At 37.4% G+C, this 264,521-nt stretch overlaps 1 protein-coding gene across 17 annotated transcripts; it reads right to left on the reverse strand.

Moving 5' to 3' along the window:
* Positions 1 to 29,766: 29,766 nt before the first annotated feature.
* On the reverse strand, positions 29,767 to 233,698 carry IKZF2 (IKAROS family zinc finger 2). 17 transcript variants are annotated; one of them, XM_010802294.4, is made up of 9 exons: positions 215,263 to 215,446; positions 213,346 to 213,412; positions 211,766 to 211,814; positions 210,856 to 210,960; positions 103,875 to 104,141; positions 97,526 to 97,693; positions 53,151 to 53,288; positions 44,654 to 44,797; positions 29,767 to 38,083 (listed from the first exon to the last, which is right to left on the reverse strand). In XM_010802294.4, exons 2-9 carry the CDS (start codon positions 213,346 to 213,348, stop codon positions 37,359 to 37,361), a joined length of 1,599 nt encoding a protein of 532 aa, XP_010800596.1. In that variant the 5' UTR covers positions 213,349 to 213,412; positions 215,263 to 215,446; the 3' UTR covers positions 29,767 to 37,358. The 17 variants fall into 17 exon arrangements, with proteins under 17 accessions (XP_010800596.1, XP_010800604.1, XP_010800595.1 ...); XM_010802302.4 differs by having other exon boundaries at positions 213,309 to 213,412; XM_010802293.4 differs by having other exon boundaries at positions 214,576 to 215,446.
* Positions 233,699 to 264,521: the final 30,823 nt, after the last annotated feature.

The raw sequence follows: 264,521 nt of genomic DNA on the forward strand, positions 1-264,521 counted from the left end.
TTAGTGATCTTACTAGAATAATACTGATGTTAGAAACTGTAATTCAGGAAATATTACACCCAAAATAGGTTCATTCATTCAATTGACAGGTAGATATTCAGTACCTTCTACATTACACATAACAAGACTGATAAAATTACAACAGATAAAGCAAATACTAGGATGTTGTATCTTGTTAACTACAAAAAATTTTGTATCTTGTTAACTACAACAATATTTTGTTGTTAACTACAACAAAATAAATGCATAGAGGTAAGATCATACCTTTTGAATCAGTAGAGCTTAAGCAGGAAACGGATGGCACATTCAAATGAAGGAAGTTTGAGAAGAGTATAACGTGAGCTTTTGTGAGCTGGGTAGGAGGAAACTCCAGGGCCAGTATCTCTGTGAGGCATTTGTGAAGAGAAGGGTTCTTCATGACCCTTGTCCTGAAGGCACAGTGGGGAAGGGTGCTCGTTATTAGAACTGAAGACAGAAAGCGTGCTGGTGAGGAGGTAGGTGGGCAGAGCTGGAACCTTTGACGTGGGGCAGGGACCTGCAATACACATGTCCCTCTCATTCTGGGTGCTGTCTCCTATGCCTGTCTGGAGGTCAGACAGTGAGGAGTCTCGATGGTGGGATCCACACAGTTCAGACACCCCAGCTGCAGAGAAACTGCAAAGAACAGAGCATAGATCCAGAGATGATGCTGTTCAGCATCCTTTTAAAAACTTCATCACAACTAGGGATGCAGTCAGTACGGGTTGGTTGAACAGTACAAATCATTAATGAATGATTGACTTAAAGTAGTGCATTTTTAAAACAGCACATTCTACTGAGATTCCTAAGTCAAGGTGTCAGAGCAGCTATCAACACTGATACTTTTTATAGAAAATGGAAAATTAAAGAAGCAAGAAGAAAACTGTATGTCCATGTATGTTCATTGCTTACCATTTATGCCTAATTACCATGTAGCACAATAATGTGCATTAAACATATGTAATATTCACTTTACAGTAGTCACTTTGCAATATTAATTTTACCCAATTAGCTCAGTCTAATTGGGTAAAGTTTTGTAGGTTTTGACTCATACAGGATGGTCTCTCTTTTAACTCAAAGTAAGTAATTTGCTTCAGTGATACTCTGTTCAATCATATGGTCTCCAGGACCCAAGAAATGAAAAAAAAAAAAAATGTAGTAGATCCTTTCAAAGTAATATTACTTACTTTAGTTGTGCTCAGAGCCAAATCAAAGTCCAGGATTGGGTTATCAACTCATTCCAGTCATGATATTAAGTAGGGAAAAGGTCATGCCAGACCCTTTATAACTCTTAAGTCATGGAACTCAGAATGCAGTCAACTGCCACCAGAAGGATCAAATGGGCAAGGGGTGTGCTATCTTTAGCAAATGCATTCTGGTCTCTAAGACCACACTCCATTTTTTGCACTTGAACTAGTTCTTAACTGTAGTGTAAACCTGGAGACAAAGGTGATTATGATGTATTAGTACTACATGTTTGCATTTCCAGTAATGATTCAGACATCTTATTGCTGAGGTTTTGCATTCATTGCAAAGATATTTCATAAATTTTTTTCCTTGATAAAGGGAGAATAGATTTAGTTTACAGATTCTAGATCCTTTAAATTGCCAGATAGAATGCGTGCAATATACTATAGGTTGTTCTAAAAAGGTTCAGTTTAATTGTATCAAAAGCCATAATTCAGCAGTGGGCCTAATACTATAATTAAAGGAGGTTCAAGGTACTATGTGGTATGCATTTAAAGGATTAATCTACTTTAAAGAGATGTTCCTTTGATCCCAGTGAAGAGTTGAGTTGCTATGCCTCACATCTGGATAAGGATCTATACTCAGAAACGTCAAAGTGTGAACATGTGCTGGGGCATGGGCCATATTTCACAGCCTTACAAAATACAAGAATGTCGGGGATTCCACTCCTCCTTGGGGATTCATCTTCTAGGATCACAGGACCCCTTACAGTTACTGTCTCCTCACTGCAGGCCTTCACTTGTGATGAGAGGGGAGGATGGTTATATTAAGACCCACTATGAAGCCAGTGAGAAAGCAACATGGCAATGTGGAGAAAGGCCAATTGTCTGCATTTTCACGTCATCCCCGCCTGCTGATGTGTTATCTGACCTTTAGACAGTTTGCCACTGTTGTAGAGAAGACTGCTAAATTAACCACTTAAATATCAACAGGCATTCATTGACTATCTGTGGTAAACAAATGATGGAATTATGACAGCTTAGGGTATTTTCTTATGGGTTAAAAACACTTCCTATATACTAATATAGGAAGTATAACTACCCTATATTGCTTGTCTATTTTCTACTACATATTTAATCAGGATTTTAATTCATTGATCAATCTTGTGAGGTATACCATATACCATTACATAGCTGGGTCTTCCGTGGTGGATCAGATGGTAAAGAAGTGAAGTGAAGTGAAGTGAAGTGAATTTGCTCAGTGGTGTCCGACTCTTTGTGACTCCATGGATTGTAGCCTACTACACTCCTCTGTCCATGGGATTTTCCAGGCAAGAGTACTGGAGTGGGTTGCCATTTCCTTCTCCAGAGGATCTTCCTGACCCAGGGATCGAACCCAGGTCTCACGCACTCTAGGCAGACACTTTACTGTCTGAGCCACCAGGGAAGACTCCACCCACCTACAATGCAGGAGACCTAAGTTTGATCCCTGGGTTGGGAAGATCCCCTGGAGGAGGGCATGGCAACTCACTTCAGCATACTTGCCTGGAGAATCCCCATGGACAAAGGAGCCTGGTGGGCTGCAGTCTGTGGGGTCACAAAGAGTCGGACATGACTGACTAACTAAGCATGCATGCTTGTTTCATGGCTGAATGAAAACAGACATGAACCCATGGTCGCATAGCACACATAGGAGGAGGAGCCTGGGTTTGAGACCAAGTCTGCCCAGTTCTAAAACTCACATGCTTCCCACTATTCTGTAAGCCTTAGCAACACATTTCAGCTTTTCAGTTAATGGTTGTTTTCTTTTTTCTCCATGGAAATTTCCCAATTACCGCATACACATAAACCCACAGCTTATCCCTGACTCTCCTCCTGCTCTCTGTTCCTCTAAAACATCTGACTCAGAGTAATCTTCCTGAAGCAGCAAGATACTGAGGCTAATGAAGCAGAAGTTACTATTATGTCACTTGGGACAACGACCTATGGGCTGTGGTCAGTAGATTACAGCCTGGAAAGGTCACAGTTTGGGGGGGTCAGAGGTGATGATTCATATGATATCTTCTTTTATCATGATTGGTTTTAAGAAATGTCAGAAATGTCCAGTCATCCAAGTTTTCTAAGAAATCTGCTGGCAAAATAATAGTTTTTTTTTTTTCCCCCAAAGTTTAAAAAAAATCCACTTAAGGTGTTCTGTAACCCATTGTTTAGGGAGGACTGTCAGGAGTTAACAATTATAAATTTCTCCTTCCCAAGACTCACTCTGGCACCTGTGGCTTAGATCCCATCCCTTCCAAATTCCTCAAGAAACCTGTTACCACATGTTTTGCCTTCATCTCTAGAATCTTTAGTTTCTGCTTCATTCCACTTTTATTTTCTTCTGCCTTCACATTTCACCAAAAGTTTGCTCTGCTGTCCCCTCTAGCTACCATCTTCTTTCTCTCATTTTCATTGTTGAGCTTTTTAAACAAGTGGTCTCAGGATGCTGCCATCATCCTTGCCTCAAGTAAGCCTCCCTTCAGCCTCTGACATTCTGGCTCCCAACCCACCACCCTTTCCTGAATACGTAGTAGATTTTTTCTTTGCCAAATACATTGGACAGTCTTTACTCTTATCTCTGTGTCATGTTAATTTTAACTGCTCAATCCTCCTTGAAACACTGGCTTCATTCTTGGTTTCCTTTTGTCTCTTCCTACAAATTTCAGTAGCTTTTTTCCCTTCTATTTTCCCTTTGTGTTTTAAAAAAATTTTTCTATTTTAGAGTTTCTATGTAGTACTGCTTAATCTTTTTTTTTTTTTTACTAATCTTTAGCAGCTTTATTGAGATATAATGGATATACAGTAAACAGAACTTATTGAAAATATACAATTTGATGTTTCAATATATTTATACACCAATGAAACCATCACCACAATCAAGATAACGAATGTATCCATCAGCCCCACAAAGTTTCTTCATGGCCCCCTGTAATCCTCTCTCCTCTCCTCTGTCCCCCACTTCTTCCCTAAGCAACCAATTATCTAGTTTCTGTCACTATAGATTAGTTTTCACTTTCTAGAAGTTTAATAAATGCTATGATTCAGTATTCACTTTTTTTTTGACCTGACTTTTTTCACTCAGTATAATGATTTTGAATTACTATTGCATATATCAATAATTCATTCTATTATATCGTTGACTTTGAATTCATTGTATACATAGTATACTAGGATTGGTCCACTCATGCCAATTCTAACTACTCTTTCATAAACATGTGGATTACTTCCAGTTTTTTGGTTATTACATAGAAAACTTCTGTGAAAAGGTATGTTCAGGTTTTCCTATGAACTATATGCTTTCAGTTCTTTTGAGTAAAAATCTTGGAAATGCATAAATCATGGGCAGTACATTTACCTTTTAAGAAGCTGGTACACAAATCTCCAAAGTGCTCTACAGTTTACATTCCCACCAGCAGTATGAGAGTTTAATTTCCTTCAAATCCTACCTAGTATTTAGTATGACCAATATTTTTATTTTAGCTGTTCTAATAGACGTATAGTTATATCTCATTGTGGTTTTAATTTGTATTTCTCTAATGACGTTGAACATCCTTTCATATGTTTATCATCTGTATATCTTCTTTGGTGAAATGTCTTTTCCAACTTTTTGCCTTTTTTTTTGTTTGTTTTCTTATGTTGAGTTTGAGAATTCTTTATTTATTCGGGCTACAAGTCCTTTATCAGATATATGACTTTCAAATATCTTTCTCTCCCAGTCTTCTTATCAGAGTCTTTCAAAAAAGTGTTAAACTTTGATGAAATCCAATTTATCATTTTCTGTTCTGATGGATCATGCTTTTGGTATCATATCTAAGAAATCTTTGCCTAACCTAAGATCACAGAAGTTTCATGTTGTGCTTTAGAAATTTTAAGTTCTACATTTAGATCTGTGATTCATTTTTTAGTTTTTATATATGATGTAAGGTATGAATCAATGCTCATTTAATGGCATGTGGATATCCAATTGTTCTAGCATCATAGTCAGAAAGGCTATCCTTTCACATTTAATTGCTCTTGAAAATATGTCAGAAACCAGTTGTCCACATGTGTATGGATTTTCTATTTAATTTCAACAATAACAAATAATTGCTTTATTTGTTATAGCAATTACATCACAATGTCTTCATTGCTATAGCTTTATAATAAAATTTTAATTTCTTCACCTTCTTTTTCAAGTTCCCCAAGTGTGGCTGTTCCTGTTGGAACTATTGTTGACTTGAACTTGAGCTTTCTCTCTAAACATGACTGGCCTTAATTAATTCTGGAAACTCTCTCCCAATTCCCATAGACACTTTCTTTTTTTTTTTGCTAAAGAAATTAAAAAAAAAAAGCAGAACCACTAACCCCAGTTTCTCTTTTTCCAAGCCTATACTTCTGCCACTGTACAGATGACTATAACTGTACTTGGAAATCTCAAGTCTTCAACTTTTCTGAAATTCTCAACTGACCTTCCCGATTCGTTCTCCCTCCTATTCCATGGGGTCGCAAAGAGTTGGACATGACTGAACACACACACACACACACACACACTCCACTATGTCAACACTGCCAACATTCTCCTGTCTGTCCCTCAGACCTGAAACTTCATCTGTGACTTAGCTCTGTCCTACTTCCCCTAATCCAATAAATCACCATACCCTGGCCATTTTTTTTTTCATTCAAAATAATTTTCATATATGGCTTCTTCTGTCTTCTCATTGTTAATTCACATTTTCACTTTTCTCATGCCCAAATGATTGAAAACCTAACAGACCATCCCATTTTCAGGCTCTCCCTGCCCCAAGCCATTTTCTCAGATTTATCTTTCAAAAGCAAATTTGTTCTCAAGGCAAACCCCCACCCAGAAGTTTTCCTTTCTAGCTGTGTTTTCCTCTAACTCTCTTGACTTGTTCCAGTCTAGCTGGTTTTTTTTTACTTTCATTTACACACGAAACTAGCTAGTTTTTAAAAAAGTGTTTTCCAAGTAGAGCGGAATTTTCAGTAACATTTACTTAAAGACGTTGTAGCAAGGCTGTGAAATCCAGACACCATCACAGAATTCGGTTCTCTGTCTTTTTACTCTTTAGACTATACCTTTAGAGTTTTCTATGAACTGAAAGGCATCCAATCATTTGACATTGAAAGATTTTATTTAAACTTGTCCCTTTCCATCTATTCACACAAGAGCCTGCTGCTGCTACTGCTGCTAAGTCACTTTAGTTGTGTCCGACTCTGTGCGACCCCATAGATGGCAGCCCACCAAGGCTCCCCAGTCCCTGGGATTCTCCAGGCAATAATACTGGAGTGGGTTGCCATTTCCTTCTCCAATGCAGGAAAGTGAAAAGTGAAAGTGAAGTTGCTCAGTAAGTGTCTGACTCTTAGTGACCCCATGGACTACTATATGTTAAAAGAACAATGAAAATAAAAAAAATCTAGAGCAAGTTCTCTCATGTCTCTAAGAAACAAAGTAGACCAATTAGACTGGTCATCTACAGTGAAGAGGACAGATGTCTGTGACTATAGCAACTAAAGGAGAATTTTCAGAAGTGACAGGTTACTAAATACCTGCTTTCTTCAATTAAAAGTTCAACAAATTTAGTTACATTCAATTGAGGTAAATGCCCAATTACTCTTTAGACTTCCTGACCTTAATTGAAAGTCATGGGCAAGTACGTTTGTCAAAATAGAAACAAACTATAAAAGTTTACTTCCTTGTGATATTTTGCAGAAGATATAAGAAATAAGAAATAAAACATTTTCTAATAAGTATATTTCTTCAGGGAAAAGTAATATTTGAAGACCAATTATTCTGAGAATAAAAAAAAAAATTAGAAACATCTATAGATACATAGGCATGTGAACTAGGAAACATACCTTCTCCTGGTTTTCAAGAATGGTGATATCCTAAACATGGAATTATTCAGATTGTGAAAATACCATGATATTGTAAGGGACAATACAATACCATTTAAGGCAGGTATTTATCTTTTTCCCATTAGCACTTAAAAAAAATACCTTATAGTAAGCACATATATATGTACTTAAAAATTGAACTCTATAATACTATTTTCCAAAAATTAACAACACTGACACAGTTAAACAACTGGCTTCAAAGGGTCAATTTGATGTGAATTTGCAGGAAGAAAATAAATGAAGCTATACAATTCCAAGTTCAAGTTAACAAAATAAGTTAACAAAATAAAATGGAAGACCTGTATTAGAGCAGGGCACCTGTGAGATAATTTTCAACTATGTAACACATATATATTTATAAATGTTGCTAAACAGTCACCATTAAGAAAAAATAATAAACTGAGTACACTGTAGTAGTAGAAAGATATTTTCCCCCAAGGAGGGCAAGTGTTTTTTGAAACCTGCATGTTTTCAAACACCTGCAGGTTCAGGTAAGGCACTTGTGTGGGGTAAAGGTGTCATAATCAGAACACTGGGGGCCTGTGCAAGCTCACAGTTCTACTTCATTTCAAAGTCTAGGAGAACTGAGTTTCCTAGAACTCTCATGAGTACAAGACAACCAGCTTATTTTTTTATCTTCCCACTTCATGGGTGAGGAACGAGGGTCAGAGAAAGGTGGTGGCCCTGTTAACCTCACATAACAAGCTAGCCCGAGCACTGCCTGACTACCCAAGGTCTATACTGCATTAACTTTCACCTGCTCGGGAAAGTGCAATGCTTTGTTTGGATGAAAACACAAGAATTCAGGTAAGCCAAACCAAACAGCTTAGCCAAGATGATGATTCAGCTGTTTAGGACTTGGGCAGGCAAATGGGGAGGGGGTGGGGTGAGAAGAACTTGGCTATTCCTCAGAAAACTCAATTTCCTACTCCCCAAAAATCATCAGGAAATTTTAATTTTTAATAAAAGACACACGATGATGCAGAGTAGGTAAAGAAACAGTTTGAAAAGAGACAGAAATCAAATTTACAAGTGGTACATGGCATGTGATTTCTGATCATTTTAGAAAGCCAATTTGAACATCAAGAGATTTGAACAGACTTTAAAACGAATGGAGAGGGAGAAGAGAGAGTGAACTTGTCCATTTAAGCATGTTTTTTCCCCCAGTCCTTACTGCTCATCTGAAAACAAGAAGTAGAGCAGGTCAGGAAAGGGGTTATGGTTAACACTGCAAGATGAAAGATAAGCAGCCAGGCAGTTAGAAGCCAAAGCATTTTATCTAGAAGAGCAGGTCTGGCCTTGTTTCCATCTTGATAAGAATTAGATTGGAGAGCTTGTTTGTCTGTAGACTAGGATGGGGTGGCCGGGCTGAATAAAGGGGACAGGGAAGTCAGGGGCTTAGTTATGGAGTTGTGGCAAACCACTAATGTAGTGATAAGTCCTTCTTTTGTGTTGTACGTCTACCTGAACTTTGAAATTGTTAGACTTGTCTGTTTAGATAACATGGCTGTGTTTCTTTCAAATGTGCAGACTTAAATATCTAGAAAGTTTAAGTGACCTGAACAGGCTTATTATCCTCGTTTAAAATATTAAGACAATGGCTAACTGGTTAAGCCACTGACTCAAAACTTGAAGGAAATGACATTAACTCCTCTTTTTTTTTTTTAATTATTTTATTTTTTAACTTTACAGTATTGTATTGGTTTTGCCATGTATCAACATGAATCCGCCACAGGTAGATCAACTAAACTTTAAATTAACTCCTCTTTTAAAAATTTTTTTTCAGCAGTTTTATCAATTTTTATTGGAGGATATTGTTTTACAATGTTGTGTTGGCTTCTGCTGTATAACAGTGCAAATCAGCCATAAGTATATATGTTTCCCCTTTCTCTTGCGTCTTCCTACCCCTCCAGGTCATCACAGAGCGCCAGGCGGGCTCCCTGTATTATACAGCAGCTTCCCTCTAGCTATCTATTTTACACATGGTTGTGTATATATGTCAATGTTATTAACTCCTTTTAAATGGTATGCTTACCTTTATTCTGAAGCATATGCACAAAATACTCTGGATTACATTTAAAGTTATGTTTTTATCCCACTTCAAACCCCCAACAGATTACAATTATAAGAGCTTCTACTTTCTGATGATTTAACTGCTTGAACAGATTTTTAAAATATAATTATTAAAATCAAAAACTTCTGAAGTCATCAAGTTTCATTCTCGGTGTATTTAAAAAAGAGACATGGCTGCAGGTTTTCCTGGGGTTTTACTTGCTACTGCTCTTAGTATCTCAGTTTCTGAAAGAAATAAGAAATCAGAAGTTCAAAAGGAAATTAGTTATTTTTTTAAAATAGGTCTTCAGAATTATCTTAGTGGCTAACTGAAATGAATTTAGTGTGATAAATTTACTGCTCATGCCATGAACTGCTCAAGTAGGGTTTGAATATGTCAGATGATTAACACAGGAGGAAGCATCATAAAGTGGATATAACTCATACATTTGTTGGGGTTTATAATCTATACTAGGAAAAGGAAATGGCAACCCACTCCAGTATTCTTGCCTGGAGGATCCCAGGGATGGGGGAGCCTGGTGGGCTGCCATCTATGGGGTCGCATAGAGTCAGACATGACTGAAGCGACTTAGCAGCAGCATAATCTATACTCTCGGAGGAATAAAGTAGAACACTTGTTGTCCAATGGTTATATAATAAAATAAGTTTGTATAAATGACAAGTGGGAAGAAAGATCTTAAAACAATATGTTCTTATCTTGGCTACTTTCCAAATTGTCTGACATCTAGGGTCTTATCTTCTCTGGACCTGAGGCTGTCCTATAGGTAAATAGCTGGACACTGCCCTGATGACCAGGAACAGTGTCCACAGCACCTTATAAAGAAAATACCCTTTCTAGAATGCTCCCAATTTAAAATCTTATAACCTCTTGCCTTTGGCTATTTAGTAAAGTTGTAGTGGTACTGAAAGTCTGAGGCCAGAAGAAATTTTAATGGTAATCAATAATGATAATATAAAAATAATAGCATCCCTCATTTATAGGAAGCCTCCCAGGTTACAAGAGTCTATGAGACATTTTGCATAAGCTGTTTTTCCATTGGTTATAAATATGCTCTAACTAGTAGGCCCTATCTCTATTTCCTTTCACAAACAAATTTTGCCTAAAAGAATTATACAATTATTCTATATCCTAACTTCCAGGATGCTTTTAAGTTTCTCTTCTAAAAATAATATGTGTATGTATATATACATGAGTATATATGTGTGTATATATCTATGTATATGCACACACTCAAGTTAGAAATGTGTGTAAATTTAAAAGTGAAATAAAATGCATAATCAAACCATTGAGCTATGAACACTTTGATGTATAGCTTTTTAAAAACTGTCATATATACATATGTACACATTATTTATTCACAATGGAGGCATTGTGTTCATTTGGTTTATAATTTTTTTCTAATTATAAATTATCAATGCTTTTCCATAACGTTCAATAGTTACCAATTTTTCATGGTTTTGTGTGTGTGTGTGTGTGTGTGTGCACGCACGCATGCTCAGTTGTATCTAACTCTTTGCAACCTCATGGACTGCAGCCTACCAGGCTCCTCTGTCCATGGAATTTACCAGGCAAGAAAACTGGAGTGGGTTGCCATTTCCTATGCCAGGGGATCTTCCTGACCCAGGGATCGAACATGCATCTCTTGTATATCCTGCATTAGCAGGTGGATTCTTTACCACTGCCCACCTGGGAAGTAGCAAAAGTGCCCTGATAGTAGTTATCATTGTTGCATGTTATCATAAAGCACAGATTTCTTAAATCAATCTCAAGCCATTAGATATTTTAAGTATTTTTGTCTATATTTAACAAACACTCAATATAAATATAGTATTATTCACTTAATTCTTGTCAAACTCAATTAAGCAATAACAGTCTTTTCTGATTATGGTAATCCTTTTTACTATATTACAGATAAAGAAGTTGAAACTCAGAAAAGTTAAGTAACTTACCCAAGGTCACAGAGCTGATAAGTGGCAGATTTACATTCAAGTTGAGACAGAGGAGCCTGACAGGCTACAATCCATGGAGTCGCAAAGGGCAGGACACGACTACGTGACTGAGCACGCACACGCGTCTGGCTCTAGAGCGAGTGCTCGTAACTACTGTGATACAGTTACTATCATAAATAATCCTGTAATGGATCTCCTCATTTCTTTTTTTTTTCTTTTTTGAGAAAATCCCTAGAATGCGAAGGCTGAATTCTGGCTTTTCAAATGCATTGACACTTGACCTTCAGAAAGTTGATACTTTTCTTTCCCACAAGCTGTATATTTCTAGACCTTAGATAAAACTGAGCATTTTAATTTAAAATTAAATCTCCTGCTGTTGTAGTTCTCATTTGCAATCCTCTTGATTTAGTGGACTTTTTTGAGTCACCTTTGAGCACCCTTGGCCTTGGGTTATTTTCCCTCACTTGCTTCTCATGCAACTCTGCTGTTCAATGTGAGATCACCCTCTGCTGCTCCCCTCTAACTTGTGTTAACATTCCTTCTCTGTTTCCTTCACTGATACTTTCCCCTGACCTCCTTTTTAATTTTAGTGTTTCTTAACTCTCCACTTGATTCTCTTCTCATGTTACAGTCTCCCTGGGAAATCTCATCCACCCCTCATGACTTTAACAATTTAAATGCTAATACCATGCAAATCTTATCTCTTCCCAGACATCACCCCTAAATTCTAGACTTATATATGTAACTATCTATTAGACATCTTTACCAGGGATGTTCTCCAGGCTTTAAAAACCAGAATATATTTAAAATTGAACTCAACATTTTCCCTCTAAACTTCCTCTTCATCTTGTATTTACCATCTCAATTTGATGTTACCATCACACACCAAATATTTAATGTGAGACTCATTGTAAATTAGCACTTACACCGTAGGGTAAGGATGAAGAGCAATGATTTTGAATCAAGTAAATCCGGATTTGAACCTTACCTATGCTACTTAAAATCTGGAAGACCCTGGAAAAGTTGTTTAAACTCTCTAAACTCCAATTTTATTTTCTATAAAATGAGGATAAAAATACCCACTCTTCCAGGCTATTAAGAAGAAGAAATGGGATGGTATATGTTACAGATGTTCTCACTGGAGTTCCTGATATACTAAAACACTTAATAAAGAGTATTGCTATTGGGGGAATAACGTCTCACCTCTCGATAGGCAGGAAGTTAACCAAAAGCAATGAGAGGCAGCCCCTTCAGCTAACCATCCAATAACCACCTAATCCCACCAAGAAATGTATCAGGCCTGCAGCTAATATGCCCCCTAACATACTCCAAATTTGTAGCTAATATACTCCCAATATAGTCAGGGACCATAAAAATCCTCTACCCACTGACTGGTAGGACCTTCCCTACTCTAGCACACCTGGCACTATCCTGTACTAAAGTAACCTTTGGTGGCTATTGGACTCATTAACTGCTCATAAATATCCCATTCATACATACATCTAATTATAACCAACTGAATTATGGGAAACACATGTGTGGTAGAGCATTTTGTTATGTAACCTGCAGCTGTCAATCAGGAACCCCATGGATTATGAAAATAACCTGGCTTTAAAAACTCTGTATCCCAGCCCTCCAGGGCCATCTGCCTCCCTAGGCATGGCACACCTCTTTCTTGAGGTGTCTTTCTGTTTGTTCTTTGTGTGGGCGTTCAGTCGTGTCCCATTCTTTGCAACCTGTTCTTTCTCTCGTTATTGATAGTAAACTCTCTTGCAATGGGTAAGATCTTAGATTCTTCTTTGTCCTTACCAAGAACCGAGGCCCAGCAGAGGAAAAGTCTCCAGATTCCCCTTCTACTAACACTCTCACATTCAGTTGGTTTCTAAATCTTGTTTCTAACTCTAACTTCACTCCTACAATCCTCTCTCTACCATCACTACTGACAATGCCTAATTAGGATCTAGTCATGTAAAGTGTCTGTCTGCAATGCCGAAGACCTGGGTTCAATCCCTGGGTCAGGAAGATCCCCTAGAGAAGGAAATGGCAACCCACTCCAGTACTCTTGCCTGGAAAATCCCATGGACGTAGAAGCCTGGTACGGTACAGTCCACGGGGTTGCAAAGAGTCAGACACGACTGAGACTTCTCTCTCTTCTCTCATGTCTACCTCAGTGATTGCAATTTTCTCTAACTCAGTGGTCCTCTCCATTTTGTCCTGACATCAACAAGGGGTGATGTTCATATGATTCATTCCCTCAAATGCAGTCAAATATAATTCTAGAAGTGTCGGCTATAACTCTACTCCTTTCTTTCCCGTGCCATGAGAAACGTACTAGAATAATAGTTCAGAGATCAGATCAGTCGCTCAGTCGTGTCCGACTCTTTGTGACCCCATGAATCGCAGCACGCCAGGCCTCCCTGTCCATCACCAACTCCCGGAGTTCACCCAGACTCACATCCATCGAGTCAGTGATGCCATCCAGTCATCTTAGCCTCTGTCGTCCCCTTCTCCTCCTGCCCACAATCCCTCCCAGCATCAGTCTTTTCCAATGAGTCAACTCTTGGCATGAGGTGGCCAAAGTACTGGAGTTTCAGCTTTAGCATCATTCCTTCCAAAGAAATCCCAGGGCTGATCTCCTCCAGAATGGACTGGTTGGATCTCCTTGCAGTCCAAGGGACTCTCAAGAGTCTTCTCCAATACCACAGTTCAAAAGCATCAATTCTTCGGCATTCATCCTTCTTCACAGTCCAACTCTCATATCCATACATGACCACTGGAAAAACCATAGCCTTGACTAGCTGGACCTTTGTTGGCAAAGTAATGTCTCTGCTTTTGAATATGCTATCTAGGTTGGTCATAACTTTCCTTCCAAGGAGTAAGCGTCTTTTAATTTCATGGCTGCAGTTACCATCTGCAGTGATTTTGCAGCCCAGAAAAATAAAGTCTGACACTGTTTCCACTGTTTCCCCATCTATTTCCCATGAAGTGGTGGGACCGGATGCCATGATCTTTGTTTTCTGAATGTTGAGCTTTAAGCCAACTTTTTCACTTTCCACCTTCACTTTCATCAAGAGGCTTTTGAGTTCCTCTTCACTTTCTGCCATAAGGGTGTCATCTGCATATCTGAGGTTATTGATATTTCTCCCGGCAATCTTGATTCCAGCTTGTGTTTCTTCCAGTCCAGCATTTCTCATGATGTACTCTGCATATAAGTTAAATAAACAGGGTGACAGTATACAGCCTTGACGAACTCCTTTTCCTATTTGGAACCAGTCAGGAGTGGTGCTACTAAAGAGGGTGACTTAAATCTGCTCCCATTTATTTCAGTCTGATACAAATTTGAGTACTAGATTTTCAGTAGCAAACTGCTTATAGCACATCTGTGTGCAACTGCATCATTGTCGAAAGTTTTGTGTTAACCAGTTTCCTTTCCCAGTTTTCTTACCCTACACTAATCCCATCTTCCTCTTTATTGTCAAAGTGAGCTAGTTTCTATTATGTAGACTTGACAAATGTTACGCATTTTCTCTGGTGTAGAATACAACTTCCTTTGGTTTGGCACACAAGGCCCTTCAGACCTGGCCCTGTTTACCTTCTTCAGGCTTTTCCCTTTCTATACTTCACCTTGTATATGACTCTTGAAACAGCAAAATAATGGCATTCTCATCTCCTTTTCTTCCTCTTCCCCTCACTTGTCATCCCACTGTAGTCTGCCTGAGGCTCCAGATACTCCCTTGATGGTGACTTTCATCCTGGGAGCTCATGACCTATGTGTTACTAAGTCCACTGGGGATCTTCACTCAAAAGTGACGGACACTTGGAACACTCCCCTTCCTCCTGATTCTTTGGCGCCTCCTTTATTAACTGCATTTTGGGTTCTTTTTCTTTTCCTACCCATACTTCAATATTCTTCCCCAGGATTCTTTCCTATGCAGTTTTATTTTTTTGTTTTTTCTTAATATTCTACTGTCTTTGGGAGATCCTCTTTATGCTTTGTAGTTTCAGTTACCATCTGTATGCAAATATTAACAAATCTTTTTTTTTTTCCTTTTAAGCATTACCTCTTTCCTGAACTCTATATACTCAGTTGCTCATAGGACTTTCCCACTTGATGGTCTTATAAGTAACATAATTGTGCACAGTGTCTCCAGAAGGACTTCATTATTTCCCTCACCCTCCCAAACCAACTGTATGCTCATTCAAGTTGCACACTTCTATAAGTGGAATCTTCCACCAAATTTCTAAGCCAGAAATCTAGGAGAATCTATACTTGATCTCTGATACTCTTTTATGAAACATACATTTCAACCAGTTATCATATCTTGATTATACCTCATTAATTTCTCTAAACCCCACCACACATCTCCAAATCCACTGCTACACCTTAATCCAAGCTTCCATCTTTTCTTACTTAGATTAATTTATCTTCTTCCTCCAACTCTGCTGCTCACTAACTGATTATCCTCAATCCTCAACCAGTTATTGGACCCCAATTCAAATCTGATAATATAACCCTCATAACTTAAAACCCTTCAAGATAAAGTTCAAAGATTTAACATGATTGATAAGGCTTCAAGACTTGGATCTGGCCCCTCCTTCCAGCCCAGATTACTTGCCTTGTTCATTCTCACACCATATAGTCCAGCTACACTGAAGGTTTTTCAGTTCCTCATATCTTTTTTGTTGTTGTTGTTGATTTTTTGTCTCTGATTTTATCTGCATTGTCTCTGATTTTATCTGCATAGGATCCTCTCCTTACCTGCTCTCTTCCTTTGCCTGGTTGCCTGGCTTATTCCTACTCCAGAGCTCAGGTTCTCTAGGATTGATTATGTCCTTCTACTATAGATTTCTAAGCTCCCAGTACTTTCCATATCATTATATCACATTTCTTCACTAAAAGTTTTCATTGTGTATGACTGCTAATAATTAGATTCAAATTGGGGAACTATAAAGTGCCATCTATACACATTAATTTTTTGGCCTAGTACTGTAAATGCACAATCACTCACCAGTTTTCTGATATAGGGCTATGAGTTTTGATTTGAAGATGAGTATGTTGACTGATGAGTATGTTAGCCATCATTTTTCTTTACCACAGTACACTATGTGTAAGTTCTAGTTCCACCTTACTCAAAGTGTAGTGATGACTTAAAATAGAGTAAAAAGTTAAAGACTTTGCCAACCAAGTCTGAATGCAAAATTTTCTGGATTTTTTTTCCTTTGAGTCTTTTCTGCTTTCCATCCTTTACCTGATTTTGATAGAAATGTTTTTAATCATTTCTTTTTACTGAGTCTTTCCAAAATACTCAACTGAATTTTCAAAGAAACAACTCTTTCATTTTAAAGTCTATTTCACTGAATTATGTAAGCAGTGTTTAATTATATTACATGGTTACAATAATAAATCAACTGTCATAAATAGTTTGGGCATAAACACAACTCATTCTTGGCAAGCATGCAGTTCAACCAGTGAGAGAAGCGTGTAGGCTTTCTGGAGCATAGCCTACTAGCTGAGAGCTTTCACTGAACTCATAGTATTAATCAGTTTGTTTTGCAAAGGCAATTGATAGTATTAGTTAGCCAAGTCAGTTAAGTGGAGGTCTGTCAAGAGTGCTCTGTTAACACAGTTTTCTCTCTTCACATTGACTGTATGGATTGTGAGGACAGGAGAAGCGTGCATATCTTAGAAACAAACCACCTCTTTTTTTTTTTTCCACCGTGATGTGTTCACCACCTTGTGCTGGCCACATAATAAATATTTGCTGAAGGGCTGACTATTCATAAATAGGTGGAATACCTACTCTTCATAGCCTGTCTTTCCTCCAGCATAGCTCAAGTGTCAACATCTTAATTTATAGACTGACTTCCCTGACTTATCTTTCCATCTTCCAAAGTAAAATGTATAACTTCCCTTTTCCTGCCTCCACTGTACTTGACATCCACTTTCAACCTGTCTCTTTTAAATATTCTTGCTAACATTTTGTTTCTATTTTCCTTTAATCTATTGCATACCTCTTGTAGTCAGGAAATTATTCTTATGTCATGTTTAGTATATAAATGGCACATATAATATTTCCAAGAAAAATAAATAAATAGCTCTGCCATGTACATATACTTGTAATCACTTTCGATGAAGAACCTGAGCCAGAAAGATAGTGTAAGTAATATTACAAGGCAAATAAATCTTGGGGTCTCCTTGGTCCATGTACCCCAAAGCTCATTTTCTATTTCAACTCTGTCTCCTTTAACCACCTAGTAAGTTAAAACCTCTTCCAGGAATAGAAGTAAAGCATTTCCTGGCCTCGATCAATTTTTGTTACTTGCCAGCTATTTGTGAATATTAATATTCTCTTTGCTTAATTCTTTCATAGATGCATAGGTGAATAGCAAGGAGGAAGTGCAGATGATGAATGCCAAGGAAAAATGATACAAACTTGAGCAATAAGGTGGAGTATGTGGTCTAAATTAGAGGAATGTGGAAATTGAGGTGGGAAAGATTATATAGAGCAAATCAGACCCAAGGATATAGGTATATCCTATGGCATTACTTAACCCATGGAATGAGAACATTTGTATAAATTATCCATTCCATTGTTTCTCTCCATGGGGGATACTGTTATTTCCCCTATGTGGTTTGGGAAGTCTTCTGGAGTAGATTGATCTCAAGTGGTATCTTGGATGATAGGAAAAAAATAGCTTAGGGTTTGGGAAAAAAGATCTAATTTGCAGGCTGAAAAGTCAGTGTTTTAGAAGGAACTGGCACAAATTTAAAAAGGCAAACGTGGATGATGACTAGAGTGAAGAAAGCACCATTGCTGTGCTGCAGTCAGTAGAGAAGCTCTGCACAAGCAAGCAAGAAAGGCGCACTGTCTATGTTAGAGATTCTCCCACCTCCCACTCCAGAACACTGACTCTTATATCTACTTTTGACTTTGTCCAAATCAGACATGCCCAATACTCATCTTAGTTATGCAGACATCATGTCTAATGTAAAATTTCTTAGTTGTCAAAATCATAGCTTCATATTTTTATAAAAATTCAGACATAAAATCAATTCTCCAGTTTTCTAAACACTTTTATAGCTGATTTACTCTCAGTATATTTAATAATGTAGCAGTTCAACAACAGTTTGTGTTTCACCACAAATTCTTTCATAATCTGATTTAAAACACATCCAGAATATACTACTATCTTTTCTACTGCTACTCATTTTTAGTTTTGTTCAGCAAAGATGTATATACTGTGCTGAATGTCTTCAATATCATTATCTCTGTAACATAATCTCTTTTATTTTTCTGTATTATTTATAAATTCCTAATCCACAAGCAAGGTGGGTGTGGTCAGTGGTTGCTCACTTTCCAACTATCAATTTATTTCAATTACCTTACCACAAATTTCCTTCCCCTAAAATAAAATTGGCTATCTTCAATGAAAATTAAAAATACAAAATTACATAAAAAATAAAATAATTATAAATATTATCTCGATATAGTTTATCTTCATATTTGTATGGCCAGATCATCACTTGTTAATGCCATAGGTTTAGGCAATTCATTAAACTCTTTTACGTCTCTTGTCACTCCAACTAGAAAATGAGGTGGACAACAGCATCTACGTCATACGGTTGTTTTGCGGATGAAAGAAGAAAAACATGGATATCGCCACAGTGACTTTTATATAACTTAGTAAAAGGTAACTGCGTTCATTATTACAATGCAGGATTATTTATATAGTTGAGTTTATCCATTAGGATAGATCAAATATCTGCTACTGAGTCCTTGGAAATGTGGCTGTTGAAACATGTCTAGTCCAAACTGAGATGGATTATAAATGTAAAATACAAACTAGATTGCAAAGGCCATGAAAAATAAAGACGGGAAAATATTTTATAAGTTTTCATGTGCTAATATTAGGTATGTTGGAATAAATAACAAATGCTATCAAGATTAATTTCACTTGTATATTTTAAATGTGGCTACTAGAAAAATTTTATATCAACATATGAAACTTGTATTTGTGGCACATATTGCATTTCTATTGCACAGCACTATGATACATCATAATCACCAAGTCATGAACGGGTTTAGAAGTACTCTCTAGAAGTACTCTCATAAACTTTCTATTTCAGGTGAAACGTTGATGCCCATAATTAACTTTATTAATTTTTATAATATACACACATTTAATATATTTTGAGACCTCTTATAAGGTATCATAGAAGATGTTCTCTGTTAGTATAACAGATTTTAAATAATGTATCCATTTTTTATGATGTGAAATTCTTTCCATATTACATTTGTACGTGTCTTCCTACATAGCTTGCAAAAAAATAATATCAGGCATCATATAATTTATGCATCCCTTAATTTATATATGTGTGCCTAGCTAAAGATTTATATGATAATAAATGGGAAAACTTAGTTAATTTTACTGCAAGGCAGGCAGGTTACCAGAAGACCAGTAATAGAATGTGGTTAAAAAGTGGTCCCAGAGAAGCCTATTTAAGTAAAAGAGATCATCTAAAAGCTGTGTTGGGCTATAGGGTTGTTCTATAACTGTACATCCTGCCTTAGTGTGACCTTGAACATCATCTGACTGTGATGAAACCCCAGTTCCCAGTCGTGTGATTAGCTGGTATTGGAGAAAAAAGACTTATATAAATAAATTCACCGAAGCCTCATGGTGAGGATTCCTGTTTCTGTCTCTGTAAATTAAGATGAAATATCTAGCTCAAAATGAGATGATAATACATGGTCGATGTATTATCATCTAAGTGCAAACATACACTTTTTTTTTTTAACACATATAAGCCACATTTAGTAAAAAAAAAAAAAAAAAAAAACCACCTAAATGGTAGTCTATTGCATATATCACAAAGAAAAACAAAAAACTGTTGAAACCTTCATGAGAGGAGACACACATGACTGGATACCACACACCACCCCAGTTGAAGTACATGGGGATTCACTCTCTGGCCAAGTGGTGTCTGTGTCCGCGCCTGTTTGAGGTCTTTGGTTCTGCTCTGTTTCTCCTAGACACATTCAAATTCAGAGGAACTGAAAATTGAGGAATATTTCCCTTAGAATTTTTTTGTTGTACAATTTCAACCTTTTTAGTTATCTTTCTGAGAAGTTCCCAACAGAATTTTCAAAACCTCTCTTAAATCCCACCTTTTCTATGAGGCTATTCCTGGCCCCAACACATTTCCCCAGGACCTGCATTTTGATTCTTTGTCACAGATTTTATTTATAGTCATTTCTGTACATCTCATTCCTTATATGTTTTATGCATTCCTTGATAAACCTCTTCCTACACTTTAATCCCTTGAGTTTGACTTTGTGGTGGTGGTGGTAATTTAGTTGCTGTCATATCAAACTCTTGTGACCCCATGGACAGAGGACTGTGGCAGGAACTCCTCTGGAATGACAACCGGAAGGGGTTGGGTTGTCATTTCCTTCTCCAGGGGATCTTCCCAACCCAGGGATTGAATCCAGGTCTCCTGCACTGCAGACGGGTTCTTTACTGACTGAGCCACAAGGGATGCTTTTTCACTGTACACTTTCTCTAGATGATCTCATCCACCCTGTGGTTTCATGTTACCATATATATGGTGTGTGTGTATGCACGTGTGTGCATGAGTGTGTGTGTGTGAATGTGTATATATATAGTATACACAACATATACTTTATATGTTATATTATGTGAAGTATCAAGTGGGGTTTATATGAACTTAAGCTTAGATCTCTCTCCTGATATTTAACTAGTATCTTTGATTTCCTACTAGACATCTCCACTTGGATGTCACATCGGTATTTCAACCTCAACTTGTTCAATATATTCCTCATCTTTCCACCCCTAAAATCTGTTTCTCCCCACTGTGATTTTAATCCTTTAATAAAGGAAGGGGTAATAGAGGATGAGACGGTTGGATAGCATCACACACTCAATGAACAGGAGTTCGCGCAAACTCTGGGAGATAGTGAAGGACAGGGAAGCCTGGTGTGCTGCAGTCCATGCGGTCGCAAAGAGTTGGACATGACTTAGCAACTAAACAACAACAACAAAGTCACCGCCAGGTACTTACTTTTCTGACTCAGAAACTAGGCTATCATCCTCAATTTAACCCTCTTCTTTAGCACCTACATACAACCAATTACTGATCCCACACTTCTAGTTTTTAAATATCTTTGGAGTCGAAGCACATCTGTCCATTTCCGGCCCACTCCCTTAGCATCAGTCACCATTACATTTTTCCAGGATTTACTAGAGCAGCGTCTACTTTCTGCCTGGCATCCCTCCAACATAGTCTCATATTAAAGCCCAAGAAACTTTGCAAATCTAACCATGTCACTCCCCAATAGAATCTTCACTAGTTCTTATTTCCCTTGGTATAATTTCAAATTCCTTGAATTAAAACAAAAACAAAAGCCCTAAAAAATAACTCTACTCACCTCTCCAGTTTTATCTCTTGCTATGTCTCTATTCTCAACCTATACTCTAGCCATATTGAGCATGCAATTTCCTGAAGATTCAGTTCAGTTCGGTTGCTCAGTCGTGTCTGACTCTTTGCGATCCCATGGACTGCAACATGCCAGGCTTCCCTGTCCACCAACAACTCCCGGAACTTACTCAAACTCATGTCCATTGAGTTGGTGATGCCATCCAACCATTTCATCCTCTGTCATCCCCTTCTCCTCCTGTCTTCAATCTTTCCCAGCATCAGAGTCTTTTCCAATGAGTCAGTTCTTTGCATTAGGTGGCCAAAGTATTGGAGTTTCAGCTTCAGCATCAGTCCTTCCAATGAATATTCAGGACTGATTTCCTTTAGGATTGACTGGGCTTCCCTGATAGCTCAATTGGTAAAGAATCCTCCTGCAATGCAGGAGACCCTGGTTCTATTTCTGGGTCTGACTGGAAGATCCCCTGGAGAAGGGAAAGGCTACCCACTGCAGTATTATGGCCTGGAGAATTCCATGGACTGTATAGTCCATGGGGTTGCAAAGAGTCAGACATGACTGAGCAACTTTCTCTTTCTTTCTTTCATCAGATGACTTACTGAAAATGTAAGGCAATACGCTCCTGAAGGTTACTGTTCACTTTTATTCTCTTTCTGATTCTCCTTAGTCCTCTCCATCTTGTCTACCTGTCTGTTGGTTTCTCTCCACCCTTCTCTCCAGGAGTTTGTAAATGTCTTCCCTCTGCATAGAGTCCCCTTTCCTCTCACTTTTCCACATGCATTAAATTTACTTCTCTTTTTTTTTTTTTTTTTTTTGTAAGAAGGACTGCTTTCTTTTTTTTGGAATCTGGGTTTTTATAAAATTTTTTTTTAATTTAAATTCATTTATTTTAATTGGAGGCTAATTACTTTACAATATTGTATTGGTTTTGCCATACATGAACATGAATCCGCCACGGGTATACATGTGTTCCCCATCTTGAACCCCACTTCTGTTTATCCTTTTGGACTCAGCTTAGATGTCACTTCTACTGGATTGCTTTTATTTTTATTTGTCCCACTCCAGTGCTAAATTAGGTTTCCCTTCTACTTATTTTCACAGCATTTTCCTTTTACATTTAGAGTAATAACTATCCCTGGTGGCTCAGTCAGTAAAATAAAAAAAAGCTATCTACAATGCAGGAGACCTGAGTTTGATCCCTGTGTTGGAAGATCCCCTGGAGAAGGGAGTCGCAACCCACTCCAGTATTCTTGCCTGGAGAATTTTACGGACAGAGAAGCCTGGTGGGCTGCAGTCCATGGGGTCGCAAAGAACCCATGACTGGGCATGACTGAGCGACTAACACACATCCTGTTTTATTCCTAACTGCTCTTCCCTGTAAGATAATTTCTTTGCATACACAGTGTGTGTCATATTCAATATTATGCCTTAAGCACACAATCTGACATATTGGAAGTATTGAAAAAAGAATGAAATCCTTATGCATGCTAAGTCGCTTCAGTCATGTCTGACTCTTTGGGACCTTATGGACTGCAGCCTGCCAGGCTCTGCTGTCCATGGGGATTCTCCAAGCAAGAATACTAGAGTGGGTTGCCATGCCCTCCTCCAGGAGATTTTCCTGACCCAGGAATCGAACCTGCATCTCCTGCGGCTCCTGCCTTGCAGGAGGATTCTTTACCCCCGAGCCACGAGGAAACTCCCTATAGTACTTAGCAAAGTGGCTTGCCTGCAGTAGGCATTCTAATCCCTTAACTTTTAGTTGATCTTACTAGTGAATACTGTAACAGGAACCAAACATGCACAAAAGAAAAAGATGGTATAGAAAGGGATAGAGCTTATAGTCTCCTCAAACTTTCCAAGTAGATTCTAATGTTAGACACAGACAGAAAACAGCAAAATTCTATAAAGCAATTATCCTTCAATAAAAAATAAATTAATTTAAAAAAAAGCATCTACACATTCTGTCTTCTTAAAGCTTCATCCTAAAGGCTAATTCTGTAGACATTTGCTTAAATTTCCCCAAGGACACAAGTGGTATTGCCAAGAATCCCAGAATAAGTAACATTCACTGAGTCAGAATTGTAGAATGAAAATATGTTGTTCATATGAAAATATGTTGTTTCATACTTGTTTTTGTTCTTCTAGAAGTATTTACCAAGTAATTTCTTCAGGGTTCTCAAAAGAAAAACAAACAAACAAAAAAAACCTTACATCTTCAAATGATAATAATTTACTTCCTCCACCTTGACAGAATCAGGTTTTTAAATCTAGGTTTTGAAAGGTGTACATGATTCCATAACTATGTCTTCTAAATATTCCATGTTTAATATTAATAAAATGATCAAGGACTTAGACCCATATGCAGCCTAACTTTACTTGTAGTAAAACATCAAAAGGCCTTGCTGTGTCATGAATTAGGTATTACTACATATCAATTAGGCCTGTTTCATACAGTGATAAATGCAGTGGGATAGGTCATTCATGTTTACGGTCATTCAGATGGCCAATGATGTCACTGTCCTTGTTTCTCCAGATTAGTTTTATTATGTAGTTCGGGCATAATAGCTGGGCAAATGGGATGAATTTAGATCTCACAGACCAAAACAAATTTTAGAAGTTAAAGCTCTTTTCCCATTCTAGACTATTGCACCTGTAATTTACACGGGTTCGAAAAAGTGAAAGTAACTCTTACTTAAAAACGAGAAAAGTTGAAAAAGTCTTTGCTTCTGAGAAATACAAGGGTTATTTATAACCCAGCCTACAGAGAAATAAAGAACAAACAGTAGATCAATAGAAACCAGAGTTTACAGACTTAAAATGTAACAAGTGAACAAACTATACTAGTTGGCCCCTTACCCCTGTACTGGTGTATTATTACAGGTGACATTTGCTATCCAAAAGCAGAAGGCTGAGAGATCACCATCCCTAATGCTTAGACATGCCAGGTTACCATGGAACACTAGCATTGCCCAAAGCTACTTATCAACCTTTATGTGGTGACTAATAATTATAGTTGGGTTACACACATTTTGGAAATGTGGCTGGCAAGGCATACTGACTTCAGGCAAGAATACTGAAATGTGTAGCCATTCCCTTCTCCAGGGGATCTTCCTGGCCCAGGGATTAAAACTGGGTCTCCTGCATTGCAGGTGGATTCTTTAACATCTGAGCCATCATGGAAGTACAATATGAGCCACATGATCATACAAAAGAAAACACATACCCTCCATTAACTTGGTCATTTGGGGAGGATTTTTTTTTTAAACTGGGATTATTGTACCATGTTTTCTGAGTCACATACAGGAATTTAAAATCACTCTTCCAAGCATATCTAACATAATTCATCTTAAAAAACCTACACCATGAAGATAATCTACACTCATACAATGATATGTTAGCAAATTTTTTGCATGGCTTCAAAATCACCACACAATATCAAATTCTTCCATGTTAAGTTTTTTATAGTTTAGAAACTATAACCAGGATAAATTAAGAGGAGTTCAAAATGTAGTACAAAGGAGCATGTTACTAATGATGAACAATACCATATTTAATATGGTGGCAGGTATCTCAGGATATTTGATAATTTTTAAAAAGCCAAAACCAGTTTTATAATTAAGGCAGAGAATGGTTTTCAGTATACTATAGTTTAATTATATAATATCATGTGCCCATTTTAGAATTTCAATTTAAAAAAAGTATATATGAATAACACAGTGCAAATTCAAAAGAATTAAGCAATAGCTCACTTCATATCTCAAAGGCCTGAGAAAGCTACTCAAATTCTTCTTGGCAAATAAATGTTGTCCCTTTACATATGCCTGAAGCAGAATTTTTCTCCTGCTTATTATGTGTTCAAGTGATCACATTCTTAGCTATAATCAGACCTGTCAGAACATTAAAGAAGAAGGCAGAAGACTCCGGGCTTATACTTGTAACTTGGAAAATGTATTAGTGTTATACATTGGTTATAGCCAACCTCTACCATTTGTTAGGATGGCTACAAAGTAATTTGGCTAAGAGTTTGGGAAAACCTGACTCATTGACTGTCCCAGTTATTTATTTTTTCCCTTGAGTATTATCAGATGATAGTAATATATATGCATGTTACAATCTGATGCAAATAAATAAAACAAGAAAGGAGGTGGGGTGGGGTGGGGAGACAAAGGATAGACTGTTTGAAGGCCAAAATATCGGGTTAATTACTTACATCATAGAAGACAAGAGAACATGATGGTCGGCGTAACTACAGCAACCATCCCTGAAGACTGGGGAACTTGTCAGGTCAAAGCCAAGAAATTCCAGGTGGTTGTACATGTCTGAATCCTGAAGATACACAACATGAAGTTGGATTTTATCATAAATGTATCACTCACTTCATGATCGCTAGAGTTGAAACTGGGTTGAATCTTGGCAACTCCCTTATGCTACAGAATTAATGATGTTAAAACTTAGTGGATAGATTTTAGCACCTGGCAAGAATAAGCACAATGTCCAGGCCACTCACTGAGTTTTGAAAGATACCATAAAGTGACAACTTTTCATTGCAAACACTTGGATATCATGGCCAGTGCTTCCAGTACAAATATCTTCCTATTACTCATGACAAGTTAGCTCAAGGTTTTTTTTTTTTTTTTTTAGATACAAAAGAGTTGGAAAACAAAGTGTGAATACTAGAAATTAAATTCTGCAATAAGGAAGGAAAATAAGTATGGGGATATGGATAGTGTGATTTAGAAACAGGCAAAGAATGCCATTAATTATGGAGGAAATTGGTAAATAAGCGAAAGTCTACACTTTCAAAAATCAAGTATGAAAGTAGTCTTCAGAAGACCATGTTTAGGATAATTGATCCATCCTTAAAGTTTCTGCAGAAAAATTTTATTTCCAATTATTTTTGCCCTGTTACTTAATGCTGTTTCTTAGCCTTCCTGACTGTGTCAAGGAGTTTTATCTGGAATCATTCTGTTTAAATATCACAATTAGCAAAACATTACTTATAAAGTATGTCTGTTGAAACATTATTTTTTGTTACCACTACCTTGTAATATTTTCCGTCCTTGTCCATTTGGGCTCATATAAGAAAATACCACAGACTGTGCAGCTTATAGTACAATAGACATTTCTCACAATTCTGGAAGTCCAAGATCAAGGAAACAGTTTGTTCCCATTCTGGTGAAGGCTCTCTTCCTGGTTCATAGCTGGTGACTTCTTGCTGTGTTGAATGGAATAAGGGGCTCTGGGAGGCCTCTTTTTTAAGGGAATTAATCCTTCATGAGGTTCTACTCTCATGACCTAATCACCTCCCAAAGGCCCCACCTCCTAAAACCATCAAACTGCAATTAGGATTTCAACTTACGAATTTTAGGGGGGACACAAACATTCAGACTGTAAATTTATGGTTCCTGTTTATTAAACAGGATTAAATGGGATTTATCAATCAAATGCTGAACAAAGCTCTTTTGGAAATGAAACCCTGGACTAAGTATAGCTGGAGTAGTTTTAGCTTTTTCACGTATTGGGGGTATTTATGAACAAAATCACAACTAACCTGAACCTATTTAATTATTAATAAAATATCAGGTAGATGACACTTTCCATGATAATTTTGAGAGTAAACTAGATAAAGCCATTTACAATTGTGCTAATTTTTAAAGTATTTTTTTAAAGGCACAGTTAAAACTCATATTCTCTTTGCACTAAATTATTCATATTAAAAGTGATTTTAAAAAGTGATTGTAAAAAAATAAAATAAATAAATAAAAGTGTACTTCAGATTAATTAGAATTGTGACAGGATGAAGAACAGGTATCAAATGGTACAACAGGTTATTTGAGACAAGTAGGGAAAGAGAAAAAAGGTTGGTGTAGACACAGATAAGGAGGGGGTTGTGGACACAGATGAGCGAGGTGAGAAAGAAGCTGGAAAGAGATGTAGATGAACTATGTGACATAATGAGAAAAAACAGGGAGTGAAGGGAAAAAAAGGCCACTTACTCCCTACACTGGGATATTCCTCTTCCAAGAAGCACGTCCACTTTGACTGCTCTAACAGCCAAATAGCCCAGGTCTCCCCATTCTGATTTCTGAATGTATAATATTAGAGTTAGAAACTCTCCCATATCATTTGCAAAAGCTGTGACGGTCGCCATCTCTTCAGCTTTTATATCCACCAAACCAGAACCAATACATGGCCAGGCCATTGAGATAACAGGGGCTTTATTCCCATTCCCTCTTGGTTAAATTCTCCTCCTTCCCCATCAAGGGATTTCATAAAACCCTCCCAGTGGAGACAACCTGATTCTGATCCCAATTTCCATTAGCTCAGGCACCATGACTATGCTGCGTAACTACTGTTTCTTTAGTGACAGGCTTACCTAAGGACCAGAAGAGCCCCAAACATACACCCTTACCTTACTTCATTGCTATCTTTGGTTCTTCCTGTGCATTTAAAAATCTTGCTTCTTTGCATATGTTCCAACGGGTCAGATGATCAGGCTCATACAGCTGTTTTAAGGGCTTCTAGAACAAACAACTCAACACCAATATGGGCAGTAAATGTTTTTACTGTTTTGAGGGATTTGTCCTGTGCCTGACAAAACGTCAAGTTAGAAGCAGTTGGTCTGATCGAAGACATATTTTAGGATGAAAGAGCAGCAGTAAAAAGAAAAAGACTGTTTTTCTCAGACTGAGCATGTATCTATTTTCTGGGATCTCCTTTCACTTTCTCTATTTTAATATGGAATTATGGGCACATTATCCTGTTTGTTAATTCCTCCTCTGCCTGATAGGCTAGTTTATGGAAGCATCTCCCTCAAGTTTTGTGTCAAACCACAGAAGGGGAGCAAAATTCAGTTTTACCAGTAATTATCGTTGTTGGTTATCTCCAGAGAGAAGTTAAAAAAAAAAAAAATCACATGGGAAACTGTCATGAGGGCTATTAACAAAACATGAGGTTTTGTTGAATGTTTCATGGATCCATCTTAGTACTCCCTAATAGCAAGAGTCAGAGTTGCTAAAATGCTAAAAATGAACCTCTTTCACCAGATGGCTTGCACCATTGGGCTTGAGCATGTTGATAAAAAGCCTTACAAGCATATCAAGATTTCAATTATTTATCCTTTCTCTGATGCTACTGCAATAGAAAAACCAAGAACAAATGGCAGGCTTAAAATTTTTTCATTTTGCTTTTGTCAATACTATAGGAGAATCTAACATTTCTGGCTGATCTTGAAGGAATTCTTCATAAAGTTAACACTGGGAGTAATTTATTAAATTCATCTTTTTTTCTAAAAATTAGTATTTTGGACGAAAGGTTGGTCAATGAAATAATATTTCATTTGTAGTTTTCCTTCTCTGTGGCATGTGAAAGTGAAATTTTTGGGGAATGTGATAAATATCCATAAAATTCTAATACTTCTGAAGGAAAATTTTAATAGCCATTTCAAATGTGATGGTAGACTTTAACATGGCGTGGGGGATAAATGATAGCTAAAGCTCAATAAAATGATCTTATAATCATATGTGCTCTTTTACATTTCCAGTTATGGGGACATTTGTAACAACAAACTTCTTGTGTTAAAACATATTTGTAAAATCTGAAGCAATTATGACTCATGCAATGGTGGTAAAACATGAAGCAGAACAGACAACCCATGTTTGCCAATGTGACTGAACAATCTTTATGACTTAATCCTTGATTTCTTGGTCTGACTCCTAAGAAAAGCTGGTTTTGAATATGGTGATTGACCATTACTTGGACTGCCTGTGTAATTCACCCTGTCCTCTGGAGCAAGTCACAGCTTTCTTCCCTCAGGGCTTACTTTTTTCTTCTATAAATAGGGGATAGGCTCTGACATACATAATTTTAAGATTTGTTGTAAGGGTAAAATCAGATATATATGAAATCTGCCTGAAGAGAAGAGAGATGTCATCCTTAACCAACCGTAGGTTATTCTGTTTTCTGCTCTAGTAGACTACACAGTAGTGATGGAGGTTTCTGATTTCATGCATCCACTTCTCAGGGTCAGGTAGTGTGACACATACATACAATGGCAGTGATAACTAAAGCCTAATAGGATTCAAGAGTTTTCTGTATTTGAACAATGTGCTTGTGTACAGAATTTTCACCAGAAAGTTTTTATAGCAAACTTTTTATGTCAGAAGTTTATTTTATTGGTAAAATATTAAATAATATACAGAATTAAAAACTGCACTTACACTTCTGAGAAGAAATAAATCTTGGACAAATTATATGCTTGTTCCTGAGATTCCCTAAATTTATTCCAGTAGCTGTGCACTCAGACAGTACAAACCTTTATAATATAATCCTTTTCACAAAGTATTACAAAGTTTCTGCAGCTTCTTTAGTTGTACTCACATACAAACACACACTCACACATGCATATTACAACACTCATACACGTATACACAATACCCACATACATGCACAGAACATGTATGTGTGTGCATTAAAAACAAATGAAATACAAGTCCCACATTTTAGTCTGCAGTGATAGAACTGTTAGTGGAGGTCTCCAAATTGGTGTATAGCAGGGTGACTTGTCACACAACTGCAAAGACTGTTTCAGTATTTCCATAGTAAACCTCATTTTCTGAGGTATGGTATTTGAGCCTTAAAAAAACTACATTACACTGAGCAAACCTGACATACAAGGTCTGGAATTTTAATTTTACATATATATTTATATATATATATATATCTTTTTTAAACAATAGTTTTTATTTTCCCAAATTATTAGTTTGAAAAAAAATGAGGTTTACTGGTTTGACCTATCTTTTCTTTTCGCTTCTAAAACTTAAAATATCCTAGAAACTGTCTAAGCAATTAGTTTTTAAAGTAGTCTAATTACCTTTGGTATTGTTAAAGAAAAAAAAATTCTAAAATGGCCAAGACATATACTGTACAAATGCAGTAACTGCCTTTTAAAAAAATGCCAAAGAAATGTTATCTTTTTAATCAAAATATGTATTTACATTACAGCAGTTTTACTACAGGGACACAGATATAAAAAAAGAAAATCAGAATGCTACATATAAATACGTAGGATATGAAAAATATCTCTTACTTAAGTTGTATGAAAACAGGAGTGCTCCAAATATTTCTTAAAAATTTTCTCCAATAGGTGATAAGTGTTTAAAATTGAGCTAAGTGCTTTACTTTTATTTTAAAGTTCATTTCCAAAGGAGAAAAGAGAAATAGAAAAAAATATTAGGTTCTTAATTTAAAACACTGGACAACGGTCTAAGAAAAAAAATTCAGTCTCTAAGAATTTCAACTTTAGGATACATTTCTCAGGCTAAAGATTACTAATTTCAACAAAAATTTAGTCTAAATAAAGATACCATGAGATTAGACCAGTGGTTTCCACATTCTCTAATCTTTTGACTGTGGTGTGTTTTTCTTTTTGCTTGTTGTGTCCTTTAACATACCATAATTTTCAAGGGTTTCTTTTTGTTTTTAACTAAAGAAAGAATAAAAAAAATAACCATCGTTTTTAAGACTTCAAGGAAAGTATTGCACTTGTACAGAAAGTAAAGAAAAACATCTTTTAAACTAAGTAGCAGAAGCAATCGCTCTGGGACTGCAAATAACACATGGTCTAAAAGGTTCAACTATTAAGAGCAAATGGGGAGCCTGGAGAACCCACTCCAAACCTGGAATATTATTATAGTAATGTTAAAGCATTTTCTCCCAGCTGGGAGATAGTTAAGACTTTTTGCTTTAGATTTTTAACATCTTTCTAAATTCTTGCAAAAAAATTGTTTAATCTCTCATAACACGCATTTTAGGAGAACAACCAAATCAGAACATAAAATCCAGCAAGAAAGGAAGGAAACATATCATGTTCTTATGATTACATAATTTCTGAAGTCATATTTTAGATGCCCAATATTTGAAAGTGAAAGTAACACAAGGGTTATATACCTTACTCATTTTAATTCAACTACTTTTTAAAAAAATAGAAAACTACACTTGAATATAAAAATATGTCAGCAGATTATACAGCCAACAAAAATCATACACAAAAAATTAAGACTTAAGAGACCTATGAACTGGAAATAAAAACTTGACCTAATCCTCAAACTAGTAGGGGGAAAGAGAGGCAGAGACAATGATGGAGGGAACATGGACAGAAAAAAGAAAGGAGGTGGTGAAAGCAGGCAAAATTTAAGAGATCACAAAGAACTTCGATACACACAAGGGGACGTGATTTATGTTCAACATCCAAGAGTATACTTGACAAGTCAAAATGTTTTATCACAGTTTCAGAAACTGAACTACTTAAAAAAAAACAAAAACACAAAAGAATAACAAAAAACAAAACCCAGAGTCTTTCCCTTGTTACAGTGTATTCATGAAAAAAAAAAAAATCCATTTCCAGTAAATTAAGTAGAATCCTGGTAAGTGCATAGTTGGGGAATCAGTGACCTCCACCCATTGAAGAAGCTTTTCTTACTGTGTGTCACTTGAGGTAATTTAAAGGGCCAGATTAACTGCAAACTGGCTTATCGAAACCTATAAGAAGTTTTATGCTGTACTTTATGTGGCTTAGCAGAGGGCCTCTAAATTTTATATTTTATTCACAAAAAGGACATCTTAGAAAACTAGTCATTCACGTACCACTCTGTATGGGATACAGGTTAATTCACAATAAATTTATACAGAAAATATACAAATGCAATGTTATGGGAGAAAAACCCCATAAACAGAATTAGGAACTTATTTTCAAAGAGTGTGTGTGAAAAATACCCACAAACTTACAGTACAGCAAGAGAAAACTAAAAAGCTAGAAATATAATGTTACATAAAAAACCTTATGGAAATTCCAAAATTTTAGGTTTCTGCAATAAATGTAAAAATATTCTAGGTGTCATTATTTGGCCTAGCAATACACTATGATAAAAAGAAACACTAGCATATCACAGCTTCTTGGTCATATGACATTTGCTTTGAATAACAAGCAGCTCATTTTTTTTTAAAAGCTGTCATACTCTAACACATCCCTTGCAAGTAATACACAACCATGGTAGGAAATCATTTGAGATTATGCTTTGGAGAATAGCGATATGATATGACTCTTCAATTCTGTTTTGTTCAAGGAGAATTAATGGCCTGCTTCTTTACATCATTCCACACAACATTAACAGGTTAGAAGAGGATGTTCTAAGACTAGTAGAACACTAGACTATAGGTGAAATTCCAAAACAATACTGTATTTTATTGATTCAAAATTCCACTAATAAAGCCTTGTTTGATACTAGAACTTATTCTTCCTTAAAAACAAAACAAAAATACATACCATACCATAATGCAATTCACAGCTACAATTTCCCTCCACCTCATATACTACCCGCATAATCTTGTAATGGTGTTCAGAAATACTATCAAACTAAAAAGATAGCAACATCTGGTTTCAAAGCTTTCTTTTACTTTAAGCAGATGAGCTGAAAGTCTCTGTATGGGAAATTCCTCTAATGGTTTTGACCTAAGAACACAAAGATGAATTATATAGTAATTTTAAGTGATTTTTAAAAATGCATAATACAAGTGTTGTAGAACTAAACAGCTAGCCAACACTCAATGCATTTTAAAAAGGCACAAACATAAATAAATTTTATAAGTATTTGATACATTAAATTCAGGATCTTAAGACCAGTTACTGTATATTTTAATTATTTTGCAGAAACTGGAGGTTTAAAAACATTTCTAAGATAACTTTTGTATATATAAACTTCAATTTCACCCCCCTACTCTTTTCTTCTTTTGCCTCTGGGGAATTTTCTGTTTTAGAATAATTTTCATACAGACAATATTTACTGAAATAATCTATAAAATAGAATGAAAAATGATCAAAAATTGTAACTTATCCCTTTCTGTAAAATGAATAATTCAAAATTAAAAAATAACATAGCCAATACCTCCTATAATCTAAGTTCTGTCTTGAAATCAGGAGCGTAGAGTTTTTTATTTGTATTTTTGCAGACTTCTCTGTTCTTTTTCCATTCACTTTAAGGAATCAGTTTAAAGATAACAAAGTAAAACATCATTTTCATCGAAATGCCTTCACTGATGTAATTTCTGTCAAACATTTATAAAATATCATAAAAACTTCATGGTTTTGTGACGTCTAAGACTGAAACACAGAACCCATAAATAAAAACAATACCGAGCTCACTAAAACATTCTTGCCTTTCTCCATTTGCCAACAAGTAAAAGTTGAAAACTCTTCCTATTTAAGAGTAATTTGTGTTTCTTTCACTTTAGAGGTTATGTGAAATCAGCTTAACAGTTTTTTTTGATTCACTGTTTTGATTTGTTCTGGAAGTACATAGTAAAGACTCAAGGTTTAAGTTGAATAGTTGTGACCACTCCTAAAGATAGACTAGTAACTTTAATATTTCTCTATACAGTCTGATAAAGTAAACCTATTAAGTTGCTCAGGTATTAATCATAATTTTAACTCTCTATAGGCTCCTGTAACACACCTGATTAATTCATGAATTTTCTTTAAAAGAATGTGTATGTATACTGCGATGCACGCACACAGCAGCTTGTACGTCTGTAGGGGATACAGTCCCTCCTTGCAGCCGGATGGGAATCCTAGTCTCTCATTCTCCCATTTTGTCCCTCCAGAAGATTCACAACAGAATGTTTCAACAACTTGAAATCTCTTCCAATTTGCTTATTGGTCACTTTCACTATTGTAAAAAGCCAGATTAGAATGGCTTTAAAAAAGTGATTGACCACTTTTAGAGAGAGGCAATACATATCTTTTAACATGAGCTGGATATAAAATTCTGGGCAAAATTAGGGCAAAACAACATGATGCATTTTTGCCAAACTGGAAAATCAGAGACTAACCCATTTTCATGCCCCTCAAATACTCTAATGTGAAATCTCACCTAAATAAGCTGAGCATATAACTGTTATGTAAAACTTGATTTACTTGGTGTCTGCCCCTCATATTTATTTTTAGGTGCAACCATCTTGCATATTTCCTTTTGTGAAGAAGCATGCAAATATAGCCATCCAGAGTTTCCCAGAAAGCACTGTGTCCACAAAAATTCTATCTAACCTACACATTGGAAGTGACCTTGTCCTCATTTGCCCCTGCTACACCCTAAGCCATCTTTATCCCTAGTTGTTTCTCCTATGAAGCTCAGAAAGTACAAGTAATCCAGTGGTGGAAACGTTTTGAAAAAAGATTTTCAAAAAGATGGAATCAGAAAGGGAGAGTGCCATTAGTACTGTCCTCAGGGGGTAATTCTACAATTCTGTAGGTCCACTGAATTCAGTTACATCCCTGGGCAGGTAGGCACATGATTGTTCATATACTGAAAAAAAATTAGTAAGCAGGAAAAAAACTCATAGATGATGCCAGCAGAAGTTCACACATAGCCAAAATTATGAACATATTGACTGCCATCCAAATGTTTCCTTAAATTACAGTAAAACACAAAATCACTAACCTTAAATTATTTACCTCCCTCCAAAAGGAAAAAAAACGAAATTCCAATTATATATGTGGGGTTGGGATAGATGGGGTATGTCTCAAAGACATGCTTCACCTATGAATAATACATTGTATGTTCACAATGTGGTAATGCACCCGAGCATGCAGGAAAAAAAGTGACAGTTGACATTCTATTTAAAACATTTCACATCTCCGATTTGGTGCTTTCTCTTAGATGTAAAGGAATAGTTTGGGTATTTCTCCAAAAATAATTGCCACAGAGGGCGAGTGAAAGAGAGCTGAGTTGTAACCATTTTTTGCCTAGCTCTAGCGGTGTCAGTGCTTAGACGTTGATTACACAAGTGAATGGCAAACTGAAAATGGGTGATGAACATTATTGGGGCCAGACCTGCTTATCCATCATAGTTCTCTAGTGTTGCTAATTCTCACATCATTCTGCACTAAAAAACAGTTTCAACATCCCACTGAATGATTTTTTTAGAGCAGTTATCACTTACTGCTTAATGTAATTTTAACATGCAGAAATGGTTATCAGACAATCCAGTCGTGGTCAGGCCTGTCCTCTCTAAACACAAGCAGCGAATTCTCCCTCCAAGTGGGCCCCCCACACATGAATTTAATCAATTTCACTCAGTTCCTCCCCTCTAATGCTGTTAAACTGCAAAGAAAAAACAGAACACCCATATAAATGAAATTAAAATCTGTCCATGAAATATGCCAACGTATACATGAATTAAAAGAAGAAAAATTCTTTAGTAAGGGACTGAGATTCATAAGAGCTTATATATATTAATAGTTTCATGTTTTCGAGACAGAAAAGTGTGGACCTGAACACTTTAGCTTGGAGGTTCGGTTGCATTCTAGACTCCAAGAATGGTAAAAATAAGCTTCTGTTTTATCTATAATGCACCGGTTACAAAGAAGTTGCTTTTTCCTTGTACCAAAAGTTGTAAATATTATTATTGAAGAAATACTAGAATAAATAGCCCTAGTTTCATAACCTTATGTGGTTCAAGTTACCATACTTGGGTCAAATTAGCAACTGCTCTGAGGAGATTTTGAAAGAAATAGCCTACAGCAAGATTTTTAAGACTTTCCACCAGAAGAATAAAAGATGAACAGACTATGGACAAAACACTGGGGGGTCAAAGCTTGAAAAATAAAACTAGTGAAAAGAGAAATACCAGAAAAGGGATTTCTGAGTGGGTTTTTCCCCCCTACTGTTAGCCTAATTATATTGATATTTTTCTGCTGACTGGTTAACACTGATTAAATGCTGATAAAGTGACAATCGTAAGCATACTTTTTAGAAAGGAATACGTATACTATGCTGCCATCACATTACAGCTGTAAAAGAAAACTTCCCAAACAAATTTAAGAAAAGCAGAGGTCCCTTCTGAAAACTACTGAATGCCTCTTAGCCACTCTTAGACCATATGTTATTCTGAAAACTAGATAAAAACACTATTTGTTAAAGGTGTTCAAAGTAAGGCTGCCAGGGTGTCTATAAAATGCAAGTCATCAAAACTATGGAAAAACAGTGCTTAAGTTTAGAAAAATAAGATCATAGGACCTCAGATGTATTGTAGCTGTCCTTAACTACCTGTAGTTTATAAGTTTTTCTATATGGTACAGGGTACAACATACCGTATTATAAATTCCACAGGGGAAGTAAACATAGAACCCACAACAACTACTCATCCAAGGAGTTATCATGGAAAATAACGTGTGTGTGTTCCATGATCTCTAGAGGAAAAGGAAAACAATTTACATTTTGAAACAAATTCTTCTTTGACCAATAAAATTACTTATCCTATTTAAAACTGTGAAAGTCCAACCCAGAAAATGCTAATCTTTCCTGCCTTTGCACAATCCTGAACATCAGTGGCAAATTAGAATCCTTAGATGAATCTTTATGAATCAAGTGATTTTTTTTTTCTCAAAGCATGATATACCTTATATCTATGCATGGCAGAAATGAACTGCTCTTAAATTCCCACACAATAAACAAGTCAAGCTGTTAAGGAACAATGTCCCCTGTCTCTTCTCTCTTCCGTTTCTTCCTTATTGTAATCAGGCAGAGCAAATGACACTGCGTCCACAAAATAAGAATTAACGACAGTAACAATATTTAAAAATAAAAAAAAAGGTATGTCAACATCTGAGGAAGGTGGGATTGTAAGTGCAGTATTTCTTCATGTGCAGTTCGTTACTTCATAGGGGTCCCCTTTGGAATGAAAAGGCCTAGTGGAATGTGTGCTCCCCTCGAACAATGTGTGATGAAAACTCATAACGGTCCTGGCTTCTGTAGCCACAGATGTTGCATTCCAGTGGGTCCCGGTAGCCATGGCAACCCATGTGAATGGTGTACATGACATGGTCTAGGAAAAGGACTCGGCAGTGCTCACACTTGAAGGCTCTAATCTGTTCACCTTCTCCATTGAAGACCTTGTAGATGTCCTTCAGTGAGCCCTTAGGAGCCTTGGTGGTATCCAAAGCCTTGACATCCTCCTTCATGTAAGCTGGGCTTTGTTTCCTCTTGGGATTTAAGGCAGGGTTTCCTTGGTAAGACTGGTGGTCATCATGGCTGCTTTCTGAGTCAGTAGAATCTAGGCAGCTATTGCTGGGAGAGGCCTCTCTTTCCTGGGGTCGACTCTTTGGTCTGATGAGAGAGATAGGGCCATCCATGTTGTTTTCATGACTATCGGAGGTTTCCCTGCTAATGGGTCTTTCTATCCTATTTGGATGATAGACCTGAGAATAAGCTGAGCTTATAACCGGGGCCACCTCAGCGATTGTGCTTGGCGGGTGCTGCATCAGTGGGTGAAGGGCCTCAGCTCCAAGGTAGGTGATTGCATTGTTGATGGCTTGGTCCATCATATGAGACTGCATCAGCTCAGCCTCCTTCTCATATGTTAAGTTCATATCAAAGTGAATGTCTGGGTAGCTGAATCGCATGATCTTTTCTCCTGAATGGAAGAGGGGGAGAAAAGGAAAAAGGGGGGGAAAAAAAGAATACAACACAATGAATAGCTTGACTAAGGATATATACGTACAAAATTAACTAATCACTTTCATTTTCCATAATATGGTGTATCATTCTTTAGATCAAGTATTTAGGCTCTTTAATTCTGCTGAGACTCACAAATACTCTTAACCTACAGAGAGGATTAGTAATAAAAATGTCACAAGTCATTTGCACTTGTTCTAATGCCATCATGAAAATTCATCTCGCCTGAAAGGTATGATTGAGTGTGTGTTATCTTATTTTCATTCTCTATCAAAGTTTCCACTTGTCTAGAGCTCAGAAACTGTAGAAGAAAGAAGAAATACCAGGTAAAAATAGTCAGAGATTTCCTTGTTTTTGCATATTTTAAACATCAGTGACCAAGCCTCAAAGATCATAAAAACGAGAGTGATACGGTTATAACACCTGTGTTATCTCACTATCGTGTATGGTTAATTTGGTTGATTTAGCTGCTATGTTAGAGAAAGATTATAGACCAAATATATGTCATTCTGGAAAAATTTTAAATGCCACAATTAAAATACTTTTAACGGTTTAATTGATAAACTGAATGAAATTTAGGGCTATATAAAAATAGGGTATTTCCCAAAGCACTTACTTATTATAAACTTGAAAATGGTTGTTTCATTGTTTTGCTTCTTGAAATGGATAATCATTCATTTTTGCATCACCCCTTTCTTATTTAAACACATACGTTATTACTATATGAACACCCACTGTTAGTTTCTCTATATATTTTCTTGACTGAGAGAGATTTGTAGTTTTACTTTTTAACATTTACTTCAACTAATTTAATTTTACTTCAATATTGTATATCAACATAATATCTAAGCTTAACCAATTAAAGGGTTGGTGCATAAAATAATAGTTTAGGTTTTTCTCCTTCAAATATTGCCAGCTTTGGACACAGTATTTTATCTTTTAAAAATTCTGCCATTAAATCAGTGTGTTCTCCTACTAATGCTTACTTTGACTAACATGTACACTGATCCATAGAATTGTATTCTGGAAAAATACTTTTATGTGGCTAGTATTATTTCAGGTTTGAAGGAAGGTCTCCCAGATGAGAGGAAGGTAATGATCAGAGTAATGAAAATTGAAAAAAAATATGAGTAATTATTTCATAGCATACAATTAAGATATTACAGTGTCAAGAGTTTAAAAGTTAAGCTGTGCTGTGCTTAGTCACTACTCAGTAGTGTCCAACTCTGTGTGACCCCATGGACTGTAGCCCACCAGTCTCCTCTGTCCATGGGGATTCTCTAGGCAAGAATACTGGAGTGGGTTGCCTTTCCCTTCTCAAGGGAATCTTCCCAGCTCAGGGATCAAACCCAGGTCTCCCACAACGCAGGAAGATTCTTTACCGACTGAGCCACCAGGGAAGCACTGTTTAGAGGGTGTGACAACGATTTAGAGATTATTTATAATACAGTGTGATATGTGGTATGGGGTTAACTAAGGAATACAAAACTCACAGTATTAATAAAAGAAAGCTTCCTGAAGAAAGTGACACCACAGAATGAATGTAATGACAGATATTAGCAAAGTAAAGGAAGGGTAAGGGTTGGAGAAACTGGTAGGAAGGCTCAGAGGCAGGAGGGCATGACTCATCCTAGGGATTACTAACACTTTGCATACGGCTGAGAATGGAAACAGATGAGAAAGTTGTTATCTGATAATATAGGGCTTATTCAAGAGCTAAGGAATTTGAAACCTATCCTGAGAGAGGTAAGAACTGAAAGAGTTAAACGGGAAAGTGACTAACTAGATAATTATTTAGCAAGATGATTTAGGAAGTTGTTGCTACAGGGATGTAGAGATCATGGGTGGCTTCAACTAGGAGAGTAGCAGTGGAAATGGAGAAAACTAGATGGAATGGAGAAAATTTTAGAAAATGTTGCTAGAACTTGTTGATTATCTAGACACAGAATGAGAAAAAGAAAGAGGTTAAGTATTAAGCCCAGGTTTCTGGCCTGGGAAACTTAGTGGATGGCAATGGGATAGAAAAGATGGTGAATTCAGATTGGGGAAGACTATGAGTAATAGTCATGTCTAATAAGTACTGAGATACAGTCTCAAAATCAGGAGAGAGATTTGGGCTTGAGATACAGATATAAGAATCATCGGTTAATAGAAATTAGCTTCTGAAACCATAGAAATAGATGATATCACAAAGGCATAGGTAAAATGTGAAAAAGAGAAGGTCAAAAATGGAACCTGGAAGAACATCAAGATTTTTACACCTGCCCATAGACTAGGGCAAGTGAGATGAGAGTCCCATGCTTAGAGAGCCCTGGGTCTCACTCCTTATGAAGGACTAAGGAATGTGTAGGGCCAAGGGAGTGACTTAGCAGCAACAGCAGCAGGGCCAAGGGAATGTGCCAATCTGGAGCTTACACCCTAGACTACACTCTGGGTGCCCAGCATGCCAGAATTCTTTGTCCAAATGGCCCAGAACTTGCACTGAGAGTTGCAGAGTCCTCTTCACAGTGTTCATTCCCTGAGTACCAACTTTGTTGCTGGTAGGTACACTCTAAGGCCTGAAGAATGGTCAGTACACTACTCTTTATGGGCTGTGAGTCAGGTGGGGCATGAAAAGAATTTGGATGTGCATACCAAATGTCTACACATACATGCATGAGGCCCCTCTGTGGTGCTGTTTAGAATCAAGAGTGGGTTTAAAAGAGGGGACTGACTGCACACCAGGGGGGTTTGCTCTGCTCATGCCTTCAAGTTCTGGTGTGGAACTCTGAAGAATCTGAGAATTCTATTATTTGAACTCAGTCTTCCAGATTAGGAGGTTAGAACACAATAGTTTTTAATTTAAGCCTGATTTATAATATTAAAATAATTAGGTGTATGATTTTGAGGTCTCCGTTAGGACTGTAGAACCATTTGTATAACTGTTAGGGGGAATCCATTAAGAAGATTGAGAAGGAGCAGTCAGAGAAGAAATGCAAGAGAGATCAGTGTCACTGAAATCAAGGAAAGAGAGTGTTTCTAAGGGTATTAACTATTCAGTAGTGAAAATACGCTTCAGTTGCGTAAAATGGTCTGAAAGTCCTCTGGGCTTGGCACTAGAAAGAATAATTTCAGTAGAACATGAGGACAAAAGCCAGGCTGTGTAGGCTGGAGAATGAGTAGAATGAAAAAAAAAAAATTATAGAAAGCGATCACAGAGAACTCTTTCAACAATTACATCTTTGAAGAGAAGGAGAAAGTAGGTAGTAGCTGGAAAAAGACCTGGGTTTGATGTTAGCTTTTTTTTTTTTTAATGATGAGAATTTATCACATTGAATGCCAAAAGAAAAATGCCAATAGAAGGGACATGTTAAAAATACATGTGACAAAGGGGGAAAATAATAGCGCAAGTTATTTGAGGGGCTGGGATAGGAGAACTCCAGGGAACAAGAAGAAGCATTAATTAGAAAGAAGGATGCTGCTTTCATCCATGAAAGAAGAGAGCATCCATGTGGGTGCACATATCTTACAGGATTAGTGATAGTTGAAATCATGTCAAATGTTCTTATTTCCTAAGAATCGAGATGTAATATCACCAAGGTGTGAGATACCATATTTTGGGAGAGTAGAGAAAGGTTGAAATGGCCCTATGTGTTGAATATGAGGGAAGACTGTTCAGGGGTGGATAAAAGGAAGGCCGCTATATGGTAGGGATGGAACAATTAGTATTTGAGATCAGTTACTCATTTATTTACAGCGATGCCAATTTAAAAGGCTGTGGGATTTTCTCTAAAATTACTAGCAGCTATGTAGATGTGGAAGAGAGGTTCAGTTGGCTTCATTAGAGGGTAGGCATTTTACTAGTTGAAAGACAGAAGGACAGTAAGACAAGAGAGTCATGGAATCCAAACTGGATAAGAAAAGAGAGGATGAAACAAATACACAGCAAGTTCAAGGATCATTGGCCTGGAGAGCTTGATAAAATCAAAGGAGAGTATTTAACTGAGGAAAGTGATAAAAAGAAATTTATAGTAAGTGAGGAATGATGATATTTCTCATTTCAAAAGGCATCATAGAAAAACTACTATGCAATTGTTTGTTATACAGTTGACCCTTGAACAGCATGGGTTTGAACTGCACAGGTCCACTTATAGGAGGATTTTTCCCAACAGTAAATACCATAGTACTGCATGATCCATGCAGAAAGGTGGATATGGACAACTGTGTGTAAGGAGGGTCATCTGTAAGTCATATGCAAAGTTTCCACTGTATTAAGGCCATTGCCCCAAACCCTGTGTTGTTCAAGGGTCAATTGTGTATTACCACTAGGACAGAATCCAAATAAAGAAAAAAATATCATGAATTTCTAATAAAAAACTAATGTTCTTATTTTAGAATAAAAAAATTTTTTTAATGTATCCCTCTTTTCTAAGGGATGCAATTAAGTCAAATTGAGAGTAGCATCTAAGTCATAGGAAACATGAAAACATTATAAAGATGAGAACTAAAACAGAATAGTAATAAATTTTATATTTTTCCAATGACACAGACATTTAATAGACATCCAGCAAATTAACCAATTTTGTAAAACAGAAGAACTGGCATTTAAAAAAGGTTATTTATAAGCAGGAAGAAAGAGAGACAGAAATAAAAGTGACTCAGGGCCCCAAACAGATCTGAGTATATTCTCAGGGGCTAGTTTTAAACTGTGTGTGCTGCTAAGTCACTTCATTCATGTCCGCCTCTTTGAGACTCTGTGGACCACAGCCCACCAGGCTCCTCTGCCCATGGGATTCTCTAGGCAAGGATACTGGAGTAGGTTGCCATGCCCTCACCCAGGCAATCTTCCTGAGCCAGGGATTGAACCCATGTCTCTTAGGTCTCTTGCATTGGCACGCGGGTTCTTTACCACTAGGGCCACCTGGGAAGCCCTAGTTTTAAACTGACCTAGCATAAACTATGATCTTTGGGCTTCTTTCAATGAACTTTGTCAGTTAACTTCTCCAGCTTGTCTTAAAATTCATATTTTGGTGATTTGTTAGTTCTTCAATTTTAGATTGAAAAGAAATCTCTAAGTGTTTACTGGGATAGAAGAATTTTATCACCGTTCCCCCTATGAAATAACCAAAGCAAAGGCTTTCTCTCAGTTACTACTCAACCCTCATAAAGATGTTTCACAATATATTTTGACACTGGAATATGAGAATCTGTTTATTTTTTATCTTTCCAATTTTTACTCTATATAAGTCTATAAGAATATATATTATATATATAAATAATGAAAATTATGTATATTTAATCTGTTATTCATTCAGCTCTTTTTGAAAATAGCTAGATAATTCTGTAACCTCAGAGATAATTTATAGTATATAGATATATACTATATAATTCTGTAACCTCAGAGATAATTTATAGTATTATAGTATGCAGAATGATGCCAACCCTGAGTGTAACAAAGAATATCTGACGGCTTGGAAATGAAAGTCTAATATATCACACTTAATCTTTTCAGTTTAAAACATAAACTACATGAAAACAAAGATCAAATATGAAACATCTTGAATGCAGATTGCTGAATTACTTATTTTAATGCCAAATTGAAAAAAAGTATTTCTCTTCATTCTAGATTAAATACTTGGGGGGGATGCATGCTCAGCTGTGTCTGACTCTTCGTGCAACCCCGTGGACTATGGCCCTCCAGGCTCCTCTGTCCATAGGACTTGCCAGGCAAGAATACTGGAATGGGTTGCCATTTTCTCCTCCAGAGGACTCCTCCCAACCCAGGGATCAAATCCGTATCTCCTGCGTCTCCGGCACTGGTAGACAGATTCTTTAAAAGCATTAATTTTGTGGAAAGAAAATGGATTAAAAACCTGGCTAATAACTACAAAGAATAGTTAACAATTCTTTAAGTACTGTTATTTGTTATTACACTTTATGTAAGTACAGGCCATGAGGGCTACTTTGGGCTTCCCTGATAGCTCAGTTGGTAAAGAATCCGCCTGCAATGAAGGAGACGCTGGTTGGTTTCCTGGGTCGGGAAGATCCCCTGGAGAAGGGATAGACTACCCACTCTAGTATTCTTGGGCTTCCCTTGTGGCTCAGCTGGTAAAGAATCTACCTGCAATGCGGGAGACCTGGGTTCAATCACTGGGTTGGGAAGATCCCCTGGAGAAGGGAAAGGCTCCACTCCAGTATTCTGGCCTGGAGAATTCCATGGATTGTATAGTCCATGGGGTCGCAAAGAACTGGACACGACTGAGCGACTTTCACTTCCTTTATATAAGGCTTCAATTTGAGATAACAATGGAGTTCTATCACTCTTTCCTTCATTTCTCTTTCTTAGGCCCACATGCCTAAGGGTATGTAGTGTGTGTGTGTATGTCTGTGTGTAATGTCACACATACTTTGTGTGTAGTATAATGGGGAAAAGAGATGACCATTTATTTCATGAATTGAAACATACCATATATATTCATATATACATGGGAACATGCCTTTGCTCATTAAAATTAGCTTTTACAGAAATAAAATCCTTTGTAATGCTTACCCACAAACTTTTGTGGAGTGGAGCTTTTACGTTTTCCCATATTCCCTGTGAGCTTCTCTATGACAGCAGGTCTCTCAAAAGGCACCAGAGAAATATTGTTGTCCATAATAGGCTCTTGTTCCTTACAATCTTCCATAGGAGGTACTATATAAAACCATACAAAAAATGTAATCTGATAATTTCTTCAACATTTAAAAATATGCAAAGATGGACTTTCCACCTCAACATGTGTTATACAAACATAAAAACTAGCATGCTAGAATAAAAGCAATTAGAAAGAATAACCTCTAATGTTAAAGTATACTTTTAATTTTACACACACACACACACACACACACACACAGAACTTGTTTTTATCCAAGTCTCTCTCAGATCAATGACATACACTGTTGCCACTACTGGTGGCCAACATGTTCTTTTTCTCATTTTATTCCTCTGAAAGTGTTTTTTAACACTGATTAAAATCAATACTAACTTTAAGACTGCACTATTCTCAAGGCTTTTGGAGTTTATTTTTCTAAAACAATTTAAGCAAGTCAACTTGTTTCAGACGAAAGCTTATACAGACACACAGAAGAGCAGCATATTTAATCAGTTTTTTTCACCCATGTATTTTCTTGTAGCAGATTTTCTATCTGATGAGCTGAAAGAGCTGTGAGCCCTGTTGGCTGTGGCTACCTACCTGCACAAAGCAGCCTTCATGAAGGAGATCAGATTCTGAACATGTCCGTGCATAGTAAACGGTGACAGCTTTATGATTGTAATTTATTTTAAAAAGAGCTCTTCAGCAGGATAAAAGAATCCATTTCCAAATTGGCATATTTGCTCACTAAACTACTGCTCTAATTCATCTGACATAAACTCTCCTGCGCTGCTCCCTTTTCATCCCATCTGTCTAAGTGGCTGTGGGTTAATATACTGGCTCATAGATACTGACATGAGATATTGACATGTATGGTATAGACACAGAACTTAAAAGTTATTTTTGAACAAAAATACTTTCAAAGGATATTTAAAGATAGAGTAACACTGGAGACAGACTGCATGTGTGTGCTAAATCACTTCAGTCATGTCTGACTCTTTGTTACCTTATGGACTGGAGAGCACCGCCTGGCTCCTCTGTCCATGAGATTCTCCAGGCAAGAATACTGGAGTGGGTTGCCATGCCTTCCTCAAGGGGATCTTCCCGACCCAGGGACTGAAGTTAAGTCTCTTATGTCTCCCGCATTGGCAAGTGAGTTCTTTACCATTATCACTACCTGGGAAGCCTGATCAGTGGATTAAAACCAACATTTGCAGAAAAGACCATAACTTACTATTTCTTGATTACTGTTACTTTTTAACAATTGAACTTGTGTTAGCACTGTTTGGAAATCTAAAGGTTTCATATCAGGATATCTTGTTCATCATGCACTGTAAAATGATTTACAGAATGATAGCTTTACAGTGTGAAATACAATGCATTATCCTTTATAGGGGCAGACACTACAAGTAAGAAGGCAAGAGATTAAAGTTAAGAAAATCCAGTGCACAATTCAGGTGACCTATTTAATAACCAATACAGGTTATAGATTTTGAAGAAATGAAAAATGGCATCAGAAGATGTTTTTGTAATTCTGACCTGCTTAAAGATATCGACATTCAATCTAAGTTTTGGGTTAACTTAGTAATAGGCAGGTGGATGGGCCAGAAAAATTCAATCTTCAATCTCTATTTTAATGACAAGGGATCCTATAATTTTTTAATGTTAATTTGGAAAAATTTCCAAGATGAGACAAACAAAGAAACACTTGTATACTGCTATAATTCATGATATACAAATGCAAAAAGTATGTCCCTAGACATTACTTAAAACATGTCCTCTCTTAGGAACAACTGAATAAGAAAAAAAAAAACAAACTTAAAGAATGAATGTCGATAGGAATTCAGGTAAGGGGGTCCAGGAAGATATGGTGGGTATTCATATAATTAGATATAGATTATTGTCAAAATTTTAACTTTTGCTTTAGATGTTGAATTCATGGTCACTTACTACATCATCAAAAAAATAACTATTTAATTGAAATACAGGCCATGAACGGGCCCAAGATGAAAATATGTCATGAACCAAGATCCGAAATAAAATAAGGAAAGAAAAAAATGTTTGTTGTTGTAAATTTTGCTAAAAAACAGCAAAACTGGTTAACAGGGTTTGCCCCAAAATTGAATATACTAATTAGTTTTGAAATGAGTTGTCTAGAACTTGGCAGTTTTGCTCAAGTCTCACCTTGAATTTTCACATTTGCACACATTTAACACTCAAAACGAAACCTGGGTGTGGGAACTGTCCCACACCACATCCACCTCAATTCAGGTGATTTGTCCCAAGTTCAATGAAGCTCATGTGAACTGAAAACAATGACTTTGGTAGAGTTCTGGTCTTACTTCTACTTCACAACAGACTTTTACATATCAAATAATAGTCTTGCTTCTACCATACTGGCAATAATAAAAACAACAGATTCACCCTATATACTAAGTACTTTTTAAAGGCTTTCCATTTGATAATCTAATTAATGCTTTCAACAACCCCCTGAGACAGGTGCAATTACCATTTCCATTTTACAGATGGGGAAACAAAGACCCAAAGATGTAATTTTCTCACTGTGCTTAAAAAGAAATTGTAGTTGATTTACAATGTGTTTTGAATTGAAGTACAGTTCATTTACACTGTGTTTTAAATTGAAGTACAGTTGATTTACAATGTGTTTTTATTTTTTCAAAAAAACTTAATTGAACCATTTTCTCAGTGTTTATATCTAGGTAGAACCTAAGTGGTATGACCCAGAGCAGGGCTCTTAGCCACTATTTGAGTATTGACTTTGTATAAACAAGTTTGAAATACATTTAAGGTTTCCACTGAGAGAAGATCTGATACATTTTATATATTATGTAACTAATCTCAATTATTTGCTTTCATGAATCTGGGTGCAACTCATCAAAATGTTTCCAGATATACATTACTTGAAACACAAAACAAGTTCTCTAGTTAGCAATGTATTAATAGTATTGTGTGACATTCAACTAGGCTAAAAAAATATCAACTTCACTTATTAGAACAAATTTCATAACCAAATATCTTTCTTGACATTATTTTTGAAGTTATAACCAGCATAAAATGTATTTATCCTTGCATTACTTCATTATCTCATCATATTGATAAATCACAAAGATAGAACCATATGAGTGTTTCCAACACTGCTATTTTGCCAAACAATCCACTCAAATTTCAAATTCCAGGAAGACATACTCTGAGAGACCTAGATTAGGTCACATGTCCACATCCCCCAGAAGAGGGTAGGGCGCTTCGACTGACAGTCCCACTGTGCCTTCTCCCAATAGGAGAGGACAGCTCTCGAAAGGAAAATGGAAGCTTTGTTAACTACAGGAGAAGAAGGGCAAGTATGATAAAGACAACACATGTCTTCTATTTTGTCACACATTCTCTCCATGTTGAAGAACATAAAAAGAAATTTTTCATTTATCTTGATTATACTCTTGACAACAGTGGACAGTGTCCATACCTGAAATCACTCTTTCCATTTTCCCATCCTCTAGTCACACACAGCTTCATTGAGCTTCTTTTTCCCGCCTTCTTAATGTGTCCTTGTCTTTCTCTAGATGTCTAATTCCATACTTAACTATATAACCTTATAAAACCTGTTACTTTAGATTACTACCTATATAAGGATGGCTTCCACACCTTTATTGCCTACTGAGACTTCTCTTAAGAGCTTGAGATCTATATATTCAACTTCCTTCTAGACAGTTTTACTTGGCTGTCTCTCACAGGTGCATAAAAGATAATTTGTTCAAAAACTGAAATCTCTATTTCCCTCCCTAAACTTTCTCTTATTTTCCTAATTTCCGTCTCAGTGAAGAGCACTATCTACATGGTCATCCATACTAGAGACTTGTGGCAAATCCTAGATTTTTGCCCATTCATCCAGTCTCCTCCTCCCTCCTCAGATATGCACTCATGGAGATACCAAATGTCTTAGATGCTACATTTATAGTTTTAAGTGTTCTGAATATTGATGGCTACTAGGCCCAACTCAACCAATCAGGAGACTGTTGCCATGGTCTACCTGGTCCTATCTTGACTCTTCTGATCTCCTGCCCACATTTCTAGCAATGAAATGTAAGCATAATAATATTTTTTAGGATAAAGAATAAAATTCATAAAATTCTTTGCTTAGCACAATAGGTCCTTCACTGTCTCTCTCAGGCCTCATCACCTTCCAATTTTTCTTGCCTTTAACAACTGGGCTCTAATTATACATAAGTACTTGGGGGTCCTTAACCCACCATGCTCCTTTAGATTTCTATTTCTTTATACTTGCTGTTCTCTCCACATGAAACACCCTTTTCTATTTATTTAGCTTGGGCAATCCACTCCAGTGTTCTTGCCGGGAGAATCCCAGGGACGGGGGAGCCTGGTGGGCTGCCGTCTATGGGGTTGCACAGAGTCGGACACAACTGAAGCGACTTAGCAGCAGCAGCAGCAGCTTGCTCTTCTGCCTTTCAAAACTCCACTCAAACATAATTTTCCCTAGAAATTCCTCTTGGACACCCACTGTGACTTAGATACCTGTCCTCTGTGCTCCCATAATGCTTATCACTCAGTGCTGTAACTGTTGGTTGACTGGTCTTTTTCTTCTAATAGTTGATAAGCGACCTCAAGTAGGGACTGCATTTTATTTGACTCTGTCTTCAGATGATGTGAGACAAATAAGAATCAGTGGATGTTTACTAAACAAACATCTTGAAATGCTGTCACTCATTAGAAACCAGTGAAAGCAGCTTACTAGGAAGTTTATATGTTACCAATTAAGCATCCATCCTTGCAATAAAGAAATTCCCTTTACCAATTAATTCAAAACATAGACCTAAGAATATACATTCTTGCTTTAAACTTGGCCATCTTTTTGGTTCACAGTTTCATTTTTGTCTTCAGGCAAGGAGGAAAAGCTAATTACATACTTCGCTTGTTAAAGTTTTTTCTTCAAGCTGAGAAGACTTGAAAAATGAGCATAAAATAACTTTTAAATAAGAAAATCTGCCATAAAATTCAATTCATTTTTATCTTTACTTCTAAAACTGCAAGTCATTAATTTCCTCCTTTTTACCAAACTTGAGAACTTTTGATCCAAACTTGTAAATATTCTACATCGGTGATGCTGTTTCTTAGAAGACATAGATTACCCCAGTGAAATTTAAAAACTGGATTAGCACGTAAAACTCTATCTCTGCATCACAACCTACTATTTTAGTCTCATTTCCTACCATCCCTTGAACTCCAACTGTGTTCAGTATCCAGAAACTTGTTAATGTTTATTTATACCTCTAAGTCTTAGCTTAAGACAACTTCTCATCCTGGGATGTATACTTTTTGTGAATCTGATCTGTGCAATTTTTTCTCATCCTTATGTATGGAGCAAAAACTTCATTTAAGAAACTTCCCTTGATTTCTCTAGAGTTAGGTGACTTTTGCATCTGTGCTTCAGGAGAAGTGTTTATATACCTTTATTAGAGCATTTGCTTCATTTTGTTTATCTTTTATGTATTTCCTACGAGACTACAAATATAAGAACAAAACTATGTCCATGTATCTTTATATTCTCAGAATATTCCATAGAGCTTGGCACACAGCAAGCCCATGATAGGCGCTTTCCTGAATTGAAGTGAAAGAAAGTCTCTTTGACTTCAGACTTCACTAGAAGCCAACATGAGGACGAACATGTTTTGGGAAAGAGAGGCTAGGAAATATAACAATGTCAGTTATGAAAAGGAAAGAATAGTCATTAATTTCAAAGAGCTAATGGGTGACCACAGTGATGGCAATCCCCAGTCTACAGCTAAAAGAAAAGGCAAAATAATAGACCCAGTGTAATAGAATAGTTAGACACTGTGGCTCTGGCAAAAACAAGATACATGCCAAGCTGTGTATATGAGACAGGTTAATGATGATCACTAGTAGCATTTTTATCTATACTGTCTCTCTTATGGCAATTATCAACTCCTACCTCAGACATTACACGTTAACAAAAGGAAGCAGAGGTTAAGGATAATCTCAACTTATTATTGCAACACATTTAGAAAAAGTGCAGCATGAAATAGCAGTCATATAAACTTATATGGTTTATATTGGATGGCTAAAACTCCATCCATTATTGAAGAACAAATATTTGGGTCTATAAATGATACCAAAACCTATGTGCCCGTCCCACACAGACACACACACTCCATCTTGCTTTATCTCCTGCCCTACCCAGTACCCCAGTGTCTTTCCAATTTTCCATACTCTTCCAGTTTCAAACCATCTGTAAAGGCATTTTGCCTGTCAAAGGCTAACCAACCTGGGCAACAGAGGTTGATGCTGAGGCTGCAACTGTTTAGAACTCTTTTTACCCCAGAATACATCTGTTAAAATTTTTTGGCACCACATATTCTATAGCTGATTAATCTCTCAAAAGATAGTTACATGCTGACTATAATTACTTATGTATGCCTTACCTGCCTAGAAAAATATATGGTCTTTAAGGAGAGATTCTATTTCATATACACATGTGTTTGCAACACAGTTTCATAAATAACTGTGAATGGAAAATTAGTTCATAAAACTAATAATCCAGTCAAATATCAAAATCACAATGAAAGAACATTACACAGAAAAATTAGTAGCAGTGCCATAAGGTGTCCTAGAAAACTCTGGCATGCCCCAAGCCTCCATCAGCTACCTTGCCTCAAATCACCTCTAAAAGCAACAATTTGAACAGAAACAATGTGCTCAGTAAATGAAACCTCAAAGGTCTAATTAACGTCACAAGTAACATAACTTTATAGGGGGTGCAATATTTATTTCTTAATATTTAATTACCTGAAATAGTAAAAATAACTATTGGGCTTTCATTGCCCATCCAATAACATTGAATTCTCACACCAAGACTATGAGTAACACAGACACACACCACACAGCCAGACCAGAGTTGCTGGTCCTCCCCAACCAGGGATTCAAACTGTACTCCCTGTGCAGTTTAACCTCACAATTTTAACTTTAATGCTCTGGATCCTATGTTGCCATCATAAGCCCAGTAATGCAAGCTTACAATACCAAGTTTACAAAGACTTAAAACAATTCAAAAATGTTAATTAACAATAATATAAAAACAAAAGGACTCAGTCACAATAATGACAGAATTAATAACATAAATGACCTTCAATACAAATAAACTTTTCAATTATTCAATGTAACAAAATAGTAACTGAAAAAATTTCTGATTCATCAAAAAGTAATCACTAGCTGTCCAATAAACACAATTCCACAGTTCCACAATCTCCCATAAATAATCCTTGAGCTGTCTGGAAATACAAAAGAGATGCTTATATAAAAGTGACTATAAGATTTCTCAACTGTACTAATTAATACTGACCAAATCTTTCCTAAATGAAAGATATAAATGTATCAGTAAGTTACCATTTTTGTATATGCTTATATGAATAATAAAATCAATCATTATAAAAATATAATTTGTAGGACCAAAGAGATGCTCCAAATCTAAAGAATTAAAATTCATAACACTTTGTGAGGCTGATTGACTAACATTACTTTTTAGTAATAGAGAGTTTTTTAAAGATTTTTTTGATGTGGGCCATTTTAAAAATCTTTATGAACTTGTTACAATATTTTTCTGTTTTCTGTTTTGTTTTTGGCCTAGAGAAATGTGGGATCTTAGCTCCCCGACCAGGGATTGAAACTGCAGTCCCTGTATTGGAAGACAAAGTTCTAATCACTGGATCACCAGGGAAGAATTTGGTAACAGAGAATGATTAGTTGAATAAACCTGAGGGACTGCTTGCCTACTTGTTATTGTGTATTGTGGAGGTCCAGATGTTTTGTTTGGGTTTTGATTTTTGTGGAGGGCAGTGGTCCCTAATTTTGGTCTAGATTGTTTGCCATACTTGCAGAAAGCAAAATCAGTAACTTCCAAGATAAACCACAAGACAAACTGGAGACATTTTCAATTATATCACCGATTACTTACCTAAGAGACATGTAAATATACAAGTAACCAATTACTTATTTTAGAAAACCTATAGACTTACATGAAACCATCTTGAACTATTTGATGCAGTGACTGAAAAAGACCAAACAGTACTGTCCTTTGGTGTATTCAAGGCCATCTGCCATTATGATATTAATTCAAACACAGGCTATCAGAAATAAACTGGGTGTATCGTCAAAACTCAATATAGCTTGTTTGCAAAGTGTCCCAAAGCTTGACTAATTTCAAGCACTTAAGAAGGAAATCCCATACAAAGTGAGTATGATCTACAATTGCTCTAAAACAGAGTAAAACTTTACCTTCATGCTGAAGGGTAGACAGAACTGTTTAACCCATAATAAAGGACCAAAGCAGCAGGGGAGAATGAAAGCGGGGAACGCCATGCTACCCACCATGGTGACTCATGACCTGCCCGGCAGCCTCCATGCTGACATTCTGGAGATAGTTGTGGCAGCGCTCCTTGTGCTCCTCCAGCGAGCTGCGCTGCTTGTAGCTCCGTCCACAGTAGTTGCACTTGTGAGGCTTACCCACTGTGAAGAGAACTCAGGATTAGTGCGCTGTCGGGTCTCAGTCCAGAGCAAAATTACCAGCTAACTTTTGATAGTCTGGAGGAAGCAGTTATATACTTTTCAGACTTAAATCTCTTCCTCCTCCACACTCCGATTTAGGTGATTAAAGATAATAAACTTCTACCAAGATTAAGCGACAGCAAGCAAAGGCAGAGTGTACCTTTGGCGACAGGGGAAATACTGAATCAAAATCGTGCTGTCTCCTACATCAGGAGAGGCTGATGATCAGTCTTCAAAGTATCAGACTCTTAACATTTACACAATTCTCAAAGCTTTGACTCATTCAAAAGACAAATTATGAGTGTCCTAGATACATGATGAGAATTATTTTTATTTATTCGGGTTAAGGATAGACGATTTTACTGAGGGAAACTAAAATGCAACAACTTGAAATGTCATTGACTAATGAAAAGGTTATTCACCAATACCAAGAAGACTAGAAAGAACTCAAAGGATGAGAAAAAATACAGATAAAAGGACAGTTTCTCTTTTCTTTCCACCTTGGTAATAACTATTCACACATGCAAAACTATGCAGCACAACAGTTTATTCTCCCACCGCAGTGCTGTTCTTACATTACCAAGAATGTAGGTGCTTTAAGTTAAGGTTATTAACAATAACCACTGAAGCCTAACATATTTAGTTATACAACGATAGTGATACTTAATTATGTATTTCACATTCAGGAAGTGAATTACTTTCTAATAGCCATATCTCATGATACTGGTAAATTACTTCAGTGTTTACATTAAAGAAAAAAACTTTAAAAATTTAAGAAGAAAAAAAAAAACACATTTAGGGAAAGAGGTGTGTTTTAATGTATGACTATTCACAAGGGTATCACAAAATACTTTGATTTTTTGTTTTGAATGGATGCAGAAAATCCATAAAACACCAGGGCGTCTGTTGGCAGAGCCCTTGGTAAAGCACACAGTGAATCAGGCGAGCTGCGCTCATTAGACTCCCTTAGGAATCATTTTTTTTCGCCCAGAGAACAGACAGACAACTCTTTTTCATGGTCCAAGAAAGCATCCCTAATTCCAGGTCCTTTACAAACCCATGCTATTATACTGGTCATAAACAAACTGAAATACTTTAACAAGACAAGGTATTCACAGCTACATAAAATTTCACTACACTGATTTAAGAAACCAAACAAACCTTTAGATTGTATTTGAGGGCCATATAAACTCATATCAGTTATTTCACAGTCACAATTTTTTCTAAACTGTCTCAAAAAACAAAACTATCTAAGGCAGGATTAGTCATTTCTAAAAATACCAGGCAAAGTAACATCTATTCATCAGAACCAAGAATTTCTGGGAAGTGAACACCAGGTAGCTTTGTATATCATGAAGTGTTGTGGCACTGTGAGAGACAGCATTAGGAAATACAAGAAATACTTTAGTCAAAAACATTAGTGTAAATGATATAAATATATTTATAGGTAATTGCATTCCAAGACATGTGGCTTGGGGCTACATATGACAAAAATCTTTGATGAATTTGCTTTGAACAAGTCTATTGAGCAATTAATACTTAAGCATATACACTGTATTTAATAGCCCACTATAAACTAGTTCCACCAGCTCTGTCTACCCCTTTGTAATCCTGTTGTATTGTGTCCTATGATACCTATGTTTTACTGTGAACATATCCTCTGATAATTTCTTCCTCTTATTTCTCTAAGCAACTTGACACCTTTTTAACTTAATTAAAACATAGTTCCAGTCCACTCGCCTTGGCTCACAACTCTTTATAAACACCCAACTCCCCAGATAAGGAAAAAGAGACAGTATACATTTTAACCTTCTCATTGTAGAACTCTATCCCATCAGCTTCTCTTACTTTGTTATCAATTTGTGTAAAAACATCACTCGCTTTTTCATCCCATCCTTGTTCTCTGTGAGTGTAACAGGTATTTGAGTAAACCGCTCTCCATTTCCCCAAATCTTCATCTGCATTCCATTCCAGCAATCCACATATTAGGTCTCAGGCTGGACTTTCACATCTTGTGTAAGTATTCTATATCCAAGAAATTTGGATATACTTCTCTCAGGTGATACATCTTTACAGAAAGCCTACCTTGTACCAACCCTGGGATGAGATTGGAATGTAAAGTGGAGAGAAAATTGTCATGGTGCCTACCTTCATGAAAACAACAGTCTACCGAGGAAGACAGACATAAAGAAATATACAAGCAATACATTACAAATTGTAGACTCTATGGATCTAAAGAACGGTAAGCTAGTATAATATGGGTACCCTGATTTAGTTTGAGAAGATTGGCCGGGAAGGTCTGCCTGAGGTTGAACATTTAGGCTGATAGCTGAAGAAAAAACAGAAGTTAGATAATGGGGATGGGCAGAGGGCAGAGGAGAGACAGTGTTTCCGGGAACTGCCATCATCTCTATTTACTCTCATGTTCTTAGCTCCTTCAAAGTCTAGATTGTGTTCCTGCTACTCTTTTTTGAAAATTGTTTCAAACATTACCAACAGTCCCTGCCAAATCCTATGGCTCTTCTATCCCTACAAGATCATTTCTTGTCAGTTCTTTGATATTTCTTTTTCTCTTTCTTTCAGTTTTATGGAGATATAATTGACAGACAATACTGCGTAAGTTTAAAGGGTACAGCAGAATGATCCAACTTACATACATCATGAAATGATTACAATAGGCTTAGTGGACACCCATATTTCCTAAAAATCAAGGTCATGAAAATATTTATACATAGGGAGTTTAACTGTATAATAGTTATCAACTCTATGAGTTAAAATGTATAACATAGGTATATACACAGAAAAGGACCACTCTTTTGCTACTTTTCTTTTTACAAATATTATTATTTACACAGTCTCACTATCTGAAACAGCTTCATTTAGTATTGCTGAAACTTTTTTTTTAAAGTCATCCATAGTCTCTGATGTGCTAGTAGATTTTAATCATTCCTGCTGCTGCTGCTAAGTCGCTTCAGTCGTGTCCGACTCTGTGCGACCCCAAAGACGGCAGCCCACCAGGCTCCTCCGTCCCTGGGATTCTCCAGGCAAGAACACTGGAGTGGGTTGCCATTTCCTTCTCCAATGCAGGAAATTGAAAAGTGAAAGTGAAGTTGCTCAGTCGTGTCCGACTCTTAGCGACCCCATGGACTGCAGCCTACCAGGCTCCTCCGCCCATGGGATTTTCCAGGCAAGAGTACTGGAGTGGGTTGCCACTGCCTTCTCCGTTAATCATTCCTAAATCTTCCTAATTCCTTGAACTATCAAAATTTCACTAGTCTTGAATCTTCTGATTTTAGCTTCTGGCATCAGTTTTTGGGTCCTCACTCCCTGGCTTCTCAACCTTCTCCTGCCTGACAAATATATAAGAACCTATGGGTTTTGATCTTAGAACAGTAGTCTCCCACTTTTCCCTCTTAAGCCTTCATTTCTATGAAATATCCAAATCAAGTCCTGAATAATTTCCCCCTGTTTGGAAGCTTTTATTTGTCACAAATATTTTAAAAGTGATCACAGTCATGGGAAGGTATGACCAAGGACATAGTTTCCCCTCTGTGCTCTCACAGCACTCTGTCCACATCACTTTTGATAATTGCATTGTAATTATCCATTTGATCTCTGCTTCTCTTATCCAAACAACAAGCTCTGTCATGAAGACAGAGGTTGTGTTTTACTCAATTTGGAATTATAGTGGAGGTGCAATGGTAAAGAATCTGTCTGCCAATGCAGGAGACGCTGGTTCAATCCCTGGGTCAGGAAGATCCCCTGCAGGAGGAAGCGGGAACCCACTCCAGTCTCCTTGCCTGGGAAATACCATGGCCAGAGAAGTATGGAGGGCTACAGTCCATGGGTCACAAAGAGACACACACGACTGAGCACAGAAGCAGCAGCATGTCTTGTATTATTAAACATAAGAGGTGCTCAGTATGTATTTGCTGAATAACTGCATTTTGGATTCTTCCTTTCAAATACCTTTGTAGCATGGCCTCATGCATATTTCTCTGCAATCTAAGATTCAATATATCCAACATTATCTTCTTCTACGAAATTACTTCTTTGTTCCGACTGGTCTTTTGTGCAAGAATTACCACTGTTTTAATAAACCGGACTCATGACAAGGAACCACTACTGCTGCCTCCTACCTCATTTCTCACATCCAAACTATTATTCAAGTTTACCCCTCCCTTTTCACTCTCTGAACCAATATCTGAGTAAAAGTCTTCATTATCATGAACCCAAGTGAGCTTAATAAGACTTCAAAGCAGGTCTTCTCTTTCCTTGTGTATTATTTACTCCCCTCCTCAACAACATTATTGAACAAAGTCCACAGCCCTGTACCTGGCATCAGCATCCTACTCTGGTCCCAAAGGAAACATTCCATCTTCTATCCCAGGATCCAGCCCAGATTACCCTGTATCTTTACACTTCTGAGTCTTAGTTCTTTCTGGAATGGCTTCATACAACTTCTACCTCTTGAAATCCTACTCACCCTTTGAATCTCCCTAACCATGTTCTGTCCATAAGCAATCTTTCTCACTAAAGAACTGTAACTGTACACACTTGGGAAACTTAAAACATTCTGTCTTGAGTTATATGTGGTTACATTCGCCTCATGAACACTGGTTTGTACTGCAGGGGCCCATTTATATGTGATATTTTTTTTCTGTATATATATACACTACAGTGCCACAGAGTTCCCTGGTGGGTCAGTGGTAAAGAATCTGCCTACCAATGCAGGAGACGAAGGTTCGATCCCTGGGTCAGGAAGAAGGAAAGAAATTGCAACCTGGAGCAGGAAATGGCAACCCATTCCAGCAGTCTTCCCTGGGAAATCCCATGGACAGAGGAGCCTGGTGGTCTACAGTCCTGATTGTTAAAGAGTCGGATATGACTGAGCAACTAAAGCAACAACATTACCACACAATCTGAAGTGGGCTGATTCCACAAATACGGAACCCTGGATATGCAGCACTGACGTAAAGTTATAGGTAGATTTTCCACTGCAAGGGAGGGGGGGTTGGTTCTCCTAACCCCTGTGTTAAGAATTGAGTTTCTTGAGAAATTGAAATAGTGTCTTATATCTTTGCAACCTCAAAGAGTTTAGTAAGATGATTTGTTCAAGAGCAAGGACTACTAAGTGGTGTTTTCATGAATGACGTCATTTCCTAACTTGTTAAATATTTTCCTCTCACTGGTTTTTGCTGCATCTTTTACTAATTTTAAAAGCAATGCATCTACATAGAAAATTTTAAAAGTTACCAAAAAAATATTCATAATTACATCATTTCCAGATAGGTATCTTAAACATTTTTATATTATCCTACTGTAATTTTTAAACATGAACAAATATATTATGTTATGAAACTGGGTTATTTTATATATTGTATCATACAATCTATTTATGTAACTGAAAAATACATCTTGAACATTTCCCCATGTTATAAATAATATTTTTATTGCTCCCACTAGGTAACAATTTATTCCCCAGATTCTAGAATTATATGTTGATTTAGTTTGCCTTAGCATCCTTAGTCCTTTTCTTATTTAATAATTTTTTTTTTCTTTTTACAAGTTATTATGCCCATACTTAAGAAAATAAAGTAGTTCTACAAGGCACTTAAAAAGTCTTCCTCTTACCCCACCCCCATCTAATAACAATCTATTTCTTTGTCTTTTCTCTTTAGAATTTCTATTTATTTGATATTAGACCTTTCAGACTGATTCTTGAAATATCTTTTCTCTTTGTATTAACTATCCTTTTAACATTTTAACTTAAAAAAAATTCCTCCATTTTTCTTTGAATCCTACTGGGAAGTATTTTCTGTCTAACATAAATGTCTAGGAGTTCCTCCCTTTTTCTTAAAAATAGTATTGTTTACTTCATGGATATAACAACATTTATCTGAGCAAAATATTTTCATTTTAAAAAAGTTCTTTTTTATATTGTCTATTTTCTCTGGCTTTTCCCCTTTTTATATGGGTATCTGTATTTGAGCCTTTCCTTAAGTGTCTTGTGCCTTAAAGTTTATTGTCCATTCATATTTATTCAGTTCAGTTCAGTCGCTCAGTCGTGTCCAACTCTTTGCAATCCATGAATTGCAGCACGCCAGGCTTCCCTGTCCATCACCATCTCCCGGAGTTCACCCAAACTCATGTCCATCGAGTCGGTGATGCCATCCAGCCATCTCATCCTCTGTCGTCCCCTTCTCCTCCTGCCCCCAATCCCTCCCAGCCTCAGAGTCTTTTCCAATGAGTCAACTCTTCGCATGAGGTGGCCAAAGTACTGGAGTATCAGCTTTAGCATCAGTCCTTCCAAGGAAATCCGAGGGCTGATCTCCTTCAGAATGGAATGGTTGGATCTCCTTGCAGTCCAAGGGACTCACAAGAGTCTTCTCCAACACCACAGCTCAAAAGCATCAATTCTTCGGTGCTCAGCCTTCTTCACAGTCCAACTCCCACATCCATACATGACCACTGGAAAAACCATAGCCTTGACTAGACGGACCTTTGTTGGCAAAGTAATGTCTGCCTCAGATATGCAGATGACACCACCCTTATGGCAGAGAGTGAAGAGGAACTAAAAAGCCTCTTGATGAAAGTGAAAGAGGAGAGTGAAAAAGCTGGCTTAAAGCTCAACATTCAGAAAACAAAGATCGTGGCATCTGGTCCCATCACTTCATGGGAAATAGATGGGGAAACAGTGGAAACAGTGTCAGACTTTATTGTTTGGGGCTCCAAAATCACTGCAGATGGTGACTGCAGCCATGAAACTAAAAGATGCTTACTCCTTGGAAGGAAAGTTATGACCAACCTAGATAGCATATTCAAAAGGAGAGACATTACTTTACCAACAAAAGTCCATCTAGTCAAGCCTATGTTTTTTCCAGTGGTCATGTACAGATGTGAAAGTTGGACTGTGAAGAAAGCTGAGCGCCAAAGAATTGATGCTTTTAAACTGTGGTGTTGGAGAAGACTCTTGAGAGTCCTTTGGACTGCAAGGAGATCCAACCAGTCCATTCTGAAGGAGATCAGCCCTGGGATTTCTTTGGAAGGAATGATGCTAAAGCTGAAACTCCAGTACTTTGGCCACCTCATGCGAAGAGTTGACTCATTGGAAAAGACTCTGAGGCTGGGAGGGATTGGGGGCAGGAGGAGAAGGGGACGACAGAGGATGAGATGGCTGGATGGCATCACAGACTCGATGGATGTGAGTCTGAGTGAACTCTGGGAGCTGGTGATGGACACAGAGGCCTGGCGTGCTGCGATTCACTGGGTCACAGAGTCGGACACGACTGAACTGAACTGAATGTCTCTGCTTTTCAATATGCTATCTAGGTTGGTCATAACTTTTCTTCCAAGGAGTAAGTGTCTTTTAATTTCATGGCTGCAGTCACCATTTGCAGTGATTTTGGAGCCCCCCAAAATAAAGTCTGACACTGTTTCCTCTGTTTCCCCATCTATTTCCCATGAAGTGATGGGACAAGATGCCATGATCTTCATTTTCTGAATGTTGAGCTTTAAACCAACTTTTTCACTCTCCTCTTTCACTTTCATCAAGAGGCTTTTTAGTTCCTCTTCACTTTCTGCCATAAGGGTGGTGTCATCTGCATATCTGAAGGTATTGAGATTTCTCCCAGCAATCTTGATTCCAGCTTGTGCTTCTTCCAGCCTAGCGTTTCTCATGATGTACTCTGCATTAAGTTAAATAAGCAGGGTGACAATATACAGCCTTGACATACTCCTTTTCCTATTTGGAACCAGTCTGTTGTTCCATGTCCAGTTCTAACTGTTGCTTCCTGACCTGCATATAGGTTTCTCAAGAGGCAGGTCAGGTGGTCTGGTATTCCCATGTCTTTCAGAATTTTTCACAGTTTATTGTGATCCACACAGTCAAAGGCTTTGGAATAGTCAATAAAGCTGAAATAGATATTTTTCTGGAACTCTCTTGCTTTTTTGATGATCCAGCGGATGTTTGCAATTTGATCTCTGGTTCCTCTGCCTTTTCTAAAACCAGCTTGAACATCTGGAAGTTCACGGTTCATGTATGGCTAAAGCCTGGCTTGGATCATATTTATTAGTGAGGTACAGAAAAGCTAACTGGAAGTCCGGGAAACACAGGTGAGGTTTGTGAACTATTGTAGAGTGACCAAGTAACAAAGCAATCTTTTTATTGTCACCCCTAAAAATAAATATCCATGTATTTTCTCTAGAACCTTTCAATGCCCTTTGAGAAAATGCCTCTGATTTCCAGCTCCTGCGGGGTTGGGTTGGGGGGGTGTTGGGGGACGGGGTGATATGAAGCTAGATGGTATTTCGGAAGTAAGGCAAGATATGGGGCCAAGAATCTAAATGTACAATTGCAGTCTTTTACATAATCTTCCTGCTTTAAGTTTGCTTTACCCCTGTGCTTAGTACTTAGTCACTTAGTCATCTCCGACTCTTCGTGATCCCATGGACTATAGCCCGCCAGGCTCCTCTGTTCATGGGGATTCTCCAGGCAAAAATACTGGAGTGGGTTACATGCCCTCCTCCAGGGGATCTTCCCAACCCAGGAAGAAACCCAGGTCTCCCGCATTGCAGGCATATTTTTTAACATCTGAGCCACCAGGGAAGCCCAAGAATACTGGAGTGGGTTAGCTATCCCTTCTTCAGGGGAACTTCCTGACCCCAGAATCAAACCAGGGTCTCTTGCATTACTGGTGGATTCTTTACCAGCTGAGCTACCAGGGAAGAATTTTTCCCTACTCTCTACCCTTCCTGGAGTCCCTAAGGTAGAACCTTTCCAATTTAATATCTTCAAAAAATAAATGCTATTTTCTTACAGTTGGTTGAATGTAGTGAGAGAGAGTGGCTCTGTGGCCTGTTTTGTATTCAGATTTTGAAATCCTTTTATATTTAATCCAGAGTTTCATCCCTACCATTAACAGTCCTGTTTCTTCAAAGTTCAGAGATTTTTCAGGATTCTGAAGCATCAGATGGCTTGCTACTCATCTTTTATTCCCTTCTATAATCACTCAAAGTTCCAGAGCTTCTGGAACTCCCTCTGTCTTCTTTCCAGCTTCCCCTCGGCTATTATTCAATCCTTTCCATTGTCTTTGATCTTATGAGTTTATACCTCAATAAATGTCTACTGTGATTTCAGTAGAGATTAAAGAGTAAAGACAGATGTAGCTTGTCATTTCATCATGTTTTGACAGCAATAGACAATATCACCTTTAATTCTGGAATCCTATGGCTCTGGAAGAAAGTGCCATAATTCTCTATTTTGATAAATAGAAGCATGACATGATAGTAATGCTTAGCCTCCAAAAAGTAATCACGTATTTGTAAGACAAAGGAATATGTGGAAATGTAAAACTTCTTCCTCTATTCTATTCTAATCTGCTATTTATTTAACTGTTATAAAACAAGATTCTCTTCCCATATTCAAACATTATCATTTGCAATGATTCTCAAAGTATGAACTGCATGCCACCTTATATTAGAATGACCTGGACTGCTCTTAAAATGCAGATGTTTGGGTACCATTCAGTTCGGTTCAGTCGCTCAGTCATGTCTGACTCTTTGCGACCCCATGAACCACAGCACACCAGGCCTCTCTGTCCATCACCAACTGCTAAGTTTACCCAAACTCATGTCCATTGAGTCGGTGATATCATTCAACTATCTCATCCTCTGTCGTCCCCTTCTCCTCCTGCCCTCAATCTTTCTCAGCATCAGGGTCTTTCCCAATGAGTCAGTTCTTCGCATCAGGTGGCAAAAGTATTGGAGTTTCAGCTTCAGCATCAGTCCTACCAATGAACACCCAGGACTGATCTCCTTTAGGATGGACTGGTTGGATCTCCTTGCACTCCAAGGGACTCTCAAGAGTCTTCTCCAACACCACAGTTCAAAAGCATCAATTCTTTGGCACTCAGCTTTCTTTACAGTCCAACTCTCACATCCATAAATGACTACTGGAAAAACCATAGCTTTGACTAAACAGACCTTTGTTGGCAAAGTAATATCTCTGCTTTTTAATATGCTGTCTAGATTGGTCATGGAGAGGGCAATGGCACCCCACTCCAGTATTCTTGCCTGGAAAATCCCATGGATGGAGGAGCCTGGTAGGCTGCAGTCCATGGGGTCGCTACAAGTCGGACACGACTGAGCAACTTCACTTTCACTTTCACGCATTGGAGAAGGAAATGGCAACCCACTCCAGTGTCCTTGCCTGGAGAATCCCAGGGATGGGGGAGCCTGGTGGGCTGCCATCTATGGGGTCGCACAGAGTCGGACATGACTGAAGTGACTTAGCAGTAGCAGGTTGGTCATAACTTTCCTTCCAAGGAATAAGCGTCTTTTAATTTCATGGCTGCAGTCACCATCTGCAGTGGTTTTGGAGCCCCCAAAAATAAAAGTCTGACACTGTTTCCCCATCTATTTGCCATGAAGTGATCGGACAGGATACCATGATCTTAGTTTTATGAATGTTGAGCTTTAAGCGCACTTTTTTCACTTTCATCAAGAGGCTCTTTAGTTGTTCTTCACTCTCTGCCATAAGGATGGTGTCATCTGCATATCTGAGGTTATTGATATTTCTCACAGCAATCTTGATTCCAGCTTGTGCTTCCTTCAGCCCAGCATTTCTTTCTTTTTTTTTTAATTTTATTTTATTTTTAAACTTTACAATATTGTATTAGTTTTGCCAAATATCGAAATGAATCCGCCACAGGTATACCTGTGTTCCCCATCCTGAACCCTCCTCCCTCCCCATACCCTCCCTCTGGGTCGTCCCAGTGCACCAGCCCCCAGCCCAGCATTTCTCATGATGTACTCTGCATTAAGTTAAATAAGCAGGGTGACAACATACAGACTTGATGTACTCCTTTTCTTATTTGGAACCAGTCTGTTGTTCCATGTCCAGTTCTAACTGTTGCTTCCTGACCTGCATACAGGTTTTTCAAGAGGCAGGTCAGGTGGTCTGGTATTCCCATCTCTTGAAGAATTTTCCACAGTTTATTGTGATCTACACAGTCAAAGGCTTTGGCATAGTCAATAAAGCAGATAGATATTTTTCTGGAACTCTCTTGCTTTTTTGATGATCCAGCGGATGTTTGCAATTTGATCTCTGGTTCCTCTGCCTTTTCTATGCTGGACCTAGAATTTATGGGAGTCCTCTGAAGTGCCCACACTTAAGAAGCTTGCCAGGTGGTTGCCTACATACTGAAGTTCAACAACAATGGTTTGTAGAAACTCATAAATCATCATGTTCTCTAGGTCTGATACTGAGTTAAAATTTCTTAAAGTGAACACTATTCTTAACTCTACCATAATGATTGTAATTATATTACTAAGGGAATTAAGATTAATTTTGCTATTTAATAAATTTTGGAATTAAAATTTGAAAGTCTATGAATGAAGCATCACTTTATTACTGGTAATAATATTTAAAAAATATTAATTTTGATATGGGAGTTTACCACTATATGTTGATAATGTCTTTCGATAGCAATGATCCAGTTTAAACTTTGTATCAGTTTGACTTCAAACTGACATGTTTCTGAATTTTAAAATCAGGTGGAAAAACTTACATTGACCAATTTCTCTTAGACTGCTGATCATGCTGCTGAAGTCTTTTAAGAGGATTATATAGTGTTATTTCACATTAGAAAGAATAGCATGGAAATTAACCATCTCTATTAGTAAAAGATAAATGATTTGCCAGGGTATTGATTGTGGGAGACTATCACTTTAAGTATACAATTCAAGGAGCCTGGAAGTGTATATGTTTTATAACCATCACCACAATTAAAATATTTTCATTTCCATCACCTGAAAAAACTCCCTTTCCCACAGCTGGCTCATGGCAACCACTGATTTGCTTCTGTCAGTACAATTTTGTCTTTTTTAGGATTTCATATAAACTGAATCATGCAGTATGTAGTCTTTTCTTTTCTTTTTTTTTAGTTTCTTAACTCTGCATAATGATTTTGAAATTCAACAATGTTGTTGTATATATTGGTAGTTTATTACTTTTTATTTCATCATATGAATATACCACAGTTCATTCGTTTACTAGTTTGGGTGGTTTCTGGTCTATCAGTTCAGTTCCTTTGCTCAGTTGTGTCTGACTCTTTGTGACCCCATGAACCACAGCACTCCAGGCCTCCTTATCCATCACCAATTGCCAGAGTCTACCCAAACCCATGTCTGTTGAGTCGCTGTTGCCATCCAACCATCTCATCCTCTGTCATCCCCTTCTCCTCCTGCCTTCAATCTTTCCCAGCATCAGGGTCTTTTCCAATGAGTCAGCTCTTCACATCAGGTGGCAAAAGTATTGGAGCTTCAGCTTCAACATCAGTCATTCCAATGAACACTCAGGACTGATCTCTTTTAGGATGAGCTGGTTGGATCGCCTTGCACTCCAAGGGACTCTCAAGAGTCTTCTCCAACACCACAGTTCAAAAGCATCAATTCTTCGGCGCTCAGCTTTCTTTTATAGTCCAACTCTCACATCCATACATGACTACTGGAAAAACCATAGCCTTGACTAGATGGACCTTTGTTGGCAAAGTAATGTCTGCTTTTTTAATACTCTGTCTAGGTTGGTCACAACATTCCTTCCAAGGAGTAAGCGTCTTTTAATTTCATGGCTGCAATCACCATCTGCAGTGATTTTGGAGCCCAGAAAAATAAAGTCAGCCCCTGTTTCCACTGTTTCCCCATCTATTTGCTGTTCTGGTCTACGGTTACTAGGAATAAAGCTTCTACAAACATCTAAAGGCAAGTCTTTGTGTATATGCATCTTTTCCTTTTTCTTGGTTAAAACCTAAAAGTGGGATTCCTGGGTCATATGACAAGTACCTGATTCACTTTCTAAGAAACAGCTTAACTGTTTCTCAAAACAGCTGTATCACTGAGCATTTTCATTTTCATAATATATCTGCATTATAGCTCACTACAGCTGTAGGAGCTTTAGCAATGTCCTGTTTTCATTTTGGATGATGGTAAATTGAATGTTCATTCTTTGTACTGGTTAACCTTGGCTAGAGGTTTACTCATTTTATTGACCTTTTCACAGAATCAGCCTTTGATTTCATTGATTTTCTCTATTTGCTCTTGCTTTCATTATTTCCTTTCTTAATATACTCTAGACTTATTTGACTCCTCTTTCATAACTTCTAAAGAAGTAAGTTTAATTAGTTTAAGACCTTTCCTCTTTTTTAATACAAAGACCTAATTCTATATGTGCCCCTCCAAGTACCACTTCTATTCTCATCATGTTCACGTTTTCTTTATATTCCTGAACATAAGTAGCAAATTTATTATAGCTGTTTTATCAACCCTATCTATTAGTCCCACAGTTTGGTCATTTCTGGATCTCTTTCAACTGACTGATTTTTCTACTGACTGTGGGTAATAATTTACACCTTCTTTGCATGTCTCTTCATTTTTTAATGGGTAATGGACATTGTAAATTTTACGTTAGTAGGTTCTAGCTTTTGCTGCATTTCTTTAAAGTATGGTTTACTTGCTCTGCTATGAAGTTACATTACTCCGACTCAGTTAGAGCCTTCTGGTATTTTCTTTTATGCTTCAAGGCAGATCTAGAGAACTTTTTCATCTCTAGGCTAATGTAGCCTCAGGACTATGGCAGTATCCTTCTGAGGACTTAACTCAATGCCCTGCACATGACAAAGTCTTTCCACATCGGCTGCTGAGAATGAACTCCTTTTCAGCTCTGCAAGAGCTCCAGGAATTGTTTGGCCTTCTGTTTTCTAGTGTTTCTTTCCCCAGCGGCAGGAAGTTTCCTAATACATACAGGTAGATCACTATTTAACCAAAGAGTAAAAGAAGGACCTCTGAAAAACTTTTTTTTTCCCCTGTGCAGTTTCCCCCATCTGATACTCTGCCTTGACGTCTAAGTACAGAGGTCTCCCTGAACTCTGATCTCTGTCTCCTCACAGTGAGACTGCCTAGCTCTATTTGGATCTGCCAATCCTGCACTGTGGCCTAGAAACTGCTTCTAGGAAGTAAGCTGGGGTCATCATAGCCCTCACTGCCTTTGTTCTCAATGTCTAAAAGTCATATAATGTATTTTGTCTGGTATTCTAGTTGTTCAAAGCAGGAGGGTAAATCTGATCCCTAATCCTTATCATGATTGGAAACAAAATTTATATTAGTGTGTGGTGTGTTTAGTCACTAGCTAAGTCATGTCTGACTCTTTTGTGATTCCATGGACTGTGGCCTGCCAGGCTCCTCTGTCCATGGGATTTTCCAGGCAAAGACACTGGAGTGGGTTGCCATTTCCTTCTCCAGATTTATATTAGCAATCAGGTTAAATACAAAGAAACTAAATACCAGTAACTTTGTAAGTTTTACTGTGACTACACTTCAGGTAACTGAAATAAAGTTTCTTTTAAATGTAATTCTAAGAATATGTTATAAAACCAAGTGTCCTAAAACACAGAAGAGAGCAGGGTCAGTGTTCCAACCATCTCAAAAGTTAACACAGTCTCTTCTTTGACATATTCTCCCTCACAAAAATCCTACACTAATCAAAAAGGAAATAATTATCACTATAATCTGTCAGAGATATACAGACTACTGACCTGAAGAAGGAATTACAAATTAGAGATGCAGTAAAGAGAACTTGGGGCTTCCCTTGTGGCTCAGTGGTAAAGAATCCACCTGCCAAGGCAGGAGACATAGGTTCAATCCCTGGGTCAGGAAGAACTCATGGAGAAGGAAACAATAACCCACTCCAGTATTCTTGCCTGGGAAATCCCATGGACAGAGGAGCCTGGCCAGGCTACAGACCATGGGGTCACAAGAGTCGGACATGACTTAGTGATTAAAAACAAGAGAGAACTTGACAATTCTGACAACTATTCAATTAGAAAAAAATTTGCTATTATTTTCTCCATCTGTTGTTATGAGAAACTAGAAATAGGAAATATTGCACCTATACTCCTAAGAATCCCACATACCTACCCAAAAGAGAGAGCAAATCAAATAGCCATAAAGAATTGTGACGTAGAAATGTTTACCATAAATTCATAGGGTGTTATGAAGTTACATAGCACAACCAAGTCTTGTTCACTTATATTTTCTTGAAATGTCACTTCAAGAGTAATCTTAGTGAAACCTATAAAACAAATTACAATAGCACTAATTCAAGTGGTAAATGTTTTATTCTTTATATAGATGCATGTCTGTTTACACATACAGAAACATGTGAAGAAACACATCTATATACAGAAAATATATTTACCATTTGTCATCAAACACATAAAATCAGGAACAGAGCATTATGCACAGATCACATTCATTTTCCCTTAATAAAATTCTAGGTTCGATGTTTTGAATCATTAAGTTGTACATTTTATGTATGTTAGTTGTCTGCTCTAGGTTTCTTGAACAAATGATTTGGCTCTTGAATGACTGAAAGAAATCCCAGATCATTCTGTAGACCGCGCCAACCTCAATGGAGAAAAGAGAAGAAAAGTGCTTCTGATGCTGTAGAAACCACAGACCAACTGCTCAGAAACGAATAGGGTTTTACCCTGGAAAGAGAGGAAAGGGATACAACTGGAAAGAAAGGGCTCATTCTGGGGAAGGAGGAGGAGTAAGACAGGCTTCAGAGAGTAGCAGGCTGGGCAGAGGGTGAGGAGCAAGATTTATCTCCTGTGCTGAACCAAGCCAGCTCTTAAGTGCACACTTGGCATAGTGTGGAGTCTCATATGGTCCCACAATCGTGAACAAAGTATTGTGGCTCAGTGAAAACAATGGGCTGGAGACGTAAAAATGGGTGGAGTTATAATCGCAGAAAAGAACTCCAATTTTTGAATGATTTGCTGGGCTAAATAAAGAAGCATATATTTAAATGAAAAAAATAAAATTAAATATAGCCATTTCCTATAAATAAATGCTCAAAATAAATTTGATATGTTTTTCTTGGTCATTTCTTGTGCTTAGTTGCTCAGTTGTGTCCGACTCTTTGTGACCCCACAGACTGCAGCTCACCAGGCTCCTCTATCCATGGGGATTTTCCAGGCAAGAATACTGAAATGGGTTGCCATGCCCTCCTTCAGGGGATCTTCTCAACCCCATGGATTGAACCCAGGTCTCTCACATTGCAAGTGGATTCTTTACCGTCTGAGCCACCAGGGAAGCTGAGTATTTCTTACAGAATTATAAACTAATCTAAAGAAAGAAAAGCCCTGAAATATGGCAAAATTGTCATTAATTTTTTTTCTGTTTTTAGTACCCATAAGTTATAACTTGCCTGGTGGAGGGCATGACAACCCACTCCAATATTCTCGCCTGGAGAATGCCATAGACAGAGGAGCCTAGTGGGCTACAGTCCATAGGGTTGCAAAGAGTTGGGACACAACTGAAGCAACTTAGTACGCACACACAAGTTATACCTGATCTGAATTAGTGGTCAGTTTTACTGTGTGAACCTTGAATATAAACAATTTTAATGTTCTTGATCCCTTCTGCTATAATGATGCCTCAAAAAAGATTTTACCAATTCATATTCAGTCTAGTAGTATATAAGAGAACCATTTCACCATATTTTCAACAATGAGTACTCTCATTAAAATAATAAATTCTCCACTAATGTGCTAGTTTGTGACCTTGAGTTATAGCAAGGTACTCCCAGGACCTAGAAGTACATTCTTAGGCAGGATATTTTAAAGCAAGATAGGCACAGGATATTTTAAATTCTGAGGGAAAATAATAATACTCAGCCAACTGATTGGAACAATTGGAATAATAACAGCCGACTCATTGGAAGAGACACTGATGCTAGGGAAGACTGAGGCAAAAGGAGAACAGAGTGGCAGCAGACAAGATGACTGGATGGCATCACTGATTCAATGGACACAAACTTGAGCAAACTCCGGGAGAAAGTGAGGGACAAGGAGGCCTGGTGTGCTGCAGTCCATAGGGTGTAAAGAGTTGGACACAATTTAGCAACTGAACAACGAAAATGAAAGTTAATTATGCAATAGCTGGGCATTTCATAGGGATTAATGACTAACAAAGAGTGGATGGCCCAAGGTACAGCCAAGGATCATTAACATCCACTGGCCATTAACTTCCAGAAAATTCCCAGCATCAAATTCCTTATTGCTATTATGAACTGAAAATGGAAAAGAAATATAGGCATATGGATTTTTAATGGTGATGCAGTTTTAATTAATATGTACAAGGCATTCATGGAGAACTTAATTTTTGTACATTTGTACATTATCTAATCACATTGCTGTTCTCATCTCTCATGGTTCCAAAGAGGCAGATACAACTTAGTGACTGAACAACAACAAATAATACTCAACACCCCTCAGGTGCCACGTGAATTACTTGCTCACTGTTTCAACAAGACATCACATTACATTTCTTTCATTGACATCATCTTTGTGAAACTAGGTTTCAGCAGTTGCTGCAAGACAAGGCAAGTTACCCTGTGAAAATCAGTGTGGAACAGGAAATAAGAGAGATTGTATTGAACCTGATTCCCAAATTGGGGGAGTTGTGTAGTTCCCAACAAGGTGTGCAATCCCATTAGTAACCACAACTGTTGGAAGAATGAAATGAAAACATTTTGTCTTTCAGTTTAGTGTTAGTCATCAGTCATGTCTGACTCTTTGCAACCCCATGGACAATAGACCGCCAGGCTTCTCTGTCCATGGGATTCTCTGGGCAAGAATCTGGAGTAGGTAGCTATTCTGTTCTTCAAGGGATCGTCCCAATCTAGGGACTGAACCCAGGTCTCCCTCATTGCAAGTAGATTCTTTACTGTCTGAGCCATCAGGGAAGCCCCAGCTTCCTCAATTTAGGTATACTATTTTTCAAATGGCTATTAAGTGGTTGGGACAGGAATACTTGAGTCGTTTTGAACTCCACTACTTAATAAATAAAACTGTTAGATATATGTATTTTAGGCCTAAAGGTACTGGAAAATCTTACTGAGACACTGAGAGCACTGTGAACCAAGAAAGTTTGGGGAATCTCTGTGCTAAACAACTTCAATATAATATTTCTTTTTAACTTGCATTATTGAAACTGAACATTAAACAACAAAAAACACTCATTTGTATGCCATTCTTTATCTATTCAATACCTTTACTTATTTATCAATTACATTATTATTGTTATTGTCTTTATCATTGATTTGTTCAATCTCTGTATCTATTAAGGCTAATAAACCTTTGACTCACTTCTTATAAATACTTACTTTATGACTTTTTGATGTTTAGATGATTTCATTTTTATGAGTTGAAACTGTTAGTAATTTTCCTCTGTGTGATTTATTTCACTGTTTCAAAATTCTGCCTGATACAGAATCTTTGAGAAATATCTACAACTATTTTTCTAAATCTTTAGAAATCTTAATGACTCTATATTCTTTATAGATTAAGTAGAAAGAGAATATTTTAGAAAGAAAACAAATTCCTATCTGAAAGTGAGCTATTTTCCAAAGAGAACCTGTTATATTAAATCATTTCAGTATAATTAGGTGCCCATCAAAAATTATTACAGTAAAATAACTTATATGTCTGAAGGCAGAATTTATCAATGACAAGGAAGGAGAATGTTAAATATTCAAATATGTTCATGAATTAGTACAATTAGGTGGACCTCACAGAGATCCACAATGTATATATGAGGAAACAAGGTTCTTTTAGGTGATTATATTCAGTACCAACCAAATAAAATCTGTTTAACCCAATGTTTTTCCCAAATTAGTTTGAATATAAAAGTATTTTATAATACTTTTAATATAATAACAACTATTAATTTCTCAAGTAACTATTTTTCTATGGATTTACATTGAGCACCACCACACAATGATAATAAAATAGGCACACACTGCCAGAATTAATGTATTTTATTGTTTGTTCTTTTATAGGATTTGCCAAGTATTGAACAAGGACCTATAATTCTTGTATCATTCATTTAACATACATTTACTGAGAGTCTTAAAGTGGAGTGGATACAGCCCTGAATAAGACAGACGTTAGCCTTGATTTTACAGAGCTGACATTCCTTAACCACTCAAATATTTCCATTTGCTTTATAATGTAGTATGATTAATTTTCAAATTAAAACCTTAGCATAAGGACACAAACACCATGGAAAATAGTACATAAGTGTGGATGAGTCTTTTAAATGAAACTATCACAGATAATTGAAAACAAGATAATCTTTTTTTATATTTAGCTCATGGTGGAAAAAATAAGCATAAGTGTAAAAAGAAAAAGTCTCATGTAAGGTTATTTTCGTAAGAGTATATATTGTTGACATCTACTTTTCTATCATTCTGTTTAAGTAACAAGTTTCACAAGATCACTTGAACCGAACACCTGAAATAAGGTACCTAATGAAATAAGGTACCTAAATGGAACTGAACAAAATATGCACTGTACAATATTTTGGCAGTGTTAACAGTTCTGTTTTTCAGCTCTTCTTTATCATATAGAATATAATTACTACTTACTTCTATCTCTGACTATAAACTACTTAAAAAACAAAGATGTTAGAATCTCAGAATTTCTGCAGCTGTTAAAAGTATATACCAGTCAGTTGTATACACCATACATATTTAGCAACTATCGAAAGTGTGGTATGTACAATCACAATAATGACCATAATATTTATACACCATTGAACTCCAAGATATGTCTACTTCTTGCATAACAATATAAAAATAATTATTTAACTAACTGATTGATTGATGAATATAAGAAAAGGAGCTACTGAAATTACAAACATGAAAAAGTTATAACAAGGACATGATGGAACAGAAATCTAAGACACAAGACAAACAGGTATATTTGATACTGTTTCAATATTACAAATATGCAAAACAGTTACTATGGGAATAAAATAGATAAAACCAAAGAAGAACTTTCTGGGCCTATGGAATAAATAAATAATCCCATGACAGAAGCATTTCTTTTGGGTATAATTTCTATTCTCTCTTTAAACTACTTTTCTTATCTGATTTTCCAATATTATAATAACTCAGGGAAGTAAGCAAGGCTTTCATATATTATAATAACACAAATAAGAAATTTGGTTATCAAAGAGATCCAATTATATTCAAAGTAGGTAACCTGTTATACTTTATGGAATATTCACACAGGGTAAAGAATGATATATATACATATATCCATACTATGGTTTCAACTTAGTTTTCTAATAAGAGCCCTAACACTTACCACCTATGTATGAACCCTAGGCTGAGCTAAATAAGGCACTAGTCGTACCTTAGTCATAGCATTTTTGTAAAAATTATAAAAATATGCATATAGAAAACAAGATACTTGACATAGTAGATGCTTAATAAATGGCAACTTTTCTTCTGCCTGTAGCCTTCATCAGCTTATACAGTATATAGTTAACTTATTATGTTTATTATTAAATATAATAATTATCGCTCTTACTTCACTGAAAGGTTAAGTTTCACAGGGCAAGATATTTTTTCTTCATTTCTGTATCTCAAGCACCTAAAAAAATGCCTGACATACAAATAAGGGCTTCTCAGGTGGCACTAGTGGTAAAGAATCCATCTGTCAATGTGGAAGATGCAAGAGACACAGGTTTGATCCCTGGTTGGTGAGAGTTGGTGAGATCCCCTGGAGTAGGAAATGGCACTCCACTCCAGTATTCTTGCCTGGAGAATCCCATGGACAGAGGAGCCTGGTGGGCTATGGACCACAGGGTGCAAAGAGTTAGACATGACTAAAGTGACTTAGGAAGGATGGATTGAAAGCATTTTTAAATTTCTTCACATGGTACCAAGGATTTTCAACTGAGAGAGGCCATCACTTAGGTGTGTTATGTTTATTATCCAGAAGTGAATAAAAAAGAGAACTCTTGAGCTACATCTAATTTCACAAGAAAAAAAAATATATGTATGTATACTGTGTAATTGACAAATGTGAAAAATATGTATTAGCTGATTCTATAGAAATTAGAATAGGTCAGTGTTTTCTTTCCTTTTCTTTTGATGAGAATTTTTTTAGAGTAGGTACATTATACCATAAGGCCCTCATCATTCAATTAATCAACAAGTATTTTTTGCCAAACACCATTCAAGGAGCTGGGAACACCTTAATAAGTAAGACAGAAGAGACAGTCTCAGAAGCTTATATTCAAGTGGAAGGAGACAGGTAACGTAGGCATAAACAAACAAAAAAGATAATCACAGATTCTGATTCAAGTTTTATAAGACTCTAGGCTAGAGAGAGCAAGACAGAGAGGAGCTAAGAGGATGCTTTAGCTAGGGTGTTTATGGAATGGCATTATCTCCAAGGAGACGACACTGAAGCAAATATCTGAAGGATACAAGCAACCATGCCAAGAACTGGGGGACAAGCTAAAGGCAGAGACGTCTAGGGTCATTAGTAGAAAACCCCAAGAGTAGGATAAAAATTAAGAAACCTCAGGCAGCAAAGAACACGAAATGCGGGGTAAAGTGGTATGTGCTCAAACAGGAGAGGTGGGCACAACTTCTACTGGCTTGATTAACAGCTTAATTTTATTATAAGAGCAATGCAAAGCCATTAAAAGATTTTAAGCAGAGAAATAGCATGATTTAAACTGTGTTTTAAAATAACAATCTGGCTGTTATATGAGGCATAGATTTGAAAAAAGGGGTATGGTGGCTGAGAGCAAGGACTCTAGAGTCAGGCAAAGCAATTCATATCCGAGCTTTACCTGAATAAATTGGGAATCATGTGAAATATGCATAATGTAGTTATAATGGCAAGATTTTGACTATAACACAGCATAATTTTGAAAAGCACTCTCACATAGATAACTTATTCTATTCTTCAGTTCAGTTCAGTCGCTCAGTTGTGTCCCCATGACTCTTTGCGACCCCATAAATCGCAGCACGCCAGGCCTCCCTGTCCATCACCAACTCCCGGAGTTCACTGAGACTCACGTCCATCGAGTCAGTGATGCCATCCAGCCATCTCATCTTCTGTCGTCCCTTTCTCCTCCTGCCCCCAATCCTCCCAGCATCAGAGTCTTTTCCAATGAGTCAACTCTTCGCATGAGGTGGCCAAAGTACTGGAGTTTCAGCTTTAGCATCATTCCTTCCAAAGAAATCCCAGGGCTGATCTCCTTCAGAATGGACTGGTTGGATCTCCTTGCAGTCCAAGGGACTCTCAAGAGTCTTCTCCAACACCACAGTTCAAAAGCATCAATTCTTCGGCACTCAGCTTTCTTCACAGTCCAACTCTCACATTCATACATGACTACTGGAAAAACCATAGCCTTGACTAGACGGACCTTTGTTGGCAAAGTAATGTCTCTGCTTTTTAATATGCTGCCTAGGTTGGTCATAACTTTTCTTCCAAGGAGTAAGCGTCTTTTAATTTCATGGCTGCAATCACCATCTGCAGTGATTTTGGAGGCCCCCAAAATAAAGTCTGACACTGTTTCCCCATCTATTTCCCATGAAGTGATGGGACCAGATGCCATGATCTTCGTTTTCTGAATGTTGAGCTTTAAGCCAACTTTTTCACTCTCCTCTTTCACTTTCATCAAGAGGCTTTTTAGTTCCTCTTCATTTTCTGCCTTAGATTTATTTTATTCTAAATTTTTATATGTCCTCCAGCATTCTGGGACACTTTTATTCATTTAAGCATGATACATTTCTTTAGTTTTATTATGTTGAGCATTTTTTGTGTGCTTGTGTGTGTGTGTTTAAAATCTAATTCAAGCAAGAAGCTCAAACCCAGTGCTCTGTGACAACCTAGAGGGACGTGATGGGGTGGGAATTGGGAGAGAGGTTCAAAAGGGAGGGGGCATATGTGTACCTATGGCTGATTCATGTTGGTGTATGACAAAAGCAACTATCCTCCAATTAAAAATAAATTAAAAGTCTAATCCAAATAATACATTGTTGGCAAAATGAAAATTTAAAAAGTAATGTAAAAGAATAATAACATTACTAAGATAAAACTTGACATAAGGGATCATACACATGATATTTCAAACTATAGACTGTGGTGATATTAGCATCTCTCTCTTAAATTTGACTCTACTTAACTGTAAAATAAGGCCCTTAAAATAGTGCTTGTCACAAAATAAGAGCCTGTTAAATGTTAGCCAGTAACTTTAATTTTTACAATAGCCTGACATTTATCATCTGCTAGGAAACATAACCATAACTGATCTCCAGTAATCTTAAAAAACGAACTTCCTAATTAACCTAAGAATTTTCACCTGAAAGCACCTGTAGATTCTTTCATTCATTCAATCGATACAGCATAAGGAATACAGATGCAAAAGAGAATACAGTAATGTCTTTCAAGATGCAGAATTTAGGATGTTTCATTTTTATCATGAGTATTATCATCCTATTTTTGTACAATTTAAAGAGAAACCATGTTGATAGATGATTTATGATACCTTAAGCAAAAATTTAATTATATCCTAAATATATTTTATATGTTTATAACAAATGATATTGGGTTATAATATTTACCTCATTTGTATGGTTTTCTGCCATTTGGGAATTTTCTTACAAGATTTGGCAAGACAGTACAGGCTGTGGATGAACAAGTTTCTTTGACTCACATGCATGGATCAAGTAGGAAAAATAAAAGGAAAGGGTGGAGGTTAGCTTACAAAAAAAAAAAAACAACCCTCACCAAAACAGAAAACAGTGTGATGTGCCTTTTTGGACACTGGGTGAGTGAAGAAGCTGGCATGCTGCCCTTACATTTCTGCCATGGAGTTCCAAACATGCCAGGCCTGCAGACTCAGCACTGTGCAAGGAATAACATGAAATAGCCACAAGCTCATACCGTTCACAGTAACAAACAAGTAGGATGCAAAACTGAATTACTAAAGCTGTCTGCAGAAAACTGAGAATGAGAAATAGGTCCATGGTTCCTGCTTACTTCTTTAGAACTCCTGAGAACAGAGAAAGGTAAGGAGGCAAGGTTCAGGCAGTCAACTAATCTGACTTGGTCTTTGAACCAAAATGGAGAGCTCTATCGGATAAGAATGTGCTAGAGAAGAAAGACTGCTTTTCCATTACTCCTTCTAGAAATAAGTGTCTAATTAAAAAAAAAAAAATCATTTTATTTTATATTGGAGGAACTCCCATGGACAAAGGAGCCTGGTGCGCTACAATCCATGGGGTCGCAAGCGAGGCAGACACAACTTAATGAATAAACAACAGCCAACTAACAATTCTGTCATAGTCTCAGGCGGGCAGTGAAGGGACTCAGACATATGAGGACTGTTCACCCCCAAACTCCCTTCCCATCCGGGCTGCCACAAAACATTAACCAGAGTTCCCTGTATTATACAGCAGGACCTTGTTGGTTATCCATTTTAAATACAGTACTGTACATACGTTGATCCCAAACTCCCTAACTATCCTTTGCCCCCATCCTCCTCCCACTCTGAAACCATAAGTTCTCTAAGTCTGTGAGCCCGTTTCTGTTTTGTAAATAAGTTCATTTATGTCATTTCTTTTTAGATTCCTCATATAAAGGTTATCATACAATATTTCTCCTTCTTTGTCTGAATAAGTGTCTAAAATTTAAAGAAGCATGTTGTGTATACTGCTGCTTGAAAATTTAATGCTATTAAAAATTTAATTTCTTTTATAAGGAACACATAAGGAAGAGTATATAATGATTATTTGGGGGAAAATATGTTCTTCTGGGCAGAAGTCACATGAATTGTCACTGCAGCTGGCCTGACTGAAAGTGGTTTCTCCCTCCATGGGCAAGGTGTTACATGTGTGTTTCAATCAGGAATGGAGACACTAATCCCATTCCCTCTCTTCAGTGTTTATTGCAAAGCGTACAGAGAGGCTCCACAGGCTAAGTGTCAGGACTTGATGGGTGAAATCAGCAGAACACAGTTATGCAAATCAAGTGTGCAAATGACACTGCTTATGTAATTATCAATGTAATCCTCCTCTATCAACCACCTCCAGGAAGGAAAGGAGGGGTAGAGGGTGGGGAAGGTTCACACTTGGCAGATCACCCAGAGAGTGGGCCAGGTGCCAGGTCTACAATCAGGTGAAAACAGTTTCTTCTCAAGGGAAGTCTGCAGTACAAATTATACTACACTTTATGCACCATCACTTCTATGAAGGAGCTGCACTAGACTTCATTTCTATAACCAGCAAAATTTAATCCAATATGTCTTATCAGTATACTGATCATTGTCTTAGAATTTTTTAAATGGATCTCTTTAGCAAATCGGGTAGAAAAGTCATGTCGATCTGGTTTTAAAACAATGTCAGTATGGAAATAACTGATAATGATAGTCTTTTGGCCACATACTCAACTTTCAGACATTTAAAATCCTTCTTTAACAAAATAATCAGTCCTATTAATGTCTAAAGGTCTATAACCTGTAGCAGATCCATGTTATAAAAAGCAGTTCATATGTAACAGAAACATAAAGTACTTAATTATATACTTGTTTACCTCAAAAAATAAAGTGGGATAATATTGAAGCAAACATTGAAGGATTAAGGGAAAAAATCTATTAGAAAAACAGAGTGGAAGGCAGAGGAGAGACAAGAGGGGAAGATAACTTAAAAAAAAAAATATATATATATATATATATAAGAAGGAAAGGGTGTGTATTTCAGGAGACAGTTATTGATTATAAATGCCACACTGCTTTGGAAGACAATCAGTTTATGGAACTCCTGATCAGCCAGGAATTTAAGGAAATAATGTGACAGTCCCCTAATAAGGAATGATAGCATGCTATGCTAAGTCACTTCAGTCATGTCCGACTCGGTGCGACCCCACAAACGGCAGCCCAACAGGCTCCGCTGCCCCTGGGATTCTCCAGGCAAGAACACTGGAGTGGGTTGCCATTTCCTTCTCCAATGCATGAAAGTGAAAAGTGACAGTGAAGTCGCTCAGTCGTGTCCAACTCTTAGCGACCCCATGGACTGCAGCCTAACAGGCTCCTCCGTCCATCTGAGGGCATAATCACTCTCATGGCAAATTAACAGATTGTCTCGTATGAGAATACAGAATTAGAGCATTTGACTTTCACTTGTTTAGCAATATGGTCAAAGGTTAGCTATCTCAAACCCAGCCAGATGCCACTTTTGAACTTCATTTTCAAGAAAGTTAAAGAGAATGAAAAAACTATATTTTCTTACCAGCTTCTCTGACAGCATGTAGTTTATACCTTAAAAATGCCTGCTAGTTGGTTTAATATTGTACTAATGTGAATATCCAAATATATTCAAAAGCAGGGAAACAGTCCTTATCTAAAACAACGAAAAATGGTGGATGTTATTGTTTTAACAGATGGGTTCTTATATGTTACATCTGGTCCAGTTGCTTTTTATAGGATAAAATAGCTTTAACCTGACAATTAGATATAAAGAACAAACTTCTTAAGCAAAATTTGTCAAACTCTGAATAGATTACAAAACTGTGTTGTGAAAAATCAACATAACTGAGGTGTTTTGGAAATAAAGCAGGCATCTGCTCAGAATAATGTAGGCTTATTGATCTTAAGTCAAAAGACTGACACCGGAAGGTTCCTCAAATAGTTCTTACTCTAGGGTTATACGCTATAGATACATCACATAAACTAACTTTACAAAGTGTTTATTTTTAGGTGATATATTCCAGTAATTATATAATAAATACTGATTTAATTGAAAGCTAATTTAATTGAAAGCTAAAATCAGAAAAAAAAATTCCTACATTTCTCTGCTTACTCAAGGGTATTTTATTTATATATCTCTGAACAATAATGTTACAATAAACAAGGAACAAGAGACAATGAATACGCTTCCTTGGGATATTAGGATTTTTCATTTTCAAATGAAAAGATTCCCTTTTTAGCAATGATTTTTTTTTTTGGTAAGAATGCAAGTGTAGTACAGGCTTTCCTGGTGGCTCAGTGCTAAAGAATCTACCTGCCAATGCAGGAGATCCAGGTCTGATCCCTGGGTCAGGAAGATCCCCTGGAGAAGTAAATGGCAACCCACTCCAGTATTCTTGTCTTAGAAATCCTTTGGACAGAGAAACCTGGTGGGCTACAGACCATGGGTCGCAAAAGAGTCGGATATGACTTAGCGACTAAACCAACAACAAAGCCCAGTACAATTCCATGGCCAAAACTAAATCATTTGGGATCGTGAAAAAGGCATTCTTACTTACTTTTTTCTCTTTACTGTTTATACAAAGAAATTTATAAAGCATATATATTATGTAAGTTTTCATACATTAAAAACACATACTCTTCTATTACGTTTTAAATATTTAATTTGAGCACTGTATTAAGTACAGGAGAAATATACCTGAAGTTCTAATTAGGAAAATATATGCACCTTTCATTCCTCCTTGATTAAAAAATAAGTATGGTAAGTACTGCTTTGATTAATAGGGGTCCAGGGCTTAATTGAAACACTATTTCCCCAGTGTACTGGGTAAATAAAGACAATTAAAAGAAGTAATATATAATGTATGAAGCACACTAATCAAATTTCTAAGAAATAAAAGGATCACTTGTTAAACTAAAAATCTAATAGACAAAACTAATAAAATAATTTTTTGTAGCAGGTGCACTGATTCTCTGATTTGTCACTAAAAACTGACAGAAATACTATGTTATATTATAAACTTACGTAAAGAAAAGCAGGCGATTTGTGTGTAAATCTAAGGTTAATGGGTAAAGTTTACACTTTGCCAACATAACTGCCATAGGCAACCCACTCCAGTACTCTTGCCTGGAAAATCCCATGGACGGAGGAGCCTGGTAGGCTGCAGTCCATGGGGTCGCTAAGAGTCAGACACGACTGAGTGACTTCACTTTCACTTTTTACTTTCATGCATTGGAGAAGGAAATGGCAACCCACTTCAGTATTCTTGCCTGGAGAATCCCAGGGACAGAGGAGCCTAGTGGGCTGCCGTCTATGGGGTCACACAGAGGCGGACACGACTGAAGCGACTTAGCAGCAGCAGCAGCCATAAAATAAAGTAATTCTAATGAAATACCCAGCATCAAGACCAGTAGAATAGCTCTACACCATAATAAATGAAAATAGTTTTAAAAAATAAAGAAATAAACACTGATGATTGTTGTACAGACAAAACTTAGATTGCATTATTTCACTTTTTTCCCCCTGAATGGACAATATTTCAGAAATGAAATATAGCACTGCCATAACAAATAAAAAGAAAGTTTGATTTCTCCTATTATAATCTTAGCAAGTTGGGAATAAAATCTAGGCATTGTTAACAGGAATTATCTACTCCCGAGAAAAGATGATCATATCAATCTATTTCTAGAAATAATATTATACTGCTTAAAAATTATTGTTAGGAAACAAACTTCTCCATGTCAAATACTGGAAAATACTACCAAAATATTTGTGCTCTTTAAGGAGCCCAGATTTATTAATTATTCATAAAATTGGGCATGCTTTCAAAATTAAAAACTGTTATCAATGACTGTAATCAAAATTTAAAACAAGCAATCAAATCAAGTAATCAGGGCTTTGTACACTTAAGCCCATCTTTTCATTCAGGTACTAACAGGTAAAAGAGAGGGAGGGAATATTCAACACTGTTTTACACTTTCACTGGTATTCAGCAACACAGAGAGAGCTATTTCAAAAATATTCTTTAAAAAGAAATGCACTTTATGCGAACAAACTATATCTGGAATTAGAATGCAAAATCAGAAACTCTCTATAGCAAGGTTTTTTCTGAGATTTATGTTAGCAGATAGTTGCAGAGAAGTGATGCTGGTCCTATGCAGGTCATCTGAAAATCTTTTAAGACCTCTTCCATTTTATGCAAATTTGTTTTGAAAGTTAAAACAAACAACAGCAAACAAACAAAAAAAAATACTTTGGGAGTGGGGAATACTCTTTTACTCTGTAAAGTTTGGTTTCAGTGACTAATGAGCAGCAAAATCCCAGGAGAAAAGATAACAGATTATATAATATGAGCAGCACAGGGAGATTAAAGATTAAATTAAGTGATGTGACAAAGCCACACAGCTAATTTGCAATGAGCCTGTTCTTAAACGCAGATGTCTTGACTTTTGACTTCCAGATAGTATTCAATTTATCACTTGGAGTTAACTTTACACAGTTTAGCAGTGAGTGAGTAAAAGTCGCTCAGTTGCGTCCAACTCTTTGCGACCCCATGGACTATACAGTCCATGGAATTCTCCACGCCAGAATACTAGAGTGGGTAGCCTTTCCTTTATCCAGGGGATCTTCCCAACCCAGAGATCGAACCCAAGTCTCCCACATTGCAGGCAAATTCTTTACCAGCTGAGCCACAAGGGAAGCCCAGAGTTTAGCAAGACAGAGGAAAAAATAAACATATGAGGTTGTATCATTTATTCCATAGCATGGAGTACATATTTTGGAGTTTGACTGTCTTGGTTTGAATCCAGGCTCTGCCTGTGTGATTTCTCTGTGCCTCAAGTCTCCTCACCTATAAACTAGGAATAATGTTAACAAGAAGCTTTTCTGTCTCTCCAATCCTTTGAAAAACACTGAAATGCTGGTGCGCAAAGGCTGCTCTTTGGGATGCCCACATAGACACTTCTGGCAGTTAAACTGGATACTTACACTGAGTCAGTTATGATTCCATCCAAATTTATTTATGCCAGCTGTACCTATTACTATAAGTCAAGTCGCTCAGTCGTGTCCGACTCTTTGCGACCCCGTGGACTGAGCCCACAAGGCTCTTCCATCCATGGAATTTTCTAGGCAAGAGTACTGGAGTGGGTTGCCATTTCCTTCTCCAGGGAAGCTTCCCAACCTAGGGATTGAATCTGGGTCTCTCACATTGCGGGCAAGTGCTTTATAGTCTGAGCCACCTATTACTGTAATTAAATAAATTAACCAAATACACATATTCTAATAAAATAAGTATAGAAAAAAAGTTATTTCTATAAAAACTAATTTTACCACTCTGGAAAGATTCAATAAAAATGAGATGAAAATAACGCTGATAAATTGATAAATAGGCAATCTTAAAAATTAGTGACAAAAATCTGATAAATTTAATAGAAGTCTGACTGTTTTACAAGGTCTTCAAGTTTTTAAAGAAACTAAAAATGGAATTAGAGATGATGTGTTATGAGTATGGTTTAGGTCAGATAAACTACATGGAATTCCAAAACCAAATTCCTCACTGAAAGGAAAGGACTTGACCTTTTTATTGAAAGCTTCTCATATTGCTAGATTTACTGTTTTTAATTGATAAACTACCTGGTTTTGCTCTGTCAGGTAAGAGATTTAATTAAATGAATAATCCATAGGATGTGCCTTGTACAAGGCTATAGAGAGTTCAAGAAATTCCACACATGACCTGTCATAACCTAACTATTAGGATTATACAATCAAAATCAAAACACTGCCTTGTGTCCTCTAGAGCAGTGGTCCCCAACCTTTTTGTAACAGAGACGGGTTTTATGGAAGACACTTTTTCCACAAACTGGGGGTGGGGGTATGGTTTCAGGATGATTCAAGCATGTTAACACTTATTGTGCAATTTATTTCTATTATTATTAACATCATCAGGCATTAGATCATGGAGGTTGGGGAACCCCTTCTCTAGAGTTTGCAAGAGAATTCCAAATAGAAACTTTCAGTTTGCATGGGACCTTATAGGGCTTTTAAAAAAAGAGGAAGAAAGAAAAGAGCTAACATTTATTGAATGCATACTATATTGGATGTATCTATTCTAAAGGAAAATTAGTCCTGAATATTCATTGGAAGGACTGATGCTGAAGCCAAAACTGCAATGGCCAAAACTTTGGCCACCTGAAGCGAAGAACTGACTCATTTGGAAATACCCTGATGCTGGGAATGATTGAAGGCGGGAGGAGAAGGGGACAACAGAGGATGAGATGGTTGGATGGCATCACCATATCAATGGACATGAGTTTGAATAAGCTCCAGGAGGTGGTGATGGACAGGGAAGCCTGGCTTACTGCAATCCACGGGGTCTCAAAGAGTCGGACATGACTGAGTGAATAAACTGATACTGAACTGATACTGATATTATATCCCAGATATTTTTCTAAGTGTTTTCTCATATTTCTCTATGACATATAAAATGTCACAGAAATATGTTAAGTGCACATCAAAACCAAACTCATTATTAACCAATCTACTGGAAGGAAAATGTTCTAATCTAAAACAAAGGAAACAAAGATGCAATATAAATACCCTAGAACACAACAGCTAACTAAAGAAAATAAAATGAGCACTCATTACCCAAAGTAAGGGTTGGTATGGAGGAGGAGGAAGCAAGTTACTTTGTACTAATAATATTATTCATAAAAAACTGAAATTAAAATCATTATATTACACTTAATACCCTATACTAGTAAGTTTAAGCACTAGTTCTTATATTTAGCTTATCTGTAACATATTCTCTTTCACCTCCATAGCCATTTTTCACCTTTTGCTGCTCTGCTTCTGCAAAAAGCTAATTTCTATCAGCTTTATCCATAGGCTCCTTTGTCCCCTGGCTTCTGGTCATGCTCATTTAACATAAGGTATTAGCAAAAGAGACAGTAAAGAAGCCGCCTGCCAATGCAGGAGACATAAGAGATGCAGGATCAATCACAGGGTCAGAAAGATCCTCTGGAGAAGGAAATGGCAACCCACTCCAGTATTCTTGCCTATAGAATCCTATGGACAGAGGAGTCTGTGGGCTATAGACCATGGGGTAGCAAAGAGTCAGATACGACTGGGAGACTAACATACATCAGCAAAAGAAGAGAGATGGAAAGAGTGAGGCCAAGCTGTTTATTCCTCAGTCACAGGTTAGTAGGGGTATATTCCTCCACTGAAGGTGAGTTTCAAAACCATCTCCTACCTCTCCTAATTTCAGTGACCTCTTCCAGGTGGCGCAGTTGGTAAAGAATCTGCCTGTTAAGGCAGGAGACACAATACATGTGGGTTCGATCCCTGTATTGTGGATACATCTCCTTCCCTACAGGAGATGTCGGGAAGATCTTCTGGAGGAGGAAATGGCAACCCACTCCAGTATTCTTGCCTGTAAAATTCTATGGACAGAGGAGCCTTGCAGGATGCAGTCCATGGAGTCACAAAGAGTCGGACAAGACTGAATGCAAGTGCACACACACACACACACACAGAACAAACACTTTAGACATGGGATTGCTGCTGCTGCTAAGTCACTTCAATCGTGTCCGACTCTGTGCGACCCCATAGACGGCAGCCCACCAGGCTCCGCTGCCCCTGGGATTCTCCAGGCAAGAACACTGGAGTGGGTTGCCATTTCCTTCTCCAATGCATGAAAGTGAAAAGTGAAAGTGAAGTCGCTCAGTCGTGTCTGACTCTTCGCGACCCCATGGACTGCAGCCTACCAGGCTCCTCCGTCCATGGGATTTTCCAGGCAAGAGTACTGGAGTGGGGTGCCACTGCCTTCTCCACATGCGATTGCTAATGGCTTCCTAATACTGCAGCCTTAGAGTATTCCAACTGTCCCTTTTATGCCTACTCTTTCTCCTGTAAATTTTAGTGCTTCGTCAATGTCTCCTGCATTTTCTCCATTTGAGTGTCTCATTGCTTTCCTATCAAGGCCCTGATGCTAGTTATTGGTAGCAAGAGTGGCCCAAGGCCTCAGAGAGTCCACAAGGCATTTTGACATTGAGTTTCTCATGCTTGAAGAGAACAGAAGGGCCACCTATCAGGAAGTTAGTGAAATCCTAGTAATTCTATGTATGTGCTGGCAACCTCATTATTCAAATTATCACTGATGGTATCACAGAATGAGTGAAAGGAAGACTTTTGGAGCTGTGGTCTTTATTTGTTAAAAGGACAGTAGTGGTGTCTGTGTGAAGACTGTAGTGTTACATGGCTACTTCTGTTAGCCCAAAGGATTATATGAAGGAGAAAGAACAAAATGAAGGTCCTGAATCATCTTTAAAACAGTCCTTATTTACTTAAGGCTTGGGTAAATAAGGCTGAAGATCAACTCCAGAATCTGATTTGAAGGGTGATGGGATTGCCGTACTGAATAAAATGGGCAAAACCAATACCATTAGGTCTTTTTCTAAATATATTTTTAATAATTTTATTTTTTAATTTACTGTGCTTGATTTTCATTGCTTTTCTCTAGTTGTGGCCAGTGGAGCTACTCTCCAGTTCCAGTGCACGGCCTTCTCATTGTGGTGGCTTCTCTTGTCGCTGAGCACTGGCTCTGGGGCATGTGGGCTCAGTAGTTGTGGCACAAGAGCTTAACTGCTCCATGGCATGTGAGATCTTCCCAGACCAGGGATCTAACCGGTAACTTCTGCATTGGCAAATAGATTCTTCACCACTGGACCACTAGACAGGCCCACTGTTAGTTCCTGATAATGGGGTAATGGTGGGGAAAGAGTGAAACATGTGTTGATACTATGTGATGAAATACTGAGGCTCAGAATGTTTAACTCCTAAAACCCTACAGAACATGACTTGCCAGAAGACATATTTGTCTTCACGCCTCCCCATTCAAGGAAACCAACTCTCACATAAATCAGCATTCCCATATAGTAAGAGGACTTCCAATTGGTTCGGAGAATGGCAGTTCTATTCAGAACTCATTTCTATTACCATTCACAATCCCCAGGCTCATGACAAGCTAGATCCTAATATAGCCAAAGTCAAGGGATATCCAGGAGGTGACAACCTTATACACTGAAATAACTGCAAATCTTTACCAATTTTTATCAGTAGGAGTCCAGTTAGCATGTAAGGGAATGGATTGATTCTAAGGATTTTAAATCAAGAAGGTGAACTACAATGTTAGATCAGGCCAATTTATCTATAGGAACATTCATCTGGGATTTAGTATTTTATTGTCTTGAGCAGGTGGGAGTGACTGGTTAATTGAACCTTTGATTCAATGATAGCTTACATAGTAAAAAAGTTGAAATGGCAGAATGTTCTTGGCATAGCAAAGTAAAATTCCAAAATCTCAAGAATGTAAGAATATTGGAAAAGGATCTATTATAAATAACAATACCCTGCAAGGGCCTGTGGGACATCTCCTTCACCAAAAAATTACACTGGTGAGGAAATAACCAGCATGCTTGAGAAGCTTCCTGGTAACTGTCTTCTCTAGGCTGGAGAGAACAATGATAGATGTTGCAAACAGATCTGAGCTTCTTAATTTAAAGATATCTATTGTGATCTTCTGAGATGGCAGAAGCTATGTGGTAGAAATTAATTTCAGGAAGGTAAGGCTGCCTTAACAAGCCACAGGGATGAGGTAAAGATCAATGTGTTTTGTGCCACAGGGTTCTATGGGAATGACTAATGGGTTTCAGATTCCCCAAGAATGAAAAAACACTTGGAATACCAAACAGCTAGCTGTCTTACATGGACAGAAACCCTCTAGGTCTTGTGGGCAAAAATCCAACTTCAGTCACCACAGTGGGATTCATGATCTCTTATCCACTGCCTAGACCTAAGTATATTCACATATCCAGAGTCACATAATTTTAGGTGGAGACAGAGTCCATGAAACCTGGCCATAGCTGTATGCTATGAATTTTCCTCATAGCCATTTCAGAACCACCTGTGGCCATTTATGACAGTGACTGTGAACTGGGAGAAGGATAATACCAAATCCTTCCACAGGTTATTAGACAGTTGTATTATATTACCTCTGAATTGCCATTAATCCCTGGAACCCAAAATACAACTATGGCCCACCAGTCAAAGTGGGAGCTTATGGAAGCCAAGGTATATATGAAGACTTCACCCAAGCCCATCTTACAGTACCACAGGAATAAGTGCACTCAGTAATGGAAAGAATCCTTACACTGGCTCCCTGACCCAGGGTAGGAGGGCTATTATAAAAAGACAAGAACAGTGCTGTCTAATGCAAAATGAATCACATATATAATTTAAAATTTTCTAATAGTCACATTTTTAAAAGGTGGAATTAATTTTCATAATATATTTAATAAATACCATTTCAACATGTGTTTTTTTTTTATTTATTTAATTAGAGACTAATTACTTTACAATATTGTATTGGTTTTGCCATACATAAACATGAATCCGCCACGGGTGTACACGTGTTTCCCATCCTGAACCCCGCCCCCCACCTCCCTCCCCGTACCATCCCTCTGGGTCATTCCAGTGCACCAGCCCCAAGCATCCTGTATCCTGCATCAAACCTGGACTGGCGATTAGTTTCTTATATGATATTATGCATGTTTCAATGCCATTCTCCCAAATCATCCCACCCTCTCCCTCTCCCACAGAGTCCAAAAGACTGTTCTATATATCTGTGTCTCTTTTGCTGTCTCGCATACAGGGTTATCGTTACCTCTTTCTAAATTCCATATACATGCATTAGTATATTGTATTGGTGTTTTTCTTTCTGGCTTACTTCACTCTGTATAATAGGTTCCAGTTTCATCTACCTCATTAGAACTGATTCAAATGTATTCTTTTTAATGGCTGAGTGATACTCCATTGTGTATATGTACTACAGCTTTCTTATCCATTCATCTGCTGATGGACATCTAGGTTACTTTCATGTCCTGGCTACTATAAACAGTGCTGTGATGAACACTGGGGTACACGTGTCTCTTTCAATTCTGGTTTCCTCAGTGTGTATGCCCAGCAGTGGGATTGCTGGGTCATAAGGCAGCTCTATTTCCAGTGTTTTAAGGAGTCTCCACACTGTTCTCCATAGTGGCTGTACTAGTTTGCATTCCCACCAACAGTGTAAGAGGGTTCCCTTTTCTCCACATCCTCTCCAGCATTTATTGCTTGTAGACTTTTGGATTGCAGCCATTCTAACTGGCATGAAATGGTACCTCACTGTGGTTTTGATTTGCATTTCTCTGATAATGAGTGCCAAAGAATGCTCAAACTACCGCACAATTGCACTCATCTCACACGCTAGTAAAGTAATGCTCAAAATTCTCCAAGCCAGGCTTCAGCAATGTGTGAACCGTGAACTTCCTGATGTTCAAGCTGGTTTTAGAAAAGGCAGAGGAACCAGAGATCAAATTGCCAATATCCACTGGATCATGGAAAAAGCAAGAGAGTTCCAGAAAAACATCTATTTCTGCTTTATTGACTATGCCAAAGCCTTTGACTGGTGGATCACAATAAACTGTGGAAAATTCTTCAAGAGATGGGAATAACAGACCACCTGACCTGCCTCTTGAGAAATTTGTATGCAGGTCAGGAAGCAACAGTTAGAACTGGACATGGAACAAAAGACTGGTTCCAAATAGGAAAACGAGTACGTCAAGGCTGTATATTGTCACCCTGTTTATTTAACTTATATACAGAGTACATCATGAGAAACGCTGGACTGGAAGAAGCACAAGCTGGAATCAAGATTGCTGGGAGAGATATCAATAACCTCAGATGTGCAGATGACACCACCCTTATGGCACAAAGTGAAGAGGAACTAAAAAGCCTCTTGATGAAAGTGAAGGTGGAGAGTGAAAAAGCTGGCTTAAAGCTCAACATTCAGAAAACGAAGATCGTGGCATCTGGTCCCATCACTTCATGGGAAATAGATGGGGAAACAGTGGAAACGGTGTCAGACTTCATTTTTCTGGGCTCCAAAATCACTGCAGATGGTGACTGCAGCCATGAAATTAAAAGACACTTACTCCTTGGAAGAAAAGTTATGACCAACCTAGATAGCATATTCAAAAGCAGAGACATTACTTTGCCAACAAAGGTCCGGCGGTGGTCATGTATGGATGTGAGAGTTGGACTGTGAAGAAGGCTGAGCACCGAAGAATTGATGCTTTTGAACTGTGGTGTTGGAGAAGACTCTTAAGAGTGCCTTGGACTGCAAGGAGATCCAACCAGTCCATTCTGAAGGAGATCAGCCCTGGGATTTCTTTGCAAGGAATGATGCTAAAGCTGAAACTCCAGTACTTTGGCCACCTCATGCGAAGAGCTGACTCATTGGAAAATAGTCTGATGCTGGGAGGGATTGGGGGCAGGAGGAGAAGGGGACGACAGAGAATGAGATGGCTGGATGGCATCACTGATTCGATGGACGTGAGTCTGAGTGGACTCCAGGAGTTGGTGTTGGACAGGGAGGCCTGGTGTGCTGCGATTCATGGGGTTGCAAAGAGTTGGACATGACTGAACGACTGATCTGATCTGATCTGATAATGAGTGATGTTGAGCATCTTTTCATGTGTTTGTTAGACATCTGTATGTCTTCTTTGGAGAAATGTCTATTTAGTTCTTTGGCCCATTTTTTGACTGGGTCATTTATTTTTCTGGAATTGAGCTGCAGGAGTTGCTTGTATATTTTTGGGATTAGTTGTTTGTCAGTTGCATCATTTGCTATTATTTTCTCCCAATCTGAAGGCTGTCTTTTCACCTTGCTTATAGTTTCCTTTGTTGTGCAGAAGCTTTTAATTTTAATTAGGTCCCATTTGTTTATTTTTGCTTTTATTTCCAATATTCTGGGAGGTGGGTCATAGAGAATACTGCTGTGATTTATGTCGGAGAGTGTTTTGCCAATGTTCTCCTCCAGGAGTTTTATAGTTTCTGGTCTTACATTTAGATCTTGAATCTGTTTTGTGTATGGTGTTAGAAAGGGTTCTGGTTTCATTCTTTTACAAGTGGTTTTTTCCCCAGCACCACTTATTAAAGAGATTGTCTTTAATCCATCATATATTCTTGCCTCCTTTGTCAAAGATAAGGTGTCCATAGGTGCGTGGATTTATCTCTGGGCTTTCTATTTTGTTCCATTGATCTATATTTCTGTCTTTGTGCCAGTACCATACTGTCTTGATGACTGTGGCTTTGTAGTAGAGCCTGACATCAGGCAGGTTGATTCCTCCAGTTCCATTCTTCTTTCTCAAGATTGCTTTAGCTATTCGAGGTTTTTTTGTATTTCCATACAAATTGTGAAATTATTTGTTCTACCTCTGTGAAGAATACTGTTGGTAGCTTGATAGGGATTGCATTGAATCTATAGATTGCTTTGGGTAGTATACTCTTTTTCACTATATTGATTCTTCTGATCCATGAACATGGTATATTTCTCCATCTATTAGTGTTCTCTTTGATTTCTTTCACCAGTGTTTTATAGTTTTCTATATATAGGTCTTTAGTTTCTTTAGGTAGATATATTCCTATTTTATTATTTTCGTTGCAATGGTGAATGGAATTGTTTCCTTAATTTCTCTTTCTATTTTCTCATTATTAGTATATAGGAATGCAAGGGATTTCTGTGTGTTGATTTTATATCCTGCAACTTTACTATATTCACTGATTAGCTCTAGTAATTTTCTGGTTGAGTCTTTAGGGTTTTCTCTGTAGAGGATCATGTCATCTGCAAACAGTGAGAGTTTTACTTCTTCTTTTCCAATTTGGATTCCTTTTATTTCTTTTTCTGCTCTGACTGCTGTGGCCAAAACTTCCAAAACTATGTTGAATAGTAGTGGTGAGAGTGGGCACCCTTGTCTTGTTCCTGACTTTAGGGGAAATGCTTTCAATTTTTTACCATTGAGGATAATGTTTGCTGTGGGTTTGTCATATATAGCTTTTATTATGTTGAGGTATGTTCCTTCTATTCCTGCTTTCTGTAGAGTTTTTATCATCAATGGCTGTTGAATTTTGTCAAAGGCTTTCTCTGCATTTACTGAGATAACCATATGGCTTTTATTTTTCAATTTGTTAATGTGGTATATTCAACATGTGGTATTATCCATATGTGTGTGCTCAGTCTTAGTCATATCAGACTCTCTGTGACATTATGGACTATAGCCCACCAGGCTCCTCTGTCCATGGGCTTTTCTGGCAAGAATACTGGATGGGGGTTGCCATTTCCTCCTCCAGGGGATCTTCCTGACCCAGGGATTGAACCTGTGTCTCCTTTATTGCTGGCGGATTCTTTACCACTGGGCCACGGGGAAGCCCATGTATACAGGTGCTTAATAGCCACAGATGGCTAGTGGCTACCATACTGGAAATCATAGCCCTTAGAACTGTCATTTCTTCCAAGACAGTAAACTAAAACCAAAAGATGCTGGGGTGGTCATTCCTACTACAAACCCATTTAAACTGTTTGTTAGGCTAATGCAAGACCTAGATGGTTCTGTGGATGAATGAAGATTTAGTTGTATCAGAATGGCAAATACAGAAGAGTTCTAGCTATAGTATCTTTGTTGGAGCGTATTAACACAGCCCCTGACACCATGTATGGAAATACCAACCTAATTTCTTTTAAAAGTAATTCCTTATCAATAAAGATAATCTGAAGCAGTTTGCCTTTACAGTGCAGGGACACATACTTTCACCATCTTACCCTACGGCTAGGTCAACTCTCCTCTCTTTGCCATAATATAGGGCAAAGAAATCTTGTTCATCTTGACATCTCACATAACATCAACCTGGGGCATTACCTTCATGGTATTATACCAATTGGATTTGGTGAGCAGGAAGTAGTAAACACTAAAATGTCTTATTAAGATATATGCCAGAGGATAGGAGGTGATCTCTATGAAAACTTTAGATATCTGCAGCAATGGTGAAATTTTAGGGGCCCAGCGATGCAGGCATGTGGAAACAGAGCTTCTATGGTAAATGATAAGTTGCTGTACCTTGTACCTTTCATCATGAAGGAGGAGGCAGAAAATGTGGTGCCCCCTCTTTGAATTTTAGAAACAAGATATACTATGTTTGGGTATTCCACTCTGATACACATATTCAATAATCCACAAGGCTGTCAACCTTGAGAGAGGACTGGGGCAAGAAAGGTATACTGGGACTGCAGTATACCTCTCCTGCAATGAAAGCTGCCATGTAGATCTCTGGCTCTAGGATCCAGCAATGCCATGATTTTTGGAAATACATGTGTCAAGCAAAGATGGTGTGTGATGTAATTGCTACTGCAGGATCGGAGCACAGATCCCCAGTGGAGGAAATATATGTGCTCTTTTCTTTTTTTTTTTTTTTGAGTTAAAAATGTGCTCTTTTCAATAATGATTTGCCATTTGAAAAGTAGCTCCTAATTTGCTATTGGACTCTTGTTAAGACTGAGTATTAGGACACGAAACTCCAAATGACTGTGTGGCTCAAACTATACAAAATGAACTATGTGTTAATCTGATTCAACATACAAAATAAGATGTGCATAAGAGCACTTCACTATTAAATGAAATGGACCACACAGGTCTGGAAAACCCAGGTATATACTTCATGAGCAAGTAGCTCATGTGTCTCTGATACCTGCCACTACTGCTTCACAATCTCACAATCTGGCCTTATGGGGTGTTCTCAATGACCAATTAACATAGGATAAAACTGCATGAACCCAGCCTGTGAATGGACTGCATGGCATTTGGTACTAGCTGCAACTATTGTACTAGAGGCCCAATGAAGAGGGCTCCCCCTAAATACTAGTAGTGAAAAGATAACCCCTCCAGCTGTACAGTTTGTATGTAAGAAAAGATAGATGAGGAAATGATAGATGGCATGGCCATATAGTCAAGGACTTAGAAAAACAAGACTGGAAGATTGGAGATAGAAGGTTTCGGGGAGAGTTATGCATATGTGCCTCTTAGAACTGGTACAAAATGTGACAATGTGGTATTTTACATGAATTCCCTCCAGAGGGCATCCATTGTGGAGGATGCTTTGAGTAGTCTAGAAAAGATTATGTGATGGGTGACTCAAAACAATCAGATAATCTATACTATGGGTATTAGATTCTTTACCCAGTTACCCTAGTGCCTGCTTAAGTGGCCCATGTACAAAGTGAAAAGAGGGGCAATAATGGAAACTCTATAACTTCAACAACATAGATTTCACCTGCTCTGTGACTAATTTAACTACCACAACTGCTGAGTTCACCACCTTCCAATGATGGGACCCTGATATGGCACTGTTCTCCAAGGGGATCAACCAGTTGATTAGTGACTGGCGGATTACAATGAACTTTCTACCTGAAGGAGGGAGAAATTTATTCTCATAGGAATTGATAGATATTCAGGATATAGATTTACCTCCCCTTCCTTCGGTGCTTTTGTATGCTCCTCTTCACCTGGATGTAACAGAATGCCTTTAAGAACACTATAGTATTCCTTAAAATATTGACTTTAAGCAGGAAATTCTTTTCAAGGCAAAGGAAATACAGGAATGGTCCCAAACCATTTCCAGATTTCACTAGCCATATCTCACGCCACATTATCCAGAATCATTGGGTCACATGGAGTATACTGGCCCACAAGTGGCATGGTTCATGTATGATTGCTAGCTGGGAGAAGTCTGAGTATGTTCTGTAGCATATGATAAATGCCTAAAGTCATCTATCTTCCCCATTGCCATAGCACATGTTTGATTACAAAGAGGTTAAGGTAGTAGTGGCCACAATACATCAAATAACCCACTTAAAGGGTTTTCACTTCCTGTGCTAAAACCTTGGGATTGCTGGTTTTGGAGATGTCAATGCCCAAACGTTTCCACCAGGGATCAGAGTTCTGTTACTATTTTACTGAAAGCTGAGACTACTCCCTGCCTATAGGGGGCTTTTCAAGCTACTGAATTAACAGAAAGATACGTAGGCTATTGGCTGGTAAACTTTTCAGATTACTAAAATGATTTGGGGTTGTTGCTATATGATATGGGCAAGGACAACTAAGTTAGAAGCTTAGCAGATTTACTGGAACATCTCTAACAAAAACTTGACCAGTAATTCTGGTTATTGAAAAGCTATAGTAATCCAAGGATGAAAAGGTCACCAAATACTTAAAACGTTTAGGAATTAGGCTGTGATTACCCATCAAAGAACCTTGTCCAGCCCAGGTGCTAAAAAGAGGGTTAAAGTAAGGGGAAGATGGAATAAGCAGTGAAAGAAGAAAATTATAATGACCAACTTGAGCTTTCTGATCAGTTAGAGAAGCATGGACTTTGGCAGCTATGTTTTATGCTTCATCTATTATGAACAGCATTGGTGATGGCTAGTATTTTGAATTCAAAGTATGTCTGAGCTAATATCACACCTTAATGAAGCAGTAGTTGGATGACACCCATCTGTCCCTTTCCTCTCTCTGTTAAACTCCCCTTATTAGCCAATTTGAGCATATCTGTTTATATATCTGCAAAAGCCATAACGTAGTATACCAAATTGCAAATTCATAATGGCAATTATAGAGACTTATATCTTTTTTTTTTGAACCTCAAAGTAGCAAAGTATTTATTTACAAAATTTACAGTTTCATAGGGAATGCCCTAGCTGTGAAGTGGTTAGGACTATGTATTTTCACTGCAGGGTCACAGGTTTGATCCCTGGTACAGGAACTAAGATCTTGCAAGCCATATAGAACAGCCAAAAAAAAAAAAATTATAGTTTCTTAGAAACAGCTTTGCTCTATGCACATAAACTTTATAATTATATTGAACCATATAAATTATGGTGTCTGGCCTTGCCAAAGCCAATGTAAGGGGCTTACTTTTGAGCACCATCTTTCCCTCCCCTCACTCCACTAGACACCAAATAGGAGCCCCTAGATGAGCCATGCCTAATATGTATAAAGAAACTGAGTGTAGCTGCCCAGCTCAGTCTAATACAAAAACCAAGGTGTCTTGACTTCTTAGACACTACCCACAGGGATTAACCTCTTAAAAGAGCAAAAAAGAAATCAAGGAAACAGAAATTGAGGTGAAGGTTAAATGTCTTCTGGAGGTGTCACCAGACAATGAACCTTGAATCTAGCAATCACCAGGTAGAGTAAACGTATACAGCAAACCATGATACTGAAAACAACACAATTTTGTAAATTTTGCAAAAAGTGAAATACATGCTTACAGCTATATTTTTGCCTCAACTTCATTCCCATGGAAAGCTACGTCTTATATTAATATAATCCTTTGTCAACTGACTAATGCTTTAATAAGCCAGAGCTCATGGCCAGCTAAAGGAAATAACTGTCAGGTCTTAAAAGTATTTTTCAATAAGAATACTTCTTATAATAAAACAATACCACTTTAATATATAATTTTCACAGCATAATTTCTAATTAAAATATAATGTGTCATGGTTGGAAATGAGTAAACTGCCTTAAGTCAGGGAAGAATATAAAGCATATACTTAAAATATTTTAATATTTCATTAATTTTATTTTTTAATCGAGTTAATGTCTAAATAGTTTTACATATTTCTCATTCATGTTAAAAAACTGGGTAAAGCCTTAAGGATTAACAGGAAAAATGTAAAGAAAGATAATACAAGCATTACCTCACAACCCACAGTACTCTGTCAATTTGTCAAAGTAGATGAAAATATCACTTTCATCATATCTTCATATTAAAATTAAATTTTAATATGTCATTATGAACAGAAGGAGCATATAAAACTGGCTTAAGAGTATTCTATATTAATTTTCCACCTTTAACTTCTTGGTTATAGCAATTCATGCTAAAAATCAAATGAAATCCATTCAGATTTCTAATCATTCTTTTGCTTTTATGTACTATATTCTGGCATTTAAAAAAATCAAACAGTCTAGATTTTTCTAATGATTTATGAAGCAGAGAAAAGTTTCAGAGAGCATCCAATGACTATGGTTTGAAAGTTAAAGAAACAAGGAGAGTTAAAATGAAATATAAAATACTCTCACAGCCAGTTTTCTTTCTTTTTTAATTAATTAATTAATTTATTTATTTAAAATTTTATTTTTAAACTTTACATAATTATATTAGTTTTGCCAACAATTTTCTAATGAACATAATATTTTCAAGTTTAAAATAGTTATATTTGACACCCCCTGAAGTCCCAGCCCAGGTACTCTATCAGTCAAAAAACATCACAGCTTTCCTCTCCTCTATGCTAACATCAACATGTAACTATATTTTTTTTTACTGGGTTTTCCATTATTCTAGATTAACCACAATTACTTCATTAATAATTATAAAATTTAAAAATTATAGAAAATCTATGTAACAGATGTTTTCATCAATGGCTTGAAACTCTTCAGTTGATAGTACTCCTTTCTGCCAAGTCTATAAATTTAAAAAAGAAGGGCCAAATGCATCCTGCAAAATCTGTCAATTATTCAATGTATACAAAAAAAAAAAAATCATCTACCTCATTCTCAGCTATGTACCAAAGCTATAAGTTGCTTTGAATTATTCTATAGCACATTTCTGAATTCCCACATTTTAGTTTTCTTCTTAAAGAGCTGGTGCCACTTACCAGAGTGGGTCCTGAGGTGTCCTGTGAGGGCGTCCCTTCTTCTACAGGCATAGCTACAGAAAGGACATTTGAACGGCTTCTCTCCAGAGTGTAACTTTATGTGTCTCAGAAGGTTGCCCTTCTGAGTAAAAGAAGCTCCACACTGGTTACAATGAAACGGACGTTCACCTGCAGAAGGGTAAAGAGGTGGGGAAGATCAAGTAGGTTATGTGCAAGTGACTAATTGGATCTACAATGTTAACCAGAGCCAGTTCTCTGTGCTGAGAATGTCCATCTCCCTCCTATGTCCTCTAAACCTTTATCTTCCTCGAATTTGCTTTGCTAATACCAAAGTCCCAAACTTTAGGTCAAGTGCCATTTCCTTTCTTCGTATAAATTTTACAGGATTCTTGTCACTGACTGGAAAGAACAACAGTCAGAACATTGGCCACTGGTTGAACAACTAGGTGCCATCAATTAACTGGTTTTACAGGTTGCTTTACATACAATATTTCAAACCACAGGATGGCATTACTAGTTTGGTATTAATAACTTCAATTTACAAATAAACAAATGGAAGTTCAAATATCAAAGCATCTGATTACAGTCACAGATAATAAGTACTGGAGCTGAACATGACTCTTGGTCAATCTGACGACAAAATCTTGCTCTCTTTATTGTACCATGCTATTATCTCTTTAAAAAAAAAAGTGACAGAAACTTTGAGCTGAAAAGGACCTATAGTCTAACTCTCTAGATGATCATTTTCTTATCAGGGGGCCAAAGAGGTTCAATGAATGAACTGGGTTACAAAGCTCATTACCACAAATATCTCAAAATAGAGCTTAGGTCTATAGATTTACCCAGTCACTAACAATAAAACCTGTGGCAAAATTTCCTGATAGAATCAGAGAAAATCCAAAGAAAATTATTCGTTCAGATATTTCCCATACATATATTCTCTTTTTCTTGTGAAAATAATTTATTTGATGGGAACGTTTTCTACTATTACTGATATTGCTCTAAAATTGTTTAAGCCAGAATTATCAGTTGTCTGTCAACTGACAGCCATCAACAGGCTGTTAAGAGAGTCACCCAAGTTAAAAACATGAAGTTTGGTGAGCATGTGAAATTGGTAAGTAGGATCAAACTAATAACATCACCAAACCATCGTGAACTACTAAGAGGGATAAATAAAATAAACTATGGTCACCTTCTAGCAGTTACCACTGCACATTCTATCATATAAATTATAAAGCCTAAAGAAAAATTGACAGATCAGATGTATCTTGAAATCTGTAGTTCTTGTTCATTTTGGAATTCAATGATATATATATATTTATATATATATATATATATAAAGGTAACCTGTGTGTGTGTGGGTAGCAAAGTTTTAGGTTTTTTTCTTTGGCGATCTTATGATGTAAGTTTACAAAAAGTCCCTATATTGATGGTTGAAAAAGAATTATCCATAATGTTAACATTACCTTAAATTTTATCTAGTTTAATTTGTTTGATTCATTTGGTAAAACTGAAAAATTAGCACTAAATACAGGTTAAAATGGAGACATTTAACCTAAAACCTCTCATATAATATCTTATAAAATAATCAAAGTTTAAAAATAAACTTAATTTTGGTAAATCATTTAAAAAATTTTATACACACAGACATACACACATATACAACTTAATTCTTTGACTTTTTCCAATGGAATAACAGCCTAAAGGTTTTTAAAATCATAATATTCTACTCCTCACTCATGTCATGGAATTAGTAATAAAAAGGAAAGAGGATTTTATTATTGAAATTAACTTTTTAGAGAGTAAAAAAAATAGCAAACGCAAATTACACATTTTAATAAATATATTTGATTTAACTTTTGAAATCCTATGTAAGGTTTCCCAGGCAACCACAAATTAGTACTCAATAACTATAAAACAAATTAGTATTTGAACAAAAATACTTGAAATCATATTTGCCTTGGGAAAATACTCCTGGTAGAATGCTAAATTTGATTTTATTTAAGCCTCCTACAATCCTTGAGTTGAAATATTTTAAAATCCCTAATTTAGGTTACTGAATTCATCATTCAAAATAATGCTAATCTGAAAAATAACAGTAAGGATCATTTTTAAAAATAACTGTTAATTCACTTAATTATGAGACTAATGACAGGGTAATTTAGCTGTTACATTTACAAAATACTCCAGATATCCTCAAATATTTTTAATAAGAATTATTTCTGTATTTTATATGATCATCTTAAAGGGGTAGGAGAAATGTCTAATTATAGCCAGAAACATTGCCCTGTTGCTGAGTAAGTCTTAGTGAGAAGGTGTTTTCTAATTCTGTTCCCATGGCCATGGGAAGGGAAGAAAGAGGCATGAGGAAGGTAACGGTCATGAGCCCAGTTTTGGTGAGAGGAAAGAGACTGGCAATAATGCATTTTGATTTCAAGCACATGAAGCTTTGAGAAATGATTTTCCTGGCCTACATCTTACAGAGATATGTATAAAATTATCTGATAATTAACTGAAAGGTTCAGTTGACTAACTGTATTGTCTATGTAACTTGAAACAATACATCTCAGTTATTTTTTAATAATTCTTTTTTTTAATACATAGCCTGAATCAATTGGTCCTTTTCAAGTTGGTTTAAATATATATTAAATATTATATATTGCCTAAAATATATATATTAATGACATTCATCTCAGGTAAACAAAAACAACTTTCAGGAGAAATTTACAAACTTACTAAACACATCAGTAACTCTATCGAGTTTAGGTTTAATTCAAAAACATTAAGTAGGCTATTGTATCTGTGATAATCTTGTGATGGGTGGGCAGCGAAGTCAGATTAAGAACTCTGGATTCAGGAGAACAATTAAGATGTAGTCATGTAGCCACGTTATTGTTCATTTCCATCCTAAATCTGTTTCTTTTTTTTAAATCAATCTACTCATCTAGTCAAGGACCATTTTTATTCACTGAGTGAAATCATCTACTATTCTTATTATGGAATAAATTATATTTCAATATTTTATATATTTTCATAAACACATTTCTAGATCTGTGTTTATTCAATTGAAATGCAAATATACATGCATCAGTTTACTTTGGTGAATCAAAGGCAGAGGGTATGCCTCTGTTGGTTGGAGCACCACCTACAAATACGAAAAATCCCAACTATGTGTAGAGAGGGCCTTGGAGCAAGAGAATGGCTCCACAAAGCTGCAATGGACAAAATATGGTGTTGAAAACTTAAGTTACAAAGATGAGAGTACTCTACCCCAAAGAGAGGCAAAATTAAGAATATTCTATATTTATAGTGTTGTATCAATTTGTGTTCATGCATGAATTGATTTACTACCCCTACTTCTTTTCTTCTCACTTCATTCCCAGTGAAGAGTGCCTGGAGTATCCGATGACAATATTACCTGATTATCTACTAAAGTAGCAATACCAAAGAGGTAACACTGAGCCATTAATAAGGCACTGGAATTGACACTTTAGTAGAGTATGAAAGAAGAAGAAAAAGAAGTGAATTAGAGCTGATACTCCATGTCATTTTAATAAATCGAGTGATTGTGTATTTTTCCACTATCAATTTTATATTAGACATTCTGTGAGCTAAAAACACAGAAGCTTATGTTTCTTAAAGGGATTTAAGGATTGAAGACAGTGTCTTTTATACTAGCAAGCTATAAATGGTGAAAGGGGGAAGTTCTAAAATGAAGATGGTTCATCAAATTAAGGGGAAAACATTTGCTTAATGTCTATATTTCAACTTCATTTGTTGCCAATCTAAAGAAACACAAATAGACTTTCTATTCTCACAGTGCTAAAATGGAATTGAAAATGTCATGACCCACTAAGACACATAAACTGGGTCATCAGAAATACACATAAAAATGGCTAATTTAAAGACACATCACAATTTCATGGTTAACAATGTGCGGCAAGTAGCCCAAGCACCTCTATTAATTATTAGTAACTTTTAACAAAAAACCACCCAGATCTTAGAAAAGTATAAAAATTTCCCAATACTCTAATAAATATTTATTAATATTAAAAATTCATAGAGTTCCAAGAATATTTTTTTAAAGTCTATTTAGTTTATTTTCCTTGCCTTTACCAGCTGAATGAATCCTATATTCCCAGGACTCATGGAAATCTGTGTAACTATTTTTTTTTTTTTTTCTGTGTAACTATTTAGAAATAGTTTCCTGGTGGTTCAGATGGTAAAGCGTCTGCCTACAATGTGGCAGACCTGGGTTCAATCCCTGGGTCAGGAAGATCTCCTGGAGAAGGAAATGGCAACCCACTCCAGTAATCTTGCCTGGAAAATCCCATGGACGGAGGAGTCTGGTAGGCTATAGTCCATGGGGTTGCACAGAGTCAGGTATGACTAAAGTGACTTAGCAGCAGCAGCAACAACTCTACTTTACTGTAGTAAATATCAAATGGACAGTACAGTAGGTGGGTAATTATTTCTGTATTTATAAACCAACAATCCTCATGAAAGTCACTGTAGATACAGTGAAACATCAATTAACCTAAATTTTCAACAGAGTACACTCAAATTTTTTGAATGTTTTTAACTCAGACCAAAAAGGTTTATTAAAAATGTTACAAAAATTTTTTAAATATATTTTTCAGCTTTAAAATGAATACTATTTGCAATTCAACTGAAAAGTCACTCTACTAATTTTATTTAGTTTCTACATTGCTGGATGTGAGACGGAGACATCCCAAAGTGTGTTATCTCCCTCAATATAATCTCTCTGAGATGATGGGTACATCATAACTTTGTGGATCTCTTCTTTTAGACCTGCAGTTAGAATAACTTCATGAGCATAGAAACAGAGTAGATTCATGTTTTACAGTCTTTTTCTTTTCTTATCAAAGATGATACTTAGCTTGATCTTTTGTTTCCATGAGACATTTCTAACAATTAAAAGAAAAACCATCTTCACTAGTAATATAAATATTACTGTAAATTCTAAAAAATATTTTAAAAATATGATGCTATTTAAAAAGGAAATTCAAAACAAAAAGTAAAAATGTAACTGACTGTATGGTTGAATAAGAGTGTACGCCCTGAAGTTGATGATTTCAATTGAGGTAACAGTGATTCTAAGGTGTAGTTTCTCACTATAATGAAACTATCAGCCTTAGAGTATTGATATACGAAGCACAAAATATTTGAACAAAACCTCTTTGGACATCAGGAAACACCGAGCCTAGCCTCTAAATGCTCTTAATTACATAAGGAACGATGGATAAATTACTTAACTGTTTTGGGCTTCATTTTCTTCATGTGTAAATGAGAAATGTGGACTAAGAAAACGTCAATGTTCCCAGGATGTCTCATGTTTTAAGCATCTACTGACTAAATTGATTACTTAGAAGTCTTTTAAATCAATGTCTTTACTGTGATTTATCTCTCTTCCAAAAGAGTGTCATATTTTAAAACTCTGAGTGTATGACTTATTACTGTTTTGCTCTATGATACCTCTCTGAATTATAGTTAAAGCTATCATTACCTTTAAATCAAATTTCATATGACTGAAACTTTTTAAGAGTCAATGATCCACCTACCTTATCACAGTATCATTTCTTGTGTTTACATCAAAAAGAATTTAAATTTTTTACCAAAGGATTTAAAGAGATTTAAATAAGGCCTTCTAAATGAGTTGGTTTTTCTCATTACTCAGATGTCTAAAAGTATATTAATCTGAGGTCCTTTTCCTCACCTGATTCTATGAGTACACATTCCAACCACCCTTTGGTACATTCTACCCGATGTTATCTCCTTGCAGTAGTTATAGTTAAAAATTACAGGCAAAGGGTGACATCCTGAAACTGGTGAAAATAAGTATCTGTCTCCTACACAGACCCATGGAAGGCAAAGACTGATTGAAAATTGTATTTCAAGAAGTTAATTAGATAAGGTGAAAATGATCCACTATTATATAAATACAAGAGGACCACATTATAGGATAAATGTTTACCTAGCAAACTCTCTTCTCTGCCCATGGGTATGGTAAAATATGTATAGGAGTACAAAAAGATCAAGTTACACAATGAAATTCTCCTATACCTTTTGAACCCTCATCATATTATTGCTATATTAAGAACTGTGGAAACTGAATCCCAAACTTCTTTTTGAAATGCTATTCAGATCTGAAGGCTGGAAGTCAAGACCCAGGCTACTTGCTGCTTTTCAGCAATCCAATACTAGCAGAATTCTGAAAAAGGAGTTTTACCATTGCCACCCCTGAATAAAAAGGAAAGAGAATAGATGTCAGGTAATATCAACATCAGATGTCACAGGCAGTCATCAGGTTATTCTTTCAGCTGCTTACCAGTATGACTCCTTTTATGTACCATAAGCACATTGGGCCCAATGCAAACCATGCCACAGACGTCACATTTCAGTTTACCATTCGGAAGCCGGATTCCTCCCTCGCCTTGAAGCTCCTGGACTTTCCTGTTGTCTGCCACCTCGCTGCTTTCAATTAGGGGTTCTTCTAGGCTGCTACCCTCATCATGGCCCCTGATCTCATCTTCGCGGCTCAGGGGTTTCCTGTCACACTCTTCATCACTCTGCATTTCTAGCTTTACTGAATTTGCTGTAATTTAAAGAAGAAAGAAAGACATTTTGAGTGCATGTTATATGTAGTCACCTACATCTCTTTCCCACACATTGCCATTCTATTAACATGGCTGGAAATACTGTAGAATACAGCATATTCTCTATAGAATAAAGTCCATCCCTCATGCAACATTATATGTGCTTTGCTCCAAGGTACTCCAGTGAAGCTTCGGTATGAAAGTGAAGATGACCTAGGGAAGCTCAAGGTAAAGAGAATGATGCTTTATTTTTACACACATGTTTTTCTTTAATTCAGGGGTACACTTTTTAAGCAACTCTTTAAACAACTGGTATTGTTAGATTTTTGAGTTTGTCATTAAGGTGACTGAGACAGGATTACGAAAAGGCGAAGATGAGATACTACTTAACCCACTGAGCTACACCTTTTCTTAACTATATATATATATATATATATATATACACACACATCGGAGAAGGGAATGGCACCCCACTCCAGTACTCTTGCCTAGAAAATCCCATGGACGGAGGAGCCTGGAAGGCTGCAGTCCGTGGGGTCGTTGAGGGTCGGATACGACTGAGTGACTTCACTTTCACTTTTACGCATTGGAGAAGGAAAGGGCAACCCACTCCAGTGTTCTTGCCTGGAGAATCCCAGGGACGGGGGAGCCTGGTGGGCTGCCGTCTATGGGGTCGCACAGAGTCGGACACGACTGAAGTGACTTAGCAGCATATATATACATACACACACACACACAAGTCATAGTCTCTGTTTTCCATTAGAGCGCTTGTGTAAACCTGCCTTTGAAATGAGCAAGAGAAACAACTCGGGATGTTAAGCCAGCAAATGTCTTAGACACATGAAGTCATCCAGGCAAGGCAAATATTCTAAAAATCAGACTAAATAATACAGTCAGTTGAAAGTTATATAGATAAAGGGCAGAGTGCACAGAAGTCACATGCTCTTAAGCTACTTTGCTTTTTTATTTCCTGTGTGAAAAAAGTTCTCCATAGAACATATTAGTCTGCAAATCAAAGTATTCCAACTTTAATCTATGCACACCAAAAAGCAGTGAATGACAGGAATGGCATAGCATGCATGCACACACTTGTGACTGTTAAGAAATTTAATGCCTTCTGTTTGCTGTTTTTGGATCATCCCACAGAAAAGTTGGAATTTTGTTAGCACAGCCCTCATGCTGGATTGCTGACAGAGTCCTTTCACAGAGCAGAAGCAAGGTTTAAGAGAATACCAGGTTTTATCCACTGATCTTGAAAATTTCTCAAGAAACCATATCAAAGTTACTAAGCAAAACAAATTATTTGGTATTACTTGAATAGAGGAAATATTTTCATAAAAAGGAAGTACATTTTTTTTTACGGCAATTGTTTTCTTAGAGAAACCACCCCTTCTCTGCCTCGTTGTTAGTTCTTATGACAGGCAGCACATACTATCAAAATGACTCCTCCATGCTCCCTCCATGGAACTCCCCTGTGAACCACAGACAGTGTGGTACAACGTGGGGATCACTAGATTTAGTTAGGAGAACTGGCTTTGACATTTACTGCAATATAATCTTGAACCAGTTACTTAACCTCTGAATCTTATGTCTTTCATTTACAAAGTGGAGATGAATTCAGATTACAGAATAAAGTTTAAGCACAATAGTTTAGCTATTAAGAGCAAAGTTTCTAGCAGTGGCACTTAGTATTATAAAAGGAGTGTCACGCTGTGCATATTACTAAGTTCTCCATGTCCTCTACAAAATCGGGATGACAATGGCACCCACTTCCTAGGACAGATGTAAGCATTAAATGTCTAAATATAAAAAATGGGCTTACCATTATTTTTCTTTGGACAAAAGTGTTTTTATTCCATAAAGTTTTTGTAAAGATCAATTAACGTAACAGTACGTAAACTAACCTAAGAACTACAAAGGGATACACAGCCTTCTTGCCTCATCTCTAACAGAATATGTATATCTTGGGTTTTACCCTATTTACAAATTAGCACTGCTTTACTGGGTTTTGAGAAGAGTATGGACAATATTTTTCCATCTTAATATTTCCAATATGCTAAGATATTTGTGGCATACAAGAAGTATTTCAGGTAGTATTCCCTGAAGCATTTTAATTAACTGATTAAGAATTTTCTTTAAGGTATTTTCTTATATGTTTAAAGAATCCATTAACAGAATAACAAAAAATGAATCATCGTAAAGGATTAGATTTAGAAAAGGCAGAGGAACCAGAGATCAAAATGCCAACATCCACTGGATCGTCAAAAAAGCAAGAGAGTTCCAGAAAAATATCTATTTCTGCTTTATTGACTATGCCAAAGCCTTTGACTGTGTGGATCACAACAAACTATGGAAAATTCTTAAAGAGATGGGAATACCAGACCACCTAACCTGTCTCCTGAGAAATCTGTACACAGGTCAGGAAGCAACACTTAGAACTGGGCATGGAACAACAGACTGGTTCAAAATTGGGAAACCGGTATGTCAAGGCTGTATATTGTCACCCTGCTTATTTAACTTATATGCAGAGTACATCATGAGAAACACTGGGCTGGATGAAGCACAATCTGGAATTAAGATTACTGAGAGAAATATCAATAACCTCAGATATGCAGATGACATCACCCTTATGGCAGAAAGTGAAGAGGAACTAAAAAGCCTCTGATGAAAGTGAAAAAGAAGAGTGAAAAAGCTGGCTTAAAACTCAACGTTCAGAAAACGAAGATCATGGCATCTGGTCCCATCACTTCATGGCAAATAGATGGGAAACAATGGAAACAGTGAGAGACTTATTTTTGGGGGCTCCAAAATCACTTCAGATGGTCACTGCAGCCATGAAATTAAGACACTTGCTCTTTGGAAGAAAAGTTATGACCAACCTAGATAGCATATTCAAAAGCAGAGATATTACTTTGCCAACAAAGGTCCATCTAGTCAAAGTTATGGTTTTTCCAGTGGTCATGTATGGATGTGAGAGTGGACCTTAAAGAAAGCTGAGCACTGAAGAATTGATCCTTTTGAACTGCGGTGTTGGAGAAGACTCTTGAGAGATCCTTGGACTGCAAGGAGATCCAACCAGTCCATCCTAAAGGAAATCAGTCCTGAATATTTGTTGGAAGGACTCATACTGAAGCTGAAAATCCAATACTTTGGCCACCTGATGCGATGAACTGACTGATCTGAAAAGACCCTGATGCTAGGAAAGATTGAAGGAGGGAGGAGAAGGGGACGATAGAGGATGAGATGGTTGGATGGCATCACCGACTCAATGGACATGAGTCTGAGTAAACTCCAGGAGTTGGTGACGGACAGGGGAGCCTGGTGTGCTGCAATCCATGGGGTTGCAAACAGTCAGACACGACTGAGCAACTGAACTGAACTGAACTGAGCTGAAAGGATAAAAAATGAAAATTATGTCCTTTTCTACCTAAAGTTCACCCATTCCTCAGTTCTGGTCTCAAAATCAACCATAATCCTTGTCTTCTATTTAGAATTGTGTGTGTACATGTGTGTACATATGTGTATACATGTGTACATACAGGTCACTCTTTTTACACAAAATGAGCTGACTTTAACGTTCCTTTCTTCAGTTAATAATATCTGTTCACTATTTTCCACATTAGTACAAAGAAATCGGGCTTCCCAGGTGGCTTAGTGGTATAAAGAATCCTTTGCAGGAGCTGCAGAAGATGTGGGTTCCATCCTCGAGTTGGGAAGATTCCCTGGAGAAGGAAATGGCAACCCACTCCACTATTCTTGCCTGGGAAAACCCATGGACACAGGAGCCTCATGGGCTACGGTCCATGGGTCACAAAAGTGTCAGATACAACTGAGCAACTGAGCACACAGGCACAGACACAGAAATCTACACTGTTCGTTTCCAATACCTGCATAAAATCTATTTTACAAACATAATATATTCACCCAGGCTATTATTTATTTAGTGCTATTATAGACATTATTGTCTAATATACCATACAAAACTGTTAATCTGCTAAAAACCAGTTATTTTACTTTAGACTTTTAATCTGCATTTTTTATTGTGAATGAAGTTGGGTATCTTTTTCATGTTTAAATGTGTTCTCTCTCTTTTTTTTTTTTTTAGAAATGCCTATCAAAATTCTTTGCCCATTTTTCCACTAGGTTGTCAGCCTTTCTCACTGAATTTAAATGCTTTATATAGTAAGGAACTTAGCCCTGTGTCTGATATGTTTTGCAAAAACTTTGGTATATCTTTTTACTCCAGGGTATTTTTTTGGCATGTATGTTAAATTTTTTACATTTTGAATTTTAGCATTTTTGTTAAACATAACATATTTAAGTCATAACAATTATGACTTCTGGATTCCATATCTTGCTTCAATAGTTTTTCCATATTCCGAGAAATTCTTCCATTTTTTTCTGAGAAGGAAAACTGTTCTAATCAATGTAAAAATACTACCGGTTACTCTACACAGTCCCATGTTTCATTTGTAACTGTCACATAAAGGGAAAATTAAGAAAGAAAACAAATGAAAAATATGACTTAATGTAGCATGATTTCATATACCAGCCTGTGAGCAAATTTTCCCACACATTAAAGTCATGTACTAAAGATCACAAATTTCACGGCAATGCTATCACTTACATTCTTAAACTAGTCAACATCTGATAAGCTGCCTTTAATGAGTATAAAGTCTACCCACATTTCATTTCAGGAACTGAAGAAAGGTATATCTAAAAGAAGTTAAGTCTGAACGTATGGGCCTCTTCAATTTCAAAAGAGTACAAAATTATGACTTGATGTTCTACTAAATTATCTTTTCCCTCAGGAGAATATTAGAATATGGACAGTAAAACAACATTAAACGTTAGTAAAAATGTCATTTAACAAATTTATCAGGGCTTCCCTGCTGGCTCAGTGGTAAAAGAATCCACCTGCCAATGCAGGAAACATGGGTTTGATCTCTGGTCCGGGAAGATCACACATGCAACAGAGCAGATAAGCCCAAGTGCCACAACTATTAAGCCTGTGCTTAAGAGCCCAGGAGCCTCAAATACTGAGTACCCACAGGCCACAACTGCTGCAGCCTGAGAGCCCTAGAGCACATGCTCTGAAACAAGAGATGTCATTACAATGAGAAGCCCGTGCATTACATCTAGAGGGTAGCCTCTGCTTGCAACAACCAGAGAAAAGCCCATGCAGCAACGAACCCAGCAGTAAATAAATAAAATTTAAAATAGTTTAAAAAGTCCAGTTTATGAGATGTTACCATTATGGTTAGAACTTTCTTTTCTATCTACAGAAGAACATACTTGAGATGAATATCCAAAAGCATAGATTTACTAGAACTAAATATAAAAGAAGTGGTAAACTATAGTAAGAAACTAAGATAAGAAAGCTTTCTAAAGTGAACAATGCAAAGAAATAGAGGAAAATAATAGAATGGGAAAGAATAGAGATCTCTTCAGGAAGATTAGCAATACCAAGGGAACATTTCATGCAAAGATATGCACAATAAAGGACAAAAATGGTATGGACCTAACAGAATTAGAAGATATTAAGAAGAGGTGGCTAGAATACAGAGAAGAGCTATATAAAAAAGGTCTTAATGACCTGGATAACCACGATGGTGTAATCAGTCACCTAGAGCCAGACATCCTGGGGTGCGAAGTCAAGCAGGCCTTAGGAAGCATTACTAGGAACAAAGCTAGTGGAGGTTATAGAATTCCAGCTGAGCTATTTCAAATCATAAAAGATGATGCTGTTAAAGTGCTGCTCTAAATATGCCATAAAATTTGGAAAACACATCAGTGGCCACAGGAATAGGAAAGGTTAGTTTTCATTCCAACCCCAAAGAAGGACCATGCCAAAGAATGTTCAAACTACCACACAACTGTACTCATATCACATGCTGGCAAAACAATGCTCAAAATCCTTCTAGCTAGGCTTTAACAGTATGTGAACTGAAAATTTCCAGATGTGCCAACTGGATTTAGAAAAGGCAGAAGAGCCAGAGATCAAATTTCCAACATCCACTGGACCACAGAAAATACAAGAGATTTCCAGAAAAAATATCTACTTCTGCTTAATTGACTATGCCAAAGCCTTTGACTGTGTGGATCACAATAAACTGTGGAAAATTCTGAAAGAGATGGGAATACCAGACCACCTGACCTGTCTCCTGAGAAATCTGTATGCAGGTCAGGAAGCAACAGCTGGAACTGGACATGGAACAACAGACTGGTTCCAAATTGGGAAAGGAGTACGTCAAGGCTGTATATTGTCACCTTGCTTATTTAACTTATATGCAGAGTACATCATGAGAAATGCTGGGCTGGATGAAGCACAAGCTGGAATCAAGACTGCTGGGAGAAATACCAATAACCTCAGATATGCAGATGACACCACCCTTATGGCAGAAAGCAAAGAGGAACTAAAGAGACTCTTGATGAAAGTGAAAGAGAGTGAAAGAGCTGGCTTAAAACTTAACATTCAAAAAACGAAGATCATGGAACCCAGTCCCATCACTTCATGGCAAATAGATGGGGAAACAACGGAAACAGTGAGAGACTTCATTTTGGGGGGCACCAAAATTATTGCAGATGGTGACTGCAGCCATGAAATTAAAAGACACCTGCTCCTTGGAAGAAAAGCTATGACAAACCTAGACAGCATAATTAAAAGCAGAGACATCACTTTGCCAACACAGGTCCATATAGTCAAAGCTAAGGTTTTTCCAGGAGTCTAGTAAGGATGTGAGAGCTGGACCATCAAGAAGGCTGAGTGCTGAAGAATTGATGCTTTCAAACTGTGGTGCTGCAGAAGATTCAGTGAGAGTCCCTTGTAGGGCAAGGAGATCAAACCAGTCAATCCTAAAGGAAATCAACCCTGAATATTCACTGGAGGGAATGATGCTGAAGCTAAAGTTCCAATACTTGGGCTACCTGATGCAAAGAGCTGACTCACTGGAAAAGACCCTGATGCTGGGAAAGATTGAAGGCAGGAGGAGAAGCAGACGACAGAGTATGAGATTGATGGTATCACTGATTCAATGGACATGAGTTTGAGCATATTTCGGGAGACAGTGTCGGACAGGGAAGTCCAGCATGCTGCAGTCCGTGAGATCACAAAGATTTGGACATAACTTAGTGACTGAACAACAAAACTATAGTAATCTTTTCTCTAACAGTATTATACTCTGAGGAATTATATATTTGCCTTGTATGAATATATATGCTATAGTAAATAATAATTCATATTTATTGATATAGTAAATCAATAAAATCCAACACATTTTAATATATACACGGCATAGGTTTTTTCAAAAATATGGTGGATGTGTTTATTCACTCAGTCATGTCTGACTCTTTGAGACCCCATGGACTGGAGCCCACCAGACTCCTCTGTCCTTGGGGATTCTTCAGGCAAGAATACTGGAGTGGGTTGCCATTCCCTTCTCCAGAGATCCTCCCATCCCAGGGATCGAACCCAGGTCTCCTGCATATCAGGCAGATTTTTTACCATCTGAGCCACCATGGAAGCTAAATATGGTGTCCTACTGTACAAATAAAATTCCATTCTAATTAATATTTAGCTCATCTTACCAAAATTAAGTTGAAATTCTAAGATAAAAGTGATTACTTAAATTGATCAGAATTTTAACTGTTAAATAAAATATTTTTCCTACTTAAAGAACCTACAAGATATTCTCCTATTATTTATTTCTACTACTTAGGATTTTTCTAATTAATCTAGGGCATCTAATATTTTAACTATTAATGATTAAATTTGTGTTTGGGAAATGTATACTCTAAATTATAAATTACATAATGACTGTAGTTACATGAAGTCACTATAAATTAATCATGGAATAAAAATCAAAGTCGTGGCGCTATCAAATTTTTGAAATTAAACTTTAACTCTTTATCATATAGTATTCCTTTTATAATTTGGTTAAAAGAAAGGCATTCTAATACATGGCTAATTTCTTCTAAGAAAATGTTAGTATAAATGAAATCTTATTACTATATATCAACAACAAGAATTACTTTTCATGCTTATTTTCTTGATAGAAAATGAAGAATGTAAAAATTCAAGCATATCCGTGTGAAATTATACACATTTTAATATATTGAGAAGCATTAACAGTTTAATGAAAACAATATTTTGTCAGAATAATTAGCAATGAAAAAAGGATGTGAAATAAGATTTTAATTGATCAATTTGTTCTTTGTTATTCAATATTGTAGCCACAAATAACTATGATATACAGATAGGTGAATATTTTCAATGAAAAAATAAAATGTTTATTATAGGTATTTTTTTTCCCTTTAACTTGAAGGAGATGATACAGTTCACAGTTTTAAATAAAGAAGAGTCGAATTTTAAAGTATCCAAAAAAGTTACACTGATTCTTTGTTAGGTTGATTCTTTTAGTACACTTGGAGGTTTGTAAACACAATTAAAGGATAATAATTGTTGACTGAAAAGACTTTTATAATCAATTTTATACAGATAAAGCTTTGAATATATTTCAGGATAAAATATTCTACATATATAGTTATGAAAAAAATTGCTTCATAATGCAAACGTTTAAGGATTAAAGATTTATCCCCTTCTTTGTGCTTTCCAACTACTATTCTTGAACTTTAGGATATAGTTTATAGATTCTATAAAAATGCATGTTTTAATCACCTCCATTTACATGTGATCACCCCAATGCCAAGAAGTAAAGAGATTCACATAAAAGCTCTTATAAATGATTCCCAGGCCAAAGAAATTTCAATAATAAAAGCTTTTCAGTAAACATACTGGATTGTCTACACTCAAAGCCTTCATAATTATCAGTTTCAAGATACATACTACTGAGTGGATAAAGTTACACTGGACTTGTCTTAAATTCAGTAGCATGGTATTAAATAAAATGATAACCTAATAAGGGTATTTACACAGCTAAACATATATACAGATCACTGCTTTTAAAAAAAAAAAAAGGGCAGAAAACCAAATGGGGAAAAATCATGCTGTTTTGTGAAACTGTTAAAACACATTATTTTAATTCAGTCTATTTCATAATGAAGTTTTCATTACCACTACTATACTTTAAAAACTAAAGACAATTCAAAATCCAAATGTATACCACTTAAAAATGAAATGCACAATGCTGTTACATACATTAATAGACCTCACACAGTAGAGCCCATCTACTTCAACCAATAAGACACAAGGACCAAAATGAAATCTGTTTAAAACTCATTGAGCCAGCAAATATTTATTATGTGCCTAATATTGTGCCGCCCAAAAAGTTTATTTGCCATCGATACTTTGCTAAAATTGATTAGGAAGGTTTAAGACTAAAAGCTGAAGAATTTTTCACTTAAATAAGAAACCTGTATTAGCAGGATGGTATGTACCCAGCTCAAGGAAGAGTTTATGAGTAAGAAGTACAGGAAATATTTTACTAGCATGTAATTTGGTTACATACTGAATTTATTGACCTAAATAGTACATAAATGTGGAGAGATTTTTCCTTAGAAATTCCTATTTTTTATTAACTTGACCAAATTACCAACTTATGTAAGATGGTATGAGAGCATTTGATTTTGCAATGTCTGGCACTTGATGGCTTCAAATAAAATTCTCAGCTTTTAACATCTGGGGGGAAGATCACTTTTTTACACACATGGAGAAATATATTCAGTTAATTTTGAATTATAAAAGTGGAATAAATTATATCCTCATCGTTAGAATGAGCTTTTCACAGATAAGCCTATCATTTAAATGTCAAGTTTTTGAAAAATCATAGAAACCAGAACCTAAAATACCATTATTGAAATATTTTCAAAATCTAAATTAAACTTTATACAACTTAAAACTTTATTATTAGTATGAGTTGATTCTATTCATCCATGAATAGATTATTGAAATTTCCTAGCCAGGAAAATAATGCAAAGGGATTATGATTTATTTGCTGTATTTGAAAAGATACAATATTTATCTTATGGAGTATAAAATAGGCCTTCTATCTTAATTACTATTCACCTAGTGATTTATTTCTGTTTAATTTCCAAACTATAATTTTCAACTCAATTTTTAAGGAAGTAAGTAGTCAACACTATGGGAGCTAAAGAAATATTTCTTTCACAGTGCTAATAATAAAAGATAGCTAAAATGCCATTCTTATCAAGTTTGGGGAAAAAACCTTTCAGGTGTGATGTGTAAGTAGACTTTCATATGCTTGGTTTCTGTTGTGTGAACATTTAAGAGGACACTTACATTGTGTTATTACTTACAAGCATCAATTTCTCCAGGGCTATGCCAGATACTTGAAATGGTGTTATACACACTAATTGAATCAATATGTCTATCTAATAATCTGTTGAAGTTGCTTCTGAGCTCATACAACTCTGGTTTAAACTTTCAAAAAAGAAACACCAAACATGATTAAATTCATGTTAACAGCACAGCAGCTGTTTAAATAATGTGTTAAAAACACAAACTGCTTTCCAAACTCTGATGTAAAGCATAATTATTTACTAACCAACTTTCCAGCCATCTACACAATTAAAGTAAAATCCTCACAACAAAAATTAAGGTATGTGCAATCATTTTTCAAAGAATTTCCTCAACAAATTTTCACACAATATAAAAACTCTGTTCCTTTTAACTGGAAATAAATTAATACATACATCTTACAAAACAGCTCCCTCATAGCATCCTTAAAGTATTCATTTTAGAAATGGTTGGACAAGTCCAGACACTGGTGTCACTCAACTGCAGCTGAGGCATTTGGGGGTAGCATTCTAAGTCTGCACATCACATTACCTCGTTTTCTTTAAGTCCCTGCTCTCTCTCTCTCTCTCCTTTCCCCAATATAGTTAGATTATATATTTCTTAAACCTACTAGAGTAACTTGATCAAGACAGTCCTGGTTCTGAAATATGATTACTATTCTGAAAGCACTATAGAAGAAAATTACTCTGCACTTGATTGAAGGAAACCAGGGTCTTTACTTCCCTTTCTGCCACTTAACTAGTTCTGGGACCTTGGGAAATTTGTTTATTTTGACTCAGCCTCCTGCATCACCTGAAACATGGGGAAAATAACACTTGATGTTCCTGAAAACAGAAGCCTAGATAAAACAGTCTCTACACTAAGGATTTAGAATCCTTCTAATAATTGTAATAATACAAAAATAATTTATAATTCTTATTGATTTAAAACAATTCACATTGTCTCATTGGATACTCAGAACCACAGTGGATTATAGGTAGGACAGACACAGATAAATGGAGGTTGGTTGCTAAGTAACGTACCCAAGGATGCTAAACTAGTAAATATCAATGCAAGATTTTCTGCCTTTTGTCTTCGCCATCTTCCTATGACACAGTACTGCCTGTCCAATTAAGCAAGTAACTAATAGTAGTATTACATTTAGAAAAAATATCAGTCCTGAGAAAACAGATCTTTCTGATGCTATAAAACTGTGCCCATAAGTTGAAGAGGATACCAGGAATTCAAGCCCACATGGGTCAGATAAAATAAAAATACATTTCCATAAACTGAGGTGTAGATGAATACTTTCAAGTCTGGGAGGCTTGTGCCTACTCAAATGAAATACTTTTTCATTTGTAGATTTACTTTGGTCTCAAGGCAGGGATAGGGTCACGTAGTGCAACAAGTTCCTGAAGAATCTGCCAATATTCAATCCTTTTCCTGATCCCTACTTTTTCTATATTCCCTGTCATGACTTACGGGTGGTGGGTAAAGACAGCCATTTGAGGAATAAGTCGCTATTATCAACTTTAATCTCTAAACCAACAGTTATAGACGATGGCATTTTAGGACTTCCTTTGTGGTCACATTTTGACAGTCTTGTGTCAATTTTTGTTACAAAGATAAATCCTATTGATGAGCAGCTCATGCAATATTTCATGTACATTTAAAGAGATCGTCACAACAAAATAAATACCAAAAAATTACTCTACCTCCTTGAAAAAGAAAAACCAAGTAAAACTAAGGACCTGAGACCTGTGACCCTTGATGCTCTCCCACAACACACATGACCTTCTACAACAGGCCCAGCAGCAGACCACACACCTTTACTGACCAGCACAGTGGCACCACCGCACCCAAGGATGAAGTTTCTATTTTCCGGCATACAACTAGTTCTTGGGAAATGTACAACGTGGAGAAAATAAGCCTAGTTTAAACAGAAATGCCACAGGCAAACAAGAGTCTATCCTGTTATCCATCCTTTAAATAAATGACTGCATTTATCAAGTCCCAGAGATTCAGTATCTGCCATGTCTTGCATATCCAACTTCGTTTTGTTACATTTTAATGGCCAACACAGAACTCCTTTTAAGACTGCCCATGTCCTCTCACCTGGAACAATTTCAACAACTTTCTAGCTGGGTCTCTCTTCCGGATTTTGCCACACTCCACACCCCCCAATTCTCTTCCTAACGCTGAGCTCATGTTACTCTTTTAAATGTTTTCCTTAACTGGACTGTTCGCTGCCTACAAATTAAAGACAAAGGTATCAGTGTGGACTTTAAGGACCTCCACAGCACAGTTCCATCATTGCTCTTGGTCCTATGTCCTAGTACTCCCTTAGTTATTCATACTTTTTCCAGCCATTCTTCCTGGAACTTATCCCATACATCCCTATTTACTTTTTCTTTTTTTACTGATTCTTATTTTTTCTAGAGTCTTTCTCCTACTTCTATCAATGTCAGCATATCATCAAAGCTCATTGCATGTAAATCACTTCAGTCATGTCTGACTCTGTGTGACCCTATGGACTGTAGCCCACCAGGCTCCTCTGTCCATGGGATCTTCTCCAGGCAAGAATACTGGAGTGGGTTGCAGTGCCCTCCTCCACAGGGTCTTCCTAACCCAGGGATCAAACCCAGGTCTCACGTCTCTTGCACTGGCAGGCAGGTTTTTTACCACGAGCACCACCTGGGAAGCCCCTCAAAGCTCACTTATCTTCTACCTTTTTCATGAAGTATTCCCTGTGCAAAAAGATGCATTACAGTGATTTCATTCAAATATTTGCCTTTAACTCTACATTCCCTGATAGCTCACCTGGTAAAGAATCCACCTGCAATGTAGGTGACCCCAGTTTGATCCCTGGGTTTGGAAGATCCGCTGGAGAAGGGATAGGCTACCCACTCCAGTATTCTTGGGTTTCCCTTGTGGCTCAGCTGGTAAAGAATCTTCCTGCAGTGCTGGAGACCTGGGTTCGATCCCTGGGTTGGGAAGATTCCCTAGAGAAGGGAAGGGCTACCAACTCCAGTATTCTGGCCTAGAGAAATCCATGGACTGTATAGTCCATGGGGTTACAAAGAGTCAGACATGACTGAGTGACTTTCACACACTACATTCCCTATGGTATAAGATTTTTTAAAAGAAATGTTTTATTCACAATTGTAAAACTGTCTTCCCCTTACATATACTAGATGCTCAGTGAATGTTCATTGAACTCTTGTTGCAGCTGATTTACCTATCATATTTCTTTTTTTTTTAAGTTACAGAGACTGCACATAAATAATTATAATAGAGCTAGGTATTAAACACAAATCAGCAACATAACATTAATTAAAGGGCCACTGCATAAAAGAAAAGACTTTAAGTGCATTATATACATCACTGATATAATCATAACAGCTGCTCTGTGAAGCATACAATACTACCTTCATGTTACAGATGAGAAAACTAAAGCTCAAAATGGGTGAAGTAACTTGTCCAGGTCACACATCTATTCAGAGCCAGATCTGAAACTAGAACTGAGAACTAAAGACCAAATTCTTGCTATTTCCCCTGTGTCATCAAAAGCAAAATCAGTTACCAGTTAACAGTAAAGGAAAACAGGGATGCCAGTATGTTAAGGAAGAGTAACTCTGGATCGGTGTGTGCCATCTGCCATTTTCTCTACTGAATGTAGAACACAGGTGTAGTAGTTTGCCAGCTTTGAGTAAAGAGAAATTTGTCTGAGAGACTGTTCTGGAAGAAGACCAGCTTCCATTGCCAGATTTTCTGAGCATGGATTTTATTTCATATAAGAGCAATCTACTTTGAACTGGTGTTTGGCAACCATCTGCTTAACATAACTGTGGGAGGTTTGTGAAGCAAATTGCATTCTGAAATTCTCTCTTTTAATAAGGGGAGTACAAATTTTCTAACCAAACTTCTGTAAGAAATAAAATCATTACTATAAAATCCAGCTGAGCGGGCATATTCTCGAAGGGATCCACACATGAGATTGCCAGAGGTCACTGAGGACACTTAAACCAGGTCAGAAGGCAGTGCCGCCGGCACGCTAAAGAGAAAGAGATAAGAAATGGAGCAAGGTTTCCATTACGGGGCAAGAATGACAGAGGACAGAACCAACGCCAGGAGATGCACTTCATCAGCTTTACTGAGTCTCTGAACAGAAAGTGACGGAGGAACCCAACAGCTTTCCTACCCTGGGTTCAAGTATCCCTGAGTGCCAAAACCCACAACAAACATCAAGCCTACAGAAGTTCTTTCCCTGATGTTCTTTTCATAAACACTTCACTATTTGTGTGAAATAAGCAGAGTCAATATTTGGCCCTGAGATGCAGAGGACTGTTTGGTTAAAAATGTTAAATCAAGAAAATGAATCAAGCAGTAGCAAAAAAGAAAACTTATAGTTGTGATTAAGAAAAATGAATCTGGACAATCACCCGGCAAATTTTATTTCCTGCAGTGTTGCAGCGGTAATATTTTTATTTGTTTTTATTTTGCAATATTCATACTTGTTTCCTACCCCAAATGAATAGACACTTTAGTTGGTTTTATAGAGTGAACCTGTTAAAAGATAAAATAATTACAAAGCACCGTAGGAGGTATTAGGTGAGTAATAGAAATGCTGGATTAGAATACCTTTATTTAAGTACATATGTGAACATTAAGAAGTCATTTAGCAACTTCTTTGGCAGTCCAGAGGCTAAGACTCCGTGCTCCCAATGCAGGGGATCTTGGTTTGATACCTGGACAGGGAACTAGATCCCACACGCTGAAACTAAAGCGTTCACGTGCTGTAACTAAAAGATCTTGTGTGCTGGAACTAAGACCCAGAGCAGCCAAATAAATATTGTGGTGAGGAAGTCATTTAACACTGTCCCTGTTTCCTACTATGTAAACTGGGGATAATAACCTCGATATAAAAATCATAAAGCTTGGGAAGCAGAGTCACTTTAGTGCCGGCAGAGAGCCTATGGCTAAGAGATTCGGTATTCGAGAGTTTAAGGTCAGACTCTTTCATTTATTAGTGACATGACCTTAAGAAACCTCAAGAAACCTCTCAGTCTCCTTTTTCTCATCTATAAAGTCAAGATAATGATATTGCCTGCCTCCTAGGGCTATTCTGAGCATTAAATACAACTGTATATAAAACAACCTTAGAGCTATTTCACTTCTTATCAATAGAGTTACCATACGAAAGCATATTATAAAACACAGGATATTAAACAAATGTAACTACAGGAGTTTGTTTACTACAGGGAAGCACAGGCTTCATGAAGTAAGTGGCATTTAAGACAGTACTTACAGGCTGGGTATGCCATATATAATAAAGAGAGGAGGTAGGTGGCACTTAAGATGGGCGGCAAGCACAGAGAGAGGAAAGATGTATGAATACATGTTGGTTTCGAATGACGCTATTTTTTTCTGGAGTGTATATATTCAATGGGTAACATGAATAGAAAATATTTAAAATTAAAGAGTTTAAAATAGAATGATGGAGATTAATGGGGATTCATGGTTACAGGCAGAAACTTAAAAGACAAGTGCTATCAACTTATTAGAAGACTGTGTTTCAATAACCACAGTATGAAAGACTGTGAAAATTCCTTAGAATTGCTTCATTTATCCATTCACAATTACTGAGCACCTGCTCTGTGGCAGGTACGGCAATGCAGACAGTGAACGGGACAGATATGGTCCTTGCTTTCATGGTCTTTCTGACATTTATACATACATACATACATATATATATATATATATATATGTATCATTTTTGTTTTTATATATGGGCACCTATGCACAGCAAAATATTATGATGTGAAATACAATGATTTGTAAGCCCTCCCCCAGCATGTGCTACTACTATAAAATCTCACTGCAAAATGCAGAGCATAAGTAATCAAACAATACTTTCAGAAGATCACTGCTTCAAAAAAAATAGCTTCTTCTGAATTCCAAATAGTTACTTTAAGCATGTCATTGATATGTGAAACAAAGTTCTGATTAGTGAATGTGTTGTCTGTTTCCATTTCTGGAACATCCTTTAACCGGCTTTCTAACTAACGTTCATAGCTAAAGTATATGAAACATATTTAAAATGATGACTTAGTTTGTTCTATGTATCGTAGAAAGCAAATTAAACAGATGTGTCTGATATTGTTAAAGGGCATACAAATAGCTTGTTTTAGCTTGTAAACATAAGCTACTACAGCTATTAGATGCAAAAGAGCCCCTTATTCATTTAAAAAATACTTTCTTTAAAATACTTGATACTTTTCAATCATAAGACTAAAACTTATACAACTGAGTTTTATTTCTTCACCTCTTAACTTATGATTTTGTGCTGATCTTGCATCTCTATCACCTGTGATTGGATGCGTTACCTTCTAAGAGACTTAGCTTCCTCATCTGTGAGACCTAGATAATGCTACTTACTTGTGCAGATAAAAGCCTACCTGCCTGAGGCCATGATTCTTGAGGTCCCTTCTGTCTATGGTATATGTAACTTATAGGATACAAACAGACTATCCTTGAAATTTTATGTAAAAAATGATTTGTGTAATCAGTAATAATAATTAGCTACTTAGTATCTCAATGTAATATTCTCTATACAAAAAATCATTGCCAAAACTGATGTCAAGAAACTTATACCCTATGTTTTCTTTTAAGAGTTTTATGGTTTCAGGTTTAAAATTTAAGTCTGTAATCCAATTTGAATTCAGTTCTGTGCAGGGAGTAAGACAGTAGTCCAGTTTCATTCTTTTACATGTGGCTGTCCAGTTTTCATAGCACCATTTATTGAAGAGACTGTCCTTGACTCATGTCTTCTCTTGGCTCCTGTGTTGTAAATTTACTAACCATACATGCATGGGGCTTTTTCTGAGCTATTTTATTTTCATCTGTGTCTATTTTTTTTTTTTGGTAATATCATACTGTTAGGTGTTAGGATCACGATAGCTTTGTAATATAATTTGAAATCAAGAAGTATAATGCCTCCAGCTTTGTTGTTCTTTCTCAAAGGTTGATTTGGCTATTCAGAATCTTGAGTAGCTTAATACAGATTTTAGGATATTTTTCTATTTCTCTGAAAAGTAACATTGGAATTTTGATAGGAATTGCATTGAATCTGTAGAATCCTTTGGGTCACATAAACATTTTAACAATATTATTCTTCCCATCCGAGAACACAAAATATCTTCTCATTTATATGTGTCTTCCTCAATTTCTTTCATCAATGTTTAATAGTGTACAAAGTTTTCAATGTACAGATTTTTCACCTACTTGGAAAAATTTACTCCTAAGTATTTCATTTTTTGGGGTGCAATTATAGATGGGATTGTTTTCTTAACTTTTCTAATAATTAATTGCTAGTGTATTCAAATGTAACTGACTCTTGTATATTGATTTTGTACCCTGCAACTTAACTGAATTTGTTAGTTCTAACAATTTTTGAGTGGAGTCTTTAGGGTATTCTATATATATAATTGATCTGCAAATAGAGATAATTTTACTTTATTCTTTCTGATTTGGATGAATTTTATCTTTTTTTTAATAAAGTCAAGATATTGAAACAATCCAAGGTGTATTTCAATGACTGAATGGATAAAGAAGATGTGGAATATAACTACAAGGGAATATTCAGCCATAATAAAGAAGAAAATCCTGTTTATAACAAAATGAAAATAAGTCAGATAGAGAAAGACAAATACTGCACTGGTATCACTTACATGTAGAATCTAAAGTAAGCCAAATTTACAGAAACAGAGAATAGAATGTGTGTGCCAGGAGATGGAAGGAAGAGAAAACATGGAGAGATTAGCAAAAGGGTACAAACTTCCAGCTAGAAGATGAATAAATCTGAGGATCTAATGTATAATATGATAACTAAAGTCAATAACACTGTTTTGTTTAATTAAAATTTGCAAAGAATGTAGAACTTAAGTGTTCTCACACACACATAAATATGAGAGGCATGGATACATTTACTAACTAGATTGAAGGAATTCTTTCACAATGTATACATACATCAATCCATCACTTTAAATATCTTAGTTTTGTCCATCTTCAATAAAGATGAAAGAAATTCAGGAAGCTTTGAAAAATAAATAAAAATGTCTTTATACAAAATATGTTCCTGGGTTTGGGGTTCAGAAAAAAATCTAACTTTTATATTTGACTTGAAAACAGCATACCTGTTAGTGTATTTCTGAAGATCACAAGTAAGAGCTTGTTCAGATGTGAATATATGTGTTTATACATAGTATTTATGAGTTCCCCTGGTGGATCAGACGGTCGAGAGTCCGCTGCAATGTCAGAGACCTAGGCTCGATCCCCTGGAGAATGAAATGGCAATCCACTGCAGTATTCTTGCCTGGAAAATCCCATGGATGGAGGAGCCTGGCGGGCTACAGTCCACGGGGTTGTAAAGTTGGACACAACTGAGTGACTCACACACACACATAGTATATGCACTGCAAACCAAGTTGACAGGTGTGTAGGATGTTCTCTCTTAAGCAATAAATGTTAGGTACTTAAGCAGAAGATAGTATAATGTGATGAATGTCCCATCCGCATGTGTTTCCCTCAGCTGAATATTGGCTGGCATCCAGAAGGGTGGGGGGCGGGGAAAGCTAAACAAACACAACATATTCAAATCTTAAAAAAAAAAAAAAAAAGAGTACTACAACCTTCACAAAAAGCACAAAGTCCTTGACTCAAATAATGCTATGAAGACTTTTTGAAATTTTCTTATATTCTACAGTGTCCTTGTCAGGATGTGAACCCTGCCATTATGTATAGCTTGCGGCTGTTTTCAAGTTTCCTCCCCATCTGGGACTAAGAGGCAAACTGCAGGTTTCCAGGGAGGGGGAAATGCATTACAGTACGGATTTCCTCAGTACTTCACATGGACAGTACAAGCCCAGGGATACCAGCTATACTTGATCCTTCCAACAACTGGTCACCAGGTTTTATACATGCTAAGTTTCTGGAAATGTAATACAAGTTGTTAGTTTTAGAAGCCTAGAATTTTTCTTTGCTTGAACCTGACAGGGTATTTTTACTTCTTGCCCACTTTCAAAATGAATGAAGTGATTTCAGGGGCACAAAAAGACCCAAATCTAGGACTTTTGTCACAGCTCACCGTCCTCTTCTCAGTAGGCTGCCTTTTTTGCAAGGCAGCACACTCTTACCAAAAGTACCTCATTCCGTGGAAGCTGTCAGCAATTACTGCAATGAACTTTAAATCTTTTTCCTCTAACTACTATAGTAGTCCAGAAATAATGACACGACTTCTCCATACTTTAAAATGTCAAGCTGACCACTCAAAAATTGAAGTGAGGTTTCTCCAGGAAGGCCCAGACGATAAGACATTTTATGAGCCTTTCGTTTCATCTCTTGTTCCATTACTATGCTGCCTTAACACCTTCACAGTGTAGCAACACCTTCTGGGACAAGCTGAAACTAAAACAGACCACAAAAGCTGCCACCTGAACAAAGTTAACAGTATGTGCCTGGCCAAGTGTAAGCTATACATATTTTTTTCTTTCCTTGATCTGACAGTATCATTTGAATTAATTTTATTTTCCTCCTTTAGTGCTATTTCTAATAGTTTAAACATGCTGCACGATTAATTTGCCTAATGACAAGGTATCCTTCCTTTAATTGCACAGCAATATTTTTAAAAAATATATACACAGTATACTCTGTTATTTTCATGCATTCCAGGGCTAAATTTATTTTCAAATGTCTGCTTCAATGTTCATACTCAGAGATAAAAAAAATCTCTCTCTGAAATTTGAACTAACATCCTTAAACTCATGAAGCTTTAAACTCCCAGCTGACACCAGAATTATAGATTTTCAAGGTTAATGGAATATAATAAAATCTTGATGTAGTTTTTCAGATAATATAGAAAGCATATGATATAATTTTAACTATGCTCAATTTTGGCAAAGAGAGGTACATTATTAAGAAAGAGATGTACAGAGATCAAATAAGGTTTAAACGGCATGTTTCATCCCTTTCCCATAAAAATAAGAGATAAGTAAGCAAATCCATTCATTCATTACATATTCAGAAAGTGCAATTTACACACTACACTGCTAAGTGTTGGAGTATATGTAAGGGTGAAGAAGACAAGCTTGGCTTATGATGGAGACAGAGATGATGCCAACCATGTAGGTGGTTCTCCAAGAGGAATAGAGTGCCAGGGGAACACAGGTCTCATAACAAGTACAGAGTCTGAGAGGAGGAAAAAGAAGACAGGAGAGCCAATGATGGTGTCCAGGCCTCTCAAAATAGTACTCTAAAAAAGAAAGATACAAGGATTTCAAAGGCTAAATCCAGTATCAGTGGGGCACAGGAATTCATTCGTTATGTGGGTCAATTTGAAATGGCTACTAGCCATGGAAGGAGTAGACGAAAAGACAGAGAGAAGTACTAACATTTGGTGAAGGCCAATTTTGTTGAGTGTTGTCAACATTAGCCATTTAATTCCCAAACAGAACTTTCTGGTAGTTATAAGCTTCATTTTACAGAAGAGGAAGCTGAGGATCAGGACAACATCATAAAGCTATGATGAACACTATGCCTCTGAAATCAGCCAAATACCCTTAGAATATATTTCACTGGTTACAAAGGGAATCAAATAAGGGGAGGGGGAACCAACTTCCACACATATGGGAACCAAAAGGAGGAAGAAAACAACTTCTACAAATATGGGAATTCAAAGTTCATTCTCTATTGATGGTGCCATCCTTAACTGTATTTTACTGCGTATTCTACACACATGTGTGTGTTAGAACTGACCTTAGAATACAGAATAAAGGTACACAACACTAAACAAAATACAAACTCATTTACTGAGTAACATGTAAGTAAGTAAAATGAAACAAATTACACCAAAGTACAAAGAATCTGCATAGACAAAGAACAGAATGCAATGAATAAGTCTAGGAATTAGACTTTTATGCCTGATTCTGAGGTGGCAGAAGTGTAAGTGTTCATTCACGCCACAGGAATGTTTGGGTATAACTTTTGCCCCAGATGCTTTGCTAAGCACTAAAAATAGAGTAACAAAATCAGAGAGAGTACTTGCCTTCATACTCTGCTCATGTCAGGTGGAAGCAAAGGAGGACAGCAATCACTCAAGAGTCTGTCTGGAGGGAGTCAGCATAATGGCAAAGAGTTTAGAACAAGAGAGGTTCAGAGCAAGTTACTAAAATTCCTGGATTTGAGGACTTGCAGCCCTACCATATACCCTTCTATCAGAAATCACTTCAGTTCATTACTATTCTAATGATGTGAATTTTTCTTTTTAGCATGTAAACAACTAGGGTTCCCAGGTGGCTCAGTGGTAAAGAATCCGCCTGCCAAGGCAGGAGATGTGGGTTTAATCCCTGATTCAGGAAGGTCCCCTGGAAAAGGAAATGGCAACCATTCCAGTATTCTTGCCTGGAAAATCCCACGGACAGAGGAGCCTAGTGGGGCTACGGTCCATGGGGTCACAAAAGAGTCAGACGAGCAAACAACAAATATAACTAACAACAAGAAAGAGATGAACAAACAACAAATGGAAACAACCAACACAGCAGAATATTTACCACTGAAAAATATACATTTAAGTAGCAGCTGGTAATGGCACCCCACTCCAGTACTCTTGCCTGGAAAATCCCATGGATGCAGGAGCCTGGTAGGCTGCAGTCCATGAGGTCACTAAGAGTCAGACACGACTGAGCAACTTCACTTTCACTTTTCACTTTCATCCATTGGAGAAGGAAATGGCAACCCACTGCAGTATTCTTGCCTGGAGAATCCCAGGGACGGGGGAGCCTGGTGGGCTGCCGTCTCTGGGGTCGCAAAGAGTCGGACACGACTGAAGCGACTTAGCAGCTTAGCAGCAGTAGTTGGTTAAGTCTCACTAATAATTCCTAGAGTTCCTTTACCACATATATAAACAAATTGTCTAATTGCTTTTTCCACTATGAAGGTAGCCCAACAATTTGAGCAAACCCTAAAAAAACTAAAACATACACACACAAAATTTGAATGAAAACCTAAAACAGCATTAGATACAAGATCACTCTGACATGTAACAGAACATTTGGTCAAAAAGTAATGGCTGGGCTACAATTTCTACATGCTGATAATAATCACTGCAAGCTTTCACTATGCTGCCATTTTCTCGGTCTTAATGAAATTCACTTGTCAGTTCCATTTTGAAACAATGAATTCTGGCCTTGTATGACAAGGGTAACATTAAAATCTCTTTTCTTTTCCTAATCAAATCAGCTAATACTGAAAAAAAAAAAAAAAAAAGAAGAAGAAATTCTTCCAACTAACTGGTCAAAAAAGATTAGTTTTCCTGTTTCTTTCCTTTGGTTTTCTTTCTGTTTCCACTGCTGAACTCTTCAAATATTACCATCTGCTTCTTTAAAAACAAACAAAAACAGTCTGTCGTCAACTAGTATACTGAGTAAAACCAGCCAAAATATGTAGTACTATACAAAGGTAGGGAGTAATGTGGTAGATAGTCTAGAATTTACTTCTACTCCAGCTGTGGGCTTTATCAGCATTATCTTTCACTGGTATTGAACCTGTCCTATAATGGAACATGTCACAAAGCAGCTCATTCTAAAACAGAGAAGGCAAAGAAACCTGTCTCCTTATCCTGACTTTAATTATAAATGTCTATAAAGCCTTAGTGAATTTTAGCACTCTTAAAAGTAAGCCTGATAAGAGAACGGGTTACTATTTATCTTTTTATCTCTATTCATAGAGTATCTTTTCAAGTCTAATACACTAGACTACATTTTATATTGTTCTTATTTTGTGCTTTTCTTTAAGTGTTAACCCAATAGAAATTAAATATGTCCCAGAAAGTGATGTGAAACTTCAACTCAAATGACACATGAACCTGATAAAGTCTAGGCCACTAAAACCTGTCCAGTTAGACCCTGAATTTATGTTCTTTCTAAATATTTTATTTCTGCTTAACATTGTAACATACTCTCTAATGATGCCTAATGTTTCATTTACTCATTAATTTAATAATGCATAAAAGTAACAAACAGTAAAATGCTTATCATTCAGTACTAATATAGTTCTGTCATGGGTGCAAGATGGCAGAAGGTTTACAAAGGATTAGAAATAAATATTTTCCTTAAAAACCTTAAAATATTTCTTAAACAATAATGATAAGTCCATACTCTTCATGATGTGTGGAAAGAAGAAAACCACATTTTCCATTCCTTTAAGACACATAACAAACAAAGGTCAATAAAAGAAACGAATGCAGTTAATATGGTACTAGGAAATGATACACAATAAACCCATCACAGGACTAGAAAGATGCCTAAATTCTACTACTTCTTAGTGGTGGGCTTCAGTGAGTAAAATTGAAGGAAAACATTTTGTATCTCAGTTTCCCAATGAGTAAATGGAAGTAAACTAACTCCATATTTCCCACAGAATAACTTTATAAAAGTCAAACAGAAAACACTTCCAGGGAAGTATTATACAAATGTTTTCTCATAATCATGAAAATGTCTTACAGTTATGATCAGAGTTATTCAATGCTTGATGGGTAAATTGATAGGGAGCATATTACACCTTTGATGGATGTACTTTCTATACCACAAGAAAAGCAGCTAGCTGAAATTCAACATAAATTTTTACCTTTCTAAACTGCAAAGCTCATATTAAACACATAAAACTCAAATCAGGAAAGTGAAAACCACACTGACCTAAAGAGTCAGAGGTCTGTACAAACTCTTAAGTTAAACAAATCCAGAATGAAGTGAAAAACTGTCTCTAAAACCAACAAAATCTACAGGTTGAGAAAAAAACAAATTTTAATTTTACTTATTAATCCCCAGGGATCAGAAACATAACTATTTGATCTAGTTCCTATAACATTTCCCCAATCATGTAACTGTTCAACATTCTCTCAAACTTAAAAAAGTAACAGTAATTTTCATTGTTTTGTTGTAAATATCCAGAGCATTGATCTAAATATCAGACCAATTAACAGTATAATAAAATAGCAAAAAGTAAGGGAAAAGAACTTGGATGAGACAGACCCATCTCTAACTAAAAAATGAACAAAATAAGTGTTACTTGTTTTTCATGCTTTCCCTTCACTAGTAACCTAATATAAAACAAAATATAAAGAAACAAAATTATTCTAACATGTCTATAAGTATACGGGAGTTTCTAGGCAAGAATACTGGAGTGGGTTGCCACTTCCTCCCCAAGGGGATCTTTCCAACCCAGGGATTGAATGTGGGTCTCCTGCATTGCAGGCAGATTCTTTAATGTCTAACCTACCAGGAGAGCCCCATTCTGACATTTTATAAGTATTATATTCAAATATTTTCTGTCAAAGATTAAAATCCAGACAGAACATTAGTTAGAATTTACTAAAACACAACAAAACTCTTAAATCCAATTGACTGGCAATTTTTTTTTTTTAAAGACTAACAAAACAATAATTGCTTCATTGAAGTCATGGTATAAATTTCACTTGGAATCTAGACTCTGTTCTGTACTTCAATATTTACCAAGTTTTACTAGTAATAATATATCAAATTTTCTGAAATGATTCCAATGAGAAAGAAACTCTTTTTTACATATTCTTTAAAAATTTTACTCCTCAAGCTTTTGAGCATACTAATGTGGTAATATTATTAGCACATTAATAGTATTATTATTATTACCACAGGAGATTATTATTACAGTTTTATTTAAAGTTTCACAAAACGTACTCAGGCCAGAGAGATACACAGAAATCCTAATCATAAAACAGTAGTGTCTTTTCTTAAACTAACTTTTAAGATTTTCACATTTGAATGATTTGTGTACATTTCTATGAAACTGATGCCCTATCATTAACATGATTCAGACAGTCTCACCTAAAAAAATGCTGAAATCTACATGAAATTAAAAGACGCTTACTCCTTGGAAGGAAAGTTATGTCCAACCTAGATAGCATATTCAAAAGCAGAGACATTACTTTGCCAACAAAGGTTCGTCTAGTCAAGGCTATGGTTTTTCCAGTGATCATGTATGGATGTGAGAGTTGGACTGTGAAGAAGGCTGAGCACCGAAGAATTGATGCTTTTGAACTGTCGTATTGGAGAAGACTCTTGAGAGTCCCTTGGACTGCAAGGAGATCCAACCAGTCCATTCTGAAGGAGATCAGCCCTGGGATTTCTTTGAAAGAAATGATGCTAAAGCTGAAACTCCAGTACTTTGGCCACCTCATGAGAAGAGCTGACTCATTGGAAAAGACTCTGATGCTGGGAGGGATTGGGGCAAGAGGAGAAGGGGACGACAGAGGATGAGATGGCTGGATGGCATCACTGACTTGATGGACGTGAGTCTGAGTGGACTCTGGAAGTTGGTGATGGACAGGGAGGTGTGGCGTGCTGCGATTCATGGGGTCGCAAACAGTCGGACATGACTGAGCAACTGAACTGAACTGAACTGAACACTGCCTTATTCTGATCAGTTTAAAAAGTTTTATTTTGTTCTGCTGGTTTAATATAGCCTTCTCCATATTTGAATGTATGTTTCGTTCCCATTCATTAACACTAAAAATGAAATAGTAGATCTCACTGGGAAAAGTTTCCTAAAAATTATGGCATGTATTAGTGATATAATCCATTAGCACATGCCATGTATGTTTATGTTCATTAGCAAAATGGTTAATTAAATACTTAAAATCAGCATATCAGCAGCAATATTTAAAATTAACCAAGAAATAAGAACAAGGGCTACTCAGTAAAAAAATACATATATATGCTCTATGTGACTTAAATGTAGGTAGATGTTCTGACAATGTCATTAGTAGAAGTGTATTACATTTTTTTTTACATTTGCTCTGGATATCATTTAAAATATATTATCTATTGACTGTCATTTGACAATTCTAGTACAAATATTGCTTTTCTGAGGCAGTATAAAAACCTTCTTTAAAAATAAAACTAGTGTCCTCAAAGGAAATAGCTGATTAATTTTCCTTAATTGAGAAATATTAACAAAATAACCATTAGGTAATGTATACTAAAAACACTAAACTTATTTTAATACTCCTTAGGGGTGAAAAATACACATAAAATGTCTTCATGTGACTTCTATCTGGGTATAATTCAAGCACTGACATACAATCTGAAGAATATGGAAAGAAAATTTATGATCTTTCCTCACCTGGGATGAACGGCTTCCCAGGTGGCACAGTGGTAAAGAATCTGCCTGCCAAGGCAGGAGATGCCAGGGATACGAGTTCAGTCCCTAGGCTGGAAAGATCCCCTGGAGTAGGAAATGACGACTCACTCCAGTATTCTTGCCTAGAAAATTCCATGGACAGAGGAGTCCTGCGAGCTACAGTCCATGGGATTGCAAAGATTCAGACACAACTAAGCACAACACAACCTCAACCTCATGGGCATAAAGTAATTAAAAGCAAAGACTAAAAATATGCCACCATCTAGGCACTAGACTTTACCAAATTTAGGTTAATGGCACACAGCAAAATGCAGAGGAGTTGTGGCATTACAGCAATTCACATATACATGGTAAAGAACACAGACACACAAAAACTATTTTTTAAATTGCTATTTGTAAAAATCAATATAGGTGTTTTCCAAACCTTTTCTACACATGAGAACATTTAAGCTAAAACTAGATTTTTGCAAACAGGGAGAAAAAATGAATTAAGCCTCATAAAACCCAAGATTCTTTTCAGGAATGAACGTGTCATAGGAATTATCTCACAGTTTTTCATTTACACAGAGAAACCCACTTGTAGATAAGATGTTCCATTTGTTCCAATATACAGAAACATGAAAGGATTCCAATGACATAATGCCATTACTAAAATAATAATAGAATTCCTAAATATAAGATATACATAAGACATAAATGAGACAGAACTATTAGGAAATAATGTGTATTGAGCATATAATGCTAATCTGAAAATTAAATGACAGCTTGTAATTTAGTTTCACTGACATAGCATCTATGGATCTATCTATTCAGTATTTGTACACTAGTCTTTTAATTAAATCAAATGAGATAATGTATGTGAAATACTTTTCAGCTCTAAAGACAAATGTATTAACTACAGTTATTATGACAGTTCAGGAATTAAATATTTAACACATAAATGAGGGGAAATGGAATACTGTCATTTCCTTTCCTCAATACTATGGTATGGTTATTCATTTTCAAATGTTCAGGAAAATTTCTATAAGCTATTTTAAATTAAGAAAAGCCTGCAACACAGCCCACTTCCACATCCAATTCACTATAAAAAATCCTACAATTCACTATAAAAAATCAAGCATATGCATTTACAAAATCAGGACACATACAATTAAAAGTCTTCAAGGAAAATTCTGGTTACCTCAGAATAAAAGCTGGTTACATACTGTCAAAGCTGTCTATTGTCACCCTGTTTATTTAACCCATATCCAGAGTACATCATGTAAAATGCTGGGCTGGATGAATTATAAACTGGAATCAAGATCTGTAGATGACACCACTCTTAATGGCAGAAAGCAAAGAGGAACTAACGAGCCTCTTCATGAAGGTGAAAGAGGAGAGTGAAAAGGCTCACCTGGCTTAAAACTCAACATTAAAAAAACTAAGATCATGGCATCTGGTCCCATCACTTCATGGCAAATAGATGAGGAAAAAGTGGCAACAGTAGCAGATTTTATTTTCCTGGGCTGCAACACTACAGCAGACAGTAATTACAGCCATGAAATTATAAGACACCTGCTCCTTGGAAGAAAAGCTATGACAAACCTAGGCTGTGTATTAAAAAGCAGAGACAACACTTAGCCAACAGAAGTCCATATAGTCAAAGCTGTGGTTTTTTCAGTAGTCATGTATGGACGTGAGAGCTGGACCATAAAGTAGGCTGAGAATCAAAGAATCGATGCTTTCGAACTGTGCTGGAGAAGACTCTTGAGAGTCCCTTGGACTGCAAGGAGATCACACCAGTCAATCCTAAAAGTAATCAACCCTGAATATTCATTGGAAGGTCTGTTGCTGCTGAAGCTCCAATACCTTGGTCACCTGATTTGAAGATGGATTCACTGGAAAAGACTCTGATGCTGGGAAAGACTGAGGGCAGGAGGAGAAGGGGGCAACAGAGGATGAGATGGATGGATGGCGTCACTGACTCAAGGGACATGAATTTGAGCAAACTCTGGGATATAACGAAAGACAAGGAAGGCCGGTGTGCTGTAATTCATGGGGTTGCAAAGAGCTGGACACAACTTAGCAACTGAACAACAACATAAGAATTGTTGTGTAAAACCAGACTGAAATTGTTAATGAAATCTGAAAAAAAAATGCATAGCTTATTCAAATTTTTGATGAAAACATTTAAAGAAAAATACACATTTTTTTAAAGGCAGAATTTTCCCTTATATACAGATTATAAGACTATTTTGTCTGTTTACATTATAATGGAACTCATACTTAGATAGTTTCATATAGTTCATAGAAATTTTTGAAATCTGCCATCTCATTAGATTGTCACACTACAATATAAGGTACATGTATTTTCTAAATACATATAAAGAAACTGAATCTCAGGGAACTCAATTGACCTGAGTAAAATTACAAAATAAGATGAAGAGTCACAACTTACATTTTGGTAGCTGTTTGTTTATTTTTGAGCCAAATATTGGGCTTTGTCTTTAAAAGTAAGGCCAGAAAGGAAATTTTACATTTTGGTGAAATAAAGTGAGTTGCTACCTAATTTTGATCATTAAGTCAATTATTTCCTTCATGAGAGTAAAAATTATTAAAGGAAGCTTCAACTAAAACTAGAGTCAGGAAGATCTGCAGACAGAACTCTCAAGCTGTATCTGCTGCTGCTGCTGCTAAGTCACATCAGTCGTGTTCGACTCTGTGCCACCCCATAGACGGCAGGCAGCCCACCAGACTCTGCCATCCCTGGGATTCTCCAGGCAAGAACACTGGAGTGGGTTGCCATTGCCTTCTCCATTGTGTGAAAGTGAAAAGTGAAAGTGAAGTCGCTCAGTCGTGTCCGACTTGTAGCGACCCCATAGACTGCAGCCTACCAGGCTCCTCCATCCATGGGATTTTCTAGGCAAGAGTACTGGAGTGGCTTGCCATTGCCTTCTCTGCAAGCTGTATCATGCCTCATCAATTACCGTAAGAAGGAAGTGATGGACCTTGCATCTCAAACAGGGAAATGCCTCTACTTTGCTACTAATGGGAAAGTGCCTCTACTTCCCCTGTAAGAGGAAGGAAGATTTTCTTCTTGTCCAGTAACAAGCTCAACCAGTGAGAAATGCCATAGCTTCGTCAATGAGAAGCCATCACCACCCTGACCTCCTACCCCACTGAACTTTATTTTGTAACACCTGCTGACAATTCCCAGTTTTTGATATAAAAGCAAGTTCCCCTCCCTTGTTCTCTGGACATCCTATGCTCCACCACAGCTTTCATTTCCCAAATTGGAATTCTTCTGCTCATTCCTGAAAAAAATTCATTTTGCTGATGAAATAACTGGCTTTGTTAAAGCTAACATTACTCAGAGTCAAAGGGGATGGAAAAAACTTTCATAGGTACTCTAATATACAGGTTTTTGTTAAGCTTAAGATCTTAATAACAAATTGGATAATCTTAAACTCTAATAAAAAAAAAAAAAACAATTGCTTTAATGTTTTGTTTTCCAGAGGTAAAGAGCTTCTTTTTCTCCTCTCCTTTAAGCTATTTATAACTTAGAGCAATTTGGTAAAATATACCTTTGTAACAAAGGTTGAAGCATTAATCCTTTTCTCCCTCCATGATCCCTCAAAGGTTCTGAAACTCTTGTTAAATATTCTTGTTTTTCAGAATAGTATGTATTTGTGAAAAGCCAACTCACTGGAAAAGACCTTGATGCTGGGAAAGACTGAGAGGAGGAGGAGAAGGGAGCAACAGAGGATGAGATGGTTGGATGGCATAACTGACTCAATGCAAATGATTTTGAGCAAACTCCGGGAGATAGCGAAGGAGGAGGGAGCCTGGCATGTTGCAGTTAATGGGGTTACAAATAGTCACACATGACTTAGTGATTGAAAAACAACAAACAGGACGTCTAATGCACCTGTCTACTGCTTCCTGTGACACGTGGCTGTTAAATGTGCTACAGAAGTCAATACTGACATACCCATATATTTAAATAGGCTTTTGATGTATACTAATATTATGTCTGAGCATTGGCTGAATGATGTTAATGTCTCTGTACCAGTGAATGGGTCCAGAGACACTGTCAGTTATGCAAACCTCCTGGCTACATCTTTACATGTGGAGGTCCTGGTAAAGCCTTTATGCTTAGGCAACTCACTGCCTTGACAGCAGAAGGATAAAAGGACAGTGTGCACTTGCTGCATTTACTTTTCTGTTCTCTCTTCATAACATAACAGAAGCATCCCACTGGTCTATCTCATTAAACCTCTATAATCACTCTAAAGGAGAACATCCAATAAGCATATGTGGTTCTGGGTCTGCCTCCATAGTTAGAGCTTTCTTTCTATAGATGGGAATAAGTGCCAATGGAACAAATGATCAGAAATCTCTCCCTATAAAGTTGGCCAATTCCACAGCCAAAGCAGTTTTAGCTCAGCAATGATATCTGATTCAATGGCTAAAATAGTATTGGATAATAATATAGCACTTGATTATCTACTTGCTGAGCAAGGGAGTGTCTGTGTGATAGTCAACATCTCCTGTTGCACATGGAAAACTGCCTCTGGAGAGGTCAAAACACAGTAAAATTAGGAAACAACATTTATAACCATGACAAAATACAGACTGGATAAGAAATGCCTGAGAGTTCTCCCAACTACCTTTCCTTGTTACTCAAATGTGGCCTCAAGCCATTTCCAGTCTGCACACTTTTTCTCCAACATGGGACATGGCAAGCAGGAAAAGTCCTTGCTGGCATATAGGGACAAACCACTAGATGTGGAGAACCTGACTCTTGATAAGCAATGCTTTCAAGAAAAGTTCTTAATCAAAAGGGGGGATGTGAAATTAATAAAGGAAATCTCAACTAAAATTAGAGTCAGGAATACCTGCAGAGGGAACTCTCACGCCCTACCACTTGTCATCAGTTACCCCTTAACAGGAAGAGTTGTACCTTGTATCTCCAACAGGAAGATGTCTTCACTTTAGTCCCCCAGCAGAAGGAAAGAAGATTTTCTTCTTGTCCAGCAACAAGCTAAGCCAAAGAAAAATGCCATATCTCTGCCAATGAGAGGCCACTGCCACGATGAACTTTTACTTTCCTCCAAAGAACTTTCATTTAGAACATACCTCCAACTCCCAACTTTCCTTATGAAAGCAAGTTCCCCTGCTTTGTTCTTTGCATTTGCCTATAGACTGCCATAGTTTGCATTTCCTGAACTGCAATTCCTATGACTATTTCTGAATAAACTCATTTTACTGGTGAGATAACGGCTATTTATTTTTTCAAAGTTGACATAAGCATGGGCCAGATAGAAAATCCCTAAACAGGATGAGACTCTACTGTAATTTCCTGCTATACCAAGGTCATCCTTCTCTCCCATGTCAACCTCACAGCCAATCTGTATTCTCTAAGAGTTTTCTGTTTCCGGATCCATGAAAGACTACAGTCACATGATAAGTACTAACTTCTGAAATCCCAGGTTGATAATAAAAGGGCTAGTCCATCATCATGAGGTTAATCTGAAAAACTAGAACTACTGCATGTCTTATTTTTTTTTTTAACGTTCTTAATTCTGTGAGGTGAGGTGAAGGAATATCTATGAGCAACAGGCTTGATCCATAAGTCTCCATCGTAAAATTTTTTACACACTACCAAGAGAAGAAGCTTATATCATCCCACCACAATTGGGCAGGATATGTTTGCCAGTTCAAACAAAACTGTATAAAATGTGAATAAAATATCCGAAATTTTTTTTTCTCTTTTACTTCCATTTTACTAAAAATATGAGGGACAATAAGGCATCTAATTGACCATGTTTTTCACTCTCCAGTTTGATGTCTAGTATGTTCTTTCCACACACATCCTAAATGAACAAGACTCTGTATATGCTTTCTTATCATCTGCCCCAATCAAAATTCACCTATCATTTCCTTTGTTCCCTGGAACCCTACCAAAAGCTTTTAAGAAACCAACTACTTAATTTGATAAATTGATGAGCTATTTCTAGCCCCCCAAAAATTAAAACTTAAAAATCACTTGTGCCCCAATTCAACTTCCTATAACTTACAACTAGAAAGTTCAAAGGAACAAAAGGAATAAAGATACTCTTAAGAAAAAAAAAGGCACCAAGTATGAGCTACTCTATAACCTGAGGTATCTATAAAATATAAATATAAATATATCTGGTATATTCAGTTCTGATATATAACTACATACAAATATCTGGTATATTCAGTTCTAATGTGGTAACAGGTAAAGTGTCAGAGTTACTCATTCAGCCATGTCCAATTCTTTGCAACCCCATGGATTGTAGCCCACCAGGCTCCTCTGTCCATACAATTTTCCAGGCAAGACTACTAGAGTGGGTAGCCATTCCCTTCTCCAGTGGATATTCCTGACCCAGGGATTGAACCCAGGTCTCTTGCATTAGAGGCAGATTCTTTTACCACCTGAGCCACCAGGGAAGTCCCGTAGTAGATAAAAGAAAGTCTTATTTTGCTTATCCAGTAATCTACGCTTTATTAGTGACAAATTAATTTTATTTATTCCTAAGAAGCTGAAGATTTACTTTAACATAATTATTTGGGCAATATGCTGAAAAAAATAGAAGACTATGAATTGATAACTACTGAAGCTAAGTGATGGATGCGTGAATGCTCATTAAACATCTACGTCTCTATTATTCAAATTTTCCATATTAAAGCAAAAGGGACACTGATGTATAGAACAGTCTTTTGGACTCTGTAGGAGAGGGAGAGGGTGGGATGATTTGGGAGAATGGCATTGAAATACATATAATATCATATATGAAATGAGTCGCCAGTCCAGGTTCGATGCATAATACTGGATGCTTGGGGCTGGTGCACTGGGACAACCCAGAGGGATGGTATGGGGAGGGAGAAGGGAGGAAGGTTCAGGATGGGGAACACATGTATACCTGTGGCGGACTCATTTCGATATTTGGCAAAACTAATACAATATTGTAAAGTTTAAAAATAAAATAAAATTAAAAAAAAAAAAAACTAAAGAGAAAATAGGTAAGAAAATCAATCAGTTGATCAATCAGTCCAGAGGCAACAGTTATAAAAGTGCAGCAAGTGTAATTTAGAAAGACAAGAACCTTGAAAATGATTCAAATAGAAAATAAGTGATCAAACCTTTAACAATGTACAACAGTAAGAGATATGGGTAAAATGCAAGTGACTAAAACTGTATGTAAAGTAAATGAGAAGTAGTAAATATTTAGAAAATACTTTCAAAGAACTGCTTAAATATAGTAAAATTTCACAGACCTCATGGATACTTTTAAAAGCCCAATATTATCTTTGAAACAGGGAAAATTTAAGATAAAATATCTGGGTTAGTCATGGTAAAGAATGATTTGATGATAATTTACCAAAAACTACACGATGCATATCACTGACTCAAAATTCTAACTAATTTTGATCACATTAATAACTGCAACACACATGGAGGAAAAATAAGATCATTTACTAAGTTCTCTCCATAATCCTAAATTTAGTTGAAGATGAAATGCTTGGTATAGTCTTGATGTATTCTTAAGTCATTCCTGATCATTAAAAATTCCTTTCATAAAGAGTATTTTCTAAGCGGAAGGCTGGATTTTTTAAAATATAAATTTATTAAAATTGATAAAAAGTAATTAGAATTCTTCTTCATTTCCCAACATTTATTAACCTAGGCAAATTCATAAACTCAGAGGCTAGAAAGATGAATGAGGCAGAACCACTGCCCATAAAACTCAAGAGCAGACATATCAGGCCTGGGAAGAGTGTAAGAAATAGTTTAGGAAGACTTACAACACACAGAGCTGGCCAGTGTTTTCCAAAGACTCAAACTGGGACATGAACCAAAGGTACACTGAAATCAAGATATTAGCCAGAATAGAAGGGAAAAAAAAAAGTATATGAGTATATCATTATTAGGTTCAATTCCACTCCAGTATCCATAATACTCTCAAAGCAGATGCAAGACAGGTGATGGGCAATGATTCAAAATGAAGTAGCAGAAGTCATTCATTCTTTTAAATATATACTGAACTACAATGAGCTCAAAGTCTGGTAGAGACAGAAAGTCAATAAATAGTGAGAATACCGTGGGATGCGTGCAAATAGATAAGCGGACTTAGATATGGGAGGAAGTATAAAGGGAGGGAAGACCAAAGAAGGTTTCCCAAAGAATATGACAAAACTTCATCTTGAAACATGAGGTTTGCCAAACTGTGTGGGAAGACATCCAGGAACAGGGAACAACATGTATGAATGTAGTATGAGTATGAAATAATAGAGTATAAACAATTGCTGCTCTGAAGCTAGTTATGGGGCAAGGGCAAGAAACTCAAAACCCTGAAAGCAAACCACACACTCGGGCCCTAAGGAACTGAGGTACCAAGGTCAGAGCAGGACTAACAAATGTAATTCTCCACCACACAGCTCCTAATGTCCTCTCTGGTTAGGGTCCAGAATCTCAGTCTGTTAAGGATATTCAGCCGTTAAAGTCAGAGGTCAGGCTATAAAGTAAGACAGATTACTAAATATACTTTAATGAGAACTAAACTAGAACTAAACTAAACCACAGACCTAATAAAAGCATCCAAAGAAGTAGTGGAACACAGAATCAAGTTATAAGTGAAGTTGACTACAAGTTATCCAGTATATGAAAAATCCAGGATTTTTAGTAATATGCCAAATAGAAATTAATTTTTCTAGTTTTATTCTATTCAGTGCTATGCACTACATGTTAATGCAATCTGCCAAGAACTCCAACAGCAATTTATATATACATATATAAGTGAAAGTGAAGTCACTCAGTCGTGTCCGACTCTTAGCGACCCCATGGACTGCAGCCTACCAGGCACCTCTGTCCACGGCATTTTCCAGGCAAGAGTACTGGAGTGGGTTGCCATTGCCTTCTCCAATTTATATGCAGAGTACAGAGTACATTAATGTGAAATGCCATACTGGATGAATTACAAGCTGGAATCAAGATTGCCGGGAGAAATACCACAACCTCAGATATGCACAGGATACCACTCTAATGGCAGAAAGTGAAGAGGAACTAAAGAGCCACTTGATGAGGGTGAAAGAAAAGAGTGAAAAAAGCTGGTTTAAAATTGAACATACATAAAACTAAGATCGGAGAAGGCGATGGCAACCCACTCCAGTACTCTTGCCTGGAAAAATCCCATGGACGGAGGAGCCTGGTAGGCTGAAGTCCATGGGGTCGCAAAGAGTCAGATACGACTGAGCGACTTCACTTTCACTTTTCACTTTCATGCATTGGAGAAGGAAATGGCAACCCACTCCACTGTTCTTGCCTGGAGAATCCCAGGGACGGGGGAGCCTGGTGGACTGCTGCCTATGGGATCTCAACGAGTCGGACACAACTGAAGCGACTTAGCAGCAGCAGCAGCAGCAAAACTAAGATCATGACACCTGGTCCCATCACTTCATGGCAAATAGAAGGGGAAAAGTAGAAGCAGTGACAGATTTTACTACCTTGAGCTCCAAAGTCACTGCAGATGGTGACTGCAGCCATGAAATTAAGATGCTTGCTCCTTGAAAGGAAAGCTATGACAAACTTAGTGTATTAAAAAGCAGAGACATCACTGCCAACAAAGGTCCATATAAACAAAAGCTATGATTTTTCCTGTAGAGATGTGACAGTTGGACCATAATGACTGAGCACTGAAGAACTGATGCTCTTGAATTGTGGTGCTGGAGAAGACTCTTGAGAATCCCTTGGACTGCAAGGAAATCAAACCAGTCAGTCCTAAAGGAAATCAACCCTGAATATTCATTGGAAGGACTGCTGCTGAAAGTTGAAGCTCCAGTACTTTGGCTACCTGATGCAAACAGCTGACTCACTGGAGAAGACTCTGATGCTGGGAAAGACTGAAGGCAAAAGGAGAAAGGGAGGCAGAAGATGAGATGGTTAGATAGCATGACTGACTCAATGGATATGAATTTGAGCAAACTCTGGGAGACAGTGGAGGACAGAGGAGCCTGGTATGTGGTAGTACATGGGGTCTCAAAAAGTTGAACACAACTTAGCAACTGAACAATCATAACCATTTTATACTTTCAACAGAAGATAATAAACTTTCCAACCTTCAGTTAAAATGAGCCATATAAGCAAAACAATATAAAAAACTATAGCATAGAAAGGAAGAAATATTAAAATTAAGTATCAAAAACCCTCTGCTTTTACAATAATAAAGTTTAAGTAACCTGCACAAGCTCTAGGGGAAAGAGCAGATTTTAAAGTAAGTTAGGCCTCAGTTTAAATAACAAATCTGAGGATTATCATTTACCAATTATTCAAACACCACTGTTGAAGCCACTGTAAACTGAACACATGCTGTGGAATCAAACCATCTTGATTTCAAATCCCAAAGCTGTCACTTACAGCTGTGTATCATAGAGCAAGTTAGTTGGCCTCTGTTTCTCTCCCCTAGAATGTTTCTCCAATATAAAAAACTGAATGAAAGGCACTTCCCACAGATACTTTCCCAGGACTAAATGGTGTAAAGTATTTGAAATCGTCTCACCTAAGGCCTACCACATAATGCTGTTCAATAAAAGTGGCTTCCCAGGTGGTGCTAGTGGTTAAGGATCTGCCTGCCAATGCAGGAGACATAAGAGATGGGTTTGATCCCTGGTTCAGGAAGATCCCCTGGAGCAGGGCATGGCCACCCATTCCAGTATTCTTGCCTGGAGAATCCCCTGGACAGAGGAGCCTGGTGGGCTACAGTCCATAGGGTTGCAAAGAGTTGGACACGACTGAAGTGACTTACCATGCACGCACTCAAGAAAAGTTAGTTCTCTTTTTCTCTCCTTGCTCAAAGGATTCTCCAAACCTATAGTTTGTTCACCCAATATTAGTTTGGCTCCTACAGTCAGTGTTATGTATTTAGTAATTATTTTTATTATAGTTTGGGACACAAACATTAACATGTATGAGATCTAGAAGCAAAGCAAACAAAAATATCTTTGAAACAATCTTAAAATGATAAAATATATAAGTAAAAAACCATTTGCCGCTTTAAAACAGAAGTGTACTTGAGAAGAGAACAACTGTTGACTTCCCCCAACCTTAAGGTTCTTAAAGCTCTTAAGGAAAGATATGTGATGATAGCAAGTATCACATCTATCTTAGTCACCTGACGTCTTCTCAACATCAAGGATGGTAGTAGGTATATAGCAGATAGTGCATTAGCACTGCTGTACATATCAATCCAAGAATGAATGAATGTGCCAGGATAACATTCTGTAGCCATTTCAGATACTGGAATAATCAGAGAATATAAGATACCTATGTTTTGTATGTCTGAGGAAATAAAAGAAATCCTTGAAAACATGAAAAAAAAAAGAATGAATGAAGTGTAAATGACATAATAATTCTCTTTCCCATCAGAAACTAAGCGACTTCAATCTCAGTTAAGTTCTTCTTGCTATTTATTTGAAAACCTCTGCAGCCTTTAACATTTGAGAAAAACAGGTCCCTTCACCATCTCTTCTTGAAATATTTTCTAAGTTGCAACAAAGCCCCAAGATCTTGTTGGAATGGGCATTACATGAAAAAATATATTGCTACCACTTCTCTAAACTGAAAAATAGCAATAACATGAATTTGTGGAAGTTGTATTTTGCAACTTTTGCATCAGCTCCTCTCTGCTTCCCCACCACACACTGGTCCAACACTCTTTACTCACGCATATTCCCTTTCATTGGATGTCCTTGTTTGTCCTTATTTTCCTGCTTTCATCATACCAGGTACAGCCCCAAATCATTTCCCTAGAGAATATCCTTTTCTAATGAATTTTGGCAAAATTAATGGGTGTTATCAGAATAGTGAATCTATACCCCAACAGTAAGGGCAGTGATATGACTTAACTGTCTCTTCTATTAAACTCTGATCTGAGAACAATCTTATTCACCTCTGCATTCCAGGCACTTAACACAGTGGCTGACACATACTAACATGCAGAAAATGTTTCCTGAATCCAACTGAATCCTTTCCCAAGTTATCTTTCTGATTAGTTATAATATAAACAGGTGATAAAAGCAATTGTTCTAAGAAGCATTTTTTAAAGTAAGAAGTTGAACTCCTTTTATTAAAAGGTGCTAAAGAACAGCTATTTTGTGGATTATATATATTATAAAAAATAGAGGCTTCGGGACACATCCTTGTTCTCAGCCAAATTTGCCAGTGAGTTAAGTGACACCATTGACATCTTAAAGGATGAAAGGCATGTATACTAGCACGTTTACATCAAATATTAACATAGTTCACTATGATTTCATTCAAATAAGGCTGTGTTAAATAAAACCCGATTAAAGACTTTATTCATCATATTCTGATTCTACAAAACTATTTTCAAATCTCATTTACAAAAGCTAGTAGAGAAGGAAACGGCAACCCACTCCAGTACTCTAGTCTGGAGAATCCCTGTGGACAGAGAAGCCTGGTGGGCTACAGCCCCTAGGGTCTCAAAGAGTCAGACACAACTAAGCAACTAAACAAGCACAAAAGCTAGTAAAACTGGAGTGTATTCATCAACCTGTGAGAATGTAACGTGCAGGTTTCACTCTGGTGTAATAAAAGAATGAGAGAGTAGGTATCTACTCAGTAAAGGTGTTGCAGCATTAATGACAGGGAAACTGACCTGAGAAAAACATTTGAAACCCACAACATAATCAGCAGAATGAAGGAGGTGACATGATGCAGGGTTAGCCTGCTGGTCAATATAATGCACTCTGTTGAAAAATTATCTTATCCTGATGCATAACCTCTGTATGTTTTGTTGTGCATACAGAAGAGCGGGTCTCTGTTCTCAATTATCCCGAAGGAGGTTGCACCTTGTTAACGATAGGTGTCAAGATCTCCAAAAGAGATGGACTTTACTCACTGGAAAATGTTGAGACTTTCCGGGATCACTCTGGCCAAGCTCTTAAACTTGAGAAGGCGGTGATTAAAAGTTAGCAAGCGGCTCTGTCTTGGTGAGATGTGGAGTAAAGTATAATTGCTAATCCAAACAGCAAGCCACACCAAATATTAACTTCACCGAATTACAGATCTCAAGACTGCTCAGAATAGGAATCATCACCCCATTAAGAACAGGAATTCCCTGGACTTAGGAAAAAACTTCTGAATTTTCACCTGAACACTATATTAATATCTTAGGTTCTTTAATATTCAGTAGCGTTCCTCAATATTTAAGTAAAACTCTGAATGTAAGCATGTAGAATCCAGGGAAAGAATCTCTGGAATGCTGTAGTTGTTTGAATAGTTCCTATCCTGCAAATACCTACATCCAAACAGGAAAAAAAAAAAAAAGGCTGAGAGAAAGCTGCATAATGTTACTAATTTACTAGTACTACACTCTCTGAAAATACTGAACAGTGCAAACTAATATAAGACATGAGGTGTGATTCACAAAAAAATAGACTAACTTTCCGTAGACGAGAATTCACCCGTGGATGCAGGTAGAAGTGATCTCGATGTGGTATTAAGTTCAGATGAGGGACAAGAGTCCTCTTATTTTTCACACAAAACACGAGCCACAGCAGGGGCGGCTCACCTTTCTTCCATATCCCCACAGATGTTGTCTGGAGGTTTCTGGACTTCCTCAGCAGAAACTACTGGAACTAACCATTCATGCCGAGCGATACCCCCCACCCCTTATACAATCAGGCACCAGTCCAGCAGCCCCTGGCTGTGCTTGAGCAAAGAATTTTAGGAATGGGGAAAGGAATGGCCTGTTCCCTAGAGAGGTTAGCCTGGAATGGGGGTGGAGCGGGGAGGAAAAGGGGGCACCCTTCACATCCCTGTCAGTCAACTATTATTAACTATTATGCTGATGGAATGGAATCTAACCTTATACTGGCCATGCCTGGCCCTCTTCCAGGTTCAACGGGATGGGCAAAGGAGAGACTGTGGTTTTATTAAGTGATCAGGCTTTTGCTTCTTCAAGATAGCTCTGTTCATGTAATAGAAAGAGTCTTAACATAATATTCTCTAGGATACATTTACTCTGTTCCAAAAATAGTTCCATAATAACTGGTACACTTGAAGTAATCTTGGGTTTAAAACAAAATTTAGAAGATGTCAAAGGAATGGAAAACCTGAGCAAATCAAAGGTCTTGATATGTAACATATGGTAAGATTTAACCCTAGTACAGCAGCCCCCCCCAAAAAAAGTGATCTAAATGTTGTCTGCTTCTGTATTTGACTCATTATTTCTGTGGGAATTTTGATCTGCATAAAGGTAAGCCAGATCTTATGAGACAACAAATACCAACTCGTATCATGACCATATTTCCAATTCAGAAAACCCCCTCAAGGGCTTATAAAATGCAGAATTCTGATTTTAACACTTTGCAGTTCTTTGGAGGTACAAAAATGCTAACTAATTTTAATAAGAAAAGATCTCTTTTATCTATATATGTGTAATAAACATCAATTATTATTTTGTCATTCATACCTTGTATCATTGCTAAATATTTCAAATCAGCTTAAAAATTAATATTCTGTTTGTCAAAAATAATCATAATGGAAGATATTTATATTACTATTCACATTTCAGGCACTGTACTAAGATTTTCACAAATATTACCTAATGTAATCATCAAAACAACACAGTCATTAAGTAATATTATCCCCATTTGTAGATGAGGACACAACATCTTAAAATAGTAAATAACAGGCATATCTTCCAATTATTAATAATAAGAAGCAAAATCTTGGAGACTAAAGATTTAGAAAAAAGAAAAACAGACAAAGATAGAAGAACAATCAGGGTCCACCATACATAAAAGACTGCAACACGTGTCAGCAGGGAAGTCTCACGCATGATGTTCCAGTGTCTGGCAGGTTTGGACCTCAATGACATTGTAAGGAATTTCATAATTGCCTTGCCCTGGAAGAACATGCTGCCTCTCCAGTGCTTTGGATAAGACCCTTTATTTAAAAGTCAAGACTTCTATCTTCATGTCTTATAGAAATGAATCTCAAACTTCCTCTATTCAAAACAGAGTTCCTCACTTCAGTCCCCAGATCCAACCCTTCTCTCAATCCACCCATATCAGTAAATGACATCTCTATTCACCAGATTGCTTAGGTCAAAACGAGCGGTCATTCCTGACGCCTCTTTTTCCTCCACATGCCACTTCCAATCCTTCAGCAAGTCTGGAAGGTTCATACATCTGACATTCCTCATGCTCTCCTCTGCTCCTGCTTGAGTTGGTCCATCACCATCTTGCACATAGATCACTTTCCTCCAGGTTACCTTAATGTCACCTTGTTTGCACAACTACTCCTTTTATCCATGCCCCACAAATTATCCAGAATGGCCTTTTGGAAATATTTATCACCCCATAATTTTCTTCTCCTCATCTGCACTATTATTAATTGCACTGGTCTTGCTATTCCTCTAATATGAAAAAATATTATAATTCCCAAGAATAATCCTAAAACATAACTCAGTAAATCTAGTGCTTTATGTAATAGGATACTTTTGGCTTACAGATCTAGGGCCCCAAAAGTCATCTCCACTCTCATGACCCAATTCTGTTTGCAACCATTCATGAGCATGAAAACCTTCACCCCATAAAGAAGAGAAAGGAAACTGAATTAAGGGTTAGTAATAGAGAACTATAGAGGCCAAAGTAGTGTTGTATCTGTTACCCATGGGACTCCTTGCCTGCAATTAAATGCTTATAGTAGAAGAATTAGGGCCAAAAAAAATGATGGAACTTCATGAGAAATGAAATTCTGGAAAAGTGACTATGACCAGAAACCTATGAAGAGGCACTATGTGATAATCTGGATACTAGCAGCCTTTGTTCAAGGCCAGAGGACAGGGTATGACACAGAATTGGTGCCTCCAAAAAAAAAAAAAATCTCAGAAGCTACATATGGTATCACTGATATAAGCACTGGATGTCTCCTGATAGACAGTGACAACAGAGGGTCTTTGTCAATGAACTTCTTGTGTTGCAGATGCAGACATTTGAGCAATAATGGCAGTAAGTCTATGGTAGTGATAATCCAGAGAACAATTTCTAGTCATTTGTGAAGTGATAGTGGACTCCCAAAGGAGTTGGTAACTAGGAACACCACGAAGAAGGTTAATCTCCATGAACCAGGTGTGTGGGGCTGGTAGTCGGAATCCCAAACCACCTTAATCTGCTCACTAAAGTCTATGTGTCATTACCTGCAAGTCACAGGCTGGTGATATCTGTAACACTTAGATTCTGCCTACGGGTGAGATATAACTTTTTTCTCTCATTTTTAAAGCCTTCTAATGGAGACAAAACAAACATGGTCTTTTGTGTTACTAGTTCCAGGCTCATTTCACATTTTTATTTGATATTCTGGCCATATATACAGAGAATTAAACAATGAAATGGTTTTATATCATTGTTCATTTTCACCAAGAAATAAATCAATTTTAAAATTAAAGATTTTTAAAAATTATAGATGTAATTAAGATGAAGGTGACTAGGATTCTTATAAAGAGGGGAAATATGAACACATGTGCACTATAAGAGAATGCCATGTGAACATGAAGGCAAAAATCAGGACCATGTAGCTACAAGCTAAGGAAAGACAAAGATTTCCAGCAAACCACCAGCAGCTAGGAGAGAGGCATGGAACAGATTCTGTCTCACAGCCCTGAGAAAGAATCAGCCCCACGAATACAGTATTTTGATCTCAGACTTTGAGCCTTCAGACTCTAAAACAATCAATTTCCCTTGTTTAAGTCTCCCAGTTTGTATTACTCTGTTCCAGCACCTTAGAAAATTAAAACAAGCTCAGATAAGGTCAAGGAGATGCAGAAGTGATCAAGAAACTACTCACTACTGTAAGAACCTTTTGAAAGACTATAGAGAAGAGGAAAGGGGCCACAGCACCACTGGTGGGGTAATTTTAAAACTTTTAAAGTCAAGGGACGTGAATTCTGCAAATGAGATAAGTAAGCTTATGATGAACCTATTAAAATTAGTAAGCAAATTAGCTGTCTGTGCAACAACGTTTTTAAAAGTTCTAATATGGGTTCACTAAGGATAGCACTTTTATTATTGATTCAATTAGGCTGGTAGATTAAAATACATGGACTTTGTTCACTCTGAACTTACAAATCTGAAGAAACCTTTCCGAATATTCTTAAGGTCCAAATGGAGAAATATGCAGGAAATAACATGAGAGTTAGATACCTACATAACAGGTTAAACAACCACACCCAAAAAGTGTTGATTAATGAAAAGATGTTAACTTGAAGAAAAGTCTCAAGTTGTATGCCATGGGGTTACATTAACCAGATTGAAAAGAAATATGTACAGCATGTTTGTCAAACCTGTGGATGATACGCAGCTGACAAGGATACCTGATCCTCTGAATGGCTGAGTCTGGATTCCATAAATCATCCCACTGAGGAACCACTGAAGGAACTAGAGATGTTTAATGAGGAGATAAGGAGCAATGTAAGGTAGGTACCAAAGTTCAAGGCTGGAAATATGAAGACATATAGGAGCAATAAAGTTCTTGCAGGAAGAATTTGACATCTTAGTGAAAGAAAGAATATTTCTCTCTACTACGATCACTCTAGCTCTAATTACTCTATGCAGAGTACATCATGAGAAACGCTGGCCCGGAAGAAGCACAAGCTGGAATCAAGATTGCCGGGAGAAATATCAATAACCTCAGATATGCAGATGACACCACCCTTATGGCAGAAAGTGAAGAGGAACTCAAAAGCCTCTTGATGAAAGTGAAAGTAGAGAGTGAAAAAGTTGGCTTAAAGCTCAACATTTAGAAAACGAAGATCATGTCATCTGGTCCCATCACTTCCTGGGAAATAGATGGGGAAACGGTGTCAGACTTTATTTTTTTGGGCTCCAAAATCACTGCAGATGGTAACTGCAGCCATGAAATTAAAAGACGCTTACTCCTTGGAAGGAAAGTTATGACCAACCTAGATATCATATTCAAAAGCAGAGACACCACTTTGCCAACAAAGGTCTGTCTAGTCAAGGCTATGGTTTTTCCTTTGGTCATGTACGGATGTGAGAGTTGGACTGTGAAGAAGGTTGAGCGCCGAAGAATTGATGCTTTTGAACTGTGGTGTTGGAGAAGACTCTTGAGAGTCCCTTGGACTGCAAGGAGATCCAACCAGTCCATTCTAAAGGAGATCAGCCCTGGGATTTCTTTGGAAGGACTGATGCTAAACCTGAAACTCCAGTACTTTAGCCACCTCATGCGAAGAGTTGATGAGATGGCTGGATGGCATCACTGACTCGATGAACGTGAGTCTGAGTGAACTCTGGGAGTTGGTGATGGACAGGGAGGCCTGGCGTGCTGTGATTCATGGGGTCGCAAAGAGTCAGACACGACTGAGCGACTGAACTGAACTGAACGGAACTATTATTGCTGGTTTCCTAATGTCCACTAGTTTCTCCATTTTTTTCTGTTGCATTTGCCAATCCATTTTCTCAAAATAAGCCATCTTTAATACATTATAACCAAAATGACTTGCTGTGTCATGTTAAGGTTTGATTGTGGTCATATTTAAATTTTTACTTTATAACAGGCTAGGACTCTTGCTGGCCCTAGACATGCAGTCTACAAACCATACTGCAAGGAGGAGTCAGGAGCATTAATCAGTTTGCTATCCTCAAGGCTCCAGTTCTTTTATCACCCATCAATGCTGGTCTTGTCTGTCCCAGCACCATCCTGGGTCCCCTAGTCAAGCCACGGTGGCTTGATGATCAGGTTTTACACGGTGCCCAGCTCTGTCATGGGTGCCCTCACTCTATGATTCACACTTGAGTATAATCGGCTGCTCTTCCTCAGCATCTAAACTATCCTGACTATATATATCTACACGACTTTCCAACATCAGCCCCATGAACTGAAAAGCCCTTCTTGGTGTTGGTTCCCAGCCTGAGTTTTGACTTTCTATCCTCAGGAAATTTTTCCTCAAGGTAATTTTATTTCACAATTCCCACTGCCCTTTTTTGAGACTGAGTTTTGGGTGGGGCCACACAGCTCCATCTCAACAAAGACCAAGAACTAATGTTCTTTCTCTCTAAGGAAACTCTAAGCATCTTGTGTAAATTGACCTCCTCCTCCCCAAGAACCAGATTTACAGAGCAGAACACACCTGTATTCTCAGGGAGTGGTGGCTTTTGATTAATGAAGTCAGAAAGCTTTCTGTTCTAAGATGATGGCTGTGCTCTTGCTCTACATGTGCTTAACTAAAGAAGTCATTTAATTAATACAGAAAATCAGCCTTTCTAAATTAAAAAAAGTGCCACCCCCCCCTCCAAAAAATACCCACAATTCAAATCCTGCCAACTCAGGGTTTAAAATTTTCAATAGCTGCTCATTTGCATTAGGAGAAAAATCCAAACTTCCTCCCACCATCTACAAGAAAGTAGTTGTCATATGGCTCCTTCCTACTTCTCCCATCACAACATGTCCTGTCCTTCATCTCACTCACAAATGCTAGGCCCGACTGCCTTCTTTCAGAGCATTAATCAACAAAAATACTGTTCTCCTTCCTATGGGCCCTGCACACATATATACTCCACTGCTCTGTGAGGTTCCCCTCCTTACCTTCTCTCTAGCTAAAAGTTAACCTCTTCTAAATATTCAATATAAACTAAGGCCCTAATGCTGTCTTTGGCCTCCTATACTTCTTTTTTTCATAGCACCTATCATAAAACATCATTACGCATTTCTGCATGTGCCTACAGTTTTTTATATTTTCCCCACACTGGAGTATAAGCTCTTTTAAGGCCAGAGCTATGTTTGTTCTATTCATTACTACAGAATAAGTTAAGTGTCTGGCACATAGTAAACAGCTGAAAATACTGTATTAAATAACTAAATAATAGCCAGAGATGTCTAAAAACAGAACCACCAGTTTTGCAGTCTTGAGAAACATCTTCATTGTACATCAAAGGTTTTTCAGAAAAGATTGCTGAGTTAGAAACATCAACTAGGTGAACTCTAACTTTCTAGTTCTAGAACGAATACTTTGTAAGATATAGGCTGATACAGATTATAAGAAGTAAAGGTCATGATAAACCTAAGAAGTGACCAAAGGTTTCAAAGCTGAGGTAGGACTTAAAGGAAATGACTAACTTGGAATGGCACAAGATAGAGAATTTCCGAGAATTTTTCAGGGCAACGATGAAAAGGAAAATGAGAACACCGTACGTGAGAAGATCAATCTGAGAGGCATGAAATACCAAGCAGAAATGGTAAGGTCATTTGATAAAGGGTTTGAACTGAGTTCTGATTTCCATCTCTTGGTCAGAGGAGTGCTGAAATTAGGAAGAGTCTTCTGCCTAGGATGAATACGTTAGAGGGAAAAGTAGCTAAAGGTAAGTGGCCAGTGAGAGGTTACTAACCCACGGTAATTATTATGAAGTAAAGACTGGAGTGACAGTCTTCATAGCTGACCATTACATACATTGAGACACTGTAGAGAGGCTGCAGCTCCCAGAAGCACCAGTAGAAGAGAGCTGGCAACGAACTGGCAGAGCTTCAAGAGCCCAGACGGGTACTTGGCATTTGCTGGGAGTTGGGGATGAGTTACCAGCACTGCCACCAGGGGTACCATCTCTCTTAAAGCAGTCTGTGCCCCCAGTGGCCTGGGAGAGGAGTTTCATAGGAAGACAGAGGCTGCTATGCATAATCTGAGACAAGCTAGCTGGCTAGCTGATATCATATTAGGTAAGGGGGCACTCATCAAACTGTCTTTGTGGACAGAGTCTAGATACTCGTAGGACTTGGGGCTAAAAGCTATTTACCAAACCTGCACAAAAGCATTTTGGTATTATAGCAACCAGCAAAGCTATACCTCTGAGTGCTGGGTCAGTGTCAACCCTGGGAAAAGAAAGCTTAAAGTGAGACAAGCAGGAGCAGGATGAGAGAGATCAGGATTAAACCAAGAGAAATCTGAAAGGAAAAAAAAAAAGAAAGAAACTAAAGGAAAGGTATGAGAAACAACATACAGTGATCAGTGATTCCAATATTTCAAGCCTAAAGAACTATATGGAGTTAAGGGTTATATAATGACAGATAAGACATTTTGGAAAGAGAATAAATTTGAGTGCAGTGGTATATAAGAATTCTGAGTTTTTAGTATTTTGCGCTTAAAATGTTATTTGTAGTCATTACTAAACATCTTAAATACAGCTAGAAACATTAATCTTAAGTTCAGACCTGAAGTCAAAGTTTCAGACTTTGGGAAAAACTAAGGAAAAATGAGGATAAATGTCAAAATTGCAGATAAGCTTTTTAAGTGCATGCATGCTCAGTCACTCAGTCTTGTCTGACTGTTTGCAACCCATCAACTGTAACCCACCAGGCTCCTCTGTTCATGGAATTTTCCAGGTAAGAATACTAGAGTGGGTTGCCACTTCCTACTTTAGGGGATCTTCCTGGCTCAGGGATTGAACCCATGTCTCCTGCACTGGCAGACAGATTCTTTACCACTGAGCCACCTGGGAAGACCAAGCTCTTTAAGTACTGAACATCATAAAGAGTGACTAATAGAGAAGTATCTTTTAGGATAAAGTAAATTAAAATCAACCAAAATATACCACAAAATTAAAAACTATGGTGCTACACAAGCACAGAATAAATCATTAAATAAACCCAATATTCATTTAAAACAGTGATCCACAACCTAGGAGGCACTCTAGAATCATGCATGTAAATCATTTAAATACATTGATTGCTATGGACTAAATAGTATCCCTCCCCTTCCAAATCCATATGTTGAAGCTCTAACCCTCAATTTGATGATATTTGGAAATGGGGTCTTTGTAAGATCATTGGATTTAGGTGAGGTCATAAGGGTGAGGTCTTCATAATGGGTATGCTGCTGTTGCTGCTAAGTCACTTCAGTCGTGTCTGACTCTGTGTGACCCCAGAGACGGCAGCCCACCAGGCTCCCCTGTCCCTGGGATTCTCCAGGCAAGCACACTGGAGTGGGTTGCCATTTCCTTCTCCAATGCATGAAAGTGAAAAGTCAAAGTGAAGTTGCTCATTCGTGCCCAACTCTTAGCGACCCCACTGACTGCAGCCTACCAGGCTCCTCCGTCCATGGGATTTTCCAGACAAGAGTACTGGAGTGGGTTACCATTGCCTTCTCCCATAATGGGTATAGTGTCCTTTTAAGAGAAGACACCAGAGAGTTTTCCCTCTACCTCTACCTTTCCCCCTCACATCTACACAGTGAGATGGCTGCCATGTACAAGCTGGGAAGATTCTCTCAGCACCAGACCCAACTGTGCTGGTATCCTCATCTCAGACTTTCAGCTTCCAGAAATGTGAGAAACTAAATTTCTGTTGTTTAAGCCACCCAGCCTAAAGTATTTTGTTATGGCAGCCTGAACAGACAAATATACTGATATTTAACCGGTTAAATAAGAACCACTGAATTAAATCATATTCAAAGGTTACGAAAATAAGTGTATCTAATTTAGTCACCCAACTAATTGAAATATTTTAGTAGGAAGATCTGTGAATAGGAAAAAAGTATCCAGCACACACAAGCACTCTAGAAATGACTGTTACATGAACAGATACATGAATGAATGAGAAATGCATACAAGCATAACTAAACAAAATGATCTTGCGAGAGAACACACATGAAGTAAAATACCACAAGCCGAGAAAACACAGAAACGTAAATACTCTTCAATGAAAAAATATATGAAAATAAAGATTTATCTAGATAATGAAAATAGTTTTAAACATTACTGAAGAGAAAATTACATAGACTTATTTTCACAAATTTAATTGCTAAAAGATTTACCCTAAAAATAGATAATAATATCTAAAAACATCTCTAGGAATTGTGATTCAAACCTGGGCCCCCCAAATAAAGCTTCAGATATTTATATATAAACTACGGTTTTCCTGTTGATTATCACAGCAATAGGGTCTCATTACATAGAAGCAGTATATACAATATAGATAAACCAGCATCCACAATCTAGCCCTACTTTTAACATTCTAGCATTTCTCTTTCTGTTGTTTCTTTTCAAAGAGAGTTGAGACCACAAATAGATAGATAAATTATGTATTATTATCCTTTTCAAAGAGTTGAGATGGTATATAAATAATACACACATATATACTACACATTATATAGTATATATTATTTACTCCTCTAAAAGAATCTAATCACTTTCCATTAAGAAAATCTTCATCACATAATTTTCTAATGTTACATAACACTTCTTTTTATGTAGTAACCATAATTTACTAAGCATTGTTTCCAAAAACAGTTTCCAATAATAAAGCTTTTGTGAACATATTTATGCATAAAACTCTGTCTGTATTTCTAATTAGTTTCTTAATATTAGAGTATTAAAAGAGGAATTAGTAGGTAAAAAATCATTATGGACAATATACAGGTCTTGATATACACTATAAAATTTCCTTCCAAAATGAGGTACCATTTGTACTTCTGTGAGTATGTGTATTGTGTGAAAACTACAATGTTACCAATAATGTTATCAATGAAACCAATATCAGCCATGTAAAATAATCTCAGTAATTTTAATCCTTTTTTAAGTATCATGGATGTAACATGGTATTTCATTTTTTTTTTTTTTTTAGTAAGGCAAGCAGTCACTTGGCACAATCTTTTTTATGCTGTTTTTTAAGTGAGAAGACTGATTAATGTGAACAGACTAACTTTCATTTTTAAGTGTATTTCATTTTTAAGTGTCTATTTCATGCTTGCAAACAGAAATGAACATTATTTTTCTTTTTCTAATTTTTAAAACATTATAAAGATGAGTTTGTCACACAAGTTATTATCCCCTAAAATTAAAAACAAATTTTCGCAAACTGCCAACTTAATGTCAGTCACTGAAAGATGGAACTATTATTGTTTTCATATTTTAAGACTGAGATAATACATTGAATATGTAGTAAAATCAAGGCTGATGGCAGACTTCATAACAAGATGCTTTACTGTACTCATTTAGTAGAATTGTGGGATCATCTTAGATGTTCAAGTTAACTATAGGAATTCTAGAAATGTTCAGTAGTTGGAAAGAATCAGACTTGTAATATAAATTGATATGCAATATTTTATTAGTGAATAATCATATCTAAAAATTAAAGTAAAATTCAATCTCTGCTATAATTATCAGATTTTTTAAAATTATCAGATAGATAAGAAAAAAATAAAACTCTTCAGAGTTAACCAAACAATTATACTGTATAATATGTATAATACCAATTCTCTTTCTCAGGACTTTTTTAATCACAATTACTTTTGCTGACAAATATTTTAAATCCATCGGTTCATACCTGATTTAACATTTTTCAAGCACCCAGAAATCTCCACATTTATTCTTTCTGTGCAGCACATAAATTACCTTAGGTAACTTTTAGAATCAATCATACCCATGAGATTCTATGACTTAGTGAGATATAATCAAATTTAATTAACAAATGCTTGCATCCTGATTTCTTCATAAACAAGGGGAAATAGTGATTACTATACTAGAGAATATTGTATTCTAGACCCTGGCACATAGAGCACACAGAGGCTCAATAAATGTGAATCTCTTTCCTTCACTCCTTACTCTCCCACCCTTCCCTCTACCAGTATATTTGATGGCAAATCAGTTATTTATGTGTAATTAAATATGATAAAATATGATAAAAATTACATGATCCTTCACCAAATATCTTTATATTCCATACTCCATTACTGGCAGATACAATTTGCCAACATGCAAGATCATATCTAAGGACACTTTTCTGACTCAATATTGAAAAACAAAAGACACTGTGAATTATACTTTTTTTCAGTTAACACATAGTAATTAATCCCAGAAAATCCCCAAAGTTAGGTCAACTATATCATTCTATATTGGTGGTTCTAGTCCTTCACTATCAGAATTATCCAGGGAAATTAAAGGATCATTACAGATGCCTGAACCCACCTCTGAAGATTTTCACTAAATTGGTCTGGGGTGGGGCCAACCATCAGTATTTTTTTTTTAAACATCCCCAGATGATTCTAAGGGTTTCCCTGGTAGCTCAGCTGATAAAGAATCCATCTGCAATGCAGGAGACCCCGTTTTGATTCCTGGGTTGGGAAGATTCCCTGGAGAAGGGATAGGCTATCAAGTCCAGTACTCTTGGGCTTCCCTGGTGGCTCAGATGGTAAAGAATCTGCCCACAATTACAGAGACCTGGGTTCGATCCCTGGGTTGGGAAGATCCCCTGAAGAAGGACATGGCAACCCACTCCAATATTCTTGCCTGGAGAATCCCCACGGACAGAGGAGACTGGAGGGCTACAGTCACAGGGTCGCAAACAGTCCCATTCGACTGCATGACTAAGCACAACACAGCACAGATGATTCTAATGTGCATCCAGAGATAAGAATCATTGATCTCAACTCAAAAGAAAGTAAATTACAGAGGAGTAAAATCAAAGGAAGCAAAGGAAGACAGTGAAGCAGCTGAGCCTAAGAATCCAAATCTCCACTTTTAAGAAATATAAGAAAAATCTCACTGTAGAGTCTAAAGAGGTTTGTGTCTGATGTCACAAAACCTGAAAATATTTAAGCACATTATTGAGGCAGGTACTACATTAATCTCTATTTAATTTCACACAAGATGCTGATGGTCAACAGTCATCCTTACTATTGCTCCCTTAACTAATATTCCCTTTGCTTCTTACTCTAAACAAACAAAAAACCGTTAAAGACTAATATAAACATTAGCAATCCTTTTCATTACAGAAGAAGAAATATCTTCATAACTAAGTTGTTCTGATACAAAAAATGAACAGAGTAAAATATGAACAGAATGGGCAAAGAGTCCTCAAAGCAAAGCACTCTCTCACTCTGTCCTGGTTAAAACCTGTTTGTCTGGGGATTGGCTCAGTTGCACCAGTTCCAGCTTCCCAGCCTTCCAAGGCACTGACGCACTGATGTGACCTCAGTCATCTCTCTGCTGGAGCTGGATCCAACTAACAAAATCCAACACATGCAGGCACTTGTTTCTCCATTTTATCCAGTGCCTTTATCATTAGCAGAGAACCAGGAGTCAGTCATCCCTTCTAGTCTCGCCCTGGACAGTTTTTATCCTCAATCTCTATAAACACCCTCCCAAAGGTGATCAGGCAGATAAACACATGAATCATCAGCAGCAGAATGATCAAATGAAGACAAACAAATTATAATATTAGCTAGTTGGATTATAGAGCTTTAGGGAAGAAAAGCATCTAGAATACCAACTGAGTTTACCTATCACTGATGAAGATCCAAAGGCTTATTTTGCTGAGGACTCTACATGAGGAAAGTCACACCTCCTCCCTCACACCCCTCCTTCCTTCTTTTCATTTGCAAAGATAAAGAGAAAACAGATTATTAAAGACGTGGAAGAAGGAGAAAAATACCGTAAATATTGCTTTAAGATGCCAGTACTATATACATATATCTCGAGAGCTGGGTAACTGTGTCCCCATGATGAGTTGGAAAGTCTTTCAAAAATCACATCTCATCCCCCTTTTGAGATGAAAGATCTTACCCTATGAACAGTATCAACTATAATTTGAACACATTATCCCTAAAATTTTGCACTTATTAATAACTGGTACGAACAGACTCTGAGGTCAACATGTATCATGAAGACTCATCTTACTCCTGTACCCACTTACCACTGGAGCAAATACTTGAGTTTTCCTTTTCTACGCCTAACTAGCTCCTGGTTTTAGAGCACAATACACATAAAAAATTAAAATCTAGATGATACCACCCTTATGGCAGAAAGTGAAGAGGAACTCAAAAGCCTCTTGATGAAAGTGAAAGAGGAGAGTGAAAAAGTTGGCTTAAAGCTCAACATTCAGAAAACTAAGATCATGGCATCTGGTCCCATCACTTCATGGGAAATAAATGGGGAAACAGTGGCTGAATTTATTTTTTGGGGCTCCAAAATCACTGCAGATGGTGACTGCAGCCATGAAATTAAAAGACTCTTGTTCCTTGGAAGAAAAGTTATGACCAACCTAGATAGCATATTCAAAAGCAGAGACATTACTTTGCCAACAAAGGTCTGTCTAATCAAGGCTATGGTTTTTCCTGTGGTCATGTATGGATGTGAGAGTTGGACTGTGAAGAAGGCTGAGCGCCGAAGAATTGATTGAACTGTGGTGTTGGAGAAGACTCTTGAGAGTCCCTTGGACTGCAGGGTGATCCAACCAGTCCATTCTGAAGGAGATCAGCCCTGGGATTTCTTTGGAAGGAATGATGCTAAAGCTGAAACTCCAGTACTTTGGCCACCTCATGCGAAGAGTTGACTCATTGGAAAAGACTCTGATGCTGGGAGGGATTGGGGGCAGGAGGAGAAGGGGATGACAGAGGATAAGATGGCTGGATGGCATCACTGACTCGATGGACGTGAGTCTGAGTGAACTCTGGGAGTTGGTGATGGACAGGGAGGCCTGGCATGCTGCGATTCATGGGGTTGCAAAGAGTCGGACACGACTGAGCGACTGATCTGATCTGATCTGATACAGCCTATAGTAAAAGCTCTGCTCTTTTAGAGGCCATGAAGAGTTGGCCCTCATTTTCATTTTAGTTTCATTCATAAAAATCATGTGGTATTCTACACAGGTAGGTTAATGATATAGGTTGGTTTGAGGTACGTTTATATTTTAATATGTAGCATTTAAGGTAACTGACATGGAACATATAGGTGCCTTTCCTTTTGTCACATCCTCTAAAGCAATGCTTGTCAAAGGATCTGTGAAGGGCCACCTTTAACAAATCTTCTAATTTGTCACAGACAAATATCTTTGTTTAATACAATAAAAGTAAAAGTTGAAAAAGACAAACTACAAGCTCCAAAACTGTATTATTCTGTCAATCTTTTTTAAAAGCTTTAAACACTTAATTTCTGTATTTATCTCAAGGCCAACTGGTAACAACACTTCCTGGCCCATAGACTGAACATTAAGTAGAACTGCTATAAAGAATATGTGATATTAGGAATGATGGATAGGGACTGGTTTATAATAAAACCAACCAAAAATTAAAAACTAATAATCCTTCTCATATTGATGATGTTTCATTTACATGGACCTCAATAATTCAAATGGGATATTAAAAAAAACACAATAAAATAGCCAATATACCATTTTGAACCCTTCATAAAATCTACATCATTAATTTACTACTTTGAAAGGCTACTGAATGAAGGAACTAGATTTTAACTTAGTATTGATTTAGTACAGAGCAGTATAGAATAACTTTTATACTGTAGAACAGTCACTAAATAAACTATGAAAAACAACCAATAAGAGAAACCTCCCAGGTTTACATATAAATTATTAAATGAAATTCCTCACACTAATCTAGCTACAATATAGTTTAGAATACTTGGTGACTTTAACAAAACCTGTTGCTACTCCAGACGGCACTATAAAAAAACAAAAACAAAAAAGTGCTACATATTATACCTGCACAGAGCTAAAGAGAAATCCAACAGTATAAAGCCAATAAAGTCTGTAATATATTAAAAAGTTCAGTTTTTCTTATAGAATGGGCTGTTCTGTGCTTAGTCACTCAGTCATGTTCGACTATTTACACCCCATGGACTGTAGCCCACCAGGCTCCTCTGTCCATGGGGCTTTTCCATGGCAAGAATACTGGAGTGGGTAGCCTTTCCTTTCTCCAGGGGATCTTCCCAACCCAGGGATCGAACCCACGTCTCCAGCATTGCAGGAGGATTCTTAACCAGCCTAGCTACCAGGGAACCCCTTTCAACACAATCTCTCATCAGTTTTGGCACTAATGCAAATAACAATATAGACTCTATCTATGCAGTCAAACTTCATTAAGGCTGACCTTTTATATATGCATATTTTATATATTTATGTATTTTATATGCATATAAAATGAAGAGATAGATATATCCCTTTATTAATGAAATAAAAATCACCTGTATCTCTATCCCTAAGAAGAGAATAACACAATAAGACAAGATGAGTTAGAGAGAAAACATTCTTAAGTCTATAATGACAAAGTCTGGTTAGTCACTCAATCACTTCACACCTTTCAGGCCCACCTAAAAAAATCTCAGAAACCAGAAATGTTTTCATTGATTATTTATAAGTCCAATGGGCTATCCATCACGCTACAGAGCCATTTTCTCTGGTTATTTAAAACACTATACAGTGCATGGCATTGGAAAGGAAGGTAAAAGATAATCTAAACTAACATTACTGGGACTGCCCTTGTGGCTGGTGGTTATGACTCTCCACTTCCACTGCAGGAGGTGTGGCTTCAATCCCCGGTCAGGAAGCTAAGATCCCACATGCTACCGATGACCAGAAATAAATAAATAAATAAACCAGCATTACTCATTATTCTTCCCATCCAAAAGAACTTTTCTTCTTTCAGATGTCAAACTAAACATTTCCTTACCCAAGGTAGTCCTGAAGAGATCAGGAATAAAATGGAATGGATACCTTCACTCCAACATGCCTTAAAGAATTCCCTAGAGAAAGGACTTATGACATATTAGCTTTCTTCACTTTGAGGTTTTTCTAGAGACTGAATTCACTACCAATTATGAAGATGATTCTGAGGTTACAAAAACAAATGAGTTTCAGATGGAAAAGAGCCTTCCCTAGGTCCAAATTAAATTTATATTTCAGTTCAAAAAGCAATGATTAAAAATGCTTAATATCTACAATGGAAAATAACTTTTAAGACCCCCTTGTATAAGGTCACAATAAGTTATCAAAAAATAATCCAGGGCCTTTGAAAGCACTTTTAATCAGTCTCTATATTCCTTCATACACAGAATATAGTACAGCTCGTTCCATGTTTGATCCAAGATGCTAATGATAATAGCTGTGGCAATGAAATCAGTAACACAAATGATACTACATTTACACCTAAAGTGCAAAGGAGCATTGTTACCATTTTATTCTCACTTTAGCTCTGTCCAAAGGACAGGAAATAATGTCATTCCTGTCTTAACAAATAAATCTAACATTTCAGACAACTGACCCTTAACCAGTTACTAGTATTTAAAATTGACACTTAGAAGAACAGTGTCACCATTCAAGCCAACAGGAAGTGAATCCCAGGCTGTAAACCTCAATCTGCTACATAGATTTTTCACTTTTTTTGGTAAAACCAAGAAAGAAGTACATACAATAAATAGTTTTAAAGTTGTGGCAATTCTTTTTTCAATTATATTTTAATTCTAATTTGTAAGTGTTATCTTTCAGATGGAACAGATACACAATCCTAGAAATAACTGACGATCTTCTGTCCCCAGGAAAGCCAAGATGTGGTACTGTTAGCAGTTGTCACGGTATCTGTTTGTCCAACTTTTCTCCAGCTGGAGCAAAGGTAACAAACTCTTGGAGCATAAAGTAAAAGGGAAAAAAGAAAAAAAATTGCAGATTGAATTTTCAGTGCTGAATTAAAATGCACTGTGCAGTACAGAATTTGACCATAAAATGCAATTCTAATAAAAATATACCAGAGCCCTTCACAATTCACCAAGTTGCTTTTCTACCTCTAGTTTCTTTTCAACATAAAAACATAAAGGCATTTTAAAAAAGAAATATTAATATGATGTCAATTTCTTAACATACCAGTAACTCACTATCAGAAACTAACAAAAAGAATGCATAAGGACCCACCTGTGTGTATACTCAATCCTATCTGACTCTTTGTGACCTCATGGACTGTAGCCCACCAGGCTCCTCTGTCCATGGTTTTATCCAGGCAAGAATACTGGAGCAGGTTGCCATTTCCTACTCCAGGGGATCTTCCCAACCCAGGGAGTGAACCAGCGTCTCTTGCATGTCGTGCACCAGCAGGTGGATTCCTTACCACTGAGCCATCTGGAAGTCCATAAGGACTCAGAGTATAGAGTAAAAATTTTTGATAAGACCATAAATATTATTCTAAAGAAGGAGGCGTCAGTTCTATTGACAAAATATACTGTTGATTTACAAATAATGAAATACCTGACTCTTTCTGTCATATCCCCAGCTGTACCAGAGGAAGAAAAAAAAAAAAATGCTAAGGAGTGCTACATCAGCATTCCTCCACTACTCTACAGCAGCATGTATGAAGGCATGGAGATAGGAATGAGCATGACCAAGAGGGCAGAGAAAATGAATTTTTTTTTTTTACCTTATAATACTGTGGACTAGACAGTAATGGAAAAAAAAGAGAGTAAGAGACCATGGAGGCAAGAAAATAATTGCAAGGTCAAGCCTACAGAGTAGTCACAATAATGATACTATAAACAATAACAATAAGAAATAACTGAGCTCCTATACTGTTCCCAGTACTACAGAGGAGGCTTCAACATATACCTCATCTAGTTCTGACAAAGTCAACAAATGTAAGTATTATCACTTCTCCTTATATAGGTATAGCACCTGAAACTCAGAGATATTAACTTATTCACATGAGGTCAGAGAGCCAGTAGCTAGCAATGTTTTGGAGTAAATGATGATCGATAGTGATCAATGATGATAGACAGACATGTATATGTGTTTATCACAGCTAACAGAAACACCTGGATTTTAACCTATGACTATCTCCAGAGCCTGAACTGCCTAAAAAATATTCTTATTAATGCTTACAAAAGATAACCTGATTTACTATATCAATAGACTTGAACTGTGGTGTTGGAGAAGACTCTTGAGAGTCCCTTGGACTGCAAGGAGATCCAACCAGTCCATTCTGAAGGAGATCAGCCCTGGGATTTCTTTGGAAGGAATGATGCTGAAGCCGAAACTCCAGTACTTTGGCCACCTCATGCGAAGAGTTGACTCATTGGAAAAGACTCTGATGCTGGGAGGGATTGGGGACAGGAGGAGAAGGGGACGACAGAGGATAGGATGGCTGGATGGCATCACTGACTCGATGGAAGTGAGTCTGGGTGAACTCTGGGAGTTGGTGATGGACAGGGAGGCCTGGCATGCTGCAATTCATGGGGTCACAAAGAGTCGGACGTGACTGAACTGAACTGAACTGAACTGAGACTAACAAGGAGAGGCTTAATATAAGTTTACCAGGCACTTAATGAATGTACATTCAATGAAAGAATAAATGAAAGAGGGCATACAGACAAAAGATAAATAGGCTTTGTTTTTTAATTTTTTTTTTAAGGAAAGAGCAGAAACTCTTTAGCCTTTCTTACTGTTACCTTCATTCTCTGAAAGAAAATGTTTTCGTAAAATGAATCTTAATCTTCAATAAATGTTTGTTTTGTAAAGTTTGGATAATTAGTACAATATTTGAAGGTAAAAAGAACTATCTTAAAGTGTATATAGATTTGCTAGAGATGTTGGAATGATTATTACCAAAAAAAAAAAACACTGTAAAATTCTTTATTAATCACAAATAAGTGTTCAGATTTATGAGGATGTTAAAATTGCAAAAAGAATAGTATATTTTGAAATGCACTAAATAAAAGGAATGCTAATTATATCCTATAAAAGGCACATTCAGTATATGTATATATTTTCTGCGTAGAATTGTGTTTTGTTTCCTTTATTTTGGTGCTCACACACTTCAGATTTCATTTGCAATATAAAGTAGAAAGAGAATAAAAGGGTTAATATTCCATGTCTTGCAAAAACCCTTAGCAAAAAAAAATTATCAGCTGGGTTAAAACAGAACCTGTTAGCCTATCTCTTAGGCTACCCGACAGTTGCCTTAAAGACTTGTTTTGCTGTGGTTTTGAACCTGAGTGTGATCGAGACCACGGCTTGCAACGGACCAAAAAAACAAAGAGTTAAAAGGCAAATACAACAATACACCAAGGGGCAGAGACAAGGCTCCCTCAGCCCATTCCGTAACAAACTTGTTGCCAGGCCTGTCTGCACCATCCTAAGTCCTGTGTTTCTCTGGCCTTGAGCCAAGAGTATCATTTTACTCCCAGTGAAGAAAAAGAGTTTCATTCTTCCAATCTTGTACTACTTTCACCCCGACCTTGTAATCTTGTTTTTCCACATTTTCTAACTACTCAAACAAAAGCCTTCCCCCCTAAAATATGCACAAAGGATCGGGAAAAGAGGAGAATGAGAAGGAGGTGTTCTCTTGATAGATGGTACTCATAGTCCTGGGTGCTATTTTAAACACTGATAAGGACAAGCTGGAAGCAGGGACTCTGCTTGCACCCTGTGAATTCAGGTAATGTATCCATTGTTCCACATCACTATGGTCTGGGGACAGGAACCCCAACTAGAACAAGCTTGCCCTGCGTTTTCCTTTGCATTTAGATGTCAACTTTGATAAGGTCACACCTTAAAAGATCCACATAGCAAGCAACACACAGATAGCAGTAAAGCCTTCAGCCATTTCCAGACTCAGATAAGCTGGTAAAAAGAGGAGGAAATCAGGACAGCATTCACAAACGCAAACAGATTTACACAGCCATCCAATTTGTAACTACCACTACTTAGATCCTTCCTCACACCAGGGACCTCAGTGGAGCCAACAACATAAATCGTGGAGAGACTCCACTCCTCTCGCTCCTTGAGTCTATCCCAGAATTTTCTTGAAGGAGCTCACTGTTTTGCCTCACTGGTCTCCTTGGAGGAGAATCCAAAAGACTTCCCTCATGGCTTTGTTTCTTTCCATTCCAATGACTCCCTGAAGTGGCCAATTCCTGACCCTTTATTCCCCTGAACCTCCCTGAAGATTTCACTCCTCTCCTAGTGCAGAGCCCGCTCCCATGAGCTACCCATAGAAACCAAATCCCCAACTGCCTTCCCTCCCAGTCATTCCCCAAAGATCCAATCCTCTTCTCCCCTGCTGTTTTCCTTTCCACCTGCTCCCTAAAGAACCTGACATCACTATTAGTGAAAATACACCACTGAAATGAAGGAAAGGGGACACACACACAGGATGAAGGAATGATATTCTAATTCCTGAACTGGTTTTTCTCTTATAGGAAAGTTTTGTTTACATACAATATATTACATCACCTCTGATCAACTCAAACTTTCCCAAATCATTGGATGAAGTGATTTTATCTAAAACATTTCAAGAAGTATAATAGATGTGTGTGTATTTCCCTACCAAAAACAACACAGTTTACAGAAAGTTTACCACCTTATAAAACTGTCACAAAAATCAAGACAGGGCAAAGATCCTTCTTAATCTATCAAACACTGAAAATTAAAAATCTAGGGCAAAAAGAAAATCTCTTCAGAAAAATTACTGATAGACTGGCATCATGTTCAAAATCTCTCTTGTTAGATTGCTATGCTGTAGCTTACAGTTTAACCAAACTCTATCAGAAAACGATTTCATGGTAACATTGAGACTAAGAGCTTAAGAGTTTTGAAACAACTTTTTTCACACTATTTAATTTTTGCCTACTTCAGATAATAAAATATCACTGGGGCAAAAGATAAATGTATAACCTGTTTGAGAACATTTTCTTTATACTTTAATAATCAAAAATATGTGATTCCATTTTTCCTTTTAAAGATACAAATTTACCTAAACTTACTTAACTTAGTTAAATTGTTAAACTTCCTCATTCACTACTTTTTTTTAAAAGGTGTACAACTATAATGAATGAAAATAATAAATCAAATAATTAGCATTTAAATATGTTAACATTGATCCTATTTAAATTTTTTTCCCATGGCTTCTTAAAAAAGCAATTACGGAAAGAGGGGGCCAAACTCTTTCTAAATGAAAAGGTGGTCTAACCACTCTTAAGGAAATACATTTGTTTTTAGTAGATTTTCCATTCTGATACCAAATATCTAAAAGCCCTTTGCCACCTGGAAAATCTAAAAGTAAATTGTGTTAATTCTCATTCTCACAGATCTTGCTCACACTTAATACCAAGATGAACACATTAAATAACACATGTACTTAACATCTGATTAATATGTAATATTTGAACAATAGTACTAAAAAGTATCTCTCCCATTTTAAATAGTTTTTCAGCTAAAATATTTTTAAATTATAATGTAATTTTTATTCAAAATATCTCATTGCACTCATCCAGTCATAAGTTAAAGAAGAGATACATCATGATGTTGAGAAATGAGAAAAGTAATAACTTTAGAAATAATTATATCATTAGGTCTGGAGAAGGCAATGGCAACCTGGAGAAGGCAATGGCAACCCACTCCAGTATTCTTGCCTGGAGAATCCCATGGACAGCAGAGCCTGGCAAGCTACAGTCCATGGGGTCGCAAAGAGTCGGACACAACTGAGAGACTAACACACACACACGTCATAAGGAGGGCTGAGTTAGCCTGTACAGATTCAGAAACACTTAGGGTTCTCTCAGATACATACAGAAAGGTCATCACAAAACACCTGGATTGTTCATAAAAGACAAACAAAACAATGGCCCTCTGAATATTCTTTATAATCCCTTGCCCTTGAGAACTTTAAGGCTCAGCAAGACAAAAAAAAAAGAAAGAATTACTTCTTACTTGGGTGAAATTCATTACATGTATGTCAAGAGATGATAATTATAAGGTCTCATGACTTTTGGTTGTAGCTTTTGAAAGAGGGGAATCTTTGAACCCAGACATACTGCATGCTTTATTGCTAGGTATATATAGATTAGGACTTCCCTGGTGGCTCAGACAGTAAAGCGTCTGTCTTTGCGGGAAACCCGGGTTCGATCCCTGGGTTGGGAATATCCCCTGGAGAAGGAAATGGCAATCCACTTCAGTACTACTGCCTGGAAAATCCCATGGACAGAGGAGCCTGGTAGGCTACAGTCCATGGGGTCGCAAAGAGTCGGACATGACTGAGCGACTTCACTTCACTTCATATATAGATTACATACATTTTTTCCAGTTCCAATAAAATCTCAAAATTCTAAGTGTAGAATTGTCTCTATATAATTCTCTCACTATAGAAAGAACAGATTTAGTCATCTGTAGTGAGAACCGGACTCAAAGTTAATAGGTAACATAAGTGAATTGTGATTCAAGTTCAAATAGTACAAGAACTATATTCCTACTTTCATGTGCCAGAGGTTTCAGTGACAATTTAGATAATTTGATACTTTATGTATACATACATACATACATACATATATATATATATATATATATATATATATATATATATCTTCCTCAGGAATATATAGGGGAGAAAAAAGAATTAAACATACATCGCACATATGTATTTCTATACTCCCAAGAGAGATAATATAAAAATCTTAGGCCTGTCATGACAACATTTTTGAGAGTTTTCAAAAATAACTAGAACACGGTAGACCATAATACAGCCTGAATTAGAAGTCAAAAGTCTTGAAATTTATCTATTTACTTGGACAATTCACTAACTTTTCAGTGTCTGTTTTTAAATCTCTAAAATGAAGGGGGTTGAAATCTGTCTCAAAAACTATGATTAAATAAAATGAAAAGTATCAGGGGCATGATCCTATATTAGGCGGACAGTAACATAAAGACAACTGGGACACCAAACTGAATTGTCAGAAGGGTGGAATGCATATAAATTGAGGGGAAAATGATTAAAATTGCTAAATAAAAACCCACAAGACATTCTTTTCAGTGTGTAACTCACTGAATATTCCCAAAGTATTCATAATGAATGTTATGTCTGGTGTGAACCAGAACAGCACTAGCTGCTGAAAAATGAGATAATGAAAACTATATAAGATATGGAATTATTTCACTGGAAAGTAGGGTATTTGTTTAAATTGAACAGAAGTCTGGCACAACTTTACCTATTTCTTTTACATTTTACCCATGTTTGCAGAGCATAAAATAATTGTCCTTATATTAGGTTGATATACTACTTGTACCATCCCCAGTGTCCTGTGATCTGTATCTGGTCTCCACAAGCAGATTCCGATACGTGAAAAGACATAGAGATCACCTTCTGAAGCACCATGAGTGTGGCCCACAATTTAAGAGAGCTGAGCTACACTGAGCTACTGAACTGATGTGACCTGAGATCTGATCCCACTTCAGTAGCCAACAGGCTACAGTGGTAGTATTACTTTACCAAAATAAACCCCTCCTTGATACGAAAATGTGCCAAGAGTGCTTCCAGGTGCCAACTTCTACACTTCTGGAATAGGATTCCACTAACAGAGTTAATAAAGCTTTGAACTGTTTTTCTTTAGGAGGCATGTGTAGTAGGATTCTACTCATCCTGAAATCTAGCCTCAAAGTAGATATAAAAACACACTGTTTTTTAAATATTATACATAATGCAATACCTGCTTATTGTAGAAAATTCAGAAATCTAAAAAAGGATAAACCAAATATCATAATTCCAACACTGAAAGATAACTACTGTTAACATTTGATATATATTCTCCCTATCTTTTAAAAAGTATACATACAATTATAAGTGTGTTTGTATTTACAAATTTGAGACCCTACTAAACAAACTTGTGCAGCCTTTTACATTTAGGCTGTATCTTATCCTCTCCAGTGGATATCCTGTTTTTTTAAACAATCAACCATTATTTAAAATATTTCAAAGAATTTAAATGGAACAGCTAATTCTTCACATCAAATATTCTATTCAGAGAAATTATTTTAAAAGTGATTTTAACAATTGAGTCTACCAAACTTTCAGTAAATAAAGAATTCAGTTAGACACAAGCTTAAAATTGTAATTGTAATCAACTTCCCTTTTTTCATTCAAATAAAATGAATTTATCATTCAAGTAAAATGAACTGAATAATTATAAATATTCAATTATAGGTAGGGGCCAACTGTACACACTGCCTAAATAAAATTCATCTTGGAATTTTAGGGTTGCATATCACAATTAATATCACCACAAAACTAATAAGTGCTTATATTCAGCATCTACTATGCTAAGTTTTTTTCAAAAGCATTCACTCTAATCGTGACCACAACCCTATGAGAGAAGCACATATTGGTATCTTTTTTACACATTAAGAAACCAACTTTCCAAAAGGTTAAATAATTCTCACAGCTATAAACGAATCATACCAAAATATAAGATGCAGCTCTTGAACCCCATATTGAACAGATGTTCAATTTTCTCATTTATATTTATATCCTGTATATTCATATTTATTAACTGTATTTTAATGTTAATGAAAACAAGCTCTTAACATCAGCACTATTACCATCATGTTACAGCATGCCAAACTGACAATATTATACTGCAAGGAGATAAGCATAAGCAAGACAAAATATATTCAGAGAGCTATAATAATATTACAGTTTTCAGAGTTATATAATATGTTATATAATTATATAATATCATATAATATAATTACATTATATTATAATGTCCAGGAATGTTTAAGATTAATTCCAGTCCTAATTTTTATTTAACTGTTTTTTTTAAAATACCACTTACACATATTTTTGGATAAAGGTTGCTTGAAGGTATTAAAGTGTAGAAACCAAGACAAATGCAATTAAAATTATTAAATGTGTACAGTAGAGAAACTATCAACAAATGATTTGAATGTGCAGAATTTACATCTAAGTTGTGGAGGGAAAGAAAATTAACGGACTATGCTAGTCTCTTACAGTCCCACTTGCATGGAATCATGAGAATGACATTTTTAGTACCACTTGTGAGGCAAATTACTGAATAACGTTTTTTTTTTCTTTTCACTGTTTACCTTTTCTTTATTTTGTTGATTAGATATATGTATTTGTAGTGCTCAAAAGAAGGTTTTAAGGTATACATGAAAAGTCTTGCTTTAACAAAGTATAAAGTATAGAGTCTTACTTTGAATCCACTCCTTTATCTACTTGGCTCTCAACCTTCTACTCTCTACCAAAATACCCACAAAACATATTTATTTATTTATTGGTTTCTTATATAACTTTTCCTGTATTTTTTAATATAATGATCAAATACATATTTTTAAATACAATTTCTTTTTTGCACGAATGTAACTTCACTTTCACTTTCATGCATTGGAGAAGGAAATGGCAACCCACTCCAGTGTTCTTGCCTGGAGAATCCCAGGGACAGGGGAGCCTGTTGGGCTGCCATCTATGGGGTCGCACAGAGTCGACATGACTGATGCGACTTAGCAGCAGCAGCAGCAGCTTCTATTATTCTGTACTTTTTTTTTTTTGTACTTTTCTTTTTAACAGTAATATATTATGGAAATCTTTCCATAGTCATAAGATTCACCATTTTACATACACCCTTGTTAAAGTACCTAATTTATTTAACTAATACTCTACTGATGGACATGATTTTCATTTTTTTTTTTTTAATTTTTTTTTCTAACTACAATTTTATTTTTAAACTTTACAAAATTGTATTAGTTTTGCCAAATATCAAAATGAATCCGCCACAGGTATACATGTGTCCCCCATCCTGAACCCTCCTCCCTCCTCCCTCCGCATACCATCCCTCTGGGTCGTCCCAGTGCACTAGCCCCAAGCATCCAGTATCGTGCATTGAACCTGGACTGGCCACTCGTTTCATACATGATATTTTACATGTTTCAATGCCATTCTCCCAAATCTTCCCACCCTCTCCCTCTCCCACAGAGTCCATAAGACTGTTCTATACATCAGTGTCTCTTTTGCTGTCTCGTACACAGGGTTATTGTTACCATCTTTCTAAATTCCATATATATGCGTTAGTATACTGTATTGGTGTTTTTCTTTCTGGCTTACTTCACTCTGTATAATAGGCTCCAGTTTCATCTTTCTGGCTTACTTCATATAGAGTGAAGTAAGCCAGAAAGATGAAACTGGACATGATTTTCAAACATTTTTGCATTTTCACTATAAAACAACTGCTGCAATGACTACATTTGTACATTTAACATTTTATCAACATATCATAAACTTGTAGAAATAGGAATATCAAATCAAACCTTATGCATATTGTTTAAAGTCATATTCATACCAACTTACACTCTCATCAACAATGTATAAGAGTCCTTATTACCTGGTAGTCTTTCCAGTATAGTATGCTATTACACATTTGGTAGTTTGCTAATGTACTGTATTAAAATGCTATCAAGCATAGTTTCAGATTTTTCTGTTTTGAAACTCTTTATAAGAGTCACTGGTATTTTCCCTTGAACTACGTAATAGCATAATATGACCAGATATTCATTAGGTGTTCTTTGTCAATTATTAGGTTTTGTTACATAAAGGGGAGGCAAGATCTTTAGCCATAATGAGTTGCAACTTTTATCTTCAACTTATTATTGATGGTTTTGCTAATTGTTTTGCCATGTGGAAATTTAAAATTTTATAAATTCAAATAATTATTCTTTTAAAACCAACTTTCATATTTTGAATTTTATTTAAAAGGCCTTTTCCATACTAAGACCATAAGAAATTTATATTTTCTTATACTGCCTTTATAGTTTCATCTTTCTCATTTAAAACTTTGTTCCAATTCAAAGTTTATCCTGATGTTGAGTATGAGATATGGATGCTGTTATAGGTTCAGTATGTGATATGGACTGTATGATATACTTGTCAAAGAATACAGTAGTTCTTCCCATTTTTAAGTACTCTTTGTCATGTTTCTTAGTTAGAAATATTACATAATTAAATAAAACATCTGTTAATTTTGAACTTTCCCATTACAAAGTTATTGCTTGTGATCATTTTTCAACTAATTGATTCTCTGAGGTTTGTGAGTATAAAATCTTATCATCTGTAAATAGTTATTGTTTTCTCTCTTCTTTTCACATTTTTGTATCCTTTTATCTAACTGCATTGACAGTTTTCTCTAGTACAGCATTAAATACTGGTAGAGAGAGTGAACTGGATTTTGTCTTGCTTCCAATTCTGTTAAGCATGCTTCATATGTTCCTATCAATCATAATGACTTTTGAGCTTTTATAAATATATTTTATAACACTGAAGAAGTCTCCTTTCAACCCTATTTTATTGGATATGAAGAATGGTTGTTAATTGTTGTTTTCATATGTCTTTTCAGTGTCTATAGAGATAGGTTCATGTGACTTTTATCCTTAGTTTAATATGATAAACAGCAGATTACCTACTACTGAACTATCCATGTATTGCTGAAATAAAACCCACTTGTTGGCAATGTATTACTACTTTAATGGAACCTAGACTGTTGGTTGACTTATTTTTTAAGAATTGCCACTTATTTACGGCCATTTTAATTGACAGTATTAAAGTGTAAGAGACCAAATCTTAAAGTGATAAGAAATTCCCAATCAGAAAGATTTGGGGAAGAGAACTGGAATTTAGATTTTGGGATTAGATAGAACTTAATTAATTATATTGGATTGTTGCAGGTGCATTGGTTAGGAACTATGGAACTAACATTTTCAGTTATACTCATCAGGAAAATTACATGCTCAGTAAAGCCTTTTAGCCTAATACTTTGTAGGGAATTTTAAAAATGCAACAAAACATTAATTCAACTTAATAAAGATATACTGAACATCTATTTTTTCAAGGCATTGACTGCTCTATGGTGTAGTTCAGTGGCTTAAAATTTTTGACCTAGATGCACGAAAAGAAATACATTTCTGAGTGTATATGTATATATAACATATATATATATGTATAGAAATATATTTGTATATTACATGTTTAAATATATGCATATGGTTATGAAAGTGGTTTCACAGAATATTTATATTTACTACATGGAATGTACATTTGCTACACATAAATACATATATTATTTTCCTTTTTATTCCATATCATTTTTATTTAACTTCTAGTTAAAAACACTATATTAATTTTGCAACCCACTAATAAAATAGAATCTGTAGTTTTGGAAATATTGTCATACTAGTTAAGAACATGGACTCTGCAGCAAGAAAATCTAGGCTTGAAACACAGTTCTACTTCTTAATGGCTTTTAATTGTAGTTCCATGTCTCATCTTTAAGATGTGGGCAACAGTATCTACCTATGAAGATTAAATAAGTTATCCTACAGTTAACAAAAGAAAAACAGCATCCATAAAACATAGAAACTAAGGGGAACAAAACATTAAAAATATAGATTTCCTAAGATCTATTAGAAATAATGATGAGCATGTCAATATGATCTAAACATCTCATCTGGACTGTGCCTTCCCTCCCAAAGCCTTGGAAATAATAAAAATTTGTTAAATTAAATAAGCATTAAGATTTCTCTTTTATTCTCCCTTTTATATACAGATGCACATAAGTCCACTTAAGGACTTTATAAGCCAGTAACCATGCTAAATAGTTATAATTTACCAGTTCACTTCAGTTCAGTTGCTCAGTCACGTCCGACTCTTTGCCACCCCATGAACTGCAGCACGCCAGGCCTCCCTGTCCATCACCAACTCCCGGAGTTCACCCAGACTCACGTCCATCGAGTCAGTGATGCCATCCAGCCATCTCATCCTCTGTCGTCCCCTTCTCCTCCTGCCCCCGATCCCTCCCAGCATCAGAGTCTTTTCCAATGAGTCAACTCTTCGCATGAGGTGGCCAAAGTACTGGAGTTTCAGCTTCAGCATCATTCCTTCCAAAGAAATCCCAGGGCTGATCTTCATAATGGACTGGTTGGATCACCCTGCAGTCCAAGGGACTCTCAAGAGTCTTCTCCAACACCACAGTTCAAAAGCATCAATTCTTCGGCGCTCAGCCTTCTTCACAGTCCAACTCTCACATTCATACATGACTACTGGAAAAACCATAGCCTTGACTAGACGGACCTTTGTTGGCAAAGTAATGTCTCTTCTTTTTAATATGCTATCTAGGTTGGACATAACTTTCCTTCTAAGGAGCAAGCGTCTTTTAATTTCATGGCTGCAATCACCATCTGCAGTGATTTTGGAGCCCAGAAAAATAAAGTCTGACACTGTTTTTCACTGTTTCCCCATCCATTTCCCATGAAGTGATGGGACCAGATGACATGATCTTCATTTTCTGAATGTTGAGCTTTAAGCCAACTTTTTCACTCTCCACCTTCACTTTCATCAAGAGGCTTTTTAGTTCCTCTTCACTTTCTGCCATAAGGGTGGTGTCATCTGCATATCTGAGGTTATTGCTATTTCTCCCGGCAATCTTGATTCCAGCTTGTGCTTCTTCTAGTCCAGCGTTTCTCATGATGTACTCTGCATATAAGTGAAATAAGCAGGGTGATAATATACAGCCTTGACGTACTCCTTTTCCTATTTGGAACCAGTCTGTTGTTCCATGTCCAGTTCTAACTGTTGCTTCCTGACCTGCATATAGGTTTCTTAAGAGGCAGGTCAGGTGGTCTGGTATTCCCATCTCTTTCAGAATTTTCCAGTTTCTTGTGATCCACACAGTCAAAGGCTTTGGCATAGTCAATAAAGCAGGAATAGATGTTTTTCTGGAACTCTCTTGCTTTTCGATGATCCAGTGGATGTTGGCAATTTGATCTCTGGTTCCTCTGCCTTTTCTAAAACCAGCTTGAACATCTGGAAGTTCACGGTTCACGTATTGCTGAAGCCTGGCTTGGAGAATTCTGAGCATTACTTTACTAGCGTATGAGATGAGTTCAATTGTGCGGTAGTTTGCGCATTCTTTGGCATTGCCTTTCTTTGGGATTGGCATGAAAACTGACCTTTTCCAGTATATAATTTACCAGTACACTATAAAGAGCTTCCCTAGTGGCTCACGTGGTAAAGAATCTGCCTGCAATGCAGGGGATGCAGGTCAGTACCTGGGTGGGGAAGATTCCCTGGAAGAGGAAATGACAACCCACTCCAGTATTCTTGTCTGGAGAATCCCATGAATCCCACAGAGGAGCTTGGGAGGCTACAGTCCGTGGGGTCCCAAAGAGTTGGACACAACTGAGCAGTTAAGCACAGGCACAGTACACTATAAAGAAGCTACCTACACTGTAACTCAAATAGTAGATGTGTCTTTTCCTCCTGATTTTCAAATCTGTAAACTTGATGATCAAGAAACGCTTCTATGCTATTTCTTAAAGACACTTAAAGGACATTCTAGCTTATTGTCCGTCCCCTAACTCCTTAATATTCTGGTTGAGACCCTTGATGTAACTACAGGTATCCATAAGGAACTCAGTGATCCAGTTCTTAAAATCATAGGTTCAATGTCTTTTACCCAGAACTCCTATTGGAGAAGCTTGTGGCACTAAAAGAGGTGGTAGGAACACATATCCTTCCTTCTCTAGATTTATATGCTAATTATTAGGGGATTCAAAATGAAGTGGAGATAGCACAGAGCAAACATCTGTATAAAAGTATGTAGGTATCCAGTGGTCATTCTCACAATAATAGAAGAATATGAATCCTTTTATTTTATCCACCAAGACTAACAGTGCACACCCATGCTGGCTCTGGGCATGTCTGTAACAAAGAAAAATCCAGAAGATATACAGTGGTGCAACTCTCACTCAGTCTGAATTGTAGGACAAAAGTACCCTAGGTTTTACAGTGTGTGCGTGTGTGCTCAGTCATGTCCGACTCTGTGATGCCATGGACTACAGCTCACCAGGCTCTTCTTGTCATGGAATTTTCCAGGCAAGAATACTGGAGTGGGTGGCCATTTCCTACCACCCAGGGATCAAACCCATGTCTCTTGCATCTCCTGCACTGGCAGGCAGATTCTTTACCACTGCACCACCCGGGAAGCTCAATTTTTACAGTTCAGTTCAGTTCAGTTGCTCAGTCATGTCAGACTCTTTGTGAGCCCATGGACTGCGGCACACCATGCTTCCCGGTCTATCACCAACTCCCGGAGTTTACTCAAACTCAATCCCATTGAGTGGGTGATGCCATCCAACCATCTAATCCTCTGTCGTCCCCTTCTCCTTCCACCTTCAATCTTTCTCAGCATCATGGTCTTTTCAAATGAGTCATCTCTTCGCATCAGGTGGCCAAAGTATTGGAGTTTCAGCTTCAGCATTAGTCCTTCCAATGAATATTCAGGGCTGATTTCCTTTAAGATGGACTGGTTGGATCTCCTTGCAGTCCAAGGGACTCTCAAGAGTCTTCTCCAACACCACAGTTCAAAAGCATCAATTCTTTGGTGCTCAGCTTTCTTTATAGTCCAACTCTCACATCCATACATGGCTACCGGAAAAACCATAGCTTTGACTAGATGGACCTTTGTTGGCAAAGTAATGTCTCTGCTTTTTAATATGCTGCCGAGGTTGGTCACAACTGTTCTTCCAAGGAGCAAGTGTCTTTCAATTTCATGGCTGCAGTGACCATCCACAGTGATTTTGAAGCCCAAAAAAATAAAGTCTCTCACTGTTTCCATTGTTTCCCCATCTATTTGCCATGAAGTGATGGGACCAGATGCCATGTTCTTAGTTCTCTGAATGTTGAGTTTTAAGCCAATTTTTTCACTCTCCTCTTTCAGTTTCATCAAGAGACTCTTTACAGTATTTTTATAGTATTTAGGTGTAAAAGCAACTTAAATCCAGTCTGGAAGATAATATTACCATATTTCCTCCTTAACTCCCAGCATTTCAGGGTCTCTTGAAAGTGAACTTTGAAGCCAATGAAGAATACGTATTTATTAGTCATGGGTTCACTTTTCCATCAACTTGCTGGAATTTGACCACTATACATACCCAATGATACTAATAATTATGCTACCTCTGATATATATGTTACATTAACATCAAGTACAATCTCAAGAAATCCTTTAACTATACAAGTGTGTGTCTCTCCACAAAACAAAGAGAAACTCATGTTTAAAAGTTAACATTTGAAGTAAAAAGTTTTGTTTTTCCTATTCTCTCTCTTTTATTTTCCAATTGTACCTGTTGATATTTGGAACATTTTTTTTCTAACTGAGTGGAAGGGGTGAAGGAAGGTATTTGTTTTAGATGTTCCTAAATCTGACTTGGATTATGTTCTTAAAATGTTCATGTATTCAGCAAGGAAGGGCAACGGGCACCCAAATTTGAAAGAAATAAAAGTAAATGGGTATTTTCATACTTATCACAAGAATGGCAAGTGCGAGCAGGCTGGCAGAACCCTGTGACTCATTGAAGCTCTAGCACTGCCCTCTTCTTAATAGGCCTCTAACAGTCCTGCCTGATACATATGCTGGGGTCTTGCACTCTGTCTTCCCACGTCTTCCTGAATTCCTTCAACATCAATGCTCAATCCAAAACTCAGGTTCAAATAACAGCTGACTGGAATTTTTCAACACTTTTTTCACTGCTCATATTTGCTAATGGTGACAATGGGATTTCTTGGGGGGAAAAAGGTATCTTCTTCAGAGAAATCTAAAATTTAATCTGCATCTAAAATAAGAGGGTGTACGTACGTGTTTGTGTTATAGGAAAAGAGTTGTTTTTTAATGTTGTTTTTTTCTGATGAGAACTCTAATCATTTTGATAGGTTCTAATGGTAAACTGAAACAGAAAAATTAAAATATTATTTTTATTAAATACAATGTTAAGTAAGAAAGATCTCTTTTTTTGCTCATTAATACTCTAGCCTTTCATGTTTTACCCTTTGATTTAGTCTTGGATGGGCTTGAGAGATGTAATTATTAGTGATCAGACTGACTATGTGATGTACAACATCATATGAACCAAATGTATGAACCGTCATGAAACAGAGTATCTGAAAAAGAATATAAAACTCAAGCTCTGAGATTGTTAAAAAATCTCCAGAAAGGTGTAAAGATCTGATCCTCCACAATGTCTGGTTTAATATGATTTTGATCAACATATAAACCTCTGAAGTAACAAAAGCGTTAAGCCCTCCTGGGAAAAGCTTTGTAGAATTAAAGGAAATACATATTAACTCTTAAAGCCTGCAATACAGTAGATTCAACTGATCACCAAGAAGGCAAAAACAACAGCTTAATTAGGTAATGGTGGGACATGGTAGCTATGAAAAAGCTGGAAGATAAATATACACAATCACACATATTATTATAAATCACATTTCATGTTGCTACACAGTTCTTCAACTAATTTCATTCATTCAGTATTCAATAAGTTTACTGAACTTTTAGTTCATGCAAGGCTCTGGCCTAGGAAAATAAACATTTGTATGTCTTACAGATGAACTAGTCTTAAACTGAGGTAGGAGGAAGGGAAACAGACTGAAAAGGAAACTCAGACATTAGCCCTCTGGCAAATAAATCCCATTAGCTGGATGAAATTCTATAGGCTTGACATAGTGGAGGAATTAAAGCTCAGATAGAAATTTTCCTTTTATTTCTTCACCACCTTGAGAACATGTCTGTTTTCAGAGTGAGTTCTCTCAAAATGATAGGAGACTAATTGGTGCAGGTTCCTGAGATAATGGAAGCTCGCCTGGCTAACTAGGCATCCTGCCCATCAACTCTGGATCCACATATCTTCCAAATTACAATCAGAGACTGGGGTTCACACCCTGAAACTAATCCATCACTCACATCTCCTGCCTTACAAATAAATTAAAGGGATAATTGAAGGGACTGCATAACTTAAACCATGTGGATCTCAACAAATATGTCTCTTTTACTATCATGGAATAATCATATTGGGATTAGAGCAAGGTTTTACTATCAAAACCAAAGATAACAGAAATGTTACCTGCCAAAGTCAGGAAACCTAGAAAGTCAAATTATTCACATGGCATAACATTAATAAATACTTAGGTCTTATTTAAATTTATAGCATTTCAGAAATGAATAGCTATCTCAGAATCACATTGCTCGGGTGTATAATGGAAAAAAATAGCTGTGTTGCATCAGATCTTTCTTACTTTATACACAAAAAATCAGGGTGAAACTCTTAGATACAATAATGTACTACCTGAACCTCTTTTAATAAGAATAATAGATGATACTTTATTAACTTTCTGGTGAATAACACTTAATTTGGGAGAAACAAAATGATATTATCAACATCTTAAGTGGTAAACTCTCCAATGGTTACAGAGCACAAAAATGACCTACTGGTAGGTTCATTACCACAGAATGAAATACTCAGTAGCTGTTAAAAATCATGAGATAAACATATACACAAACACACACACACATATATATATATACATATACATACATATATGTGTGTATATATGTTTAATATATGAACAAGGAAACTGTTTAAAATGTATACTATTAAGGAAAAAACAATTAAACAATAAGCAATCTTTAAATATATGATCCCAGCTACTCCTGTGTTTATTAAGGCATAGAAAATAACCTTGATATACTTATGTTGTTAAATAAATTACACTCAAAGCATTTAGAATGGTATCTGATACACAGTAAATGACATATAAGAATTTCTGTTATTATTATTTTGCACAGCAATTGGTTCTGATTGTGAGATGAGTGCTGTACCCCTTTTTTTAACCTAGGAATATTTTCCTTTTCTCCTTAATTAAACTACATTCTTTCTATAAAAAGCATTGACAATAAAATGCATTTTTCCCCCCTTTGGCCGTGCCACACATCATGAGGGAATCTTAGTTTTTCAGCCAGGGATCAAGCTCACTCCCCCTGTAACTAACAGAATCCTAACTACTGGACCACAAGCAAGTCCAGAAAATGCATATCATTAAAATATACTTAATTAAATCATGATTTTTCACATCTAGTAATCACAATCCAGGAAGACTAACTGATACTATAAATCCTTCACATAACTGATATACCTCATAATTTTCACTCAATGACACTTCAAGTTCAATAGGAAAAAAGCTCAGAATTAAAGGTATATATAAAAGAGAAGACACAAACATTAGTTTTAGACATCTGTGTATTCTATGCTGCACTATGAAAGAGATTAATTTCCAATGCTCCTGACCTCAATCAAGGAGTTCACGTGTAAATGAGCCATCATCATTCCACATTGCCTCCCCAATACAGAAAGCCACAGGAGCCAGTGCCATTCATCCAACAGTTATGTAATAATAGCATTTCACATTCACAAGATCCCTTCCTATGTGCCCCAAACCCTGTTAACAACTTCATGCTTCAGCTCATGTAACCCTCCCAACAGCCTTACAAGAGAAGTGATCTTCACAATCTTTAGAGTGGAGGACAAGGAGGCACAGAGAGGTTAAGTAACTTATACAAGATTGCACAGCTCGTAAGTAGAGCCAGGATTTCAACCTAGGAAGAAGCTAGGATGAAGCTAGACTCCAACATCAAGTCACTAGTTGAGCATCAGCTCTGTGTAAAATGTTAGGCATATCAACACTGTTGCCCTGCTAAGGTCAGGTTCTTGATCAATTACTCTCAGTCAATCCTCTTCCAACTCTCAACCAGAGCCCCTACCTCAAGCACAACAGTCATCATGACTGCATTTAGCACTACTACCACCGGAACTCCTGACTATACAGGGAGAAATACATTCCTCAAGTTCTGATTTTTTTATTTGAAATGTTATTTCCTCAGAAATTGCTAGTCTGCATAATTCTATTGATAAGATAAATGTCATACTAACTAAGCTTTATCAATGGTTATTCTGGAAATTTAACACCATTTTACCATGGTTTCAAATGAAAAGTACATTCCTTCCCAACATTTTACTTTTAAATTATCAAAAAAGAAAAAATTGAGCTTTACAGCATGGATTGATTCATGTAACCACCACCATAATCAGGATATGGAACAAAAATACATTTTTAATAAAAAAGAAAAAGTGTTTTACAAACAGACTTAAAGACAATTCCCCCTGTTATATTAAGGACTTCCTGTTCTGTGTGTTCCAACGAACTGACTACATTATCCCTCTTTCCCAAGAGAAATGCATTGGATACCAAAAATAGAAAACTTTGGTATATTTTTGGAAAACATATTTTTACACCTGAGGCAATCTCATCTTTTTATGTTTGGGTGTTAGTCGCTCAGTTGTGTCCAACTCTTTGTAATCCCATGGACTATAGCCTGCCAGGCTCCTATTTCCATGAAATTCTCCAGAATTTCAAGAATATTGGAGTGGGTAGCCATTCCCTTCTCCAGGGGTCTTCCCAACCCAGGGATCAAACCCCAGTCTCTTGCATTTGTAGGCAGATTCTTTACCATCTGAGCCACCACAGAAGCCCCAATTTCATCTTTACGGATATTTAAAAGCTGTCATTTTAATGGAACCTTACCAAAACAGATGCAATTCTTTTCTATAGCAGTGTTTTGACAAGTGTGGAAATTATTAAATTAAGCACACATTTCCACACCACACATGACAGAGCACTGCTTATCCACAGAGAAGGGCTGGGTGGAGGTCTACTGCCGTAAGATTATCAAGTGCATATTTCTACAATATCTAAAGACATTTGTAAATGTATCTGATATTTATAAAACTATATCCACAAGTTCCTTATATTGAAACAAAACAAACGAAAGTAAACAATACCCACTCCAACAAACTGACAAGGGTAGTTTCAAATCTTGTTGTGAGCTCAAGCTCTTGTAAGGCTTTACAGATACCACCTGAGACTTCTCCTACCCCAAAAATTTATTTGGCACAGGGTCAAGGTATGGCCAGGGGTTTCCCAGTAGCTCAGTGGTACAGGATCCGCCTGCCAATGCGGGAGAGGCAGGAGATGTGGGTTCAATCCCTGGGTTAGGAAGATCCCCTGAAGAAGGAAATGGCAACCCAAGCCAATGCCTGGGAAATCCCATGGAAAGAGGAGCCTGTCGGACTACACTCCATGGGGTCACAAAGAGTTGGACATGACTGAACATGTATACTGGCTTCCCTGGTGGCTCAGAGGTTAAAGCGGACACACTCACGAAAAGAATGGCAAAGAAATCACTTCCAGATCCTAATACTCTCTAATTTTTTTAACCACGAAGTTCATCTTTATTGCTGATATTCTGTGCTCATGGCGGGGGGAAAGATCTCAACACAGGTCAAATACCACTTTGGGGCTGGAAAAAGTTACTTTAATGTTATGAATTCTATAGAAAATAAAAGGAAAATATTCATGGGCCCCAAACTTTTCCTCCATATCTTCTAATGTGACTGGATGCTTGAAATTCCCATGATTGAAAGCGTATTACAACAGCTGAAGGCTGCATTTCTAGAAAAGCCTCTATCTAAGGCACACATGCTGCTATAAGACAACTGTAATACATTAAACTACCTGCCTCTAAAAACTTAGCTTGAACGAGTTTACCGAACTGTTCTATGACAAGACAGAAAGCTGAGATAAGGATTCCTGCTGCCATAGACAGGTTTTGATTTGGATAGAGTGGGATAGTGGAGCCAAATATTAGTATCACACAACCCTGAAAGGGAGGCAGGATGGAGTAGGGCAGTGAAGCAACAAGAAAGTACCACAAGGGAAGTGGGTTTCTAAAAGGAGTGCTAAGAAAGAAGAAAGAATAGCAAACGGGCTAGAGACAACTCAGATGCTTCACTAAAGCTGGCCTTATCTACATAACCTTGATTGGGGCACCAGTGGCATGCCCCTTCCTGCAATGTTCTAAGTACTCTTCCCACCACAACCTCTTTTTTTTTTTTAATGAAATAGGTCAGCTTGACAAAGGGCAAATGCCTGAGCTGAAACAAATTTCCCTAGGGTTAGCCAGAGGAAGTTTCATTAGAAGTCTAAAACCATGAGCCAGCACAAACAGGACAGATGCAAGTGTGGGAGAGAAGAAATATGAGAAGGACGAAGAATAAAGGGTGTACCACTGTTATTATTCTGTTACAGATGACACATAGCAGGAAGTCCATAGGAATTTTGCTTATTAATGCTCCAGCCTACTGTGAGGCCCAGCTACAGACGTGTATCCATACTGTGCTCAGTCCTTCAGTCATGCCTGACTCTTTGCCACCCTATGGACTGTATGTAGTCCACCAGGCTCCTCTGTCCGTGGGAGTCTCCAGGCAAGGACACTGGAGTGGGTTGCCATTCCCTTCTCCAGGAGAGCTTACCAACCCAGGGATCAAACCCATGTCTCTTAGGCTTCCTGCATTAGCAGGTGGTTCTTTACCACTAGAGCCACCTGAGAAGTCCTTCATATCCATACTACATACTTCATATTCATACTTGTAGCGCCAAACTACAAGAATAAGCAGGAAGCGAGGCCTAAGGAGGCTTGAGTGCTGAGGGCAAAATTATCCCCACGATCTAGGTTTAGATGTCACCATCCTTTATAGATTCCTACTGCATCCTGTTCACATCAGGGCAGGTGAAATAAGACCAAAACTGGCCTTTTCTTCTTGATCTTCACCCCCAAACAAAGGGGACTCCATCTGTCTTTTCCCAAATGCAATTCACTACCATCTACTTTATGAAAGCCCATCCATTCTCCCTTAGTCTTTTGATCATAAAACATTGGAGAGGGATGCACCTATTCTATACCTGGTGCAGTTGCATGATCACAGGTTCAGAGGAGATGAACAAGAGATAGGCTATGCAATGGAGGATCTCAAAGGCTAATATGGAAGACAGGTATAAAACAGTAACAGTAGAATGCAGTAGATACTATAATAGAAATATGCACACACTCAATGCTACAGGATTACCGGGGAACAACTAAAGCTTTAAAGAAGCAGTAAAGTTTGCTCTTTAAGGATTGGGAGTTTCTTGGGAGTCAAGGAAAAGGGACAGAAATTCCAGGAAAAGGGATGGGCTTATGCAAAGATGAGACAATTTGAAAGAAACTGTTATGTTCCAGACAGACGTGGCAAGTGTCTGTTTGAATCATGGTGTATGTGGAAGGGAACTTCAGAAAATGAAGATTAATAAATTGTGTTATTTAATAAAGGGTATAGTATAAAATGAGCTTCCCCTATAACACAGTAGGTAAAGAATCTGCCTGCAATTCAGAAGACTTGGGTTCAATTCCTGGGTTGGGAAGATGTCTTGGAGAAGGGAATGGCTATCCACTCCAGTATTCTGGCCTGCAGAATTTCATGAACAGAGGAGCCTGGTGGGCTTCAGTCCATGGGGTCACAAAGAGTCAGACACCACTAAGCAACTTACACCTTAACACACTGGAGGTAATATAGTTCTTTATAACTCCCCATAGTTAAAGGGAGTCATGAATGTTTTAAGGAAGGAGAATGATAAAACAGATTTGTACTAAAGAAAGAAGTAGATGACAAGGCTACAGAAAGAAAATTATTGATTCTATGTCTCTAACTAGAAGGCAGATGACCTCCAATTCTTCCCCCCAAAAATAAGTGGATCCTCTGCCTTAATTATATGGATATATTTGGCAAACTGATGCTTGTTGACTGCCTCAAATTCACATCTAAAATGTTCAACTGACATTTAATTTTTTATATATTTATTACTTCTACCTGTTAAGTTTCATTCTTTTTAGAGGAAGAGCAATAAATCGGTTTCACGCTCTGTGATTCTATCTTTTCTATTATTTCTATCGATTCTCTTATGTTCTCTGATTCTATTTCTAGTCTGTTTCTACAGACTTTTAGAGAAGTGTAAGGTCAAGTAGGTAAGTATTTGCACAAGTGCATTTAAAGCAGGCCTCTCCTCTTTCCTTTTGGCTGCAAGTCATGGGGATATGGCATCTTATCTTAGGCAAATCAGTACTTGGGTGCCAAACTGTACTATTACATATATTTCTTACATTCAGTAGTAATTCAGTGTGGAAGCTGGAATCTCTGTGAAACTCTTTAGCAGATCACATAAGATATTCCAATTTTTTTTTCTAACATTCAGAGCTGTTGTAAGTGAAAGGACTCTAATGAAATTTTTGCGATTATTCTTGAAAGAGCTGCTTTTAGCAAACTGGTCAGCTATTCTGAGGTACAATAAAGAAGCAGTGGCAGTGGCCTTTTATAACCACAGCATTGCTTTAAAATGATCATTATTACGTTTTTGTATAGACCACTAAGTAGCACAATATCGGTTACCATTCTTAAGAATTCCCTCTCAGTTTGGTTAGAACTGAGCACTAATCAGCTGTTGAAATCTAAACTGATTATTTCAGTGCTGAAGTGTCAACAGATGCACAAGCTCCCAAGCTGAAACAGGAACATGTGTCTGGCTTTTGTAAACAGGCTGAAGGAATACAACTGACAGAGAAGTGGAGAGAGAAACTACTCCATCTTGGAAAACACAGTGTGAAAATGTTGCACGTGGTTTTGTTAAACATCCCACACAAAGTAACCCTGAAGGCCAAGAGAAAGGAAAATGACTGAAGGCAGATAGAGAAAAGAAAAAAAAAAAAAAAATGAGAAAAAAAGAGTAAAGATCTTTTGTCTGCTGCAATAAAGCAATGGAATATATTTTTACATTTTTAGCTTTTTCTTGAAAAGAACAAACTCCATCTTTCCTTTTCCCCATCCCCTGAAAACTCTAGGGACACAGTCCGGCATATTCTTTTTGTATCATCACAGGAAAAAGAAGAGACATTTTAGTGTTTGATAGTAATGTGCTGTAATCCTCTAGCTCCTTGGAGCAATCACTGCCTTTTTTTCCCAAAGCAGGCCTTTCCAGTTTCTTGCATAGATATTATTTGATAGTGTTTCCTAAACTTGCCTGATATCAGAATCACAGACTCACAGATTTCTTCCTTGCTGATTCTGATTTAGTTCACCTGGAGTGAGGTGTGGGCCTCTAGTTTTATAAGCATCCCAGATGATTCTTGTGATCAAACAAGTTGGGGAGACAGGGCTATCTGACACAACTATTTTTAAAATAACTTGGGTAAAAAGATTATCCTTTCCTGAGAACTTCATGATGTCCTTGCCATGACAGCAGACCCAATGGTATTATATGAACTTGCTGAAGCACCCTTAACAAACCTGCAGTGGCATCATTAAATGGGCTAACAGGTTTCCTGAACATATATCCAACCATTTCTCAGCTAGGGAATCCCCAATTAGATAATTCTTCAAAATAAAGCAAAGACATGTCTGACAAACCCTCACCTGGCTAATCAAGAGAAATTCCCAGGGCTAGTATATCTAGCTTTACTTCCCCCATAAATATAGCTCTGAAGTTAGGGTCTGCTTCTCCCCAAATGCTCACACACAGACAAAGCCAGTTAATTCCCCTGTTAAATGTGAGTGAGTCACCATCCTAACAATTTAGATTGCTAAGGTACACATATTGAAATATATGCTTCCCGGCACAATTCCATATCCAATTATAATAGTAAATCCAATAAAGGCATAGTGAAACTGCCACTCAGGCAAGGAAGAAAGACAAAGTCATAAGCCAATTTAAATATTGCTAATGCCCTGGGAGGAACAACTGTGGGTGCCTACAACCCCTGTCAGGAAATTTCATCTTATCTTTTTCACCTAGGACTCTTTCACAAGAAATTTCGGCTAGAAAGTTTTGGTTAGGTTTCCATATCCTAAATTAAATGAATGTCTGAAAGATGATCCCTTTTTTTTTTTTTAACATGAGTTTTGCAACATCTTTCTATATGCCCTTCCCTTTTAAGTCTTAGAGCAACAAGTTTTAGGGGAAATAGTAATGCTAAAAAGTCAAAATTTTGCATTCCATTTGAAATGGAAACATAATCAGTGAATTTCTGTCTTCAAAACATGCTAAGTTTTCAGGCAACATATTGTCTTAATCTGAACTGTCAAAAGACTTAAAAGTGATTTAAGGGTAAAATAACTTACTTCTGATTTTATTAAGATGTAACTTACTGAAAATAAAGTCAAGCTTTTTTATTTTTTGTTGCTTCACCAAACTTAAATGGTTTACTTGGGCAGAGATGGAAAAAGACAGGCTATATATGCTAACTATGGTATTATTCCTCAGAATAAATTATGACAGTCTTTTAAACATGGGGCCAATTCAAAACTCTAAAAACCCACAATGAAAACCTAGGATTACAAGCACTAACGCAGAACAAAACATCTAAAATTCCCCTGAGATGTTTAGCTTGTCTTTGTAAAAGGCAATGACATTCCAGAGAGGCAGATGAGGGCTCAATATAAAGAAGGACTTTCTAAGAATCAGAGCTGACCAACAATACCACAGCTTCTCTCGCAGAGAAGTGGTCAAGCAAAATCCCAGAGACCACCTGTCATGCGTGCTGCCAAGAATATTCTTGCTTTGTTTAGGAAGTTGTTCTAAATGACCTCTGGGGTCACTTCCAAGTAAAGTGTTTGATGCACCAAGGTTATTTCAGTGGTGAGATAAAAGACATGGGTGTAAACACACACACACACACACACACACACACACACACACACACACACACACACTTGCAGACCCAGAGCAGAACTTAGAAGCCTGATATTTTTAAATGTGATTTTATAGGCAAAAAGCAGAGAATGAATCAGCCACATCCTCAAACCACCATTCTACAGAAGAAAGGGAAAAAGGTTCAAGTTTATTCCATCTCAGGATGTTCTCTGAGTCAAAGAACAAGCCCAGGTCCTTGGTGACCTCTAGCCTACTCTTTAACAGGTTGCCATCAATCTAGGTATTGGGACAGACTGGGAGCTACAAAATGACAACACATTTGGATATATAATTGCTCATATAAAACACAGATGTCATGAAATGAACTTTTCTCTGCTTTCAAGCATGTTTCAGGTTCTCGCATGAGAGCAACCTATTGTTTCCTGAAAAAGCGTACCAGAAAGCAAACAAACAAAAAGAGTCCTGGACTTCAGCCTTCTTCAGGGTAGGCCTAGCCTGTGAGTTTTTTCTAGACAAATCTACTTGCTTATGAGCTGACCGACTCAGAGATCTCCGCCAGTCTTGAAATAAAGAAGGAGAATTCAGGTCCCATGTAGGCAGTTCCTTAGCTCATTGCTAAGTCGCTTCAGTCGTGTCCGACTCTGTGTGACCCCATAGATGGCAGCCCACCAGGCTCCGCCGTCCCTGGGGTTCTCCAAGCAAGAATACTGGAGTGGGTTGCCATTTCTTTCTCCAATGCATGAAAGAGATAAGTAAAAATGAAGTCACTCAGTCGTGTCCGACTCTTAGCGACCCCATGGACTGCAGCCCACCAGGCTCCTCTGTCCATGGATTTTCCAGGCAAGAGTACTGGAGTGGGGTGCCATTGCCTTCTCCGCCTTAGCTCATTAAATAACCCTATAAAACATCCCTCCCTATTCAAAAACTAGCACCTTTGATGTAATTAATCAAACAATTTTTAAATAACACCTTATTTTTCTTTCTGTGTTCTCTGCTTGCTACTTCTATCTTTGAGATACATAATCTTTTCTCCTAAAACAATTATGCTACATGGACAGCCAGGTTTCATGGTTTAACAATTAAGATTCTGTAAACCTCTGAACTTTATTGAAGTGCTGTACTAAATACCTTGAGAGTTTCTTATGTGATTTAGCAAGATGAACCAGTGAAATAAAAGCAGAAACAGGAATAAAAGCTACATTTTCTGTCATATTTAACTTTTGGAAGTTTTTAACATCAATCAGTATCTTCCCATTAAATCTGCCTTGAAACATGGATCCCAAGTAAAATCTTTTTAATTCTTTCTCCTAGTTCTTAACAGAGATTTTAATTATAATTTCTCCTGGATGCTGAAGCAGAAATGCTCTTCATGGACAGAAATTAAACACAGGCATCCCAACTAACAAACATATGAAATAATGTTTAAGTAACCATAATTGAGATACGTCAAATAATCTTAGAAACAACAGTGTAATCCTACTGGTGGGCTTCCCTGGTGGCTCAGCAGTAAAGAATCCGTCTGCCATGCAGGAGACCTGGGTTCAATCCCTGGGTTGGGAAGACCCCCTGGAGAAAAAGAAGTGGTAACCTACTCCAGTATTCTTGCTTGGGAAATCCCATGGACAGAGAAGCCTGGCAGGTTACAGTCCATGGCGACACAAAACAGTCAGACATGACTTAGCGACTAAACAGCAGCAACAAATCCTACTGGTATTAAACGAAAAGAAAAAAAAAAAAAAACAGACGTGGTAGTTTATATTCTAGCTGAACTAGCACTATCCTGAACACACTAGAATATAAAAAAATTATGGCAGGATAATTAAGAAATCAGTAACATGAGAATCAGATGACTGGGATTTCTGGGCAGTGGGGCTTTTACGTTTCACTTTTTATCTTTCTCTACTGTTTAACTTTCTACACTGCCCCTCTGCCACTTTTATTTAGAATCTTTATTTAGACTACTCTGCAGCCTCAGACCATGGCAGAATTTTGTAACACTGGCCACATCCCCTGTGGGATGAGGCTCACTACCCACACCCCCTCGTCCCTAGCACTATCATACCATAACACCAAAGTTCCAGCTCGGAACTTACGTAATGGATGGTTTCAGAGCTGACATTTCCCCCACCACTTTTCTTCTTTCTTCACATCCTTATGTTATTTGTGCTGATTTTGGCCTCTCTTCCTCTAAAACATAGGCTGGTTTGAGAGCAGGGTCAATGCTGATGTTTTTAATCCTTGCTTCCCCCAACGGCACATGGCACACTAGTTAACAAGTATGAGTGACACATGAATGTTAGATTTGCTTTTTATGAGGAGAGTATAGCTTTATGGTTATAATTTTATTTTAAAGGGGAGAAACTACCACACTTTCCTTGTCACGTATGTTTGGTAATAAATCACCTACATGTTGCCTAAAGAAACGCTGAGGTCCTTAAAACTTATAATTATTATTAAACAACTAAGTAAAAGATGGAGAAAAGGACACCAAAACATTAAAGGTGGTCTAAATAAAAATTTCAAATAGTATGAAAATATGCAGCCTTTCATTAGGTATGCCATATGGTGCGAGGGAACGCAGGCAAAGAAAAAGGAATCGGATTGAAGAAAGAAATGTTATAATAATCCCCTCATTTCCAATAGTGTCAAATACAATTTTAAAAAAAGGCACTGGTTTCAGCTCTGAGTACACATTTATAACAGTGAATAGGAACTACACATCAGAATGGAATGATTATTGATTTCTTAATGGATTACTGCTGCAGAAATTTACACTCACCAAAAAACCATCCATCTTTGGGTAATAATTATAAACCTATCACAGTACATACAGCATTCTGACTGAATTGAAACTTACTGCTATCTGCCGGGAAATGACCAATTTTCTATTTCTCCAGCTCCAACCACAATACAGAATGGTGAGCAGACACTTACATCAAACGCTATTATAGTACATGGTAGCAGCCACAACATGCACCATCTGTAAATGGCTATTAGAGAGGTAAACAATCGGGTCCTGGTGGACATTTTTCTTATAATTCATTAGCTATGAAAACTGTAAATAAAATGGGCATTAGGCAATTACACTTGTCAAAGGCCTATCATTACTGGCAGGTTGTGGAGAAGGGGTCAAGGGCAAGCAGTACATTAGCTGAAGTCGTGCTGTTCTGACTTTGCATCCTAATTTCAAACCTCTCCCCAAATCGACATCAGAAGTTCCAAACCAACAAGCTACAGAGCTTAGGTCTCTTTCTAAACACTAAGTGCGTTCTTAGTGAATTGCATTTTACTAAATACCCAGCGGAACCCCATTACAATTCAAATATTATTTTCCAAAAAGAAAACTCCAGTATGTCAGTTCCACGTAGCAGGCTTTCATCACTGAATAATTATGTAATCCAGTATTAATGAAGTTTCTAATTCTCATATTTTCCAGCTGTAGGGTTTCGATTAACACCACTTCCTTCCAGATAGTTAATCCCATTCTGAACACCTTATTGATCCATATTATGGAAAGATAGTCACGGAATGAAGAGAGTTAACCCAATCTGAATAAAAGTAATTTGCAATCAATGGTATCTTGTTTTCATGTTCTCTTTAGATTCTAATCTATTATCAGAATTTTTGGTTAGATATATCAATTTTCTTTTCTAAAAATTATAACGTGTAATTTTTTTACCCAATTAACTAACTTAAAAAACTGCATTTCCAAAACATCCAAAGAACTAAAGAAATCAATTTGATTGTTTTTATGAAAGATTCTTTTCCCTAAGTACTAACAGACTATTAAATTATCATGATAATCAACCATAATAATTAAAATACCATTAAGTATAATATAAAATCAAATAGAAAAGCTAAATAAAGTTACCAAAATAAAACAAACTTGTGAAACACCACAATGGATTTGTGAAACAGTGAAATTTGAAGATGGCAAATCTGTTTGTTTAGTGGAAAAGAGTATTCTAAATGTTATAACAATCAAATCAGAAAAATACACATATTCTCTAAAAGGCAAGAGATAATTTTAGACTGACTTGATACTAATTGTATTTCAAGTAATATCCTGTGCTGTCACTTCAGTCATGTATGACTCTCTGCAACTCTATGGACTGTAGCCCTCCAAGCTCCTCTGTCCATGGAATTCTCCAGGCAAGAATACTGGAGTGGATTGCCATTCCCTTCACCAGAGGATCTTCCTGACCCAGGGATCAAACCCGCATCTCTTATGTCTCCTGCGCTGGCAGGCAGGTTCTTTACCACTAGTGCCACCTGGGAAGCCCAAGTAATATCTTAGGAATCATATCTAAGAACTATAAAAAATCATATGCAAATATTTATAACCTACAAGAAAAACAGTTAATTGTGCCAGAAAATGAAGTTCTTTATGGAAGTTATTACATTCATTTCTTAAAACCGTATGACAGGTATTATGATCTACAGCTGAAGAAACTGAATGTAAAAAATACAAGGAACACTCCCAAAGTTACATAACTAGAAAACAATAAAATTTCAGCAATTTCCTACATGCATCTTAAAGTAGGGAGCAGAAGCAGAACTTGACCCCAGGTCTATGTAATTTGAAAATCTCAACCACCTTCACTGGGCCCCATCCCAAAACATAAGGACAGCTGCACCCACAGGGACAGCAGTGTTCCAGAACAAACAGGTACCCAATATTTATTGTAAATGAACAAATGAATGAAAAGAAGGAATGAGCATATTATGCAAGGGAAGCAACACCAGGCCAAGACCAAGAACACAAGGAAGCACTCTGCTACTCTCTCCCCATGTGACCTTGGGCCCCAATATGCAGATTTCTACAATACAGAATTTGGAATAGATAGTACAGTATAAAACATTATGATTACTATACTGGTGCATGCACATGCACACACACAGACACACATACACAATTCTATCTATGGAAGGGAAAGGACAGGAATCCAATGAGACTTTGAATCCATATTTATCACCTACTATGTTCCCGGCCCAGTTCTGAGTATTGGGTTACATCAGTGACCTACACAAATGTTCTTCAACTGCATGGTGAGAGATAAGACAAATAAACTAGATAACTTCAGATACTGTAACATACAACAAAATAGAATAGGGTAATGTCACAGCTGTTGGGGTAGCTCAGATGGTAAAGAATCCACGTGCAATGCAGAAGACCTGGGTTCAATCCCTGGGTTGGGAAGATCCCTGGAAGATCCCCTGGAGAAGGGAATGGCAACCCACTCCAGTATTCTTGCCTGGGAATTCCCATGGACAGAGGAGTCTGGTGGGTTATAGTCCATGGAGTTATAAAGAGTTGGACATAACTGAGCAACTGACAATGTCACAGAATGCCTGAGAGGGGCTTATTTATCTAGGGTGCTCAGGAAAGGTCTCTTCAAAGGAGCAACAGATGAATGAGGACAAAAATGAAGACGGCTTCGTGCAAAGTTAGGAAGAGTGTTCCAAACCCTCAAATGGGATTGAACTTGCCATGTCCAAGGAGAAGAAAGAAGGGAAGTACCTTTTAGAGTTTAGCAGACAAGAAGAAGAATGGAGGAAGGGGAATCAAAGACAGAGGCAAGACCCATGTCCTATGGGATCTTGTAGATTCTGGAAAGGAATTTCAACTTTATTCTGTTTTAATAGAAGATTTTTGTGTTTAAAGCAATGTATGGTTATAATCTGGTCTCGGTTTCACAATGTGCAGGTCTGACTATTGGGTGGATTATGGAACAAAGAGAAGAAATAATGGTTGCAGTAAGACCAGCTACAAATTTTTGTAATATTTTAGGTTTAGAGGACTAGGAAATGATGATAGTTCAGACTAGAGATGTAGGAGTGAACACGGTGAAAACTGTGTAAACTCAAGATATATTTTCAAAGTGGAGTCAATGGTTTCTGACGGACTAGATGCAGAGTTTGAGGAAAGGAACAGTACCAAATACAGACTGGAAAGTCAAAGCATCAGCAGTAACTAAAGAAAGAAACTGAAAAAGAGCCCATGATCTGCAGATGGAAACATAAGGACTGCTAATGGATGAAGGTGAGTACTAGATGTTTTCTGTTCACTGAGGAATTGATAGCCACTGATTATGACACTTCTAACCTAGATAGCATATTCAAAAGCAGAGACATTACTTTGCCAACAAAGGTCCGTCTAGTCAAGGCTATGGTTTTTCCTGTGGTCATGTATGGATGTGAGAGTGGACTGTGAAGAAGGCTGAGCGCCGAAGAATTGATGCTTTTGAACTGTGGTGTTGGAGAAGACTCTTGAGAGTCCCTTGGACTGCAAGGAGATCCAACCAGTCCATTCTGAAGGAGATCAGCCCTGGGATTTCTTTGGAAGGAATGATGCTAAAGCTGAAACTCCAGTACTTTGGCCACCTCATGTGAAGAGTTGACTCATTGGAAAAGACTCTGATGCTGGGAGGGATCGGGGCAAGAGGAGAAGGGGACGACAGAGGATGAGATGGCTGGATGGCATCACTGACTCGATGGACGTGAGTCTCAGTGAACTCCGGGAGTTGGTGATGGACAGGGAGGCCTGGCGTGCTGCGATTTATGGGGTCGCAAAGAGTCAGACACGACTGAGCGACTGATCTGATCTGAATGAAGTCACTCCCTCTCTCTATTTCTTTCTCTCAGACAGGAGCAATAGATGTTTTCCCACTTTTCTATCAAAAGCTTGTAGCTTTCAGACAGCAACTAACTGGAGCATTTCCTTTATCTCAATAACCAGCAACCTAAAAAATCAAAACACATGGTAAAAACATAAACTTGGAAATAAATACTAATTACCAAGCCCAGGGTCTCTCACAGGCAGCAAAGAAGTAAAACATCAAATCAAAGCATGAGGGCATTTTAAAGCAAAAAAAAAAAAAAAAGGCTTTATTACTATACAGTGAAAAATACAACTAATAGGCATTAATTGCCAGAGATATGTTCCTCCAGATCCAAAACCTCCATGAGCTCCACATTTGAAAAGCAAGCAACTGGGGTAGTGCTGAAGTTCTCCACCATCCTGAAGAGCCACCCAAGTAGGTAACAAGGCACTTTGATTAAAAACAACCTTTCTAGCAGCAAAAATATCTTACAATAACTCAACTCCAAGTGCTCACACAATAAAGAAAAAGATGACAAACAGAAAATTACAGATTATCGCAAAGAGTTGGACATGACTGAGCAACTGAACTGAATTATCCTAAAAGGTTCTTTTCAGCATAAAAATGCAGATGCCCTGTTATATTAAATTCCTAGGATAGAGATACAAGCACTTTCAGTTCAATTAGGAGTAAGTACATTGCCTTCCCATATATGCCAGTTAAATATTATGGGCTTAATTTACAGAACCTCAGCAGTAAAGAAACTGCCTGCCAGTGCAGGAGACACAGGTTCAATCCCTGGGTCAGGAAGATCCCCTAGAGAAGGAAATGGCTACCAATTCCAGTATTCTTGCCTGGGAAATCCCATGCACCAAGAAGCCTGGCAGGCTACATACAGTCCATGGGGTCACAAAGAGTCAGACAGGACTGACACACAGCAGCCCCCAACACACACACACCTAGGGGAATAACACTTCCTGAGCTTCCAAATAACATTTAAACATTTAAAACTGCTTGGATACCCTTAAAACAATTATTTCAAGAAAGGATACAGATAAAAACCAAAAAAAAATTTCCTAAAGGTTGGATAGCTGACCTTAAATACTGTTAAAATAATTATATCATGGACAAACATGATAAGTATCACAATTGCTCTAAGAAATTTGCAGTCTGGCTTCACCATCTAGCATAAGCAAAACTGTGCAGACTTTCAAGGAAAAGGTATTCAATTCATGGGTTTTTAAACAATTTTGAGGATTTACCTACTGGTTAAGAGTTGACCAAAAACAACAGCAGTAATACTCCCATTTTCATATGTGTCTACTCAATGGCTAAGCCATGATTTGAAAGATCTTGAATCATAGAACTTAGAAACCTTCATTAGATATAATAATAACTTTATTTTTATTGAATTATAGTTGTCTTACAATGTTGTATTAATTTTTGCTCTATAACAAAGTGACTCAGATATATATATAGAGAGAGAGAGAAAGAGAGATAGATATGTACCCACACATATATTCTTTTGAAAATTCTTTTCCATTATGGTTTATCACAGGATACTGAGTAATAATTTTAAAACTATAAACGTTGTCAACAATATTTCTTACTTCATACTACTTAACAACAAATAACCAAAATGTCTAGGGATAAATTTCAATTTATATAATATACATAATATGTTTATACTATGTTTATTATACATATATATAAAATCAAGATTCTCTACAGATCATTTAGAGTCTTTATAAAATCTATCTCAGTATTGTAGAGCAACACTGGCCTAAAAAGATGCATTTTTATGAAATCATGTGAAGCTTCTAAGCACTTGAAGTTTTTAGTCTAACAGTATTCTGCTTGAATGAGAGTTGAGAAGAGAGTTTAAGAGCCTAAGCTAGTGCTAACTTTAGACCATTTATTTTAAAACTGCCTTGTGGGTAAAAAGACTAGCTGGGTGATGATGTATCCTTAGGACAGATGACTGAAGGGACCAAACTTGTGGGATTAATCTAACCAATAACTTACAGAAATAACTGAGTTACATCTCTAAGGTGTCCAGCCGGACAAGCAATTCATGTTAACTCATAGGTAATGAAAAAGTAACAGGCAAGCTTCTTGATTGAGAGACACATGTATAAGGCACTGTACTAGGTAACTTCTGTGGAAAAGAGAAACTAATATTTCTTGAAATGTGTTACATCCTGTGATAGAAGCTTTACTGAAGTTATTAATTGTCACAACAACCCCGAGACAAGTACTAACTCCGCCTACTTCTTGTGCTGTTGCTGCTGTTTAGTCGCCAAGTCATGTCCGATTCTTTGCAACCCCATGGCTTGTAGCCCAACAGGTTCCTTGACAAACAAGGAAATGGAGACTAATACACAGCTTAACCTGAATCACAAACCCAAGTCTGATCAGCAGTCAAGTCAGGCTCTGACCACTACCCTCAGGCAGTGGAGATTATAGTCAGTTTCCCTGCCCTCAAGGAGATTCCAGTCTTACAGGGGAGATAAGATGTACACAAGCAATGGAATAATGATACAAGATAGGAAGTGATAAAGCCTTTCTAGTTTTTAGGGAGGAAACTATTCAGGGATAATGATGGTCATTTGGTGTGAAGGACTGACTGCACAGTCACTATGCTAACAGGAACCCAGACCCAGGAAGACGTAAACTTCAGACATGAAAAGCAAAATGAGTATCTTTAAATGATCTCATTGGGATTTACAAAGATTTCTGCATCTTTTAGCCAAATGACCTATGAGTAATTTATATGTACTGCTATAAAATCTTTTAAAAGAACATCCGCTTTTCTTTTTGACTGTTCACAAGAGGGAATAAAAAGGACATGACTGGGGTCTGATACATAGTTCTGAGAATTCCAGATATGTAATAGAGAGATGGGTAGTTACCTTGTAGGATACACAGCTCTGTGAGTATGGAAAGTCATGGAATTTCAGAACCACATTGGGCATTCCCTCCCCAAAACATCTAGTAAACAAGTAAACAAGACCCTCCTCTGGGCCAGGTCAGGAGAGAGACACACTCTGCAGTCAAATTTTTCTACCAAACACATCTTTGGAACTGCCATCCTCAAGTGAAGTGCGTTCCTACCGCATAATTACCACTTCAATTACACCCCTCACAAACAGAATAGGTTTATTTGTGATTTGCATTAATTAGGTAATTTCAGTTTCATTTCTTTAGTAACTGATTTGAATACAACAGAATTAATAACTGCCTCATATCTGCACACACATTTCTTTTCAAACAAGGACGACCTAACAGCACTCAGACAGATGAAGAGCAAAAATATTCAGTGGTGCAGGTATATCTTGGGTTTTATCGGCAATAGCTTTGGACTACTTTTTTAAAAAATGGTTGTTGATTAAAGACAGCTGAAAAGCACAGCCTTTGGAGAAAACTATTGATACAAATGTATGTGGGATCTTTTTCTTGGTTATTTGATTCAAGCTTTTTCTCATACTCTTTTTATCTAACAATCAAATAATAGCCACAATTCTAGTTAGCTTACCACATGCCAGTCATCATTCTGGAGACTTTATGTATATTATTTCTAATGCTCGCCACTTCTCTGACAAGGCAGATTATTAATATCCCTAGTTTACAAACTGAGACACTAAGAGATGAAATATCTGTCTAGAGGTTACACATTTGATATATATCAAGGCTCACTTTTTTTATACTACATAGGAAGGGGAAGAAGAAAATTCATACAGATCTGTATTTTTAAAACTATATGTTCATTATTTTTTAGTAACAAATAAAATGCTTAAGTAATGCCAGGAAGAAGAGATTCCTCTGAGACTGCTTAAATAAATATTAAGATCAAGTTTTAATGAGCATATTTTATGTTAGATGTGAAAGCATTCTGAATAGTCTAAAATATTTTACTGAATAGTTTAAATATATTTTATTTAAATATATTACTTTTAATAGACTTAAATCTAATTTATTCTTAAGGCAGTTAAACATATACCCTGATCTTGTTTGCATTATTTATGGACTTAGCAAACCCTCCCTTCAACAATAATACATGTGTAAACTTCATCTCACATCTGATAATTTTTACTGATAATTTTTATCACAAGGTTAATTTTAGAAGAGTATTCCAGTGGGTAACAGTTAATCTGGGAATTCTAAATCTCTGACAGGGTATGATCTCAAGAAAGTCTTTTGAAACAGTGCTTGTGTCTTAGATACTTCAGGAGGAAAATGGAAAAATGAGAGATCAGAGAACAAAAACTGGATGCAAAACCCATCTTATCTGCTCAATATCAAGTTCCTTCTTCACTGTCACCTCCCATGACAGTAAAAAGGAAGAAAGCAGAAAAACTTATTAATGTTTCTGGCAGGTTTATCGTCACCCTAACTCCCTAATGCCCTTTCCCACTGAAGGGAAGTTAAAAGGCAACTGGGGTACAAAACCAAAATTTACTGCATCCATGATAATTTAGGAACAAAAGATACCTCTCAGACACAGCATTTATTTCAGTCACTTTTGTAAAAGATAAAAACAATAGATGATTAGTCCGAGATGGCCCTCAGTAACACCCCTGGTTTACAACAGAAAACAATCTATTCTAGGTACTACCAACTGCTACTACTAAAATCTTCCCATCTAATACTCTTAGGAATCCAGTTCTTCTAACTGGTCGACCCCCATCTTTCACTCTATGGCATTCAGACATCTGAAAAACTTCTTTCTATCGACCATCAATATTTATCTTCTACCAGAAACCACCTTAATCTTATGGCTACATTCTTCCTCATCCAAGCAGAAGGTGACTTCTTTAAGTATATAAATTTAGGTATTTATTTATGGTTTCTTAAAGAAGAAAAAAGGGAGGGGAAGACCCTATTTTTCATTTGTGTATTCCTTCTCTTGGATCCAATAAATCAGTTCAGTGGCTTATCCCTCCCTTCAGGATTTGCCACTGGTATTTTTTTTTTAACTAGCTGTCTTCTCTGTTCTCTGTACTTCGCACCTCTACTCTTTGCTTGCAATGAGCAACACTCAATGGAATTTTAAATTGATGAACATGAAAAACAGACTAAGAGTCTTTTAAAAAAGTAAACTTGATTGTAATATACAAGGTAGAATGGAAAACCTAAGGATAAGTTTTAACTTACTCTACTCACCTTTCTACTGGCATCATAATGCTATCTACATGTATTTCTACTGGCATCATAACGCTACATGTTCTGGCAACTGCCAAAAGTACATTTAAAAGTACATTATTTACTTTATAGTATCTCATGCTTTGAATGAATATCACCCAAAAAATGTCAGAGCATGAAACTCTGTTTGGAAATTCCACTATATCAGAGCCATTAAGAAAACACACTCAGACTAAATCTAAAATAATATCCAATAAGTCTGTTGACAGCATTTGCAATACCCCAACTTTAGCATTGGTCATCATGTAAAAGATCTTTTATAAAAGATCCAAATAATGCAGAACTATTTAGAATAAATAATAAAACGCCCTATTTGCTGTCACATAACCCAAAGTGAACATTACCAATAATCTGATCTTTCCTTTCTTCTTTCCTTTCTTATTCTTTGCTTTTACACACATACTCACACAAGCTTTTAAAACATAAATGGCACTCTCATACAAATAGTTGTACGAAAACAACTGTTTAGTTAACTATAGTTTCTCTGATTTGCTTAAAAAAAAAAAAAGAAAAATGGATCTTTAAATTCATTACTAGTTATTGTACTCAAACTGTGAGACTAAAACTATTCAAATCCATAAAAAAAATTTTATGTAAACAGTCTTATGGTAAGCACAATTTATGTAAAGATAATTTATTTTAAATTATGTTTTCTTGGGGAGGTGTGTCTCTTTTGTTTGCTTTTGTTTCAAAAAAACTAAATTCAAAAACTGTTATTAGGTCATTAATTTGTCATAGTTCAGACAGATGGCAGTGTGTAATTCATATTTCGGGGGTTTAAAAGCAGCAGACTCACAGAAAATATCTCGTATTTCTTTTCCTAGTTCTCAATTATGTTCAAACAAAACCTATCACCACTTTTAAACATTTTGCATTCAGCAACATATTCAGCAATATATTCAAAGCTACATCAGAATCAGTGTTTTTAAGTATTTATAATTTTAAGCAGTACCTAGAAATGATTAGATACTACCTACTTATTAACAATACCTAAGAAATTCTTAAATGCCCAAATTTTAAGCTCTAAGTGATATATGGATGATGTGAATAATCATTTCTAGCAAAAATAAGTGAACCTACTTCAATCAGGAATTAAACATAAACCTTCAATCCTAAAAGGTATGTAAATGCTACTTCTCTAACAAAAAAGGTAACAAATGTATTGAAAACAAGCAATCTACTTCAGACCATCTAGATATCAAAGGTATTGACATAAGTTTGATTAAAAGACTTGAAAGATATGTCTTATAAAATAAATATATTTTCATATGTAAATATTACTTGCTAAAATGTTTTGAACAACAAAAACGAAACAAGTTTCTTCATGAAAATGACCATTATGGGGAATGTTTTATATAGTCACAAAAAACAATAAAAATTCCTCTTTAGAATTCAGCCAGAAATTCAACAGGAACATCAGTTTCCCAGCACTTCAAAATACGGCCAAGCCCTGCATACTGATGTCTCAGTAAGTAGTAGGTAAAGTTGATGCCGTCAGGTGTAAGGAGAGCTACAGCTTCCATGATAATAAGAGAGCAATGACAAAAATGTCAAAGGTGTAGACACCCAGAATGTTAATTTATTAGAACGTGACTTTACACTGATTAATTATATGCTCCTCAAAATATCTGGAGAGCATAAGAAAAGTTAATTGAAGCATTCCATTTTGTACATGCAGTTTTAAATAAGTGATAGAGAACTGATTCTAAAATTATAAGAACGTGGTTTGAAATCTGTAAACTCTAAATATGCCATATAAAGATATTGTAATGAAGATGATGAAGATGACTATAAAATATTCATGGAAACATTTACACTAACTTGGATTCTACTGAATATGAATAGTGGTGGTGGTTTAGTCCCTAAGTCATGTCCAACTCTTGTGACCCCATGGACTGTAGCCTGCCAGGTTCCTCTGTCCATGGGATTCTCCAGGTAAAAATATTGGAGTGGTTGCCATTTCCTTCTCCAGGGGATCTTCCCAACTCTGGAATCGAACCCAGGTCTCCTGCACTGCAGGCAGATTCTTTACCAACTGAGCTATGAGAGAAGCCCAAATATGAATAGTATGAAACTTAAAAGATGTTTAGAATCTTGAAGATCATCAGTTTGGATCTGATCTGAAGATTCCAAAATCATTTTGAAACTGAGACATGGTATAAATACATATCCTAATAAAGAACATAACAAGACGGAATTTCAGAATTATTTCAACATCTAAGAAATCAACTTTCCAAACTTCTTCAAACAGATCAGAAACACATTATTTAAATACATCTATGCAATATGCTAATCACAAGTAGTTCCTAAATTCAACAAAAAATTACTGGACTCCTACAATGACCCACTATGATACTATATACTGGGAATAAAGAATATTGGGTTAGCCAAAAGGATTGCTTAGATTTTTCCGTAACATCTTAAGGAAAAAGCCTAATGAACTTTTTGGCCAACCCACAGATAAGAAACTGACATTTTCTGCAGAGATTCACATCTGGAAAATCTCTAATTAACTTCTTTATAATCAATGTACAGCCCCAAAATAAAGTTGTGTGCTTTGAAAAAATATTCTTAAATTCACACTCAGTAATTAAGACAAGCTTCCCTATTAACTAACCTAAAATACTATAATTTTCTATAAAATCTCATTTGCTGTGGTTGAACTATTTCCAAGATTTCATGAAACTAGTGTGATGTTTATTTCTCCTGACCTATAAACTAGAAGCTCTTCAAGACCCCAGCTTATATAAGATGTCTTTCTCAGGTAGCAGTACTACTATCTTCATTTAAAAGTGAAAGTGAAGTCATTCAGTTGTGTCCGAGTCTTTGTGACCCCATGGACTGTAGCCTACCAGGCTCCTCTGTACATGGGATTTTCCTGTGACCCCATGGACTGTAGCCTACCAGGCTCTTCTGTACATGGGATTTTCCAGGCAAGAATACTGGAGTGGGTTGCCATTTCCTTCTCCAGAAGACCTTCCTGACCCAGGGTTTGAACCCGGGTCTCCCACATTATAGGCAGACATTTTACTGTCTGAGCCACAAGCGAAGTCCTATCTTCATCTAAGGCAGATATTAAAACCTCTTAAATCGCTGACCATATCATACATCAACATTTCTGTGAATGGAAGTTTGAATTTATGGTAATAGTAGTTGGGACATCCTGTATAGTATTATAAGATAGGTTTCATAGAGTTAGGCTATAAAATCAACATTTAACAAGCCTAAGCAAAAATGTAAAATGTACACTAAAAAAAATGAATGGGTCCTAGGCTAGCAAGAATTGGTTATAACCTGATTATACGCATAAGTTAAAAACTGAATCTGGAGGATTTAGCTAAGGAAGTCAAGAAAAAAAAAAAAGACTCAAAAGTATTTTTGCTCAGCCTATATCTAGGGAATCTAAATTTATGTCCATTTAGGGAAGAAGGACAGAGAAGGCAATGGCACCCCACTCCAGTACTCTTGCCTGGAAAATCCCATGGACGGAGGAGCCTGGTAGGCTGTAGTTCATGGGGTCACTAAGAGTCAGACACGACTGGGCGACTTCACTTTCAGTTTTCACTTTCCACTTTCATGCACTGGAGAAGGAAATGGCAACTCACTCCAGTGTCCTTGCCTGGAGAATCCCAGGGACAGGAGAGCCTGGTGGGCTGCCGTCTATGGGGTCGCACAGAGTCGGACACGACTGAAGCAACTTGGCAGGGAAGAAGGAAATACACAGGAGACTTCAACCATAATGATCCAAATGGCAATGCTATCTCTACTGTGAGGTAGAACATATTAGACTCTCTTGGTCTAATGCCATTAAACACTTGAATGATATAACTGACTCCCAGTGTTTGGATTACTTGCTAACCAAATGACTTTTGTTGCTTTACCCATATAAGTCAGTTCACAAGAAAAAAATGATTTGGTTAAGTCAACTGGAGTGATCAAGATCCTACATTAGTTCGAGGTTTATTTTATTTTTAATGAAAATACGGACATAAATTGGCATTCCGATTTGAAACATCAACTTTGTAAACTTGTTTAATGTGAGTCAACCATGAGATATGGGATCACTCTATGTGTGCCACTAATCAAGTTTTGGAACTTACAAGGCTGAGAACCAAATACTAGATTATAAAAAAATTTCTTGAGGAAATGGTCTCCACTGGGAATTTATTTTAGAAGCTCGCTGTGTTTTCGCCTTTGTTTCATTGTGCATCTTTAGATTTATACACTTTTGAAGAATTCTCAGGTGTAAAAGGTGAGAAGCAGTTTATTTATTGACAATCGATATAAATCATGGTGAGCACATCACACTTATTTGGTTCTAACTGCAAGAGGATCATTAATATCACAAATAAAATATGAATTCATTTGGACCTTGAAAGATAACATCCTCCTCTAAAAAGATCCCTAACTTATTTTTGATGCCCGAGTATCAACAGTGAATTACACAAAAAAAACATTAAAAAACATTTGTTGGATCAACAATTAAAAGACAAAAATGTCTCTATAGCGAGTTCTGAATCTCTACATAAAGGAAATCTCAGATGAAGTTCTTTTCATCATCAACATTCACTTGAATTTTCATGATGTCTTGGGTAGAGCTTACATTTCTAAGATAGAGTTCTATAATATATATTTTGAGGAAATAGATTAAGATGTATTCTATACCACACTTTCCCCCCTACATTCCTTTATCCCAAGTAGCACAATATCATAAACTTTAAAACAATTCTATACCAAATGATTTTCAAATGATATATATCATGTTGCATATTTATGACAAAGTTTTCAAAAAGACTCTGCTTAAAATCATGAAATTCTTTAGCTAGTAACATAGCAGAACTGACTAGTACTTTTTAATAAATCTTTCCTCATGTTTTAAATTATATATTTATAGATGAGAAAGAGGTTACAGAATAAAGACAAACCATTATGATAGAGGACTTGGAGTATATGCTGTACGTTAGCCTTATGATTTTTTTTAAATATGTAACCATCATAGTTATGATATTATATACACCACAAAATGTGAAGTTGAAAGGCTAGCATGTTTTGCTTAAAAATCAGAGTCAGTCACAACAACTAAGCCAACTTCTGTGCTCCGTCACTCAGTCGTGGCCAACTTTTTGCAACCCCAAGAACTGTAGCCCACCATGTTCCTTTGTCCATGGAATTTTCCAGGCAAGAATACTGGGGTGGGTTTCCATTTTCCTCCTCCAGGGGATATTCCCAACCCAGGGATTAAACCCGTGTTTCCTGCATTGCATGGTGGATTCTTCACCACTGGACCACGTGGGAAGCCCTTAGTCCAACTTCAGACACTAGCACAAAAGGACTCCATTAAGCAAAAAGAGTTCATTAAAACCTGTGCTCATGTGTTTCAATATAAAATTTTGATTTTATGGGGGCAGTTGGGAAAATATGGTCAATGATGAAATGTTGAGAATTACTTAGGGAAGAATTTTTTTTTTAAGAAATACTGAACTATTGTTAATGTAATACAGGAGGAAAAATAACAAAATCATAAGCTAACATGTTAGATTTCACTAGTTAGGAAAATTCACACTTAGTTTAATCTATCCTCCTGCCTGATTGCTAGCCTCTCCCAAATTCCACAGGTGCGTCAAACACTCTGTATGCAAGATTAAACTAAACTAAATCTTATCCCGGAAACCTGCTTCACTATTTTGTATCTTCCCTGATGGAACCTACTCCATCTATCCAATAATCTAGAGATCATCATCATGAAATTTCTCCTCTCCTTAAGACTTCTATCCAAGTCCTGTCCACTTTAAGCTATTATTTCCCAAATCCTTCTATTCCTTATTATATGCACTACCACTGGCTCTCATGACTTTTCATTCTATCACTGCAGAAGCCTATTAAAGAAGTCCCTGCCTCTGGACTGGTTCCCATCTACAACATTTTTACTCCTGTTATAGCTGGTATGATTCCTGTCAATATGAAGACTGAAGTCATCAGCTTTGTTTAAATCTTGTGCTCCCTTGAAAATGAAATCCAAGTTTTCTCTTATATAAGATACTCCATTATCTTGCCCTGATTAATTCTCCAGAGTCATCTCAGGCTTCAGATTCCAAGATTCCAACTTCACACTCCACAGATACCAATCTGCTTTATTTCCCAGAACATAATCGTATTATTTCTCAGCTCCCATTGTGGGTTCATTGGTGAACAAGCCTTCAGCTTCTCTCCTAAATCCTATTCATTTAGTAGTCTCAGCTTAAAGAGCCTCTCCCTCCAAGAAGTCTTCCCAAACCAGTACCACTCCTTGCTCTCCATAATAATAAGAACACTGAGCTTATCACAGAATACTGCCTTGTTTAGACGTCTCTTTAAATTAGAGTATGAGCTCCAGGAGGACAAGAATAGTGTACCATTTACCTCTGAATCTACCCTACAGTGCCTGACACATAAAAGACTGCCTACAAATATTTGTCGAATTAATCAGCTAGAACAATATAGCAACGTGTCAAATGCCTATAAGTGATAATTATATTTTAAGTTGATCTCAAATTTAAAACACCTAAACTATTACCCTCAAAATGCACAATTAACAACAATCAGGCCTACAGTTTGATTAGGTATCATCAAATGAGAATTTACGGTTCTACCGCAAGCAACAAATGAGGTAAAATTTTAGATACAGATTTTCAAAGAAAAAAACTGATTCTAGATATGGCTAGGTTACTCTATTAAGAGGACTTTTTCTATTTGTAATAACTGGTGTCTTTATAGTACCAATGCTGAGCGATGATTTTCTTGACATGTAATCAAAAACATAAAACTATGCTCAGGAACACTGAGCCCAATTAAAAAAAAAAAAAATTCTGCCATACAGACGGACTCTTACTTCTTTCTAATCCAAATCTTCACAGATCCTTTAAATAACAGAGGTTCTTTTTTTCCTGCCAGTTTTACCCTAAATTAAATGCCTATTTCTGTTCCATGGACCTCTGTAGTAAAATGGAAACAGCAAAAGACCTGAATTTCAAACAAACATGGATTTGAAAAAAAGCTTTCTTATGAATCATGGACTGGTGCAAAAGTAACGTGCCTGCTCTGAGTGTTAGAGCAGTGATTATTTATTAGATGTTAGCATGTGCCAGGAAGTGTGCTAAGTATTTTGTATATATTGCCTCATTTAAACCTCACAACAGTCCACTGAGGTAAGGATTGCTTATCCCCATGCTACAGATAAGGAAACTGGAGCTCAGAGATGTGAAGTAAGATGACTGAGATCACACAGCAAATCAGTGGCAAAGCAAGAATTCTAACAAGGCCATGTATAACTCCAAAGCCCATATTTTTAACCACCTGCAATCTATTACTTCTAAGCCTCAGTTTTCGGTATTATAAAGCGAAGTATCCTCACAGAGCTGTTGTGGAGACTAAGTGAAATAAGAGGGATGTACTTAGTATATAGCACTACGCATCCTATATATACTCAATAAATTATACTCCCCTTCTCTTTCTCACACCAGTGCGATTAAGCATTTATAATAAAGAGAAATAGTTCCTAAATACTCTATCTATTTCAACAGAGATTCCTGAGCCTGATTAATTCATAAAAGGAAACTACTACCATATCACTAAGTATAAAATATACTTAGTGATATGGTATATATATATATTTATGTTTATATACTGTTCATATAAACAGATATAAAGGAAAAAGGCAAAGAAAAACAACACGGTCTCCCTCATTTTAGGACTGTCACACAGCTACTAATCTTTTAGAACATTATAAAATTAAAATATATTGATATTCAAAGTGAGGAGAGAAGAGCTTGGGACCCAGAGATCTGAATTCCTGACAGCTTGAAGGAAGAGTCCCAAAAGAACCTAACCAATCATGGTATACTGTTTTCAGTGTATTTTCATTGGAGAAGACAAATTTAGACAAAGATAGAGGCAATAAAAACAACACTTCTACAGTGAGCTATTGTGTTTCTCCAAGACAGACATTTATTCTTATTTCAAAGCAGACTTAAAAGATGGGGAGGAGGCAGAATGAGGAGCAAAAAAAACAAAAAACAGCAATTTTGCTGTTAATTCCCTGCTCATATATTCTCCCTTTAGTTCCTTTCTTTTTTTTTTTTCTTTTTTGGTACATGGCCATGACACTGCTGATAGCTATAAAGAAATCAAGTCAAACTTTTAAAAAATATTTCCTAACAAGTAAAAAGGAAATGTAAGGTATGTTGCGTATATATACAAAACTAAGTACTACAATTGGAAAACAGAATGAGCTTTTACATCAAGTCCATCTGGTGTTATATCAGGGTGTGTCCTATGGAAATCCAACCAAGGGTAACTGCCAAGCTAAGCTACAGAAGACAACTCAGAAAGCTGGTGAGTCTCAAGATACAAGCCATATTTTTTAAAGTGCATTAGAGCATCTGCTTAACAAGATTATCTGTTATCACTCCACCCTCATAATAACCCTATTCTACTCCTGTAATACTGTTTTTGTCACTAAAACATGGGTCAGTTGTGGACATGGTGGGCACCCTGAGATAATGACATTTTACAGATATCAGTGATATAACTAACCCACACGGTAGTATCAGTGTCCCAATCCTGACAACTTCATCCTTTTCCTAAGGAACCTTAGAAGACAACTGATTTCTTCAAGCCTCCATTTCCACACAGGAAAAATAGAAACCATAATATACTTACACTTCACAAGGTTCTAAAAATGGAAACCAGCTAAGAAAAAAAAAATGAATGTGAAGCACTCCGAAAAGAATAAACTAGATTTGCTGACCTGATTATTGGTCAGTCTTGTAAAACTAGAATTACTACTTCTTCCAATTCCACACATGCCACTTGGCCATCAAACTGACTGATAAATGGTATTGACTGCAAAGTGGATCTATGTAAAGGTTTTAAAGTAATAGGAAAAAAATTTGTGTCACAAAGCACTTTCACACCATTAGCTATCTATTTACTGGCATTATAAAAGTAGACAATGATAAGGAAAATAGGATTAATTACAATTTTTTGAACCTTAAAACCCTTTCAAAATATTCAGCAGCAGTTACAGAATAATCTGAAACCAATACGGAAACAAGTATATAAGAATTGGAAATGAGCTAACCCAGAGACAGAAGGAATCACAAAATAAAGTCTCATCCGATGGGCCGAAATACAATATGGATTATTTTTATATTGTTCTGTCTGAGTTGTCTGTCTCAGATTCTTAACTTCCAGATGCTATTTTTAAAATCACTTAACACTGTGTATTTCCAGTAGCCATCAAGGCACAGACTGTCATCCCTGACACAGGAGACTGTCAGCAGACTCAATATGTACACTAATGATCTCAGGCAACAATGCCCATCTTCTTATCAAAGAGATCCTCATTCTAGAAGAAAAAGTCCAAATTTCTCTAAGAAAATTCACTCGAAAACATAGGAAGTAGTCATTACAAAATGTTAAGTTCACGAATACCTCTCACATCTTTTTAAGATTATCTTACAAGCTGAATTTTAAAACCAAAGACTGTCAAGTATTGTACATTTTTAGTTCTCTCCCAAGTCACCGATGCTCTCTTCTAGCACTGTCAAATAATGATAGCTGCTGTCATTACTTTTTATACAATAGCTGGCAGCAAGTTGCACAGGTACCCTTCATCTTAGAACAGTCGTCATATCACCCAAACAAATGACTATGACCTCAGAAGACAACTGACCACTTTCCTACAGTGAAAATAAGTGGGTTCTCACATGGCAGTGTTACTTTACTGCTAGGACGTTAGTTATCTCATAAAAATCAAAGATACTATTTCTCTTATTTTTTTAAACTGTTTTAAAATAACTTTTCACCTCTTACATATGTACTCCTGTCCCCGCCTTACTGCTACGGAGCCTATCTTATTCTATCTATAAAAGTTTTCACATTTACTTTCAGCTCTAATACTTTCAATCAAAATTGCAATTCTGTTTCTGGAAGTCACAGCCCTTTAGGAAGACTATTTGAAGATATTAAAGAAATGCGGAAAATAAATAAGATCTTTTCACAGAATAAAGTCAGCAATGCATATAAAGAGATTTAGGTAAACTACTGATCTCGGCCACAAGTGATTTGCCAAGTTGCAAATGTACAAATCATTATTCCAAGTCACAGAAAAACATCTGAGTGACCAACTACAGGTTTCTTATTCTAATTAACAGACAAGAGTCCCTCTCTAGTGCTATTTGCTTTGGCAATCTAAAATGCTGATATGCTCCTAGATCTAAAAGAGAGGAAAAATGGGTATCTTCTCCATCTAACACCTAAGTGGGTAACCTAGATACTGTAAATAGAGGCTATGTAAAGGATGCAACAGACAGCTCTGAAGTGAGAGCCAAAATATTTAACCTGCAACTCTTTGGAAAAGAACATGAAAACACATGTAGCTTAGCCAAAAACTCTACTAAGATGGAATTGCCACAGGCTAGTAAGTTAAGAAAAAGATGAAACAAAAACAAAACCTCTTTACCAAACATAATTTTACTGTTGTTGGGTGAGAAAAACTCAAAGGTCAAAAGCACAGTTCTTATTTGTCCAAATTGATCATGTCTACAACTGCAATGTTTATTCAAAATAAGAGTGAACTGCCTTTTAGAAAGGATTACTTCAAAACCAAAATCAAATTCACAAATAAAGGATCTAATTAACCAATTAACAAGCATTTTCCTGCTGATATTCTAGTGGTGGCTCAGGGATAACAAAGTCTGATTATCTATTATTACCTACCCCTTATACTCAACGTTTCTAAAGACAATATTAAGCTAAATATTAAGCTAACAGAAACTGCATATCAATCTATCTTTAGGAAATTAAATGAAAATTATCTGAAAAATAAAAATCTATATTGCCAAGGACCTAGTCACATTAATATTAAAATGTAAAAATTATACTCCCTATATTGCAACAGTATGTAACTTTTATCAAATTAATAGTCAACTAGCAAAAAAATTAATTAATGCTACAAGATCCATTATAAGAGATTAGCACTATAATTTAACATGCATTCCCTTACTATTAATTTTTCTTCCTATGTGATAAAGGAATTTCAGTGACTGCTTCTAGAATGAAATCTTCCTAGGAAGTGATTCCCATTAATAAAAACAAAGAAAACTTTTAAAAAAGTAAAGCAAGTTCATACAGCTCAAACTTTCAAGTCAATAGCTAGAGTCGCTTAAAGATAACAAACTGCAAAATGTATTTACCAGTACTCTATATACTGTTGCTTATAATTCAGAAGACTTAACTACCTATGAAGCTAGTAACTTTACAACAAACTCAAGTTTTGAAAGCTATAAGAGGGAAGTGGAAAGAAAAATTTGTTCTCTCAAGATAATCAGAATTAACATATTAAGAGTATGCTCATAATTCATCATATGATTCAGTTTTCTTGTTATTAAATCTTCTTTAAAAAGAAAAGAAAATGCCTTTCCTTCAAATGTCACCCAAATAGAAAGCTTTTAAATTAAATTGCATTTAGATGGAAGTCAGATGTCCTTTCTATATAAGAATATAACACATATCAGAAGTAAAAGGGAAACAGATTTCAAATTAAGTAGGAGTAATAAAGCATGTGCACTTGACAACTTATGAAACATCATAATTAAGAGAAAACAAACCAAATCCTTAATAAAGTATTTATCTTCTGTCACTGACAGCATGCAAGTTGCTTTTTTATTACACAGAAACAATGTTTGCTATATCTTGATATAAAGAATGACTCTTTATCAAAAAGAGTAGCCAAAACTATTCCAGCAAGTTCAAAACATCCTTCCAAATTTTCTCAGTTCTTTTCTGACAGCCTAAAACAAAATGCTTTCACTTCGTCAGAGAAATGGATGTAAATGAGTTCTACAAATTTTCAGTCACATATTACTTCCAATGCTTTGGAGGAGAAACTTCCACGTTTTCTTAAAAAAGCAACTAACACTACGATTCTACCACTAATGTATTAGCTTTGTGCCAAGGCAATAGAAGATAATTTTTTCCTTTTCTTTTTTTTTTTTTCTATGAAGTAACATGTTTCCATATTTTTTTTACTCAACAACAAAAAATAAATCATCATAAACCTGGCAAAACAAAAGAATAACCGGCAAAGCCTAACATTTCTTACCTGATACAGGTAAGCACCAGCTCCCAAATGCCACCTTGGGATAGTTCAGACTAGTAAGGAGGCTCATGTTTTATGATACCAAAATGAGCAGGAGTAAATCTGTGTTGTTCTTTCTTTAGCAAAATCTATAGCAGCAGCTACACCACAATGTGAGTGGACCCTACAGACCTAACAAATTCAAGTCTATCACTAGAGAAATAGGAAAAAAAAAATCATAAAATGAAGACTTACTGCTTGTCATGTGACTCGGTGAGGCATGCTGTCCATTGGGTGTGCTTGAGGTGAGGTCAATTGCCATATTGGAGTGCTCCCTTTCAGGTGAAAGCTCATTGTCACCTGTTTTCACAAAATAAAATCTTTTGGTCTCTATTCACTTTCACCTAAAATCTAATTACCAACTTTGTAATCATATATGCAAAGGCATGCATAGTCTTGAAATTTTCATGAAATACATTTTTCCCTCAAAAAATTATAAGGAAAAGTTATTTAGAAATATATAATAAATGAATGAAATGATGAAAAGCCACAACCAGCACACAATAAAACATTTTTAAAATTTCACTACCACATTCATCTTAATTGTAAAATAAGGAAAAATGCAGTAGTTAATTTCTAAAGTATCTTCTACTTGAAAAAAATTTTCCTTTAACATCTAACTTAATCATTAAGCACCCGGTATTTTTAATGAGTATTTTCAAACTCGTTGGCCAGAGAGTTGGATGTTTGAGAGTTTGCTAAAAAAAAAAAAAAAAAAAAAGTCAACTTAAGTGAGCTAATTCTCTTTCATATCGTGTGTCTGAAAAATTAGGTAACAGAGTACTAAATATTTAGTACATGCGATATTAGTAGACATATATGTAACCCAACCTAGTCTAAACTTAAGTGAAAAAAATCAAGTAGGAAAGTTTTGATCTGCTAAACTATTACTGACTGAAATAATACCCTTAATATGGCAAGTATGTATCTATAGTTCCTTATTTGACTTTCCTGCTATTTTCTCAAACTCATTTACAAGGTGAAACTGTGAACAGACAGGAAGAGTATACAATTCTTGATAAAAATTTCCAATTCAGAAGTTAAAATACAGGTAACAAACATGCTTTTATTTACCAATAACAGATGAATGAAAATGAATACTTACACGTTATATAGCCATCAATAGCCTCTGTTTCCATAGTCAATGTGCAGTGCTGCAATACAAAAGATTATACCCTTAACACAAGGATTCCTTTCAGTCTCTGCCATTAAATGCTTAACTTATATGAAGCTCCAAGCAGTTAGCCCACGTTGCTGCGGCTGCAACCTGTGCCCAAGAAACATACTATGGTGTACTGCATGTGCTCATTTGCAAGTCACTGAACTCTTTCTGCAAATGATCTGATTCCTGCTGGAGATAGGATAGGAAAGATAAGTGTGCTGTGAGATGGGCTGTATCGAGAAAGTAATGACTCTTTCCATCAGAATTTACTCAGTTTAGAGGGAAAAAAAGAGGAAGGGGATACACCTCAAATGTGCCCGCTTTAACTGGGACTGAAGTATTTTACCATTCACTACTTCCTACAATCAAGCTGCAGTCTGAGGACTTTCCGAGTATACAGATAGCTCTATTCACAATTGTTGCAAGTTGGTTCATCATGTTCTAACAGGGAGGGGGGAGGACAAACAAACAGAGGAAAAACAAAACAAAACAACTTCGTGCCCAAGTACCTCTGGAAGGTTTCTGCAGCAGTTACCCAAGCCTGGCTTGTATTGACATTTTAGCCAGCCCCAAGTTCTGTGTGAGCACCTGTTCAATATAACCTTAATTTACTGCCAGACCATGGTTGGGTACTAATGCCGAGACTACTTAATACATTCCAATTTGAAAAAATTCATATACTTCTTGCTGTGGGGAAGGAGACCACTTTTATAAAGTTTGGGGAATTATTTTCATGCACCAATGACACAAACAAGAACTTACTTCTCAGAAACAAAAATAAATTGTATGAGATGACACCCCCTAGCTTTGATTCCACATAATGAAAAGATCGATAAGCTAACTGTATTCTTTAAAGAAAAAAGTTTAAAGAATTGACATGTCCTGAGATGATTTTTACTTATTTTTTTTTTCCTTTGGCCCTGGTCCTTTTTGCCTTTAGTTTCAAAACTCTCACTGCACCAGCAGCTAAATTATTCACAATGAGCCATTTCTGTATTGATCGCCAAGTATATTTAGCCCTGGCTCCTGGAATTTCTCCATTACTTACTGGAAAACAGGCAGCTTCACTTCTTGTCTCCAAAACCACTTCCCTTCTCCCTCCCCTCCCCTTCTTCACCACCACCCTCCCTACCACCCCCCCCCCAAAAAAAAAACTTTTCTTCTTTATGGAATAATCAGATCAAATTCCCAACTCAGTCACTACACAGCACTTAAATTTCAACCTGCTGTACTGCTACCAAATTCTTTCAAATTATGGTTACATAAGGCTTTAAAGAAAGGCATCCATAAAGTTTAAAAGGGGAGCAGTTTCTTCGGATATTTTACAAATGAGTTTATCTCTTTAAAAATGTACACATTTAACACACACATATTAAGAAAGAAACGTCAGGAAGAAGCGAAAGAAGTCTGCCCCATCAATGAAAAGATTTTTAACCCTCAGAGAAGGAAAGAAAGAAAAGGAGAAAGAGAAACGAAATGTACATACAAAAGAAATTGTCCTTTGATTAAAAAAGATTCATCACCATTTCCAGCTCTGTCGGGAGATCTCAGCTTCTTCTAACCCCTCAAAGAGGAGGTGACAATGTCGTGCTGAAGATAAACGGAGAGAGAAAGAAAGAAGTTTTTTGTGTTTCCCCCTTCTCTCTTTCCCTCCCTTGCCCCTTCCAAGCCAAGCCCCCTGCAGAGTTCAAGGCGAGGAGGAAGGAAAAGCACTTTACAGGTGGGTCATTCCGAGCCCAAATCCAGCAAACAGATCGGCTGATAAACAAAACCAAGAAATGAGAGAGAAGGAACACCCCCCTTCTCCTCCACCACCACCTCCTCCTCCTTCACCCCTCCCCCTCGTCCCTTTGGGATGGTCTAGTAGGAAAAGTCACTCAGGAATGGCACCACGTACTTTCAGGAAAGAGGAAAAAAAAAAGAGAGAGGGAGGGAGGTCAGTCAGTGCTACAGCAATGCGATTAACAAGAAGAGAAAAAACTTGATCCACCGGTTCCTTAAGAATCGACCAAAAGCTAAGACAAGAAAACTGAAAGAAGGGGGGGGGGTGGATAGGGGAGGGACAGTCAGGGGGAACCCAGCAAAGAACCTAGGCCAACTTCACAGGACAGTTTTTCGCCCTTGGCAAAACAGTAATAATAAATTAAATCTTAAGTCCATCTCTTTCGCCCACACCAGAACCTGTCAAAGTGATTTAACTGCTGCCTTTTTACGTGTCATACCAGCTTGTTGTTGTTGTTTAATTCCAACAGGATTTGGATATTCCCTTATAGCTGGGATAGATACACAGCTGCAATTTATTCCAAGCTACCCCACCTTTCTTGGAATTCAAGTTAAAACAAAGCAAAACAAGTCCAAATCCATGACAGCTATAGAGATGAGAACTGATTAATCGATTAACATCCCAGAAACAGATTATAAGCAGGGGACGATAAATTAAGGCAGAAGACATCATCTTCAACCCGATTCCCTGAGCGTCCTTTACAGAAATCATTAGCCTAATCATAACCACAATGCATCCCTCCCAGAGAAAAAATATCTATAGTATCTATATCTTATTATTACTGGTTAACAGCAACAAGTCATTTGATCACATCACGGTGCAAAACGAGATGCTATATAATTACACTTAACTTTGAAAACACTCCCCCCACCTTGAAAATCAGATACACATATTATATATAATCTATGAATCAGAAGACAAATAAAACAAGAGCTGTTCTTCACCACGCAAAAGCCAAGCGGAGATTTACCTCAGCAGTGCATGCAGTAAAATAATCCCATCACCCTTTTGTTTGTGTTTACTGTTAGTGTGTCCTCTCTCTTTCTTTCTTTCCTGTGCCTAACGTGTGTTTGTGCACTGCAGTTGGTGGTGGAAACTAAGGCAGTGGATCTGTAGCTAAGGGTAATCCTGTTTTTACTTCCTCCATCTTCAGCGAGAAGCAGGGTTAGCCCGGGACAGCTGGTCAAACCCCGAGAAACCGATCCGCCGGAGCCAGAGCACATCTCCCCCGCCGGCCGGGCTCGCGCAGACGCCCGCGGGCGGAGGGCGGGCTGGCGGCGGGTGGCGGAGCCCTACGCGCGGGCGGACGTGCGCGCGCGCGCGTGTGTGCGGGCCGGGGCGCTTGTGCTCGTGTGTGCGTGTGTGTATGTGTGTGTGCGCGGGCTGGCGAGGCGCGTGTGCGCGTCTCTGCGCGCTGGGCCGCTCGGCGCGCTCGGCAATCGATTACAGGACAAGTGCTGCCCCGGCGGCTCCGCGACGCGCTCCCTCCCTCGCGCCCACCCGCGCGCCGGGCCGCGTCGCCCCTGGCCGGGCGCCCCCGGACGGCGGACCCCGCCCCCGAAGCCGGGGTGGGGGGATGGGGACCAGGTAACCCGCTTCCGAGAGTGCCCCGGCAGCCTCCCCCATCCACTCCTCCCCGAGTCGTAATAAATCTCACGTTTTCTGCCGGCTCGAAAGGAAGAATTGCAGCGACCAGGGGATCATTTCGGCGTCGTGAAGTTTTCTTTCAAACTGGGATCTGTGGTGAGGCCGGGCGAAGGGCGCGGGACCGAGATCTAGGCGCGCGACGCGGAGCTCCGGGCTCCGCGTCCTGGCCGGAGTCTGGGTTTGCGCGTGGACCCACCCACTCAGCTTCGCAATAAACTGTGCGGTGCGATTTCAGAAACCGGCGCCCGACCAACCCGGACTCGGAGCAGGAGAGAGGGGTCCTGGGGAATGGATTGAGCAGGAAAGGCAGGTCTGATATGCAGCTCAACTATTACTATTTTGAAAGTGCTTTACAGTGCAAGTTTAAAATTAGAGTGTCTACTTGCTTTTTCTACCCCGGGCATGTGGCATATCCACCACAGTCAAGGAATGAACGGGTAAGGGTCTAAAAAGTTGTTAGGAGTAAAGCGTTGTCTCTCAGTGTCATCAGTTAGCTATAGCGCAGCTTTTGTATTTGGGAAGAACTTCTGTGAATCGTCATGAGAAGAAAAAAACAAAAAACAAAAACGTTCTTTCTGCAAACAGTCGCATGTAGCATCTTTCTTGACCACAGTTGCAAAAAGAGGGAATAGAGACTTCTATAATTAAAGGGAAAAGGAAAATGAAAGGAGCTGAAAATACTGAACTGTGTAGTCTGGATGGCTTAAGTTTGAAAACACGTGAAATTTTCAGCACTGCCAAACAGCATTTCTGAGAAACCATATCACAGATTGTGTAGAAAATCAATGCTGAAAGAGTAGGAGCAGGCGCTGTACTCCTACTCCTTTGAAGAATCCCAGAAATAGTTGCTGAGGTTTTTTTTCTCTCTGCTGAGGGAAGAGAAATGATACATTGAAAATAAAATCGTCAACTGTTATGTTAAGCGTCACTGTGTATATCTGGGAAATTTTGGATAATGTCTTTAGATTCGGAGACTGGGAAGGAATTCTTTTCATATTGATACACACTAAATTATGGACATCCTGTGACTTGTATAAACTTTAATATTTTTAATGAATTCCTTTTTTAAAGTTTACTTCATTTGTTGGATTTATTAAACAGCTGTACTAAGAAGCTTGTTTTTTAAATCATGGAAAATGGTGGTTGGTGCTGTGCTGTAAACAAGATTAAACAGTTTTCATTGGCGAGCAAATCATTTGGACTCAGGCTAACAACAAATTTTAAGACGATTTTAAGAACAGCTGTGAGTTATGTGATGGTAAAGCAGGTTTGTTTTTGGGTTTTTTTTTTTTTAACCTGTCAAGTATCTAAATAAAAGTCATTTTCCTAAAGTTATATTTGGGAAAGACCATAGAACTCCACAAATCATTCTAATCATCCGAATAGATAGCAAAAATTTTAATCTTAAATTATCATACAAAATTGAAATGTTCATAATATATAAAATTCCCAGTATACAAAGGGTAACATAACTTTTCTAGACTAAGCCGAAGTGTTGAAAGTTGTGGAGGTCCTTAGAAAAGATGAATTAAAACATATTCAGAATTAAAATGAAGTGTCTGGATAGTTTAAGCAATTTAATTCTGTAGTAGAAGTGGATTCGTTGTGAAGTTCTAAGGAATCATCTTCAAGTTCCCCAAAGCCACCACAGCTGATACAGTCTTTGCCCCTGGCTCATTAGAGCTTAATTTAGCTCCCTTGAAAGCCTATCCTTCTCCTGAGTTACTTTCATTGGCTCCCTAATCACCAGAGGCACACTCTCTCCCTCTAGTGGCTAAGTATTCAGACACTTGACATTTGATGGCCCTGTCTCCCCAAGGATGGGTATTTGGGCAGGAGGTAGTGATTCCCAAATTTTAAAATGGCAAAGTGACTCATGGTTACTTGTGAGAATTAGATCATTTGGGGAAGCTTCCCTCTTCTTAACATCCGATGTTCCTTTCTCATTTGAAGATCATGGTATATCACACTCATGCCAAAGAAGTCAAGATCATGTTTACATACAAAGACTAGGGTTCCGTTTCATCCTTTGCAGTCAAATAATCCTGGCTCTGAAACTCAACAGTTCCACTTTGGGAAGGAAAAGAAAGTGAAGTCTCTCAGTCATGTCCGACTCTTTGTGACCCCATGGACTCTAGCCTGCCAGGCTCCTTCATCCATGAAATTTTCCAGGGAAGGATACTGGAATGGGTTGCCATTTCCTTCTCCAGGGGCTTAAACCTTTGTATAAACTAGAAATTCCCTTTGTGCACAGTTTTTCTCAACATTGTTTGTGTAGGTCAAAGGATATCTATATTTCCAGCCTTTGCCATAACTGCACACATTTTTAAAGTACTTTTATAGTTACACTTTACACAAAAATGTATCCTAAGAAAGTACAATAGTATGTTCATTGGCTACTATATCCAGTTGGATAAATTTTCACTTTGAGGGCGGGTTGAGGAGGTAGAGAGAAAACGTACCCCACCCCCACCATTTTGCATATAGCTGGTTCTTTGTCCTCCTTTCTATCCCATCCTATGAAACTCCCTCCAGACACTGATCCCTGTCTTACACTGGCATATTTCTTTCATTATACATTGTGTAAATGTTACTCATTTGTTGAGTTTTTAAAAGTAAATCCCTGCCACTCCCCCCCACCCCCCGCAAGAATGTCATCTTTTTAAGGACAGAGATTATGTCTGTCCTGCTAACTGTTGTTTTCTCAGAATTACCACAGGATTTGACAGGAGTTAGTACTCAGTAATTATTAAATGGATGAATGTGGAGCTAGCCCCATACTCACCTAGCTTCCATGTGTTAATCTGTTTTCAAGGGCCAAAAAGTATACAAGATCAAAGATATACTCTAATTCCATAAGTAATTTGATCAATTCTTGGCTCATAAGTCATGTTACAAATAACGTTAACAGGTCGACTCTGTCTTATGACCCACGTGAAGAATGTGGATACCTTAGTAGATAATATAAAGTTTTACATGTATGAATAGTAAAATTGGTTAAAATAATTTTGAGTAAAATACATTTATGTGACCTCTCTGTTTCATAAATTATTTCATGTTAATATCTGATAGTTCATAAACCAAGCTATCAAAGAATGCAACAGATTTAATTCTATAATTACTAAGTACAGTTAGCAAAGAACATTTTTAAAAGGCAGAGTAGATTAAGGGTGGGTACATCATGAGGTATTAATATTGTTTTCTTCAGAGAATTTATTTTGTCTGATTTAGATTTAAAAGTCCTAGTACCCTTTAAAAGAATTAGACTAAAAGTTCATTTTTGTTTATTCAAGCAATTAACTTTATGTTTTTAAGTTTGGGTTTTATTTTTAGCAGAGGGAAGAAAGGGACAATTTGAAACACTGCAGTACTTTCCTAATATCAAAGAAGACATTTTTTGGAAACCAGTTATATACTGATTTTTCTTGTTTAGTTTTATTGTGGTAGATATAGAACATAACCAACCAGAGAAGGTGCCCTAAAATTATTTGAATTCCTGAAAAAGTTAAGTTTGCCAAGCACACATAGGCACAGTGTTTTAAATCTGATTGCTTGTTTTATTTTGTCAGGTGGTGGTGTTCTCTTTGAAGTGTTGTTCTCTTTTTAAGCAGGATATGGAACAATGGTCTCACTTTCTCCTGTCGACCTAGATTGGCACTGTGAAGAAGCAAGGAAGCCCTAAATGGAACCATAGTTTCAAAGAAAACATCCTAAGATATCAAATCCATTTCATAAGTAAGGTGTGTAAATATCTTCCAACTTTGCCTCCGTGACTACATTGATGGTCTGGAGTCTGTCCTGCTGGCATGTGAGTCCCACATGGTAGGGGTCTTCTCATTCCATCCACCTTGAACAGTAGTTTCTTTGAACAGTTCTTGAGAGTGTCACTTTGCAGTTTGATAAGGCTCTTGTGCACATACCCATGTCCCTAGAAAAGGTAACATTATGACAAATTCACGGTCCAGTAGAATATCAGATTTCTTCTAGAAAGCACATTTTGATGTAGAGCAGGTGATAAGCTGTCTCTATCCCAAATGAGAATTATAAATCGTGGGAGTTAAACTAAGACCAAGGGGATAAGACAGGAGAGATTTCTGGGGAAAAGAAAATGAAAGTATACATTTCTAGATATGTCATTAGAAACTTCCATAATTGCTTTAAAATGTAGGTGTGTTCAGCATTTGAAGAAATGAGTATGATCAGTGCAAAGATGAAGGAACTTTGAATTTGGACAAGTGCAGATAGATGACGCTTGTAAAACAATTCCAAAAGGCATGGGGAAGAAGATTCTTCTAGCAAGTCATGAAATTATCAAAGAAAGAAAGTATATTGAGGTTATTGGAAACCTCCAATTAAAATATTAGTACAAGGAAATAAAAAGATGATTCAAATTTTGAAGACAAAGTTCATGAATGGAGGATAACAGTAAAAGAATACGTTGTCTCATGAGCATTACTTTAGATACAGAATAATAAACACCCTCTGAGCGCAAGAAGAAAATCAAAAGTGATCATTTGACTTTGGAATTGGAAGGTGAACATAGGGCCAACTAGCCTAGAGATCTATAGCATCAATAGTTGGATTCTGCTGGAGATATTCATAGTCTAAAGCAAAGTGATGGCAGGTCACATCTCAAGAGAAATATTTGGTAGTCAAACCATTGCCAATAGGCATATGATCCTGATTTTTTTAATACTCAAAAAAGCTCACAGAACTATATGCCTGGTGTTTGTGAGAAGCCTCAGCTCTTTGTAAAATTGTTTCACCGTCTAGCAGTTTAATCACAGGTTTAAATAATCCTGTATGTGTGTGTGCATGCTCAATTCTATTCAACTCTTTGTGACCCATGGAACTGTGGCCTACTAGGCTCCTCTGTCCATGGAGTTTTGCAGGCAAGAATACTAGACTGGGTTGCCATTTCCTCCTCCAGGGTACCTTCCCAACCCAGGGGTTGAACCCAAGTCTCTCAGGTCTCCCACATTGGTAGGTGGATTCTTTACCACTGAGTTACCTGGGAAGCCCCCAAACAATCCTGTATCAATGGAAGAAAGTAGAATTCATTAGCAATAGTAAGTGTAGGAAAGAATCCAGGGATTCAACCGTCCTCTTTTTATAACCAGATAGTGGCAACCTAGGGAATTAAGAGCCTTACAGGGATAGGTATTGGAAGCCGTTTCCTGTCTGATAAATCTGAAAGAGGGCTTGAGGTATGGAAGGAGGGAGCTGAATCAAGTCACTCTCAGGTAGTAAAGTCAAATGTCATCTAGTTTTCATGGCTTGTGGTTTAGAGAAAGGTTAGCTCAAAATAGAGGCTAGTTTGGCATTCTTAAATGTCCCAAGACATGAATTATGAAGATGAGAATAGCACCATCAGAATCTCTCCCCCAGAAGCTCTACTCAGACTTCATAAAGGTACAGAAAATTTGACGTCATGGTGAGGTGCTAGACACCAGGGAAAGTCCCACTTAGTAGACTAAGGATATCATCAAATGTCCCATAACCATATTCCAGAAACTGCTTCATTGGAAAACTGTGTCTTTCAAGTGTACTATTTTTGAGAAATAAATCTTCATGCAGAATCTACAGCACTTCATTTTTTATTATATTTTTTATTCTACCTTGTTCTAGACTGATTTAAAGTAGCTTATAAGGATATATGTTTATATAATTTATATAATTGTATGTGCTCAACTTATATAAATGCATGTGCTCAGTTGCTCAGTCGTGTCTGACTCTGCAACCCCCATGGACTGTAGCTTACCAGGCTCCTCTGACCATGGAATTTTCCAGGCAAGAATACTGGAGTAGGTTGCCATTTCCTTCTTCCAGGGAATGAACCCACGTCTCTTGAGTTGCCTGTGTTGGCAAGTGGATTCTTTAACAATAACACCATATATTTACATTTATATAATTAGTAAATTATATATAGTATTATATTTACATATATAATATTAAATTTAGAGGTGCAAGAAGAAAGTAAAACATGTGAAAACATTAAGTGAGAATAGTACTAAAGCTACATAAAATTCCCATGTAAACATTTCCTTAAGTCAGGCCACAAAATGTGTAGCTTTCTAGCAGCCAACTCAAAAACAAAACTAAACATAGCAAACAAGGTATTCAGGTACATTTTTCATGGCACCTGTGATAAAAACTGAGCAATTATTCAGCAACAATACAATTATTTGAGGTATCCAGGTTCGATGCACAATACTGGATGCTTGGGGCTAGTGCACTGGGATGACCCAGAGGGATGGTATGGGGAGGGAGGAGGGTGGAGGGTTCAGGAAGGGGAACACATGTATACCTGTGGCAGGTTCATTTTGATATTTGGCAAAACTAATACAATTTTGTAAAGTTTAAAAATAAAATAAAATAAAGAATACTGTATAATGTAATGCAGTACTTTAAACTGATGATTCAACTAATCCCAACAAAATTGGGGTGCCATCGGGACTAAGAAAGCCATAGATTTTGTTGTCTCTATAAGCATTTATTTTATGCCAGGCATCATAAGCCCCAAGTTAGAGGGATAATACTAGCCACATATTTCGTATGAAGAAATTGAAACTTGGAGACATTATTATCTAGGCCAGAGCCCTACAATGTCAGAGCTGGACTTAAAGATATGTTTTAAGTTCTAGAAACCTCATGGTAATTACCAGTATGCTATTCTGTCTTCTTAATAACTAAATATATTTATTAATCATACAATCCTGTTGCTGTAGTTAAATCCAGCCCATTTAGTAACCCACTGTCTGATACTGAAACATTTGAAAGGAAAACTGAATGTCTACGATGTTCTTAGGAGGTTATTCAAATGTGGTGCCAGCATGGAATTCTACCAAAACCAGTGCTTAATTGTGTGTGAAACAGAACTTATTTTACATCTAATACTTTAGCATCAGATATTCATAAATACTTACCTTGAGCTCTTCTGAACAAGCAAAGACAAGAGAACCACTGAGGATGAATTAAAGGATAACTGCCTTCTAAAGAATTGAGTAAAGAGATATAGACAAGAACTTAATTTTAAATTCTGGATCACCAAGCATATTTGCACATTTTGTTTCAAAGGGGGTCATTTCTGATTTATAGCACCAAGAAACAGAAGCATCAAACTCCTCCCTTTTGTAGACTTACTTCACCTATATGTGCAAAGAATAAAGGAGTTTTTGTGGTGAACTTTGTGATTTTAAATAGTTATGGTGTTCTTCAATGACATTTTAAATTTCAAGAAACAGGTTTTGTCTTAGTAGAGAGCAGCTCTCAGTTTATAGTAAAGGTCAATTTGGACATTTTGCTAGGACCCATTAAGTGAAGCCTGTGAGATTAGAATTTTTATTTCTGTTTTAATCTACAAATACAGTGAATATTGGAGTAGATGGATAAACCTGTACTGTTTTAATTAGTTTTTTTTCTATCCAAGTTTGCACAGGTGTAAAAGTTACATATTTGTTCTCTCAATAGGAAGGTTTTTTCCCCCTAAAATCAAAAAGAAATAATACCTTTATTGGGGGAAATTTGCTTTAGGGCATTTTGAATAACCTGCCCTAATCAGAAGAGCTTCCCCAAACATTATGGAATAGCCAACAAAGGAAATGAACAAGGGGTCTGATATCTTCATAATATATTCTTAGAAATAATTTAACATTTCCTAATATTTAATATCAATAACCTCAGATATGCAGATGACACCACCCTTATGGCAGAAAGTGAAGAGGAACTAAAAAGCCTCTTGATGAAAGTGAAAGTGGAGAATGAAAAAGTTGGCTTAAAGCTCAACATTCAGAAACGAAGATCATGGCATCCGGTCCCATCACTTCATGGGAAATAGATGGGGAAACAGTGGAAACAGTGTCAGACTTTATTTTTTGGGGCTCCAAAATCACTGCAGATGGTGACTGCAGCCATGAAATTAAAAGATGCTTACTGATTGGAAGGAAAGTTATGACCAACCTAGATAGCATATTCTGGAGAAGGCAATGGCACCGCACTCCAGTACTCTTGCCTGGAAAATCCCATGGATGGAGGACTCTGGTAGGCTGCAGTCCATGGGGTCGCACAGAGTCGGACATGACTGAAGTGACTTAGCAGCAGCAGCAGCAGATAGCATATTCAAAAGCAGAGACATTACTTTGCCAACAAAGGTCCGTCTAGTCAAGGCTATGGTTTTTCCTGTGGTCATGTATGGATGTGAGAGTTGGACTGTGAAGAAGGCTGAGCACCGAAGAATTGATGCTTTTGAAGTGTGGTGTTGGAGAAGACTCTTGAGAGTCCCTTGGACTGCAAGGAGATCCAACCAGTCCATTCTGAAGGATATCAGCCCTGGGATTTCTTTGGAAGGAATGATGCTGAAGTTGAAACTCCAGTACTTTGGCCACCTCATGCAAAGAGTTGACTCATTGGAAAAGACTCTGATGCTGGGAGGGATTGGGGGCAGGAGGAGAAGGGGACGACAGAGGATGAGATGGCTGGATGGCACCACTGACTCGATGGATGTGAGTCTGGGTGAACTCCAGGAGTTGGTGATGGACAGGGAGGCCTGGCGTGCTGTGATTCATGGGGTGGCAAAGAGTCGGACACGACTGAGCGACTGAACTGAACTGAATATTTACATTAGGTTTCCCTGGTGGTTCAGTGTTAAAGAATCCACCTGCCAAGCAGGAGGTGCCAATTCAATCCTTGGGTTGGAAGATCCCCGAGAGAAAGAAATGGCAACCTACTCCAGTATTCTTGCCTGAGAAATCCCCATGGACAAAGGAGCCTAGTGGGCTACAGTCCATTGGGTCTCAGAAGAGTCAGACACAACTTAGCAACTAAACAACAATGGTATTTATGTTTGAGGATGAATGCTTAACAGAAAGCTAGTTAAATATTTAACCAAGCCAATTAAACCTAGACAGCAAAAATTTAAAGTGGTCATCTTTTTCACAATGTAATATGAATTTGAGAGGAGTACCTTACTCTGAAGTCTTTGGGAAGATTGCCTTCAGAGGTCATTCCTGAGGTGCAGGTGGACAGTACAGGCTCTGAGACCTGGTACCATTAGGCAAATTATCATACACAGAGGCCCTTAAATCAAGTTCAAAACCAACATTAGCAACTTTGTGGTATTTTCACTCTTCATGTCATTTTCCTATATGGCAAGAACAAACTTGGCAATTATGTTTTTCTTTATGAATAAATGATGTTTCTTGGATTTTGTACAACCATGTATTATGAGTTTAGGCATTTTTAGTTAATAGTACACCTAGGAACTTGAATTTCTGCAACCCCACAAGGCTAAAGGCCAGACCCTGAACAGTGAAGCTCCCTAAGGTCATACCACTGTGTACATGACTCTTGTCCTTTGGCCAGATTTCTCTTCTGACCCCTGAGAATATTATAGACTCATCCTTTGGCCTGCTGTAGAACCTCAGTGGATATTCGGCTTCAACCAGGCTAGCTTGCTTATGGAGATTTGTGAGGGACAGCGGTATTTTTGAGATAAGCTGTCTAAATGGAACCATTCAGAGATCTGAGATGCAAACCTAGAGATCTGAGAAAGAGAGAGAAAGAAATTAACTGCAACAGATGATGCCTGTAGTGATGACAGCAAAGAACAGATCAGAGTTGAGAGAATAAGCGAGGGAGAGAGGCTGTATGGAGCAGGAATGTCCCTGAGTTTGGCTGTGAAAGTAAAGGCAGAGGCTAGTAGCTGGAGGAGGATGTGTAGTTGAGGAAAGTTTTGGTTTTTTTGTGTAAGACATCAGCATCCCTCCGTGCTGATGAGAAGCTGTCAATAACAATTTAGAGATTGAAGATAGAAGCAAATTGGTGAAGTTCCTGAGGAGACAGAAAAAAATAATAATAATAACCTAGAGCACAAGTGAAATAATTAGTTCCTGGTAAGGAGGATATAACCTCTGTACTTAAGCAAGAAACGATGGATGCAGATGCAAATAAGTTTGTTAGTTGACATAATGGGGAGTTGGGGAGGGTTTGAAGAAGATATCAGTGTTATTTATTAAGAGTGAAAGGAAAATTGACTGTATTCCAAGTTTTAAGAAAAGAGTGAATAAGCTTGGAATAGGTTGCTACAAAGAATATGAGAGAGACTAACTTTAAAAAAGTATGGAAAATTGATGGGTGAAATAGAGGAACCAGTTGAGGCTGGTGACCACAAGTAAGCCACCAGTGTGCTCCATGCTGTAACAATAGCCAGTCTCAGAGCCCAGGAATAATCTGGAAACAAAATGAACCACGTGTGTCCAGTGTAGAAATTCCAGCAGGTAGGGAGCTGGGAGACTGATCAAAGATCTTCAGTTAAAAGAAATAGATTGAAACAATGAACGACTGAGTAAGCTATACAGAGAAGAATACTAATAGGTCAGGTACTGACCAAGAGGAAGTAGAGCAATACAGACACCTGGGATTCCACTGGGGTTGAATAACTTGTATAAGAGGGAATTCTGAGTGACACGTATATAAGTATAGAAGACCGGGAAGAGAAATTTGGTGTCTCTGCTGAGGACAAGACAGCAGGACCCAGACTGGAGGCTGAGAGTCCTGACCTCCAGAATGTGGATTATGAGAAAAGTGACAAGATAATCAGGAGTCTTGGGAGAACAGGAAGATACTGAACTAGTCTTTGAAGAATGAGTCCCCAGGAGGCAGCTGATAAATAACAGCAAGGGAGAGAGGCAGTGAAGAGCAGCAGCAGGAGCATCAGAGGAAATGGAAATTATAGTTAGGGTGACCATGGCATCTAGTTTGCCCATAACAACCCTGATTTACACCTGTGATCCTGACACAGTTATTAATAGTGCTATATTTTACTCTTAAAAGTGTCCTTGTTTCTATGTGAAGTAACATGTTCCCCCCTGCCTTAAAGGGGAGTAGTAGCCCCAAGGAAAAGTTCTTTCATTTAGGAAATAAATTATTTTTAAATAAGTGAGAAAATATAATATGGATTTGCTTATTTGTTTGTTTTGTTTGAAAGAAGAGTTCCAAAACTATATAAGAAAGATTTGGAAGGGGATGAAGTAGTGTGTAGTCATGTATGAATGTGAGAGTAGTCATATATGGATCTGAGAGTTGGACTATAAAGGTAGCTGAGCACTGAAGAATTGATGCTTTTGAACTGCGGTGTTGGAGAAGACTCAAAATCCCTTGGACTGCAAGGATATCAAACCAGTCAATCCTAAAGGAAATCAGTCCTGAATATTCATTGGAAGGACTGATGCTGAAGCTGAAACTCCAATACTTGGGCCACCTGATGCAAAGAATTGACTCATTGGAAAAGACCCTGATACTGGGAAAAATTGAAGGTGGGAAAAGGGGATGACAGAGGATGAGACAGTTGGATGGCATCACCAACTCAATGGACATGAGTTTGAGTAAGCTCCAGGAGTCAGTGATGGACAGGGAAGCTGGGCAGTCCATAGCGTCGCAGAGAGTTGTACAATACTGAGTGACTGAACTGAACTGAACTGAAGTGATGAGGCATTGAATCAGAGGAGCTGCTGCTGCTGCTGCTAAGTCGCTTCAGTCATGTCCGACTCTGTGCAACCCCATAGACGGCAGCCCACCAGGCTCCCCCGTCCCTGCAATTCTCCAGGCAAGAACACTGGAGTGGGTTGCCATTTCCTTCTCCAATGCATAGAAGTGAAAAAAAGTGAAGTCCCTCAGTCATGTCCAACCCTCAGCGACCCCATGGACCGCAGCCTTCCAGGCTCCTCTGTCCATGGGATTTTCCAGGCAAGAGTACTGGAGTGGGGTGCCATTGCCTTCTCCGGAATCAGAGGAGAGGAGATACCAAATGCTGATAGTATTTGAACTGAGAGTACAAAAAAAATATGTTGATCACTGGAGCTCCCATCTCCATTTCAATTTTCTTACCAACTTTCTGACTCCTTTAAATTGGAATCAGATGAACAATGAGGCCTTTAGAGGTTAAATATGCTTGTTATTATCTATATCTTAATTTTGTGGCCAGAGATTGTAGCAGTTCTTATTTTACAAAATGAATGATTCCAGTAATAGGTCTTTACAAACAGTTAACATTGTCCAAGTTCCTACAGATCGTTGTCATAAAATGACCACTAGTCTAGATGATAGCTTGCTTATATTAATTCTTGCATTTATGTTTCGAGCACTCTTTCCTCTGAACTTTGATGGATTTGGCTTTCTCTCTGCCAACTCAATTCCATTTCTTCCTTCAAATCAGGGTAACAAAACAAGCTTAAGGCCTCTGGATCACATAAAGTCTGGTTTATTCACCAAAGTCACTGGATTTTGCCAAGCATTATACACTGAGAGCTGATGGCAAAAGGATAAGAGAAAGTGTCAGATGACAATGCCAAAAAGTAAATAGAAATTAACAGTCTTGATAAAAGCAAAATATTCTTATGTCTGTTTCTTGTCACAGCCATAGGCCATAATGTGCCTTTAAAGACCAATGTAACATGTAATCAAAATAGAATTGAAGAGTCTTTTCTTAAAAAAAAAGAAACAGTTTTACTTTCACTAAAAACAGAAATCTCCATTGCAGATTATTCAAAGGAGACCTTTAAGTCAATTAGATAATTTGTATTTAAGTCTACAAATAATATAGGATAATACAACTGAGACATAAAGCTTGCCAGTGTAATTTATGGAAATATAGATAAAGCCATTTCCCTGAGCTATAGATATTCTTCAGTCATCTTGGTAAATAAATATGCAAGTTAAAATGAGTGGGATTTTTCACTTTCTAAAAATGTTCATTTTAATTTACAAATAAATTGTCCATGGGAATGCTTAATGTAGAAAGCATGCAGCATTGATTTAAAATATGAATCATTTATTTAAAAATCTATGCACAGTTTTTCAGAATTACCTGATGATAAGAAATCAGTCTCACTGCCTAAAACTGTGATTCACAAACTTGTTTTCTGTTTCTAAGCCATCCACATGGCTTTGAAATATTTTTCTATGTAGCTATGTCTTTCATTGCATGCTAAAATTCAAAGCTAGATTACCCATTCCTCTCCTTAGCTTTCCACTCCATTCTAAATGAATATCAGAGTATTAGAAGTGGTGTAGAGGTTCAAAATATGTTTCCTATAACAATGTCTTTCAAATTCAGGTTGCAACCCATTCAGTTCAGTTCAGTTGCTCAGTCGTGTCCGACTCTTTGTGACCCCATGAACTGCAGCACGCCAGGCCTCCCTGTCCATCACCAAATCCCGGAATCCACCCAAACCCATGTTCATTGAGTTGGTGATGCCATCCAACCATCTTATCCTCTGTTGTCCCCTTCTCCTCCTTCCCTCAATCTTTCCCAGCATCAGGGTCTTTTCCAATGAGTCAGCTTTTCGCACGAGGTGGCCAAAGTATTGGAGTTTCAGCTTCAACATCAGTCCTTCCAATGAACACCCAGGACTGATCTCCTGAGTGTTATAACCAGCATTTTTTTTTAAGAAATGAAAAAGAATGGAACAGTGACCAGAGGTTCTGGTGCTACTGAAGGAAAGAATGAATGCCTTGAAAAGGTCAAAATTAACTAAATATATGTGCTTTTATCATTAAATACTAGAAGCAGTTAAGATCGCTGGTTTCAGGTGAGCTTTCCATTTAGTTTAGCCACGTCTTATCTTAAATGTTTGATGGGAGTCACTGCTGGTCTTCTGTAATTTTTTGATTTGTCAACTGGAAAACAGAAGTTCTGTTCAAGACTGATTTCTGGTTACTGTTGCTATTGTTCAGTCTCTCAGTTGTGTCAGACTCTTTGCAGACCCATGAATTTCAGAACACCAGGCTTCTCTGTCCTTCACTATCTCCTGGAGTTTGCTCAAACTCAGGTCCATTGAGTCAGTGATGCTGTTCGAAGTTGATGATTGGTTGATCCTCCAATACTTCCTAAAAGAATTTAAACTCAACTCTAGAGAACAATAATATGAAATCCTATGTGTAACATAAAAGAAAGCAAAGGGAAAAGAAAAAAAAAAATTTTTTTTTGGTTCCAAAAAGCTGCTCTGCTGCTGCTAAGTCACTTCAGTCGTGTCCGACTCTGTGCAACCCCAGAGATGGCAGCCCACCAGGTTCCGCCATCCCTGGGACTCTCCAGGCAAGAATATTGGAGTGGGTTGCCATTTCCTTCTCCAATGCATGAAAGTGAAAAGTGAAATGGAAGTTGCTCAGTCGTGTCTGACTCTTCGCAACACCATGGATTGCAGCCTACCAGGCTCCTCCGTCCATGGGATTTTCCAGGCAAGAGTACTGGAGTGGGTTGCCACTGCCTTCTCCCCCAGAAAGCTGCAGTTGAACACAAAACATACTTCTGAATTCATAGTAATCAGGCAAAAGAGGAAACGTGCTATAGATGACATAGTCCTAATTATCTAGGAAGCTGTGAAATCGGCAGCCCAAACACACTACATTTCCCAGCTCAGTGCTCCAAGAGAAATTTGACCCAGCTGATAGTGACAGAAGTGCCATTGGTGCTACAAGGATCCAGAGTCTTCAATCCGGAAGGCCTAGGGTCAGATCCAAGCTCTGTCATTTACTGTGTTACTTAACAGTTGAAACTGTTTCTTAAACTCTATTTCCTCATCTGTTAAAGTGCATCCTAATGATATAAATTAACTCATAAGGCTTTTTTTAATAAGAATTAAATGAAGTAATATTTGTAACTGATCAAAGCAAGGCTGAGACAAGCTCTGCTCCCTGGTAAAGGTTATATTGTGTTTCTTTACTTAATTAAGTAAGCAAATATTCTGAGTGGCAGTTTTACAAAAGACGTTCTGAAGTCAGTGTGATTGCAGTTAGGGCAATTATTAAAATGACATAAAAGCTGACCATTGCTTTGTATCTTATGTTTCTATTGAGTTCCTTCCCAGTATCTTTATCGCTTTCCATTTTTTTAAAAGGAAAATCAGAAAAATAAATATATTCTCTGCCACATCAGTCAGAATGCCCACATCTCATGCTTATTCTTCAAAACATCCTCCTCCTAATAAAATATCTCAGATTGAGACTTTTTTATATGGACCTCAGCCAACTGAAAACTAGAGCCTCTGTGTCTTGACTTGAAAAACCTCACCTAGCAATAAAGAACTCAACTCAACTATACTCAGGTCTGGGAGGAAAAGTTTACAGTTTGCAAATTATCTCCCTCAAAGACTAAAAAAGAATCCAGTTTTTGTTTTCTCTTGTTGAGAATCTTTAAGATGGAAAATTTTGACTTGAGCATTTTTAATGAAATCAAAGACAAAAAAAAACTATAGACAAAAGCTTTGTGTATGAAATGACACTGTATTCACTCACACCTTATGCGTAAACTGCTCTAGTTATATTGAATCATTAAGCCACGTTTTGTATTTATGTCCTGGATCTATGTTTCTACCATACATTATAAATACACCCTTTGTAATTTCATTTAGGTTAACTTATTTAGGCATCTACTATCAACATCAATAATGTTATCATTTAACTCACAGTAAAATCTATTTTTTCATGCGTCCTGAGAAATCTGTATGCAGGTCAAGAAACAACAGTTAGAACTGGACATGGAACAACAGACTGGTTCCAAATTGGAAAAGAAGTACATCAAGACTGTATGTTGTTACCCTGCTTATTTAATTTGTATACAGACTACATCATGAGAAATGCTGGGCTGGATGAAGCATAAGCTGGAATCCAGATTGCTGGAAGAAATATCAATAACCTCAGATATGCAGATGACACCACACTTATGGCAGAAAGCGAAGAAGAACTAAAGAGCCTCTTGATGAAAGTGAAAGAGGAGAGTGAAAAAGTTGGCTTAAAACTCAACATTCAGAAAATGAAGATGGTGACATTCAGTCCCATAACTTCATGGCAAATAGATGGGGAAACAATGGAAATAGTGAGAGACTTTATTTTGGGGGGCTCCAAAATCACTGCAGATGGTGACTGCAGCCATGAAATTAAAAGACGCTTACTCCTTGGAAGAAAAGTTATGACCAACCTAGACAGCATATTGAAAAGCAGAGACATTACTTTGCCAACAAAGGTCCATCTAGTCAAGGATATGGTTTGCCCAGTAGTCATGTGTGGATGTGAGAGTTGGACTATAAAGAAAGCTGAGTGCTGAAGAATTGATGCTTTTGAACTGTGGTGTTGGAGAAGACTCTTGAGAGTCCCTTGGACTGCGAGGAGATCCAACCAGTCCATCCTAAAGGCAATCAGTCCTGAGTATTCATTGGAAGGACTGATGCTGAAGCTGAAGCTCCAATACTTTGGCCACCTGATGTGAAAAATTGACTCATTTGAAAAGACCCTGACTCTGGGAAAGATTGAAGGCAGGAGGAGAAAGGGGCAGTAGAGGATGAGACTGTTGAATGGTATCACCGACTCAATGGACATGAGTTTGAGCAAGCTCTGGGTGTTGGTGATGGACAGGGAAACTTGTCATGCTGTAGTTCCTGGGGTCACAAAGAGTCAGACATAACTAAGCAACTGAACTGAACTGAACTGAAAATCTATTTTTTCATGCGTCTGCGTCTTATCTCCCATAGTATACTAGAGCAATTTTATAGAAAGACTGGGTCTTTTTCTTTAGAATCCTTATTTCTTGGTACAGTGATTTACACAAATTTGGTATCATTTTTAATAAAGATTATCATAGAGGTGAATCCCTCATCAATAATATAGTATAAAATACTATAATGCTGCCTAAGTATTCATTCATTAAAAATCACTTTTAATGTAATTTCCTTTTTCTTTTTCTATTTTCAAATATCTATGCCTTTTAAAAAATTTAGGCCTTTGACTATATCAACCAAACTATTACTGCCTTTTGCAGTTATTAAACATCTCTTAAATAAACATCTCTTTGTTTCTCCTAAACCTTTGCAGTGTTTAGAAAGAGCCTCTTAAGTGTTTTTAATCCTCTTCTTTAGAGATTATACTATAGTATTTCAGTTCACATTGTGCACGTCTAGCATTGGTGTCCATTTAGAGTAGTATATTCATATTATCTACTTTTTAAAAAGTGAGCTTATGTCTTAAAATAGTGTATGACTTCAATGTGGTCACAGAACTAAAACTAGGATTAAAGTCTAGCTTTCAGAAACACCTGCTACCTATTCTCAATTTCTTTTAAGGCTAGAGAAGATGGTGAACTTTTAATTTTTAATCTTTAACTTCTATTTATTTTTATTTTAGGTAATTTTAGTATTTTTACCTCTCAGTAAAACTGACAAGTTTTCATTTGAATGAAAATAAAAAGTTACTTTGGACATTAAATTGAAAGTAAAATTAAATGTATAAGCATATGATACTAATAGTAATGAAGATTTATAGCTCAATATATTAATATTTTAGACTTACCTTTTATGTTTTAATCTAAACTATTGTTCTGTGGTAGATTTCTTTAAGAGCAATATATTTTCAGAATTGTCAGAATTGTTAGTTCATCTCCTTTCCACTCAGTTCATATCTTTCATTTAGCTACATCAGAATTAAAACTTTTATTGGCAAATCCATGTTGCAAGTTGGATGGAGAGGGTTTTTTTTATTGCATGGAGTGAGAACTTTATTATAATTAATTCATTTTTATTATTTAAACTTTGATTAATGCTAAGAAATATTGAAGGTTACTGTGGCAGACTGATTTAAGAATCTGGAGAATTAACTTGGGAAGGTATCAATGACCACCATGGTATAGGATTAAGTTTAAAGTGACATAATGAAAGCACTGTAATATATTTTGACACAACCCATTCATTTGATATATTATTTATCCTATCTATATATTCCAGGATGTCCAAGTCATAAACTTTGAATATCCTTTTTAAAATCTCTAATAATTGAAGTGAAATTAATTGTGATGTGAAATAATAAAATTGTAAAAAAAAAACTATAGCTTGCAGATTATTGTTACTTAGCTTTAATTCTTTACTAAAAGTTGATATGTTGCTACCCATCTCCATAGACAGAATAATGTGTGTTTTTGGAAAATCATCCAATGGTTCTTATAATAAGAACCAGAAGATCTTTTCAATAGAACTAATAAATATTGCTTACTTTTATAGTTAACAAAGCAATTTTTATAGAGACTTATCTAGCTAAGTACAATAACAACAATAGAGGAAAAATCAAAATCTCCCTCATTACCTGCTTCTGTAATTGTACATGCAAGTATGCTTGAAGTCTTTGAAAGAGACATTGTGCAGCTTGAATACTAATTTTGTGAGTACTGTAATTTCACGTCTGCTATCCATGTTCAAGCTGGTTGTGCTCGAGGAGCAGCTGAAGCTTTATGGAAAACTTTGTAAAACATTCTATTTTGAAGCAGTTTTTTTCCTTTGCATCGTGTGCTCTGGGTATTTTTCTTCTTTTGTGTCTTATTTTGAGAACATTTGTATGAAAACAAGATCTTTGTTTCTTACAAGCACATCTGCTCTTGCTGCTTATAGATTACGAGAGTAATCATCCTCTGTGACATCATAAACATTTCCATGGCAACCCATTGGGCTACTTTTTTTTTTTCATATAATAAAAAGTTACAGTCTGTCAGCAGCAGCCGAAGTGTTTGTCTCAATACGGATACATAATAACTTCCCAGTTTTCTGCATCCACTGCCCATGGCCTGTTCATTGCAAAACACTGAATTCCCTTAGAGTCCATGACACTGTCAATTCCAGTTATCCACAATTTAGTGAAAGAATAGGATGCTTGAGGAAGCAAATCCTGAGTGACCAACTGTAGTGTACAGGTTTGGCTGGTATTAGTTCAATAATGGAGGAAATACATGATACCTTGTATTTTATGTTCTGTGGTAAATAATGATGTAATTTGAATAACAACAGAAAGATCTTGAAGCCCTTTACTTGAAATGATTTTATGAACAGTTTCTACGTCCACTCAGCCACTTCATTACTGTCACTGCTGTGATGAAATGTAGCTATGAGAGAGACCTCAGTCTGTAATCATTTGGATAGTAAGCCAAGGCTACTAAAGAGGACTGGAACTAGGAACAGACATTCTGGCATGTTCCACTACGTCAATATCAGTCAAAATTATTTAGTCACAACAACCAAGCAATCCATAAGAAAATATTTATTGAGTACTTGCTATGTGCATAGCACTTTTAAGGTAGTATATACATAGTCCCTGACCGTCCAGACCTTCCTTGAGATTAATGTCTGATTAGGACAGTATCAACATTTCTCCCTCCAGTACTACTTAGTGCTGAGGGCTTTCCTAGTGGCTCAGTAGTAAAGAATCTGCCTTCCAATGCAAGAGACACAGGTTCGATCCCTGGGTCTGGAAGATGCCCTGGAGAAGGAACAGAGGAGGCTGGCAGGCTACAGTCTATGGGGTTGCAAGAGTCGGACACAACTTAGCAACTGAAACAACAATTTAGTTTTGAAGTAAATCCTTTCCTCTTTTATTTTAAGCAGTCCCATTTTATTTTAAAAAGTTTATGTGTTTGAAATGAACCACATTAGTTCAGGATAGTTGGTGAGCTAAGCCCAATAACCTGTTCTGTGTTGAATGCTTAAGGGTATTTGGAGAGAGAGCTGAAAAGCAGCTCCTCTCTGGGTATGCTTAGACTCAGAATGGCAGAAAGAAGACACATGATCCTGGGTATGAAGCAAGAATCATTTGGACTTCCTGAGTCTGAAGATAGGTCAGGAATGAGAAGATGAGCACAGGGTTGGATAGCATCACCGACTCAATGGACCTGAGTTCGAGCCAAATTCAGGAGGTAGTGAAGGATAGGGAAGTCCAGCATATTGCAGTCTATAGGGTCTCAAAAAGTCAGACAGTACTTAGCAACTGAACAACAGCAACATCTAAGGACAAAGCATCCAAATCCAAGGAAGAAGGTCTAGGAGATCTACTCAAGCAGAGGCAGGGCAGGTATTGGGCAAAGTTAATAACAGCAGGCAAATGGCAGAGGTCTAAGGAATAGACTGTCCAGTGCTGTAGAGACTGAAGAGCATGAGTCAACAATCCATTCAAGCAAAACTGAACTCAATCATGGAAGAGCCGTTCACCGTGTACCAGAGGACATGGCAGGAGCCAAGTAAAGAGGATCTGAAGTGTTAAATGTCCCAATGAGTGAGTGTAGGTTTTGCATATTTCATGTACTTATTTATTTATTCACTCATTCAGTGACAGACACTTTTATTGGACACAGGAGTTAATAAAACTGACAAAGTTAAGCCTATGAAACACATTCTCCTGGATAAAACAGACAATCAAGAATTCAGCAATTAAATATATAATGAATATCTGTTTTACATGTCATGATGGAAATAAGCAGGTGTCATAATAACAAAGAATAAAGAAGTGCGGGTGGAGAGGTGCTACTTAGGTCTCACAGAAGGTCTCTTAGAAACTATATATAATACTGGTTTTTTATAAAATCTTCTTGACCCTACCCCTCTCCACCATGGCTTACCAACTTTAAAACCATAACTTTAACATACACATCCGTGGTTAGTTCTAGACCCAGATGTTGCAATTAACCAGTGGCCTCCTGCACCAATGATTCCCCACCACCAACATCTTTAAGTCCCTGAACTGACCCTTGTGTCTGTCCAGTCTCCAGGATCAGCTGACAACCTGACTTGTCCTGTTGCTACTTAAGTCCTCATGATGATAAATCCCTGTTAAAAATAGCTTCTTATGAGGGTAGAAGTTTCTCTTATTCAGAAGAGACTAACATAATCAACAAGCCTAAATATCTCAGGGGTTTAACACATTAAAATTTTGTCCCTTGCTCAAAGAATTTAGTGAGATTCAGGACCTTTCCAAATTTGCTCAATCATCTCTTTTGGGGATTGGAGGCCTCTGCCGAAATCTCTGCTTTTCCCTGATGAACAAGGGAAGGAAGACAGCGGGGGATCATTGGGAAAGTATCTATGGCCAAGCACAGTGCTGGTGGGCAGGCATTCTTGCATCTCTCTGCCCACATTCCATCTGACAGGTCTCGGTCTCATGGCATATCTACCTATAAGGGAGGCTTGGAAATGTGGTCTAACTCTGTGCCCTGAAGGAAAAAAGAAATAGGTTTTGTTGAGTACAATAGTCTATCTCTTTATTTAACAAGTATTCATTTCACTTTTTTTCCCACACAAAGAGCTTACTCATCTCTCCCTAAGTGAGCTCATCGAAGGCTCCATCCAGTCACTGAAAGACTGTGCTTTGATTGAACCAATAACTTGCTCTGAACACAGAAAGAAGGCAATGGCATTCTAAGAAATACAAAAGACCAAGGAGCATCATTAACATATCCTCTTCTCTTGTGCTGTCTTTCCCTGTATTAGCCAATCACTTACACAAAATGATGCCATAGAAGGAAACGGAAAGATGGAGCAATCATAGTTCCTTCTTTCATTCCTTCCTTACTCACCAGTGAGCCAAAAGTAGTAAAGCAAATTGAAGGAATGTGCATACACAGATAAGCAAAATAAAAACAGTTGAATAGGGAGTATGCAGCATTTCCACTGGTCTAGCAGGAACAAAATGCATATGCATACTTGAGCCACAAAATAAGAGTTGTGTAATTTCAGTAATTCCACATGAGTTAAATGCTCTCATATTTGCATTTAAAACTGGCATGGCACAATAGAGAGATGAGAAATAAAATTAAATATTATTTAGAATAACATTAAGTAGCAAACATAAAATACCATTAAGTCAAAAAATGCTGTAAAAGAAAGGATAAGGTTTTATAGCTTAGTGCCTTTAATGCAGTGGTCCCCAACCTTTTAGGCACCAGGAACTGGTTTCATGGAAGACAATTTTTCCCTGGAGCAGGAGTGAGGGATGGTTTCGGGATGATTCAAGTACATTATATTTATTGTGCACTTTATTTCTAGTCTAATGCTGCTACTGATCTGACAGGAGGTACCAGTCCATGACCCAGAGGTTGGGGACCCCTGCTTTAATGGCAACTTTCCCCAGGGGCCCTACATTTTTATTTTGTAGTGGACACTGCAAATTATGTAGCCTTCCCTAGGTTCACTGAGCTGCGTCCCTCCCCGAGTGTAAGTGCAATAAAAGCTTCCAGTCAGAAAATGAATAGGATACACACAGCTGTCAGTGACCCACAAAAATGATGAATCCTTTTGGGTAGGCACTGTCTACCCAAGGCTGACTGCCCGAGACGCAGTTTCTCGTTCTGTCCCTGAATCTGCTTTCTACGACCCTTGGCTCATCTCTCTGAGAGCTTCTTCCTTAGCTGTTATCCTCAGCAGAAATATCTGACATGGTTGTTGAGGAAAGCCCTCTCCTTGTCGATTGTGAAGCTTCGGTATCTTTCTTCTTGTCTAAGGGTGGTTTTAACGACTTTCTGGCTCACAGTTTCCCTGACACTAAAATTCCTTCAAAAAGTCTTTTAGGGGTGACTTCCTTGGTGGTCCAGTGGTTGACTCCAAGCTCCCAATGTAGGGGGCCCAGGTTCAATCCCTGGTCAGGAAATTGGATCCCACATGCTGCAACTATACCCAGTGAAGTCAAATTAATTTTAAAAAAATAATTTTTGGCAAGTTTCTGATGTGTTCCCTTCCAGTTAGTTCCATATGCCAAGGTTTTTGTTTAGTTTTGTTTTTTTTTAACTAGGCATAGTTATTAAACTTGCCTTATTTTCTGTTTCCTGATCCCTATGTTTTTCCTTCAATTTAAAGGCAGGTACCTTGAGGCACCCCAAAAAATGACCTTTTCATTATAGGGGACTGGAAGGCAAAAGTAGGAAGTCAAGAAACACCTGCAGTAACAGGCAAATTTGGCCTTGGAACATGGGATGAAGCAGGGCAAAGGTTAATAGAGTTTTGACAAGAGAACACACTGGTCATAGAAAACACCCTTTTCCAGTGACACAAGAGAAAACTCTACACACAGACATCACCAGATGGTCAACACTGAAATCAGATTGATTATATTCCTTGCAGCCAAAGATGGAGAAGCTCTATACAGTCAGCAAAAAAAGACTGGGAACTGACTGTGGTTCAGATCATGAACTTCTTATTGCCAAATTCAGACTTAAATTGAATAAAGTAGGGAAAACTACTAGACCATTCAGGTATGACCTAAATCAAATCCCTTACAATTATACAATGGAAGTGACAAATAGATTCAAGGGATTAGATCTGATAGACAGATCGCCTGAAGAACTATGGATGGAGGTTTGTGACATTGTACAAGGGGCATGGATCAAGACCATCCCCATGAAAAAGGAATGCAAAAAAAAGGGCTGTCTGAGGAGACCTTACAAACAGCTGTGAAAAGAAGAGAAGCAAAAAGCAAAGTAGAAAAGGAAAGATAAACCCATTTGAATGCAGAGTTTCAAAGAAGAGCAAGGAGAGATAAGAAAGCCTTCCTCAGTGATCATTGCAAAGAAATAGAGAAAAACAGTAGAATGGGAAAGACTAGAGATCTCTTCAAGTAAATTAGAGATACCAAGGGAACATTTTATGCAAAGTTGGGCACAATAAAGGACAGAAATGGTATGGATCTAACAGAAGCAGAAGATATTAAGAAGAGGTGGCAAGAATACACAAACTGTACAAAAAAGATCTTCACAACCCAGATAATCATGATGGTGTGATCATTCACCTACAGCCAGACATCCTGGAAGGTGAAGTCAAGTGGGCCTTAGGAAGCATCACTATGAATGAAGCTAGTGTAGGTGATGGAGAAGGCACTGGCAACCCACTCCAATACTCTTGCCTGGAAACCCATGGATGGAGGAGCCTGGTAGGCTGCAGTCCATGGGTTCGCTAAGAGTCAGACACGACTGAATGACTTCACTTTCAACTTTCACTCTCAGGCACTGGAGAAGGAAATGGCAACCCACTCCAATGTTCTTGCCTGGAAAATCCCAGGAACTGAGGAGCCTGGTGGGCAGTCATCTATGGGGTCTCACAGAGTCGGACATGACTGACGTGACTTAGCAGCAGCAGCAGCAGCAGTGTAGGTGATGGGATTCCAGTTGAGCTATTTCAAATCCTAAAATGTGATGCCGTGAAAGTGCTGCACTCAATATGCCAGCGAATTTGGAAAACTCAGCAGTGGCCACAGGACTGAAAAAGGTCAGTTTTCATTTCAGTCCCTAAGAAAGGCAATGCCAAAGAATGCTCAGACTACCGCACAATTGCATTCATCTCATAGGCTAGTAAAGTAATGTGAAAAATTCTCCAAGCCAGGCTTCAACAGTACGTGAACTGTGAACTTCCAGATGTTCAAGCTGGTTTTAGAAAAGGCAGAGGAACCAGAAATCAAATTGCCAACATCCTCTGGCTCATCAAAAAAGCAAGAGAGTTCCAGAAAGACATCTACTTCTGCTTTGTTGACTATGCCAAAACCTTTGATGTGAGGATCACAATAAACTGTGGAAAATTCTCAAAGAGATAGGAATACCAGACCACCTAACCTGCCTATACAGAAATCTGTATTCAGGTCAAGAAGCAACAGTTAGAACTGGACATGAAACAACAGACTGGTTCCAAATAGGAAAAAGAGTATGTCAAGACTGTATATTGTCACCCTGTTTATTTAGCTTATATGCAGAGTACATGATGAGAAATGCTGGGCTGGAAGAAGCACAAGCTGGAATCAAGATTGCCGGGAGAAATATCAGTAACCTCAGATATGCAGATGATACCACCCTTATGGCAGAAAGTGAGGAACTGAAGAGCCTCTTGATGAAAGTGAAAGAGAAGAGTGAAAAAGTTGGCTTAAAGTTCAACATTCAGAAAATGAAGATCATGGCATCTGGTCCCATCACTTCATTGCAAATAGATGGGTAAACCATGGAAACAGTGTCAGACTTTTTTTGGGCTCCAAAATCACTGAAGATGGCAATTGCAGCCATGAAATTAAAAGACACTTACTCTTTGGAAGGAAAGTTATGACCAACCTAGACAGCATATTAAAAAGCAGAGACATTACTTTGCCAAAAAAGGTCCATTTAGTTAAGGCTATGGTTTTTCCAGTAGTCATGTATGGATGTGAAAGTTGGACTATAAAGAAAGCTAAGTGCCAAAGAATTGATGCTTTTGAACTGTGGTGTTGGAGAAGACTCTTGAGAGTCCCGTGGAGAGATCCAACCAGTTCATCCTAAAGGAGATAAGTCCTGGGTGTTCATTGGAAAGACTGATTTTTAAGCTGAAACTCCAATACTTTGGCCACCTGATGCAAAGAATTGACTCATTTGAAAAGAGCCTGATGCTGGAAAAGATTGAAGGAGGGAGGAGAAGGAGACAACAGAAGATGAGATGGTTGGATGGCATCACCAACTCAATGGACATGAGTTTGAGTAAACTCCGGGAGTTGGTGATGGACAGGGAGGTCTGGCATGCTGCAGTCCATGGGGTCACAAGGAATCAGACAAGACTCAGCACCTGAACTGAACTGAACCTTGAGGCAATCAGCAACAATATGCTATAGTGGAAAAGGCTCTCTCTTAATATGAGGGAGGAGTTGTTTGGGAAACTTCACTGGCGTTTGTGACTCAGGGTCAATTTTTAATTATGGTCCCAAAGCTATTCCCATTTCAATCATGGAGGACCCTTGATCCCTAAACTTTCTACTCTTGCCATTCTCCACATGAAAATCAGCCCAAACTCACCTGAGTGCATGTCTTTCTTGGATAGATAGTGGCCAATACAGTCTTGGAGTGAAAGTTCCAACCTCTTTCCCTAGAGCTACAGACTCAGTCCTTTGTGGTTAGCCTTCCAAGTTCTCCCATAACAGCCTTACTGAAAATGTGCTGAGGCATGGCAGAACTCTCCAGAGATCCTGGCTGCTTTAGTATACATCCTTACTTTCTACTGGTCAGTCACTAAATCACTGTCACTTATCTTGGGGTTTTGTTATAACAGCAGCAGATGTCAAAGAACCAATTTCTTTTTTTTTATCTGTACAGGATAGCTACAGTAACTGAACACTAAAATCTCAGTGCCTTAATATACTAAAGCTTACTTTTGTTCATATAACAGATTATTGGAGGTTTATGAGGAGTGAGACATACCTCATATGAGGTTTATGAGGCAGTGATTAAGAGAACTAGGCTCCCTCCATCTTATTTTATATTGTATGACCAAAACTTTTATTTTTTAAAATCTTGGTTTAAAACTTTTTGCTGAAGTAATGAAAAGGTCTGTTTAGAAGTTCAGCTTAATACTTATCTTTTGTGGCTATCACATCTGAAAAAGAGCTCCTCATCATCAGAGGTGGAGCCAAATGGAAGACATATATATTTATTTGCCTGCACTAAAAAAACACGATATTCAGTTTTCAGTTCTGTTCACAAAATCGCACAAAGATTTTGTTGAAATTTGACTTCTAAATTTGAATTTCCGTCTTCTCTGATGTTGATTAGTGGTTCTTACAAAGCAACTAAAAGGCTGACTATTTTAATTTTGACAAATGAACTTCGAACTCACTAAAATATTTTTAAGCAAGTCAAAAAATTCTATTTTTAAATATTCTAGGTATGAGGATTGAGAAGTATTTTTAAAGGTGGCAGCTTTATTTATATTAATCTACAAAAAATTATATTAAAGTCATTTCAGAAATTCCTTTTCAAAATATACCTTCCATAGCATGACCTTTTTTGAAATAGCAATTCTTATTTTATTCATTGTTAAAACATTACCTCCACCGTGAAGGAATTGGTGATTTAAATGTTTGCAAATGTCTATGAGCAGTATGGAGAAGGCAAGGGCACCCCACTCCAGTACTCTTGCCTGGAAAATCCCATGGACGGAGGAGCCTGGAAGGCTGCAGTCCATGGGGTCGCGAAGAGTCAGACACGACTGAGTGACTTCCATTTCACTTTTCATTTTCATGCATTGGAGAAGGAAATGGCAACCCACTCCAGTGTTCTTGCCTGGAGAATCCTAGGGACGGGGGAGCCTGGTGGGCTGCTGTCTATGGAGTCGAACAGAGTCGGACACGACTGAAGCGACTTAGCAGCAGCAGCATGGGCAGTACAGCAACAGAATATATCTCTGACCAGAAACTGAGTGTCAAAGGAGATTTGGCATGTAGCCCATTGAACTCAGTCTTTCAGGGCACAGCGGACAGTGTGAAGGGGTAAAAAATTAGATTTAGAGGAATCAATGAAATATATCTGGCACAGCTATAATACCACTTACTGGTATGCATGTGACCTGTAAGAGAATGAAAGTGAGTGAATGAATGAGAATATCAGTAACAAGCCCTCCAGCTGTGGAATTCCAACACTTTTCTCAGAAAACTTCCTATTGTTGTAATAATATATGATAAAAGACTGTTGCGATCTCTAATGGGGTCTCTTCTATAAACAAATTGAGAAATAAAATGACATGTAGGTGAAGACAGATTATCATTTTTATTACCAAAATTTAGGTTAGAGAATGTAACAATGTGGGAGCCCAATGGGCCTGCTAACAAGACCCCATAATCAGCAGACTTACCTGTTCAGTCTAGGCCTTACTAGGCAGGGGCTGGCCTCCCCAAGAGAGAAGCCTGCTCAAGTAACACTGACTACATTGGGTTTGAGGGAGAGAGACTAAGAAATGGCCTAGCAAATCCCATCTGATAGAAGCAACTCATGAGAAAACAGTGATCCCCTCTTTCAAAGATCACTTAAATAGATCTAGGGTGATGCCAGGGTCACCCCATGTATTAAATATCAGTAAATTTTAAAAATATATTTATTTATTTGGCTGCATCAGGTCTTAGTTGTGGCATGTAGAATCGAGTTCCCTGGGTGCATGTTCAGTCTCTAAGTTGTGACCAACTCTGCCTGCCCACTAGGCTCCTCTGTACATGGGAGAATACTGGGGGCAAGAATACAGGAGTGTGTTGCCATTTCCTTCTTTAGGGATGTTCCCTACCCAGAGATCGAAGCTGAATCTCCTGTATTGGCAGGAAGATTCTCTACCACTGAGCTACCTGGGAAGCCCTCTTGGTTTCCTGACCAGGGATCAAACCCGGGCCCCTTGCATTGGGAACTCACAGTCTTAGCCACTGGACCACCAGGGAGGTCCCCAAATGTCAGTGTATTTAAATAGATTTCTTTCTTAGATAAAAAATAGCTACAAATTCTAAAATTTTCTTCCTTTAACCCCAAGAGATTTTTCTGCAGACGCCCAAAGGGTGGGCATACCCCACTTTCAAAACCACTGGGTTAAAGACTCTATCATTGGACCAGTGTTGGCAAATTTAGTCCTATCTCAGTTCCTGGTAAACATCCCAGCCAAAGGCAGAAAGAATTCCATACCCTGTGCTCGTGTTCAGTCACTAAGTCATGTCCAACTCTTTATGACCCCACAGACTGTCGCCCGTCAGGCTCCTCTGTCCATGGGATTATCCAGGCAAGAATATTGGAGTGAGTTGCCATTTCTGCCTCCAGGGATCTTCCTGATCGAGGGATTGAACCTGTGTCTCCTGCATCTTCTGCACTGGCAGGTGGATTCTTTACCACTGAGCAACCTGGGAAGCTCAGTTCCCCTCTAATACGATTGGACTCTCATCTAGGCATACCAAAATCAGTTTTAACTTAGCCCCACTCACAGCCAAGCTTCAGGCCCATCTTCCACTGAACATGTTCTCTGACTCTGTGGGTAGCTTAGCATCAACCTGTCACCACCGCTCAGCTCTAAACTGAGTGCTATTGACAGGATGTCAGCCTCATGATTATATATGAAGGACAACGTATGTGTCAATGCACTTAAGTCTTTCTTTAATCCGGTATGAGAGTTAGAACAATATTCTTTTTTTATCTGCTTGACTCTTGGCAAATCAAGCAAGAGGTTTTAAGAAGAAATATAATGTAGTTTATCCAATGCATATAATTTTAGGTTCCTGCCCAATAGCTTCTTAATCAGAAAATAATCTAAAACAATAAGAAAACTATAAAGGGAAATATTAATAAATGACATCTGCAACTTTCTTCTCTCCTTTTGACAGGAATCACTTTTAAACATAAACTTTTCATTTAAGAACAGTTTTAGATTTATGGAAAAATAGTTGCAAAGATAGTATAAAAAGTAGACGCATAGTTTCTCACCCAGTTTCAAATCCATTTAAAAAAATTTTTGTATGTTTATTTATTTAGTTAGATTGGTTTGCTTTTTTTTTTTTTTTTTAAATCATGTGCATTTAAAATTGTTTCAACAAATCAGGGCAATATTTTCAGTATTTGTTTAAGGCGATACCACTGCTATATTCCAGGGATTTAGGGTAATGGAAACACCCTACTTAAAATTCAGAGCTATGACCTCTGACCTTCTTAAGTAGGTTTAGAAGAGCTTAAAACTGCCCCTGTGGGCAAATATTTTAGGAGTTGATGAGCATTCAGTTTCACTTAAGATACAGCTTGTCATCAATACACCCGAGAGACTGACAATCTCTATTTGTTGCTTAATGATAGTGAACCTGGAGTCTACTGAAATTCCTTGTCAGCTCCAGAACTGAAAAGGAGAGTCATTTTGAGGAGAAGATAATCTTTGAATGACTCATAAAGTTACTAGTATTTTAAAGAGTTTGCAGTAGCTTAGAAGCTTGCTGTCCAATAGCCCAAAGAGGAGAATGAATGAACTTGAAACGAGGGAATGTGATTGCCCCTTTGTCACTGAAACCTCATGCCTTTGAAATATACATTACTTGAGGGCAGAGGTGCTGATTCTACATGTAGAAATTGTGTCTGACACATAGTTGACACTCAATAGATACTTGTTGATTGACTCACTCTGAAGAAACTTAGCAAACCCTACCCTGTATAAAGAGTAAGAAGAGGCTACTGAATTGTCAACATAAGAAAGAAGCCTTAGCAGGAAGAAATTCATGACTTTGCATCCTATTTTTAAACGTTCGAATTCTGTAGGGAAGATGCATACATGGTCCAAGTAGCAAAAAAAATACAGTAGCCCCTGCATAGAACACAGAAACAATTTCTTACTGAAATCTAGAGCATTTGAAAGTTGGCTGTAGTTGAGAATGGTCACTGGCTACGAGGAAACTGAACATAGAAAGGCTTGTCAGTAGATATCAATGGTGCTGATCACACGTGGCAGTAGTAGTGAGATTCTGGTTACCTAGGATGGCTTTGACAGATACTTGTTGGAGGACATGACACTTGGTATAAAAAGATGCTTCTTTGGACAATTCTCATTGATTCTCTCTTTGCACACTACCTGTTGCAAAATATATATGTTGATATTTCATGTAATAATTATTGGCATGCTTGACAAACCTAGACAGCATATTAAGAAGCAGAGACATCACTTTGCCAACAAAGGTCCATATAGTCAAATTTGTGGTTTTCCCAGTAGTCATGTACAGATTTGAGAGTTGGACAATTAAGAAGGCTGAGCACTGAAGAACTGATGCTTTTGAACTATGGTGTTGGAGAAGACTCTTGAAAGTCCCCTGGACAGCAAGGAGATTAAACCAGTAAATCCTAAAGGAAATCAACCATGAATATTCATTGGAAGGACTGATGCTGAAGCTCCAATGCTTTGGTCACCTGATGCGAAGAGCCAACTCATTGGGAAAAAAAACCCTGATGCTGGGAACAATTTAGGGCAGGATGGAAGAGGGTGATAGAGAATAAGATGGTTGGATGCACCATCGACTCCAATGGACTTGTTGTTATTGCTGCTGTTCAGTCGCTCAGTCATGTCCGACTCTCTGTGACCCCATGGACTGCAGCACACCAAGTTTCCCTGTCCTTCACTATCTCTCAGAGTTTGCTCAAACTCATGTCCATTGTCGTTGATGCCATCCAACCATCTCATTCTCTGTCTCCCCCTTCTCTCCTCCTGCCCTCAATCTTTTTGGCATCGGAGTCTTTTCCAATGAGTCGGCTTTTCACATCAAGTGGCCAAAGTATTGGAGTTTCAGCTTCAGTATCAGTCCTTCCAATGAATATTCAGGGTTGATTTTCTTTAGAATTTACTGGTTGCCTGTCCTTGCTGTCCAAAGGACTCTCTAGCTCTTAAGAGTCTTCTCCAGCACCACAGTTTGAAAGTATCAATTCTTCAGTGCTCAGCCTTCTTTATGGTCCATCCCTCAGATCCATACATAACTACTGGAAAAGCCATAGCTTTGACTATACAGACCTTTGTCAGAGAAGTGATGTCTCTGCTTTTTAGTATGCTGTCCAGGTTTTTCATGGCTTTTCTTCCAAGGAGCAAGCATCTTTTAATTTCATGGCTGCAGTCACCATCTGCAGTAATTTTGGAGCCCAAGAAAATAGTCTGTCACTTGTTCCATTTTTTCCCTATCTATTTGCCATGAAATGTTGGGACCATGAGTTTGAGCAAACTCCAGGTGCCAGTGAAGGGCAGGGAAGCCTGGTGTATTGCAGTCCATGGGGTCACAAAGAATCAGACACGACTGAGCAATTGAACAACAAAGTCAGTGTGCACCAAGGGAAAGTATTTTTTGGTTTTTATGTAACCACTGGTTAAGCCACATAATAATATCTTAGAATAATAAATCACTTTTATATTATGGATATCTTCTAATAATATTTACTATTTATTGGGCACTGACTAAGTGCTCAACAGAGTGTGAAGTATTTTGCTCTAATCCTAAAAAAACTCATATGGTTGATAATATTATATTTTCCATTTGAAATATGAGGAAATAAGTCCTAGAGAAAAGTTAAGAAAGTCCCCCATACTCACGCATCTAATAAATTTAGACGGAAACCTAGATTTTATTGATTCAAGAGCCTGCAAGCTTGATCATTATGTTAAATTCATTAAAAAAAAGTTAAATAAAGTGAACTGTGTGCTCTCTTATTACATTGTTTCATTATTCTGCCAGTAAACAATGTAGCTTAAACCAAATGTATAATAAACATGTGAATTAGGGTTTGCTGTCTTAGAATCAAGTTATTCTCCATTTACTTCATTCAACAATTCTGTACTTTACCTTCCTTATGTATTTAGCACTTCATAGAAAATACAAAGAAACATAAGGCACAGAGCCTGCCCTCAGGGATTCTGTGTCCTTGAGAATAAGAGCCCCTCCATACACATGACAAATTAATCATAAAGTCTATATTAAAGGTTCCAAAGTGAATTGTAGAGACACATGTCGCAGGTGTTCAGAAGAAACAGGAACCACTCTATGCTTGAGTCGACATGGATAGTCTTATGGGGGTGGAGATTTAATGATTTCTTAGAGTGAGAAGGACTTGGTAGATACCAAAGTAATAACCTACTTCTCTGCCTCCTTCTTCTACAGAAAAGAGGGTGAACACAGATTACAAAGTAAAAATAATCACTGATGTATCCATAGGGAAGTAATTAAACTAGTTTAAGTAGAAAGTATAATTTGTACTGGGAAACCATAAGAAAAGAAAAGGAAAATTATGAACATGTGAGAAAAGCCTTGAAGGGCCAGTCAAAGCTTTACTCTGTGGGGCAGGGGAAGGAACCCGGGACTTAGATGGTTGCAGCAAGAAGGGTTGGTTGTGCAGCAACATGGATGGAGTTAGAGATTGTCATTCTGAGTGAAGTAAGTCAGACACAGACGATCACCACAGATATCATATGTATCATATATATGTGGAAACTAAAAAAAAAGGACATAAATGATTTACAAAACAGTAGAGCCATGGATATAGAAAACAAACACATGGCTACCAAGGCATAAGGAGGGGGAGAGATAAGTTGGGATATTGGGACTGACATATACACACACTGCTAAGTATAAAATTGATAACTAATAAGGACCTGTAGTATAGTACAGGGAACTCTACTCAGTACTCTGTAATAGCTTACATGGGAAAAGAATCTAAAGAAATAAAGAGTGGATATATGTATACATATAACTCTTTTACTTTGCTATATACCTGAAACTAACACAACATTGTAAATCAACCATATGCCAATATTTTCTTTTTAAAGGGGTCCCTGGACTGAGTCAAGTGGAAGGAATCAAATAACTAAGCTCTGGTGGAGGGAAAATAAATAATAAGTACAGTGGGAGAGGGACAGATGATAGGTACATGTATGGTCAAAGAGGGAGAGGATTAAGACTGAAATCTTGGTAAATCTGAACCCTATGAAAATGCCATCTATAAAAAGTTGGTCATGTTTGTGGAGCACCATTATAGAGAAGGCATACATTTAATGGATTTAAAGAAAGCAAAGAATTTTAAATGCATTATATAACATGAGCATTCAACAAATAGTCTGAAATTGTTGATGACGGTACTCAGTTTGTTTATATTTTTTATTGGTCCACACCACAGCATGTGGGATCTTAGTTCCCCGACTAGGGATTGAACCCAGGCTCCTTGAAGCCTAGAGTCTTAACTTCTGGACTGCCAGGTAGGATATGGTACTTGGTTTTAAGGACAAAGATAAAAATGCAAGCCATACTCTGACATTCTAAAAATGAAAAGGAAGAGTCAGGTTTGCTGGGGGAAAAGGGAGGCAGAGAGAAAAAAAGGAAGTGCAAACAGTTAAAAAGTGGTGAATGCTCTAAATATCAAAGGAAGTAAATAGAAAAAAAATGATAATGATGAGTTAAAGATCTGGAGACCCAAGGACCAGTCAATTTCTATTTTCTCCACTGAGTGCTATGAGAAGGGCAAAGGTGTGATCTATGCTAGATACTAAAATATACTATGATATTTTCCAAAAAAAAAAAAAATCCGGTCTTGCTTAAGAAAAATGTAGTGAAATAAGATCATAAAATGATAATTTCATTTAACATTTTTCAGTGACAGTTATACAAACTGTGCAAGAGAAGTTTAAGAGAAATTTTATAATACATAGCATCAATAGAAAGAAAGGACTCACCATGGGAAATGGAGACAAAATCATGAAATCAAATTTGAGAGTTGGGAAGATGTGGCGGGGGAGGGGGTGGCCACAGTTTGGACCTTAGAGGGAGCCTGGTGGGTACAGTTCATAGCATCGCGAAGAGTCGGACACAACTGCGCGACTGAGTATGCACACACAAGTAACAGGAGTTAGGGTAAGAAGTTAGTTCCAAGGCTTCTGAAGAACAGCACAGACATTTCCAGGGATAGGATATCAGGAGAGGCAAGCCTCTCCACAAACATGGACAGAGAAGGATAAGTTTCACTATCTTGAATAGAGTCCTACTGTTTTGAAAAATTTTGACTTTGAGAGGTTCCTTGGACAAGTAGGGGTGGACGCTTCCCCGGTGGCTCAGAGGGTAAAGAATTTGCCTGCAATGTGGGAGACCTGGGTTTGATCCCTGGCTGGAGAAGATCCCCTAGAGAATGGCTACCCACTCCAGTATTCTTGCCTGGAGAATTCTATGGACAGAGGAGCCTGGTGGGCTATAGTCCATGGGATCGCAAAGAGTCAGACACAACTGAGTGACTAAAACTTTTCTCTTTTTTACTTTGGATGAGTGGAGAATGAAGGGGAGATTCTTTATGAAATGTAGGAAGCAAAACAACTCTGCTTCTAGGAATGTTGTCCTCCATATGAAACTAAATGTCCATCTGGGAGACTTGAATAACTGACATTTTACTGCTCCTTCACTCCAGTAAGGGCTTCCCTGATAGCTCATTTGGTAAAGAATCTGCCTGCAATGCAGGAGACTGTTTTGATTCCTGGGTTGGGAAGATCCACTGGGGAATGGATAGGCTATCCACTTTAGTATTCTGGTGAGAGAGTCATTTCCTAGGCAGGTTGATAGGGAGTCTAGGGGTCCCCAAGGAGAGAGGGGTCTGGAATTCTCAAGGAGGAAGAAAGGACAAACCTTTCCTTCTCTACATTCCTTAGTATTATATAATAATAATGTATCCTGCCTGAGGACAGTCTCTGGATTAAGGACAGTCTTTGGGTTAAACCTTCTGGCTAATTCTGTTATCTTAAAATGTTAATTATGGGAGTAGGTGTGGTGAGGTCTTTACAACCTCCAGACACTCTTTGGATTCACTGGAGAGTATATAACTTCGTTGTTAACACTAGCAAGCGGGTACCCTTTCTGCCCCCTTCTGATGCCTATGTCAGAAGCTTTATCTATCTCCTTTATACTTTAATAGAACTTTATTACACAAAATCTCTGAGCGATCAAGCCTCGTCTCTGGCCCCGGATTGAATTCTTCTCCTCCGGGGGCCAAGAATCCCTGTGTCTTCGCGTGATTCAACAACAACCTTTCATTGGCCTGGAGAATTTCATGAACTATCGGTTCGCAAACAGTCAGAAGCTACTTTCACTTTCACTTTTCACTCCGGTAAATTGAATATAATGATGTCTTTAAATCATTAGAACATTTTTAAATGTCCCTGATATCATCAAAAGAAGAATGGATTGTTGTATATTTCTTTCTTTCCTCAGTCATCACCACAAATGATATTTCTTTTAAAGGCTTTTGTATGGAAAGAAGCGAGTATATGAATATATGGAGGGAACCCTAGTGGAGTAGTTGGTTAACCTCAGGGATTCTTTCTGCAGTACCCATTGTCTAAAACTCACGTGTTTTGAGAGAAATTGGGTTCATCTAGCTCCTTTAAGGTTGTAGTCGTTAGTGATACCAATTTGAGTTATACAATCATGATGTCAATCATAACCTAAGCCAACCTAATGGGTGGAATTCCCCAGCTCAGTTCAGTTCAGTTCAGTTGCTCAGTCAAGTCCGACTCTTTGTGACCCCAGGAACTGCAGCAGGCCAGGCCTCCCTATCCATCACCAACTCCTGGAGTCCACCCAAACTCATGTCCATTGAGTCGGTGATGCCATTCAACCATCTTATCCTCTGTCATCCCCTTCTCCTCCTGCCTTCAATCTTTCCCAGAATCAAGGTCTTTTCAAAAGAGTCAGTTCTTCCCATCAGGTGGCCAAGCATTGGAGTTTCAACTTCAGCATCAGCTCTTCCAGTGAATACTCAGGATTGATCTCTTTTAGGATGGACTGGTTGAATCTCCTTACAGTCCAAAGGACTCTCAAGAGTCTTCTCCAACACCACAGTTGAAAAGCATCAATTCTTTGGCACTCAGCTTTCTTTATAGTCCAACTCTAACATCCATACATGACTACTGGAAAAACCATAGCTTTGGCTAAAGGACCATATTGGCAAAGTAATGTCTCTGCATTTTAATATGCTGTCTAGGTTGGTCATAACTCTTCTTCAAAGGAACAAGAATCTTTTAATTTCATGGCTGCAGTCACCATCTGCAGTGATTTTTGAGCCCCCCAAAATGAAGTCTGTCACTGTTTCCATTGTTTCCCAATCTATTTGCCATGAAGTGATGGGACCGGATGCCATGATCATAGTTTTCTGAATGTTGAGTTTTAAGCCAAAATTTTTCACTTTCCTCTTTCACTATTATCAAAAGATTCTTTAGTTATTCTTTGCTTTCTGCCATAAGTGTGGTGTCATCTGCATATCTGAGGGTATTGATATTTCTCCTGGCAATCTTGATTCCAGCTTGTGCTTCATCCAGCCTGGCATTTCTGCATATAAGTTAAACAAGCAGAGTGACGAAATATAGCCTTGACATAATCCTTTCCAGATTTGGACCCAGTCTGTTGTTCCATGTCCAGTTCTAATTGTTGCTTCTTGACCTGAATAAAGTTTTCTCAGAAGGCAGGTTAGGTGGGCTGGTATTCCCATCTCTTGATGAATTTTCCAGTTTGTTGTGATCCACACAGTCAAAGGCTTTGGCAGAGTTAATAAAGAACAAGTAGATGTTTTTCCAGAACTCTTTTGCTTTTTCTATGATCTAACATGTGTTGGCAATTTGATCTCTGGTTCCTCTGCCTTTTCTAAATCCAGCTTGAACATCTGAAAGTTCATGGTTCACGTACTGCTGAAGCCTGGCTTGGAGAATATTGAACATTACTTTATTAGCGTGTGAGATGAGTGCAATTGTGCGGTAGTTTGAGCATTCTTTGGCACTGCCTTTCTTTGGGATTGGAAAGAAAACTGACCTTTTCCAGTCCTGTGGCCACTGCTGAGTTTTCCACATTTGCTGGCATATTGAGTGCAGCACTTTCACAGCATCATCTTTTAGGATTTGAAATAGCTCAACTGGAATTCCATCACTTCCACTATCTTTGTTCATAGTGATATTTCCTAAGGCCACTTGACTTTGTATTCCAGGATGTCTGGCTCTAAGTGAGTGATCACACCATCATGATTATTTGAGTCATGAAGAACTTTTTTATATAGTTCTTCCGTGTATTTTTGCCACCTTTTCTTAATATCTTCTGCTTTGTCAGGTCCCTGCCATTTCTTTCCTTTATTGAGCCCATCTTTGCATGAAATATTCCCTTGATAATCTCTAATCTTCTTGAAGAGATCACTAGTCTTTCCCATTCTATTTTCCTCTCTTTCTTTGCACTGATCACTGAGGAAGGCTTTCTTATTTCTCCTTGTTCTTCTTTGGAACTCTGCATTCAAATGGGTATATCTTTCCTTTCCTCCTTTGCCTTTCACTTCTCTTCTTGTCACAGCTATTTGTAAGGCCTCCTCAGACAACCATTTTGTCTTTTTGCCTTTCTTTTTCTTGGGGATGGTCTTGATCCCTGTCTCCTGTACAATGTCACAAACCTCTGTCCATAGTTCTTCAGGCACTTTGTCTATCAGATCTAATCCCTTAAATCTATTTCTCACTTTGACTGTATAATTGTAAGGGATTTGATTTAGCTCATACCTGAATGGTCTAGTAGTTTTCCCTACTTTCTTCAATTTAAGTCTGAATTTGGCAATAAGAAGTTTATGATCTGAGCCACAGTCAGCTCCTAGTCTTGTTTTTGCTGACTGTATAGAGCTTCTCCATCTTTGGCTGCAAAGAGTATAATCAACCTGATTTTGGTATTGACCATCCTGTGATGTCCATGTGTAGAGTCTTCTCTTGTGTTGTTTGAAGAGAGTGTTAGCTATGACCAGTGTATTCTCTTGTCAAAACTCTATTAACATTTGCCCTGCTTCATTCTGTATTCCAAGGCCAAATTTGCTTGTTACTTCAGGTATTTCTTGACTTCCTACTTTTGCATTCCAGTCCCCTATAATGAAAAGGACATCTTTTGGGGTGTTAGTTCTAGAAGATCTTGTAGGTCTTCATAGAACCATTCAACTTCAGCTTCTTCAGTATTACTGGTAGGGACATAGACTTGGATTACTGTTTTATTTAATGGGTTGCCTTGGAAATAAATGGTGACCATTCTGTCATTGTTGAGATTGCATCCAAGTACTGCATTTCGGACTCTTTTGCTGACTATGAGGGCTACTCCATTTCTTCTAAGGGATTCTTGCCCACAGTAGTAGATATAATGGTTATCTGAATTAATTTGCCCATTCCAGTCCATTTTAGTTCACTGATTCCTAAAATGTCAATGTTCAGTCTTCCTATCTCCTATTTGACCACTTCCAATTTACCTTGATTCATGGACCTAACATTCCAGGTTCCTATGCAATATTGCTCTTAATAGCATCAGACTTTACTTCCATCACATCATATCCACAACTGGGTGTTGTTTTTGCTTTGGCTCCATCTCTTCATTCTTTCTGGAGTTATTTCTTCACTGATCTCCAGTAGCATATTGGGCATCTACCAACATTTTTCAGTGTCCTATCTTTTTGCCTTTCATACTGTTCATGGGGTTCTCAAGGCAAGAATACTGAAGTGGCTTGCCATTCCCTTCTCCAGTGGACCACGTTTTGTCAGAACTCTCCACCATGATCCATCCATCTTGAGTGGCCCTATACAACATGGCTCATAGTTTCATTGAGTTAGACAAGGCTGTGGTCCATATGATCAGATTGGTTAGTTTTCTGTGATTGTGGTTTTCAGTCTGTCTGCCCTTTGATGGGAAAAGGTAAGAGGCTTCCTGATGGGAGAGACCTCTTTGCAACCCCATGGACGGTAGCCTACCAGGCTCCGTGGTCCATGGGATTTTCCAGGCAAAAATATTTGAGTGGGCTGCCATTTCCTTCCCCAGGGGACCCTCCCAACCCAGGGATCAAACCCGGGTCTCCTGCATTGCAGACAGACACTTTACCATCTGAGCCACTAGGGAAGCCTGACTGAAGGGGAAACTGGGTCTTATTCTGATGGGCGGGGCCATGCTCAGTAAATCTTTAATTCAAATTTCTGTTGATGGGCAAGGCTGTGTTCCTTCCCTGTTATTTGACCTGAGGCCAAACTATGGTGTAGGTAATGAAGATAATGGCGACCTCCTGCAGAAGGTCCCATGCATGCTCTGCTACACTCAGTGACCCCAACCCTGTAGCAGGCCACTGCTGACCCACACCTCCGCCGGAGACTCCTGGATACTCACAGGCAAGTCTGGGTCAGTCTTTTGTGGGGTCACTGCTCCTTTCTCCTGGGTCCTGTTGCACACAAGGTTTTGTTTATGCCCTTCCTCCAAGAGTCTGTATCCCAGTCCTGTGTAAGTTCTGGTGGCTCTATGGTGGGTTAATGGTGACCTCCTCCAAGAGGGCTTATGCCACACCCAAGTCTGGTGCACCCAGAGCCCCTGTCCCTGAAGCAGTCCACTGCTGACCCATACCTCTGCAGGAGACACTCAAACACAGGTCTGGCTCAGACTCTAAGGGGTCTCTGGGTCCTGGTGTGCACAAAGTTTGTTTGAGCCCTCTGAGAGTCTCTGGTGGGTATGGAGTTTGATTCTAAATGTGATTTTGCCTCTCCTACCATCTTGTTGGGGCTTCTTATTTGCCCCTGGGTGTGGGGTATCTCCTCACAGTTGCTCTAGCGCTGTGCAACCACAGCTCTCCTGCTCAGAGAGATTGGTTAAGAGTCAGTAGAGAACTTAAATGGTTCAATAAGAAGGAAGTCCAAGACTTCAGTTAGTGATTTTGTTAAGAAATTTAGTCAATCAATCATTCTCTCATGCTTTCTTTTTCTAACTCCCAACCTCTTATTGTGGTTATTGGTAATTTTGTAACCACAAGGTTAACTAGCCTTGGAATACATTTGCCACTCTAGAAAGTAAACTGGAGAGAGAAACATACTGCTCCTTGGTGAATACCACAGAGCTGCCGGATCAAGCCTTGCTTGCAACTTCTGCTACAAGTGATATTCTGAGTCTGAGAGTCAATAAATTGCCTTTATTGTCACGGCTAGTTAAGTATCATAACTGGCACCCTTTCTGAATTATATTTATACTCATCTACTAAAATGTTTTATTTTTGCCATTTATCTGAATCTCAACATGTGCTGTCTTGCACTGAATTTATTTAGCTCTATTTCTTATCTTTCTGCATAGTTTTTGAGCTCCTTGAGGGCAAAGACTACAATTTATATATTTCCATGTTGCTCCTAGCTTTCAAAATATTTCTTTGCATATAGAAGTCCTTAATAAATATTTGTAAAATTAATAAATCAAACATGAAAATGTGCATTTGATCTCATTAGCATCATACTGTAGTTAACATATATTAATGATTCTTAAAACTGTTAAATAAACTGAATATGAAAACATCATTGTTTTATTGTTTCGTATTTTGCTTGTTTGCTTGTATCTCTTCCTTGTTATAGGAAAGGCTGTGACAGGAATTTCTGTTTTCACTTTTCCCCTCAAACCACAAAAATTCCTAAGATGTTAGGACAGTTCATCTAAAGTTCTAAAGATTAGCAAGAAATTATCAGTGTTCTCAGTTCTGTTAATGTAATTCTAGCCAAAAGCCAAGTATCTTGACATTTTATTTAGCTAATGTCGTCTGATCTTAAGTAAAGGAAAGATTTACCTTAGGATTTGGATATATTGAAGAAAACTAAAGGCCAAAAGGAATCTTCTGTGGGTTAGTGTCTCAGTCCTGTCTGACTCTTTGTAACCCCATGGACTGTAGCCCGCCAGGCTACTCTGTTCATAGAATTCTCCAAGCCAGAATACAGGAGTGGGTAGCCTATCCCTTCTCCAGGGGATCTTCCTGACCCAGGGATTGAACCCAGGTCTCTCATATTGCAGGTGGGCTCTTTACCATCTGAGCCACCAGGGAAGCCCATAAAGGAATCTGGGTGTATGTGTTAGTCGCTCAGTTGTGTCCGACTCTGCGACCCCATGGACTGTAGCCCACCAAGCTCCTCTGTCCGTGGAATTCTCCAGGCAAGAATACTGGAGTGGCTTGCCATTTCCTTCTCCAGGGGATCTTCCCAACCCAGGGTTTGAAGCCAGGTCTCCTGCATTACAGGCAGATGCTTGACTGTCTGAGCTACTAAAGTTACAAAGGAATCTACCTTGCTTTTAATGTAAGCCTTGACTCATACAAGATGTTTGACCTTGACAGAATTATTTTATTTCTCTTCATCTTAATTTTCTCATCTCTAAAATGGAGATATTTATATTATCAGTCTTTTAAGATTGTGATAAGGATCAAATGAGGTCATAAAACCAAAGCACTTAGATTAATTTTAGCTATGTGTTCCATTGCATCCAACTGTTCAGAGCCCTGTGGCCTGTAGCCTGCCAGGCTCCTGCCCATGGAATTTTCCAGGCAAGAATACTTGAGTGCGGTGACATTTCCTCCTCCAAGGATTATTCCCAACCCTGGGATCAAACTCATGTCTCTTGCATCTCCTGCTTTGGCAGGCAGATTCTTTACCACTAGCGCCCCCTGGGAAGCCCAATTTTAGCTATAATAAATATTTAATGAGTACTGTTTTTCTTTTCCTTCCTCTTCCTCTTTTTCATCTTCTCTTCTACTTCTTCCCTCCCCCCCCCCTTATTTTGCTCTATCACACTGTTTCTTTTTAAATATTTATTTGTTTGTTTGCATTGGACCTTAGTTGCAGCATGCAGGAGCTTTGCTGTGTCAAGCAGGATCTTTTACTGCGGCCTACGGCATATAGACTCTCTAGTTATGGCCCGCGGGCTTTGGAGCACGCAGGCTCCGTAGTTGCGGCACATGGGCTGAGTCACTCCTAGGCATGCGGAATCTTAGTTCTCCCACCAAGGACTGAACATGCATCATCTCCGTTGCAAGTATTCTTAACCACCACACTACCAGGGAAGTCCTTCCCTGTTTTGATGTTATTACCATCCAACTTGGGAAAAAATTGTAGTTTTCCTCCATGTTAAAATCACTTTTTCTACTTCCAGTTTCAATTAAGCATCATAATAAAGAATCCACCTGCCAGTTTGCAGGAAATCCCAGAGACTCAGGTTCAATCCTGAGTTGGGAAGATCCCCTGGAGTAGGAAATGGCAACCCACTCTAGTATTTTTATCTAGAAAATTCCGTGGAGAGAGGAGCATGGAGAGCTACAGTCCATGGAATTGCAAAGAGTCAGACACAATTGAGCCCACAAAGGTTGCTACTTCAAGATTAAAATATGATCTTCCCCCTACCTGGTTTAGACAAAACCTGTTTGGTCACTTTTTCAGTCTGTGCAAAAAGTCTACTTATGAGAATATTAACAAATGAAGGAGCCCTAGAAGAGAGTATCAAAGTTACAAAAATAAAATAATTACAGAAATATGAAGTACTTTTTCAGTAAGACAAACACAGTGGTCTTTAAAATACATTTAAGACAGGAAAATTTTTAGTTCATAAAAAAGTAGGTTTTTAAAAACTAATGTGATTTTTATTTTACCTCCGTGTTTAATAAAGTTAAATTGTGTAATTACCTTTCATTGAAATTTTCATTGCAATAATTATATACTCACATACAATTTAAGAAATAATTCAGAAAGAGCCCTACACACTCTGTTCAGTTTCTCCTATGGTACCACTTTACCAAACTATAGTATAAAATATTATCGCAACCAGTATATTGACATTGATTCGATCCAGCCATTTTATTCAGATTCCCAGGTTTACTTCTCCTCATTTGTGAGTGTGAATACACGGTGTGGAGTTCTTCAGGATTTCCTCACCTGTGTTCGTTCCTGTATTCACAACTACAGTCAAGACACTGAACTGTTCCAACATCACACCCCCGCTCCAGGCCTTCCTATACTTACTTTTTGAACAGAGGAAAATTAGAAATTAAGCACCTCAAGAAATGTGAATTCTACTACTAGATTAAGAAGGACCAGGATTATTTACAAATGATCATATGCTTTTGATGTAAATTTCCCTGAACAACACTCAGGAACATCTGACTCTGTGTTTTTGTAAATGTACAAATACTTTTCTTTAGCATCTCAATACCTATCTATCTCTGTCTAGAATAAAATTGAAAGTGCAAGGATTCATTCATTTATTTGCTCCACATTCAACTCTCGTTTATATTAATTACAGGGATCTGGTGGCTCACATGGTAAAGAATCTGCCTGCAATGCAGGAGACCCAGGTTCAGTCTCTGGGTTGGAAAAATTTCCTGGAGAAGAGAATGGCTACATACTCCAGTATTCTTGCCTGGAGAATTCCATGGACAGAGGAACCTGGCAGGCTACTGGCCTTGGGGTTGAAAAGCGTTGGACACAACGAAGGGACTAACACTTTCACTTTCAATATTTTAACAGCAACCAAGGAGGGACTTGCAACCTGGCATAATCACACCAAACTCTTATACCTTCTCAATATAGCATTTTTAGGGCTTCCCTGGTGGCTCAGTGGTAAAGAATCCACCTGCCAATGCAGGAGATCTGGATTTGATCTCTGGGTCAAGAAGATCCCCTGGAGAAGGGAATGGCAACCCACTTCAGTATTCTTGCCTGGAAAACCCCATGGACAGAGGGGACTGGGGGGCTACCATCCATGCGGTCACAAAAGAGTCAGACGTGACTTAGTGACTAAACAACATTTTACCCATATTTATCAGACATAAATGACATTGAAGTCCATTTATGGAAATTATTAAATTAAATGTATGCTTTATATGGTTTCTATTTTAAGTCAAATGTTATTTACATGTACTTTTCATATATGATATTACAATATACAGATTATCAGTGCTTCCTTGGTGGCTCAGTAGTAAAGAACCTGCCTGCCAATACAGGGGATGTGGGTTCAGTCCCCAAGTCAGGAAGATCCCCTGGAGAAGGAAATGGCAACTCACTCCAATATCCTTACCTGAAAAATCCCATGGACAGATAAGCCTAGTGGGTTACAGTCCATTTGGTTGCAGAGTCAGACATGACTGAGCATCTACACAAAAACAGTATTCCCTAGGAATAAAATTGTAGTCAGAAATGCCTATTAGCCAGTGAATACATTGATTAAGATATGAGAAATTATAGAAAACTTGAAATTGATGGCGGCAAAAGGAAAATGCAAGAAGATGAACTTAGAAGGTGTGCCATGAGTCTTTTAAACGATCTCAGTGCAGAGAGACCACGCGTTCAGGAGCTACTTTGGAGAGTACTTGCCCAGCTGTGCTCCCTTCCCAGTCATCGGTCTGTCAGCTGAGGAGCTCTCCTGAGGTTTTCTCACCAGGAAATGGAAATAAGTCCATTATTTGTAAGAGATTAAATATTGATCACAATTTTATATTTATTTCATATTAAAATCTATATGTAAGTGCTTCATTATTGAGTTCAGTTTCTGTATGATTCTTCAGTTCAAAAAGCAACATAAGAAAGTTTGCTTCTGCTGTCAACATAAAAAAATTAATACTGCATCACAGAAAATGTTGATGATACCATTCCATGACATTTTGTAAGGTGTGTTTGATATTTGTGTCCTCATTCACTCAGTCGCATTGGATCCTTTGTGGCCCCAGGATCCTATATATAGCCCACCAGGTTTCTCTGCCCATGGAATTTTCCAGGCAAGAATACTGGAACTGGGTGCCAATTCCTACTCTAGGGGATCTTCCAGACCCAAAAGAAATGCGGACGAGTGAATGAATGGCCAACATGATAAAATATTGGAGGAAAATAGCCCACAGGAAATGAACATAGTGCTGTAGTCAGATGTAAGAGTTCTTGTCTGCACTGCTGAGCAAGCAAAACATACCAACTCTCTGTGTTTCAGCGTCTTCATTTGTGAAATGGCAGTAATAATAGTAATAGTTATAAAATCTGTTGTGCAGGTTAAATTAGTCGATACATGTATAACACTTAAAAGTTTCCCAAGTACATGCTTATTGCTCAATAAATTTGAACTCTTACTAAACAAGACATATTGTTAAAAGTAATATCAGCTTTTTTCTGAGTATCTTAATTATGTAAAATTATACTGAGAAATGACATTTACAGTTGTTCAAAGAGCAATCTCAGAGATCTTACAATAATACTCTGAAACAATCATTGAACTTGTTGATTTTCCTGTTTGAATCACTGTCTCTTTATCATAAGAATTAACAATGAGCAACACAACTCTGTACTGTAGAATTACAGAGAGACCCATGTAAAAGTTTGCCAACTAAATCTACATATTCCTAAGAGGGGCTATTTCCAGAGATTTCAAAATGCTACAAATTTTACCAGTAAACAGTGAATATAGTGGAAAGATTGAGGTAGAACTGAATATATAGGCTTTGAGCCCTGGTATGATATTTCATTTTCCTTTCTTTTATTTCCGCTGTCATCATTTCTCTACTCGACATTTCCCAGCACCTTGCTGTCTGTTACTGCTTATTTATCATATACCATATTTAATACCAAGCATGACATTGTATTGATCAACCCATTATGTCTTTCTAGCCTGTCCATCTCCTCTGTTCTGATGGTTTTACACATTAGCTCTTTTGAATGATGGTGTAATTTGATTCAGAGTCTCCTGGTACCTACTATTTCTTGAGAATGTATTAGGCACTTCAGTATGCTGCTTTAATTCTTTCTGGGCAAACAGAAATAAGGTTTTTCTTTTTACCTGCTGACTAATCCTTCTTACTCTCCTTTGCAAGCTCTTCTTCCCTTGCCTGCCTTTTATGTGTTTTTCTTCATGTTTTCATCTGATATTCTTTTCAACTTCTTATCTTCATAGTCTGCTTGACTGATCTCCTCTTCAATTACTCCAGATATAGTCTATATAATAAATAACTCCAAAATCTAAACCCTAAGCTAGACCTCTCTATTGCTGGCCTTATGAAAACTCCATGTGGGTGTTCTACAATCATCTAAACTCAGCATGACCACACTGAACTGATTAGCCCTCAAGTCAACCCATCCCAGAGAATGACACCCATAACTATGTATATTATCTTTAGCTCCTCACTTCAATTACCTCCCCAGCCAGTCACCAGTTCCTGATGAATTGTTATTAAAAAGGCTTTCTAATTGTTTCTTTTTCCTCCATCTCTATCTCTAAAACCTTATTCCAAGCCACCAGCTTCTCTTGCTGAGATTATTGCAAATCTTCCTAAGTGGTTTCCTGCCATCCAAAATATTTTCAGGGATTTTTAAAAATAATCTTCCTTAAATGTGAATCCATTTGTGTTGCTCTTCCATTTGAGAAATTTCAATAACTTCTTGCTCTCAGAATAGAACCACAACTCTTTGTTTCAACTCCTAAGGATCCTCATGACCTGGCACCATCTAGGAGTCAAGCTCTTTCATGGTGAAAACATACTTTGGGATTACATGTCTGGATTTAGATCTTAACTATTTATTCATCCATCCATCCATCCTTTGTTGAGCAACCATTGCATCCCTGGCACAGTACTTGCCTCAGAATGCAGCAGTGAAGAAAATAGACAAAGACTGCCCTTCTGGGGCTTTCATTCTAGAGGCATAAGACAAGTAAATAACAAGAGAACATATATAATATGCTGGATAATGATAGAGTGCTCCAGAGCAGCGGTTGTGATGAGATGTGCATATTTGGTGTCCATCAGAGTGATGGAACAAAGAGGACAAATCTCTGAGGTAGAGGAGTATTGAACATACTTTTTTTCCCCCTTAACTTAAATCATTTTATTGAAGCTAAATGTCTCTGGAGGACTTTAATTTTATTTATCTTAGTATCTAATAGAATTTTTATCTGCTGCCTGGAGTAGGGCTATGAGGAAATGAATAGAAACAAGATGATAATTTTTAAAATCTGTTTTTTTATATTGGAGCAGAGCTGATTAACAGTGTTGTGTTAGTTTCAGGTGTACTATGACATGATTCCTTTACACATATGCATCTATTCGTTTTCAAATTCTTTACTCATTTAAGTTATTACAGAATACTTGGCAGACTTCTCTGTGCTATATAGTAAGTACTTGTAATGTGCACATCTCAATCCTCAACTCTGATTGGGTGGGTGACAGTTAAGAGGCTATTTGCAATTGTCAAGGACACAGATCCAACTGGAACAGTAACAGTGGACATGGTGAGGAATGGTCTGACTGTGAGAATATTTCTAAAGCAAACCCCAGATGATGATGATTTAAGTATTGTGTGTGTGCATAGTCGCTCAGTTTTATATGACTCTTTGTGACTCCATGGACTGTTATCCACCAAGCTCCTCTGTCCATGGCACTTTCCAGGCAAGAATATTGGAGTGGGTTGCCATGCCCTCCTCCAGGGGATCTTCCCAACCCAAGGAATTGAACCCAGGTCTCCTACATGGCAGGTCTATTCTTTACCATCGGAGCCACCAGTGAAGCCCGAAGTAAAGCCCAGATGACTATGATTTGATTTAAGAATAGTAAAATACCAGAAAAGGAGGGGAGGCATCAGGACCACTTAAAAGTTTTAATTTGAGGAAATGCAAGTGGTAGAGCTATTCACTGAGATGGGAAAGAATGAAGGACGATCTTTTGGATTTCAGAGGGAGAATCAAGGATCAAGAATGTGCGATCTTTTGGATTTCAGAGGGAGAATCAAGGATCAAGAATGTGTTGTATTTGAGGTGCTTGGTACATATCCAACTGGAAATGTTAAATAGGCAGCTGGATGTGACAATATGAGTTCAGCTAAGGAGTTTGGACTAGGCTATAACATTGACTGTCATTGGTAATTAATGATTCTAAAGCCGTGGGCCTGAAATGAGGATACCAAGGAATGAGTGCTGATCAGAAGTGTGCTAATAAATATTTAATGAGTGACTCTGTATAAAAAAAAATGTATAGTATATATACATTTTTACATACTACCCCTTGACTTGTTTTCTCTAATTTGCCACAGATCCCACTACACACTAGGCTACACATATGTACTTAGACGGAATCTAGTCACTTACTTATACTATTTGGCCACAGTGACACTGGAATTTGTTAAACAGGAGTAGTTTTTCATTCTGAATCCTATTCACTGTGTTTAGTTACTTTATACTTCATTTCATGCTATTTATCTCAAATGCCCCATTGCTGGTAAGACCTTGTATAATTAGTGCCAGCTTCCTTAGATCCAGACCAGTGTCAATTTGGGGACCAAAAGGACAAGTTAGAAATTCTCCACTTTGTTAATTTGTTTTTCAGTGTATGTAAAGATTACTTTTCATTACCTTGACATTTCTTCTTTTGAACCGAGAAGTTGTACACTGTGTGTAGCTCCTGGGGTGTGTGTGGCTTAAGAGTTGTCTTTCCAAGAGGAATGAACAGGTTGCCTTGAAATGACTAGGTTGAGTATGTTTTGGGTATTGTCTTGGGTATGAGAATATTGGTATGTAATGAAGATTAATGTTAGCTTTGATCAGTCTTCAGAATTAAGACTAAAGGTTGCAAAAGATTTTTAAAAATCATTTTCCAAATATAGAAGACACATTTCCCTTAATTTTTTTAAAGTAAAGCAATAATTTCAAGTATAATAAAAAGAGTCACAAAAGTAATTTATTATGCAAATGATTCAGAGTAGAAAAATTATATTCTGAACAGTCATAAACCAGTTTTGTTGCTAGGTGAATATAAGATCATAGTGTTACAACTGGATGCTAAACACTTACTGAGTTAATTGCCACCTCACTGAGGGCAAAAGGATTGCTTTCAGCCATATCCCATAATTTTTTTAGTGAGTATTTTCCTTGACTGGAAAATGTATGAAATATAACTAGAAGGCAATGGAAAATACTTCACATTAAAACAGAATCATTACTTTCTAGCCAAATAGAGGTCATGGTTTTCTCCTTTTTTAAATTCCTATCCCTCTTTCTGTCATCTTTGGTCTCACATTCTGCTCCACCTAACTCTCCTTTCATAGGTTTACATGTCTTATGATATTTTTTTCTTTTTTCTGAAGAGCATAGATATAAATTCCTGGGTAGCACTCAATATTTCCAAGACCTAGGATGTTCCTTGAGAGGTATGGTACTATTTTGAGGTAAGTTATAGCATAAAACTGCATTAGCTACCTCATTTGTGAAAATTATACCAAATTCCCAGATATGTGGTAAGCAGTTGCTGGTAAAAACACAATCCTAATGGTTTTCATAATTGATGTTTTCAAAACCAAAAATAATTCTGACCATGTTGCAGCCCCCTTTTAGGACGTGAGTGGTGAAAAAGGATTCTGTGTTTTATGAGGTTTAGTAATATTA

Source organism: Bos taurus, chromosome 2, assembly GCF_002263795.3.
Source record: "Bos taurus isolate L1 Dominette 01449 registration number 42190680 breed Hereford chromosome 2, ARS-UCD2.0, whole genome shotgun sequence".
Taxonomy (NCBI): Eukaryota; Metazoa; Chordata; class Mammalia; order Artiodactyla; family Bovidae; genus Bos; species Bos taurus.

What these genes read in the sequence shown, in the direction of transcription:
- IKZF2 (XM_010802294.4), bottom strand. An exon ending in ACCGAGTCACATGACAAGCA is followed by an intron (nt 104,142 to 210,855) that starts GTAAGTCTTCAT and finishes TTTAAATTACAG; the next exon opens with CAAATTCAGTAAAGCTAGAA. An exon ending in CACTCCACAAAAGTTTGTGG is followed by an intron (nt 38,084 to 44,653) that starts GTAAGCATTACA and finishes TCTTCCATTCAG; the next exon opens with GAGAAAAGATCATGCGATTC.